At 47.5% G+C, this 236,980-nt stretch overlaps 7 protein-coding genes and 1 long non-coding RNA gene across 13 annotated transcripts; 6 read left to right on the forward strand and 2 right to left on the reverse strand.

Annotated features, from left to right (window-relative positions):
- Nucleotides 1-6,134: 6,134 nt before the first annotated feature.
- On the reverse strand, nt 6,135-96,361 carry MAP2K4 (mitogen-activated protein kinase kinase 4). Of its 3 annotated transcripts, XM_055723574.1 has the most exons (12): nt 96,139-96,361; nt 62,996-63,098; nt 50,342-50,437; nt 44,201-44,375; nt 34,354-34,473; nt 24,614-24,733; nt 22,895-22,946; nt 22,353-22,480; nt 12,714-12,791; nt 11,509-11,657; nt 8,207-8,252; nt 6,135-7,086 (listed from the first exon to the last, which is right to left on the reverse strand). In XM_055723574.1, exons 1-12 carry the CDS (start codon nt 96,236-96,238, stop codon nt 6,973-6,975), a joined length of 1,281 nt encoding a protein of 426 aa, XP_055579549.1. In that variant the 5' UTR covers nt 96,239-96,361; the 3' UTR covers nt 6,135-6,972. The 3 variants fall into 3 exon arrangements, with proteins under 3 accessions (XP_055579549.1, XP_055579553.1, XP_014140075.1); XM_055723578.1 differs by lacking the exon at nt 50,342-50,437 and having other exon boundaries at nt 96,139-96,359; XM_014284600.2 differs by lacking the exons at nt 50,342-50,437; nt 96,139-96,361 and adding an exon at nt 60,626-60,669.
- Nucleotides 96,362-104,786: 8,425 nt separating this feature from the next.
- Nucleotides 104,787-109,927, forward strand: TMEM220 (transmembrane protein 220). The gene is made up of 6 exons (XM_055723613.1): nt 104,787-104,938; nt 105,088-105,117; nt 105,853-105,913; nt 107,901-108,024; nt 108,837-108,896; nt 109,756-109,927. Exons 1-6 carry the CDS (start codon nt 104,867-104,869, stop codon nt 109,886-109,888), a joined length of 480 nt encoding a protein of 159 aa, XP_055579588.1. The 5' UTR covers nt 104,787-104,866; the 3' UTR covers nt 109,889-109,927.
- On the reverse strand, nt 109,868-113,196 carry ADPRM (ADP-ribose/CDP-alcohol diphosphatase, manganese dependent). The gene is made up of 3 exons (XM_005444710.4): nt 112,521-113,196; nt 111,892-112,008; nt 109,868-111,633 (listed from the first exon to the last, which is right to left on the reverse strand). The coding sequence occupies exons 1-3, from the start codon at nt 113,161-113,163 to the stop codon at nt 111,338-111,340; spliced, it is 1,056 nt and encodes a 351-aa protein (XP_005444767.2). The 5' UTR covers nt 113,164-113,196; the 3' UTR covers nt 109,868-111,337.
- Nucleotides 113,183-119,945, forward strand: LOC102046785 (protein SCO1 homolog, mitochondrial). The gene is made up of 6 exons (XM_055723599.1): nt 113,183-113,363; nt 113,449-113,539; nt 114,439-114,636; nt 115,560-115,652; nt 115,770-115,885; nt 118,522-119,945. Exons 1-6 carry the CDS (start codon nt 113,214-113,216, stop codon nt 118,648-118,650), a joined length of 777 nt encoding a protein of 258 aa, XP_055579574.1. The 5' UTR covers nt 113,183-113,213; the 3' UTR covers nt 118,651-119,945.
- An 832-nt stretch (nt 119,946-120,777) lies between these two features.
- Nucleotides 120,778-169,193, forward strand: MYH3 (myosin-3). 3 transcript variants are annotated; one of them, XM_055723623.1, is made up of 42 exons: nt 120,778-124,190; nt 124,280-126,614; nt 131,081-131,129; nt 131,680-131,885; nt 133,122-133,265; nt 133,350-133,506; nt 134,285-134,312; nt 134,394-134,502; nt 134,967-135,059; nt 135,388-135,451; nt 135,533-135,631; nt 136,999-137,102; nt 137,183-137,321; nt 137,879-137,997; nt 138,190-138,339; nt 138,787-138,957; nt 139,591-139,900; nt 140,068-140,144; nt 141,129-141,216; nt 141,308-141,425; nt 142,231-142,354; nt 142,446-142,582; nt 142,659-142,914; nt 143,087-143,329; nt 143,707-143,883; nt 143,964-144,109; nt 144,197-144,287; nt 145,359-145,748; nt 145,857-145,983; nt 148,256-148,374; nt 148,885-149,081; nt 149,286-149,469; nt 149,715-149,880; nt 150,524-150,648; nt 150,849-151,157; nt 151,243-151,446; nt 151,578-151,703; nt 153,025-153,195; nt 153,285-153,389; nt 153,462-153,557; nt 153,681-153,818; nt 169,010-169,193. In XM_055723623.1, exons 4-42 carry the CDS (start codon nt 131,682-131,684, stop codon nt 169,142-169,144), a joined length of 5,940 nt encoding a protein of 1,979 aa, XP_055579598.1. In that variant the 5' UTR covers nt 120,778-124,190; nt 124,280-126,614; nt 131,081-131,129; nt 131,680-131,681; the 3' UTR covers nt 169,145-169,193. The 3 variants fall into 3 exon arrangements, with proteins under 3 accessions (XP_055579598.1, XP_055579613.1, XP_055579606.1); XM_055723631.1 differs by lacking the exon at nt 169,010-169,193 and adding an exon at nt 155,496-157,131 and having other exon boundaries at nt 120,779-126,614; XM_055723638.1 differs by lacking the exon at nt 133,122-133,265 and having other exon boundaries at nt 120,778-126,614.
- A 2,526-nt stretch (nt 169,194-171,719) lies between these two features.
- LOC102046448 (myosin heavy chain, skeletal muscle, adult-like) lies at nt 171,720-189,612 on the forward strand. 2 transcript variants are annotated; one of them, XM_055723651.1, is made up of 38 exons: nt 171,720-171,940; nt 172,028-172,171; nt 172,265-172,421; nt 172,985-173,012; nt 173,111-173,222; nt 173,316-173,408; nt 173,532-173,595; nt 173,679-173,777; nt 173,881-173,984; nt 174,071-174,209; nt 175,182-175,300; nt 175,399-175,548; nt 176,085-176,255; nt 177,679-177,988; nt 178,098-178,168; nt 179,696-179,783; nt 179,877-179,994; nt 180,243-180,366; nt 180,821-180,957; nt 181,048-181,303; nt 182,693-182,935; nt 183,033-183,209; nt 183,295-183,440; nt 183,530-183,620; nt 183,709-184,098; nt 184,326-184,452; nt 184,548-184,666; nt 184,974-185,170; nt 185,563-185,746; nt 185,833-185,998; nt 186,171-186,295; nt 186,487-186,795; nt 186,896-187,099; nt 187,393-187,518; nt 187,614-187,784; nt 187,871-187,975; nt 188,115-188,210; nt 189,341-189,612. In XM_055723651.1, exons 1-38 carry the CDS (start codon nt 171,734-171,736, stop codon nt 189,491-189,493), a joined length of 5,820 nt encoding a protein of 1,939 aa, XP_055579626.1. In that variant the 5' UTR covers nt 171,720-171,733; the 3' UTR covers nt 189,494-189,612. The 2 variants fall into 2 exon arrangements, with proteins under 2 accessions (XP_055579626.1, XP_055579620.1); XM_055723645.1 differs by having other exon boundaries at nt 172,028-172,421.
- A 1,343-nt stretch (nt 189,613-190,955) lies between these two features.
- LOC102051570 (myosin heavy chain, skeletal muscle, adult-like) lies at nt 190,956-227,290 on the forward strand. The gene is made up of 43 exons (XM_055723737.1): nt 190,956-191,170; nt 192,077-192,234; nt 195,362-195,469; nt 210,470-210,611; nt 210,829-210,866; nt 211,418-211,660; nt 211,744-211,887; nt 211,981-212,137; nt 213,451-213,478; nt 213,577-213,688; nt 213,782-213,874; nt 213,998-214,061; nt 214,145-214,243; nt 214,356-214,459; nt 214,539-214,677; nt 215,416-215,534; nt 215,632-215,781; nt 216,133-216,303; nt 216,795-217,104; nt 217,259-217,332; nt 218,001-218,088; nt 218,183-218,300; nt 218,475-218,598; nt 218,684-218,820; nt 218,922-219,177; nt 219,942-220,184; nt 220,399-220,575; nt 220,661-220,806; nt 220,896-220,986; nt 221,075-221,464; nt 221,622-221,748; nt 221,907-222,025; nt 222,565-222,761; nt 223,170-223,353; nt 223,440-223,605; nt 223,778-223,902; nt 224,062-224,370; nt 224,471-224,674; nt 224,968-225,093; nt 225,189-225,359; nt 225,446-225,550; nt 225,689-225,784; nt 227,015-227,290. Exons 6-43 carry the CDS (start codon nt 211,454-211,456, stop codon nt 227,168-227,170), a joined length of 5,826 nt encoding a protein of 1,941 aa, XP_055579712.1. The 5' UTR covers nt 190,956-191,170; nt 192,077-192,234; nt 195,362-195,469; nt 210,470-210,611; nt 210,829-210,866; nt 211,418-211,453; the 3' UTR covers nt 227,171-227,290.
- Nucleotides 227,291-228,596: 1,306 nt separating this feature from the next.
- Nucleotides 228,597-233,147, forward strand: LOC129737062 (uncharacterized). The gene is made up of 3 exons (XR_008734482.1): nt 228,597-228,847; nt 229,754-229,911; nt 233,040-233,147. It is a non-coding gene; the product is annotated as an uncharacterized LOC129737062 (long non-coding RNA).
- The last annotated feature ends 3,833 nt before the right edge of the window (nt 233,148-236,980 follow it).

Raw genomic sequence — 236,980 nt, forward strand, 5'->3', positions numbered from 1 at the left:
TCTCCAGGGATGCCTGAACCTCTCCCATTCCAGTAACCCCGCTTCCTGGTGCCAACCTCAGTCAGCACCATGTGAAGACCTGGCTCTGCCCACCCCGCGCTGGAAGTGCCCCTACCGATCACACATTGGTGGCAGTGATCCCATCAAAAAGGTGGCTTCAGTTGCACTGGCTTTCCTGCAGGCAGTAGGAGTTGCCTGGATTTCAAGATGGTTTTTCCACCAACCTCTCAAAACTGAGGTCAGATTCAAACATCTTCAGGAAATCACTGTGAGGTGGAATCCCAGGATCTGAATCTTTCTGTCCTCTTTCCTTACCTGCTTCCCTCCTGCTTTTCTAGCTCAAACCCAGGTGCAGAGGGAAAAAAAAAAGAGAAAGAAACACAGGCTCCTGTCACTGGGAACCAGGAGAACGGCTGTGGTCTGCACTATGCAGAAGATCGAGCTACAGCTTCTCACCATGCACCCACTGCATGTTTTCCATGTTTTGGTTTTTTTTTTTTCCTCTTAAAGTATCTTCAGCTGGCCAGGGTGCACGCACTTGATCACATGGAGCAGCACTCCCAGGTCATGTTTCTGGGGAAGCACTGAGATTCAGCATGCCACCTGAGTCAGTGGGATTAGAGGTGGTCACAAACTGGATGGCTTTTAAACCAGTTCTGCAAATACCTGGTGGGCCTGGTAATGAAGCTCCCTCTTCTTATCTTCTCCAAAACCTGCAGCAGCCTAAGGCAAATCACCTGTCATCAGTCCATCAGAAACTGTTAGTGGTTAGCAGGTGGGTTCTCAGCCCGTTCTGAATCTGCTGAGGAACCTGCTTTCCTTGGAACCCAGGCGGGCTCTCCCCTCTCCTCTCCGAATAACCTGACTGAGCGCACGCGGGATTGCCGCCAGGTCTACCCAGCAGGCTGTGCTCCTGTCTGGCCGAGGGAGGGAACTGCCCCCATGGTCAGCCACTAGAGGAAACTTTCTTCCCAGAGGCACAGAAGGAAATGAGGCACACACAGTTTGCTGCCCCTCCTTTTCTTCTTGTCCTTCTAGCTGAGGTGGCTGACATGTCAAGCATGGACCAAATCTGGGAAAAGAAGGGACAGAGCAGCAGTGCCCTGGGCAGGACAGTGGGACACCAGGGCCAAGGAGCCTGAGCAAGTCCCTGGTGTCTAACACAGGCAGGTAGGCTCACACAAAGCACCTTCTCTGATGGCTTTCGGCGCAGCTCTGAGGGCTGCAGCCACTCAAGCACACGCATGGACACCCACACACCCACACAGACACCATCCACTTCACCCCCCACCACCCTGCAAGCACGTCTTCTCTAGCGTGAGCAGATGGCCCTTCCGGACACACCAAACCCCTCCAGTCCTCGCACCCTCCATGCCCGCACGTGCTTTTGGGACTGCTAGCACAGCTCCACCTGCAGAGGGACATCCCACGTCCGGAGATGCTGCTTTCTCGTGGCAGTAGGGCCTGCCCAGCCCTTCCACCTGGGATTTACGCCGAGGTCACGGCTCTCGGTCACACACTGTGTGGCAGACGCCCCGAGGGCCAGCCAGCCAGCCTGCTCTGCTGTTTTATTCCCAACACAAAGGGGCACTGTGTGTATCCAGAAGAGGGAGCCTGCGCTTCATCCAAGCATTTTCACTGCCTTAAACATAATGGAAAAATTCAAGAGCTGCTTTCCTTTCTTACTCATCAGAGCAGCCGCTCCTCCTCTCCCCCGGGCCTCATCATGTTCAAAGTAATGACCACGCCTGGGATCTGTATCGGGAACCAAAGTGAAACTGGCGCTTTTTTTTCTAAGCAGCACCTACGGCATTAACCAGGGCTGAGCACTGCATTTATCCTCACCCGGGGAACCAAAGGAGCCAAGAGGCTGGGATGAAGGCTGGGGGAAGCCAAGCAGAGCTCCAGTGGAAATACAGACCACACAACTCAGCGTGCTCCGGCAGGAATAGGTGGTGGTGCACGGCTGTGTTCGTACTGCTTGGGTCCAGGCAGGGATGTGCTTGAACTCATCCAGACCTCACAGCTGGTCCTGGAGTTCCACAGGCACATAATAATCAGAGCACAGCATGGTTTTTTGGATGTTATGTAATACTTGGTGAAGATCTGGGAAACACCTCAGCCATCAAGTGGGCATAAAGGTGTGAGGAATTGGGATGAGGTGCCAGCCTGGACCACTGGGCACAAGGAAAGCCCACCCGGAGGATAGCTCAACCACCCCAGTCGAGCCATACGGACCTGGTCATGATGCCCACAGGGAGGACTCCCAGCCCCAGGGCTGGAGAAAGCCATCATACATCACTCAAGCAAGGAATGCTGGAATTGTCCAGGGGCTCAAAGAAGCAGCCACAGTGGCACTGTGCAGGTATGGGACACTCGTGCCATCTGGGATGTGGGTCAGAGGTTTTCTGTACCACCTTCAACAGTGACAACGGGGGTCCTCAGCAAAGGCAGTGAAGTCAAAACAGGCACGGGGGAAAAACTGAACATGAGTTCAACAGAGAGGAACTGAAATGTCAGCAAATGCAGCTCTTCTGCATGCCGCACAGTCACAGGGGAAAAGAGATGAGAGGGATCCTCTCCCTCCCGCAGAGACGGGAATACCCAGGATGGGGCGTGCAGGTGGACTCGCATCCAGCCACCAGCTCCTTTCAGCTCCCTCAGCTGTGACAGCTTCCCCAAGAACAAACCGCAGGATGTGAAGGCAGGTCGCAGTGCAAAAGGAACAGAATCCCAGAGCAGCTCTGATTCATGGAGAAAGGAGCTGAGGTGGGGAGCTGGGTCCTCCAGCATCTGCCCAGCAGGGAGGGTCTGGTGTGTGGTTGGAATTTGTCCTCTACTGGGAAATCACCAAATCAGGGATCCTGGATTCTGGCTGAAGAGTGAGGACCACTGGTGATCCAAAAATGTCCAAAGTATTGTGCTGCAACAAGAAACCTCCAGAAAAAGGCTCAGTCTGGTCGAAATGCTGAATTTCTGCCACCTGACAGACTTCAGCCACTGCCAACCTTTCACACTGTGTATCCTTATGCAGCCAGACTTTCTTCAGCTCCCTTATCTGCCTTCCCTTGATAAAATTGTCACCCTCCAAGTGAAGAGACACTGCAAAAGCCAATGCCAGGTTACTCCACCCGCTGGTAAGTACTTCTGCTCCGGAGCTGCAGTATGATCGGTTACGCCTGCCAGCGCGCTCGGGCTCACCCCGCACCGAGCTGGGCACTCCTGGGGGGGTCCATGAAGCCAGTTCCAGCACTACAGGCACTCATGGCCAGGCCCTCTCCTCTGACACCGTCTTCTTTCCCAGTGGGGATACTGGGGTCCTGCCTACTTGCCTGGACAGTCTCCAAGCCCTCCATGGCTTCCAGGCAGGAGGGACACTTCTCCCAGCACTAGGAACCTTGGCAGTAGGAATCACCCAGGACTTGGTACTCACACATCATCTGGACTTTGCAGATATTGACTGCTCTGGCAAGAATAAAGCAGCCTGCAAGGCTGTGAGCATCAGCTGCCCTTTTCCCGGAGTGTGGGCACAGCCACCTGCCCTCCTCGCAGGGCCGAGGTGTCCTGAGCCACCAGAACCTCCCTGTGCAGCAAGCAGGGCTCACCTGAGAGGCATCCCAAGAGCACAGAGAGCTCAGCAGTCTTCCAGAGAAAGAAAATATATCCAGGTCTCCCTACAAGTTTGTTTCTTTCTTTTTGTTTTTTTGTTGTTGTTGGGTTTTTTTGGTTTTTTTTTTAGTTTACATAAGCAGTTTTGAAGGCTGCTTTTCTCCTGCACAGCTGCCTCCACCTGGAGGAGGGGCCTGGGAGCCAGGTATTACAACGGCTTTTAATGAATCTTCCCATTCCTGTCTGACCTTACAAAATGAAAATAACAAGGTCACAGTTGCATCCTAGTTTTATTACAACTGACCTGCAGGCAAAAGGATAGAACTATTACATAAACACTCTGATCCATGTATAATATTTTAAATAGAGGAGGAAGTCAAACCAGGATACCGGATAAAATATTCTGAAGCTCTTTGAAGCAGTTATGTTCCTGAGCTCCATTTTACAGACAATAAGGCAACATCCCTGCACATCAGCTTTTTGATAAACTTTATACATTTTTCTATGGTACAAGGAAAAAAAAAAAATAACCAGAGTTCACAATGTACAGTTCTTACACTATTTTCACAGCTTCTGAACACTATACACCTTTTTTTTTCTTAATAAAGATACATTGTAATAAATGGTGCACCCTTAATAGTTTATAATAAGCTATGCTTAATACGCTAAACCTGCCCTTCTGTACAGCCACACACGCCACAGCACCTCAGCCCTGACTTTGTCACTGGCAGCTCAAAGCTTCATGTTTCCATTTCCCACATCAAAAGCAAACTGGTCGCGCTGCTGAAGAGGAGCTCCGGACAGGGTTGGCACCAGAGGACAGAGCCCAGCCGTTCCCAAGGAGCAGAGCAAGACAGTCGCTTGTGCTGGGGGGGGAAACGGGTTTTGGGGGGAGGATCCATCTCGGCGTCAGCCCTCAGAAAGGTTTTTGGTCTCCCTGTCACTGGGGAGATGTGAACCGGACTTAAGCATCTGCAAGGTGGGGGCAGAGGCAGAGCACCTCTGCATGCACCCAACTCTGCTGGATCCATCTCTGCATCCCCCAGCCAGCACCCTGCAAGCCCCTGCACCCCGAGGCCCCGTTACGGGCGGCTGAAGGCTCCGTGAGGAACTGCAGCTGTGGGGATGTGCCCAGCCTGAGAAAAGCCGCCTTTTCCAAGGCTGTGAGGCTGGGGAGAGCATTACCGCTTTAGATAACACCACGTATCTTGTTGGGCCGATCCTTCCACGTGATTAATCAGAGCTGTTGGGAATGACTAGTTACTTCAGAAAGCTCTGCCTCGTCCGTTCTGGGAAGACTTTAGTGATGCCTTGCCTGATGAGCAGCCCTGGAGGGATGTAATCCAGGAGGGGCAGGACAGCACCTCCCTGCCCGGCTGGGCACGCTGCACCCCAAGGATCACATCGCCATCAGCCTTGGTGCCAGAGGGACCAGCTCCGACAGCCAAGCGGGAAATGCACGGTGCTGCCAGCCTTATGCGAGGGCATCACCTCCGTGGCCGGAGAAATGCCAGGTGTCCACACGAGCACGGCCTCGGGTCTCCTTTCCCAACCGAGCAGCTGGGGCAGGGATGTGCTGGTCTCCAGTGCTCCCGCAGCAGCCCAGTTTGCGCTTGGTAGTATTGGTTTGACGTGGGAAGCCCTTCCTTGGGAATCCTGCCAGTACCGCTGTGGTTTCACTCCCATTGCGTCTCTAGCCCTCTGCATCCTGGGTCCAGTTTTGCCAGAGCTTTGACAGCAGGCTGCTCTAACATTGATGAAGTCCTACCAAGTGCCTGAACTAGACAACTCAAAATGGAAACTGGAGACCCTGCAGCCTCCATTTTATCCCTGGTATGCTACTAAATGCCTGAAAACAGCACTGTTTTGGAAAAAAAAAATGTTTTCAGGAAAATGTAATCTTCGAAAAATATGCCAATTCAAAAAAGAAAAAAAAAAAGGCTGATGCGCTTTTTCGCTGAGCAATGGGCCAAAAGGCAACAGCTTGCCTGGCTTTGCTGGGTCAGCTAAAAGCCCACAATTCATTAGACGCTCCCTCATCTCCACCTCACCTCTACGTGCACCAAAGCATCTCAGTGAGGTTCACTCTAGGGTGCAGTAACAAGAGCTACAGAGGGGCACAAAAGCGGTGAAGTACACCCAGAAGGTGGTGGCCAGAATCTCCAGCAAGCGAAGCAGAGCAGCCGTTTGCAGCGGCGGGGTGGGCATGGAGCCCAGCGCGGTGGGGGCACGTCCCCACCACCCTGCCCACAGCGGCCAGAAGGAAACCAAGGTTTGGTCCTGTGAGGGACGCTGGGCTGGGAGGCGGCAGCGCTGCCAGGCTGGTCTCGGGGTCAGTGAAAAGGCGTGAGCATCAGGGCTGGGGACAGTGAAGAACATGAGAAATAATGAGAAAGGCTAGAAATTACAGACATTCACTTGCGGCTCATTAAAACAGCTGCAGACTTTGTGAACAGCACTTGTCGAAGTCAAAGCAAAGCCAGCTGGTGGTGAGCACTGCAGCTATAAATCAGGTCACAAGCAGGTTAAATTCAATCGAGTAGTTTAATAATTCTTCAGGTCAAAGGTCTTATCTTACCAGGTAACAATTTACAGGACACCTAGTTAAGAGTGAAGAGTGGCTGGCTTGGTAAAAGGAGAAAGAATACATTATGTCCCATCTCTGAATAGTTTAATGTTAGCCTCTTTCAATGCAACGTATTTTTGGTAAAGACATATTCACTATATTTAACATGATCTCTCTTTAACAGGAAGTTCAGCTGAGCACACTGTCCCCAGAAAGTACACTGCGACTGTAAAGCAACAGAATTCCATAGCAGTAAATCTATTGCACTTTGTGAAGAATAAAATTCTCCTTTGCCTTTCTAGCTCCAGAAGGCAAAGCATCTCGTTGGTTAAGCAAATTCTTCTCCCTCCAGGCAAAGTCTCTTAATGTTCAGACAGACAACGCCTAACTTTTGTTTGTTTGCTTTTTATTATTACTTGAAACAACAATTGGAAGAGTTTGAGAGAAAAATCTTTCCAGTAGCTGCTGAGAAGTCTCCAAGTTTTGAGTCTAGAAATGAATTTTAGGTGCTATCCAATCACGGTCAACAAATAAATGTACTTATTTCCACATTTCATGAATATGTCCACAAAAGAGCAAGATGAGGTCTCTCTTTGACCAACACTAACACTGTGTGATCAGGTATTACAGGGATGCACTTTATATGTGACAACAGTATACAGACAGGATGGAAATAACACCAATATTATTGCACATGGTGTCTGGGCGAGCATTAAAAACACTGCAATATGTGATGAAAATTCTTTACAGCTTGTTTTCTCTCAGCCCTTTTTCTAGAGTTTGATGTAGCAGCAATATCAATCGACGTACATTGGAGAGCTGGGAGTTGCTGGCATTTGATCCAGGATTTTACAAACATAGCATGCAACATCCACTGTGCGTTCCTCATACATCAGGATGAAGGGATGTTTCTGGAATCAGATAAAAAAAACCAACAAGGTTACGTTCACCCTTCCGACACATGCTGGCTCCCCCAGACAGAAGCTTAGCGTATGGATTTGCCTGATGCAAGAGCACAGGGGCTGGCAGTGGCTGTAGGACAGGACATAGCCTGGCCCATGGCTTGCACATACAGAGAACCTGCACCCTAAGCGTGCAGTACAAAGGTGGGACAGGACTCCAGGGGTGTCAGGAACTGCTGGGCAGGAGGCAGCGAGGGTGCACGCGTGTCTCCTCTGTAGCATGGACACGTACCAAAATACTTTCAAAAGAGGTTTCATCAGCAGCCTTGTCAGCAATGGGGAGACAGGCTTGTGGAGGTCGAACAGGAGATTTGGGACTCAGACCCAGTTACCCCGAACCCTGACCCTCCGCTCTGCCCAGTGGGCCGTACTGGCTAGACCCAACACAGAGCTGGAAAGTAACAAGCAGAGTGACCCTCTGGGCCAGGACACCAGGCAAACTCCATTTGTATCACACCACGGCCGGCAGGGAGCCAGGGCATGGTTTCACACCCCGCTGGAGAGGTGGCTTCCAGATGCCCAGAGCTCCTTGAAGGTGCCTGGTTGACAGGGGTGACTTATCCAACCCACCCAGCAGCATCGCTGCGTTTGCTCCTTTAGGGCCCCGCAGCACAGACAGACTCTGCTGCTGTCCCACCCAGAGCCCGGCTCCTTCAGGTCTCACTTTTGCCCGAGCAGTCCAACCTGCGTCGGAGGTGTTTACACGTGACAGCACCAGCCAGCAATTTGACAGGGCTCCTGCACGGTACCAGGTGCTTGAGCAAAGGCAGCATGTCCACGGCACGTCCAGCGTGCTCCTGCCCCAGCCTGCCCGCTTCAGGGAGCCCCGACACTGCAACAGGGCATTTCCCCGGCGCCCATCTCCTGTGTTCATGCACAGATGCTGATGATTTCAGCCACAGGCCAGAGACAGTGGCATGGAGGTGATGCTCTTTCCCAGGCTGTGGAGCTGAGCACCCTGCCCGATGGCCCAGGGTGACAGGGAGCGACCTCAGACGCGTGACCCACCCCCACTGCGTGACCAGCAGAGCCACGACGGCCGGTGCAGGCAGCCATGCTTTGCACTCACCAGAAGCTCTTTATACTTTGGCCTTTTGGACTCGTCCTTTGTAAGGCTAAAGGAAGCAGAAAGAGAATTAGGAGAAGGTGGGATTGGGGAAATTGTTACAGGCATCAGATGCAAAGTTTTGCAGGACACAATGTTGAACCTACTGCTGCCGTGGTGGGACTCACCACCTTCTGTTTCCCGGAAAAGCCATCCATGCGATGGGTCCCACCGGGCTCCCCCCTCCCTCCTCACACGGCTGAGCAGCACATGTGGCCACCAACGAACCCTGCTGGGGACCAAGCCCAAGGGAGCTGCCAGCAGAATGCCATCCCGGCTGCCGTGGCCCCCATATGGAGCTGGGTCTGGCCGCAGCACAGTCGCAAGTTCTGGGCAGCAGCCACAGCCCCCTCCCCACCCCTCGGGCAGCAGGGCAGAGGGGCACCAGCACTGCCTGCCAGGGCGCAGACGGAGGGGACAGGGACCACATCATCACCTCGGCAGGCAGGGGCAGGGGCCAAGGCTGCAGCAGGCAGCCAAAATGCCCTGTGGGGCCAGGTCCGGGCTCCCGGCCCTCCTGGCTCATCGAGGTCCAGCGCTGAGCGGGCTGCAGCTGCTGGGATGGGACAGAAGAGGTGACATGGGGGGCCGCTGGGAAGTGTCCCCTCCTGCAGGGACTCTGGCAGCCCAGCCGCCTGGCACACGGCACAGCAGATGGCAGCAAAGACCAGAGCAGGGGACTGTGGGGGCAACAGGGACCAGAGGCAGAGGGGCTGCGCGCCAGCTCGGCCATGGGCAGCACCAGCCCTGAGCCGGCAGCCAGAGCTGCACCGCTGGGAAGGAGAAGGGCGGCTGTAACATCTTTTCCAAATGAGGGGAGTTAAGTCTAGTTACCAGCAGCTGCATTTCCATCCCCACGGGCTCTGGCTGGACCGTTCTAAACCTCCAGCACTACTATAGCGCAGCCTCAAATTATTTAGAGAAGCAGAGGGCAATTAACGCTGCACGCCCGGCACTGCTCTGTCCTGTGACCTGCCTGCAGAGTTGTGCAAGGGCAGAGAGGGAAGGAAATCCCATGGCTGCTGCACAAACATCCTTGCTTCAGGCTTTCGCTACCCAACAGCGATCCATTTTCTGACCTCGGCAAGTCTGGGGGTTCAAATATGCTCCTCGCAACACCTTTAAGGCAACTAACTAGTCAGAACTTCAGCTCACAGACTGAGTTTTACCCTGTCGCAGGAGCATCTGATCTCCTTCCGCAGGCACGCTGGACTTCAGGAGCCCACGGCTCTACCTGCAAGCGATGGCAGCTCCGCAGCCGCCAGCACCAGGCTCCCAAAAGCCAGAGCCTGGATCCTCCGCAAACTCTGGAGCACCCAGCTGAATCACTCCTAAGCAGTTCCAGGAGGAGTGTGACTTCAGATAAGCATCTAACACAGGGAGGTGGGCTGAAGGGGAAAAATGTTCCACCCAGGCATTCACAGCGCTGTTGGGATCCAAAGGAAATAAAAAAAAAAAAAAGAAAGAAAAATCCCTGAAACTTTTTAACATTATTGAAAATATCCCTTTGGCACTGATCTATCATAGTGAGCAAGCAGCGACACTGCAGGACTCTCAACATTCCTCCTGACTCTTGAATGCACAAAAATAGATCATTAGATTCACACGTGTAGGGTAATGCCCAAGAGATTTATGCCATCACCCAAAAGCACAGCCTTTTGGAGACTCACCTGCCTGCTTAGTAACACCAAAGATTACTGTTTGCACTTAAATAAAGGTTATTAAAATAAATACTTATTACAGTGTTGCTATGAAGACATCATAGATGTTCCAGGCAGAAGTCAGATTACTTACAAAACCAGATGAAACAAAAACCAGAATTAGAGTGAAACCTGCCCTGTGGCCTGTGCATTGTAGCTGTTCCAGAGCAGCGACCCCCGGGAGGAGTCAATGGGCAGGAAACCAGACCCATGGGCCAAAGATGCTGTTCAGCAGCGGTGCCACACAGGCTTCTCAGCTGGGTGACCTGGAGCCAAACTCACCAGTGCCTACGGGGCAGGACAGCAAGCTCCTTCCTGGCTTTGCAAACTCCGTAATAATACAGCATCTCTATGGAGAACCATAGGGGAAACAAACCATCGCTTGTACTGCATGCGGGGAAGGCAACTCTGACTTTCTAGCCAAATACTATTTTTGACTAAAAAATGGAAACTTCTTTTGAGTAGCAAACCGGTTTGATGCTCTGTTCTGTGCAGCCCAAAGACAATAACCAGGCCTGCCTTACAGCCAGCTGGAAAATGAAACTTGGCCTCCAGAAAAATCCGTAATTCTGAAATAGAGTAAAATCCAAACCAGCAGATGGAAAATCCTGAAACAAAACCTCTTGAATGTTAAAATTGCCTAGAGCTGAGTCTTCCTTTGTCACAGAGCTTTGAGATGGATACCCCTGTGCTGGGAATGTCCATCACCTGAGTCTGCCCAGGGCAGAAGGTCCCAGAAGACAAACGCAGGTCACACCGATGGATCTCCTATGTGCTTTTTTTAGGTTAACAAAACTATGTTGACCACCTTTCACATTTTGATAGAAAAATACTTCATCAGAAAATTCACAATCAGCCCTTAACCTAAGCAGGACCACACACATGTGACAGGCACATGGGCTGCCCAAAGCCTCCTGCACAACCACTGCACACTCTGCACCCAAAGCTGACCATGCTGCAGAGGCCCTTCCCTACACAAAGCCGTCTCTGGTCTTGATCTTGACCTACAGTTGACACAAGACATGAAGCCAACAACCGCTGCAGGCCCTGAGAGTCACTGTGCTGAGCAGAAATGGGCAGGAAGGCTCCTGGTCCTGCCAGGCAAAAGGCAGGACCAATGCAGATCCTCTGCCCCACCCCGAGACAATACTGTCAGGTGTCTCAGGCTTCTGCCTGCAGAAGAACAGGCAAACATCAGGTCTGTCCCCAGGCTGTCACACCAAGGATGTGACAGCCCGACAGAATGCATAGGCCAGGCCCTTACCTGGTCACGCAAACCTCCTGCCGTGGGTCTTATCACACCTCTCCCGAGCACAGCCTCCCAGAGATTTTCTCCTCATTTCTTCTCTGAAGAACAGTTCCCAAAGGTCTGTCCTTCAGCCCTCACCCAAACAAGTCTCCCATCACCTCCAAACCAGCAAAACAGAAAAGGTTCTCGCCCCCAGTTGCATGTCCCTGCACCAATGTAAGTTAGGAAGTGGAAGCACTTGGCGCACGACCCTTGCCACATACCCAAGCAATGACAAAAGAAGCCAACCCCAAGTGCTTTCAGTCGGAAACACTTACCACAAGTTGACGAAGTTGATGAAACTTGGGGAGAACTCCCTTTCCTCTGAGTTACTCAGCTGCGGCGGGTCTCCTTTTACTACTTGCGTCAACTGGTCAAACACACTGTTCCACTTGGGGTAGGGGAATCGCCCTGTGGCCAGCTCATACTGCAGAGAGACAGCAACAGCACGGGGCAGATTACACAAGGTACGTTCAGCCAGGGTAAGAAAACATCTGTGAGGACCTGAACCCCCCAAAAGGAAGATGAAGATGAGATTCTTCATCCTATTCCCTGTATGAAGCTCAGTTCAGGGAAGAGGTGAGGAATTCCCACCCGGTAGTAAATTCTGCTGCCTACGTTAGGAGCACCTCCAGATTTAACCCGCCTATGCCGTGCTTTTCAAGCTGACAATATCTTCTCCTCCAGAGACTATTAAATGAATCAATGCTCTCATCAAGGTGTTCAAAAGCAAGAGAGTAAAATCCTCCAGCCCCTTCCCAGGCATCCCAACAACCACTGGAGAAAATGGGGAATGAGAATCACACAACCACAGAACATCTGTAGTCTGAAAGGACCCGTGAGTATCATCGAGTCCAACTCCCTGCTCCTCACAGGACAACGAGCATTTTAAAACACCAGTGGGGAGGACAGAAGCTACTGGTTCATCCTTATTGCTCCTGCTTTCTCTTCTACTTCACCGCCTCAGGAAGGGAAGGTCTTTTCAATTTATCACCGCGTGCACCCAGCAGTGCTGTGGCTAAGCCAGAGAGGAATCAGCAACTGGATCCAGGATTAACTGAAGTCTTCTGCACAGCTGAAGTACACCAGATGCCAGGGCTGAGACGCTTATTTACACAGGCTGGGTGCTCTGTTCTGCCCTGCCACGCTCACCCTCCCTTCTCATCTGAGATTTCGAAGACAGAATTCATTTACGATCCAACACCTCTTCCCTGCTCACATCTCTTTCTCTGCAAAACACAGCTACAGCTAAATATATCCTCAGGGGTTCGGGAGAGCCATCTGCGTGGAAGGGATCCGTCCTGCTCCTGAGCCAGGAGGGGCCCGCTGCAACCACAACATGCAAATGCTTCGCAGTGGCAGAGCCGGGCTTTGCTTCAAGCACGTGTCTGACACCAACCGACTGCCTCGCGCTGCGAAGCGCAGCAAGGCTGCCCGCCAGCGACGTACCGCGCAGCAGAAGGTTTAAACCCCGCTCACTCACCAATGTAATCCCCAAGCTCCAGACGTCTGAGCGGACATCGTAGCCTTGCCTGGATGCACTGGGATCTATCCTTTCAGGCTGAAACAGGAAGAAGGACCAGTCAAACACCATGCCATGCAGGAAGGAATGAGAAGCGTCTGCAAACACTGAAAAAACTCCTAAGTTCATCCCGCCGGGCAGGGCCTGGCACAGCTGTGGAGGCAAACTTGTTGCTAGGGCAGACATCCAGCCCCAGCAGAGAAACATCTTAAGGAATCAAGCGCTGATTTTATGGAGGTATAACGTAAAAGGTGATCCGAGACAGCAATTCAGCACAGTCCAATGCTTTTTTTCCCCCCTTTTGTACAAGCCACTTGAATAATTTTTACTGTCTACTTATTTAGTTTTGTTTCACATGGGGCTCTCTTTAACACAAAGTCTTGCTTTCTCTGTTTTTACAGCAAAGTTATCCCTAGGGAATCATAAGAACTAGAATAAACATCCCCTCATCCACCACCCTGGGGAACTGGGGTTTAGCAGCAGATCCATCACGACACCTGGAGCTACCACCAGGAACCAGCCAGCACAGGGCCACACGAAGTTCTGGGGATGCTGGCCTTGCCAGTGCCAGGACGCCCACGCCACACATCCATAGGGATGTGCCACAGCAAAGCAGAGCAGTTCACAGGCTGCAGAAGGACTCGCTTTCCGTGCAGCACAGTGAATTATAAGCACCTGTGCAGGGGCAGCCTGCTACCACCACCCAGCAGAGCGCAGACGGAGCAACAGGGACATGGCCCTAGACTGGTGGCACAGTTAAAGGGAAAGCAGGATGGACCAAAATAAATCCCATCTAAATCCAGAGCAGAAAGAATCCTGGGAATTTTCCATGTAGATGACATGGGAATAATTAACACCAATGAAGGACGACTCAGCATGTCACACTCCAGGCACCTGGAACGAGGGCTGCAGACGAAGCCCAGCCCATGCCAGGTGTCCCTCTAATGCCAAATGCAAGCAAGGAAAGGGAATGGCTGGGACCCACCACTGGGTGTGCTGCCAGTGGGAAGAGGGAGGGTATGAACACATCTAAGAACAGTGCAGGCTGCCACAGGGCTTCTCGCTATTCCAGTGTCCACCCAGGCAGCCACACCTTGACTGAAACACAAGCAGAATTGGGCAGCACTGACCCTCCCCGTCCCCCACACCCCAGCTAGGCAGGGTGTGACACAGGGGCACATGCACACTCAACTCCCTGCAGTCTTCAGCTGTTTCACGTTGCTAAAGAGCAAAGCAGCATTTCTGGGAACACCCAATTCTTGAAGCTCAGATCTGGATTTTCACTGGTTATATGATCAGGGAATTTTATCCCACATGCACTGAAAATTCAAAACTGTCTACATGGCATTAAAATGTACATAACTGTTATTTGCCACTTAGGCCAATGCATCCCTAAACTAAAAGAAAGTAAAAGGAGCAAAGAACAACCAGAAAGAGTAAGATTTCCGCAAGACAAAAAGTAGAACAAAATCTACATGATACAAACTCTCACTCCGCTCCAACCATGGGAACAGACGGATGCTAGACACAAGTTGCCTGCCTCTGTTGGAGGCTACCTTCTCTCACTTAGATGTGAAATCAAGTCCAGGGATCTCCCTGGCTTTAGTCAACAGTGAGACCAATGTAAAGCACCACACATCTGCAGCTGCAGCACCATCTGGGTCAAGTTCAGCTGCAAATCACACAAGTGAGCTACGAACTGGGGCAGCCAGAGTTAACAGCCCTCCACTGCTCTTGACACAAACTAGATACGAGTCTTGCACGCAAGAGCAGCAGCTCCCTAGCACGCTATTCTGCTGCTCTGTTAACCAAAACACCACATGTATTTGTTTCAGGACACTCGAGACAAAAATGCCATCTCCCCTGCGGTGGTGACCCCATTACCGTGGTTTTCTTGTTTGCCCTGCAAGGGGTTCAACAAGTGCTCGCAGAGAAGCAGCCATCAGTGCCCGAGCGCCTCAGCTCCTGGAGCCAACTCGAAACCAAAGCCACAGCAAGAAGGGGAGCGATGTCTCTGAAGAGCTGCCTGCAGGGTTGTGCAATGGAAACCATCTTCAGGAGCATAACTAACTAGTTTGGGAAATTCTTCTGCTGTTCAGTAAAGGAAAATGTTGTCACTCACTTTTCACATTGCTGCATTTCTCAAGAATATTCCTACGGTGAAAAGCAAGTTGTTCTGCCTTCAGGGCTCTGCCCCGCACAGGTGTCTCGCACGCTCAGCTGGAGCACAGAGCGATGGACAGCGTGTCACATCCCAGCCCAGGCTGGGACACAAGCGATGGGCACAAAGCAGGACAGGCAAGGAGACACTGACTCACTGGGCTCTCAGACCTGCTTCTCCTCTCTCCTCCTCCTCCTCCAGAGTGCGAGGATACCGTGTGCTTGCTGAGACCTCCAAATGTTTATCCCTGTGAGCCCCTTCCCTATGTTCTCCACAGGGCTGGGCTGGCAGGTCAGGTCCTGTAAGGCTGAGGAGGAACCTGACCACTAACCATTCCAGGAGATGTTCACTGCCAGCCCTGTGGACATGACCACCACCTCCCAGAAAAGAGGCAGGCCCGCTCCTGCGGTGACTGTCCTCGGGGGACGTGCCGTGCTGGTTCTCAAGCAGACCTTGGTGCCCAAGATGCAGCCCTGCAGCAGGTGATGGAGCTCCAGACAGATGGGACCTTCCATCCACTCCTGGCTGGTGTTCCTGCTCTGCTCTACAGAAAGTTTCCGAGGCTCTCCTTTAGGTGACACTGATCTCCCTTAGAGGACAGCGATCTCCCTTTGGTGACACCAAATTCTTCTACTGGCTGCTGAAGAGGTGAGGTGCTTAATTTCACATGGTTCTCGATTTTTATGTACAACAAAGCCTAATAAGCTTTCTAGATCTCCTCCTGGGCACATAGGAGCTCACAGGTGACCTCAGTGCTGCAAAAGCCTCAGCCTAAGAGCACAGACATGAGTCATTCACATAAGCAAGTGAGGCATCACAGTCACACTGTGCTGGTGAAGTCTTTTCTAAGGTTATACCCCTCCTCTCCGGTACTGGGTAACTGATGAAAAACCTATTAACACTTTGTTTTCTCTGGGCCTGTATCACAGTGCCAATTGCTACAGAGGTCGTGCAGCATCCTATGCAGCAGCCTGCCCTGGTCGCAGGAGGAGACACGGCTCCCTGGCCAGGGTGCAGTGCAGCAGAGCAAAGGACACACAGCGTGATGGGTAGAAGAGATGACAAGGAAGTGGAGAACGTGAGTTCTTCCTTCTTTGCTGGCCAGGCAGACCTGCCGTTTCCCCCTGCTCCTCAGTCTACCACCCCTAGGACAGCTGCAGTAACACCGTCTCCATGTGTGCACCACTTATACACCTACGTAGGAAATAAGAGTAATATTGTCAAAAAATACCTCGGCCAAAACATTCATCCTTGCTTAGACTTACGAATTCAGACATTCCTTCCAAAATCCCCTCTGTTCTTTGATTTCCTGTCCCTCGCCCAGGTCAGCCAAGCAGCCCGCAGCTGCACAGAGATTATCAGCAGAGATCATGTTTCTACAGAATAGCCTTTCCTCCCCTCCTATTTCCTTTACATATTTACTCCGAAAGAATGTTTCATTTAAAAACTTCTCCAGCAGCATTTTCCAGGTGGAGACGCTGACTTCCGTTCGTTCGCATGGGATTACCATCCCCTCCCAGCCAGCTTTCCTAACAGCAACTGAATTCCTTGATCTCCACAGCAGGGAGATTCACAGGAAAGCCATGGTCTGGTGGATGGGGGATACTTGCTAAGCACAGAAAGATTGGCAGGAACATTAATGAAGGCAACGAGGTCCTGTCGGGCTTGGCACAGCATGTTCTCGATGACCTTACTCCTCTTGTTAAAAAAGGTAAATGTGTGGCTGTAATAAACTTGAACTAGTACAGTGCATTGTCTAGACTGCAACTAAATGAAGCATCAATAATTTGCATTAGTAAATGGCTTCACTCATAGAGTTCAGAGTGTAACTGCTGTTAAAAGGACTCTATTGAGTGGAAAAGACAGGATTTGTAATGGGACCTCAAAGGTGACCTTCCACGGCCCACTGCTGATAATATCCAAGAAAATGTAAAATTAGTGGTGCTAAGTTCTGCATATTATAAAAATATATGTGATAAATAGGCTAGTGTGATAAATAAGGCTTCCTGAAGAACTAGAGTGATTTGACTGTTCGGTAAGCTGGGCTCTGGCTGGATGCTGACTCACTCAACCAGGCAGGAAAAGCAGCGCTCTGGGGTGAGAGACAGGCTCCTAGGAAAGGACAGGAGAGCGTGAAATCCCAGAGAAGCATCACGATTAAAGGTGTGTAGATGGAGTGATGTGCTAGGAACTGCTGCTCTTATTACATACTCCACAGGTGAGACAAACACTGGAAGTTTGCTCAATTTCAGGGTCTACATTTGTAAAAGGATGCTAAGAAATGGGGGGTTTATAGCACAGCCATAAAATACAATCCAATCTGCCTTAAGAACGTAAGCTGCTCAGTTCCTAATCTCCTCAAAGAAAAGCTTAGGAGATGACTGCATCAGAGTCAGAAAGCACCTACTGGGAAAAGAAGCTGTGGCAAGCAAAGGACTCCTTAATTCTGGAAAGAAAGTAGGAACAGAAGCTCACAGCCATTCATTAAAACAAGACTTACTCATATTAAAGAGAAAGTATTCACAGCAAAATTAATGAGGAGGACAACTTCACAGGCCCTACGGCAGATTCTCCAGCACCTGAAGAGGGATCGTTAATACAGCACTTTGGAGGTCTTCTCTGGTGTTGCTTTGGAAGGCCACCCTCCAGCACCCAGAGCTCAACGCATCCCCTCAGTGCCATCTCCACTGCTGCTTCCAGGAACTGAGTTAGACTAACAGAGCAAGCTCTGGAGATGCGGCGTCCTGCGGGGCTGTAAGGTATTGTTTCAGCCCCACTACGTAGCTCTGTCACAGAACCTTACACCAAGGGTCTGACCCCAACCCTTCCAGTATTATGGAAATATAGGAGCCTCTGCACTCCACGAATGCTGGAGTACCTGGTCCTGACCAAGGCGTCGTGCCCTGCTCCTGCCATGGCCCTGGCGCCCTGCCTGCTCCAGCGCGCAGGTCAGGCTGCACGCCAGGGAGGGGGGGCAGTGGAGGTGGGGGCCGGTCTCGGCTGCACGCGGACAGCACTGGGTACCTGTCGGGGGGGACTGGGGGGCTGCCCAGCAGCTCCAGCAGCCCCCAGCCTGTGCGGAGTGTGCAGCAGGCAAGCCGGGCTCTCCCACGCTTGGTAGGAAAAGGCTCAGCACAGGGGTGGAGAATCCCCCTGCAGATCCCTGTGGGTCCTCCTGAAGAATCCCCCCCGCCTCACCTGCGAGAGCCAAACAGGCTCAGGGAGGGCTCATGCCCGCCCGCGATACTTCTGGACAAACAGTCTGCTCACACAGGCTGCTGCCCCGTGTTCCCAATTTTAGATAAACTGCCTGTGCAGACAGGTGGGGAGAAGAACCGTCCTGCCGTGTCCCTGGCACGATGGGGATGGAAGCACGGAGGCAGGGACACGAGCTCCGCTCTGCAGCAGAGCTGCTCAGCGTGGGCTCTGTGCCACCTGGTGTTAAGGAGCCAAGTCTGGACAGGAGAAGTCCCACGGTGGGTGAACCTCACAGACTATTTTAGCCGGTGAATGAGTAAGCAGAGGTTATCATCTCAGACGAAACCCCTGAAGTCCGTGGGTGACAGCAGCAGCACGCGAGCAGGGAGGGCTGCACTCAGAGCTCAGGCATCTCCCCTGGCATTTACTACGCCGTGGGCGGCAGAGCCTGGATCCAGTCTGCACTGCTCGCAGGGGAATGGTGCCACACGTCTCCTTGTCTCCTCCCAAATTTGTTTTCTCAGTCATAAAAATTACGGCTGGGTGCCAAGTTTCAGAGGAAAAAAAGGAGAAAGAAAAAAGAAAAAAAAAAAAAAAGTCTAAACACACAGCAATATTCAGGAGCATCCAAGATGATTTTAGCTGCATGAATTCGAACCAGCAGCCTGCCCGTTCAGATAAATGAATGACTGAGCCCAATGAAAACCTGTGCATTGGGTCAGGAAAGCGAAGCTGAAACAGAGGCTCTTGCTGTGTCTCTGCTTGGGTAAAGGATGCAGAGAGCTCCTGCATCCCTGCAGCCTCTCCCTCCACGTGCGCAGGGAGGCCAGGAGAGCAGGACTCAGAGCCATCCCTGTCACCTGCCTGGGGAATTTCTCCTTTTTCCATTCATGGCCTGAATCCTGCATGAGCCACCTGAGTGCAGGGACGGAGCCCCCACCCGGCCCTGAGTACCGATGGCAGCAGCAACTGCCCATATTCCCCAGGGAGAAATGACGAGCTGGAAACACACCCCGAGTGCCAGCCAGCAGCGGCACGGCTCTGGCGCTGCCCCTCATGCACACACAGGTACAAGCACAAGTGTGTCTGCTGGGACACGGGTCATGCATTAGCACCAAGGTGGCTCTGCACCCCCCAGCACCACGCACCCCCTCATCTCAACAAGGCTCCAGGCAGACCCCAGCAGGCAGCCCAGGGGACAGTGGGCGACGCGGCGCAGGGCACAGGCACAGCTTGCAGCAGGCAGCTCCCAGGCGACCTGGGAAAAGGACCTGAGGGACCAAGGATGCGTGTGACACCATCAGACTCTGCCCCTGGAGAAGTCCCAAAGGAGGAGGGCAGGACAGGACATCCATTCTCATGCTGGCTAGGTCCTCCCCGCCTAAGCCAGGCGAGCAGCCTCATCCCTCCTCTCTGACACAGAAACTGGGTTCACTTGAGCATGAAGAAGGCAAAAAGCAGTAATGCCACAAAGATCACCAGCTTCAGAGTGGCACAGAGCCTCCCCCCTTGCCCAAATCCGCAGCACCTGCTGCAGCAAGAGGCAATGCAGGGATCACCAGGGAGCAGCAGCCAGGGAGGATGAGGTGTTGGCCAGGAGCAAGCTCACCCCCACTGCTGGCTGCAGGCTGCTAAACCCGCCTAGAGCAGACCCACAATGCTGGCGCTGGCACAGGGCACAGGTCTCCGGAGGGCTCAGCAAACGAACCCAGCTGCCCTCGGGGAGCCTGCAGCAGCGCGGGGGCTCAGTCCTTCCTCTCTTTCTTTCAGAGAACTCAAGGCACCAACATGTACGCCTTTACTTCAATATAACAATCACAGGGGAATTCAAAGCCAAAAGCAAAACAACTTCTCCAGCACTGGCAGCTCCAAGGCCGATACGCTGCTTTCTGTGACAGCTCTAACAATTTTGGTTAAACCACACAGCATTTGCTTAGCAGCTGGACACGGCTCCTGCTGCCTAATCGTATTGCTCCCAGTCAAACTGGCCACCATCCAATGTTATTGTTATCAACAGCTATTTAGGGACCCAGCTCCAGTGAAGTCGGTGTTATCAGGTTCCTTCAGCGGGCAAGTGCTCATGCTACAAGAATTACTGCAAGTGCCACAGGCCATGTGGGTCTCACAGAGCAACACGCTCTCATCGTCAGGGAGCATCACCAAACAGCCCTTATCAGAAACTCCCTGATTGAACACAGCTGATGTCCTTTGCCTATTTTACACTTAAAAAAAATAAATATTATTTTCCTTCTGAAAGGAGTGTGACTGGCCTGACTCCTTCCCAGGTATATTTAGGTTTGATCACAGCATCACTACAGCCATCAGCCTCTGCTGGCTTGGAGAAAGAGCTGGCAGATGTGCCTGCATGCTGGGGACATCTCCCCATTTCCCAGGCTTCCCAGAACGTGGAAATGCCCATGTATTTGGAGAGGAGACGCTGAGTCCGAAGAGCAGAAAGGAAGAGGCCAGCCGTCTCCCACACTGCTTGCCAGCTGCTGGCTTGTCCCACAAACTGCGTACCATGCCAAGGCTTTTAAAAACACAAACCAAACTGAAACACTTTCACTCACTTAAAAATCCAACAGAGTGGAGCTGGTGATGGAGATGCAAAGAGAGCAGAGTGCATATGCACAGACAGGGAAGAAAACCAAGGGGCTATCAGAAGCACTTACCCACCCAAGTCCCAGGGGAAATGAAGCAGTCCGACTGTTTACTGACATACCAGTAACTGTCACATCATAACTAAACCAAACAGCCTGAGTAAAGCTAACCATCTACCCACGGTTCTCAGAAAAAGCAGTTTTCCTGTATAATATTCCTGTAATTATAGCCCACTGAACTTGGGAGGGGGAAAGGAGAGAGCAATTTTTCAAGAGCCCTATTTACAGCCCTGATACACACCTAAGAGGACAGGGAAGAGTCAGCAACACTCCTATCCCCACTGAGCGATGCTATCAGAAGTGCCTGGAGGCCGAGATGCAAATACCCAGCCTCACATCACTCTAGCTCAGACTGAACTGGCTCCTGTCCCCTCCTGGGGCACCTGTGCTGCTGCCCTCAGCATCCTGTGCCCCACCAACACAACAAACTGGGCAGCTCTGGCCGATCCTCCTCCCTGCAGGGAGCTCCATGTGCTTGCCAAAAGTGCTCAGAGCAGAGATGCCTCTGCCCTCTCTGCAGCCTCACAAAGTCTTTATTTAAACAAACTGCTCTGCTTCACCTTCTTACATAGGTCAGGAGCTTGCACACATTTCGCTGTACCAGAGCACTGGTCTCCAGTAACGGATCTCATCTGTACTATTCTGTCCAGCTTACTGAGTAACGAGCTCTGCTATGAGGACAGTGAAAAGCAAAGGTCCAGTGCCCCAAGATTCAGACTCTGTGCTGGCACAGAGCAGCATCGGGGTAGACAGGTTGTGCCGCCTGTCGGATAAAAGCCATTTGAGAGCCGTTACCTAGACGAGATGGGCTCTGTACCTTAAAAGCGAAAGATTTTCTTTTTTGAATTCCTATGCGGTAGATAAGAGTTCAGAAAACTGTATTTTCCAGCATACAGAGCCATAAGATAAGAAATGACAGTTAAATACAGCCACTGAAGTTAAAGTTACATTGACAGCAGCAGACACACAGCTCCCTGCACAAAGTACCATCGGCTCATGTGAAACCGAGAGATGCATTTTCAAAGCAACCTGCTGCACAGAAGTGTTTAAAACCCTCAGACAGCTTCAAAAGATCACCAGCACAGATTTTCTCCCTGGGAGGGGGAGGGTAGCACACAAGCAGGACAGACTCCCAGGAGCCACGGCTCAGTGTGTGCGATTTCCACGCAGCTGCTCTGCCACTGCCGCTCTCCAGAACCACATTCTCCTGGAGTTAAGTTATTGTACACTTTGGAATTAAAGTGGTTTGCAAAAATCACTGTAATTCTGCTCTGCGCTAACTCCTGCGACATAATCTTACTGTAGCAAATGGATTTCTTGCAGACCAAGAAAACCCCGCAGCCAGGCAGTGCTGCCTGCCCCCGTGTGCTGTTTGGTTTGGAGTGTGAGCGGGCGCCGCTGGAAGGCACAGCGAAGCTCCCCGCTCTGGTGCTGCAGCACTGGCGGCAGCAGAGGAACCCAGCTAAAAAAAACAGGGAATTTGGTCACTTTGCCACAGCCTGGGTATCTTTGCTGATGCTGGCAGCGGTAGCGCTCAACCCAGAGCTCGGTTTCATCCTCACACCAGCTCATCCTACTCACCGCCATGTATGGCCGGCACCCTGCATCCCGCGTTTTGGCAATGGAGTCCACAAGCTGTCCGCTAATGCCAAAGTCACAGAGTTTAATATTTCCATTTCTGTCCAGAAGAATATTGGAAGGTTTGATGTCTGCAAGGGAAAGAAATTTAAACCAGTAAGTCACGGCTAGAGGTTTCAATTTCAAGAACAGCAGCTGCAGAGAATCGACACCGGCAGCGTCGCACAATTGCCATCGCCCTGCGGCATGGGGGGCACTCCGCACTCGCCGCCCCTGAGGATCCTGACCAGGAGCAAGAGGAGATGGAGCCAGCCCCAAAGATGCCACGTGCCCAGAGGAAGACACCTGATGAGCCTGAAATCATGCTTTTATGGAAAAGCACGGACGGAAGGGGATAACAAAACAGCCACGGGAGACACACTTGTGCAAAACCTGTACTCACACTCGCGGTAGTAGGCATGCTAATTACAGTTCAACTTGAAGCAAAGGCCGCTTAAAATTCTTGCAATTATTTTTGTAGGCAAGAAGAAAAGACGCGAACTCACCTCTGTGAATGATTTTCAAGTTTTCTTTTAAGTGGTTTAGTGCTTTCACAGTCTAGGAAATAAAAACAGATTAAAAATAAGCAAATGTCACAAGATTCCTGTGATTATTAAACTTCTGGAGCTCCAAGAATGGGGGGAGGGGGTGGAATTTAATATGTTGAGGTATCAGTGCTGTAATATGCCATGCAATACAAGCATTTTTCTCCCCATCTTTCCTGCAAACAGGTGATACAAGAGAGGCCACATGCTTAAGTAAACACAAACCACTTGTTGTAACCTGGAAAGGTCACACTCTGGGAGAGAGGAGCCAAGGCATGAAGTCAAGAGATTTCTGATGTTAATTATCTTGAGTATAAACTTATTTCAAGCCCTATGCTGTACTTTTTCAGTAGGTAAAAACTGTTCCCGTTCCACTGGCTGAGAGGCAACAGCGTGGGGAGCAGCAGAGGCTGCTCTGACTTAACTGTTCACCACCAAATGGAAGAAACACTTAGGAAGCCCGATTTCACAGGACGATTTTAAAAAAAACAAACTGAAAGTTCACCATTTTAATTCATTTTGCTTCTGCTGAAAAGATCATCAAAACCTATGTCCAAAAGCCTGCCTGGAAGAAGATGGCAAGAGAGGGATGGTGTTGTGCTACCAGGCTCTCTGAAGCCGTGCTGCTCTAAGGATGAGGTCTAGCACTGAGGAGCAGCTCCCAGAGACTGGTCCCTCCTGCCAGCCCAACGCCACGTTCAGGTGTTCAGGCAATTAAAAGCTCTGGCAGGCTCTGGGGCAGCTGGAGTGCTGCCTCCTCGCTGCCCACCTGGCTCCTCCCATGCAGGTTTCTGCTCTGGCAGCAGAAGCTACCACGGTGGAATGAGACTGGATGGCCTCCTTGGACCTAAGCTTCAGCCAGAGAAACCCCGCTGGGCTTAGTCACTGAACGTTGGATTAAATCCCAGCTGGCCCTGCCAGAAGCTTCTGTACCCACCCTCAGGCAGGTGAAGCAGAAGCTCACAGCTCAAGTCGGGGTAAAAGAGCTCTGATGTGAAAGGAAGGGTGGCTGGCGGAGCACACTGAGCTGTGAGCTGCAGCACGTACCCCCCTGCACATGATGGGGCTTCCAGGGCAGTGCACAGGTAGACCTTCTGGACCTAGATGCCCTCAAGGTCTAAGATACTCAGGGCCAGTACTCTCATAGTAGAGTTATTAAATGCCATTTTCATTTGTTTTCTAGAAAAAGATAGACAGAAATGAACCCCAGACCACAGACACCAGACCCTTACTCTCAAACAGTTTGGTGGGGTTCACGTGTCCTGGCTGTAAATGCCCAATCCTTTGGTTCCTATACAAAGAGAAGAAAGGGAGACAGCTCCTCTATTTTAGGCACCTTCTTTGGGATGAGATGACCGGTGCCCAGCTGCCACTGATGCCACCAGCAGTGCACATGAAGCCATCCCTGCGGAGGGGGCCAGTGCCTACAGACAGAGCAGGAAGATGGTCCTGGGGTCTCTAATGAACTGATTACAGACACAAGGACCTTCTCTTCCATCACGCAATGCGCTGTGGAAAAGTCAGAGTACGCTCACGGATCATTAAAAGTGCGGTGCAATACAAGAGCGGCAGTTCTGCTGCACACATACCAACCAGTTTTCTCACACCTGAGTGAAAGAGATCTGAATTTTTCACATTAGCTTCAAAAACACACACAAAAAGGTTTAACAAAATACTCACAGCTAAAGTGATTTTGCCTAGAATTTCTTCTGGAATAACATCATCTAATACACTATATACATATTTGTAAAACTTATCAAACGAGGTAGACATGAGCTCCATACAGATCCAACAGTCACCCTGGAAAGAGAAGAATCTGTGTTAATGTCAAGATAAAAATGAGAAACACAAATCCAGAGAGCATAAAGAGATCCCCTGAATACAATACAATACATTAACAGCAACAGGCATTTGAAAGGAAGGATAAACTTCATCTTGATTAATTTTAGCAATGGAAGACTCTCCCCTACAGACACCTCTCCCCTACTCCATTCACCAGCAGAGGATCTTGCTGACCGGCCTGGACCTGTATTACATTTATACACATTAACCTGTATGAATCAAAGTCCCAACAACTGTCTGGCTCTCCAGAAGGCTGCAGGCAGAATGAAACACCAGCATGCACAGGCTAAAAAAAATTCCATCAGTTTATGACTACCCTGCAGAGGACAGAAGGCATTTCACACAACATTTGGGGACATAATCTAAGCCAGAGAAAATGAAAATAAGCCCATGTATGTGGGGAGTTTCGTTGACTTGCATCATTTAAATAACACAAAAAACTGTAAAACATACCAGTATCTCTGTTAAACCAAGCTAAGCTTAATTTCCATAGGAGAATAGCGTGTCTTTTTATCAAACTCTCTCCTGAGTTCTGCCAAACAACTCCCTCACAACGGATTCACTGGGGATGAGAAATGGAACCCCACAATATAGAAGGACATCATCTTTTGCTTTAGCATGTATCTACCGTATGGGGATGGACAGCTTAGCCATGGATTGATCTTGGTTATTTCAACCTTTCTGAACATTTTAGCTCCAGTTGAGGATGACAGAAGGCTTTGTGTGAGCCATTTCTGTAGACTCTCATGCACTTCAGGCAACTCTTAATTGCTACAAATATTAACACACTAGAACTAGACCTGTCCTCACCAGAAAGGATATGCTCATACCTGTCTTCTATAGGCTCTATCACAGTGAGTGTTAAAACCACTTCAGCTGTCCAAAGCTACGTGCAGAATGGAGCTATTAGTCTGGTGGTCCCATCCTGGCTAAACACCACCTAAAACACCCGTGTGAGGAGCAGCAGCTCATGCAGGTTGTGCTGCCCTGGGCTGGCTGGCTGGTTATGACTTAGCTGCATGCTCCTGTGATGTAAGGAGCAACAGAGGAGAAACTTCAAGTAATCATCCTACAGAAGGTAGATTTTTCCCAACAAGATAAAACACAAAGCGACCAAACTCTATGTTAATAACACGGAAATAGAATTAGGAAAAAACACCTAGGGTACGGACATGCTGGAGGCATGGCAAAGCCCCGTGCTCCCATCCTGCACAGCCAAGTCACTTCTGTTTGAAGCAGCCTCCCGGTACTCATGAGGGTCAGGAGCAATTCTCAAGTTATATTTAGCTGATGGAAAAGCTTGCAGAGCCACAGGCTTTAAGGCCAAAAAGGGCCTTCCTGCCACTCGGAACGACCTCCTGTGAAACGCGAGCCAAGGAACTGCACCCCAACATGCCTCCAGTCCAATCGCTTAGTTTAGCAGGAACAGAAGTGCCCAGCAAAGGTGTTGTCAAACATGCTGGTATCAGCAGAGGCTGCGGTACCACCCAGCTTGCTCTTGGGCTGCTCACACACATGCAAGGCTGCTTTCGGCAGTACAGACAGCAAACTGCCAGAAGCATCCCACATGCCACCAGTGAGTGATACAGGTACTGCTGCTGCTGCTGCAGGGACAGCGCATCCATCGCTGCCTCCTGCTAAAGGAGGGATGCTGCCTCCACGAGGAGAGCCTCTTCCTTCTGACAGGAGGGGATCTGCTTTCCCAGGAAGAGCTGAGCCACTGGTGGGCTGGCTGGGGAAGAACACCGTGGTCTCAGTGCCACAAGCAGCCCCATTTCACACTGCTCGTTTAGCACCAAGCTTTTTACATCAGCACAAGGCAGAGCAGGAGCTCATGTCATCCACCCACGGGAAATGGCTGCTACAAGCCTAAGCCCAGAAAACACACATTTCACCCAAAATAAAGCAGAAAGGACTGATTGAAAAGGTGCTGTGCCAGACACAGAAGCAGAGACACCACAGTGAAAGAGGCAAGTGCAGCACAGGGGGAGAAGAGCACGACTGGCATTTCGGAAGACATGGAGAAAGGTGAGCTTAGACTGCTGAAGAACAAAAGATTGGCTATGGATGAATTTGGCAGAAGACCTGTTCAGATTTAAAGTGTAGAAATGAAACTGGGCAACGCAAGCAGAAAGTTCCCCTTTTCAGCACTGGCAACAAATGCAAAGTGCAGCTGAGGCACTTCCACATTATCGAGAGTGTCTTAGAGAAGGCAATGTGGATCGAGTGCTAGTGACGTGCAATCAAGTGAAACTGAAACCATACCAGACCCTTACAAGCAATCCATAGTGAAAACAAACATGGACTTGTTCTACTGGCTGCAGGATCATTCAAAACATTGCTTCTGTTTCGACCAGCTTTATAGAAAAGATTGGTACTGCGCTATATTCCCATGTTACTGTCCTTAGACTGCAGGGGACTGGATTTGTTCAAGAATGCGAGAATATTAGTGACCACCCGCAGCCTTGTATTTATGTCCATTTGCAGCAATACCATGTCTTCAGTCACCCAGGTTACAATGCTGGTATTTGTAGAGCAAAAGCAAACTGAAGGGAAACAACAGGCAACCTTATTAGAGCCATTATCATAACAAAACCATCACAATATGCAGTGTGCATCTGCGGAGCAGGGATGTGTGTTACCAAAAACTCAAACAAGTAGAATAAATTTTTATCCAATGTTAATTTAAGCATAAAAAAACTGTAAATGATCAAAAACACCAAAGGAAAGACTTTGTTTACTTGGTTTCTTGAAGTATACCCCATATAAAAATCCTGGATGTGGGTATTTATTGATCTGGTAACATAAAATCTACCTGATCAACATGAATTCATGTCAGCAAGATCAATGAAAAAAGCTGACAGACCTTTTCAGTTATGCAGCTTTATTAAGGCTGGTGGAAAGACCCAAAACTACAGGTTTTTAAATCTTTCTGGGACTTGAAAGGACTTATCTATTAGCAAAGCTGATAAATTTTACTGAGAACCAAAAGGAAGACTGGCAGGGATGACTGGGCACCAGTCACCCATGCCCTTTTCTGGTCAAATACAAAAAACTGCTGATGTGCATGGCAAACTGAATTGGGAGGACAAAACTGTCTTAAAGTTGCTCTTCAATTTATGCTCTTAGGTTGATTTCTGATCATAAAATGACAAAAAAAGCATTTTCATTTTCTCTTCCTGTTAGAGCCATTCTCCCAAAGAATGTGTTTTAGTCCTTATTGGGTATTGAATTATCAGATGCTCGTGCACACCTTGTAGGCATTCCAAAAAATGTCCAGGAATACCCTGCGCATTTAACTCAAAATATCGCTGTCCATCTCCAGGACATACACAGAAACAGCTGAAGCAGCAACTGGGATGCCTCCACTGCTCTGTGCCGAGTCCCAAGTTCCCGGTAAACAACCGAGCATGTCACGAAGATGCCACCCAGCTGGGGCCACCGAGTTGAACATGAGCCAGCAACATGCCCTTGCTGCAAAGACGGCTACCAGCACCCTGGGCTGCATCAGGCAAAGCACTGCCAGCAGGGCAAGGAGGAGATCCTTCCTGGTGAGCCCACACCTGGAATGCTGGGTCCAGTTCTGGGCTCCCCAGTACAAGAGAGGCATCATACTGGAGAGACTCTACTAAAGGGCCACTAAGATGACTGAGGGACTGGAGGAAAGGCTGAGTGAGCTGGGACTGTCGAGGCTGGAGAAGAGCAGGCTCAGGGGGATCCCAGCAATGTATATAAATACCTGATGGGAGGGCACATAGAGGACAACGCCAGGCTCTTGTCAGTGGTGCCCAGTGACAGGACCACAGGCAATGGGCACAAACTGACACACAGGACGTTCCCTCTGAATGTCAGGGCACTGGCACAGGTTGCCCAGGGAGGCTGTGGGGTCTGCACACCCAAATGTTCAAAAGCTACTTGGATATGGTCCTGGGCAAGTGGCCTCAGCTGGCCCTGCTTGAGCATGGGAGTTGGAGAAGGTGACTTCCAGAGGTCCCTTCCAACATCCACCATTCCGTGTCTCTGTGGAATCTAGTACTTCTAACACTGAAGGCTTACTACACGAGTGCACTGCAGGGAGCGGCCAACTTTTTGTGCAAGCTGCAGCTGCGCTAGTGAGAGAGAACAAAGAATGTCATCACCCTCACATACCCTTGTGTGGCGCAAGATACTTGTCCTATGGACTGGGGACTGATCGTGGGGACAGATGCCTTAAGTAATGCTAGCACAGCCAAGGAGTTCCACAGGAACAGGGTGCTGTGTGTTAACAGCAAAGACAGCAAACACCTTGTGTCAACTGACCAAGGATACAGCCACAATCCACACCACCAGCAGCTCCGTGCTGCTGACACATCCGTACTAGCTCTTCTCTCCTACAAGCAGAAGCTCCCCACGGGCTAATTTATCTGGCTTCCCGGGCATGTTTTGCAACCGGCAATGAATTTTTCATTGAATAAACTTTATCAACTATTGAGCTTCTTGTTTTAAACTTGGCTTGGCTACACTCGCACTGTGTAGGAGTCACTGCTGAGATCCCAAGTCAGACAAGGCTTTTTTCCTCTCTCCCTCTGGAGAAGAACAGGAACAGGAACAGTTGCTTTGAAAGAGCAATTAGTGTGGTCACAATAACAAATGAAACATTCCCAGCCTTACAGGTACTGTCTCAAACTAGATTAGCTGTAAAGCTTCCAGCAGACATGCAAGAATAGAAGCTTATTTTTTTTCTCAGACCTAAAAACCTTCTGAACAGCAACACTCGGGGTAAAAGTCTCAGGGCTGCCCAGCGCCATCCCATGGCTCAGCCAACACTCCTCTCGCTAGAAGAAAGGGACTCAAGTGAAATCTTTGCAGAACCCCTAGCAAGCATCTTTTTTACCTCCCCCACCTAGCACGTACTGCTTTGAGAGGAAACCAACAGACACAAGTGACCGGCTCCTCTTCAGTACAGCATCTCTGACTGATGGGGGAAGCTGTGTACACCTGCAGCAGCCGGGCCCTCACTGGTGCAGCATGGAGAAACCAGTTCGCCTCGTGGGGCCAGTGTGAACCTCATGAAGTTCAACAAGGCCAAGTGAAAGATCCTGCACCTGGATCAAGGCACTCATCAGTATAAATAAGGACTGGGGGATGAAGGGATTAAAAGCAGCCCTGAGGAGAAGGACATTGGGATATTGGTGGATGAAGAACTGGACATGAGCTGGTAACGTGCGCTTGCAGGCCAGGCAGCCAACCCCATCTGGGGCTGCATGAAAGAAAAAGCGTGGCCAGCAGGTCAAGGGAGGTAAATCTCCCCCTCTGCTCTGCTCTGGTGAGACCCCACCTGGAGCCCTGCATCAGCTCTAGGGCCCCCAGCACAAGAAGGACATGGACCTGCTGGAGCGGGTGCAGAGGACGGATGCCAAAACAATCAGAGGGATGGAACACCTCTCCTGTGAGGACAGGCTGAGAGAGCCGGGGTTGCTCAGCCCGAAGGAGAGAAGGCTCCAAGGAGACTTTACTGCAGCCTTTCAGTACTTAAAGGGGGCTCATACGAAAGATGGGGACAGACTTTTTACCAGAACCTGTAGTGACAGGACAATGGGTAATGGCTTTAAACCGAAAGAATGTAGATCTTCGCTTGGACATAAAAAAGACACCTCTTACAAGACGCTGAGACACTGGAACAGGCTGTGTAGGCCATTTGCAGACACCCCATCCCTGGCAGTGTTCGAGGTCTGGCTGGATGGGGCTTTGGGCAGTCTGACCCAGTGAAAGACGCCCCTGCTTATGGCAGCCAGGGGACTGGACTCGACAATCTTCAAAGGTTCCTTCCAACCCATTCTACAATTCAATGATTTTATAACTCAACGGCCACCAAATCCCTTCTATAGCCAGCGTAACCAGGAGCACAGCCAGTGGTGTAACTGTCCCTTCTGCACTTTCCTCCAGGCCTTTCTCCTTCTGATTCTCTTCATTCTCCAGCCTTTACTAAATGCAACTTTCTTCTCTGTTTTGTTAAGTCAGGCTGTGGACACGAAAACCATGTTAACTGCCAAACATTACCATGTCAGTGCTCAGGGATTCTTTCTGTTACTGAAAAAACAATGTTTGGGGTTTTTTCTGCCTAGGATAGATAAGAGAACCAAGTAATAGGGCAATCCCCTCAACAGCTGCACTAGAAGGATGAAGGATGCCGTACATCATGGAGAGGTGCAACACAGCGGCATGAAGGCCACAGCACCACCAACAACAGCAGCAGCAAGCAGAGCACTGACCCGTGGAGGACCTGACCAGCACATGCACTATCTGGCATCACTGCATTGAAGCCTCTAACTCCATGCAAAGGCTGAAACACTGTCTTCTACCTTTTCAGCTTTGTTTCTGCTTCATTAAAGAGGTAATTTCATCTCATCTAATGAGTGCCGATAAACTCAAGCAAAGTCCCACACTCGGCTATCAACCTGTAGGTTTTGCATTCTTGCACGTTACATTACATACACAGACATATATAATAACAGAAGAATGGCCCATATGGTTGAAGAACAACATGTGTTAAGATGCTGCCCACTGAGGGAGAAGCAGGAGCAGTTCCAGAGAAGAATTTCGCTATCAGAAAATGCTTGCTGAACAAGTGAGACTGAATACATATAGGGAGAAGTATTTGTGTAATATTTGGGGATGGTGCAGCGTTGACCTGGATTGTTCACGATTTGGAAACAGATCTGCTAAGTGGGGGGTGGGGAGGAGACAGGTTCAAATGTACTGGTGAAACTATTTTCCCTTTCTGTGCTTCTCTGCTGTCATAGTTTCCTAGCATTACAAGATGTAATTAATATTAGAACATGTAGTTAATATGACAACACAGAAAACCTTATCCAAGCATACCAGATCACCCTGTATACCTCTGAGGTACTTGACTTGGAACATCACCTTGGCAGCAAGGGACCTAGGAGTGGGGAAGGTTGCTTTCACCTCAGAAGCAAGTACCATGGATGCTGAGGGTGGGAGGAAGGGAATTCAAGGGGCCAACACGATATAACCCAGAGTGACCTCACTGAAACCTTTCCCAGACGGGTACGGAAGGAGCCCTGCTTGGCTGCAGAAGGACAGGATTTTGGACATGACAAAATAGCGCAGCAGAAGCCAGGCTGACATTTGGGTGCTGATCAAAGTAGGTTTTTGTACTATTTATGTATTTATACTTACATCCTCGGATGTGCCTAGAGCTGCAGAGGGGTTACAGGCTTGAACAGCTCTGAACATGTTGCTCATCAGCATCTGGCAAGACACTGCCTTGCCCAGAGACTTTTCTTCACACCGGTTGACAGCCTTATCATTTGTATTTCAGCAAAGCTGGAAAATTTCAGCCAAAGCTGAGGCTCCACACTTGGAAGGAGCTTGTACTGTGTGAACATGGACAATGCCTCCTGGCCCAAAATGGTTTTGTGTTTAAACAGATAAGAATAAGCAGAGCATGGGGAAAAGGAGGATTATTATCCTTATTTTAGAGACTGAGATTTAAAGCCAGGGGAGTGACCTGGCAAAACCACAGAGGCAGACCCTCTAGAAGCAGGAACTGAATATTTTGTCCCAGTTTGGGGCTTTAACTACAACATTGACCTTATTTCTCTAACAGTTCCTGGGTAAAGCCCCAAAAGACTGCACAGGCTGCTATGCCTGATAATATGCAAAGACAAGTAGCTGCCAGTAGGTCTCTATTTTCCTTCTTCCCTTGAGCAGATTTACTGGATTTGTGCTGAAATAGTGGAAAACAGGCAAGGCTACATGTCTAGCACCCTACACTGTGTCAGCTTCAACACCAAAGCAATTAGAAGAGGAAGAATAATCCACACCTGTGGGAGAGCTGCAGGAGCGACTGTTCTCTGGAGAAGGAGATGCAGCAGTCAGGTTTTGACATCCATCTTCTCCAAAACTCTTTTCTTGCAAATGGACCAAATGCTTGCAACCTAGTGCTGCTCAACAGCACTGTATTCCTCTTCTGTCTGTACTGAACAGACTCAGCTCAGCCTAGTGACTGTCTGTGGGCTCCAACCACTGTGTAAGGCTGTCCGGGCTGCATGCAGGAGGCCAGCTTCCCAGCTGTTTTTACCGGTCATTCAAGGTTAGATAGGAATGGAAGTGCCCGAGTAAAGCACAAGGAGATAGAGGGATACCTTCTGCGGCCCTGCAGCATAATACCTACCTTAAATTACAGTGAGTGGACGCTAAAACAGTCATAAACATGCAGTGATTAACACCATATTCCTGGCCACGAACAGCTGAAGTATGTCAGGATTAACAGCGGTCAGCTGACATAGCTTTCAACGCTCTTAATTCTGTTTTCACTTGGGAAGCACTCATGGAAGCATCATGCTGAAGAACCCACTCCACAGCACACGCTACCTGTGTGCGTAAAAGGACAGAAAATTCCAGCCCCTAGGCGAGCTATAGCAGGTACTGCTCCTTTCAAGAACAGTCATGCAGGTTTGGTCTCTCCCAAAACGACAGAGCAGAACCTGAAAATGCCAAGACTGGCAGGAAAGATGATCACAGGTCTGGAAGGGGTTCCATGTATGACACAGGCTGGCAGTTTTCAGGCTGGGTAACACACAACAGAGGGGGAATAAGGCACTGTCCATAAAATCCTAAGTGGCCTGGAGAGGATGGATAAATATCAACTGTTTACTGCCTCCTCAAATACAAAAACTAGGGGAAGCAATAGAGGCACCACTCAAAAAACCAGCAGGGTGAAAATTCAAAATTAGTCAAGGTGATTTGCCTTCAAATGAGGGCTGGACAACCAAGGCAAATGCCTCTCAGGGAGCACCATGGATGCAAAAAACATACATGTATTCAGGAAACTGAATACTTTAATGGAAAAGAAATCCAGTAAGAATCACTGAGCACAAAGATGCCACATCTAGCTCACAAGACACCCAGCTGCACACAACTGAAGGCTACGGCGAAGTATCACACATGCTTCTGCAAGCAGACCGCATGGGCCGTTGCCAGACACAGAACAACCCACTGGGAGTTTTGATTTGACCCAGCACAGTTGCCCTTGTTTGTTTACATATCTGCAGGTAGAAACCGCTTCAAGAGAGGTGCGTGTCAATTGGGAGCCTCTGACACAGCCCTGGTACATACATACATACATCAGATAACCTTGCAGGGAGCTGGGACTACTATCACAGCAGCCACCTCCGTGACAAGGACACAGGTCCTCCACATGGTCACATCTGACAGTCACTGGCATGAACCACATTTGTGTCCAAGTGCCATGCTGCAGAGCTGCGCCCAGCCTGGCAGCACGCACTCTGTCTGGGGGAGCCAGGGACCAGAGCTCATCACAGAGAAGAAATGCAGGAAAGAAGGAGACTGAAACATGCAGAGGGACATAACAACGAATGGGAATAGCATGTGTGTGCTCAGCAGCACCCACTTGTCTGCGTCTCCTAGTTAAGTACCCTTGATTAAAAGTGGAGAGCTAAGAAACCTAACATAAATTGACTTTCTCCTCCTTACTGCAAGTTGGAAACTGCAAAGGAAAAAAAGGTAAAAAACAAACTCTGCTATAAATGAAGCAAGTTTGGAGTGCCCACCTCTCTGAAGAGTGCGCCATAAAACTGAACAATATACGGGCAGTCACTGCTTCTCATTACTACATCAAGGTCCATCAGAAGCTGCTTCTGTTCTTTTTCATCCACTGTCGACCGAATTCTCTGAAAGAGGAAGAGTGGCAGAGACTTTATCACTTACATGCCATTACTGTATCCTCAGACCCACTTCTGCAGAAACATGCCAGGGACCCCAAACCCAAGGCTGAGCAGGCAATCCCCAAGGCATGCTCAAACACACTCTAAGAGAATTAACCTGGATTCTCAAACAAGAAATATAACTGAAAACCCCTAAAGCCATTTAATTCAGACTATAAAATCCCCATTCCTCTCATGAGCATCAACATTTTCAGACTAAATGTTAGATTGAAATTAAAGAGCAGAAGTTTCATTGAAAACTACATAACCAACATATTCAGACTTTCGTTTCAAAACAAATTCCCACACAATTCTTAGCCATGTTGGACAGGGATCGAAGGCTCTTTTGAAATGTAACCAAGGAACGTTATGTTTAAAATTTTGAAGACAAGCACAAAAGACAAAAAGGTTCCTTCCACCATGGCTGGCATGGTGAAAAGGGACCATCACATAACCAAGGGAAGACATTGCTCTGGTAGTGCTAGTGGTGGCCAACAGTCGCGTGAGCTCTTCTCATTAAACTAACAATTCTTTACCTCATACTGGTCTAGGGAACATTAGCATTGTGTAAAAGACTATATATATATACACACACATATACACACTATGTGTATATAATAATATATATACACACACTATACTTTATATATAGACTACATATAAAGAAAAGTCTCATTTGGGCTTGAAAGAACAATGCAAGTTTGAAAATTGAAAACTACACATTCAAACATGAAGCTTGTTAAATGAGGGATGGAGAAGACCATCCACAGTTTTTCACGTGATTTTACAGACATATTTAACAACTCGCACTAATTAATGGATTCCCTGAATCACAGGTAAGGAAATCGTGGTCCTGAAGGGGTGACTCATGTTGAAAAATCATTAAAAAAAAAAAAAAAAAAAAAAAAAAAAACAAGAAAAAAAAATAATTTGGCAAGAAGTCCAAAGCAACAGAGGTAGCCTGGACCCTTCTTGAGGAGAAAAACTATTTGGCTATCCAAAAACTTATTCAAGGTTGTGGGAAAAATCTGCTAGATACGAGTACTCACTCCCACTGCCACTACTGCCCTGTGAACTGGTGGCATCAAGACCACACACATCGGCAAGCACAAGGCTAAGTATCTGAAGGTACTTCCAAGGTTGGCCATTCATACAGCACCATGAGAAACAGTGCTCGATTATGGACCTTAAGACTATTTTGTGATGACCCACACAGAATGAGGGCAGTATCAACACTATAATTTTCCTTACCTTTAGTGTATCCTGATATTTTGGTATTTCACCACTCATTCTTAAGTTCTAGTAGCTCTAGTTTGGCCTAGACCAGTAACTGTCATGTTCAAATTGCCCTTTTCCCTCCCAGTGAATTCTAGAGTGCTCAGCAAAGCTGGCAAGAGACTTGCCCAGCACAACCCCAATCTGTCACACCCACACCCTGCGATGCCACTGGGAGGATGGGATTTTGTAGTTACAAACAGAACAAGAAGATTGGCTCAACGGACTAGTCATGAAACTGAAACACTTCACCTCTAGGTCACTGGTTCAAGTCTGTTCCACAGTTCAGACATACCACTGAAGAAAGCCTGATGAGTCTGATTATTTCTTTGCCTTGCATCTACACCACGTAAAACTCTGCAACCCCTGCTGAGATACCAAAGGCTGAGCAGATTAACTGTCTCCCTTCTAGATGGCACAGCACCAGCACTGCGTGAAAGGGTAATGCCACTGCTCTGACCTCGACAGAAGACAATGGATGCCCAAGCCACCATGGTGGGACCTATGAGGAACTGTTTCAGTCTCTCATTGAGATGCTACGACTGCTCTGAAAAGTTCACCTCTTTGGTGAGGAGCAATACCAAAAGGAGCTTTTCTACACACTGTAACTTGCATCTCCCTTCTGTGCCAACTCTGTGTCTGTCTCCAAGAAGCCTCTTGCCTGGTCATCCAGGCATCTTCCCAGCCCCATTCTGCATTCCTCTTGCACGTGCATAATCCTGTCACAGCCATCCCTGCAGCATGCTCCTCAAACTCCACAACCTCCCCTGGAAGGATCTCCTCCCACCTCTGACATCCCCCTCCTCTGCTGTTACTACTCTAACTCTGGAAAGCATCTAATACATGCTATGGAGGAGGCAATTTTAATTGCAGCACAAAACAACACTGAACTCAAAAGACTCCTCCTTTTCCCAAACACCATCTCCCCAGGGAGAAATGGAAAAGGCACACAGAAGACCCAGAGGGTGGGCAGTGGGTCAGCTATAAGGCAGAGCATCCAGGCAGACACGGGAGCCAAAGGACACCGTGAGAAGCCAGCACCACGTCCCCAACAAACACTGCTTCAGGGAGCAAAGTTAAGGACATGATGCAGGACTGGGAGGTCTCATACAAAAGTGCTGGAGACCAGAGACTGGCAAATTCAAGAGGAGGGTAAGCTGTCGGGGCAGCATGCCACACAGCGCTGGGCTGGGGTCAGCCCAGGCTGGAAAAGATGGCTTTGCTTAGCTGGTGCACTAGGGAGTCTGCTGCAGGCCAGTGGTCCCAATTCACCACCTAAGGAACCAGTGTTCACCAGCAAAACAAGAACAAAACAGCAAAAGGTGACTTGAAGTAAACAGCAGCCACCATCCAAACAGCACACGCGCCATCATGGCAACCTGCTACCTAAGTCCAAGGCAGAATGCAAGACACTGCAGCAGCTACCACAGACAGACTCCCCAAAGAACACGGGAGGTGGCAGGGAAGGAAGACACAAGGTGAGGCAACAGCCTGAAGACACCATTTAAGACAGGGATGAACAGTTCTGACAGCTTCAGTTCTCAGACCTTCCCGCCTGGTCGCTCTACTGCATGCAGGCACTGACATGGCCAAACTAGCCACATATATAAAAAGTGGCGTTTGTAGTAGAGCTTGTGGAAAGTTTCTTTGTTAATGGTTCCTTGTTGGCCTCAAACTTAAAACTGCATCAAATCCTCCAGGAGGAAATTCTCCAGCCCTTTTAATACAAACAGAGGTTAGGACAAAGCCTCCTGATAGCAGGAAGAAGAGCTCCGAAAGCTGTGCCCTGGGCAGCATCAACAGCAAAGGGACAGCCTATGCTGCGGACCAGACCACGCTCAAACCTAAAACCAGACAGATGCCAGAAACCAGACCCAAAACAGAAGAGACATCACCCAGCCCCAACACACACACAAAAAGATTCAGCTGCAGCGGGTAGCGACCAGTCCAAAAAAGAAAAGGAAAGAAAAGAAAAAAAACCCCTGTAAACACCAAACTGAACACCAACCCCTTGGGCTACAAGACCAGGCGGAGCCATCCTGCGCACAGGGCTGGCAGCCCCCGGCAGGCAGCGCAGCGGGGCTCGGCAGTGCCACGGTGGCCTGGTGCTCCCAGGGGATGGCAGAGACCCAGGGCACCCAACTGCAGGAGAAAGAGGGTTGGCCCACTTGCTGTTGAGGACAAGAATATTTATCTACCCATCTGAAACACATTTACTGCCGACACAAGTATGTCAGTCTTCCACTGGTCACAGCTAGTTTCCTACCTGCAATAACAAGGTTCTCGCTCTCTCCCACCATTTCCTTCTCGCCCTTATTCACTCCCTTCCCAACGTACTTACTACCAGCAGGACTGGCTTCCCCAACTCTCAGTCAGCTACCCTAACGGATGAGCAAAACAGAAAACTCTCCTCAATAAACCATAAGGAGTCAACTTGGGAGAGGGTACCTAATTGTGCGAACAGCGGATATGATGATTTGCCATGAAGCCAACTTGCAAAAAGCCCCAAGGCTTCTCTCCAGAAGTCATATGAGAAATCCAAAGGACAGAGAAACTGCCCCCTTGACTGAGCTTAGTGTCAGTTTGGTGGGGTTTTATGAGCTATGAGGCATCCAGGTAAGGATGGAGAGATTATGGAGGTAGAAATAAATGTAAAATTTTCTGTTCTCAGGAGTATCTGATACTAGCAACCTATTTCAGCTGTGAGACTGCCATCAGAGAAATCCTGTGAAAGCCAAAGACATGAACATCTGTTTTAAAGCTATGGATGAGAGAGTAAGCACCGACTACGAGGCAAAATGATGGAAAAGAAGCACTGTGCTCTGAACAAGAAATGGCTCCACAGCTTCCTGGCTTCTCCAGGAAGAACAGGGATCCGACACAGACACCTCACAGGCTCGACGCCCTGCTGAACTTTCTGTATCTCTGTGCAGTGCCTCAGCCAGCTTCTCTGGTTACCCAACTGATCTTGAAATTGTTTCTGATTTTCTTAGGACAAGTTTAGAGCAGAAGAAGAGGAGGACCACCTGTAGTCTGGACAAAAATATTACCAGACTGAAGAGAAAACAAGAAACCAGCAACAATATCTGAGGACATTGGCTGGAACCGGAAACTAGACCAGGCAACACTGCAGAGCAGGACTACATCAGCTAGGCTGTTATACAGTAGGTATCAGAAGATACAGAAAATTCTGGTACATGGCTGAAAATCACTAAATCTTTTGGGGAGGGGGAAAACCAAACATGACGACTGTGGACAAAAATGCCCTCTGCTGGATTACTCTTCTGGCTATAACTATTTCTGACAGAAAATTAATACAATTAAAAGAAGATTGTACGGGGCCACAACAAGAAGCTGAACGGTCAACCAAAGCACAAACCACTCCAGTCATCTCTGGATGGTGTATTTTTCAGCCAGCTGAATCATCAAAAAAGAAATGGGCAGCTTCTGCTAATACTGAACCCCAAACGCTGAAGGCACTCGCTGCTGCAGGGCAGAAAGCCCCAGGGCTAGCAGAGCCGAAGGGGAGAGGAGTGGGAGGCAGGGGGCTCCTGCCAGCCGCCAGCAGGCTGAGGACATCACTGCCGTGCTTGGGGTCCTGACCCGCACAGGTACCACCTAACAGATTAAAGGCTGGCTATTTTAAATATTCACTTATTTATCTTGTGAACTCTTCAAACAAGCAGCTTTCCTAGCCTTCAAGAGGCCTTTGTAAGTACCCTGGCTAATAAAACCCACACCAGGTCTTACAACACAGTATTTAAGTCAAAAGCAGAGCGTTCTGCTCCAACAGGGAGAACACTCCCCAGCTTTCATTCCAGTTTGGGCTCTTTTTCATTTATGTATTTTTACATCAGTCTGGAAAAAAATATGCCAAAGATCTTTTAAAACACTTTTTTTTGTGTGTGTGAGCTATCACCAGTGCCAGGGAAAAACCTCAGGACAGAAAGAAACCCCCCAGTTGCTGGGTGAGCTTCCCAAGAAAACCTTTTCACCAAAATAAAGTGGGGCTTCTCTACGGTTGCTTTGATGTGCCAAAGGCAGTCCTGTTCCTCGGATTTGTGGTGTCCTCCACAAGATGCACAACCCCCTTGAGCAGCTGGGATAACACCACATGGTGATGCTGGAGGGCAAATACTAAAGGGGGCTGGAGAACTGCACTTACTCTGAAGCCTCCAGGATGAAAGCAGGAGTGATGGCACTGGAGCACATCCTGAGAAGGGATCAGGGCTCTCTGCCAAGTGAAGCAGCCCAGGAGATTATTCACAAGTCACTTATGAACTGCCACAGACCAAGTGAAAACAGACTAAAGAGAAAATGAGAAACCAGAAGCAAAGTCGAAGGCCCCTGGGTAGAACTGGAAGCTGAACCAGGCAGCATTGCAGGGAGCTGGTGGTGCTGCAGGCAAATGCCAGCCAGGGCAGGTACTTCTTCAAGGAAGAAGAGCCCAGAAGAGAAACCTGCCAAGGAGGTGAGGAGTTAACGTACGAACTGGCCTTGCAATTGTGAATTTGCAGAGACAGAGCTGGCACTGGACAAAATTGGGCTGTTCTCTTTCCCACCTGGAAGAGTGTTGACCTCATATGCCAATAAATCCTCAAGAAAATGAACAGGGGTTTTTTTCTTCAGTGAGAGGAAGAGCACAACGCCAGCTGACCCAGAGCAAATGGATTTCACATCTCTAGGAGGACCTAAGAGAGGAAGGGACCACATGAATAAGAGGACTGTCTTTTATAAAGATTCTGGAAACGCAATACAACATTTTCGAGGGGCAAAAATAAGAAAGGTCTGAATACAAATCCTCCAAGTTGGATTCCTCTTTCCTATTTCCTCCCCCCCTCCTCCTGTTGGCTCTAGGAAGAGGGCCTCTATGGCAGAAAGGGTAAGGGATGCAAAAAAGCCTGGGGACCTGTCAGTCCTTCCCGCTGGAGCAGCTAGGTACCCTCGCTGCAGCTGCCAGGATCCATACGCTGCCTGGTAAGGTCAAAACACATCAAAAGGAAAAATGAAAGAAAACAGTGCCTCCACCGGCAGATCAAAAGTAATTTCCATGATATTTCAGCACTCAGGAATTATTTTCCTGCAGTGGTAAGAAATATAGGCAGGAAGCAAACAGGCTGTGCTTGGGCAGCTCGGGGGGTCCCAGGGCAGCAGGTGTGGGTGGGCTCCGCAGCAGCGGTGCCACATGTGCCAAGGGGGGAGAAAGCAGAAGGCTAAGCAAAACCATGCTTCAAGGAACCAAAGACTGCTCCCTGTGCAAAGGCATGACAAGCTAGAAGAAGCCAGAGGAAGGAGCTCAGAACAGGATTTGAGGGGATGCAGGCTGCGTAGGCTGAGAGGTGAGCAGTATGAACGCCCAGAGGCACCAGGCTGCTTTAGCACAGCAGGTGCTGCCATCAGCCACAGAAAGACTCCAGCACGGGGGGAAAGAGCAACATTTCACATTGCATGCTTATAGAACAAGAAGGATTTGAATCTGTCCACAGCAGAAGGGGCTGACAAGCCACAAGGGGTGCAGCCTGGTCAGGGCAGCTGAAAACAGGACTTGGCCCTTCCAGGAGTAGGGTAGGAAGATACCTGACTGCGCTGGAAATTTGCAGCCGTGGTAGTAGAAATCTGGGTAGTGGTGGTGAAGGATGGAGGAGCAGCTGGGGGAGGCCCCCATACCAATTTTCTCTGCATCTAATTAGCAGCTTCTGGAGCCATTGCTAGTGAAACACAACTTTTTAGAACAGACGACAACTTTTGGCTTGCCGTCACCATAAAGCTATTTCCTACTGCTGAATGTCCTTCCAAGGATGATTTGTCTGCTGCACCAATGCTGCTCTTAGGGAAGCACAGGAGAGGGACAGCAGCACCACCAAATAACCAGAGACACGGGCTTTGCAATCCAGCCAGCTGCAGGGCAGCACTCCTGATGCCCGCACAAAGCATGGTGCCGCGCCAAGGAGCTGCAAGCAGGTGTCACTGAGATTGTAGCCAAGGCCTCAAATCGCTAGTCTGGCACGTTTTCTTCTCAAACCACCATTCCCCTTCTCAGCCTTCTCTTCCAGAAGGGCATTATGTTGAAGGAGAAGAAAACAAGTTGGAGTTCCTGCCTGTAGAGCAAGGAGAGACCACGGAGAGGAGCTGTTCTCCCTGAAGGCAGGCAGGGAGCTGGGGCTTCAGAAGCCATCAGGACACCACAGGGAGGTGGGAGACAGAGCAGAAGGCGGACAGTCCCAAACACAGATGGCCTGTAGGGCAGACTTAGAGCAGGAGCAGGGAGATTAATGTGCAACCTCAGCAACCAAAAGCAACAGCAATCTAGCAAAGAAAAGGCTGAGTAGTTTGGGATGAACTATTCACTAGACCAAGACCAACCCTGTCCTGAAACCTCATCTCCAATAACCACACCATCCAATCTGTGGAACAGCTGCTGCTGCCTCAGAGACCTCACTTACTGTTCCACCCACAGGTCTGTCTTTGCTTGGTTTACTGTTTGATCCCCACTGGGAAAAACAGAACAGTCCCTTACACTCACATTTTAGAAATTATGTGGTTGCCCAGACACTCCAACCTTCCTCCTGGAGGCCCAGCCATGCCTGCCCCAGGGGAGTGGGTTCAGAGAAAAGAAGGTGGCACCATTCCAGCCCACAGTTTTGATATTTCAAAGTTTAGACACTGTAAACCTAACAGGGTTTGTTTGTTTAAAAGCGAGCCCCCAAGCCCAGCACCCCCCTGAGGCTCAGACCACCTCTCCTCCTTTGGGAAAGCCAGTTCAACATGCTGTGCAGCGTCACCTCCAACCCTGTGCTTCAAGAACACAGCACTGCTGCCTTCTGCCTCTCGGATGGGAGCTGTACCTGCACCACGGACCCTTCACACTGACAGGGTTATCACCCTACAACACTACCAGCCCTTGTGCAAACGCAGTCTGGGACAACAAAATTTCTGTGCCAGCAGACACATCTCCTTCTCAATAATGTTAGCTAATCCAACAAAGCACTCTTCCCAGCACAGCTTTACCCACTGCAGGGCTTCGGGAAAAAAGCCACTCAGCCAGAGGTATGCCTTTTTCTCACCTGTGGTTATCATCATCACAGTAGCAAAGCTAGAGCTGCCCAGGTGACACCCCTTGGGTTTGAGGAGCTGGGAGTCACATCACAGCACTACCTCAGCAGTTTTCAACCTGTCATCTGCAAACTCCATCTAAAAGTTCCACCAAAGGCAACTGAGAGAAACAAGTCTTTAGCTACGGGCAGTCTCTAGCTCCACTGGAGACTTTTAGGGATTCAAAACCAGGCTGAAACACCACTGCATGGTGATCCAAAACACTCAGACCTGGCCAGCGACGCCACCTCTGTGAGAAAGTCAATATTTAGTGAAGAAAACCAAAGGACGGTGGTTACTCCAGTAACCTGACACACTACGGACAAGTAAATTATAGTCACAGCAGCTAGAGTCAGGGCTGAGGCACATCTGCCTGGCACGTGAGAACAGCAGGAGTGAACGTTTCCAGATCAGATCAGGGAATATTTCAAAGAAGACAGAGATTTGGAAAAGGAGCAAGACTGTTACATAGCTCACTGCTATGCTTTCATGGGAGCTATGGGAGCACTTACAGTTGATATCACCAAGTTAAAAGACTGACGTAGTTTGCTGCCAGCCCACAGCAAGCACAGAAAAGGGGGGGGAGAGAGAGAGAATGGCTGCCGCCCACCTCAACAGACAAGCAGCTCCTCAAAGATGCCCAGGCAGCAGCACTGCTGTGGCAAGACAAAGATTACTCCACATTGCCCAGCTGGGAAATGAGGTTGCATACTGTATCTGGTTTTCTAGTGAGTCTTTGGGTAGTATAAGGTAGAAAATGGACAGTCCAGAAGACTGCTACGCTTTCCACCTCCACAGCAGGTCCAGCATGGCAAGCACAAAGCAAAAGATGCTCCGTTACACATCAGCCAGAGCAAAACACTCCCTAAAAGATGTCTGCTCCATTCCAGCTCCTCCTGGTGAGGCTATACCATGGCACATGCTTACATAAAAAGCAAATTTTAAGTCACTACCTTATTTCACAGAAGACACCGAGAAGCCTCAGAAGATACCAACTTGCGCCTACCACCAGCCTAGGCTGTATCTGAACCAGTGACCCAGAGGTGAAAGGCCCATGCCCCGTTATCGGTCTCCAGAGACATGTGATCCCCTCAAAACAGTAGGTTCCTGACAGGCATTTTCAAAAGGGCACAAGCAGTTATGAGAGCTTCACAAATCACTTGACAATATGCCCATTATACAATGTATTTTCAGCAAATAGCAGCCTTTACACTGGAAATAAATAGAAAAGAGCAGTAGATGGGTGCTAGATGGAAGAACATTAATTCTCCATCACATTTCATCCCTAATGGACTGAAGTACAAATGTAAGTATGGGCATCACCTACTTTAACTGCCATAATTTGCCCACTTGGTTTGTGGACCATTTTGTTGACAGAACCATAAGCGCCTCGTCCAATTTCTCCAAGGTCTTTCAAGTCCTCTGCTGTAAAATCCCAATGTTGTTCAGGGGAAATCTTCAATTTTCCTGATGATTCAATGCTGTGTGTTCTCAGTCTCTCTCTGTCAAAAATATTGGGAAGCAATTTTTCCACATTTTAAATAGTCTGTAAATTTCTCTTTTCAGCACTTGATTAAACATTAGAAGAGAGGGGTTCACAAAGGCTACAGCAACAATCTGACTCCACGAAGGATTTTGGTTGGGGTGGGGGGTGCAGGGGTAAGGGAAAATGTTAAATCAAAAATGACATACACTTGCCCACAGCTTCAATTAAGGATAAGTTTCTCCAGCTGCGGCTTAAAATTCAATGTGTCTCATATAGTAGAGTCATTCTAATCACTCATTCACACAGTTCTTTCTGCTTTGTACAAAATACATCAGGCCTCAAACAGGATCTGGTATCATGCAGAACCAAGAGCCTGAAGAGCACTCCCCAGCCCCATCTCCCCAAAGCTTCTGCTGCTCTACACCACCACGCTCCCAGCAGCTGTCTGCCTTCTAGCTGGGCTTCTATGCAACACGGGGAAGCTCTTCTGTGGGAATCAAGGGGACTTTAGAAAGAGTTTGCTCTTAATGGAAAACTGCAACTTAAAAAAACCCAAACGTTTTAGGTCATCATTTAATTTATATTAAAAAAAATAAAATAAAGATCCAGTAATTTATATTTATAAAAACCAAGTTGTTGTGACATAAGAAAACAAAACCTGCCTGTTCAAGTGTGTCTTTGCTAAACACCTAAATTAACATTCTCAGGCAAACACTGTCCCTACTAAAACCACCAGGACCTGTCCAGGTAAGGAGCAGACCAATGCTCAAAATTTGTAGGACAGAAGAATTCAACAGTTGCTTTAAGGTACCCCTAGTTACTCATTCAAATGCAGCAATGCCATCACTGAATTAGTAGGAAATGCACAAGTATTTTCAACACTTTTCATCTTCAAATGCCATGCAAATTTTCAGGTTTTCTTTAATTAATTAGCTGGTTCACACTTCTTGGGTCATAAAGTAAGCCAAAAGCTTGAATTTCCCACTTTCAAGTAGCATTAACAGCATTAAAGACAGTTCCCACTGCAGGGCACACCCATCTCACGCAGACATGAAAGCACACAGGTTCTTCTGACCACCCTGTGCATGAGGGAGATTCTGTCAAACTCATCCCAGGGACTCCAAGCACTTCTCTTGGGGATTTGATTAAGCCACCGCTTGCTCACCCAGGGTCCAGCCCAACGAGCAGAACATACATGAAATATTCTACCAAATACATACAGCTTGTTGAGTTTATCAGCCAGAGGAATAAACACATGATGGCCAATTCCACACTGATAAATGCAGTCGTTTGTCCAGCAGCAGCTGCCAACGCTACCCAGCTGGATGTGATGGAGGACCCATCACAACCTCCACTGGGTTTTATTTGGAACTTGGGTTTTGCGAGGGCAATGAGGTTACGTCCAAAGGTCAACTGACTGGAGGAGCTACGGTTCAAACGGCTTAATCTGTGGCACTTTGGTTCAGTGCTTCCCAGGCTTCAAGCAGCTGCATGTCCCGCAGCCATGAGCCAGCTGCTGCAAGCCTGGCTGAGCAGCTCCTCTCACCACTGGGCTGCAATGCCCTGGTCCCCCCTGCTCTCCAGCCTGCCCAGCCTGAGGCTCTCACTCTGCTGCTCCCTGCAGCAGGCTCTCCACTGCCCTTAGGAACAATTCGGGAAACCTACCACTAGTGCTACAATACAGCACAGATGTGACGGACACAGCAGCCCGCGCAGCAGAGGTCACACCCCTTCGTTAGCACTAATAGCATATCTTTGAGCTTCTGTACATAATAAAACACTGTATTGAGTAGGGTTCTCCATGGAATTTGCTTACTAAAAAGCAAAGAATGAAAATAAGGCAGTAAAATGACCAAAAGAAAAAAACAAACCCAAACCAAAAAACAAACAAAACGGAGGGAAAAAAAAGAAAAGAAACATGATCTCCAGACTTGCCAGCTGTCTTGCAGGCAGCTTATGTTGGAAGCTGCATGAATTAGTTACTATCTAACTGCTCAATCATCCTATTTTGTCACTGCCATAAAAATAGTTCTTCTTTCGAAGGAAGAAGGTAGGTGAGAAGCTTGGTGCCAAGGAAGCACCAGCAAACAGGCGTTTCCTGCCTGCCTCCTGCCAGCTGGTGGGCAGGAAGAAGCATGACCATTGAGAACTACATCTTGTTCAAAAAGGCATGGGAAAAAAGGCAGAGGTGCTACCAGGAGGGTGAAATGTAAGGTTTGATTTTCTGAGCAAACCCTTTCTGTCTCTGGTTTCAAAACAACATTTCACATTGAAGTTCTCAGAGTTAAAAAATTTAAATGCTGATGTGATTTGTTCAGATAAGGCAGTCAAACCCAGCTCCACTCTTCCCTCTGCCTGTTTCTTTTCCCAGGAAACTTTGCTTTTCTTACCCTACGTCAGAAGATAAAGCAAATTTGAATTCATTATGTCCTTGTTACACAAGAAGCCTGTTTCTCCCCAGCTGTAGCATGAAAGCAGATCTGTGCCATTGTTCCCGCAGCTGCAGGATGGGTGGTTCGAGCAGCCGGGAAGAAGATGTGAGCTAGGAAATACCCGGCCGCCGGTCTGCACCAAGTGCCCTGCGCAGCTGGACTCGGGCGCAGAGCAGCGGAGCCCCAGGGGTTTGGATTGAGATGTGCTGTCACCATCCACCCACAAAACCTCACGTGCTGCAGCTTAATTTGGCTTAATTTCCATTATGTATTTATGATGCCATCTGCCTTGTATTGCAATCACAGTTCCTACTTATCTTTTTTCAAATACCCAGGGAAACGGCCATATACACAAATGACAAGTTTGACAGTGTGACAGACATTTTAATATAGGTTTTGCTTGTTCAGCTGATTTGTCACGTGTAAACAACGCAGTTTTCCTTTCAGCAGCATGGTCTATCTTAAGAGTCAGTAACTGGAATGCAATGATGACTTTCAGCATCAAAAATCTACATTTTATATTAGGATTTTTCCAGCGTAAGTCAAAATGACAAGGGATTTCCATGCCAAGAAAGCAGCTCAAAAACCTCAAATCTAGAACATAGACACTTTGCACTGAGATAAAATGGGCATTTTCTGATGTAAAACCGAGGGAGGCAATAAGAAGAAATAAATCATCAGTGCACTACACCTATTACTAGATTTGCACTGCTGCAGATACACGAGGACTTAAATCCACAGGGCAGACATGCCCCCAAGCATACAAAGCGCCTGCATAAACCCTGCGCTGCGCTGGACACAACGGCCTGCTTCAGGACACAGGAGGGTGACCACACAAAGCGGTGCCTGGCGAAGGTGAGAGGTGACCGTGCCCAGCCCTGCGGCTGCACCCGCTGCCACCCCCCTCCCTCCCCCCAGCGCTCGCACAGGCGCAGGCGGGCACCCCGGTTCTACGCCGTGCAACCCACAGCTCCCAAAGGCTAGGGATGCGGGGCAAAATTGGGCACGTAGTCTCCAAATTACCAGCATGTGTAAAATAGATTACTGCAGATTAACAGAAAAAAAATTGCAATAAGCAGCTAGAGGGCTAGATACCCCTCAAACATTCAGAAGAAGCATTTTCAAATGCACCGTAGGGACTATAGCTCCTGACACTTGTGCTGGACTTGAGCCTCCAGCTCCCCACCTGGCTGCTGGGAGGTTTTAAAAGGAAAAAAAAAAAAAAAAACCAAAAAAAACCCCCAACAAACAAAAGAGGCGTAGGCAGCTGCTCCAAGGGCAACAATGTATCACAACTGGCAACAATGTATCACAACTGGCAACAATGTATTGGCAGTGTAGCAATGCTATGTAGCAACAATGTATCAATAATGTAGCAATGACATGCGGGGACAATGTAGAAACAATGTAGCCATAATATGTAGCAACACTGTAGCAACAATGTAGCAATGAGAGAGTTATATAGCAACAATGGGGCAACAATGGGGCAACAATGGGGCAAGGCTGTAGGGTGTCTGGCGCAGGGGTTACTGTGGGGTCCCAGCAGTCACCCGAGGGCTCCCGGCACCAGCCAGCCCACAGCCCCCGCTGGTCGCCCCCTCCCACCCGGCGCAGGGCTCAGACCCACGCGGGCTGGGGCTGCCCACTGCCAGCCCGGTGACCAAGCCCCTGCCACAGCCACAGGCCCAGGTTCTTCTCCTGGGAAGAACCATGAAGAGCACTGGGAAGATCTCGGACAGGCTGTGTTAGTTCCCCTCGCCCTGCTGTTAGCACCAAACTGCAGGGAGGCCAAAACTTTTTAAAACAAGCGCTTCCTTGGCACAAAAAACAAAAAAGGAAGACTAGGGAGAGAGCAGAGAAAAGTTGGTGGATTTTTTTTAAGCAAAAATGAAAGTTATCAGACATGAAGCAAGGCCAGAAAGATGCTGTAGTAGCTACCTAACTCCTCTTTTCTTTAGTTCGGTAGGAGTTCTGCAGGACTCAGCCCCAGGCTGAGGTATCTGACATGACAATTGACATGAACCAACCAGCTCTGCAGAGTCAAAGACCCCAGCGAAGCAGCTGCGCTCCACCGGCCTGCGTAGTGCTGCTGGATTCTTCTAGGAAGTCTCTCATTAAGGCTCCTTTTTACACCACGTTAATAAGAACATATTCTACTTCTCCACAAGTTTGGTAAAACGCTGCTCAGCACAATGGGACTTTAGAAACTGATTTGTGGTCAATCAGCCAAAGGAATGCTAAAATGTAAATCCTAACAAAAAAGCTTCCATGCAAACCGCAGGGGTTTAATAACACTGTGCACGGCTCTACGTTCAGAGTAAAAACACAGCTTGTGGCTCTGGCTAACATGTTTCTACCAAGTCTGTCAAACAGCTTAGAGAGGCTGCAATGCTTCTGTCTCGTTGCCTGTGTTACTCATAAAACAGTTTTCAGACCCTGCAGGCTACCACTAATGAAGTAGCAACCCTACTTTAAATTTCACTGGAGAAAGTCTCCAAAAGAAATGTTCCACTTTTTTTCCTAGAGGGCTGCAAATGGTGGGGCCCTCACAAATCATTCGGATTCTCATGAGAATAAGAATAATACATCCAATAAGGGGATGGGCAACAGCGCCCTTGCAAGAGGGGCAGCACTACATCAGTTTTGCTCTGACCTATGTAAGTTGTCCTGAGGCTTAGTTACATTTAATAACAAATTCCTACGCATGAATAAGAGATACAGAAAACGTGTCAAAGGCATTTAAATTACTTGGGTTTGTACCTCTTACCTACACAGACTGAAAGCCAAAGTACACTTGCTCCCCTTCACCATGACCAAGTGGCAGAAATTCTCCCTATCGTTGCTCTGGATTTCTACGCTTTCCAAAACGTTAAAATAAAGCTATTAACAAAAGTATGGAAGATTGCACAGCCCCTTCCACAGCCCTCAAGACTTGGTCTAGCACACACTCAAGGCTGCAAAGAATCTCCCTGACTTCAACGGTGTTTGGCTGAGGCTTTTAAAATGTCAATATTTTGTATGAAGCTCCCCTGGTAAACTACTGAGTTACAATGGATTTTGATTAACCCTGCCCTTGACACGGAGGAAACCGCTCGATTCCTCGTGGCGAAGCCTGTGCCAAATTTAACTGAGCATATTCATCTCAAACTCATTTTGATTTGGACATGAGCCAGACTGCAGCACAATCACTGAACCCACCACAGCTAAGTATTTAAAGCTTACACTGGATTCAAGCATTTCAGCATAGTACCAGAAAAAACGGAGCTAATTAATTTAAATAACCCTCCTGAGAATGCTGACTCTTTTCCTGAAACATTATGCCTTTGCAGGAAACAGAGACATGAGCACATCTGTAAGAATCAACAAAAGAACCCAAATACCCACTTTAAATAATTTGCCAACTGATACTGAGATGCCACATCATTATCATTACACAAAAGTCACTCAGTGGAATGACACTATTTCTGAGACAAATTCCATTAATTTAATAGATGCCATTTTTGCGGGTATGGAAAATATTTCACAATGGCTAACAGACAGTTAAGCTTACTGTAGCCTGCTGGAAAGTTTCTGGATGAGGTCCGCTTCTCTCCTTTTGAAACTGAATGGGACAATGTGATTACTACCCAGGGTTGCTTGTGTATCACTTCAGCCAGGAAAAGTTGTGAAAATGACAGGAAAACATGGTGCTGTTATCACATGACACAATAACGTACAACACAATACTCAGCTAGTCACACTACCCATGGAGTGCTCAGTGTAGATGTCAGTGTGCTACACATTCTTCTTCCAAATTTTGCCTAAGCGACCTTCCCTCACTGGAAGCAAAGCCACATCTGATGATTTGAACTGCATTTTAATATATTAAATTGTAAAAATTTGGTTTTCTTACAGCAACAGCAATTATTATTTCCAACTGTATTATTGCTATGATTAGAAACATGAATAATTGCATTCAACTTACTAACCAAATACCTGTATGTTAGTGACATGCTGTTTCCTTGAGACACATTGACCATCACTGCTCTGTTTTTCTTCTGGTCTCTAAAGCAGAACTTATTAAATTTTTTTTTAAAAAAAAGTATCTAGCTTTCATCCTGAATCCACCAATCTAGGACTGGTGGTGTCTCCCAGGGAGGCTTGTCGTTCACCTTACACCCTCTCCTAACGAGTAAGTTTGCATGACTTGAAAAATTACATCCTTTCTTACTGCCTCCAGAGCCACACAACTGACTGATAAATGAAGGTTAATTACTACTCTGTATTACAAGACTTATCCAAGAACAAAAATCAGGTTCTGGATCTCCGAGTCCCTCAAGCTGTCCAGCTTCAGAGATCTCCATTTCCAGTGTGAGGGCCTGTTATCTCAGAATGGTTCCAGTAGCTTGGGCAAGACGGGGTCCTGCTAAGCACTTTGTGGAGGGCACACAGACAACAAGCGCACAGGTGCTTGTACAAACGCCCACAGCAGCTACCTGCAAATGGTCAGCAACGCAAACTCAACAGTTTCGCTCAGCTCCTTTGGAAACACTGGAGGTAGATAATGAGCATTGTTATTACAAGTACAGGAAACATTTTTGTTTCAACTACTCTAACAAGCAACTTTTCTAATTTAAACTTCTGTATGTCATAAAATTCCAGTCCTAGTCCAGGAAAGCTAAAAGCCCTCCAACTTCTTCTCCTTTGGGATTTATTTTCTATTTGGGATTAAATGAAAACAACCTTGGGCTGCACAACAGCCTGAAATAACCTGAAATTCACTGCCAAGAATGCACCCGGCGGTACTTTTCTTTCTGTAGCAGACAAGGACAGATGGGAGTCAAAGAAATCGCCTAACCGCAAGACAGAGATTGCTTTCTCAGAGATGCAGCTATCATAAACACGGTGACCAAAGGAGAGCTCATGACAAGACCAAGCAGACCAAGTGTGACATATTTTTAAAGCATCCCTTCTCTAAGACGTAAGACTCTACAGGCCAGTGAAAGCAGCTGCCTGTTGAAGGTCCCCATGCTCCATGGTGTAGTAGCATGGTGAGATTTTAAACGTCGGTCTCCTCCGAGGTAGCTGTGCGGCGCAGAGTTTTCTCCACTGACTCTCAGGAGCCAAGAGGTGACTGTCGGTAAGGTCTCTTACAGAAAATTAAGGATGCTGTAAGGAGTTAGGCCCCAGAGTCACCTTTCCCATCCTTCACTAGTATGAAATGACCACCTAGAACATCAGAGAGACAAAACAAACCCAACTGGATCATAGAGAAATCCCCACATTCCTCAGAGAGGACAACCGCCTTCACGCTGCTGTAGCAAGACGTATTTCAAACAATCACCTTCAGCTGATCCACGCTTGTCGCTGCAAAGGCATCAGTGACACTGGGCACGAAAGACCGATTGCTCATCCAGATTTACTCCAAGCATATTTTACAAAGGAGGGAATTAAAACAGTCTCAAGGAGAAGACTGTTTAGGGTCACCATAATCCACTGTAGACTCAGCCATTTGCTCTCTCTTTTCTGAGGTTTCCCAAACTGGGAAGACCTTCCTGGGAGGCAAGAACATCCACCAGAACCTCAGAGATGATGTCTGTAGTTTTCACCAACATAACATACCACAAATCAAATTAATCCAAGTCCTTTTCAGAAGTCATTCCTCAAACAAGCAGAAGGGCAAAATCAATTCAGCCCTGCAGGCCAACCCCCACCTCCATCACGTCCATCCAACCCACCACAATGTCCTTCCCATGATCTCTGTACAGCAGCTCTTTTTCCTGGGTCGCATCCTATTCATTCAGTCCAGACGTCCTCCATGGTGCACACTGAAAGTCACTCATTTATGCAAAGGACGAAAACAACAGAAGTTGTTGACAATGACCTGAGGGGTCAAAGCAGTCTCCAAATCTGCAGACCCTCCTCTCTTTATTCTCCGTTTCTTCATGTGTACAGAAGTCAAAAGGGATGATTGATTCCTTCAGTTTGAACCCACAAAGCTGAAGAGTTGGCTCACTTCTCCATAGCCAGGGTAAAATTAAAGATATTTTACTACGAGGTGGTGATTAATGTCTGAAGAGATAAAAGATGTACTCTGATGAAATGCAGTGTGATCCTGAGTATGCAGAACAGCAAGGAGCGAAGTTTATTCCTCTACCAGCAATGGCAGTTTCTTGGGGTTTCCTGAAGAAATATGGTTTGCAAGGTCCACATCTGGAAACACAGGGTTCAAGTCCAACTTAAGTCACAGATGTGACTACTGGTGGTCCATACATAAAATCCTTTCTGACATTTCTGTATGTCACACAAAGAAGAAAAATACCTGAACCTGACCATCCCAGATTAATCGGAATCCAACAGTGACAGCCACTTCGGGTCAGAAACCAGATACACCATCTGCACAATACAGCAGACACCAATCCTACACGCAGGCACCAAGCCAGACCACTGTGTAAGCAATCTCCCACTTTGTTACTTGCAAACAATCACTGAACAACATATTTATCCAAAAAATGGGCAGAGACCAAACCCGTGTATGCACACACAGACATATATAGCTATATATTCAGAGACATTCAATGTAATAACCTGCTTCATCCCATTTTCCTCTGCAAACACCAGCGTGTTTGGCATATTACGTTAGCGGTTCCTGTATTTGCCCAAGGAGGAGGGAACGTGGGAATATAGGCTCTCCTCAGCTTCAGGATTTCATCCATGTTCCAGGACACTGGTCCCTAGACATACAGGTTGGGTCATCTATTGCCCCTGTTGACCCAGGACTGACTCCCAGCTCAGAAAACCAGATTCATGGGTCTAGGAGAAAAGAAGCTAAAGAAGAAAGGCCAGGAAGGTAGTCCAGGCTCTCAGATGTTGTATAAAGATGAGCAACAACACCTCCTGCTCCCTGAATAAATTACAGCTGAAATCAATACTATCTGGTATGTTTTTAGAGCATGCCTTACAAACTGGTAAGTTCAGATATGGGGATGCTCAATTCCCCCTCCTAGGTGGGACAGCAGTGATGTGCACAGCTCAGGCAGTTGCTGGGATGCAGAAAAGACACGGGGACCACAGGGTATTTTTGATCCAAAAGCTCAAGTCTCAAAGACTACTCATTGCTGGAGGAAGAAAGGGAAAAAAATTGGCAACTCCCAGTTCCCAAGTGGAATGCTGGATCTCACCTGTACCTCTTAAATCACAAAACATCACTGCTGAATGTAGCTAATCAGACCATTTCAAGGCTCAGAGATGGCAACGCATCGCACCTTCTCTGTAAAGTATGAAATACAAGTTTTAGAATGGCTTAGAGAATTTACCAGATAAAATGGTAAAGCACAGACACATAGGTCTTAAAATACTTTGAAAAATACACTGACAGATTCAAACATTATTGAAAAGTCCAACATGAATGGAGCTGTGGGTCTACCATTTTCTCTCTAACCCTCCAGAGAAGATTAGGGTATTTTGGTGTACTGAATGCTTTTAAAATCTCCATGCACCAAGATTTACAACCAGTTTGCATAGAAAGCACATACACTGCTGCCCTTGCTAGGGGATGCCGCACCTAGAAATAAAGGAAAGGGAAAAGGGAGAGAAAATCATGCTTCTGTTATCACAACAGTATGAAGGGAACAGAAGAGCTGATACAGACTCTGCAACTACTTGAGCTACTTTCACTTCTCTTAAATAAGCACTGCAGTAGTTCTATCTTCATGTGAATAGCATACAGCTATGCCAGGACCAGATGTGTCTCTCCTGATGGGTGAAGACAGCTTTAACTCAGGCACCCCCGGGGTCACTGAACACTAATGCGGCAGCTCTGCTCCTGCCAGACCCCATGCCACCTCTGAACCCTTGGGACACAAGCAGCAGAATTAAATAAAACCAAAACTCTTAAACCATACTGAACCCCCCGTAGCCTGAAACTTTGGACTGCTTTCAAACAAAAGCAGCACCATCTCTTGTCTCAAACACAGCAAGGAAGCAGAGGGAAAATTCCCACTCTCCAATGGTCAGGACAACAGATGTTCTCAAATCATCTTCCCCATTAAAGCACGCAAATTACTGAAGCACTGACCTCTTACTTAGGTTTATAAACCTGGGCTTTCTAAACTAAGCTGACTAAGCAAGAAACACAGCTACCCCTGGCTCTCCTCCAGGCTCTGGAGTGTGACAGGTACCTCAAAAGTTTGGTCCTGAGCAGGCTGCAGGCACCCGGCTTTTGCCATCAGCATGGACGGCATTGAGGATGATGACTTCTGTGTCTCAGGGAAGGATCTGGCCAGCCACAGGTCACCCATGGAGCCGTGTTACTAGATAAAGGGTGGGCAGCACCTCAGCACACGTAACTAAAAGCCAGGCACTAGAAGGAAAGTCTGTGGCATACTTCTATCCAAGGGAGACTTTGCCCAGCTTCGCTCTGCTGTGCAGCTTCTCTGTGTCCCAACGTGCAGCCACACTGATGCAGTTGATGGCAAATGAGGCTGAGTTCGGTTTGCAAACAGACTTCTCCACCCCACTGCTCTACCTGGTAATTTTCCAATTTCCCTCGAACCGGAATGCTCTGCCTCCCCCACACACACACCTTTCAGCTCAGCAGAACAAATACAGTAGCCAATGCAAAACTGCTGCTCTTCAGGGACTCTCCTCAGACACCACCTCAGTGGACCTGCAGGAGGAAAACTGTGGACAGCATCACTAGAAACACCTTCACAGGCAACACAGGATGGTGGCTCTGCCTCTGCCACATGCCTTCCTCCCTCGCCCATCATGCCAGTGAAAGAAGCCCTGAGGAGGCAGCACGAGCATCACACATCATGCCCTGAACTAGGAAATGCTGCACATCCATGCCTCGGTGTGCCTCTGGCACCTGTGTGCCAACTGCCAGGGTCTGTGAGCCACCGAGGACGGCAGGGGGTGCACAGAAGCCAGGCAGGCACAGAAGCCCCCAGCCTCCTGACAGCCCCTGCTACCACCACGTGTCTTCCTCCACTCCCACGACCCGGGCTGCCACCCCCGTCTGGGCAGGCCAGGCCAGGTCTCCACACTTTGGAAGGTAATGGCCGCTATCGCCATCTTCGTACAGCCTCCCACCATGGGTCACCCCTCCCCACCCTGGAAGGGACAGACTTCCCTCGCACACCAGGAAGGGGACCTGCCACACACCGAGGGGACCGTGGCTGTGGGGGCAGAGTGCTGCTCCCAAATAAGCAGCTCTGACCATGACTGTGCACACACAACAGCTCCGGACTGCAGCGGGAGGGGGACAGGTCACACACAGCTAGCCTGTGGACCACAGATCATCAGGAGACCCCCGTTGAACTCTCTACCCTACCGCAAGCTTCTGGCCCAACCTTTACCTCTTCCCAAGCCTCCCATCTGCAAAACAAGGAACGCAGAGTTTTGTGCAACCATTCAGGTTTGCACAGCTCAATCACTCAGCACATGTGAAGCACTCAGAGCCATGGGAGCCAGATTAGTTTATAACATCAGGTTGTATTTGACTTAGACACCCAAATGTAGGTGGTTAAGGCTTCCAGAAGTTCTGAGAAGCCCAGGTCCTAACAGTGTGGCAGGAAGCCAGGTGCTCAGCACCTTTGAAAAATCAACATGAATAAGCTTAACGGAAACATACAAGCTCCAAATCTTCATTCCAGGCATGGACAGCCTAAATTCAGAAGTGCAGTGCTGAGATATTAAAACCCTTGCAGGAAGAAGAGAACAGTCCTACTACAGCACTGATGCTCCACGGGACATGGAAGTTGTTCGAGAAATTTATTTTGGAAGCAGCAGATACAAAAAAGCTCCTCTGCAGAGCCAGATTAGCACCTTAGAGAAATACCAAATCTTAGAAGGAAGGAAAAAAAACCAAACAAAAAAAAAACAAAAAAAAAGACAGACCCTAACGCAGCATGTTCAGTCAAAATCTCACATTAACTTAGGCAGCACCTTCTTGGAAGAGGCGCCCTACTCAAAGTTGGAGATACTGAGCATGGGTGTTTTACAAACCATATCACCCCTTTGTCATCTAGCCCACAGAGATCACTGGCCAAACAAACTTGTAAACTTCTGAAAGAAACAGGGAAGTTAAATACATGACAAAACTCATCAATTCATCAAGAAAGTTCCTGATAAAAACTAAGAAACACTGCTCTAGCACTTAAATAGCAGGGACGTTTGTATGAAAAGTGAAAGCCTGTTTGCGACAGGCTCACTCAAACATTTAAATGTAGTTCTTGAGGCCTTGGAGGTAACTATTTCACTTGTGCTTACTTAAATATATAGGTAAGTTTCCCAGTGATTACATTCAGATACTGTAACTTTTGGGAAATGTTGCAGAACAGTCACAGAAAAAAAAAAAATCAAATTCTTAACTGGTACCTTTTACACTGAAACATCTCTCTAACGCTTCCAGGCATCACAGCCTGTGTTGGGAAGGCATCATGCAGCAGAAAGGTATCAGAAATCAGCGACAATAAAGATGTGAAATGACTGTGATAGAAACGGGGAACAGACAAGAGAAATATTTACAGGAAAAATCACACAAGTAATTGTGAACATGCCAATTTAGGATATTCCAACTTTGGTTTTTAATATTTTTTAGACAAATGGTAGTAACTCTCACAGGTTGTCTCCTAACGAACTCAGCCAGCTTTAAGCTATGCAGCAAGAGAGCCTGACACCACGTGCCAGAAAGGTTTTGAAAAGCGTAAGAGTGGATTAAAAGAGAAGTACACACTTTAGAGAGACTTGGGACAGCCAGAAAAATCCTTTCCAGGAACAATGACACTGAACTATACAGAAAAAAAGGAAGCAGCAGAGTTTGGCGTGCAACTGGGCCTCCATTTCTTTTTGAAGAATCCAGCCCTGAAGGTCTGTTAAACAAACATCTGCCAACAGACTCTTGGGGCATCTATCCAGACAGCATGTGACTCTCCCAGGTGTCACAAGGAGAAGGTGGTCCACACAAGGCACCTCTGGAAGCTTAAGGCACAATGAATCCATGAAGAAACCCACGTGCTCCAGGGAGGCTACGCACCTCAACAGGCCACCAGACAGTTCAGAAGTTGGAACTGTCAGCATTAGAAGAGGTCATTTCATTTTGTCACCTTTCCAGATAAGACTGCAATGCTCTGGTGTTCAGGTTCTAGAGAGATGGCACCTCTGACAGTCAAGAGACTTCCCAGACAGCAGACAGGATACTTGAGCAGCAACATGCTGTGAAACATGCCAAACAAATTCTTTGTGCATGCTCCTTAGCAGGTAGATCTAAATTCTGTAGTCTGAAGTCAAGATCAAGGCATCACTACACCAGAAGAGCACATTTTCCAGAAAACCGAAAACTCATCTACAGCCAAGTGAGCAACTTGGTCTAACGGATGCCAGCTATGGCCAGGACAACACAGACAACTGCCAGGCAAATCTGCCATGCACAGCTATGTAGTCACATCTCACCGCATCATTCCTGACTCAGTGTTATTTGAATCTCCTTTCAGCAAAGGCCACCAGCTGCAAGTAGCTCTGTAGAGCTTACACACAGATAACCAAGTAATCTAATTTTGTTTGTGACCTAAATCCTACTGGGGCACAGAACAGATGAGGTGAAAGGTGGGATGCTTTTCAGGAGGTTGGAAATAGCAATTGAAAAACAATGGGTTGGAAGTTTTAAGAGCTCACCCTAACCATGGCTTGTGTCCTCCAGCCTCTACAGTGCTTGCTGCAGGGAAAACAAAGCTAGCATTTGTAAATCTGGTCTAAGTCAGAAATACAGCCTGAACTGAAGAGAATTGTGGTCTCAACTGACAGTTCTCCATAGCCTCAACTGTTACCTGGCCTGCAGAGCCCCTTGCTGACTTCACCGGGTGCAAGCAGGACCATACACTTCCCTGGACTGGGGCAGCAGCTTTCAGTAAAACACATCTTCTCTAGACTTCATCCTTTCCAAGTAATAGTTTTAATCTTGAACCACTCTCTGTAATTCAGGCTCTGTTCTGCCTTTACCCTGTAGTAAAATAATGTGTATCGCTGTGCTAGGTACCCTACAGACAAGCTGGGTAGCATGCCGTACCTAGACAAAACCTGTCTTTGCACTTAAAGTAGATTTGGTAGCAGCAGTCACAGATGAATCAAACAAAACACACATCCTCCGGAGCTCCATCAGTCACGAGCAGTCACAGAGCAGCAGGGACCTTCCTTCCAACCCCCTGCCTCACTGCCTGCTGCTCAACACGTCATCCCGGGGCTCTGCCCACCTGACCCACAGCATCAGCACAGGAAAGACATTCGTGGTGTCTTTTAGTTGCAATAAGGGATGTCTCAGCCCTCGGCATCACCAGGAGGGGAGATTTCAGGGAGCCACAGTCCAAATTCTAGCAACTAGAAAAGTACTCCTAGTTTCTAATTTCATTCAAAGCCACCCTGCGTCAGCCTCCTATTTAAAGGTCAATTTAAAGCCCCCTGATTTTAACACATGTTCTAATTCAGAAAATATTTAGGGCAAAACCCTAGCAGCACTGGAGATGTAAGGGGGTTTGCCACTGGCGCTCCAACCTGAGAAGCTGTAACCTCTGCTCTGCTAGTTTCCTCCTCGCTTAGTTTCTTGGTCGACTGTGACAAAGGCAACGCCCTTCAAGATGTCCCAACACAGCTGGTGGTGGATGCCCTGGGAAGGGTTAAGGAGGGAACCGTCCTGGGCAGGGTGCCGCTGGGCAGGGACAGGACAGGAGCAGCAGGGCCATGCCACCTGCTGCCACTTGGCCACTGCAGTTCTTGAAGCTGTCAGCTCCAAGGCCATCACAGAGGTGGCACAGCAAAGCTCAGAGGTCCCAACCACTCACCAGCTCCTCCACGTGATCTCACATTCCTACTTGTTGGTCTGTATCCTGCCCTGACACCCACCTCCTGTGCTCCTGAGCGCCCGTGGCAGCACACCCACACATCCCGGAGGGACGCAGCTCTAATCTGAGACCCCAACTATAAGACATGCCTCAAAACCACCACATACAGGAAAGAAAAGACAAGGAGGGGCAGGAAAAAAATCTGGGAACGCATGTCCAAACTTTCTGCATTCAATAGTGTTTAATTTATGCTCTCTGCCCCTGGAAATAGTACTCCAGGGCACAGCCTATACAGCAACAAGAAGCCTCTACCTGTGAGAGCAGTGAAGGTCTGGGAACAGCCTCTGAGCAGGAGTACAGTTAGCACGATGCTCACCCGACTAACAGAGGGTATTCTGTGCCATGGGAGGCAAGGCAACTGGGAAGCACTGGTCAGAGTCTTAATAACATCAAATTTTGCAACTGAGATTCCACAGTCTTTTAAATCGTTCCTCTAGATAACATGGCATTAAAACCAAGGAATAGCAGGAACGAATGGAGTCAGATAGCGCATGGATCACCTGAGAAACCTCCCTGTGGAAACCACACCAAGTCCCCTCCAGCCCCTGTGCACACCATCCCTGTTCACTGGAGCTAAACTCCACCCCGGCTTACAGTGATTCCAAAATGGTTTCCTCCACACTCCCCAAACTCCTTTCCAGCACTCCTGAGATCTCTCGGACCAAGAAACAAACCCGAAATGAAAGCCAGACTCACACCTTGACAGGGTATGCGGGGTCTGTACCCATTTTACCAGGGTAGGGATCCTCAGCACTGAGGAGGAGCACAGCTACACCCGATAACCTGAAATTTCCAAGGCCACCTCTGGCACAATGTGCCTTCCCTGCGCGGCAGCAGTGTCTTTGCTCCAGTGATGCAGTTTACACAGAGCTCTCCTCCCTCCTAACACACGCATGGGCATGAGAAGCCCCATTTGCTCCTTTGCTTTCTGTCTACGTAGTAAGAAACCACACTCTTACCTGAGCATCCACCAATCCAGCCTGATCAGTTCCCCGACCAAAACCTGTTAATCAAGCAAAATACAGCTAATAGGCAATTTACATCTCATGGCAGCTGCTGGTCACCGCTGGCTGCCTCCTCTTGTGCCCCAGCCAGAGCTTGGCGCAGGCAACACGCATTTGATGGCAGGACCCTCTGCCCTTCTGGAAGCAGGAGCAATGGGACACCTCCGGATCGATGGATCCAAGTCACAGAAACCGAAATTTCATGTGAGAAATTGACCTCTCTGTATCTTCAGATCCACCCATCTGGACCAACAGGGTCTGCACAGGGAAATCCCCAGCAGTGTCGAGCCAGCACTCATCTGGGGAGGGTGCCAAGGCCACTCCGCTCCATCAGGCTGGGGAAGAGAAGCGACTTAGTGAACAGAAACACACTTTGCATTGGGAACGCATCTGGACCAGGAGGTCTGGAATATCCAATTCAAATCTGAAGTATAGAACAGTTTCTAGACAACAGAGTAAAAACCATTCCAGCCTCTCTGGGAAGCAGGCGGGAGATGCAGATACACCATTGTGATGCACCAGCTGCAAGACAAACTTGAGAGAAGCGTGCAACCAGGAGATGTGAACATTGCTTTTGAGGAACAGCATCCACTACGGACAACACAAAGGACATGAGGATGAATTAGCTGTATCCAAGCTTAGTCAGCCTCAACACAGAGAAAGCAATCCAACCAACAGCATCCACCTCTTCCAAACAGAAACGGCTATTACAGCTTGTAGCCTCCCAAGAAAGCTTTAGCGCAGACACATCACCATCATTGCTGACACCTGAATGGCTGTCATAGCCAACCCAAAACACTTTCAAGCCCTCGGAACCAGCTGCACCATTAACCAGACCAGGATCAAGCCCCTGCCAACAACCGCAATTCCCACGGAGACAGAGCAGTGCCTTCTCAATGGACAATGTTGACAGTCACTTGCACAAACATGAAACTTAAGATGTCACCGACTAACAATGATGAAAGCTCTTCTGCACTAGACAGAAGCCACTGTGAATTCCAGTGGATCTGACACAGAAATCCATGCAGATAAACACAGAAAAGCCAACTCCCTATACATGGCTGAATGGTGGGAACTCGCTAGATGACATTAACTCTTTTATTTAACGGACTAGGGAGGTTTGAGAGAGGAAAGAGCCCCAAATGGGGTTCTACAGAAAATTACTACAAGGGCTGAATGATGTGATGAGACAGAAAAAGTGAATATATAAATGCTAACTCTACAACCTGTAAGAATACTCTATTTCAGAGAGGTAAAGAGAGAGAAGGAGAGGGGAGGACTTGCTGGAAAGGTCACTTGGGATGGTAAGAAGAACCATCTAACAGAGGTTGTAATTACCATTGATAACTCATCAGAAACATGTTTCTAACTTGATAAAGGCTTGCTTGAAAATCCCCAGCATAAAGAAGCTACCAGGAACAGGAACAGACCCCAGAGGGTATATCCCGGGAAAGCAGAAGGCATCGAGCTCAAGAAGAGAGGCAGCAACATGCAGAGCCAAGCAGAAGCAGCCTACACCCAGGGTCACCTGAGCACCCACACAGCCGGGGAAGCTGCAGGTGCAATTTCTGAGACTCGCCACTGACAAAACTTTTGAGTCCTGGTGGGGAACTGCGGAAAACTTCGGGGCATCGCTGCATGCTAGCTGCATTCTGCCACACGTACCAGCTATGGGTGCATCGCCCATCCATCTAGATTGGTGGATCTGAGGATACAAAGCTAATGTTTTCTGTAACGATGTACTACCACTATTTACCAGTGTCAGGAACAGCTCTGTGCCACACTTGCATTCAAACTTTGGATAGGGATATCCTGTAGCTAGCTGTCTAGAAAACTCAGTGAGCTAACCACTGCGTAACTCCCTGGCATCTCCATGTTGGTAGATAATCCTCAAACCTTTGTTTATTTTAGTGCTGAAAAAAAAATAATCTATCACAGTTATGTCTTTCACAAGTTAACACAGAAAGAAGAACTTCTCTCTAACAAAAAATAATAAGCACTGAATAAAGAGACAGGAAAATGACAGTTAATAGGTCTGGAAATTAATTATAGGCATATCTTGCATTATCAGCTACAATTTATCTCAATTTCATCAATTCTGAAAGGCAGTAGATCGACGTAAAAAAGGAAGATCTCAAACTTTTTTTTTTTTTTTTAATTCTGGGGCTGGGAGGGTTATAAATATAATCTTCTACAGCGACTCAAACTGACAGATTTGAACAACCTACAAATAACTGAAGTAATCAAACTACATTTAAAATAACACTGCGTGTTAGCTAAATAATTTCAAAGTTCTTCCACTAGTGCCTTTGGATTTATACTCACATGTGTGGATTTTGGAAAGGAACTCCAGAAGTGTTTAGAGTAAATCTTGCTGTGGACTTGAAAGGTGGATTTGCAAAATTTAACTTCAGCGCTTTGCGTTTACCTGGGAGACAATGAACATAAAGTAAACTTTTTGTCAGCAACAGAATATTAAGAGCATCTGGAAACAAACAGAAAAAAAATACATATTGTAAGAAAAGGAAAATGCATTTTCACAACAACATTAGCAAATCATAGCTTCTGTTAGGGACACAAGGATGGAGAAGTGGAGTCGGGTCTAGCCTGAGGTCTTCCCCCCCTCTCGTTCCAGCTCAGCTGCCAAGGCGAGGTGCACGAAGCACCTCCTGTCCCCGCTGGGGTACAGCGCTGGCTGCCAGGGCTACCAGCAGCCACAGGGCACCTCCGCACCAGTGCCCCGAGCATCCTCCGCACACCACCTCTCCTTTAAACACATCCATGCTGGCAGGCTCTACTCCAGCCACAGTGGCAAAGGGTACCCATCTGCTCGGCACAGCCTGGGCATGCCCCCAGACCCAGGTGGGTGGTGCTGAGAGGGGAAGGGCACCGTGCCATGTCGTTTATGTAACACCTCAACCCCAGGAGGGCTGGTGGGACTGCCGACCCTCAGCTAACAGCAAATGGAGATAACCGGGCTTGAGCAAGGACGAAGGTCTGCTGTGCGGTCCTTCTGCCAAGTGGGTCACCAAGCAGAGAGCAAAATTCAGCCTGTCAGAGGGGTGACCAGGTGAGAGAAAGCTTTGCTCTGCAGCCAACTGAGAAAGCATAGGGAAAAAAGAACATAAATAAATAGTAGGGTGGGAGGGGTTCTGGTCACCACTCCAGCCACTGGCAATGCATTTTTCATTGAAGTTATGATCTGCTCTATCAACAGCAGGATCAGGGACTATGAAGGAAGATGTCCCTTCCTAGCCCTGCCACTACGTTGCAGAAGACCCTATCTTGTTCCTGCCCAGCTGCAGGAAACCTCTGCTCCTCCCCACCAAAACACTGAGACCGGGGCCTCTTCCACACCCCCTTCCCAGGAGCCTGTGACTGAACCCGCCCCGGCTCCCTGCTGCTCATCTCAGGAGGCACCTGCCACCTGAAGCTGGTATGATACCTGGATTCCTCCTTCACCTGCACCCTAAAGCAGGTGTCATATCCCCAACCACCTCGCAGCTCTCCTGGGCAAAGCCAGGAGGCACCATCCTGCTCTGCAGCATTCCTCTACCCTTCACAAAGAAGTGTTCTGGGCAACTCCAAGACCAAAAAAAACAAAAGAGAAAAAAACTAGTCATAGGTCAAAGCACTTTACAGCAGTTTCAGGGCACGAAATATTACAAGGATAATAAGATCATACAATCACTTCAGTTGGAAAGGACCTTTAAGATCATCCTGGTAACATCATCTAAAACCAGCTGGATAAACAAACCCAACAGACCTCAGAATTAAGGATGCCCTCAGTCTGGAAGCTGTGGAAAGCTTGTGGCCAGCAAACACCCCTATTTGCATTCTGTTCTGCCTCGGAGTGCTGCTGCTGGCATGACCTGACCTACAGCACGTGGTACTGCAGCACAACTTCCATGGCTCCCCATTTCTGTGATCCCCATTTCTGAGATCCCCACAGAGAGGGCCACCGACTTCCTCTATCATACCTTTCACTTTTAAATTACTGGGTACATCCTTCCAGTTTTGACCCTGCTGCAATACAATAGTCTGGAAATACCTGCATACGCTCTGCATTTTCTAAAAATTCCCTAACTCGTTACACATAAATGCCACACAAGAAACTTGTACAAACCCCAACAGCGTGAAACCAATTACATAAAGCTTCACATCACCCACCTAAAATAAACAACACATCACCATTTTTTGGTGACAATTCACCAGCAGATTTCCATAAGGTCCCAGTCAGCGATACTGGGCCTTTCGCCACTAATACTGGTGGAGAAGAGGGAAAGCAAGGACACCCAGCCTGGGTACAACTGGTTGGGGTAAGGACTGGGCTAAGAACGCAGGATGGCCTTGGCTTTGGCTGAGCTGAAGTGGTAAGGGAAGCATTTCCTTATGTTTTGAGGGAATCTAAATAGGATTGTATCCCAAGTTATGCTGCTCTCAGAGAAGAGTAAGACAGCTGAAATAGCCTTCTGATTGTAAATAAGTTATTCTTCTATCCATAAGGACAGCAAACCTTATTTCAAATCACTGCAGCCTTAAAATGATGTTTTTCTCATTCTCAAATCTATTTTTAAAAGGATGTTGTTTTAGCAACAGGCTGCTGCATGGAACTGAGGTAAGGGAAGACGTGATCCCATGTGGCCCTGCTGTTCCACAAATGCACATCCCTTGGCATTTCACAGATCACAGCCAAAATGGACACAGCAAAAATGGGAAGCCTTGCCAAGCTCACACTGGACACCCACCTACACAATGGCCACAGGAGAATAATTCAGGCTCACAGCACGCATTTGTTCCTAGCTGCACTGGTGAATGGATGCTAGGTTAAGTACATAATTACTTATGTGCTGCCATCCATCTCAAGGATTAATCCAAGCACTTGGCTCTGCAGTCACGCTCCCATCACTCTTTTTGAGGCCACTTTACCACAACCACAGCCAACCAGTCTTCACACATGAAGAAATAATCTAACAGATAACATGCAGTCCAAAAGTATTCCTCCAGAGTTATATTCTGTATTACTATTTTTACTTCACCTAGGACATCTATGATTTCTTCAAGCCTCTGAGTCACCACCTGTTGGAGAAAGCAGTCCTAATTTCTTCCTATAATTTCCACATCTCAACAACACTGCTAACGATGTTCAGGTTACACATAACTTTCCAAGCAGTAAGATTTTCAAAATAGCAGTAGTTCAAGGGATTTTTTTCATGGTTTCTGTCTTGCAGGCATACAAAGTGATCCCTGCCAAAATGCTTTCCACTCAGTTCAAATCTGCAACATAAACCTCTTGTCACAGTGTGAGCACGCCTCTGCCATACTGCAAAGGTGAACATTCTCTCTGGCCAGAAGCTGAAGTCTCTCTGCTGTTTGTGGAACAGCAATATGCCAGGAACCCAGCCTGCACTCCATTTCCTTACTCTAGTATAACCAGAAAAAAAAAAGACGAAATACAAGCACAGGAAAATGAATTGTGGCAGCAAACAGCAGGAAGGATGACCAAAGGATTTGCAATGATCTGTGCAACCCTTTTACCTCTCCCTTGTAAAATCAAAACACATCAACAAAAAGACAATACAAATGGGGAGGAAGGGATGTCAGGGGCCCAATGGGTTGGGTGACTTGCTTCCATTTGGAAAGGGAGTTGAATGTTTAAGGTTATCTTCTTAAGAGAAAACTATCAGGTCTGATCTCTTCCAGGGTACCTCAAAGCAAAGCTAGTGCCAACTCCCACCGGAGACAGAAAAAAAACCCCAGCAACACAGATCTCTCTGCTCTTCCAACAGCTTTTACTCTCCAAATTGTTAGACCTCGTCTACTAATAAAATGCTTGCTTTGATGTAGAGACAGCAAAGGAGGGTTTACCCACGCTCGGAGCTGCAGCCCTGCAGCTGCAGTGATGTCCTGAACACACCCAGACTCGCAGCTCGCGATCCCCATAGCTGCTGGCACAGCCCTGCCTTCCCATGGACCCTTCCAGTCACAGCTCCCTCCTTTCCAGGCTTGCTCGTGGATGTACTCCAACACCAGCACAGCTCATTTGGGAGTAAAGTAGGTTTCCAGCCTTGCCCTCAAGACAAACCATTTTTCAAGAAAAAACTAGTCACATTTTGAAACAAAACATGCAGAACTTCAGCATATAGCGCAGTTATATTTGGAGAGTCTGAATGAAAGAAGAGGCCTGGGGTCTGAGTTATTAGTTTTAAGAGCTGTAACTATAGAAACTCACTTTCGAGGGTACAAGTACCTTCAGCGTGTCTGTCTGTTACTGACATTTACTGCCCTTCAGTGAAACCTTCAATTTAGTATAATCCAAGAGCCAGTATTCAAATCAGAGATGACAATTTGGCACTGCAGGCATGTGCTAAGTATGCTTTTTAGAAGTCGCCTCATTAGAAAAGAGTATTTATCCATAATTCACCTACAGCCTCAAGTGTGCTTCACTTCCAGAGCACAACAACACGCAAGCCCGGATCAGCCAGGACTCTTGAAGGGTTTACACAGTAAACATTTGTACTAAATAAAACGTTAGCAAGACCTCTCAGCGATTGCAGGCTGAGAGGCAGCTCGCATTTGCACAGACGCTCCCCGCACCAGCAGGCATGCACCTCTGCAACTTACAATACGTGACTGATGCTACATCCAACAGCACTTGCAACAGCTTCTATAAATACCTCCACTATGAAACCTGGATAAAGTAGGTTAGACTTCGAGTGCAAGAAAATGCAATCAGATTAAGATTAGTTCCCTCACACTGAAAACTCCCAGCAGTAAAGACCTGAGAACGAACTCTCGGAAATCTCCAAAATCCACCATCAACCTTTAATATTTATCATCCCCGATGCTACCCTGAGCATGGAAATATTACTTGTATGAACTGCCACAACCAGAGTTAAAACTACCCAAGTCCTGGGAGCCGATCAGCTCTGGTGAAAGAGCTTCAATCCGTGCTCGGGCCAGCGCTGTGCGTGGGCTGCAGCACAGGGGCGCAGTGAGGCGCATGGCTGTGCCCTGCCAGGCTGCGAGGGGCAGCTCTGCTGAGAGAGGAGCACATTGCGCTGGCGTCAGTGGCAGCTTCCCTCCCAGGCGAGAGAGAAGCAACTTCTCACTGAAGAGCATCACTTAACACACTGCTCATCATCACCGCCAAACGCCAAGCCTGGTGAAACATGAGGGAGGGAGCCTGGAGGGTCCAGTTGTCCCAGGCAGCCTGCCGGAGGTGTCACCAGAGCGGACGCCTGCGGAACCAGGGCTGGCTGCTCCCAGCGCCGCGCGGCAGGCCAGGCACAGACACCGCAAAATGCACACGCTACCCTGCTCGAGGCACCCATGGCATGGTCCTGCCGAGACGGCACCCGAGCAGCTGTCAGAAGGAAACGGTGACGCTGCTCTGGGAAATTTATTGCGAAGCACCTGGAACCCTTCCTGATGTAAAACAATAATAAATTATGCAAAGGGTCGTGCCAGGTACTTTTTCATTATGAAATAGCACAGCATGAATTATAAAATACACTGTAGGGAAAAGAACTGGGGAGGGGGTTGGTTGGTATTTTTTTTCTTTTTAATTTTAGGAGCCTGCACTTCGACTAAAAGCAAGGAAAAAATCTGCCCTTGAGCCCTTTGCTTAAGGTCAATGGAAAGGATTTAGTTTCTTTGGATAAAGCAACAAGTATGTTTCCATCATCCCTCTAGCTAGCTTATGCCAGAAAAGTGGCAATGTCAATCACAGCCTGCATCCCACCAGCTCTGGTAAACACCTCGGACCCAGCCACCAAGAGCCCTGCAGCCACAGGTCAGGAAAAAAGAGCAGGAACCAGAGCACTGGGGAACTTTCACATTTTAAGGCAAAATTATTTCGGGGGGAGCAACTGATTCTGTCCAGTTTAGTGTTAGTATGCCAGGTTTTTTAATTCTAAAGACAAAGAGATCAGAAACAAGAGACAGCATTGGGAGTTAGGAATCGATGTCCTGATGTCTGTAGAGAAGGACAAGGAAAGTCCTTGGCCACCAGGACTTTCAGGCATCTCCTGACACAGCAGTTCTGGATTTCCTACGTGTAATTGCTGAGAACTCTCTAACAGCAAAGAGGTCCACGGGGCAGTGACTTGCTGATGTCACAGGTGGGATTAGCGGAGCAAATTGGACTCATATCCCCCAAGATGCCAACAGAAATGAGGGATGTGTCTGACTCCTCCTGCATGTCGCCCCCTCTTGCCTCTTGCTTTTCTCCCAGGGGCCATCACACAGGAGGTTTCCAGCCCTCTGCTCATCCAGTTGTCATTTGCTACCTTTCAGGAAGAACCAAGCTGTGAAACGGACTCCAGTGTCTCCGTCTTCCCCCTCCCCAGCTCCCTCCCTGGCCTGATGCTGCTCTCCCCCACCACAGAATATTTTGCTCCACATCCCTGCAGTGCAGGAGACTTCACTTTTGTCTCTCCCCATTAAGCCTGTTAAACCAAGCAGGTATTTTTTGATCCTTATGTCATCTACGTGGAGGACGCTGCCTGACGCTGCTTTTTTACAAGTGGTTTTGGCACAGGGTCAGCCAGGGAACACTGACCCCAAAAGACACTGCTCCTGGTGCAACGCTCACATTCACATCTCCCCTTAAAACCAGCCCTTGGCCACCTCTGTGCGGTGTGCAGGTACCAAAGTGCTACCAGGGGACAAAGACAGACCCCTCTGCTCCGATGGGAACTGGGATCGTACTGCAGGCAAGCAGGCGGGACAGGACACAGCCTTCTCCTTGAGCAGGTAGCCCAAAATGCAGCTCAGCAGCACAAGACAACCCAGCAAGGCAGGCAGCAACAACAGCCCTGCACGCCCAGCCAGACCTCAGCCTCAGGACCCCCTAAGGATGCTGCCACTGCTGCACTGTCTCCTCGTTTTGCTAATCCACATGCAGCATATACACATAGGGCATATTTATGAAAATGGATTAAGTTGTTTTGAAGATACAGCCAGTCATACTGGGGAGGGGAAGGCTGAGAGGAACATCTCAGGGATCCTTCAGAGTCAGGGGAAAAAGAACAGTTACCAGTATGTGTTATCTGTCACCAATTGGTTCAATAACCAGAAAGGTAAAGCAGAGAAAGCACATGTGTCTATGTGAAAACATTTGAATTGCACCAATATGCACAAGTAAAACTTTGGAAAGTACTTGTGCCATGGTGAAGAGACTCCCACTGGAGCAAGGATTTAATGTGCTCCAGACTCCACTGGGCAGGCTTTCATCCCAGCACCGGGCTGCTTCTCCACTTGTTTTTTTCTTGTGGAACCAGCGGTGCTTTGCAACACAAGAGCAGCAGATCTCCATGGCTGGATCCAAAACTTCGCAATATATGCTTGTTTTTCCAAATACTATCAGCTGGTACTTATGCATAGCTAAAAATACACAAGCCAAATTTCAAGTTAGGATCTGCTTCACATAAGCTGGTTTCTTTCATTTGCGAGCTCCCACGTGTCTTGTTCTTTTGAACATCTAATCATCGGTTATACGGACTTACACAGGAGCTGAGCCTTTCTCAAAGCGTGATCTCAGCTGTGAAGTTCTTTAAAATATATTTATCTGCATTATTACGTTGGGAACGATTTTGGTCTGGATCTTAAAACGCCTAGGAACACATGGTCCCAAAAAGCATTTTTGCTTAGTTCTGCTGAATTATAATGGGAGTATGTATGACTGCTAAGCAAGAAATGAAAACACGTCTACAGAACATACAAAGCTTTTAGATGTCTTTGAAAGTACTTTCAGGGTTTTTTTAATATTTATTCATTCATTTATTTTTAACTCCTTCAGAGAACTTCTAGACACTAAATCCAAAGCAATTTCATGCTAAACTTCAAAAGCAGAATCTGTAGATAGGCAACGATCTAATTTTGTACTTCTCCAATCTGGGATTTCAGAAAAAAATTGGTTTGATTCAAGAGGTAAGGGCTAGACCCAAAGACACAGCGCATAAGAACAGCTGCAATGGTCCACCTAGCACAGCACTCTGCACTCTGCCGAGCCCCCAGGGAGGTGCCAGTGAAAAGAGCACCCACCAGCCCCGTGACATCCTTCTTCAGATACTCTCTCAGCCTCCAACCACTTTAAACTCAAGGACCTCCTCAGCCAGCCGTGGTATCCCTGTATTTAATAACCGTCACCAGGTTTCACTTCCCTGCTTGTACCACATCCTCTCGTCTCCTCGGGAGCTGTCAGACCCCGTCACTCCTGGCCAACAGGACTTCAGCTTCAACAACCCATACTCTGCTCTCCAGCCCTTGGACACAAAGATAGTTTGAGCAATGCAATCCCAACCCAGCAGCTCAGCTACGTGCAGACTGTCAGAAGAGGCAGGAGCTGCCACCCATGCCCAATGCCCTGTCACCATCCGTCTCTCCCACTGTTGTACAGGTCCTTTCCCGAGCACTGCAGTTACTTTGCTTTTCAGGGAACCAGAGAGAGAAAACAAAGGAAAATCCACATTGCAAGGAATAAAAAAAAAAAAAGGAGGGGGGCAATAAAAAACCCTAAAAAACCTTAAACTTTTGTTTACTTTCCATGACTTTGCTCAAACCCTTCCATGTGCTGAAACCTAGCAGAAACAGCCAAATGCATCTGTAAGTCCAATCATTTCCCAGCACCAAAATAACACACTTTAACAAGCACTAACATATGACCACTGGACTGAGAACACCAGGTTTTGGGTTCACATTTTTCTTTCAGAAAAAAAGAATTAACATCTTGTGCACTCATAAAAATTCAAGCTTTATGCTGTCTTCTGAAACCTTCAGGATGAATTGGTAGCATGCTGTAGCAAGAAAAGCATAGGAAGGAGCCCATTTCACACTGCAGGGACATGACGGGCAGCGTCTGATGATCGGTGTTTCCAACAATTTGCAGACCAGCAGCATCAAAACCTTTTCTGAGAGATGCACGGTGACAGCACCCTTGCCTGACATTTTCGTTCAACTGCCAGAATACCCGAAACGCCAGGAGTGAGCCTCAGCGCTCTGCTGCTCATGCAGGGAGGACAGAAGGCAGCAGGTACCAAACCTCCTCCATGCCTCAGCTGAAGCCTTGATGCAACGAGGGACCTGGTCACGGTGCTGCTGCTTTCAACAGCTTGGCAGATCGCTGAAGCCCCCTCTAACAGGCCAACAGCTGGCTGCTCTTGTAATTTTTGTGGGTATTAACCTATGTGGCAGAAATCTTCATTTTTGTTAGCAAAAACAATACAGATGGAAGCATTACAGCTTTTAAATTTCTTCCTGAAGGAAGAACTGGGTAGCTGCACACAACCCACGGACCCGAACCAGCAGCCAAGGTACCCACGGCAACAAGCTACACGGCCAGGCTTTGGTGTACCAGCTGATGCAACCTCAACGAAGAGCTCGCGTCCGGTCAGTGTAGAGAGGATGGATCTAAGAGGATACAAAAAAATATAACTACTGATGTTAATATAGCCACTCCTAATGAGAGCAAACACTGTTCAGGAAACGAGAGTATAAAGAAATGAAGAGCTGCATCGCGTTAACCTGCAAAGCAGGAAGCTGATGCTTTTGTGGTTTTCCTTTTCTGTGTGGTTCCAGATGAGTAAAATCCCAGTGTTTCCAGATAGAACAAACCCAAGCCTCTGAAAAGCTTGGCTCCAGCACATGAATCACAGTCAGGACGTGTAACTTCTGTCGAAAGCTCTGGTCTCCTCCCACCACCCAGCTCAAAGTGCACTGCTCCATGGCACGTACTCACCTACAGGACACAAACCCATCCCTTCCCTAGCACAGGAGCTCCGATGACAAGTTGTCTTTTCATTACCACACCTTTTTATTACTGTAAAAACCTGCTTTTTAATACTACTAATATTTAGCCTGCAGCACTGTTCGCAGGCCCTGAACCTAGGGCTTGGGTTGCACTGTGCTCAGCAGTGTAAGGTCACACCGAAGGAAGATCTGCCATCGCAAAGATCCAGCACAGCAAGATCTCCAGTTGCTTCTCACCTGGGTGACCCTCAGAAGCAGCAGCCCTGTCTTGTCCCAGATGCTCAACCCTGACATTTTTTCCCCCCAGGTTCATTTTAAACCAGACTGCTTCCCTGACCGTCCTCCCTGCCAGCTGCTCCTGCTGTGAGCTGCACAGGAAAGGGTCAGAAAAGCAGCGCTGCCTCTTTCAACACCGCCACTATTTTTCATTTACTCTGGAACCAGAGCATTAAATCAGACACACAAAACAGATGGCTGAAACCCTCCAAGCCAGCTACCTCTGCAAGAAATTTCACCTTACCATCCCTTTAAGACCAATGGTTTTTACTTTGTTTTTCCTTTGCATTTCCATCATGCTGGATGGCTCTGGGCATGGGAGAACATGGGGAACACAGAGCCCACAGCCCTGAAAGCTCATCGCTGCACGAATTGCTCAGCGTGAACATGGAAACACACTCTGTGTATCTCATCAAAACCTGACGTAGCCACCATTTCCCAGACTGTCTTGGAATGGGCAGGACATCACTTTGGCCCTCAAGACCCTTGTGACCACGCCATGCAGGAGATATTGCAAGGGACACACTGGCATTGCTGCTCAGTTGCTTAGGAGATGCAAGGGGTCAGCATCCCTGGAGAAACAACGGTTCTGGAGCGCTCAGCCCACGAATCACAGCTCTCTCCAGCTGGTAACTTCCGAATACACCCCATGGCTTCCTTCTCCCGCAGAGAGACACTTTCTAGGCATTTTATAAATCCAGCCCAAGGGGGAGCAAGCCATGGCCACACACTGTTTTGAATCTTTATTTACCTAAAAGTCCCACATCTCTAAATGACACCAGGCAGGATCAAACTGCCACTCTTCCTAGTATAATCAGGGTTTTGTACTCCTGGGAGGGGCAGGGGACTGTCTGGAGATGCAGATCCACTCTGATTTTCATCTTTCATTACACACTCAGGAGAAGTGGGCAGTGCCCATAAGAAGTGAAATTTACTTGTGCAAGTCACAGCCGCTTCTGGCCATCCCTTCCTCTACTGAAACTTTCTTCTTCCAAGGCTCGAGGATGAGGAAACAGAGTCTGAACAAACAGCTATAAATTACAGCAAATAATTCAAATTCCTAATTTATGGACAAAAGGTGGTAAGAATCACACCAGGTTATTGTGCTGCTAAAGAAACCCCAAGACATTTCTACAATGAACTGTTTCTATCTTTCAAGTGGTCCTCTCACCGTGAGATGGTCCAGCAAATTTTTTTCATGCTTCACCTCTAGCTGTCTGCCAGCTTTGGTCCCTGTCACAACTATAAATAAGCCATGTTATACTGCAAAATGTTGTTCCCCTCCAAAATACGTACTTCTAGTTACTGCTGACAATTCTGAACATTAAGTGAAAGAAGCTATTTAACCAAAAGATCCCAATACAGCCACATATACAAATTACAATAAATAGTACATTTTATCTCACAGAGGAATACAATGATTCAAGTGTTCTACACATTCTCATATGCAAATGTACAAAGCACCTTGAAACTTCTCAGTTTATCTGGTTTTTTATCTGTTCTTTTTCCCAGGCTATAGCAGACAGCACTGTATAATCTATGTTATGTAAAAAAACCCAAACAAACAAACAATAAACCAACCCCACCCATGCTTTTTTCCAAAATAAATTCTGTTTCAAAAAACCATGTTATTCTGTTTTTAAACACAGTCCCAAAATTTAATACAGTCAGTTTAGCAAATTCAGCAAAACCAGTCTTGTTAAAGCAGGTAACTTTCCCCTAAAGTATAAAGCATGTCTAAAATGGAAAATACACTGGATTCAAATAAGCCAGTTCTAACGCTCTTTCTGAAGTTCATTAGATAAGACTCTCCTTTGAGTTGTTCTTGATTTTGTTGGGGGTTTTTTGGTTATTTTTACTTCCTCATATCTGATTAGTCTGATTGTTTCCATTTCTTATTTTGCCCAAATTTATTCAATCAGCAAGATAGAATACAGCAATTTCACCAGCAATTAAAAGCGTAAAGCAGACTTTTTTTTTTTACAACATCACAGCTTTAGCTTTCATACTGGCTACAGAAAAAAAGAAAAAAATCACATGTACACTAATTTCTGGTGTCCTATATGTTAAGATTCATGGTATAAGATAAAATTATTGATATTAAAAAAAACAGGTCTGTATCCTGAAAAGTCTATTCTGATACGTATTAGTAAAGAAAATATGCATTGGGAATATCTTCTGACAAAAGCCTCAGTTAAAGCTGGATCTGTCTTCACTTATAGGTTGTATGCAGATTGCCACTGAGAGGATTAAAGCTGAGCTGTGGTCAGCAGAGGGGCAGCCATGCAAGCCTAACCCTGCGCAGGACGAGCAGCCGGCTGGGAGCTCAGCGCCTGTGGTCCCAGAGCACGTCACCCACCAAAAGAACAACTGCCCCTCTGGAAAACCACCCTCACTGACCTGCTTGCCAGTCCCACGTCAGGGTCCTCTCCCTCATCATCCTTAGTTTTGTTAGGAGAACACTCCCTGCCTCTTTTATTCAGAACACTCCCGAATACTAACACATATAATGCCCATTAAACCCTCTAAACACAACTTGTCAAGAACAGGATAGGCATTAAACTGTGTAACATGTATGCTTTTGTTGCTTTTACACAACATAACGTTTTATTCCACATTTAAGTCTCACATGTCCCTTTGAAGGGCACTTTGTACCCAACACATGATTTGCTAAGTATCGTTCAGAAAGATCAGCAAGTTGATGCTCAACAGCACAGAAAGTTACATGAAGTTAATTCATTACCGAAACAAAACCAGAGAAAGTAGCTGAAGCGAAGCTTAATGAAAGCACAACCTGCTGCCATGGAAATACAACAGCTGTCACTCCAAAAAGTGTCACTGCACACACACACAGTATTTTTTTATAAAAGGTAGCCAAAGCACTGAAACAGCCTGTGAAAATGTACTTCTTCATGACATTCCTTTAATGGTACAGAGATACTTCGGAGGACAAATGAAAGTACACTGGGAAGTGATCTTAATATCAAAGTCTGGGAAGTGCACCCCAGGGTTGAGGTTTGCAACCCTGAAAGAAACTGCAGCAAAGAAATACTGAAGAACTGGCCCTGAGCCTTTCTTTTTTGCTATATGGACTTGGCAGCAAAAAATCAATGGGAAAGATGACCCCTGGGAACAGCGCAGGAGCCCCGCTGCACCGAAACAGAGACTCACCTGGGCTGTCACCTGGGCAGGAAACGCCACAGGAGAGGGATGGGGACAGGGACTGCAGCCACAGGAGGCTCAGCACTGGTTCAGCTGCCTGGCCGAGCTGCACCCCAGCGCGCACAGCAGAAACTGCCAGCAAAAAGCTGCTCTTTTTAGGACAGCGGGAAGTCGGGTCGCCTTGCAACTCTTCCCCCTCATTCCATAGTTTATTAATAAACTGACTGCTTACCGCTGTGGTGGCTCAAGTACAGCTCAACAGAAAATGAGCCTCATCTGACAGCACACGGGTTTGTCAAATTATTCAGTAAGGCAAAGCCGATGTCCTGAACTGAGATACTTGCTGCTGGTTTTCCGTGAAAAGAGCTGTGAAGAGCTGGGAATCAAATCTGCCACTTCTTGATGGCTTACAAGGGAAATTCAGATATCTGTGTCACATTCCTTTCATTTACAACAAAGAGAGGACCTGCAAAGCATCCCCCCTCCGCCACACACCTTCGATCTTCCAGCAGAGAGAACAGCAAGAGCCTTTCCCTTCTCAGCACAAAACCACCACCTTCAGATTAAAGGCTAGATGGTGTTCTGGCAAAGTGGATCCACAGCAGAAACCATCACTTACTGGGAAAGAGCAACAGGTACGTGCCATCCAGTGCCAGATCCAGCAAGATTCCTCCTGCCCACTGCAAGTGCCACACATTTTGCCACCAACAGTTACCAAGCACTGACTGTGGACTTGGGGAAAAAAAAAAAAAAAACCAAACAAAAAAACCCAAAAAACCCAATAGCTTCTGACATTCTCATTAATAGCTGGTAAACAGGACCTACAAAATTTACCTATGAAACAGAAAGCCTTTAAGGACGTAAAAGAATTCACAAATATATTAATGCTTCTATCATCCCTTCCTTCAAAATAAATATGGTTGCACATGTCACATGCACAAAGTCAGCTAATACACTCCTAACACTTTAAAATGCATTTTAAAGAGAAAGCTACAATTATAATATACTCTAAGGGGCAATTCAAGCAGACACAATGTCACTACCTAACAGTCAAGAGTATTTTTCACAGAAAATCGTCAACATCTGTCTTTGCCGTAAACAGTTTTTGCTAGGAGGAAATGGGTTTTTTTCACCATCACAAGAGCCTTCTTGAGTATTTTCCTAACAGTTCACGTCTTGATTCAACTGGTTAAAACCTACAGGGAAAGCAGCCACCATCACCCCTCTCTGCAGCTCTCCAGGCTGTCCCACGGCACAGGCGGCTGCTTGGCCACGGCTGTGCCACGGCTGTGCCACGGGAGGGTCCCCAGAAGACCCCCGCCGCTCACCCCACACTCCCCCCCGGTCCCGTCCTGGGCTGCAGGGCCCCTCCTGTCACACACTCACTCCCCCAGCACCTCACCACATTACATGCAACTCCCTGCTGACAAAATTCAGATCTTCCATCTCTACCTTCAATCGTTGCAAACTGGAGGAGGGCAGGTTTCTACTGCACATAAGAAAGTTTTCTTACGATGAAAGGTGGTGCGACACTGGCACAGGCTGCCCAGAGCAGCTGCGGGTGCCCCATCCCTGGAAGTGTTCAGGGTCATGTTGGATGGGGCTTGGAGCAACCTGGCCTAGTGGAAGATGTCCCTGTTTGGGGCACAGGGGTTGGACTCGATCTTCAAAGGTCCCTTCCAACCCAAACCATTCTGTGATTCAACGACAACTCTGGGTAACAGCCAATTCACCTCGTTTTACAAAGACATCCAAAGCAGCAAGGAAATCGGCTGGCAAACCTGCAGCATGCACAGAGGCACTCACTCTTCCCCCTTAGCAGCACAGGAAACCTGCCCTGGAATAAAACTCAGTCCACAAACAACTTCAGGCATTCACAACAAGACAACCTGCCCTCAGATGTGCAACAGATGCTGCCCCTACAGAAATGCGCATCACTTTCACCACAACCCCTCTTGGGGATGAAGATCTCCACCACGCAACACTTCAGGAGGTCCCCAGCCAGCAAAAGTATCCCATGCACAACCCCACTCTTACACGTCTTCCCCATTTTTAAGGGAAATGCCAATGCTCTGGCAGGCAGGTGGTAAAGTATTGGTTTAGGGTTTGGATTTTTTTAATGCCTTCACCCTCCTGGGTCTGACCCACCTGCATTCCTATCTCCAGGCACAGGAGTCAGTCAAGTGATTTTAATGAAAGTGTTTTATAGCCTTACCCACCGTGAGCCCCTGCGCAGGACCCATGGTGACCACATTGCTGTGGGGAGCTTACAGCACGTACCTCCACGCTGTCAGTGCAAAACCACAGGTGGGAAACCATCCACTCACCCCCTCGGGCTGCAGCAGACTGCTGCTCATAGGACAAACCACAGTACAGGTTTAGAAGCTGGAAACTAACAAATTTTCACTTCAAAACTACCAACATCAGAAATCCATGGTGACGATGGAGGGGGTTTTGTCACTACTCTTGAAGCCCTCACAGCAGCAGCCCCAGCACCATGCTGCTAGTAGGCATGCTGCGCAGTCTCCCCTGCTACCAGCAAAGCAGTTCACATGTTTTTCCTGTGCTTCCAGATAATCAACACAGTCAACCCAGCTGTTAGAAAGGATTCACTGGTTACACGGTGCTCAGTTTACAGCAGCCTCAGAGCCAGTCCACTATGGCAATGGGAAAACACCAAATTCCCTTCCCTAAGGCCCCATTCCTTACCAGATTGCTTCAGAGGCCACCTACTGAGCTCTGGAAAACCTCATTACTTTGCAAAACCCTCTGATGACAAAGCCTTTTTTCTCCCCCTCCTTTTTCTTTTCTGAAATATCATTTATTGAGGATTTTTTGTTTTGTAGCAGACTTCAACCCTTCGAATGCATACAGATTGTCTATGCCTGAAAGATCCCAGCTTCAGATGAAAATCATCACTGGGGAACTAACTAAAACCCTGCAGAAGAATTTACATTCTTAATGGGCTAGACAACTGGGAAATGGCAAAAAGACTGACACAGAAGCCAGCCATTGTCCTCAATATTAATCAGCCTTCTTAAGCTGCCGAGGTTCATCACGTGCCAGCTGTTCCCAGCAGCAAGTCTCATCTCTAACTCAGTCTCACCTGCACAGCTGTTAACGCAGCTCCACCATCCAGACTTCAGCAGACCACCACTCCATCTGGGCAGATCCTTTTCTTCCACCTCTTTTCACATTTCAGTCACCATCATCTCAGGTATTTACTACAAAGATCTACAAGTCTAACTCTAATCCCACCACACAGCTCTAGCTCACAAAAGAGATATGAAATTCCTGCTTCAAATATCAAGTTTCCTGAAGATTTGTATATCCCGTGCCAATAGAAAACTATTAAAGAACAAATATGTGCTTTCCAACTCTGTCCTAGGGGAGCAATCCTGACATGCAGGCTCGCTCTGCGCTGTAACGCTGGAGCATATGTCCTCTGCTCTTCCAAGACAAAAAAGCATCAGTCTGTGAAAAAGCTATGGCCAACAAAGGATTTTCTATATACAACATCTCAGAAGAAATCTGACTGAACACTGATCACAAAATATACGAGATAAAACCCAAAGACACCAATTGTTTAAAAAACATTAACAATTACCTCTCTAGATATTAGAACTGCTGTAACATATGTATATTGAGTGCAAACAAAAATATCTAAATGCAAACAATGAAATGCAGAGTCACAATATTTCTATAACTCAGATTTAAAACAAAAACAACAACAAAACCAAATCATGCAGAGACTTGGTTTCTAATATGCAGAGGGTACTTCGGATGTCTGAGCAACGCACAGCCTAAGCTGATGACAGAAAAGAGAAAAAGGAATCCTACAGAGCTCCCCGAGCCCCCTCAGCACAGCTGGCAGGAACATCGTCTCAGACCTCTCTGCCTGCTCTCGCCTCTCATGAAGAAGCAGAACCAGAAGCAACCCACGAGAGAATCCAGCACCCACGCATCCCGCACCCGAGAGAGAAACGTGAGGTATTCGCCTGTAAGTTGACAACGGACACCCTCCACCGCCATGTAAAAGCATCCCAGAAGTCAGGTCTTCATTCAGCAGAAGTTGTAAAAAACGCAAATCAAACTGCCAATCCTACCCGGCTGGTATTTCATGGCAATTTAGCACGCAGCAAATTCCCGTACACACCATACACAGACACACTCCGTCTGCAATTAGCGTAACTGCACACTGACAGAGCGCTGCTCTTTTGATACAGGTAAAGCAGAAGGCATAAAGCCTCCTCAACAATTAGTGACCTTTTTAAAAGTCTTAATTGAGCTCTTGCTTCACTGGCACCATGAAAAATGGAGGGGCTCTTAGAAGCAGCTCGTTAGTTGGAAGAAAAAGCAAATTACCAGACTGATTTAAAAAAAGCAAGCAGGACAATACTAAAACAAATGCATAGCTTGCTTTGTGCCTTTCCACAGAAGTTTATCTGAAAGCCTAAAGCAAGAGACCAGTTCTCACTCATTTGCTGAAAGTCAAAGTGACTCATTGCTGTTAAGGATCTCCTTTTATGTGTCAATAAACTCTATCACCATAAATAAAACTAATTTTTTAGATTAAACTTTAGACTGCACTGCTCTGAATACAGCACAACCCCATCGCGTCAGGATCCACCACTTTCTGTAAACCAATCTCAAGAAACAGAGCAGCTCAACACACCAGCAAGGGGACCAGCACCAGCACCTGGCAAGCAAAGAGGAGGGCAGGGTACCCCAAGAAATCTTATTTTATTAATAATAATTTATTAACAGCTCCAGCTGTTAATAAAACTACACCGGTAACTATTTGGGAATTTCTTGCCAGTTGTTATAAAAACCTACTTGAATAAAAAAAACCAGCTCTATCATGAGAGTTTGGTGGTAACAAGTAACACACTAAGAGTGGAGAGGTTGGTGCCCCCCCCCCCCCCAAAGTTGAAAGTTTAATGTAAACTGCTAATATTAAGTAGTATTTTGAAATACACAGTCCAGCAGCACGTGCGCAGGCGATTCCCCACGAGGGACCAGCTTTCCTACTGCAGCAAGAGGCCAGCCCTGGTGAAGCCAGCAGCACTGCGCATCCGCAGAAAGCAAGCCTGCCTGGAGCCGGGGAGGTCACGTACGACTTGCTGCAACACCCCCCATGGGTGCTGCTCACGGTGGGCCATGCGGGGCCACAGCAGCGCTGCCCGCAGCCCCCCCGCTGAGCCCGGCTCTCACCAGCAGTAACTGTGCTTCAGGTCTGGGCACCAATCCATCGCCTGAGACAAAGGGCAGATCGCGGCAAAGCTCCAGCTCCTCAAGCAGTGAGGACGAGCCACCAACACTCACAAGAGGCACGGGTGATCTAGCAGGCTATGGTGACGCAGGCATTAAAGCCACGCGGCAGGGGAACCCAGCTCCACTGCAGGCTTTCAGCTTCTATTTTACCTTAACGCTGACAAATTAAGGGTAGGGGGAAGCAAGCATCGTTCAAGGGGCATTCGACACCATGCCTGCCAAGGGTAGCGCCAGGCTCCCTGCAATGATGCACTGAGCACCTGGAGCACAGCCGGCATCTCCCTCAGGCACAGCGGTCACCCAAGGGTGGGCAGCAGGCGCCCAGCCAGCAGCAGAGCCAAGACCAGCCCACCCCCCCTCGCCCCTGCTCACCAAGCTGATGCAGATGGGCAGTACCTCTGACTTTTTCTCCGACGTCTACATCTAAACCAGTACCAGTACCCAGTGAGAGCCCTGTTAAGTCCACACAACACATTTTGGCCACAGGGGACAGCGGCTGTACTTTGTACCAGAGCAAACACCATCCCTGTGCTACCTCCACAGCCTCGCCTCCTTGTACAGCAAGGAAAGCTTCGAAGGCACCTGGAGTGGGCACCAGGCTGGAGCTCACTGGCTTCCCCATAGCTGCCCAGAAGTGCATGGAGGCAGATTTCTGGGAAGCATCTGGCACACTGAAGGTGAGTGCATCAATGGCATGGCACATGCACACATGCCAGGCACACAGCAGAAAGAGCCCTGAGCATGTCACCGCACGCCAGCCATCAGAGTAAGAACCATCATCCACCAGACACGAAACTGGGTGCTCATCCTCCAGCCGAGAGGCTTGACCCAAGTGGCTATTTTAGCTCTCAGAAACGACTATGTGCTACAAGCACATTTCAATTTAACGTAAACTTGGATACCAAAAATATGGGATGCTTTTGGCTCTGAATAAGGAATGAGACATGCACAATAACTGTGCAACCCAACACCATGGAGACAAGAAAAAAAAGCGAAACAGAATCCAGCCTTGCCCTCACCCACCATGGGTCCCAGCCGGCATCCCCATGCACTCCCCACAAGCACACTGCTGCCTGCTCTGGACTTTACCATGAGTCTCACAAGACCTGGTGCCCCCTCACACCAGCAGCTACAACTTACACAGCCTCCTGAGTAAGACTTAATATTTTTTTAATTGGTTTTCTCTCTACAATAGCATACAAAACCTGAAAATTAACCAAAAAACCACCACAGCAGGCTGGCAATATTTTCAGAGGCCAAGAATCAAGCATGAATTGTAACTGAAATTATCCACAGAAGTCTACTACCATCAATTTTAAGGTTCTGAAGTCTTATTAATAATACTCATTAGTGAAAATAAGAAATGCATCAGCTAGCCACCTGACTGGCAGGAAAACATAAAAAATATAAGAATTTTTTCTCTTTTTATTATTCTTCAAGTAAAGTTCCTTTTACCACTACAAAACCAACTCAGCTTTCTTTATGAGCTTGCAATTTCACTGTCTTGCCTTAAAACTTCTTCCCATTCCCTTGGCCCAGTCTGCACCCATCAGCTCTGCTCTCCCCTTGAAGTATTTTGTTCTTTGCCTAAGGTTGAGGGATAAGCATGCAGGCTGTCATGCTGCTCAGCTGCACTGTGGTTCTTAGAAGAGGTTTTGAAGTCAAAACTGATACTCTGAATATATTAATATTTTCAGAGATGGTGAATTCCATTTTTATCTGCTTGGGTTTTTTCTGTTCATCTCCTTGCCTTCCTTTTCCATCATGTTATTATAAGCTACTATACCAAACATGATTCTTTTGAGGGTTATACAAGTTTTTCATCCTTTCAAAGTCCTAGAACTGGGGGCAAACACAAAGTTCCTCTGCTGAAGAAACAGGAACCAGAGTCTCTCAACAAAATTTCCCCAAGTCTGCTGGATTTTGAAAGTCCCCGGAAAAAAGCTCTACTGCTGTGCAAAGGGCAGGCAGGTCTTCAGCACAGGAGGAGCCTGACAGTCTGCCCGGCTAATCCCCACGGTCTCACGCTGGGTAACAGAAGACTGCTGCAAAAATATCAGCCAGTAGCCCCAACACAGATCCAGCTATCTTCTTCCCTTGCCCTTGTCCTCATTAACTCCTTCTCCCTCAGAGCTCCCAGGAAAACACCAAAGGGTTCTCCTGGCCCTTGCAAGGTATCACAGCACCACAAATACGTTTTCTGCCTTCGCAGCCATCTGCGCACAGCCTGCGGCCAGAGCCAATGCTGCTCTCTGTCCGCTTCAGGTCTCACCCCAGAGAAAACTGGCCAGCAATGACTTGGTTTAAGACGTCAAAATTTCTCCACTACAGCAGGACTCACAAGTTTTTGCTGAGAAGGTGGGAGCTACTTAACGCCATCCTTGTATCAGCGATGCAATGCTCTCCTCTGTTTGTGGCTGACCAAATGCTGCACCAGCACAGCTGGGGTCTGCTGCTGGTGCTGCTGCCCTGGGAGACACCCAGGGGAAGCTGGAGGCATCAGCATGGTCCTGTTGCCCACATTTTCTGCCCCACGCAAGGCCATCAGCAACCTCTAGAGCCAAAGTGAACTCCAAAGGCATAGCAAGAAACTCCCCATCCGCAGGAAGAGAGCGCCTGTTTCCTGGAAAGGGTAGCAGAGGCCGGTTCCTTGCCTAGCCCAAGGCACACCAGGGCAGGAATATCATCACGCCCTGAAACACCTCCAAAAAGCAGGCATTACAGAGGAAGCAGCAGCATGCATGTTAAAGATGACCGATCAACAGCTACACAGTTGTCATGAAATCACCACAGCCTGCCAGCTGAAGGAACATCTCCAGCTAATGACTGAAATTGTCCTCCAGAAAGCAAAGAGTCAAAGCTGTTTTTAAAAAAAGAGCTTGACATGCTTATATGTGAGGTAGAAAGGGGTAACTACTGGAGACAAAATATTAAACTTGTGGTAGGATTTCTTGCGTATCCAGCTTGCTATAATCTCTGTGGCAGGGAGTGAAGGGCTTACCATATTAGCTGGGATCCGGCTGATACTGGTAGAGCGAGCATGAGTGTTTGTGCACACGTAGCAGGGGACAGAATTCTCTCATTGCTTTTCCACTGTGTGATTTTATTTTTTTAAAAAGAGATTTTCAAGGGTCTTTGTCTTTCTTTGAGCCCTAACATGGACCAGAGCATCTCAAACTCAGTCATCTAAAACAACTGCCATACTTGGGACTGAGGGAACTTTTCTCCTAGCATATACTGGTTACCTTGTTCCTCTGAAGCACTGGGCAAAATTACTTCACAGGATCACTTGCCAGTTCTGTTCACAATTACAATTTCTGCAATATCTGAAGTACCGGGAATAGCCTCTTCCTCTAGCACATCACAGCGACAGCTTTTGGACTTTTAACTATGAGTAGAAACTTAGAAGAAACTATTGCCGTGAGACTGCTTCAAATGCAGAGAACGCTGTAACCCACAGCAAACAGGGACACTCTGTCACCCTTAGTCATCCCATGGACCTCTCTGGATGTAACACGGACCGAGCAGTCCCTTGTTCTCCTGGCACATTCCTGCTGGGCAGTAAAGCAGCAGCAGCTGCTGCTGGCCTGGACAAAGATGACCCAACATTCACCTTCACCAGCTCAACTGCCAGGGAGCAACCAATACTGGTTGCTAAACCCACATCTCTTGAACACAATGCCCAAAGGGAGAGCAAGATTTTGACCCCAGTATCATTATTACACCTGCAGTCTGATGCATTGCTCCACAGTGTGGACCATCAACCAGCTGAAGAACATCACCACAAAGCATTTATTGTGTTTGGTTTGGGTCTCAAAGATTCAGGACATGCCAGCACAAGATTACTCTGAGGACATGAACACTGAGCATTCGGAGCTTTGCTGCCAAAGTCAGAGTATTAATCAGTTTTGAGAGGGAAACCCAACACAAACCTTCCCAGAAAGCTTCTATTTACTAAATGGAAATAGCACCGTGGACAAGCAGCTCCTGGACTCCATCCCAGGTGCTGCGAGAGCAGCACAGTGCCCTGGCACGAGGCAGGTTGCAGCTCAGACCTTTGGCAGCTCAGCAATGAAGCAGGTTCCCTGCTGCCAGTTCAGTTACGGGCTCCTGTTCAAGTCAGTCGTGACTAAGACTCATCTATATTAAAGCAAATGACCAGCCCCAGAAACATTTCGTGTCTTCACTGAAATAAACCCTGCATTCACACATTCTTCATTTACAGTTTATTTTTGTAGGGCAGGAGAAAAAGCAGCCGTACCGACAAATCAGACTTGGAATTTCCAGTTCAAGTCACAGAATATCCCAAATGATGTCCCTGATGGGGAAACCAGCCAAGCCTTCCCACACAAGCATACAGACACACACGCGTGGGCCACAGACACCAGTTCCCACCACTCCTGTCTCAACCTTCACTGCTTTCACACTTGCTGAGAAGATCCTTCTCCTGTTTGTTCAGCTGTGGTCCTCATCAGCAGGGATGAAGCCACAGGAACAGGCCAGAGAGTAAATTCTTCTTCTCAGGCCCAAGGATGCCAAGCACTAATGCACAGTGGCAAAGCTTAACCTGTAGGAAGTACACTTGGCCGCAGCTCTGGCATAACCAGCTGGGCAGATAAGCTCCAGGATGGTACTTCAACTCTTCTCAAAAAGAAATAAATATATTTTTAAATATATTTTGCTTTTCCAGGAGAACACTGGCAAGCTTGTTCAGATATTCAGCAATGTGTGCCTCCAGTGCAGCAAGAACTCAACTACCATGCTGCTGCCTAAAGCAGCACGTCTCCAAACCTTTACATCAAACTCCTTTTTCTTCCAGTCAAAAGCCAAGCTCATTCAGAACTCCTTTGCATAAACTTGCCTACATACTTACACCATACAGTTACGCTTTATAGTTACAACAGCTGGGCTACATCAGATCAGAAAGGAGAGCGCTGACCTCTACTTTTCCCCCAATCAGTGAGGAAACCAGTTCAAAAGTAAACATCTAAACACCCCGGTTTCACCATGCTGACTGTTCCTGCCACCCCAAGGCAAAGTGTACCTTGAAGAATGGACAGAACCTCCATGTCTATCCTTGGCTCTGGGCCACCACCTTGGCCAGCCCTACACGAAGCAGTTCTAGTCATCTTCTCCCTTCCTTCCCTCTGCCCATCCACATATCTAAGTGGGACATGAGGAAAGAAGAGGACATCAAAGGTAGGGCAAGGTTTCCAGTGTTTGGCATGAGACCAGGTCCTGAACTGACACTGTTCAGAAGAGGAGAACTGGTCTTTGCAGGAAAACTCAAACACTGTCCCATCGCTCCCCAGAAGTGATTTCCAAATGCAATGCTTTTATCTTAGTCCATAACCCCTCCCAGGTCAAAGCAACACAGCAATGTGTTTTTAAAGGAAACTGTTTTATCTCGGTCCACAAACCTCTTCCAAGTACAAACACTTTAAGCTCTGGTCCAAAAGCAAAGTGATAGCTAATTCAGTTCAGAGAACCGCTTCCAGAGAATTAAGTCCAAAGCAAACCATAAAACCCTTTTGGCCCACAGAAAAAAAATAAGCCTAGACAAAAACTGATAAAAGGACCTACTCCTTTTGGCTCAGCTCTGTCTGCTCCCGACAGCTGTTCTCCTTACGCCACAGGGTATCTTCTGAAGCACCTCAGAAAGATCAGATATATTATTTAAAACACAGACTAATTCCTGGCGCTTGGACTCTTTGTTCGCTCCAGGATCAGTGCAAGCTGTCTGCTTCCTGGAGGGCTCGCCCTGCCTCCAGTAAAGGGCAAACACAAAGGCTTCGATTTGCAGAAGAGGAAATCAATTTAGCAGCTAATAAATACGCAATTTGTGCAATATACATGCTCTCCATCTCCCTTGATGCTCATACAAAAGTTAATGGACCATACCCCGCTAAGCACAGTTATTGCACGTGTTCATGTGAACAGCAGTTTAGCTCGTTTGAGAGCAGAACCAGGAGGGAGACGGGGAGGGGATGCTTGGCAACACCATGTTGTATTTCCTCACAAATAGCAATAGCAGAGATCCCTCCACGGAAGGCTACAGCCTGAGGAGTCAAGGTCATGCATTCTGGAAGATGCTCTACAGCATCACATGATGCTCCAGATGCAAATCCAGGCCAACGATAGCTCATGCCCTGCATGGGGTCCATGCAGGCGTACAGCAGGCATCCAATGGGCAGTGCAGAGAGCTCCACAAGGACCTTTGCTTATTGAGTCTCATCTCCTCACAAATTCACAGATACTGCACACAGGAACTTAAATAAACCTATGACATTTGATAAAAGTCATGCCTGCACCTTTCCACCCAACACGAGGAGGCGCGAACACTGCAGCTGCACTAACTGCAGAACTTATCTCAAAGCAATGGCCACCTAAGTAGACCAAGAAATGCACGTCATGCTCAAGATCTAAAGCCTCCCCTCAAACAAAAGGAATCCTAGTAAGATTGCAGATGCCCATAAGAGATGGGCATAAGACTTAAAACAAAGCAGAATGAAAAGTTTAAAACTAAAGTCAGCAATGCAGCCTGTCCAGAACACCACCTCCCGCACACAGACGCTCAGGCCAACACAAAGCTGTGTTGCCGTGGCTGAGGAACACTCAAACACTGAGGCAGAGCAAGTTTTCAATTCTCCCTTCCCCCCTTATTGGCATTTCCCAATGTATACGGCTGGCAAAGTTTATTAGTCTCCTTTTACATCCTTTGGTTTAAAATTAATCCCTCCTGTGCTCCGGGTGCTCCAAGTTTACCATATTAAATCATACGAATGAGTTCAAGTCTGTCCCACTGCAAATCTCCCTACAGTCTGTCCTTCCCTTCAAGAATTGTCTCAGAAAAAAAGACCAATCCGGTCAGGCACAGTTACTAAGAGGAAAAACACTGAGATTAAAGGCAGGGAGGAAGATTATTAGCCCCAATATGGTGCTCTTCTAACTCCTAAGGTTACATCAGAGCACTGATTTCTTACGCTTGTGGCTTGCCAGCACAATGCAACTGTGGAAATTTGCTTGATTCCTGACAATCAAAAACACACATACAGACACAAAAACCATAACCTCACCAAAAGAAGCCCAAGAAAAATAGGAGCCAGATGAACTAATTGAGCCCACCACCCACATCAACACACCCAGGAAAGATGGTGGCTGGGGAGGCTGGACGAATTATTTTGGCAGAGGCGCAGCCCGGCAGCAGGGGCTCCTCAGTGAGCCAGAAGCATCAGGCTGTCCCGCAGACAGCACGCAGCTCTGCCCTGCCCGCACTATGAGGGCTGTCTGGCCTTAGACACTGACAGCATCCGCGCCCGACAGGAGCTTGTGAAGGGACATGCTTCCCAATGCAAGCAACTGACTTCGGCTTAGATTAGTTTAGCGGGCACAGGATTTAGGATAAGCATATGTGCAGTGTGCCGCACAGGCACGCTTTGAAAGGCGATGGAGCCAAGCCACCACAGCCCCCGTCTGCCTCTGGAAGGTCGGCTCCCTCCCTCCTGCCACCCCCAGCAGCAGCACCCTACCCCCTCACCGGCACCACAGCTCTGCCCCCTGCGAGGGGAAGGCTAGCTCCCGAGCTGGGACCGCTCACAGGGCGAGGGGACCAACCCGGCCTCTACAAGGGAGACAGATGCCTACAGGATGAACAGATAGATGGGCTGTGCACGTTAAAGGTATCTCTGTATCAGCACCTGCAGTCAATACAAAGCTCATAACTCAGGAATACCCCTTTCAAGAGGCTGCCACATGTGGTGGCACTTTGCCAAGCATCTTACATGCAGTTTATATGAGTCCACCTAGCAAACCTCAGCAAGGGATTTTTAATGGGTAACTTGTCCAACAACTCATCAGTGGTTGAAGGAGGTGGGTTACACAAATCCTTCCTGCAACCTTGTCCCAGGAGAATGAGACGAAACACTCTCCCTGCAATTTCAGGTTTTATGGACAATGACTTAATCCCTCAGCACCTTCAGAATAACTTAGAGCACCTTCTCAATGATTTTGATAATTAAATATCTTGATATTTTAACAATCACCCTAAACAACTAAGTTAGTTGCCTACTGAGGGGGGTGAGCCTCACAGCTTTTGTTTCAGATGCCCTCCAAACAGAAGTGCCATCACCACCAAAGAGTGGCACGTGCATACGGACCGGTAACTAACATGCATTAGCTATTCCACTGTCAAAACCTAGCAAAGACAGTATTCAAGTTACCTCCAAGTTGAACTGAAGAAACACAGGTGAAGTGTCTCTCACTAGGGATTTACCATGAGTTAACTGCCACACATTAATTAATCCAGTTATAGCAACATACCTTTTTTAAAGGAAGAATATTTCAGTGCTCATCAGGCACTACGCTATCATCTACCCACTGCTCACACATTTCTTCTGCAAACAAGCCTGCAACATAAAAAGAAATCAGAGGATCTAGAAGACAAACAAAAGCCCTTAACAGGGAATGCCAGCAGAATAACATGGCGCAGGATTCACACTACTGAAGACGTTGGCCAAGTGAGCAGCACGGTAACTGCACAGGGAGATTGCTGGAGGAGGGCTCCTCCACCAGCAACCAACAACCAGAAACTGACCAAACTGATAAAAAAACCCAACACAAACTCACCTAAGAATGCAATAACTACTGGACCACTTGACTTAAAGACACAGATTCTCCTGAACTGGTGCCTTTACAAGGACTGGGTTTCTGACCAGGACCAACACAGGAATCCCCCAAACATTTGTTCATCCCTCCAAAGCAGGAGGCCAGACTGTACAATAGTAATAATTTACCCTGACCAAAATATCCATGGAAGAGCCCAAGCCCCAAGATGACAACCCCTGAACCACGATGAAAAGCTTCCACTGCCAAAACCAGCTGGGTTTTCTTTACTCTCCTGCTGCAGCACAACAATTTCCACCTCCCTGAGCGGGATGCTGCTGTCTCAGCACAGAGCAGAACGGCAACAAAAACATACACATCTAAGGAGGCATTTCTAGCTTTGGTGAACACAGTGCAGTCCATTTTACATAAGGTACACGAGATCTGGGAACATAACCAGCACCTTTTGAAGGCTGGTCCAGATCACTACACTCCAGCTTCTGAGAGCATGCCAGAAGCATTACAGCCATTCAGATTTTTGTACCTTCTTTATAAACATCACTCCAGTGAAACTTGGATGAACACTGGCTGCCAGTTCCTGCCCTGCAGGGCAGAGCACTACACAAACACCTGATGCAGCTTCCTTCTCTCATGCAGTTTTTCTTTCCAGCCTCCACAGGCTACAGCAGCTACTCCTTCCATTCATTGAGAAGCAGACAGCAAAAACTGAGGTCACCTCACACAAAATCTTACAGAATCACAGAATTGTTTAGGTTGGAAAAGACCTCCAAGATCACAGAGTGCAACCATTAACCTAACACTGCCAAGTCCTTATCTAAACCTAAATCCAATAGAAGACATCTGACTTCAAAGGCAGCAATCGCATCCCAGCTGTACGATGCTAACAAGGTGTTTATGTTTGATACAGGCAAAGCATGATGTAGTTCCGCAAGACTCCTGTAAGTAACGCTTCACCGTGTACACACCAGTTAATGATTTTGTTGAGGAGTCTCCCACATTTAAGCTTGGAAAGAACACATTTTCTTTCTTTTTTTTTCTTCCTTACAGAACTCATTTTTCTCTTGCTGGACGGCTCTCATTTTGACACGCAACAGTGTGATTTCCACTCCTGTCAGCTCCATCAAATCAGCATAAAATAACTGAAAAACCCTCCCAGCATCTGATGAGACTAACTACTGCTTTTGGGCTGCCCCTTTACCAGGAAAACAAACATATTAACAATTACAAGTAAACCAAAATGGAAAGCTAAAATGCAAACACATATGCTTACCTATGAATACAGTCCTACATGCGCAGGTGTACGCTAAGACCTGGGCACAAGGCAGATATGCTTAGCCATGTTCTGGCAGAGATACTGTACAGGAATAAACTGGTAGGCACAAACAAACTGTAATACATTGGTTTGTTCACCACACAACTATCTTTACCTTCCATAATAAATACAAACATGTCTAAGTGAACAAACACCCATCAATCTGACAGCTCTGCCAGTGTCAGCTTGCATCAGCGGCATACGTTAACACACACTGGTTTTATAATTCCACTGTGGGCAAGGGTAAGTGCAGTCACCTCCTCATTTTATTCAGTCAGTTCCCACCTGCTAAAGATACAACTCACTGCCTACATTAGAGTAAGAACAGGTAATTAATACACAGTGACAGAAAAACCTTATTTTACTACCTGCTGAGGACAAGGACTAATTCTTCCCTCCAGCCTCCTCTCTCTCCTTACCTTGTTCTCTTCTCTTTCCCTTGTTTTCTTATTTACATCGTATGTTTCATTTTACCTGGCCACTCATAAACTGCTTTGCAGGCAATCTGCTCCCTTTGCTTCACAATGCTTCCACCTCCCCACTGCCTTCTTGTTCCCCAAATTCCCCTCTCTGAGGTTCCCTGAGCAACCTGCCACGTTCACTGGGGCTCCTCTTACCTTCAGCATGCACTGTGCCCCTCTGCTCAGAGAGGTAAGTCTACCTGCCAGCCTTTTGACAGTCCCCACACTGCACCCCAGCAGATCCAACATCTCAACATCGAGGCATCAGCATCCCGTTCCTCTCCTCCTGCCAGGCCTGGGTCCAGGAGCACCTTCAGCAGCAGGGAAAGGAGCTGCTCCAATCACTCCTTGCACTTGCAAAGGCAGCAACACGAAGAGAAGCAGGATACAGGAGACGTGGCATCTTACCAAATTCCCATACCAAGGATCATACTGGTCACAGTGATGCCCACAAATGGTTTCAAGTAATATTCTGCTTTTGACAGCAGTCTGTCTGAAGTAACTATGATTACCCCAAAGACACAGTGTTTTCAAAGTCCGTTGCAGCACTCACCAATACCATCATCTGCCAAACATGAACAATCCTTGGCCTCTCAAAAAGCCTCCCAGCAGTTCTTTCCTGCCAGGCAGGGAAAGGTACAGAGCTTCCTTGTACATAGCCAGAAACTCATTTCCTAACTCCAGTAAGTTACTGACATCCTGAATGGCATCCAAGGGTGATAGCAGGACTCTGCTTAGTCTCTTGGTGCATGCCAACAGACACCCCCAACAACCTCCCTGCCCAGGTTCCTTGCCTCATATCCACAGAGAACTCTCTCACCAGATATGGACCTTCTCTGATTTTTGCTAAACAGAAAGGTTATGGCCAGAGTGGGGTAGAGAGGGCAAAGGCCTCAATGGGGGACCAGACAGGACCACACATGAGAAGGGAACAGAGAACACCAAATTCCAGCTGAACAGGTCAGGAATTCCCACCCAACACATCTGAACCATTATGCATACTCCAAAAAGACACATGCAGTGCATACACTTTGCTTCTGAAAGACATCAGAGCATCCCAAGCAACAAGTACTTTGAGAAGTCCCAGCAGTCTTCAGTATTCCTGAATGCTGAAAGCAGGAGCTGAATTCCTAACAGCCAGTTAAAAAGGGGTTCCAGCTCCTGCTTGGCACTGGAGATAGGATAAGTGACTCCACAGATTGCAGTTAGAATCAAAATTCTTCCTATGCCTTGGAATTAGTTACAATTCTAGATTTAACAGCACCATTCTTCAAATCATAGTTTTCTACATAATGTCAGCAGTAAAGGTTATTACTAATTTTGGCAATGAAAGAAATGTAAAATTCCTCCAATTACAGTTTGGGTGGCTTTTCTTTTTTTTCTTTTTTTTTTTTCTTAAATCACTGTCAAAGTGGGATATCTAACTTCCCACAGAATCTCTCTTTTCTCCACAAAACACTGGGGACATAAATATGCAGGACTGCTCCTGGACTTTAACATTACACATAACTAAGGACAACAATTCTTCACACCAGCAGTCACTGGCATTCAGACAGACTTCAGTTAGCACGCAACAAAAATTTCAAAAATTATGAAGTCGGATCTATTTTCAGTACTTAGAATTCCAGCTCTTCTTTGTCTTTGAGCTGTCAACCATGCCCTGAACATGGCACCATCAACACCAGGCAGGGGGACGCTTAGGGAAGAAACAAACTCCCAGGTTCACGGGCATTAACAGCTGATGTAGTGAGCCAAGAGAAGACAAGTGAAGCTGGGGCACGCAGAACACTAAGGGTGACAAGAACCAAAGCAACCCCTTGCTTGATTGCAAGACTGGAGTGCCGTGGCTGCAAAAGTAAGCCCAGCATGGGGACACCTCAGTTTGCCATCATCTCAGTGTTGTCACCTGGAGGGGCTTTAGCTTGTGCACATCAAAAACTCTGTAGGATACTGAATTAAAAACAGAACACAGTGGCCTGTAGAGACCTTCTGGATCTGCCACCCTAGCTCCAGACATCAGTGTGATGGGCCTCAATTTCCATGAAGACTTCTCCCTACTCCCAGCTCCTGCCAACTCCCCCATACAAAACCGTCAGCCCTCACACCAAAACAAATCTCCTGCAAGAGCTCCCACCCCAGGCCAGCTTGCCCCAGCACGCGTCCTCTGAGTACAGCCTCCAAACGCCATGGATGGCTGTCCAGAGGAGCACTGCCACAGCACCTCGGCAGCGGGCACAGGCTGCACTCGTGGGAATTGTCCCACCCCCCATAGTGCTCACCACCTCCCTCGCAGCAGCAGTTGCACAAGCCAGGTCAGAGAGCGTTTCTGGCTGAAAATTAACTGAGCAAAACTTTTCTTCTTTTTTTTTTTTTTTTTTTTAAATATAATTACTTGTTTCCAGCTTAATGACTTCCTTGCTCCACCATACTGTTTAAGCCAATTAAGCCAACACTGATGAAGTCCTACCTACTTTTCTCCCTACTCAGCAATGCATTCCAACACCTTCCTTGCACCAGTGCCTGCCCAACGCCACCACAAGCAAACGCTGGGCATCCAAACTGCAGAAAACTCACCGCTTTTTGGTGGGTTTGCTTTGCCACAGCTCAGCTTGCCTCAGCGTCAGCAGGGAGACAGTGCCAAGTGGGACACATGCTTGGGGCAATGTCATGGTACACCTCTGAGAGCTGTCAGGCCTGCCCTGGCAGACTGCAGATCACCTGCGGACACATCCAGCCCCTTCCCATCACACCCACAGCCTCCCCTGGCTTTGCACGAGCAGTTGCACGGCAGCAGCGAGGCCCTGGCAGTCTGCCTGGGATGGAGCTTCTTGCTGGTCTGAGGAACCTGCCCTCACCACCACTGCCACAGCAACCTGCTCCTCCAGAGCCTGCCCAGGATGCCACACTCAGCTCCTCCCAGGGCACCTCAGCTGCTCACTTAAGAAAAAAGCACCCTAACACACAAGCACTTGCATATCATCAAACTGGCCCCACTGTCCTGATTTGCCACTTTAAGCCAAATTGCCAGTTTAACCCAACAGAAATAACTGCCCTTCCTTCACCTGGAGAAAAGATGCAGCTGCTACATCATCACAAGCTTACAGAGCATCACAGGTGCTGCACTCAGGGTGCAAAAGCAGCTCTCAGCCCTGAGGATACACAGGATTCAGGGGAACAATTCATAAATGTGAAAAACAGGGGTCAGGTGGAAACATGGAGAGCTGCAACTGCACTGCAACAAGGCTGTTTCTTGTCTTATTGGAACCACTGTGGCACATCACATTTTTAATCCAGGCATTTAATTTACAAGGTTTGGGATTCAGGTTTTTGAAAGTTGTTATAAACATGGCTAATACCACCCTCCCACGGCCCAACAGGTAGCCCACTCCTTCACCTAGCGGGCACCAGAGCTCACATAGAGGAAGTTGCAAACGGCAAAAATTCACCTTTTTATGCCAAGTATACCAAACTCTTTAGTTTATATCATCAGTTCCCTGCCCAAACAGGTCCCCACCAGTCCCAGCACAGTCTGTACTAGCAGGACACAACAGGACTACAGCAAAGAACTGGGGAAAACATTATTTGCTGAGAGTGCCTGCAGCTCTCTCACAGAGTGTGCGACCTTTCCTTCTTCTGTTGAAAAAGGATGAGAGTGCTCCCAAAAGAGTAAACTGCTTCTTCAGCGTTGCCATCTCTATATTGAATTAAAAAATAAATAACCCAGCACAGCACTGCCTCAGCCCAAAATGCTGCTCAAGCAGGGAGCGTTTTCCAGTGGTCTGACTTTGAGGGAGAAGACTCGAAAAACATCTGCCATGGCTTTTGCAAAAAATATCCCCCGCTTCCGCAAGCCCGCTCAGGCACCAGCAGGCCGGGCAGGACGCTGGCACACCGGCCTCGCTGCAGCACCGCGAACTGCCCCCGGCACACGGCAGACCTGAGCCACGACTTCACCCCGCGCTGCTCGACCGAGCACCTGCCCGAGGACGGCGCACAAAGGCCGGGGCCCGCGCAGCGGGGTGGGGGCCGGGGCCGCCCCGCCAGGCCCAGGCGCCCAGCGACGAGCAGGGCCCCCCGGCCGCCCCTCCGGCCGGGCCCACGGGTACTGCCGCCCGCGGCCTGGCGCCGGCCGGCCCGGGGAGGCCGCGCTGCCGTCCCCGGCTGGAAGGAGCCGGAGCGGCGCCCGGGCGGCCTTTGTCCGGCCCCTCCACCCGGGGCGGCGTGGCCCCCGCCGGGGCACGGCTCGGGGCAGCCCCCGGCGCCGCGGCCCCGCTTCTCCCCGGGAGCCCGCCGGGCGCGGCGGGAGGCGGCAGCGGCGCGGCAGGCCCGGAGCGGGGCCGACCCGGAGCCCGGGCCTGCGGGGGCCGGCCGAGCCCGCCGCCCGCCCCGACGAGGCGCTCCCGCGGGCAGGGGCCCGGCGCGGCGCCGCCGCCCGCCGCCCCCCGCTCCCCACCCTGCTCGGGGCTCGGCCCCGCGGCGCCCGCACAGCCCGGCCGGGGCGAGACCCGCAGCGAGCACGGCGGAGCTGGGGCCCGGCCGGGCCTAGAGCGGGGCGCGCCGCCCGGCCCGGAAGCGGCGGCCGGGCCGCGGCCTAGCGCGGGGCTGCTTACCCTGCATGCTGCTGGCGGCGGCGTGCGCCGGCGGGCCGCCCGGGCCCGGCCCGCTCCCGCCGCCGGCGCCGGAGCCGCCGCTGGGGCTGGGCGTCGCCATTGTGTGCGCGGAGAGGGAGCAGCGCGGCGGCTGCAATGCAGCAGGGACCCTCCCAGGCAGGACACCTAGAGCCCCGCCGCCGTATAGCAGCCGCCGCAGCCGCCCCGTCCGCCCCCGGGCTGGGGCCGCCGCTTAACCCCTCCCAGGCGGGGCGCCCGGCGGCAGCCGCTGCGGCGGGGCGGGGGGAGCGCCCGCCGCCCCCAGAGCCGGAGCCCTGCCCGCCGCGGGGTGCCCGGCGTGCCCAGCCCGCTGGCGGCAGCCGCGCTCCGCTCCCTCCCGCTTCCCCGGGCCGGCGACGCGCCCCCGGCCCCTCCCCGCGCTCTGCCCCCGCGGGCCTTCGACCGGGCCCGGCCGTCTGCGCCCCCCGCCCGGGGGCCCGGGGTCCTGCAGCCGCTCCGAGCGCTTGAGCGAGTTCGGCGCCTTCGCCGTGACTTCGCCCCCCGCCAGCGGCTCCGGCCCGGGCAGCGCAGCGCCCCCGCCCCGCATCCCGCTCCGCCCGGGGCACCGTCCCCTCCCGCCACCGCCGCTCTGCCCCGGGCCTGGCTGCCCCCTCGGGCACCGCTGCCCCTTCCAGCTGCCGTTCCCATTCTGCCTCCGACTCCAGCGAACCGACCGCCCCTCGCAGGGACAGCCTGGGCCAGGGCTCGGAGCAGCGACACGGGTCCCGGGGAGGTCGGCCTTCCACAGACACCTGCCTGACTGGGGCAAGTCCCTGCACCTCTAAGAGCCCCCACTTCCCTGTCTGTGGAACACAAATAACACTGACCTCCTTTAGGAGCCGAGATCCACTGATGAAAGAGGCCAGACACACTCAGGCGGGCTCTCCCTGCCCCTCCACTGCCCAGGGTTCTCCATGCTTCCCAAGGAAGCGGTGATGGATCAAACCCCTCAGGTCCTGAGCATGCACTGGACTTGCCTCCAGAAGCTGCTGACTGCCACCCTTTGTGCAAGTGCAAATGCAAGAGGGGAAAAAAGTTGGGGCAGGAGCTGCCTCCCTTTCTGGCCTTCATTTTTTCTTCTTTTTCCGACAGCTCAGCTCATATTTATTTATCTCATTTTGCACTAAGGCCAAGATTTTTCTTTCCTCTTGTGCTTCAAGCTTGGGAAAGCATCATCTCCCATCCTAGAGTCTTCTGGTTTCCCTGCTCAGTTGCACATGGGGTCAGGGAGACAGGCTGAGATCCAAGTAGTCCCTGGGGCACAGAGGGAGCCCAGCCCTCAGCCCAAACCCTGCTCTGCACGGAGCATCTCACACTTCAGAGCTGCCTTTCTCAGGAGTGGGGGAGGGCAGCAGAGCTGGTCCTGACCATCTCCCTCTTCCTGCTCCATTCTCCCAACTCCTGCTAATCCAGCAAAGTCATCTTCCTCCCTGCCAGGGATGCAGCTTCCCTTTGCCTTGGAGAACACCACCACCTCCTCACACACTCAGGCCAAAATCCCAGTAACCTGTTGGCTGGGTCTGAACTTGGGGTGCTGCCCCAGGCTGTCCCACCCTGGCCCCTGCTTTCCCTAGAGGCACTGCTGACTCTTCAAAGCTGCATACAGTCTGTCCCCTCCACTGCTTTGCTTGGAGAAGAACAGGAAGCACTTGCACCCAGAGGTTCCCGCAAGAACAGCCCTTCCCAAATGTGGTTTCTGTGGGACCGTGGGTGGTAACTATCAGTGCCAGCGCCTGGCAGAACTTGTACAAAGACCACAAACCTCAGAGATTGCAGCAGGACAAGCACACACGTCCAGGTGAAGGTGTGCCCTTATCCTCTTCTCCCCTATGGGATGCTCACTGCCTAGCACAAAGCAGGATCCCAATCCAACAGTTTCACCTACCTAATGCCAGGGAGCACCAAGGACGGCTGCTCTGCAGGAAAGGAGTCAGAGGGGCAGAGCATAACATGGTGGATGAGGGGTGGCCTCAGCAGCAAGAGCCCAGACCTGGGCAAGGAGAGAAGGGCAGGTCCCATGACAGTAACCATGTTCAGCTGGGGCTCTGGACAACCCTACTGCAATGAGACAGGTCTGAAGTTAAACCAAGGCCCCAGGTCAGAGTCTGGCCCATAGCCCCAGGACACAGCCAGGCACAGCAACACAGCTGTAACGTAACTTAGGTGGGAACCACAGTAAAAGCTTTGGCTAAAAACAGCTCCCAAGGAAGAGTGAAGAATGGTTTCTCCACACCTCCCCTTATCCTCAGGCTCCTTCCAGTTCTCTCTCAAAGTGCTCCAAACCCACCTGATGCTTATTAAACCACTTGCTCTTACCAGCAAACTGGCCTTAAATGCTGAGTTAAACTCCTAGGCAGTGGTGTGTGGTCTAGGTCCTGACACAAAAGGCATTTCCACCCCCCCACCCCCCCAGCTAGTCCTGCAGCTTTCCTTTCTCTTCTCTCTCTTGTGTAAGCTTTCTGGCTTAATCAAGAGTGCAGGCATCTTGCAGGCTGTAGTACAGAAACAGAGTGCCTGCTGGCAAATGCTGGCGGAAGCTGACAGCTGGCTTCCACCTCTACTCTGTGCCACCTGCACGTGGTTTGCTTACAATGAAGTAAAATTATACTGTTTATCCTCCTTCCCCCCTGCAAATCCGGAAGGATCAATGCTACCTGTCCTGACATGTTTGTGAAGCCTGTTCCTATAGGCCTCTGCTGATGGAGATTGCACCATCCCCCAGCAAGCTGCTCTGGCACGCTTCTGTGCTGACATTATCTGAAAACCTAAGGTTTTTTTTTCTCTGAGCTGAAATCCTTTATATGCCATCCTGTTTGCTATGGCCATGGCCTTCTTAGGAATGACCTCTTGGGCACCTGATGACTGTAATGTTTCCCTTCCCTTCCTTGATTCAGCTTTCTCTTCTACAGACTACAGCAGCTTGATTCCTTCAGCCTCTCTTCATGTTTTCCGTGCCCCCTAGCATCCTCACTGATTTCCTTTGACTTCTTTTCTGTTGAGTTGCATTTTTGAAGTACACTGTCCCTAGCCAGGCATATTACTCCACCTTGTCTTGGAGGCTACGCTCATATGCTCCAGGGTGGTGCCTGCCTTTTCCATTGCAAGTGTTCAGTTTGCTCTCTGTTATACCTTGGACTGTTTTTGAAAAATTGCATCCACCTTGTTCCCTCGCTTGTGTTTCTCACTGTTCATAAAGGTAATGCTCAAAGTTGTATCTGTTGAATCTTGCCCCGTGGTGTTTAGCCCATTTCTCCCCCTTGTTCATCTAGTGTTGAATTCTGTTGTCTTTCTATACTTCACAGCCTAGAGTGATTCTCAGGTTTAATAGGGCACTCAAGGGTGTTAATCATCCAGGCTGTTATCTGAAGTAATTAAAAAGATGTGGTGTCACAATGGACCCCTGCAAAAATCCCTTCAATATGTCCTTCCACTGATAATTAGCACTTGAGGCACAATTATCTCACCAGCTCTGCACTCACCATGTGGTCATACCTTCTTAAGAGAGAGTTAGGACCGCCAGTGTTAAAAACCTTCCTAAGGTCAACATACATGACACCTGCTACTTTTCACTTTATGCATAAAATATTGTGCCATAGCAGGACATTGGACTGGTTTGTCAGCATTTGTTCCTGATGAGTGGCTGTCATCCATTCCCTAGCTGTACTCTATGTGCATACAAGTGCCTTGTTTAACAAGTTGTTCCAGAACTTTTTTGTCAATTTGAGAAGGACTTTAATTTAGGATTAAAGAAAGCAGCTGACAGAGCATAAACAAGATCGGTTTGGGTGAGCTCTATAAAACTAATGAGGTAGGAAGAAGGTTGTTAATACAGGATTATAACAAGGACAAGAAGAAGGCCAGTCTATCGAACACTTTAGACATGTATTGCCTGAAGTTAGTAAATCAGTGAACGTGGGGCTCCTCCCCTTCTCAGTAAGCGGGAGCTCCATCCTTCCCTGCTCATGGCACCTGATCTACCAGTTAGGGCAACTGAAACCAAAGCCCTTTTAGCAGTATCAACTGTGTAACCATGCGTTTATCTCCAGATGTCCCAGTCTGAATTGAGTCAGGGTCCTGGGGCCAGGAGCACACCAAAACCCCCAAGCCCTTCCCCTGTCTGCCTAGAGCCTCTTAACAGGTTTTCATCCCATCAAAACCAATCCACAGTCATTCACAGCAGTGTCATCAGTGTGCACGAGGATGAGCACTGTTATGGAGTGGATCACTGGGACGGGTGGCCATGGTGATGTTTCAGTAATATCTCTGGTACAGGCTCTTGGGAAACAGCCTGGCTCTCCCCATATCCCAGCTCGGCTGCTGGGTCCGTCACTGCAGGACTCTCATTTGAAAGCCTCTGCCCTTTACAGACGGAGCTGCTGAACTGATGATAAGCTTGGGCTTCTATGGGCTAAGCAGCAGACTCCAGAGAGGCAAAAAGAGGTTTTACCTAATATTGAGGAACTAATTTTCAAGTAGCTCGAATTATACTCGAGGGTACTAAACGTGCTTGGCCTCCCTCTTAAGGGAGAGAGCAGTACTGCTGGAGACACCCTTCAGATAGTCCCCGTCCACCGTCCACCGACAGGGCTGGTGATAGGAAGTGCTTGTGACAGTTGGTAAAGCTTTAAAGTGAACAGCCTCGACCTTTTCTTTGCGGTTTCTTTGCACACCAAACACTAAGAATCCTTTATATTTGTAAAACACATTACAGCCCGATTGCTTTTGAATTAGAGCAGCAAAGAATGAGAGAGATTCAGATGCCACAGTTTGTAACCCGTCCCCTCCTTCCCACCCTACGCTCAAAGAGCCCGGCAGGCCTTTTGCCCTCTCTTGCTCTTGTGTCACTGAACTTTGCTCGCTCACAGGGTTGCCAAACCCTCCACGCCACCCCTCCCAGGTGCACAGGAGAAGCTGTTTTCTGCTAGTCCAGCAGCCCCTTCCTGGTGGCAGAAGCCCTGTCCCACCCCACAAGGGGCCCTAGATGTGCCAGTCCAGCTGTTTCTCTGCCTCTCTCCCAGTATCCACCAGTTTCTCCCAGCTGCTTTCCAGAAGCTGCAGTCTCGCCTCCAGACCTGCAGCCCAGCACCCATGACATGGCAAACAGCACCCCTGTCATGGCACAGAAACCAGATGGGCTCTGTAGGCTTGCACCGTAGCTTGTGACCAGAAAAATGAGAGAGTCATGGAGTTTATCACAGCTGAATCTTCTTTCTGCAAGATCAGCTAATACGGTTGGGAAAATGGACAGTGATTCATAATTTTGTTTCTCACATGAAGAACTGGTGTGCCTGAAAAGCTCCTCTGCTTTTATTTTCCTGTCATTTAAATTACTCAAATGAAAGATAGTGTCTCTTACATTCTTCTCTGTTATTAATGCCACTGTTAATGTTTAATCCTTGACATTTCCCTTTTCTAGCCTGACGTACCTCCATTCCCTTGGAAAATACATTCAAAAGCCTCCTGGAAACAAAGCAGGAAAGAGATTCATTACTAGAGCAGATTACTAGACTCATTACTAGAGCACTGCTCCTTCCAAGGTGAGGGGAAGTGACTGAAGATATGGGGACAGAGGTTAGACCACAAAGACAGACATCACTGAGTGCTCCACAGTGACATCCCACCTCCTTAAAAAATGGTGTAATTCACGGTACCTTAGCAAGAGAGTGTAGCTCCACAGGGACCTATTGAGAAACTGCAGGGACGTTTGGACGGTTGCTTTTGCTCATCCATGTGTCAGGCTGCATTTGGCAAGAGGAGAACAAGACATGGAGTGTATCTCACCGGCTTTCCTTTAAGCATTTGTAGCTCCTCCCCAGGGTGCTTGTGAATAGGAAAGTCATGCTCTTAAGGGTGCCTGTAGAGAGTGGTTTAATTTTCCTGGGCTGTGGGATGGGGATGTGAATCAATTTAAACATCAGGAGAGATTTAGTTGCAGTGAACATGGCCTGCTCTTCTGCCTGCAGCTGCTAGCAGTTGTTCGATGTATAGAATAACACAATTGTTATGAACCATAATGCCTACTCAGTGGAGCTGTAACAATGGCACCCATTTACAAAGAAGGCTCTTACTTCCCTGTGACTTTCTCTGTGGTAATTTCATCTCCCATAACCTGTTCAAGGAAAGATTCAGTTAAAAATAACAGGAGAAGATGGGCATTAAACCTCTCCACAAATGTGGACACATTCACACATCCTCCACATAAAGGTTCAACAAGACCTGATTCTGCTGGGGGCTGAGGGGGCTGCATTACACTGTTGCTGAAGTCAGTGGGAGAAATGATCTGACAGAGACTCAAGTTTGGTAGATGGATATGGTAGATATAACAATTCTAATGGGCCCACCTTCATTCATCACTGATTATAACTTTTGGTCATAAATGATCAGTGAACTATGAGGCAGTACTATTTTTCTGAGCAGTATCCTTCCTGCTCTCCAGACAACACAAAAAGACTGAATCTCCTCTTAAATGCAAAACTAATCCTAGACCACAGAGTCATTACAAAAATGTCCATTTAAATCCCAATCTCTTGGCAAGGAAAAGAAAGAAGTCTCCTCTTTTCCCTGACTCACTGATTTCCCCCTACACCCATGGTTCTTCAACATCACCATATTTCTGAGCCCTGGCATAGCTGTGACACCCAGTGCCACATCTGTTCATAGCCCTTGGGAGACAGAAGATGCTTGTGACAAGCTCACTGGGGCTTGTTGGAGCTGCTGCTCACTCTTGCTGTGTAACAGGAGGCCTTTCTGGAGACGCTTCCTTCTGTTCTGCCATGTCAGCTCTCAGTCGGCTTAGTTATTTCTATGGTAGAGAAAAAAACCTTTCAGATACCTGCTGCCAAAGTTAACTGTAATAAACACTAATCTCTCTCACTCGTAAATTGGATGTACAGGTGGGCTCACACCATCCTTTCCAACTAAACAGGATGGTTCTTGATGATGAGGACAGAGTGGACAGAAACTCTGGAAACCTCAGCGTTCATATTTTGTTTTGACACAGACTGCAGGATTTGCAGTAGTTCCTTATTTTGCCTTGCCTGTGCTGAAAAATGAATATCTAGTCTTGTGTAGTCTTGCCTGACCTTGGAGGTATCCCTCAACATAGCAGCAATAGTTGGTACCTGCTCAGCAGCGTCACCATTAGTGGTTTGATCCATAGCTGCAACGGCAGCCACTGCAGTTCCCAGCCCTTTCTCGAGAGCTCTCCAAGCTTAGTCGTGCCCCAGCACCCATCGGCCCGCTGTGGTGACTGACGGTGCAGCTCCACTGCCATCTCAAAGTCAACCAGGTCGCACCAGAGCTCTGCACTCCCGCCTCCCCTGCTATGCTGACAGCACCTTCCTGCCCTGCCTGGCCCCCAGCACACATGTACTGAACTGGGTCAAGCAGCTCATCAGGGAGCAGCAGGGTCACCACGGCCAACGGGGCATGGGCAGCACCCACCTCACCGCCCTGCTGTGGGGCAAGCAGGGCAGACCCAGAGACTGCAGCCAAATCCAACCAGGACCCCAGGTCACTAGCCAAAGTCATGGAGACAAGGCAAGCCTGAGGTCAAGCTGGGAAGTGAGCCTGTGAGTCAGGGTCAGGCCCAGTGGAGGTGACCAGCATCAGACCTAACACCGTGCTGGCCAGCAAGATCCACAGCGATGCAGCAGGTCTGAGGTCAGGCTAGGAAGGAAGGATGGGATCAGCAGGCTCCGCGGGCAAGCGCAGGCAAGGCTGTGGCTGGGCTGCAGGTGGGGGCTCCTGCAGCTCAGGCAGGGCCCCTGCAGAGGCCTTTAAACTTTTGTGTAATGACTTGCCAGTTTGACTGTACATGTTTGTTCACATGTCTTCACCAAGACAAGGATCTAATTCTCTTTCAGGTACGTGAGTTATCACAGAAGCATGGAAGTGTCACTACGAAGGCACAGCTGGAGGTCTCTAGTCCAACAGCCCCCTTGAAGCAAGATTGTCACACCACCAGATCAGGTGAGCCATGGCTTTCTCTTGGAAATCTCCAAGGACGAAGATCACACAGCGTGTCTGGGTCACCCATTGCAGGCTGCATGACCCTCCTGAAGAGGTTCTTTCCCTAACGTCCAGTCAAAACCTCCCAGGCCACCATTTGCAGCCACCACCACTTGGTACATCATCTGACAACAGCAAGGAGCATGTGGCCCTGTCCCCTCTGCAGCCACCCCACAGACAGTTCCACATTATTACTGGAATTGGCTTCCTCTTGGCCCGCTCCTGCTCAAAGGCCACATTCTCTGGACCCCTGACCCCCCTGGCTGCCATCCACAGGATCCCGAACCAGGTCCTCCGCGGTGTTTCTCACGGGGGACCCTGCCCGGAACCGAAGGCTGCAGGTGCACTAGCGCCGGGTCAGAGCGTAACGGAGGGCGGCCGGGACGTGCCGGGACCAGCTCGCCGCGGGGGCGGGCGGGCTGCGGGCCCGGGCTGGAGCCCAGCGGCAACGGCAGGGACGCGCTCCCCCGGCGCCACGGGCAGGCGCCCCAGCCGTTCCAGCGGCCCCGGCCGACCAGCAGCCGCTGTCCTTCCGCCCCGAGCAACCAGCCGCCACCAGCGAGCCTCTCCGCCCGCCCCTGCAGCCCCCGGCCCGGCCCTTCGCGAGGGCGGCCGGGCCCTGCCGGACCCGCCCCGGTGGCCTCGTCCCGCCCCGGCAGCGGCGGAGGCTGGGCCGGCCATGGCGGACCGGCTGTGGCGGCTCTGCAACCTCCTCATGGCCGCCTTCTTCGGGCTGGCGGCCGCCGTGCAGGTGAGGGCGGGGCCGCCCGGGCTGGGGGCAGCGGCACCCCCCGCTCCGGCGCCCCCCGCTCCGGCGCCCCCCGCTCCGGCGCCCCCCGCGGAGCGCGGCCTCGGCTGGGGCGGCGGCTGCAGGGTCTCAGTGTGCGCCTCCCGCTGCAGGTGAACGACCCCGACGCCGGGCTGTGGACGGTGAGTACGGCCACCCCCCCCCGCCGCCCCGGCCCCGCGGGGGTCCCGGCCGCGCCGCGCTGCGGGACCCCGGGGCCGCCAGGGGACCCCGGCCGCCTGCCTTTAGCTGAGGAGCGAGCGGGCGCCCCAGGCAGCGCCCCGGCCGGAATCCCGCCGCGCTTCCAGGATCTTCGAATCCTGGCCGGGCACCCGCCTGTCCCCACCGCCGCCACCAGCTGGACCGCCCCCCCAGCTCGGCTGGGCGTCCTCGGTCCCCAGGGGGATCCCCCCTCCCCGGTCGGCTTCGGCAGCTCTTCCTCGGGCGCAGGCAGGGCCGGGACTGGGGGCGCGGGGCGCCCCTTGGGGTGGGTGAACCCGGCTGACAGCGGCGGGGCTGCGGTGGCAAAGGGAGCTCCCGCTCCGGGGGAGCCGCCGGCGCAGGTGGGGGGCTCGGGGGTGTCCCCTAGCGGCTTTCCGGGGGGGTCAGGGTGCAGTGCAGGGGGGTCTGCAGCGGGATGGCTGGGCAGCGGTGACCCCGGGGCTGGGGAGGAAGGGCTGGCGCTCCGCTGGTGGTCCAGGGTTTGGGTGGTGATGGCGAGCATGAGCACTGGCAGTGCCAGGGCGCACCGGAGGAGAGGGATGGCAGGTGGGCTGCACGTTGCCTGGGGAAGGGGGGAAGCCTTGGCATGGACCCCTGCTCGTGCTTCCTTACCTTGCTAAGTTTTGCTACAGAGTAGGTTTATGTTTCATTAACAGGCTGTGTACTTAGTGCCAGCTGCCCTGACGATGCTTGTCAGCATTAACCCCTCCATAACAGGTATGATATTGGTGTGCAAAACAGTGTCTGCTCAAATTTGGCCCCCAAAAGTTTTTTGGTTTTGTTTTTGTTTTTTTTAATTGAATCACAGATCAAGATCAGGCCATGTGGAAACATGTGCTGCTACCTTTTGAGGGCAAAAAGCTGCGGAACCTTCTCCTGCAAAAGCTGGTCATTGGTTTAGTGCTCGTGGTAGGGTGTGCTGCAGACAATCGGGGTGCCCTGCGGAGAGGCCTGTGGCTGGGATGGTCTGGCCTTTGCACCCCAGTCCCTGTGCTTAGAGCTGGAGTAGAGCACAAGCCTGGGAGCATACTCTGAACCCGGCTCTGCTGTTGACATTAGTGCAGTAATTCACTCTGTTTACTTGTTGTAAATCTGCAGGTTTGCTTATCTACCTCATAGAATAGCAGCTGAGCTCTGCACAGTCCTTTGAAAGAGCTGCAGATCTCATTATCTAGCATTGCAGCTACCACCCCATGGAGCACACGGGCAGTGATGGGAGCGTTCAGAGGCTTCGGTGCAGTGGCTGAATTTCCAAGGGCGTACACTAAGGGAACTAATACCATTCCCCATGTTGAGAGAATCAGTTGGATAAGATTTGGTCCAGGACTCCAGAAAACTTCATTTTTTTGTAGTTTCACCTTCATTTTTTTGTAGTTTCACCCAGTAGAAATAATTTTAAAATACCAACATTTTCTATACACGCAGTGACTGTATCTTTTCTGAATGAATACTAACTCTGAATAAACCAAAACCATGCTTATGCCAAAAAATAAAATCTTCAAGAATGTATGCTGTTGTCACAGATCACACCTGTCATTGCAATCTCTCAGCATTCTGGCTACCTTAAGCATATAAAGTGGAAGCATTCATAGAGCCAGAACCCATGACTATTGGTTGCCAGTGGCCTTGCACACTTCAGGGGAGGTTTATTTGTGCGATAGGTGTAGCTTCAACGTTACGGCATTTGGCTGGCCAAGAGAATCTGCATGTTAAACTCGCAAGTAGGTTTTTGTTACTTGTGCCAAGATCTGTGGAAAATAAACACTAAAATAGCACGACTATTGTATAACTGGACATTCACCAAGGGACATTTGCCATTCAGGTCTGTGGAAGACCCAGATTCTGCCTCTGCTGAGCTGCAGTAAGTTCAGCCAAATGGGGAATCAATTACAACATTGGGTCATGCTGAACTCTTGAATTTTGGCAGTTCATCATCTTTAATGCTTGCGTGGAGGAGTCAGTGCCCAGAAAAGACTACTTTTAACTTTACATTTTTTGCTGCTGACATTGCTGAGATCAGCGAGAACCGCCTGTGTTGCTTTTCCCCCTTAAGCCCATGCGAATGGACATGGAAAAACCACAAGAATCTGTGGGCCCATTCAGACATTGCACATCATCTGTATTTCTGTTCAAAAATGTCAGTCCCCAGGCAAAGATGTCATCAGTGTTGCTCATCATCACAGGGAAAACCTCAGGCAGAGGTTTATCACGGAGAGTGAGGGAAGATGCTCCCTGAAGCATGGTGGTCACCTGTACCCCTGCCAGCTGTTGGGAATCTGAGGCTTGCTCCCCTGGCCTCTTCAGGTCCCCTGGGGTCATGCTGAGCATCTGGTTATGGCTGTGTGCTCTGGGAAGGACCTTCCTCCTGCTTAAGAGAACTTTGATTTGTAATCTGCCTTGTGATTTATTTCTATGCATGTTGAATGCTGGAGCCTGTTTTGTTTGCTAGATAGAATAGGAAACCATTTTCGTTGGGGTGCTGCTGCCAAGAAGTTGCATTCCTGGGAAAGCAAGCACCAAGACCTCTAGTGTTTATTTTCAACAGCACTTTTTAGCAGATTTCCCTGGTCATGAAAGATGCTGGTATTAATTCCATCTTCCTGCCTAAGAAGTGTATGTTTGATGGAGGCATCTTTTTTAGCAGCTCAGTTGCTTTTTGATATACAGGGTTTACTTCATGCTACATTGCAGGTTTTTTTCTCAGATCATGGTGTTTGGAGGAGCCTCTGTGACCTTCATTCTGCTTGTTGCATTGTTGGAACCATTGCTTTGGCTTGCTCTTTGTTTGCTTACACTCAAGGAAATATTTTGCACGAAGAGGAAGGCAGGTAAGAAGTCATTTCTATTTTCTCCTGCATGCATTCAGCATGCCAGGCCACCTTCTGCTGGTCACTTTGCTAAACTTTATTTGCTGGGCTGTTGCAGTAAGTGCTGTTGGTCCAGGGGAATCAAATTAAGGAGGGACCACAGTGCTCCAGACCAGCACTTTGTTGGACAAAGGGAGGAGAGAGTGAACAGTCGGGATTACTTGCCTGATTGGTGGCAGTGAGATTTAATCGGGGGCAGTACAGGCTTTCAAAGACCACAGCACTAGTACAGTGAAATAGCTTTGTGTTCTCTTGCTGGAGCTGTAGGAATGGGAATTAACATTTTAAAAACTCAAGGTGACACCGTATGCATGTTATCTGGCATGGACTGCGTGAGTCCTCTGAACTGTCAGGGATTGTGAGGCAGAGAGAGGATTTATCACCTGGACATTCGGTTGCCTGAAGTAGGTGCTTGCACAGTATTGAGGTGAAGTCCTGGCAGCTCCTGGGGCTGTAGACGGTCTGGAATACTGAGATGCTGCTTTGCTCTGTGTTACTGAGGGAAACGTGCTGTGGAATACAAGTTTAGGAATGGAACAAAAGGTGGAAGCAGAAATTTCTGCAGCTGTATAGCTAGGTCACATGTGTTTGTAGGCTTGTGGTGGGAAGCAAAGCTACTCACTGTAAATGCCTTTATAATGCTAATCCTAGTAAAATGTACTGAACTTCTCCAAGGAAGCAGACACTACTGTTTCAGAGACAAAATTTCTATTTTTTAAAAGTAAACACCTGCTTATATTATTTTCTGATCTGTTTTTTGTTTGGCTTTTTAGAGAGTTGTTTGGTCTGGTGATTATTACAGTATGGATGAGTCTTTGTCGCAGTTCAGCAAAGTAAGTTTTGTTTCCTTTTTTCTTTTAATCCATTCATATGTTTACATTTAGTGACTAGCTTCTTGAAAACACTTAGTCGATTTCGCCTGCTTGTTTTTCTGCTTATGTCACTGTCTGAACCTTCTCAGATACCTAAGCAGTAGTAGCTGCTGCTACAGCCTGGAGGATCTTGCATAAATAAAAGTCGGTGGGGGGAAGGTAAAGCTACAGAAAAGATTTTTTCTGCTCCCTCTGCCATAATGGGCAGGGGACCTTCTCCCTTTGCGTAAGGACAGTGTGCCCTTTCTGTGGAACTGGCTAGTGAGTGTTGGCCACAACTGCTAATGAACTGCAAAGCCGTTTTTGCCACTGCTCTCAATTTACAGAACTTTCCAGTGAGGGTCTCTATACTGGTGTCTGCTGTGTCCACCACTGGAGCCAGCAGGTGATACAGGCAGAGCTGGCAGAAGGCTCTGGGTGGTTGCCTGGCTGCAGTGGCTCCACACTTTTCCCCTCCAGCCTCTTCAGAGGACTGTGCTACAGCAGTTTTCCTAAATTCCCATTAGCTGGGAGCATGAAGAATCCCAGTCTGCCAAACAGTTACCTTTGCCTGAGAAAACATCACAGATGCTCTGGGAAAACTAGGTGTGCTTTTTTTTTTTTTTTTTTTTTTTTTTAACCTGGTTATGTAGCCTGAGGTGGCAGAAAAGTTTTTTTCTGCTGGCAGGTGGTGCCTCTCCAGTACAAGACTGGTGATGCATCCACAGAAGCTACATTTAAATGGTCAAAGGCTCTCTGCTGTCCTTCCAACCACAGCCAGGTGTGAATGTTTCAAAGCTGACTGATTTGAACTAGCTCTTTTGTATTTGCTTCTTCATAGGAGTCCACTGGGTGGAGTTCGCTTGATCATTGCAATCGTGGTCACCCTCTTTCCCTTTGTTTCATGGCTGTACATTTATGTGAACAAAGAGATGCGAGCGTCTTGGCCAACACACTGTAAAACGGTGATTTAATTGGGTGAGAGAAAGTACAGAATAAATATTCTGACCTTACCTGCCTTTGCTTTTGGTTCTTAATGAAAGGTTACTATCAGTTTGATAGAACCCAAGAATGCCTAGCTGCTTCCAGCAGTGCAGTCTGAGATTTGTTTAAAAAATTGAGGAACACTGTCAAATCTGAGTGGAAAAATTTTTCTACGGGAACTGTTCTTCAGCTGGCTGCTTCACACATTTTCAAAACACCATTGAACTACTGTGTGTTCAAACGGTATATTCAATGGCATCCCTGGATCACTCTCCAACCACCTCATACTTCAGGAAAGCTACTGTTGTCTAATGTAAGGGGAAAGCAAAGCAAACACTTTGTTGCAATACATGACTATTTACAGCCATAAAACTCTCCGATGTCTGCCTGGATAGACCATTGAGACTAACTGAAAAACTGAGCAGTCTGTATTTATGTTCCTATGTTAAAATCATATGTAGAATATATTTGAAGAAGTATTTTTGCTATTATCTTTAACTGAAAATTTCTGGCTTTAGAGTAATAAACACTATTTTTTCTAAAGAAAACTCAGTGAAAGCTTCTGTATCTTACATCATCGTTCTGCGAGATGAGTACTCAAGACTGCCACCAGCAGATGTGGTCAGTATCACAACTCCACTTCTCACAGAATTACACACAGCAGCCCAGCAACAGTAAGCGTGTTCCACTGCTACTAATCCTGGAGAAGGAAGGTAAATACACTGGACACACAAGCTAGCCGGGAGACAGATGGGTCCAGATGCAGCACAGCAAGATGCTTTAGATCCTTCCATGTCAGGGCTTCTTCACTCAGTACTGCTACAGGCTAATACAGCTGTGCACACATAGATCCTAGCGGGTGTATCTGCAGCATTATGCAATGTAGCACAGATGGTCTCGTTTTTCCTTGGGCTTAGCTTTTCTTAAGGATTACTTCAGTCTTTTAAAGCAATGTTAAAATGACTGCATTAGGCTACAGGGTGGACTAATTCTGCCAGACACGAGACATTACTGACTATGATGTTAAACAACAAAAAAATATTGAAATGCGGCTGGGCAGCTACAATTCTGCATGCTTTAATTCTGACTGATATAAAAAAGGGGCTTTATTGGACAATATTCATAATATGGCTTGCATTTTTTCACGTAAAGTAATACTTGCTGTGAAAGTCACAGTAAGGTCAGGATTGGGTGTTTCAAGTCAATATTCTGCATTCACGTATATTTATTTCAAATACAGCTGCTGGCCGCCTCTGTTCTCCACAAAGAAACTAGGTCTGCTTTTTTACAGAAATATAATTCCTAAAATTCTGTATCCAGGAGAAAAGTTTCCGTTAAAGCTATAAGGATCAGCCATGCACATGTTTCTACAAGCAAAGAAGCTGAATCCCCTGCTTTTTTGTCCAAGTACTTCCTGAAGAAGAGTGATTTGTGTTTTGTTACCATTTTCGGAAATGCATAACTCTGCCTGAAATTCTGCCCCTTCCCTTTAGTATCATTTTATCTTCGTAGACATAAATGGTTCCAAAGGCATTGCTTTCTGGTGGAGTTTCAATAACCCCCTCCAAAGTTAGATGATGAACTCCGTGAGAGTCTAAACAATATCCACCATCGTGCAGGTGCCCTGCAAGAAAGCAGACCACGCACCGATGAGAGTAGATGACCGAAAGGGCATCTTTGTAATTCCAGGCTAGGCAAACTCTGTCTGAAGCATCTGGGTGAATGGGCAGATGACCTGCAGTTGAGAGGGAAAGAAGCAGGAGAGTTACTTTAACTGTAATCAAACTCTGCATTCATTCCTCGGAAATTCAGACACCTAACTACACCGAAAGCTCACTCCACTGTGAGTCATGATTACTATTTTCCTACTTCACAGGTTACATGTGTAACTCAGTGCAGCAACAAAGCTGCTACATGTTTTCCTGAGCTAATACGCATTGGCTATGTAACCTTTTTTTGCATATATCGCCATACATCCCCCATATCCACCTACCCATAACTACAACTTTTTCTTGGTTTTCATCAGAGAACTTGAGGACTTCATTGAACCAGTCCAGCTGGGCTTGGCTAAATCCTCCATTAAACTCCACAAACTGAGGTTCTTCGAGTCCTGCAGTGAAAAAGAAGGTTAGGCATAGGTGCATACACCTCTTGTGGCTCCCATGTTGGCTCGCCTTGTGCAAGTCACATTACCATAGATGGTTTAGTCTTATAACTTTTTTTTTTAAATCTCTTTGATCAAAAGTCCAGCTTCCTTGGACAACCAAGAAAAAAATATTTGTCAGCGTTTTGGGAGTATTTTGGTCACACTGCATGCATGGGATTTCCACTCTTGGGTGTCCCCCTGCCCCCAGCGTGGGGTGGGGTGGGCATCACTCCACACTCTGCACCAACAACTGCCTTTGGTTCTGATGCTGCGGAGCGCACAGCACAATGTCAGCCCATCCCAAAGGCAGCAGGGTGGCATGGCAGGTAGGGGAGAGGCCCACCTGGAGCCCCCCGAGTGGTGCTCAGCCAGCAGCAGGGTGGCAGGGAGGTGGACAGGGACCGGGTGCGTGCTGGGCCCCCGGGCATCACGGGGAGCTGGGGTTCAGCTGCCTGCCAAGGGCCATGCTGGGGTACCTGCAGGGCTGTTGAGGTTGTCGTTGGGGTTCTTCTCCCGCAGCAGCCGCAGGGACTCCTGGTACCGGGGGCTGTCCGGCTCCCTGCCCAGGATGCTCAGGTCGTAGGCGTCGAGCACGACAACGCGGACCCGCACGGCCGGGCTGAAGTGATAGGCCTGGCAGTCCCCGGCCGGGCTGAAGTGACAGGCCTGGTTGTCCCCGACTGGGCTGCAGTGACAGGCCTGGTTGTCCCCGGCCGGGCTGCAGTGACAGGCCTGGCAGTCCCTGCCCGGCGGCCTGGCCACCGCCGCCGAGAGGCCGCTGCGCGCTAGGCGGGCCCGGCTGAAGTTGTAGAGCTCGTGGTTGCCCCAGGCGTGGTGCACCGGCACCGGCAGCCGCCCCAGCACCGCCAGCACCCGCTCCAGGGCGGCCTCGGCCGCGCCGTGCCGCGCGTTGAGGCCGTCGATGCTGTCGCCCAGCTGCAGCACGAAGGCGAGCGGCGGCCTCTCGGCGGCCCACGCTTCCACGGCGTCCCGCAGCAGGCCGAGGCTCTGCCGGTAATACCGCCGCCGGCACCCGCCGAAGTCGTAGCCGTCCTCCGCGTCCGCGTACTGGATGTCGGCGATGACCCCGAAGCAGAGGAGCGGCGGCGCCGCCGCCATCGCGGGCGGGGCGGGGCGGAAGAGGCGGCCCCGGAAGGGCGGGCGGCAACATGGCGGCGGCGGCGGCGCTGCGGGGCGGCCGGGCGGTGCGGTGCTGGCGGCTGCCGGGCGCGGGGCTGGGGGGGCCGCCGGTTCCCGCCCGCCGCCCGCTCTCCCGCCTCCCGCCAGGCGGCGGCCCCCGGCCAGGCGCGCAGAGGAGGGTGAGCGCGGGGGGGAGCGGGCGGCTGGCGGCGGCGGGGCGGGCCGGGGCCCGCTCCTCGGGCACTAACGGCTTCTCCCCGGCAGCTGGTGTCGTGGCGGTCGCTGGCGGCCACCGCCGTGCTGTGCGGGGGGCTGCTGGCCGCCATGAAGAAGGTGAAGCGGTGGAAGGAGGAGGGTGAGTGCGGCCGGGCCGGGCTGTTCCCGCGGGCCGTCTGTGTGAGGGGGGGCCGTCTGTGTGAGGGGGGGGGTCTGTGTGAGGGGGGGTGGCTGGGGGGCAGCTGTGGGGGGTGTGTGTGTCTGTGTGTGTGGGTCTGTACGGGGACTGTGGGGCGGCTGTAGGGGGGGCGGCTGTGGGGGGTTTCTGTGGGGCGGCTGTGAGGGGGTCTGTGTGTGTGTGGGTCTGTTCGGGGACTGTGGGGCGGCTGTAGGGGGGCGGCTGTGGGGCGGCTGTAGGGGGCTGTTCGTCCCACCTCAGCGTCCTGCTGCACCATGTTGTGCTTCGTCCATCGCTGCTTTGGGCCCGCGTGTGCGTAAGCGCCACAGAGGGTTGTCACCCGTTCCCCAAGCCTTTGCGCTTGAGTGGTGCAAACTCCCACCCGCACCTTTGCCCGCCGGAGCGGTGGCCCGTGGCCACACAGCCCGGTTCCTGCTGCAGCTGCTGCCCGTGCGTCTCATTTTCCCATTCATCACGTTGGAGGTCAGAGCGGTCACAGCTTTCAGGGTGTGTTTTTTGCAAAAGGTGCGGGTTTTTGTTTTGCACCATGCCAGGTCTCTGTCTTGCCCTTTTTTTCTTGTTCTTTGTTAAAATACAATCAGATGAAAATGAGAGAGATCATTAAGTTTCAAAGGAGTTTAGAGATAAATTTAGTTTTGCCCAAACTGAATACTTTTTGGAAGTTTTGTCTGCGTTGGGATTCTGTACGACGGGCATGGGTAGATGTTGGCACTTCAGTGCCCTGGGCCACGACTGTGCAAGGCTGCCTGACTCCCGGCGGCTGCTGCTGCGGCTCCCCGGGAGGTAGCGTGGGTGGTGGCGTGGGTGTGTTGGATCCCCTGCTTGTTTTCTTTTTGTAGCGCTGGAGAAGGAACGAAACCGAGGCATTGGGAAACCGCTGCTAGGAGGGCCCTTCTCGCTCGTCAGCCACGAGGGGCAGCCCAGGAGCAGCAAGGACTACATTGGCCAGTGGGTGCTGATCTACTTTGGCTTCACACACTGCCCTGACATCTGTCCTGATGAACTGGAGAAAATGATTGAAGTGGTAGATGAAATTGGTATGGGAATTTTGTTGGCATAGTGGTCCTTTTTATGGGAGGGCCAGGTTTGTTGTGGTGAAATGTCACAAATAGTAATAATTGATGATCTTTTTAAAAAAATGGTGTTGACTACTATTGAGTAGTTGAATTAATTGCCAAGTGATACATATCTGCCCGTCACTAGGATCTGATATTGAGAGCATGACAGCACTGATTTTTCTGCAGTGGGGAACTTCTTGGTAATAAAATGTGGTGGTGGCAGGTTACAGGGAATGGTGCCATTGCATTGTATTTTTGCCAAGAAGTAGTTGTGGCGTGTATTAGGGTTTTTTCCCCTCTCTTTTATTCATTCTGAGAACAGATCTCTGTGAGGGTCTCTTCTGAGAATGACTGTGCTTTGGAATGGAGGTTGGGGGAAGGCTGTGTGATGGAGGTGGTTTTCTGAGCCTGCGGGCCCTGAAGCATTATGGAGTAGGGGTAAAAGTAAGCAAGCAAGCGGGAGGGTGGACTAAAGTGAAGAAAATACAGTGAAGGCTATGGCAGGAACATGAGGGAAAGAGCCTGAATGGTGTCTTCACCTATCCTCCTGCTTCACCGTTATGGACATGCTTTTGTTGTATCTGCCATTGTGCCTTGATACGTGCATCACACCATGGCATTTCCTGCATCAGAGCGAGTTTGTCATCTCTCCTGAGCAGGGCAGGGCCTCCAGCTGAGAGGCTGGGGGTGCAGCTGTGCCCAGCACGAGCACAGAGCTTTGGATTTCACAGCATTTGCTTCATTCACAAATTACTTGCATTAAGCTGCACAAAATGGGCTTTTTTTGACTCTTAGGGTGGGCTTGGATTGATGTTACAGTAGCTTGGGTGTGAGCTTGTTTGAAGGGAGGTGAGGAAGGATTTTTGGTTCTCTAAGAAAAATAATAATCGTTAATGTCACAGATAGAATTCCATCTTTGCCTAATCTGACTCCACTCTTCATCACTATTGATCCTGAGAGGGACAACGAAGAAGCCATTGCCAGATATGTTAAAGGTATTAATTACTGTCGTCTTCCTCAATGTCTTATAGCATGTAATATAGAGCACTGAAAAGGAGGCTCTTGATGGGATTCTTTTCACTAAGATATCTAAATGTCTTCTTTCTGTCTAGAATTTTCTCCAAAGCTGATCGGATTGACTGGTACCAGGGCACAGATTGACCAAGTGGCCAAAGCTTACCGTGTGTATTACAGCGAAGGTCCCAAAGATGAAGACAGTGATTACATAGTAAGTAAATGTAGGGCTTTTGCCTAATGAAAGGCTTTGGTTAAGAGCAGGATATAGATTTTAAAATCAGAAGGCAGCTTTGCAATCTCTGCTGAAGTCATACGTGACAGAGCCTGTTGCACTGATGTGTTAAGCTGTATTTTAGAGGTATCAGTCAGAATCAGGGTGCCCTCTTACAAGCTCAGAACCTCGCTGAAGCATATTCTAAAAATGTACCATCCCAAGCCTGCATACAGACTAGCATATGAGCTAGCAAGCCTGGCAGTAATTTGAACTTTTTTCTGTTGTGTGATGTTTTTGTCTGGCTGTTTTTTCTATGTGCTCTGAAGTGAAAATGGAGTGGGAAATTAAGGCAAGAGGAAGAGGGGGAAATGAGAGGTAAAACAAGTAATACCTATTCCCTGCCAAACTGACACCAAGGAGGTGGGGTCTTCCTGGCAAGAAACTTGAATGATGCAAAGTTTGCCTGCAGATACTATGAAGATCTTCCTGCTGTGGTAAATGACCTGGTAGAGAGAGCATAACAATGCTAAACTGAGTGGGAACAAAATAGAGTGGTAGTGTGAAAGGGGAAACTGAGGTTTAAGTGAGGCTAAACCGGGTAGTCAAAATCTTACTCTCCCTGGAAGTAAATAGGACTGGTTATAGGGCTCGGAGCTGCTGCCCAGGCCTTCCTGACCTGCCACATCCTGAGCAGATTGACAGAGTAGGTACAAGTGATACAGCAAATGAGGATACACATTATATGATCTTTGGTAACTAAGGGCATCAGAGGAAGCTAAAAACAGGTTCAAAAGGAAAGGTGGTGATGGTTCTTTTTGCAGTGGGCACGTGGGAAGTGGAATCCCTTGCTACAGATGCAAATGGTAGGAGTTTATGGGAGTCCACAGAGAGACCTGTTGACAGTCTTTGCAAAAACCAGGCTGTTGAGGATTATGAAATGCACAGAAATCTCGCCTAGTTCAGGAAGCGTGAGAGCTAAAAATGTTTGAGAGGTGCTAGAGGAAGATAGCATATTTTTGGTGCTGGTTTTATACTCTTCTTTAAAGCAACCACTTTTGGCCACTATTTGAGGTTGTATACTGAGGCAGATTGCTTTGGGTCTAATCCAGTATTGTCTATTCTTAATCTGTTTTTTAAAACCACCTGACTGCAGCAAGTAAATTATCCACGTGGACAAAAAGATTGGTGGAACAAAAAAGTGGTGCATAGAAATAAACAGCAAGAGCAGCACATAAGCTCAGTAAAGAGAAGATGGAATCACACTAGTGATCTGCACTGCTCTACATTACTAAAAGGGGTGTAAAGTGGGAGATCAAGAATTTGTTTTCACTGGAAGTGTCAACTCAGTAGTTGAAAAACTAGAAAATTTGAAACTAGAGTAAAATATTTGAATTAAACCTGCCTTAGTAAAATCTTGAGAAACATTCTTTCAATGTCAGAAATGCCATTAAGTTTAATGCATCCTTTTAGCTTGTGGTACTGGACATGTTTATGTGGTATCTTGATTTCAAACACAGTTGTACTCTCTATGTATAAGTATGTTTCAGCTCTTTCTCTCCAGTGACGGTGAGATGATGTAGTCTCTTGAGCAATCACAGATTCATGGCCTTCATTTTCAGTATTCTCTGTCTTTGCTTGTAAAGATGTTGTCACAGTTAGATGCAGACAGTACTTCTGGTGACATTCTAAATAAGTTTGCCATGGAGTTAATTTTTATATAAATCAAATCAGAATACCTTGGAACACTTATGCAGTTGTTACTTTGAACATTTTTTTAAGGGTTATTTCAGTTCGGACAGTAGAGGGGGCCCCCTCCCAGCACATCTCTTTTCCTCTGCACTGGCTCCTCTGTGTGCAGCTCCTGTATCCCAGTGATGCTCTTGGTCCCATTGTTTGCACTGATGATCAACTTGGTTTAATGGAATGCTGTTGTTTATATTGGATTTACATCACGTTAGCAACAGCAGGAGCCTGAATACCTTATGGGGGTCACGGACCATCATGAGAAGTAGAGGGAAACTTGGAAAAGTGAGGGGGAGGGACCATTAGCCTGCAGGTTTGCCCTAGCCTTGTCTGTGCTGCAGGAAAGGTGCCAGCAGCTTCCTGAAGACTTGTCTGCTTAAAGTATTCCTTCATGGATTCCAAGTACGCAACTAGTTTTCTTTAGTTATTTTCTTGAGTAAAACAAGAAGAGGTCACCGAGGTGATGCTGAGGGGTTTTTTTATCTTGCTTCTTGGTGAGAAGTCTTGTCAGACAGCTGAACCAAAGGCTGGACAGGATGCTGTTGCTGCTGACTTTGAGACATGTGCAGGATATTCCAGTATTTAATGGGTGACTACAAAGAAAATGGAGAGTCCCTTTTTACAAGGAGTCACATGGAAAAGATGAGGGGTAACAGGGTACAAGTTACTCCTGGGGAGATTCTGACTGGACACTTGAGGAAATATTTTACAACGAGAACACCCAGCCACTGGAATAGTCTCCCCAGGGAAGTGGTGGATTGGCTGGACAGGGTGCTGGGCCATCTTGTGTAGACCTTGCCAGGAAAGGTTGGACCAGGTGATCCTTGAGGTCCCTTCCAACCTGGTATTCTGTGATCTTTTTTAACAAGCCACGATATGCTCTCTTGCAGGTGGATCACACAATAATAATGTACCTCCTTGGGCCAGATGGTGACTTTGTGGACTATTATGGCCAGAATAAGAGGAGCGCTGAGATTTCTGCTTCTATTGCTGCACACATGAGAAAATACAGATCCTAAAACACAACGTCTTTGAAGGTTGATGTGAACGTCACCTGTAGGTTTGGCTGTAATTTGGGCATTGGAGTTAAAGCAGAAGCATACAAGTGTAACATCCTGTCACCACGTGCCTCCTTTCTTCCAAAGGAGGAAGGCAACCATACTTCCGCAAAATACCATTATAAAAAAATGTCTATAGAGCCTTCGCTGTGGATATTATTTGCAGCAAGATCTAGGCTACAGGATAAAGTCTGGGACTTCCCTGAGACATTGTTGGGAGCAAAAAATGGAAAACACTTTTCATTTGGGAAGAATGTGTGTATAACTGGTAAAATTAATTGGTGTCTTGTAGCAAGACGTCAGCAAAGGATGGTCACTGCAGGAGGGTGGTTACTTGATGGAAAGCGATGGGGCCCATGAGATGCTCAGAGGACCCCTGCCCTCTCTTTTATTGCACTGTTTTGCCTTCTGGGAGAGGCAGTTACAATGTTGTAAGCAGGAGAGCCTTAGGAATCCTTAAGAAGGTGAAGAGCACTGAAAACAGCAGCTTCTACATATGGGACCAGCCCTGTAGTGTGCCTGATCTTTTCTTCATTTGAATGCAAAAACATGTTTTTCTTGATGATTTTTCCAGGTGAACGCTGTTAACTTGTAAGGAAATTAGTAATAGGTTTTAAATAGATATTTTTTTTTCTGGTCTAAATTATTTTATGCATAGTTGGCCTGATTATGCTACGCTGGATAGTGGAGAGGATGAAGATGGTCTGTGCCCATGCATAGGGCTGTCAATCAGATAAATTTTATGCAGTGCAGCCTCCTGGGACTGAGACCTCCTTTGTGTTTGGGGTCTCTTCACAGGGGAGCATGTGTGAAAAGCATGGCAGTTGCCTTGAGTCTTCCCCTAAGTCACTGTGCTAGTGGTGTTTTGTATATTATGGAAGCGCAGAAGGGGCACATACACGCTCTGCAGCAGGAGATGGTTTAAAGGGAGTGAGTTTAACTGATGTAGAGAAGTGTCATGGGAGGGGCTAGGCAGATGAGCTGCTTGGCACAGTGGTCTTTGGTAGGTTCACAGTAGGAAGGATACAGAGAAAAATCGACTCCTGTTCCTGAAGGATTGCTGGATAACAGGAAATTGCCATTAAACACCTATTGCTTACCTCTCATATTTGTGCAACAAAAGATGTCTCTGTAATGAAGTCAGTCATACCACAAGATGCTCCCCTTTTTCCATTGTGTAACTCCACGTTACCTCTGATGCATTTTTACGTGTCTTTGATACATGGTCTATGGACAAAACTGGTTTTCATGGGTGACACTTTCAGGTCTGTATTTCTTTATTTGACCACTTGTGAGTTGTTTGTGGCTGTGGAGTCTCCAGGACCAAGTCTCTGCCCCATCTCTCATCATCCCGTGGCTGTGCGTTTCTACACAGCATCCTTTGGCTGCACTTCTCAAGGTCTCTGCTGTCATATCAGGCTTGCATTTCTTTATATTGCATCAGTATGTTGGTGACAAATACCTGATTTTGCATGGAGTACAGCCTGTGTAAAACCAGGGTTATATGAAGCAGTGATAAATGGAAATTAAACAAATTAGCCGGAACCACCCGCTCAGAAGAAAAAGATTGCTATTACAGCTAAGCTAAGTTAAAACAAAGTACAAGCCAGTAGAAATTCAGACGAGGCAAGCCTGCCGAGCCTCAGTCCCTAGACTTTGCAAACTTCATACAAAGCCTGTAGGTTGCAGCATGTCAAGGATATCTTTATTTCACTAAAGCTAATTTGCAGCTGGTTCCCGCCATAGAGACAAACACAAGATTTCTGTCTTCTCCCAAATATTTTGGCCTAAATGTCATCTTGTTTAACTTGTTTTTACGTGCTTTGAAAGGCAGAACCAGCTGACACGGGAATGTTGTGGCAGACTGGGGTCCTGTAGGAAGGACAGAGTGTTAGGATGGAGGGACTGGCTGGTGAGCTGTGTCATTGCACTCACGTGCACCTTGCCTGCTGGCAGTGGGAGCAGCTGGTGTCCTGCTTCTTTCTGCCTCTCAGATTGACCCTGGCTATCTCTTTTCTTTTCTTTTTTTGGGTTTTTTTTTGGGGGGGTGTTTTTGGGGGGGTGTTTTTTGGGTTTTTTTGGTTTTTTTGTCTCACGTGGGGAAACTTTCTTTGGAAGTGAGGTGAGGTTTTTTCTGTTGTTTTTTTTGGTGTGGGGGGTGTGTGTGTGTTTGAAAAAATAGATCTATTGTTTAGGCAACTGTTAGGCTTTCACTGCCCTGCCTTGGTGACAGCTGGGAGCACAGGTCTGTTCCCTGCATGTTTGGGAGGACCAAGGGCGCTGCTGAGTGCTCACCAGGAGGAGACGGAGCTGTTCAAGGGATGGATATCTAGTGGGGGTAGGGGAATATGCTGGGGAGGCTCTGTCAGTGGATGTCCGGTATTTCTTCAGTGTTAGAAATAGAGCAAACTGCCCCTGTACTCATCGTACCCAAATGACCTGTAGCCCAGAGTGCAGTGCCTGGCCCTCACAGAGGGAGCTCAGGTCTGACAGGGGAGAGTTTATGATGGGACTCCTTGTCTGTGGCTGTGCTGAGCACTGGACTGAGGGGTGCCTGGCTCCCTAAGTGGGTCTCCACTGTGGAAACTTTACGGGACTACAGGTTTCACTTGGGAACTGAGTTTGTTGGAGTCTGGTGCTGTGAAGGCACACCTCTGTTACCTTGGGCAGACGGGGACCCCTGGGTACCCTGTGGACAGATGGGCGATCCAGTACAATCCTGGCAGAGGTCAGTCTGCAGAGCATTGCTGTCTGTGCCCCCCCGCCCCCACCTCACCCCAGTCTACTTGTCCCATAAAATACCAGCAGAAAATAGCATCTTTTCAGAGCGGCTGGCATCTATGAAACCAACTGCAGAGCTGATGCCATCCCAGGCTGGGGACTAGTGACAAGACGTCTGAGGAATGAGGGATGGCTCCATTGTCTACCTAAGGAAGGGAACGCATTCCTCATATGCTGCACATGTAGCCCATGGAGGAGCTGGACTAATGAGTGATAATACTTAAATCACATGGGCAAAGCCCTGTTTTAAGAATGTTTTTACCACCAGCACAGGTGAGAAGAGGTACAAAGACTGTGGCTTCAAATGTCTGCAAAGCCCGGTGTTTACACGTGCAGTCCAAATCATGCAATAATTCAGATGGGAAGGAACCTCAGGAGGTCTGTAGTCCAACCTCCTGCTCAAAGCGAGGGCAGCTTTGTGACCAGACCATGTCACTCAAGGTTTTAAACTGCTAGGGCTTGAAAACCTCCAAGGATGGAGGCTGCACAACCTCTCTAGATGGGTAAAAAAACGTTTCCTACTAGTGCAAATCTTTGTCATTTTATCCATTCTGAACTTCTCATTTCACTCAGCATTTTAACTCTTGTTCTTTCACTGTGCACCAGGGTGAAGAGCCTGACTCCATCTTCGTGATAACCTCCTTGTAGGTATTGGAAGGCTGTTAGGTCCTCCTGAAGCCTTTTCCTTCCCAGGCTGAGCAAGCCTGGTTCCCTCAGCCTCTCCTTGTGTTGTATGTGAATGGCTGGCTCCAGGACCCTGACCATCTTGACCTCAGATTCTTCTCCCCAAACTGCCCCCCTGGCCAGTTAGTTCCCAGCACGTGTTTTTGCAAGGATATTTTCCTTACTGGGCGCGGGACATTGCATTGGTCGTTGTGGAACTTTGTAAGGTGCCTGTCAGGGTCCCTCTGGATGGCAGCTCTGACCTAGAGGGTATCAGCTGCTCTCCCTGCTGTGTTGCAGTCTGTGAACTTCATAAGCAACTATATTGTTGCCTCTGCCAGATCATTGGTAGAGGTGTTAAACAGGAATACTCCCAGCACTGACCCATGCGTGTGACCCATTAACAACTGTCCTCTGAGTCTTACTGCCCAGCAAGGTTCTTTACCCATCTAGTTGCCTACCCATGCAGACCACAGACTCCTAGCTCGGACACAATAATGTTGTGGCAGATAGTTTTGGGAGCTGAGGTTGGGCAGCATTCACTGCTCTCCCCACATCCACGGATTTATTTTATCATAAAAGGCAATTGGGATGGTCAGATGGGATTTACCTCTTAGTAAATCCGTGCTGACTGTTCCCAGTTGCGTTGTCTTTTCTGTACCCAGAAATGTGCTCCAAACACATGTCTGTGGTTTTTATCCCCTCTTCATTGTTGTGGTTTTTTTTTTTTTTTTTCTTTTCTGCTCTTGAAAAAGAAACCTATCAGGAAAGCAAGCCCTTATCTTGGCTAGTGTCTCTTGAGAGGATGTGGGAGCCAGACTGGGCATCAGTCCACAGTCATCAGGGCAAAATCCAAATCAGGTTTTATTTTTCCATACTCTGTCACATGCGTACTGCCAGTGTGAAAATACTCCATGTGCCTGTCGTGATAGCCAAAAGGACTCGGTCCAAATCCGGTTTTGATCTTAAGAAGAATTGGCCTGGATCAAATGACCTGCGACATGGGAATTCATCTGCCTTCCCAGCTCCAAAACTGCGAACGCTGCAGCTGACGAGCTCACTCGTGCACAGAGCAGGCAAGAGCAGCAGAGAGGACGTGGGTCCCTGGCCTCATCCAGTCAGTGCCTGGTCCTTAGCATTCATTTTCAAGAAGCTTGTTTTGACCAGGAGCTGCTGAGCAGCTCTGCTCTTCACTTGTGTTGACCTTGAGCTGTGCTCTAGCATGGGGCCAGATGCTTTTGGAGCAGATGTCCTGCTTCAGCCTGTGCTGTGTGTTGGGGTGGTGAGGACTGCCTGGGTCACACATGTTCACACAGTGCTTTGGCTGCAGTCCTTGGGTGTATCTGAGTGATGGTAGCATCTTTAATTGCTTGTGACTACCTCCAACCAGAGCAGCCTGCTGTGCCCTGGAGGGACTGTCCAGGACAATTCCAGGGCAGGTATTTCCCACAGCACTGGATTTACATGCTGCCTTCAAACGAACTCCCCATCTGATGGTGTAAGTCACATGAGGGAGGGAAAATAGATGCTTCTGCTGTTTGGAAACAAGGTACGGTGTCCTGGTAGGTGCCAGATCCACAGACATCTGTTATCTTTCTTGACCAGTTACGTTCAGCAAATGCTTCCTGATGGTGCCAGCTGGGCCTCCATGCTTCCAGGCCTTGATGAGTCTCTTGACAAGGAGCTGCTGGCCTGAGGCCTGCAGGGTGATCCTGACTTGCTGACTGAGCAGTCACCCGGCATCATCCGCTCGGCGCAGATCTGTACCAGCACCCTTTCTGAGACAGAGACAACCTCAGGAGTGCTCCCGAGCCACCCTAAAGGATGACCCAGCCAGCTTGACTTGGGAGTGAGCCGCAATGCTGGTGAGGGGGTGGGCGGCAGAAACTGCACCCAGGGACACTGAGCTTCAGTGGCAAAGGTGTCTGGCCATTGAAGAAAGCCGGCTGAAACTTCGTGTCCTCCTGCACCCGCCCAGAATCTTTGCTGCTTGTTGGCTATTAGCAGCCTGAAGAAGAAAGCAAGTCTTCCTCATCCCTGTCTGGGGCCAGGACTATGTATGGTTTGAGATACCGCAGCTCTTTTCCCCTTTCTCCAGTAACTTTGTAGATATCTGTATTTTCTGAGCCATTTCTCTCTTCATCAGATGCGTTGTCCAAGCACTGAACCTGTGTTCGGAAGATGTGCTGCCATCAGCCCATAGCCAGGACTGTGGGATGGGTGAGGTGTCCCATGTGCTCTTCGGTGAGATACCGGATGGAGCTGAAGGCTGAGCACTGAGCTGGGCTCTTTTACCACCTACCTGCAAATCAGTATGTATCTTCAGTCAGGTAAAGCAAGCGATGTGCGGGATGCTGAGGGTGAAACGGCTAGGAACAGCCTGCCATGATGCACTGAGGTTTCTGGTTGCAGCCAACGCTTTCCAGTCCTTGCTGCTGACGTGGGGTGCTCCCCTGGAAGACCTGGGAGCTGTGGCTCCAGCACCATGCTGGGGCTGCTCAGGACCTCTCCAGCCCAGTGTCAGTGGCCGTGTCCTTAGTGAAGCAGACACTCTGGGCTGGATATGGGGGAATGGCCACAGTCCTTGCTCCTAGATGTGAACTGATAAGTAGGCCGGTTTTTACTGGATTGCTCTTAGGTTTGGTGGCCTACAAAGAAAAGCAAAAAGCTAACTTATTTCCCCTCTAGAAGAGAGTTTAAAAGGGTGGTTTGGTTAAAATGGAAACTGATTTTTTTTTTTCTTTTAAGCAAGCTATGCTGCTCATGCAATATCTAGCCCCTAACTTCTAGCAGTTCTACATCAGCTGTACATGTCCCTGGGAGTGTGAGGATCTGTGCTGGGGAGACCTGAGCAGGAATGGTTGCATCTGTCTCTGTGCAAGAGCCAGCTCATTCCATGTTTTAAGCTGTGTATTACTAGTTTAATAAAGTAGGTTTCTTCAGCATGCCAGGGAACTTACTCAGCTACAGCTTTCTAAACCTCCTTGTTCTCCCAAAGTTCTTTGTGCAAAAATAGATAGACACCAACCAGTAAATCCACCTTTAATTTGTGGGGGTATATTGAGCCATGGGCGCCCTTATCTGAATGAAGGGCAGTAATGAAAGCTCCCTGGCAACACCAGGGCTAGAGAGCCTTGCAAGGCAATGCAGCTTGCTGCGATAGCACCCTTGTGACCTTCACCTCAGGACAGCTTTGTGTCTGCAAATGATGTTGGCAGCATGGAGCAACAGATGTATCTGCAGCTGCTGTTCCCCAGGGCTGTCTGCATGTAGATGTGCACCTACACGTGTGCCCTGGAGCCTTTCGGCAGTGCTGTAGGAAGGTTTTGGGGGTAAAGGAAGCTGCTTCACTGTCCTTGGCTTGTGAGAAGCTGGAGCAGGGTATTGTTGCCTGGATGCACCCTAAATCTCCTTTTTTGCTGGGACATCATTTCATGCCTGCCCAGACACCAAGCAGCACAGCTTGTGGCAGTCCTGGCTGTGGTAGGGAGGTGTCACTGCTTCTTCACAAGGAGCAATGTTGTACCCTGTTGTGGGGCAGCAGCCCCCTTGTCCCAGCCGGGTGTGCAGTTGGCCCGTTTGCAGAGCAATCCCCTGGCACTGCCTTTGGCTGCGTGGTGTGGGGGGGGAGGCAGGACGGCCCTGGGCACTAGTAGCTCTGAGTCCAGAGGAGCAAGGAGTCCAGAGCTCTGAGCTAAGAAAGGAGATCCAGGCACTCAAGAAGTAAAACAAAAAGGCTGCTTTTCCCTATCCAGCACTTGTGAGGCCAAGAAGTAAGCATCCTTTGCTTTTACAAGAAAATACTGGGACTGAATGTGCATGCTGGTTCGCAGCAGCAACAGTGGCTCCTGAGCATCTGTGTATTAGATACAGGCTCTTGAGAAGTTAAGAAATCCCTCCTCACCACCTGATCTCTCCCTTTGCACCACACCATTTCTTAATTTAGTTTATATTTTTAGTGCACTTTGTTCACATTTGAAAAGATGTCTGTTGAAGGGGGCCATTGCTCTGAACACAGGTGTGTGGCTGAGCCCTTGCTCCTCGCCCACAGGCACCCTCATGGAGGTGTGGTGGACCGTGGTGACCTGGGTTCACAGCAGCAAGCCCAAGGCCTGTGCTCACCTTGCTTGGACAGCTCAGCCCCAGCACAGGTGGCTTTGGGTTTCCCTGGGGGCTGGCAGGGTCCTCCACAAGTGCAGAGGTGGCGCTTGTGTGTGGCCTGTCGTAGGTAATGGCTTTGTGGGTAGGAGGCTAATCCTGCACAACCCTGGGGTTTAGGTGAAGTGGTTGGGATGTCCTCCAGTCCTGGGAGTGCAATAAGAAGTCTCTCTCTACAGGAATGGGACCAAACCCCAGATGTTATACTGGGAGTGAGGTGTCCACCAGCTGAGCCCTGGAGCCTCCAGGCTGCAGCCAGGTTTCCTTCTGCTGCCTCTGCTTCTGACACTGACTCTTCAATATCTGTCTCTGCTTCTGGGAAGGTGAGAGACATCAGGTAAAAATCCGCAGGCTAGAAAAAGATTTGATTTCAGGTCTCCTGTTTCCTGCATGCTGGGAGTGACTGGAACCAGCCTGGTCAGAGGGGCTGAGCTCTGCTCAAGCCCTCCAAAAGCAGTGACAGGCTCTGCGACCAGCACTGAAGGGTTGGGTGCTCAGCACCATCACTCAGCTCAGGCCAAGCAGATCTGCATTTTTTTAGCAGTTTGTGAATTGTCCTTCTGAGGTGCTCAATGATTCCATGGACAGCGCAAGGAGCTTCGTGGCAGGCCCCTGGGGTCTGGATTTCACCCTGAAATCCACTGCTCACAGGCTGGTACCCGGATGTCCGCAGTCTGCTTTGAGTCCAGCCCAGCCTCTTTCCGTTGGAGGAGGCAAATAATTCCTCTGTGATCCCTGCAGAATGGGAAGAACAGCCACCTTGCCAGAGTGAAATATCGAGTATTTATAAAACAGTTGCTCTCTGGAAAAGTCCAGACACACGGAATAAAAGCAGTAATCTTCAGCTTGCTGAAATTTTGGAATTTCCTTGGTTGGGTTGAAGGGTCTGCAGTGTCCCACTCATTCAACTCCAAATATGATTTATAAAAAGAGATCTAGATTTATCATGGTGCTTTGTGATTTTCGTTTGCGTGAAGCTCTGTCTTCCGTATTCGTACAGCTTGTCAAACATTCAGAGGCTCCAAAGCAGTACGTCTAAACATAGAAAGGCTTGTATACTTATTTCTTGAGCCAGAAATATCTAATGCATGTCCTTAAGATGGAAGAAAAAGACCCCCAAAAACCTGTATGTGCAGATTCACCTGCACTCCCTCAGTCTCAGCACTCCTGCTTTGTAGTGTTACAGGTACATTTTTATATCTTAGCGCTTGCTCCAGGCTACCCTCTGCTAAGATTTTTATAGCAACTATTATCTTGAGAAATGTTTTTGTATAATGATGAGGAACTGCTAGAAATAGAGAGTGTGACTGTTGTAATGAAAAGTGAGGCCTTTTCGAATAGCAGTCATGTGGTAGCAATGGCTGTTGTAGCTGGTTGTGTAGTTCATGGATCAGTTACTGAGAGATGTGACAGTCATTAATGTGTACTTTTTAAGCTACTAACCCTTGCTGGGTTGGGGAGAACATGAAATGATTCTGCAGCTTGTGGCTGTACTGGAAGGCTGTGATTAGCACATTTGAGACAACGGCTGCGTGCAAATGGTTTTAAACAGTGTTCTCGGTGCAGTGCTCAGCAGGTGCCTGTCACTAGCTGGCTGCAGGGGCTACCTGTGGGTCCTTGCTCGTTGCTAATTGTTTTCATAGAACCATGGAATCGTTCAGGTTGGAAAAGACCTTTAAGATCAAGTCCAACAGTTAACCCAGGACTGACAAGTCCATCACTAAACCATGTCCCCAAGTGCTGCATCTACATGGTTTTTGAATGTTTCCAGGGATGGAGATTCTACCACCTCCCTGGGCAGCCTGTTCCCATGTGTGACCACCCTCAGTGAAGATGTTTTTCCTACCATCCAATCTAAACCTCCCCTGATGCAGCTTGAGGCTGTTACTTCTTGTCCTGTCACTTGTTACGTGAGAGCAGAGACTGACTCCTGCCTGCCTACAGCCCCTGCCAGGCAGCTGTAGGGAGCGACCAGGTCCCCCCTGAGCCTCCTCCTCCCCAGGCTGAACCCCCCAGCAACCCCAGCCGCCCCCCACCAGACTGGTGCCCCAGCCCCTTCCTGGCTCAGGACACGCTCCAGCCCCTCTGCGTCCCTCTTGGAGTGAGGGGCCCAAAGTTGAACCCAGGGTTTGAGGGGCGGCCCCACCAGTGCTGAGCACATTTCCTGCACTCTGCTCCCAGCTGGGCACCTGGATCAGTGAGAGAAAATGGGGAGAGTGGCTCTCACTGCCAGCGTGTGCTCTTTGCTCTGATCCTACAGCTGGATATAGGGAAGAGGGTCCAGCCCCCTTGCTTTTGGATATGCCTGGGAGCGGGAAAAAGCTCTGTCTGAATCACACTGTCAATTCAGTATCAGGACAAAGCCCCAAACTGATAGTTTGTCTGCTGTGTCTCAAATTTTTGCAGACAGTAAACTCAGGCACTGTGCTGAGTTCAAAGGACCGATCACAGGGATGCTTGCTAAAAAAAGCTTTCCCTCATCCTCTAGGCTTAGGAGGATTCTAGGAATTCATGGTTCATGAGATATGTGGCTGTGGTGTCCATTTTTAGTGACCTTGAATGAAATTAAGGGCAACGTGGAACATGTTTGTCAAAACACTAATGACAGTGATGCTCCTGCAAGACCATGGGGTCAGTTTTCCTCTGGCAGACTGAAAGATGAGGTGACATCCTCCATACTGAGAAGCAGCGGTCCTGGTGGGCTCCAGTGGGCGTGGTGCTTTGGGTGGTGGCAGGAGTCATCTGGGGTAGGTTTCTGGCTTCGCAGAGGTCCTGTAGGCTTCATTCTGGTGAGGAGGGCTGGTGCTGCAGCGTGTCCATGCAATGTGGAGGGTGAACAGTGACAGAAGATGACTAAAACAGGCAGGGTGACTTGGGGCAGAGGAGATCCTTCCACCCCTGCAGCAGAGTGACCTCTGTCCATGCAGGCATGAAGGCTCCCATTGCTCCTGCCAGCTGCTGTCCTCGCCTGCCCTGCCAGCTGAGCTCAACGTGCAGCCACTGCCTGTCTGCCCTGTACCAACCACGCAGAGCATTTGGGGCTGGAGGGCCTCCATTCAGAGCCCACGCTGGCCCGAAGAGGCGTCGTACCTCCTTTGCAAGAGTTTATGAGTCAGCTTTGGAAGTTTTGCAGGAGTCAGCGAGGGGTTTATCTTGTTGAAAATGTGCAACCAAGAACAGAGGTGGTTGGGCCAAAGATAGCAACCCAGCTTCTGCCTGACTGTGCTGCCTGCTGGTCGTGGTGTGCTGCCCTGAAATGGGAAAGCTCAGCCTGGGGTCCTGCTGGACCCCCAATCGCTCCTGCAGAGCTGGAGAATTTTGCTGCATTTTTATTTTTCTCCATGCTAATTCCCACTGGTTTCTTATGCTTTTCAGGGTGCACGCACATAGGCTAAAATGGATTTAATGGTGGTTTGGCAGTGTGGTCCTGGAAGCCTGCAGCACAGCCCTGCTCTGGGGAAGGGAGAAGGGTGTCTGAGCCTGTGCTGGCCGTGCCTTTCCACCAGTCCTTGGTCTGTGCTGCCCAGCCCAGAGCTGCATAGGTGCAGTGTATCCTTGCAGAGCCTCCTTCTCCTCAGACACATCTCTGCCTTTCCCCAGGTGTGGCTGAGCCTACAGCCCCAGGGATTCATGTGAAAGTGGTGCTCTGGGTCACAAGTGCTCAGGATTGTGCAGAGCTGCGCTGACCTAGCTAGCATGCAAAGGTGGCAGGTGCCCAGTGTTTTGGTGGCTGCTGTGTCCCCTTACCAATATCCTGCTTACCTGGGAATTGCTGTCAGCTGTGTCTAAGAACCTGGTAGCACGTTGTGATGTGGCTTCTGCAGCTCTTTTGGGCAGCAAGGGCAGTGAACGTTCTAGGCAGCCAAAACTGTATTCAAAGCTAAATTTCTGTAGCACTGAAATGTTCATCCCTGGCTAGATTTGGGTTTTGCTCTTTGATTAACCTCTATTTTGCCATGGTTTGTCACATCATACTTCAGTCATGGCCTGTCTTCCCATCCTCCCTGACCCATGCAGTGATGGGAAGCCACAAGAATTGCCATAACTGCTCCTACATAAATCCTCATCACCTTTTCCCCTTCCTTTCCTTTCCTCACCACCTTTCCCTTCCCCTTTTCCCTCCACCCCACGGGTGTTCCCTTGCCACTGTGCAACTCTGCCTATCCTGTGAGCAGGAGCAGTGGGGCAGGTCCCTTCTGGACTAGTATTTCTTTAACATATAGGTGAGAGCAGGTGTGAGTGAAGTGCTGGCCATGGTCATAGCTGGCAGGAGAGCAGGTTCCCAGTAGAGGAAATTCTCACAACAAAGAGTCTATAAACCACAGTTAGGTCCTGGGGTTACTAAAATTGGAAAAAAAGAGCAGCTCCTTTCTTTACGTACTGTATATGGCAGAAACTTAACGTGAATTGGTGAGCAGGCAGGAGTGTTGATCCCTTCCTTCCAAATATAGGGAAGGGGCTGAGTTAAGGGAACTGGCTGAGCCTATAAAACCTATCAGGGAGAAAGCTCTTGTCGGTGGCTCCCAGTCTCCTGACAGTGCCTGTGCTTTGTGGAGGGCTCCTGCTGCAGCTGCTGTTGCCCGTGCTTGGAGCTTTGCAAGCTGTAGCACTGTGGTGGGAAATCTGCTGTAGATTCCAAGCTGGGCCGTTCATTGGGTAGGGAAGGACCGGTATCTGCAGTTTACTTCGCTGGTCCTCAGCTGGGGTGGTTGCTTGCAGTGAGAGGTAGAGGACCTTCAGAGAGGCTGTAGCTTAGCTGGAGTCTGACCTTCCACTTTTTCTCTTTCAGAGATCAGAGATGTGAGCCCGTTCCTTCCTTCTTTCTGTCAACTGACAAGGTGAGAATTTAAGCCATGAAAACCAGTGGCTTGCCCAGATTGGCATGAGCTGGCTTTCCCCTTGCGCTCGCTGCAGGCAGGTCTCGGTTGTTCCCCTGCACAAGCAGCTCTAACCGGCCATGGCACGTGTCCGCTCCTGCCCGCTGTGGCTGCCCACCAGAGCACCAGGACAGGCTCCATGTTAAAAGGGAAGGGGGGAATCATAAATGAAGAACTGGAAATAAAACAGGCTTTCTTACTAAAGATTATGTGAACCCTCAAGAGATCCCTCCCCTTTGCTGCACTTCCCCAGGGAGCCCTCCTGCTCCTTAAGACATGGATCCCCTCTCCCTGGGGCCACGAAGGGTGGCAGCTCTCCTTCACAGCTTTTGTACATTTCAGCTTTGAAAGGCAAATACATCCCTGAAGACCTTGCAGCACACATCTGAGATGTGGGAAGGGTGCTGAGAGCAGCCAGCCTGGGGGGGCTGGTGGGTGTTCAGCTCCACTCTGCTCAACCTTAAGGACTGCAGAGGTGACCGCCGCTGCAGGGTCTGTCTTTCTGCTTCAGCCATGAGCAGAGATGCTGACATGGAGGTGTTTGGGGAGGCTGCACCATACCTGCGCAAGTCGGACAGGGAGAGGATAGAAGCTCAGAACCAGCCGTTTGATGCCAAGACCTACTGCTTTGTGGCTGACCCCGAGGTGGAGTACACCAAAGGGAAGATCAAGGCTGCACAGGGTGGGAAGATAACTGTTGAGACAGAGGATGGCAGGGTAAGTGCATTCCTCCTGGCCCTCCTCCCCGCCCTGCTGAGGGCCCTAGGGCTGCTGAAGAGGACAAGGAATGCTGCATAGACTGGCTCAGGCAAAAAAATGTGCCCTGCCCTGCCCTCCCCTCTGACTGGGACCAGCCACAGTCTCCAGAGGGAAGTATTGCTCTGGGCACTGGGATGGTCATTCTCGGTTTAGGCTTTGAAGATCAGGCAGTGCCCTGAAACAGTTTTGGTTGTAGTCTTCCCTGTCTTAGCATTCCTCAGCTGCTGCTTTTAACCTTTTCTCACCTAACACTGTCATATCCACTGATAAATTCCTTCTTTTAGTGGTAGTAGAGCAGGCAGCTACTTTGAAAGTGCCCTTGGCATGTGGAATTATTAACAGTGTCACTGGCTGCAAACAGTTTCCTAGAGATGCCTCCAAGGTGTTAATCTTGCAAAAATGCTGAAATGTCTTAGCAGCTCATGTCCTGGTAACATTTGCAAGAATAGCTGCAGCTCAAAGAACCACTTCAACCAACCTCTTGGCAAGTAGGTGGTACAAGGTTTTTAAGAAAGCAAATAAAGGATAAAGCTGTCATCCCTTGGTTCGCTCCCAGCCTCCAGCAATCGCAGGCATGTGACTGAGCAGAGGCTGCAGCAGGCGTGCAGCTGCCATCCGTGTGTGCATCTGCTTTCCTGCACATCTGCCCCCGGCCCCTGACAGCACAGCCACAGGCTCTGGCTGTGCGACAGGATGGTCACCCACAATGTGAGCCCAGTAGACGGTGCTATTTGGTAGAGCTGGAGCCTTTGTTCAATTAGGAATAGCAACAGGCATGACTGGAACAAATATGTTCTGAGGAAGGATTTGCTGTTGATGAATCTGACGCTGCTACTGTCCTGTCTCTTGGGCAGTGTGCAGCATTAGTCTTGGAGGCTGAAAGGCAGGCTGGCAGCAGCTGTGCCCCTGGCTATTACAGCCGTGACCTGAAGTTCATAGGTCTGTGTGGATGTAGCAATTCCAGGACAGTAAACAAACATCCTGTAAATTTGCCAGTGTGGTAGAGTTCCTGGCCAGCAGTAGTGTCTGTCCTGTAATAGCCATATCTTCTTTTGCACAGTTAAACAGAAAGCAAAATACGAATTAGAGCAGCCTTCCAGATATTATTACCTCTCTGTGTTTGTGTCTCTGTGTGTACACATGGAAGGAGCATCAAGAGTTGCTAAATCAAGGTGAACTCTTTCTGAATTATAGATGGTTGCTGTCAAACCCGATGATGTATATGCCATGAACCCACCTAAATTTGACAGAACTGAGGATGTGGCCATGTTGACCCACCTGCATGAACCTGCCATCCTCTACAACCTCAAGGACCGCTACAGCTCCTGGATGATCTATGTTAGTTCCCTCTCATGGCAAAGGAGAAAATCCAGGTGCCAGGAGATGGACTTCACTGACTCTTTTGTTTTTTTTTTCATGCAGACCTACTCGGGGCTCTTCTGCATCACTGTCAACCCCTACAAGTGGCTGCCGGTGTACAACCCGGAGGTGGTGTTGGCCTACCGAGGCAAGAAGCGCCAGGAGGCCCCTCCACACATCTTCTCCATCTCGGACAACGCCTATCAGTTCATGCTGACCGGTGAGATTTTCTGTTTTGACCAGACTCATAGAAAACAACTGTGTCAGAAACACTGCTTCTGCCAAATACCTTCCCTTGTCTGCCATGGGCTCGGTTGCCTTTCCCATCTCCTGCACGGGTGTGCTACCCGAATTCTTTGTTTTGCATCACCTTGCAGATTATCTCCTTGGGTTCACAACTATTGTACTGTGGAATTAGATGTGTCTTTTTTTATCGCTAGGTGATATAAAACCAGCTCCAGACATTTTTCCCTGAATCCCGAAATAGGTTTTCTATTTTTGAAGTGCTGCACTGTTGTACTGTACATTATCTGTATTTCTGGTCTAAGTACCAAGCTAAGCACCATAGCAGGAAGCACTGCAAGGGGCAGGTGCGGTTGGATAGGACACGCTACCTGGGAAGTCCCCAGTCAGCACACCAGCATGTAGCTTCAGGCAACAGCGGGTGGTTTCAACAGAGCTGGAAGAAATATTTTCACCAAAATACATGGGCTTAGTTTGATTGTTTCCTGTCCTGTGTTAAATAGTAATAAAGGTAAAGAATGGTAAAGATAGAAGCAAAGAGGAGAGTGCAGGATGGAACATAGGCAGAAGAGAGAAGATGAAAAGTGGAGCACAGGTTGGGGAAGAGAGGAGAAGAAGATAACCATGCATCCTTTCAGTTTTGTTTGCAGAGATTGTGGTTTTTTCCCTTTGAGGGACACTGGGTCATGGGTTACATGAGAACTTGCACTTTTCTGTACAGCTTCTCTGACTGCAGTTACTTTTCCCTTTGACAGATGATGAAAATCAGTCTATCCTAATCACGTAAGTACATCTGTCACTTTGAACTTTGTCTTCTACAAAAAGTGGGTGGATAATTCTTTGCTCTGTGCTTACTTTTGACAGCGGAGAATCCGGTGCCGGGAAGACTGTGAACACGAAGTGTGTCATCCAGTACTTTGCAACAATTGCAGCGAGCGGGGACCTAGCCAAGAAGGAGGAGTCCTGGATGAAGGTTTGAGGAAGAAAGGCTTGGCAGAGGGGCAGTTTGGGACGTTATCGACTTATGGCTGCAAAAACATTTACTTCAAAATATGAAATATCATTTATTAGCTTCAGCCACTCTCAAGAGGCAGTAAGACCAGGGGCTGATATGTGGTTAGGACCACAACAAATACAAGGCACCAGAGCTGCCACTGGTGTCCTGGAAGAATCAGAAGCTTCAGTGTCTTCACACAGAGCACTCTGTCCCTGTGGCCGAGAGATGAGAGCTCTGACCATGGGAGAAATTTTGTATAAGAGAAAAATGAATTGTCTACCATTTACACACCATGCTGGTTCTTGGTGCTGCGGTAACACTGTACAGCTGAAATGGAGGGCATGTGGCTGCACATGTAATCAGGCAAGCCACAATATAGTCACTCTTTCCTGCCACATAGCCCATGGTGTTTTTCAATAATTATTCAAATATTCTTGCAGGGTACGCTGAAAGATCAAATCATCAGCGCTAACCCACTGCTGGAGGCCTTTGGGAATGCCAAGACTGTGAGAAATGACAACTCCTCACGCTTTGTGAGTCATCGTGTTTCTCTCTGCTCTCCTGCATTGTTAATCCTAGTTGTCTGCTTGTTCCTCGCAACTGGGAGCCACTGGTCTGTGGGATAAATGTTCTTGGTGCAAACTTCTGGTTTGTTTGTCAGACGCTGATGTGTTTACAGCTATTTCATGCTCACAGCTGCGTGGGCTGCAACAAATTGTTCCCTGTTATCTGTGTTTGAATATCTAAGATAGGTCAGACAGGTTTGAAATGCTGTCACTGAGATTCAGGAAAGGAAGGAAAACAGCCTGGCCTGTTACCCTGAGAATGCTGCACTGACCACTACTTTTGTCTGCTTGCCAGGGCAAATTCATTCGTATTCATTTTGGTACCTCTGGAAAACTGTCCTCTGCTGACATTGAGACCTGTGAGTACATGATGGGGCCTTACTGCTTTATTATAAAGTAAAGAAGAGCTTGAAAAATTTATATGTGCATACATATTACAGACTTGCTGGAAAAGTCAAGAGTCACTTTCCAGCTGAAAGCTGAGAGAAGCTACCACATCTTCTACCAGATCCTCTCCAACAAGAAGCCTGAACTGCTTGGTAAGGACAGCCATCACCTGGTGATGCTTTACAGTAAAATCAGTATGGGAAATTTTTCCCCAAATGTGCCAGCTCAGTGACAGAGGGTACTGTGGCACCTGCTGGCCTAGGGCCACATGTCACAAGCACCCAGCTTCCCTTTTTGGCAGGTGCCTCAGACCGTGCATTGAAGCTTTGGCCACGTGCTTATTCATGTAATCCAGCATCAACAATGCCTGGGTTACCAAAGCTGTACATGGCACTTTTATCTCTGTATAACAGTGTCACATTAGGGGTTACTCCACCTCCAATTTATCTTCCCTGGGTAAGTTCTAACATAAACTGTGTGCAGGTGAGGTGTGGGGGTGGCTAATTTACTCTGCCTTACACCTTGCTGTTCTTGCTTGTGTGGAAATTCCAACTAATATGGGCCAGATCCTGTGAATAATCTTCAACAGAAAGGTAAGAAGTTCCCTGGGTGCAGGATGGCCAGATATTGTGATCTACAAACCATCTATCTAAACTCTTTATCACATAGGCAAAAGTTCTTCCCCATTTCCAGTACAGCCCCTCCAGCCTTTTCCCCCTTCCCACTGCCGTGGCATACCCTACCCATGCCCCGCATCTCTCCCAGACCCTTCTGCCACACGCTCAACTACTGCACCCTCACTCCACGCTGCCCATCCCTCCCAGCTCTCCACAGAACATTTCCCAAGGTGGAGTTTCTCCCTGCATCCTCCCACTACGTGCCTTGCCGACGTTTACCACCTCCTTCTTCCCTTCTTCCCGACTGCCGTGCCCCAGAGGACTGCATGTCTGTACAAGGACACAGACAGATTTATCTTCAATGTATGGAGGACTTCTCTCTGGCGTGCTGCACAGCACCGCTGCACACCTGCACACCTTCAGTTCTGCTCTTACTCTGCTCTAGGATTCAGGACTGAAAACAAGTTAGAATTTTGATCTCAATTAGATGGCGATAAACACACATGCTTGTATTACTTATGTGCATCAGCACACAGCACCAGCAGGTGCAAGGGGCATTCAGGATGGATTAGTATATGTCACATATGAGGACAAGCCTGTACGAGTCTTACCTAAAAATATCTTTCTTAAAAATAATTTATTTGGATGGCCCTTGTTCCTTGTTTGCCAGAGCTGAATGTTCAGTTCCCAGTTCACAGCATATTAAACTGGTAGGACTGAGAACTCACCTGGGACTTTCTGCTCATCCAGTGGAAGGCAGATGAATGGCTTTACTCTGTCTTTCCTGTCTCTTAATAGAAAAAATTGGGGATGCAAAAGGAAAAAGAGCCTGTGAAACCTTGCTGAGCCGTTGTTCCATTTTCGCTGCCAGTTTGGCTCTCACTCCTTTGTTTGCCTTTCAGAGATGCTCCTCATCACAGCCAACCCGTATGATTACCCATTCATCAGCCAAGGGGACATTTCTGTGGCCAGCATTGATGACCGGGAGGAGCTTGTTGCCACAGATGTGAGTACATTTAGCAAGGAGAGGCAGTATCACTTTTACCATCACCACTGTTCTAATCAGCTGATCTATCCGGTGTGCAGGCAGCCATTGACATTTTGGGCTTCAGCTCCGATGAGAGAATGGGGATTTACAAACTGACAGGGGCAATCCTGCACTACGGGAACATGAAATTCAAGCAGAAGCCACGTGAAGAGCAGGCAGAGCCGGATGGCACGGAAGGTAGTACCTTCATGGCTTGGAGAGATGTATTTCCAACTGTCTTCATACCATTTTTCACTAGAAATGCACGGAGTCTTCCAGGAAAGAACCAGTTGTTCCTTGATGAATGTAAGAAAAAAAAAGGTTCAGCCTTCAGCTTACCACACCCTGTAGAGTTGCTTTCTGCATCCACTTTATTCCTGCTGAAGGACCCTGCGTGTGGGACACCTTGCTGTGGCGTGCACCAGTTTCTGATAGCAGATCCGGATGGGTTCTGCTTGGGTGATGTTGTGGAGAAGTGGCTTGAAGGGAAAACCACTCTGTTGCCCCATCACCGATGCATGCACTGGTTTTACCGTGCCTGTTGGTGCTGTTGTAGCCACTCAATCACGAGGGTGAGCCCAACAAGCCTTTTTGGAAAAGTAAATAAGAATGCCAATGAAGCTTTGTGGGTAGAGTAAAGCCAACCAGTCTGCCAAGTTTCAGAGTGAGCTCTGGCTGGTTCCAAGGAATTCGGCCTGTCCCAGCTAAGAAGAAAGTTTTTCAGCTTTTTTTTTGTTTGTTTGTTTGTTTTACAGAGGCTGACAAAGCAGCGTACCTGATGGGCCTGAACTCAGCAGACTTGCTGAAAGCTTTGTGCTATCCCCGGGTGAAAGTGGGAAATGAATATGTCATGAAGGGTCAAACAGTGGATCAGGTGAGTGTCAGGGAGCAGCAGGGACCATCCTCTCCCTGAGGGGCTGGAGTGGGTGCGGGTCACAGCTGGGTATCGTCAGGACCATTAAGGCCTATTAGTGCACTCTGTGGGCTGATGGCACGTGTGCATGGCTTTATTCTGGTGATGCACTAGCGGTGCTCTGACACAGCTGTGTGAACCATCTCCTTGCAGGTGCAGCAGGCTGTGAATGTAATTTCCAGGTCAGTCTATGAAAAACTCTTCCTGTGGATGGTGATGCGCATCAACCAACAACTGGATACAAAGCTGCCAAGACAGCACTTTATTGGCATCTTAGACATTGCTGGCTTTGAGATTTTTGAGGTTTGGTTTTATATAGCACTCTCAGACTTCTGGCTATCTTTAAACACTTATTTATCCTTTTCTTTGACTTTTCTGACTTCTCCTTATCCTCATCCCAATGCAGCCCTGGAGAACAAGGCTGAAGCTGCTTCTGCCATTGTAGATCCACCAGCCACTTTGCAAGAGAAAAGAAACAGCTGAAGCATAGTTGTGAAGCTGCTGAGTCCCTCCCCACAAAATCTCTATTTAGTGACGTTAGTGTCTCCCCAAAAAATTGCCAATTTAGGCTACATCAACCATGTGCTGCACAGCACAGCTTTTCTGTAAGACTGGACCACCCATGATATATTCTTTATGCTATTACCAAAACCTTTCAGGGGTAGTCTTGCTGACCTTGCCCTGACATCACTATGAAATGAATTGAATAGAGTCAGTTTAACAATATTAACACATTCGCTCAAATATTAGTTCAACAGCCTGGAGCAGCTGTGCATCAACTTCACCAATGAGAAGCTGCAACAGTTCTTCAACCGCCACATGTTCGTGCTGGAGCAGGAGGAGTACAAGAAGGAGGGAATTGAGTGGGAGTTCATTGACTTTGGGATGGACCTGGCTGCCTGCATTGAGCTCATTGAGAAGGTGAGTTTCTTAGGCAGCTTGTGCAATCACACAAATCATATCTGGAAGGAGTTCTTGAGAGTGTTTGCACTGAGTGCCTTCAATACAACCTGTGTGAAGCTTCCGGGTCTCCTTACCTCTTCCTTTCCTTGAAATGTGACCCTGGTGACTGACTAGAGATGTATTCTGCCTTCTGAGAAGAAATTGCTTTTATTTCTCCGTTCTGTCTTTTTTTCTGCCACAAAATTATATTGTCAGTTGTCATGTCATTTCATACCCCAGTTGTCTTCTGTCTTTGCGTCCTTCTCAAGTTTTCCTCTCAGTTAAACTGAAATATAAGAAAGCCTCATGTCTTCTTGCTTTTATCTCGTTCTGGATAAGGAGAAGACACTACTGTATTCCAAGAAAATACTGCGCAGTTTTTGCTTGGCTCACTTTGTTTTCTGGCTGATGGCTGGGTAGCTCAAATCTCTATGAAAATCTGGTGCTTTTGAATATCTTGCCAGCTTTTTTTCAGAAAAAATCTTGCTTACCTGCTCCTCCCAAGCTAATTCTCTGTAAAATACCTCCAATACTTTACTTTTAGCATTTCTTTCACTCCATATTATTATAACTTGAATTCATCTTATTTGAAAAGACCTTTTTTCTATCCAGCCCATGGGCATCTTCTCCATCCTGGAAGAGGAGTGCATGTTCCCCAAGGCAACTGACACCTCTTTCAAGAACAAGCTCTATGACCAGCACCTGGGCAAGTCCAACAACTTCCAGAAGCCCAAGCCTGCCAAAGGCAAGGCTGAGGCCCACTTCTCCCTGGTGCACTATGCTGGCACGGTGGACTACAACATCACTGGCTGGCTGGAGAAGAACAAGGACTCCCTGAATGAAAGTGTTGTGGGGCTGTATCAGAAATCATCAATGAAAATTTTATGCAGTCTTTATGCCACCTTTGCTTCCATAGATGAAGGTAAGATCAGAGGACCATGTCTCCTGTCTGGTGTTTCCAGCTGTAGCTATCACCTGACTTGAATCAGTGTTGTCAGTATTTGTGCTCTGTGTATTAGATGCACAATTATAATGCTGTCAAAGGGATCTACAACAATACCTCAGTTGGACTGTCATCTCATTTTCCAGTTGAAAATGGTGGTATTAAGAAGAAAGGAACCAAGAAAAAGGGCTCTTCCTTCCAAACTGTCTCTGTACTCTTTCGGGTAGGTGCGTTCTCTGGCACAGCACGGGCCAGCTGCAGGGACCGCCGAGAAGGCAGTCCTGTCAGACCTGTCTGCACTGGCTCACCATTCCCACTTTCCCTGTTGCCATATGATACTGTGGAAAGTTACCTTTGGGATCTGGTAAAGCTTAATTTGAATTCTCCTTTGCTGATGAGGTTCAATGGGATGATGTTCATGTGCTTTGACCAGGTTACAGAGTTCCAAGACAGCCCAAAGATTGTCTTGGCTTTGACCTTTGGTGCTAACAGCATCCTTCCCTTCTTTGGCTGTAAACTGGCTTCCTCCAGGGTGGGTCTCTGTGTGGCCCCCGGTGCCTTGCAGTCACTGTGGGCAACACGAATTACATGTTGCAGCCCCCCAATGCTAGTGTGACACATCTGTATCCTGGGGCCAGGAGCAGGCTCTGCCCTGCCTGACAGAACGAGGAACGCAGCCTTCACCTGGCTGTGACGTGGGTAATGTCAGCATTGCATGAGGTGATTGAAGAACTGCAATGCTAACAAAAGCTGTCCTGCAGAGCAGATGACCTCTGATGTCATAGACAAACATTGATTTTGTGGCTCAAGTCTCTTTTAATTATACATAACGAATATACTTAAGTAATAAAACCAAAAAAATCAACCCATTCATTCATTCGATCAAAAGTTTGTTTGATCAAGGAAGACCACTGTTGGTATCCTGGAATATTGTTGCTTTCTTTCCATCTGTGTCCTGATTAATATGTCTTCATGATTCTAGCTGGTAAGGACACATTTTCATTTTAAGACAGGAGGAAAGCTTATCAATTGTGTCTACTGTTAGTAGCTATTTACTTTGATGCCTACACAGGGTTGTAGAATATTCACTAGAAGAGTAAGGAAAAGATTCTGAATTTGTATTTTTCATTAGAGTCAAACCATATGGAGAATATTAGCATTATGTCTTGAATTAATACAGACTTTGCAAATGATCTCTTTTTTACAGGAAAATCTAAATAAGCTGATGTCCAACTTGCGAGCAACTCATCCTCATTTTGTGCGTTGTATCATTCCTAACGAAACAAAGACCCCAGGTAATTCATAAAACATAGATTAGAAACTGGCAGAAAGACCAATTGACCAGTGCTAGAAAAATCAGTATATCCCCATGTTGCTCTGTCATAGGGCTGATGAATCACAAGCTTGTTCTGCACCAGCTGAGATGTAATGGTGTTCTGGAAGGCATTCGAATCTGCAGAAAAGGATTTCCCAGCAAGATATTATATGGGGATTTTAACCAGAGGTCTGTGATAACGTTCTTGTGTTTGAGCCCAATTCATTTGAGAGGAGAGTCTTGCTAAACAAGTCAATGATACAGTTCTTAGGAAAGTACTATTTTAATATTTAACAACCATGGAAAGTATGAAGACATATCTAATAGCAGGGTCTGTGGGGGCAGTGTCCACCCAAATGCCAGTGTAAATGCAGGTGTAAAGATTTCTGAAAATGCAGGAACTTGTCGTCTGAAAGATAGGCTTAAAGCAAGAGATCAAGGGGCCTGAAAAAGGATGTTGTCAAGGTAGAAGTGAAGTATACCTTTCCTGCAGTGAGGGTGAACAGCTTACCTGGGACACTCTCAAGGTTTGAAGGCTTCGAATAAGATTGAAATGTCTTTAAAAAAAAATTTACTATATTAATCACAAGAAGGGGGCTGGATGAACATGGCATTGGGAGGATGGTGTGCCTGTGTTATAGAAGAGGTCAGAGAGATAATTTTAGCAGGCCCCCTATTCTTAAAACGCATTAATTTTTTGAGTTCACAGCTAACCTAGTGAACTGGCCCCTTGATTAGTGTAAATGACTGTGACACAGATGAGCAGAGTCTCTCAGATCCAGAGAACAGACCGTCCGTGCCTTCACTCTCTGAGGGATGTAAGACATGCTGGGAGCCTACGGAACTGACCAGCTTCTTACTGCTTTGCTGTTTAAGGCTGGAGGTGTGAGTCAGACTCAGCCTCCCCCTGTACCTTCAGAGTGACAGCTGTTCTTGTAGCATCCTGTGCACTAAAATGATGCCGGTGGTTAAGCTTTTTCCTTTATTTTGTCAGATACCGCCTTCTGAATGCTGGTGTCATTCCAGAAGGACAGTTTGTTGATAGCAAGAAGGCATGTGAAAAGTTGCTGTCTTCTATTGAAATAGATCATACTCAGTACAAATTTGGACACACTAAGGTAAACACTTAGTTTTTCCACACAATGAGAAATCATCCATTGCATTGAAATATAAGCCCAGCAATGACTGATCTCTGTTCTTTGGTTGCAGGTGTTCTTCAAAGTAGGTTTGCTAGCTGTCCTGGAAGAGATGAGAGATGATTGTTTAGGACAACTGATCACACAGACACAGTCTTTATGCAGGGGATACCTCAGGAGACTTGAATTTAAAATAATGCTAAAGCGAAGGTGTGTGTCTTCTGTGAGGTCTGATGTCTCAAAGCTGTGCTTTTTTCACAGTACTGATGGATCACTTCGATTTCAGGGATTCCATCTTCTGCATTCAGTACAACATCCGTGCGTTCATGAATGTCAAGCACTGGCCCTGGATGAAGTTGTTCTTCAAGATAAAACCCCTCTTAAAAAACGTGGAAACTGAGAAAGAGATGGCCATGATGAAGGAAGAGTTTGAGAGAACAAAAGAAGAACTGGCTAAATCAGAAACCCAGAGGAAAGAACTGGAAGAAAAACTGGTGACTCTGGTGCAAGAGAAAAAGCACCTGCAGCTGCAAATACAGACTGTACGTAATTTAAAATATTCTGGCTCCTGAGATTACATCAGTTTTGTATGAGTGTTCAGGAAAGGTCTGAATGGAAATTCTGTTATTTCATGTTCCTGTTGCATAATGGGCAGGTGATTTCTGCACGTGTCAATGCGTGATAACAAAACACATTTCTGTTTTCTTTAAAAAGGAAAATGAAAATTTGGCTGATGCTGAAGAGAGATGTGACCAGCTGATCAAATCAAAATTCCAGCTGGAAGCAAGATTAAAGGAGTTAGTGGAAAAACTGGAGGATAAAGAGGAGATAAATGCTGATCTGGCAGCCAGAAAGAGGAAACTGGAGGACGAATGCTCTGAGCTGAAGAAAGATATTGATGACCTTGAGTTAACATTGGCCAAGGCTGAAAAGGAAAAGCATGCCACAGAAAACAAGGTATTTTTTATTTCTGCTTTTTGCATGTTTAATAATAGTTGCGCTATCTATACATAAGATGTAAAGGTGCAGTCAACTTGAACAATAACGTGATGCTGTATAAGGAAACCTATAGGTTTGATGTTAAATTTGCTCACCTCTATTGTGCAGGACAACCAACCCGTAAGCATACAAAAATGCTTTAAGATGAAAGTTCAGGGTTGCTTTGTGACTTCAGAAGGGTTGATAGATAACAGAGATTATATAGCTTGACCATATAATGCAACTAATGAAGTCTCTTTGGTAGCCTGGCAAAGAGTTTATTTCCTTTGTGTGATCGCTAGCCTATACCAAAGACAAAATTGTTAATGATCTTCAAGTATTTTGCCTTACAATAGGTTAAAAATCTAAATGAAGAAATGACAGGTTTGGGTGAGACTATTGAGAAGTTAGACAAGGAGAAGGCGGCCCTGCAAGAAGCCCACCAGCAGGCACTGGATGACCTGCAAATTGAGGAGGACAAAGTTAATTCCCTCACCAAAGCCAGGATCAAGCTGGAGCAACAAGTGAACCATGTGAGCATGTTCAACACAAGAAGAAGGGGCAGATTGTTCAGTTGTTCCATCAGTCATCTTTATATATGTTTATGTTACAGGTTGAAGGATCTTTAGAACAGGAAAGAAAAGTTTGTATGGATCTTGAACGAGCAAAGAGAAAGCTTGAGGGAGACTTGAAACTTTCCCAGGAAACCATAATGGATCTGGAGAATTCTAAACAACATTTAGATGAAAAATTAAGGAAGTATGAGAAAAAAAATCTGTGTCAAATTTACTATTTGATTTTAACTGGACTTACTTTCTTTTTATTAAAATAACATTTCCTTCACAGGAAAGACTTTCAGTTTAACCAGATGCAAAACAAGATGGAGGAACAGCAGAATTCAGGTACTCGATTGCAGAAGAAGATCAGAGAATTGCAGGCAAGAGAATTTATATAAGTACTTCATTATTACTGTTTGCTTCTTTAAACTGTAGTAGCATGAATAATGCTTGTCCAGAGTTGGTAACTAGTAAAATCTCTGACCTAGTCACAGTAATTAACTTGATAGGTTGTAATAATTTTCTCCACGCAACTGCAGTGGGTTGACCCTGGCTGACCACCAGCTACCCACCGAGCTGCTCTGTTGCTCCCCCCCTCAGCTGGATGGGGGGAGAAAAATACGACAAAAGGCTCATGGGTTGAAGTAAGGATGGGGAGATCACTCGCCAGTTACTGTCACAGGCAAAACAGACTCAACTCAGGAAAATGAATTTAATTTATGACCAACCAGAGCAGAGGAGGGTAATGAGGAATAAAAGGCTGCCCACAGATCACGGCCTCCTTCGGGCACCCCTTGCCCAGCGAGGGGTCCCACACGGGCTGCGGGGGGGCACCTGCTCCCCTGTGGGTTCCATGGGTGGGAGCACAGCCTGCCCGGCCAGGGCCTTCCCGCAGGATGCCTGGGAACCTCTGCTCCACACCTGGAGCCCCTCCTGCCTCCTCCTGCCCTGCCCCGGGGGGCTGCAGGGCCGCTGCTCTCACTGTTCTCACTCCTCTCTTCTGACTGCTGCTGGTGTTGTGCAGGGTTTTTCCCCTTCTTCAACCCGCTCTCCCCAAGGTTCTGCCATCGGTGCTGGGCTGGGCTGTGGCCAGTGGCGGGTCTGGCTGGGAGCTGGCTGGCCTGGGCTCCATCGGCCACGGGGGGCTTCTCGCAGCTTCTCACAGGCAGCACTCCTGTAGCCCCCCGCCACCAAAGCCTTGCCACGCAAACCCGATACAACAACAGAAAGCTGTGATCTGAAGGCAGCGTGCATTGGTCTGTATAGGTCTTTTCCCATTGGTAAGCCTTTGCCTACATTGGCAAAACAGTAAAATTCAAAGGGACTTTGTTTTGCTTATAATCTCCAAAACAATGGGCTTTGTGTTCTACTATGAGAGTAATGCATTAGCCTAAGCATTGAATTATCTGGTCCCTTATTAATTACTGATGTGATGTCTCCTCATTACATAGGCCCGTGTTGCAGAGCTGGAAGAGGAGATTATGAGTGAGAAAGCAACGCGGGCAAAAGCAGAGAAGCATTGTGATGAGCTGGCTAATGAACTCGAGGAAATCAGTGAAAGACTTGAAGAGGCTGGAGGAGCCACCACGGCTCAAACTGAACTTAACAAGAAGCGTGAGGCAGAATTTCAGAAGATGCGTCGCGACCTGGAGGAGGCCACGCTGCAGCACGAAGCCACGGCTGCGGCCCTGCGCAAGAAGCACGCGGACAGCACCGCTGAGCTTGGGGAGCAGATCGACAACCTGCAGCGAGTGAAGCAGAAGCTGGAGAAGGAGAAGAGTGAGCTCAAGATGGAGATTGACGACTTGGCCAGTAGTACAGAGACCATTACTAAGTCCAAGGTGTTTCTTTATAAGCGAAATACATGAACTGGCAATATTTCTGTCTGGTGGGGCCATAACGCAATACACACACACGTACGCAGTTTCTACTTTCTTCTTCTCTTTAAGGCTAATCTGGAAAAAATGCACCGCACCCTGGAAGACCAGATGAGAGAGATAAAAGCTAAATTTGAGGAAAACCAGAGAAATACAAATGAGATGGTGATACAGAAAGCCCAGCTCCAGACAGAGTCCGGTAAGGAAGGCACAAAGCTCTGCTGAGGGGAAGTTTTTCCCTTCTCAGGTGGTACCGCATGTGAGACCTAGCTGTAACCAAGGTGTGTATTCTCCTTCCAGACTCATTGGTACAGGCAGAGACAACGTTAGAAATAAATCAAAGGAAATGAGTTGATGAGTGACACTTTAAAGTTCATAAGCCAATTGTAAGCATCGTTTGCTTAGGTAAATAATTCCCAAATGATGTGATATAGCTCGCTGAGTCTGTGCAGGGGGACTGGGAATTTGGGACAGTCCCAAATGATTTGATCAACTTGTTAGAACTGCACTTTCTCATCCAAGAGTGTACGTATTCACTGCGTGTACAGTATCTCTGTGTGTGTTACTCTCATGAAGCTTGTTCGTGCTCCCACACAGACTTCTTGGAACGGTGTGAATGATGAGTGTGAATGCTGCTCGGTCTGACCAACTGCAAGGTCAGACATCTCAAATTCAAATGTCACTGAATTGACTTTAACCTTCTGAATTTTAGGGATTTTATGCAATAGCAGATCAGGTAGTGCTGACACATGCTGTTCTAGCAGCTAAGCTATAGGGCTACACCTGCCATGAAAACCCTTTTAATGTGAATTTATATGAACTTATATGAATGAGCTCTATAGGCACATCTGTATGTGGATGGTGATACAGTTACAAGGGAACAGCAGACCAAAGAGGGCCCAGCATATGAAAGTCTCCCAAAATCTGCTAACCTTTAGAGGCTAATAGTCCTGATGAATCCACAAGAACTGCCAACCTCAGAACACCAAGACCTGCCAGATCAGCCCAAGGCCACTGGCAAACACCAGCATCGACAATGGGCTGTGTAACTGGGTCCGCATCCGAGAGGGCGGTGACTGCCCTACACAAAGACTGCAGGATTATACGTGCCACCTGATGAAACCAGGAGCCCCTGAGGGGTTTTCTGACCGAGCGCTGGCCCGTCAGTACAATCCTCTGCTTCTGAGCAGGGAGCTGGGGTTGGCCATCCAGGTGTTGCTCCTGCTAGGGCTAGATGGGTGAGTGTGTGTGTGAGTGAGCTGAGAAGAAATAAGCGAATGTGCTGTGTTCAAGGTTTCCTGGCATTAATAACAGCTTGAGGCTAATAACTGTAGCAACTTTATTAATGAAAGGTGTTCAAATAAATACTGGTTGTGATCTGTGACTCCCCCATTTCCATCCCTTATCAGGGAAAAGGGAATTTACAATAACTTTTGATGGAAAATGTCGTGTGGGAACACACAGACCATAATCAAATTCTTTCTTCTTTTCTTTGGAGTGATCTTTTTGAAGTGATCATGCTTGCAAGATGATTCTGTAAGTCTGACCAGTTCCTTTTAATGTCACTGTGCATAGTGCTTAAGGGAATTCTTAGGATGAAACTGAAAACTTGAGAAAAAAATCTGAAGTAGCTCAGGAAAAATCTGAAGGTGATGATATTGGAGGGCTACAAGAATACCCAAGAATTCTAGAGGTGACAGTATGGGCTATAGGCACCTCTCCAAGAAAGGAGAGATGTGTTACTTCAGCCCACAGGATAGAGGCTGATGTAGAATAAATGTTTTCCAGTCAAGTAACTATTGATAACAGGAGTAGGAAAGCAGAAGAAACTGCCTAAACCTGTGCAAAGTGGTAGAGAGCATTGAAGTTTTTAGTAGAAGACACAGTAAAATGGGCTGTGAAGAAAATGCAGAATAAGCTAGAGAGAGTGATACAACTTAAAGAGAAATGTCGACACCTAAAGACAGGATTTCCAGTTTCCCTAATGTTCTTTTAAAAAAGGATGTCAGTGTAGAAGAAGTTTAGGAGGGATGACAAACAAGAAAGGAAAGTGAAAGGAGGGTCTGAAACCACAGAGAAACCAAGTGCTATGCACTGAAGGAGTTAAAGCTGAGAGAATTGTGGGTTAAGCATGTGTATATGGAGGTCTGAATGAACAGTGATTAAATCAGAATAGGAGTAACACCGAAGGAGATAAATAGGTAAGTGTTGAAGGAGACATACCTGTCTCATAGTTTCATTACTAACCCCTGCATTATTCTAAAAGTAAAGATGACATGATAAAAACATACATGCAAGGAGAATGGTAAAATAAGAGTGGTAGAAGTGTTTACATAAAGGTAACAACTGATAAGATAAACAACACTGTGTGATTTCACTCGTCTGTAACTTATTATTATTTATATATGAATGTTTTCAAGATGGTTAATCTGGACCAGAAGGTTCTGGAAACTTGTCTTCTCTTGTCACAGGTGCACTAACTCGTCAACTTGAAGAGAAAGAAACCATAACATTGCAACTGTCCAGAAGCAAGCAGGCAATTACATACCAAAATAAAGAACTTAAAAGACAGCTAGAGGAAGAGATCAAGGTAGTGCTGACTCCTGAGCACATGCTAAGGCTTTGAAATATACCAGGTCCTCAGTTTGTTTATAAAACATTTTTGGAAGTTTGTAAATATTGTTGCCTATAGTCCAACACAATAAAATTACTACTGGGCAGGATGTGTACAGTAACCTTGGGGTTTAAGTGCTTTGCTAAGGAGGTCTCTGACCTGTTAAAAGTAGTTTCCCTTTTGCTGACGTTTTTTGCATGTTTTTTAACTTTAAAGCTCTAGTCTATGTGATTTCATTTGCTTCTATAGCCCCAGGGAAGAAAAGCTACAGAATGTGCCAAGGTGAAAGCATCACTCTTGGTCTTTTCTAGTGGTAGAGCTGAGAAAAGTTTGTTGCAGCTGAAGGTAGCGGCCTGGACACTTATAAACCTCTGGTCCTTTGTCTTTTGCCCAAGCTGCAGTGACTATATTTTTAGTGTGCAAGGTCATGGGGTTACCTACAGGTTGCAGTTAACATAAATACTTGATATTATGGGTAATTTTTAGGCCAAGAACGCGCTGGCCCACGCCTTGCAGTCTGCTCGCCACGACTGTGACCTGCTGCGGGAGCAATACGAGGAGGAGCAGGAAGCCAAGGGGGAGCTGCAGCGCGCCCTGTCCAAGGCCAACAGCGAAGTGGCCCAGTGGAGAACCAAATACGAGACGGACGCTATTCAGCGCACGGAGGAGCTGGAGGAGGCCAAGTACATAGTAGATGAGATGAACTGTCCAGATGTTATCTACACTGTGTAGAACGTAGACCTACTTTTAGTAGCCTGACCTAAATTATTTTATTGGGGTTTGCATGCACACTTCATTAAAAAACTTCTGATATTGCACTCATTAAACTATGTACGTAATACAATGATTTTTTTAATCACGTGCTTGTTATATTTGTATTTCTTAAGGAAAAAACTCTCTCAGCGTCTCCAGGAAGCAGGACAGCAGGCAGAGGCTGTGAATTCCAAGTGTGCCTCCTTGGAGAAAACGAAGTTGAAGTTGCAGAGGGAGGTGGAGGATCTGAAAGTGGACATAGAGAGAGCAAACATGTTGGCAACTACCCTTAGCAAGAAACAGCAGGACTTTGATAAGGTGATAAATAAGCACAGTATATTTTCAATCTAGCCTTCTTAGAAGGCCAAACTAACACTCCCTACATAAGTCAAAACTGAAATCAAGTCGAGTCTCACAGTTAAAAGCTCCTCTAGAGCATGGCAATAAGAATTTGTCCTGTTTTCAGAGACTGCGGTATTTATCTAGTACAGAAAACAGCCACAAGTAAAATAAATAAAAACCCCTTTTCAGTACTAGCAGGAAATGAAATTGATGTCTTTCAGGTTGTGACAGAATGGAAGGGAAAGTATGAGGAGAGCCAGTTGGAGCGGGAAGCTGTCTGTAAAGAATCACACTTGATGACCACAGAGCTTTTCAAAGTGAAAAATGCCTATGAGGAAATCTTAGATCAGCTTGAAACAATTAAGCAGGAAAACAAGGCTCTCAAGCGTAAGTTTTTGGCTGTGGTTTCCCGTTAGCTGTTTGCAGTCCTACCACGACAGCACGCTCTACAAGCTCGCTCATGTCTGCAAGATGTGCAGTAAGTTACAGGGCTCTGTCACTACTGTTCTGTCAGTTTAATGGAGAATACAAATGTCTCACCCAAAGTGGCCAAGCAAGCCTGTAAAGTGACTAAGCTAATAAAGCAAACGTCCTGGCTCTTCATTTTCTGCTGCAGAGGTGTGGTCAAGGGCATTTAGATGCCACTCCCAGATAAAGCTGGTGCCCTTAAGAGGCTGTGCAGCTCAAGAAAGTGAATTTTGTAGATGCACAGTGAACGTATAATGACGAGACCTGTAATGTTACCCCGATGGCCTATCCAGAGACATAAACACAGGCAGGTATCTTCCAGGCTGTCTGTAAGAAGGGCTGTGAAACCACACTGATGCCCCTGTGTTTATGTCATCCTGCATGATCTGGCTTTATGTTTTTATCTGTACATACATATATGTACACATACAATGGTGTAGGCATGTACGTGTGTGTATACATGTAAATATAGAGGTATACAAAAGAGTTGTTGAACACAGTCACAAAGCATAGAGTTCAGCTTCTCTGACTACAACAGGCTTATGTCATTCTTATCTCTCAGAGGAAATAGTTGATCTGACTGAACAAATTACTGAAAATGGCAAAATGATGGGAGAGCTGGAGAAAAACAAAAAACAAGCTGAAGCAGAAAAATCTGAGCTGTGGTTAGCTCTGAAAGGGGCAGAGGTGAGTGAGTGTAAATATTTACTGGAAAAAGTAGAGAACAGTCTGAACAGCTTTCTGTTCTCTCTCCTGGGAAGTGGCTGTGTGCAAGGCTGATTGCCATGAAGTTTAGGAGTTTGTGTGAAATTGCTGAGTAACATCACAATGGCTATGTTCTCTAAAATGTTACTTTTGTATTTGTTTTCCCCCTTTTTCTTTTAAAGGCAGCTCTTGAGCATGAAGAGGTCAAAATCCTTGATGTCAACCAAGAACTGGCTCAGATTAAATCAGAAATCAACAGAAAGATTGCTGAGAAAGATGAGGAGATCGGCCAGTTAAAAAAGAACCATCAGAGAACTGTGGAGACAATGCAGGGTGTTTTGGATGCTGAGATCAGGAGCAGAAGTGATTCCTTAAGGCTGAAGAAGAAGATGGAGGGAGACCTGAATGAAATGGAGATCCAGCTGAGCCATGCCAACCGCGTGGCTGCAGAGGCACAGAAACACCTGCAGGGCATCCAGGGAGCTCTCAAGGTCTTGTTTTACCTTTCTGCTTGATTTACTTTTCAGCACAGTGTCTGAGCAATTCATTAGGACAAAATTGGCTCCTCGTATTTAGGACTCGCAGCTGCACTTGGACGATGCTCTGAGGACGCAGGAGGACCTGAAGGAGCAGGTGGCCATGGTGGAGCGCCGAACAAACCTGCTGCAGGCTGAAATTGAGGAGCTGCGGGCAGCCCTGGAGCAGACGGAGCGGTCAAGGAAGGTGGCTGAGCAGGAGCTTCTGGATGCCACCGAACGAGTGCAGCTCCTCCATACCCAGGTAGTTTGCTTTGCGAAGATAGACATAATTTTGGGTACAGAAATTCAGAGTAAAAACGAATAGTAGTGCATGGTCTCCATGTGTGAGAGACGTAAGGCAGAACTCAAAGCCTCCCTTGTTCTCTTTCACAGAACACCAGCCTTTTTAATACAAAGAAGAAGCTTGAAACTGATATGGCGCGAATGCAAACTGAGATGGAAGATATTACTGATGCAGCGAAAAATGCTGAAGAAAGAGCAAAGAAGGCAATCACAGATGTGAGGATATTACTGTGTTTTTCTCTTCAGATTTTCAGGGCTTCCCAATGGCATTGCTGCTGGGAGTTAATGTAAATACTCTTGTCTCTGGACAAAGAACCAGTCTGTGGGCCTGACTGAAGAGGCTACATGTCAGAGGAGGATTACAGCAACGGGGAGCTTGTCCGACTGACAGAGGAGTTACTGGGGCTGTTGTCATCGTAATGAACTAAACCCACATTTATTTGGTCTAAAACAACTTTCTCCAGTGCTGCTTGAAGATGTAAACCACAAAAAATTCCTGCAGTATTGAAACCTGTGAAGTGTCTAATGTATTTATCTTTCCAAAATCCTATTTGAGAACTTTTCAAATGAGAATTGTGAATTTTCATTTAAAATTGGTGCTATATCCTCCTGTGCAAGGCCAGTGAAACTCAGCCAGGCAATAGGGTTTGTGTATTATGGGACCCAACCTGCTAATGATTTGCGATGCATAGGATCAAACCAAAACCTTGACACTTAAAAACATTAGAGTTGAAATAGAAGGAGAACTTCCCCACTTGCTCATGAAAAAAAATAAAATTAGGTAATTTGTGTTCTGTTTGAATAAAACAGAAGTAGAGCATTACAATGAATTACACACACACATATATATTTATATATACGCATACAATTTCTAATGCCATTATTTTATTCTCACAGTTTTCAATTTAGACCTTTTCAGGTATTTTGCTGCCAACACAATTTGTTGAATTTTACATTACTTTAAAGTCACTCAGTATTTCACCAAAATGCTTAATTTGATTGTGTAGAAATCAAATGTGTGAGAGCAAAGTATATTCTAGTTTTGTCTTAAATAACATAGGAAACAGCTGAAAACAATCTGCCTTGCAACACTACCCACCCAAGCTATTGTGGCAACAACAGGGCATGCTCTGAGGTGCAGCACACAGGCTCCATCATGCTCCACGTGTGTTATGCAGAGAAGCCTCTCAACTGTGCCATGCCCTGCCCCCAGCTTTGCGGTGGTTCCTGCTCTACGCCACGGCACCTGGGTGTCAATGAAGGTCACAGTAATGACCACACAGTGAGACAGAGCATTTACCCGTTCTGTCATTCTATGCTCTGTGTGTGCAGCAAGGCAGATTTTTTCCCATCCTTTTTCCTACTCTTTCCTATCATGTGCCTACCACTATCACATCGCAGAAACACCCCCCCCCCCAAAGTAGGACAGGTGGTGGCAGGAATGGTCAGCAGGCACGAGGACTCAATCCTCAGATGGTACACAGCATGCATTGTTCTTCCACATTCTTCCAGTTTGTTGTGTCATCTCCCTTCCAAGGCAGCCGTGATGGCAGAAATGCTGAAGAAGGAGCAGGACACCAGTGCCCACCTGGAGAGGATGAAGAAGAACCTGGACCAGACAGTGAAGGACCTGCAGCACCGTCTGGATGAGGCTGAGCAGCTGGCTCTGAAGGGAGGCAAGAAACAGCTCTTGAAGGTGGAGACAAGGGTGGGTACCTGCACTGAACATGGGTGTCAAAGATACTTTTCTTCTCTGAGTCATGTGTGAGGGCTCAAGCCAATTGATTGATTCATCAGATCCGTGAGTTAGAAGCTGAGCTGGAAGAAGAACACAAACAATCTGCAGAGGCTGTGAAAATCACCCACAAATATGAACGGCGTCTCAAGGAACTTAATTTCCAGGTGAGCATAAATAGAAAGCAAGTCTTGTGATGCTTGGTCTCCCAAGGACATATACACATTCCGTTTCCACAGAATGAAGAACACAGGAAGAACATGATGAGGCTACAAGATCTGGTAGATAAACTGCAGATGAAAATCAAATCCTACAGGAGACAAGCTGAGGAAGCTGTGAGTCACTAAACTGAAGTGAATCCTTATCTACTGTTTTCTAGGACTGTCATTTTAAACGTTGTCTCTGTGCCCCAGCATGTTGCCAGATCATTTTTATTTCTTTTTGATTTGCCGTTTCAGGATGAACAATCCAACACTAATCTCTCCAAATTCAGAAAAGCACAGCATAAGCTAGAAGAGGCTGAGGAAAGGGCAGGTATTGCTGAGAGTCAAATAAACAAGCTGAGAGCTAAAACCCGAGAAGTCCCCACTACAAAGGTAAGCCTTTGTTGCAGGAGGCAGGCATGCAGTTTGTACTGTTTACTCGAGCAAGTCAAGCAGTAGATTTGTGCCTTGCCAGTGGGTCTAGCCATCTTTCAGAAAGGACAGTTCTGGAAGGAGGGGACTTTGAAGGAAGGCTGAGAGGGTTAGGGCTGTTCAGCGCGGAGAAGGCTCCAAGACCTTATTCCAGCCTTTCAATACATAAAGGGAGCTTATAAGAAAGACATTTTACCCGTCCTGTAGTAACAGGACAAGGGGTGATGATTTTAAACTGAAAGAGGGTAGATTTAGATGGAACATAGGGAAGAAATTGTTTACGATGAGGGTGGTGAGGCACTGACACAGGTTTCCCAGTGAAATTGTGGATGCCCCATCCTTAGCAGTGTTTCAGATCAGGTTGGACAGGGCTTTGGGCAGCCTGGTCTAGTGAAATATGTCCCTGCCTATGGCAGGGGGGTTGGACTCGATGATCTTCAAAGATCCCTTCCAGCTCAAACCATGCTGTGATACTATGATTCTATGAATGTGGCTTTTCAGGCTCTGGTGCCAAGCATGAGCCTTTTGGCTAGTTTCATCACATTGGTTTCAGGTTTAAGAAACTGCCTCATAAAGTGAAAGTAGCGAGAGCCAACCTAACTCCAAAAAATTCTTAACCCAACCTTCCTGTGACTCAGGCAGAATTAACATTCTGATGGAGAAATACGCAGCAGCACTGTGTCCCTAGCTGAACTTCCCAGGCAGTTGTCTGTCTCCAACCCAAGACTGTTTGGTACAAGATCTAGAGCCTTTTCCTTAGTGTGACCTGAGCAGGTGTAACACCTTTTGACTTCACTGGTCTAGCTCAGTTTATGGTTGGAGATAAAATACCCTCAGTCCACATTTTGGAAAAATTACTAGCGCCTAGAGCATGTATCCAGGAAATGGCGAACCTTGGCTCCAGGCTGCCTTCTGCTTACCCACAGCATCCTCTTACTCATACAGCATTTTAATTCTGGAAGAGACACTGTGGAGAACGTGCTTTCTCCTGAAGGCTCTGACCTGAAACTCAATGGACAATGTTGATTTTGTCAGAGGCTAGTGTGTGGCTTGCAGTGTGTCACTTCGTGCCATGCAGCAGTAAAAGGCTTTGGACTCCTCAGTGCTTGTCAGGACATCTTGCCAAGACCCCAGGGGAAGCACCTGGAAGGCTGAGTCCAGGTTCCTGAGCAAAGACATGAGACTACTTTATAGAGGGAACACTGAGTATCTAATTGAATTGAAAGCCCAGACAGGAGGGAGATTTCAGATATATCCTATTGGGCACCCCCAGGTAAAGGCGGGTTGAACATACTGACTATGGGCAACTTTCTGCCCAGTGGGTCAATGCATCCTTTTACTCCCTTCCATGCTTTACATTCATTTCTGGAAATGCTGGGATACTTCTAGTCCCAGAGGACAGGGGTGCAGGTTGTTTGAGCAGTGCACTTCAGAAGAGCCAACAGGTTCTCCATTTCGGTCCATCAGTCCGACAGCATGACATTTGGTGATGTGTGGTCTTAAGAGTTACAGACACCGCTACCTTGACCTGGGCTTCACTTGCACGTCCTGGCTGGATGGTGCATTGAGACAGGTGATTTTAGGGATCAAAAGACTCATCTGGACATGTGTGGACTAAACAAAGTCTCTCCATTCCAGGTGGTGTTAGGAAGTGAAAAATGAGCTTCGTCTGGGATAACTGGAACTTAAATAAAGTGCCTTTCCAGCTGTGGATTTGCAGTAGCTAGAGCTACACTGGTAGGAAGTACTCTTCCATTTACTGATGAACAAAAACATTTTCTGTCACTTTGCTCTACCAGTGTCAATAAAGTAGATATCTGCAACTTTAGATGCTCCAAATGTTGGTGCTCAGGAATGAGAGTAATTTTCTTTGTAAGTTAAGCATAGTCAAAACTGTGGGTTCAAGTCTTACTGCTGCTATGATCGTGTTTGAGCAATTTTGTCCTGGCCTTAAAATCTAGGTGTTCTACAGGCTTCCTCCGTACCTCCTGCTTGAAAGCAGATATCCAGACCTTGTTAAATGAAGCAGAGGATAAACTACTGTATGAGCAGATGTGGTATGTTAAAAATGCAGTGCGAACAAAATTACAGCATTCATGCCTAGCTTCACTGCTCCTGTTGGATGGCGGACCTGTTTCTTCCATTACCACAAAATAATCAGGAGCCTTAGTCACTTAGCTGGCACCACACCAGGTCAACAGTTCCCTCATGTGCAGCACCGCTGAGATCCTACATGCCAGGCACATCTGGCCCACCTGACCTGCGGTCTTACTTCGGTGTGCAGAAAGCGGGGGTAGAGCTGTACTGTAGGTAGGACCCACTGCTGAACACAGCCTTGTCCAAACAAACAGCCCCCTGTTGCAGCCTATTAGTACATCACTTCCTTGCATCAGATAACCTGGAGATTCACATCTCCAGTCCAGGTTGCATGAACTATGAATGGTATCTCAGTTTGAGAGCAAAACCTCGAGAGCTCAGTACCGGAGGTACCACCTAGGAACCACTACGTAAACTAAGGTGGTGTGGCATGGCTTCCCACGTTGGCAAAGGCACTGCCATGCCTGCAGAGCACAGCAAAGCCAACTGACAGAGCAGTCTATCACCCTATCACTGCTTGGACTCCAGGAGTTTGAAGGCCTCTGATGTTTCTCTTTTTTTCCACATATTACACAATGGTTGAGGTTGGAAAGAATCTCTGGAGGTCATCACGTCCAAAACCCCCTCCACACCCCCATCACTCCACTCTGGCCCCAGTGAAAACACAATGTACACATGCTTTAGAAGTGTCTGATCTTTCATTTATTCTAGTAAAAGCTGATTGCAATGTATTTTCTAGCAGAGATGTTTTACTCGGCACCGTCCGTTCTCCCTGCTGCCTGGGCCCTTCTGTTATTCACAAACACAAGCTCAGTTTGTTTGAGCTCTTTAGTCTGCACTCTAGGATGGGTCTCACAGGACCCTACCCATTGCTTCTTCCTTTATGTGGCTGCTAATGAACTTGTGATCACTGACTGGATTGACTGGTACTGCAGGCTGGGCTCCCCAAGTGTGGGAGTAAGTCTCAGAATCATTGGGACAGTGTCTGCATTGCTTCCACGTGTTGTCTGGGTTCTGACCTCACAGCTTCTGGTTGGACATGCTGTTTCATTAGCTTCGCACAGTAGTTTAGTGTCACAAAGAGGAGTCTCTCAGGGGTTCCTTGCTAAATCTAGGTCTGGTTGTTGCTGCTGGGGTTGTTGTCAGAGTGTACCGCAGAGCATCCCTTTCTAGGTAGTTTAGGCCACCAGTGGCATTTTCTTTTTTTTTTTTCTCTTTTTTTTCTTTCTTTTTTTTTTCCAGTTGTAAGATTTAGAGCATATGATATTGGTAGAAGGTGTCTCAGTTACTGAAAATTTCCTTGGCATCCTTTAATAGCTGGGGCATTACAGGATTGCAGGTGAGATCAAGAAAGTTGGGCATCTCATTTTTATCTCCTGCATTCAGGCATATCTTCTTGTGTCCTGTCTCAAATCCACACTCCAGGACACTGAGGAGTTGCCATGTTCCTGAGTTAGCAAGTCTGTGCAAGCATCACACTTGTGCAGTATTTCTCTGAGCCCACTGGGACAATCATGTTTAATGCTTTGATTATTATTCTCAACCTTCACAACTGCTCATTATGAATGAGTCAAATGCCAAGATGCTGTAAAGCCTGTGGCACTTCCTTACTTGGGTCCTCAAACCAGAGAGCTTGCAGACCAACTCTGTTGTCATCAGTCAAGTTGCTCACTCTGTCCCAAGACCTGGGAAGCAGATCATCTGGAAACACCAGCACAGGGATTCCGATTTGCTCAAACATTTAACTTTTGCCCTCAGATTCCCAGCCTGAGATAGAACTATTGCCAGGTTGAGCAGGGTTTGGGGTTACCGATTTCTCCTCTCACCTTGTTCTCCAGAGGTCTGTGAATGACTGCTCTAGTTACAAAGGGATTTTCACATTTCTTTAGGAATATTTGATAATGATTGTTATGCAATGGCCCAAGCTTTCCTATCCTATCACTCTGTCCAAAAAATAACCTCATTAAATACTGAGTTGATGAGCTGCAAGATCTTCAGATTGTCTGAGAAACCTGTAACTTTGATAAACCTTCTCAGACTAGGCATTAGTTTCCTCAAAAACTGTCCCCACACCATGATCCTTTCAAAAGGGGCCTCTATCCATTGTTCTGGGTCTGAGATTGTGGGGAACTAGAATCAAATGTTAATTTTTCAGAACCTGAGCCTCATACATGGCACCAAGATGTGCAGGCAAAGCCTTTCTCTTTATCGCCAGCCTGATTGTCAGGTGAGCAGCTGAGGAGGGGCTGTTCACATTGCCCATACCAAGCTGTACTAGCTTGTGATAGACACAGGAAGATGCCCAACGAGCACAGAGATGCCTGGAAAAGCCAGATTGCTGGGGATTGTAGGAGGAGTCAGTTTAACTCATTAGGCTGCTGGAAAAATAACTTGCCCATGAACGACCAGTTGTGCTCTGGTCTGCCAGCTGAATCAACTAAGTCTTCATCTGCAGGAGGGCTGGACATGCCTGAGAATGGCTGAGAAGGCTGGGACTGTGCCAAGGAGCCTTCTTCCAAAAGCTAGCCTCAGATCCATCCCCTAAGGGTGTGTGGGGTTGCATTTAGTGGCAGCACTTTGTAAACTACTTAATATACATTCATTCCCCTGGCCACTTGTTCCTGCCTGCTAATGCTACTGTGCATTAGTCTGGCTGAATGTGGAGTCCCAAAGGAGACTGACTTGGCCAGTTGATCCAGCTGGAAAACTTCTCTCTGAGAGAATGGTTTGTTTTACCCCAGAAAGCTTAATGTGCACGTCCAGTTTTCACAAAGTGACAAAAATGAAACAGAAGTAAAAAATAAATTGGACTGAAAGAAACCCATACCAGAAAAAGAAAGAGAATGTTAAAGGGACGGGAATAAAATGGGGAGGGGATTTCTGACAGCTAGAAAGAGGGAAAGAGGCCTCTCAAACATCCAAGATGCCAAAGAGCCATGCAGAGGTAGAGTGCTTCAGGTGGTAGGAGGTGAATACGCTCTTGGATGCAACAGATTTGTGTTTCACTTGTGCGCAGTTACACATCCCCTGGCATCGCTCTGGCTCTCGAGGCTGTGCTTGCGAATAAAGCAGGCAGCCGTGTGCCCGAAGCTCGGGGACAGGTGCACACCCTCAGGCAGGACTTGCCATAAGCACGTCTGGGCAGCGCTGAGGGGACTGAGGCCTGGCCTTGCGCCCCCGGCAAATGCACAGCTCCCTCCTGGGCTCTGACGTCCCACCAAATCACCCACCAGCCTTCACGAGGGTCATGCCCCAAGGAGGAGACAAGGCCACAGAGAGCTGTGGAGGTGGCCCATGCCAAGAGGATCAGCCCGTCATTTGTCTCCCTTCATCCTCGGTGTCAAAAGCTCAAAATAGCCCCGCTCTTGCAAGGCTCCTGTGCGGGGTCACGCCTGTTGGTGTGGATGATACGCTTCCACTAATAGCACTCGAAGACATTCCTCAGCGGGTAGGTTGCCTTCTATATCTCAGCACGACGTGCTGCCATGTAGGAGCTGGACAACTGGGTTGTGTCCTAAGACGGCAGATACTATTCTTACCGCAGAGGGACTTGCTCCAGCACAGCTCCTTTCCCAGCTGCAATGCTAAAGATCAGAAGCAGGCCTGATTGTGCTCTCCCCGGTAAGAATATAAATCAAAGCGGCCCCTCTGCAGTCGGTGCAATGAGGCTGTGCTAGACCAGCACCCGGGTGCTCGCCGTGCCCTCCTGGGACGTGCTGTGCCCCGGGGAACACAGCAGCCACCCAGGTGCTTCCAGCGGCCATTTGGGGCTCAGCTTGGGGTGGATGGGGGCATTGCTTCCCCTGTAAAGCAGCGAATTAATGAAATGCTTGTGGACCTGAAAACCTGTTTATTGCTGATCAGGAAGAGGCTGCAGTCCACGAATCCCTTCCCTGGCGAGGAAGGCAGAGGCAGGGCTTGCTCTAAGCTTGCACCAGGACCAGCAGTGTTGCAGAAAGCCACATCCCCCCTCTCAGCCAAGTGGAGCAGTAGCAGCTCATGAACTTGTTCAGATCGAATAGAAGGCTGAGGCCCCAGTGCATTAAGTGTGATTGCAATCAGCTGAACTCACCTTCAGGTGACTCTTGTTGCAGAAAAAATTAATAAGCTGGTAAGTGGGAGAAGGTGGAAGTAGGAGTAATCACAGTGCTAAGTGCTAAGGTAGGGTTGATGGCTGAGGTTCAGGGGGCACTTTCTTGATCTTTACAGCTGCTTGACTGTAGGCAAGTGGGGGTCAGTCTCTTCTCCCAGAGAACAAGCGACAGGACAAGAAGAAATGGCCACAGGTTGCGCTGGGGAGGTTTAGATTGGACATTAGGAAAAAAACTTCTTCACTGAAAGGGTGGTCAGGTATTGGAAAAGGCTGCCCAGGGAAGTGGTGGAATTGTCATCCCTGGAGGTGTTAAAAAAATGCATAGATGTGGTGCTTAGGGACATGGTTTAGTGATGGACTTGGCAGTGCTGGGTTAATGGTTGGACTTGATGACCTTAAAGGTCTTTTCCAACCTGAATGATTCTGTGATCCTATGAAATGGTGCTGAGGCATGTAGGGAGGAGTCTGGGAGGAAGAGCGTGAGACATACGTGAGGAAAAGTGCTAAGTGGTATGGTAGTGCAGGATGCAGGGGTGGAAGAAATGACAACTCAGCATCAGGTTTGGGGAGGAAAGGCCAGGAAAAATCTGAGGGGAAACTGCTGGGAAACACTATAATGTTAATCTGTAAATGACAACCTAACTCGAAACCCACCTTGTGAGACCTTTGTAAAGCTGAATTTTACTTTCTAAGAAATTATTTACTCTATTTATCTGTAAAGTGGCATGTTGTTTCATTGCTACTGCACATGGCACATACATGTCTCATCGCTCAAGCCAATGCACCAAGCTGTGGGGAGCTCGCTGCACTTCAGAGAAGGAAGCATCCTCGGGCAACATCTCCCAAACCCAGGAGCACTAGCTGTATTGGGAGGAGGCAGTGAGCAGCTGTGCCTTCCCAGGCATTTGAAGACTTGAGGGACTACTTGTAGTCCTCAGCTGGAGCCTGGAACGCCCAAGCACAGCCAGAGCTCAGCTGCCCCAGCCGGCTCCCCAGGCAGGGGAGGCAGCCTGGGTTGATGTCCATCGCCAACAGGAGCTCTCTCTGGCAGGGGGTAAGTGGATAGGGATGGCGCAGAGCGGCTCAAGTTTTGAGTTGCTGCTGTGGCCCACTCCACAGGGACCTATCTTGTGCACAAGTTTTTTTGAAAAATCTTCCAAGAGAAAAAACCAACAACCAGCCTTGAAGTGGAGGAGAAGATGGGAGCAGAACCCAAGTATCTTTGAGCAGTGCTAAGTGCTCCTGCCTATCCTGGGAGGAGGTGGTAGATACGTAACAAGGAAAGGAATGGATTAGTGGTTCTGAGCTGGGGAGGGATGTGTGCAGGAGGAGCAGAGGCTGGGGAAAAATATCCCCACTGACAGCCACTGCTATAAAGCTTGCTGGATTATCAGGATCAAAGTGGAACACTGATGTGAGGAAGATGAATTGCTCACTGCTTTATGGAGAATGAGGGTCATTTTGCATTGACACTCTATCTGTGGAGTGCTGCTGCCTGTCACCTGATAAGGGCTTGTGCAAAGGTCTTGAGAAAAACATCAGTCCGTAGTGGCCATAAACGAACATCTCGGAGAGAAAGTTTAAAATAGATGCAGCTGATGGGCTCATATAGAACTGCTGTCCCGTATGGATGGCCAGGGAGCTCCTGAGCACAAATGCAGCTTTCAAGTAATAGTAGAGCAAATAGCTAAAACATTCCCCTTCAGAAACTTTTTGTAAGTGAAGTCAAATTCAAGAGTTCACGCTGTTAGTTCCTGTCAGGAGCCCCAGGAGAGGAGGAACCACCTGAGCCTTGCTGTTAGGGTCTCATGGCTGTGGTCTGCCTCCCCCTACCCCCTTGCCAGCAGCAGAGCCCCAGTGGCAGCACGGTACTGGTGGAGAAATGCAGTTCAGCACAGAGGAAGACTTCGGGAGTGCAGCCCGGAGTGGTACAGTCCAAGCTTAACCAACGTGTGAGGCAGACAGCGGTGTGGGGTCACGGGATGGCTCTGCTCTGAGACCTTGCACCCCACAGGTCACTGGCCACCTGGAGGCACTTCTCAGGGAGCAGTGGGTGCTTTGAGGGACCTGAGGGACTGATTTGGAAGGAAGGCAACATAGGCCTGCGTTGCTCAGCAAAGCAGTGGAGTGAAGTTGGCACTGCATCTTGAGCTGCAGAAAACTTAGTATATGTTTTCTCAGGCCACTGTCCTGATTGAGATGTGAAACACCCTGGTTGCTGGCTGTCTGGTGGCACATTGCTCTTGTTGTCTTCTGCTGGAGCTGTTTACACAACTGATTTGCCTTTCAAATCAGGGGGAGCAGGGACTTATAGCCTTCCCTCCGCTTCTCAGATGGATGCAGAGAGAAATTCAGGAAATGTTTAGGCTGACCACCAAGGAAATCTGTCCGCCAACATAAAATAATGAGACTGTTGACAAATTTCCTGTGGATGCAAAAGGAACTTTTCTGTAATGTAAAAAGTTAGTTCGGAAAATGTCACTAGAAAATTCTTCTATGTATCCTGTTGGTAACTTCATTGCAGTGACTCTGGCACTCAGAAAATCCTATGGTAACCCGGTGGGCTGTTTTACCCTTGAGGAGTCTAATGCTTAAAGTAAACAAGTTAATACAAATTCCACACCAGTATATTTCCATTTACAGCACTGAAATCTGCCCAGAAGTGGAATTTGTGCATCTGTCACAGATGAGTGTCAGCCTAAGAACATATCAACTCATTGGTCTCTTTTTTAGGGTACAGTTGTTGCTAGTGCTAATATTATGCACCTAATCCTGATTTTCCTTCCCTCCCCCTTTTGCCACTTGCTCTCTTTTTTCTTTGTCTTACCCAGAGGCATCTTAGCCTGCCCACCCCACTCCCCTGCTCTGTAACAGGAGCCCCTCAGCTGCTTTTGGTGGGTGATAGAAAAGGCATCCTGAATGTCACCTCTTTCGCTGGTGTTTTCTGCGAGTGTGAGGAGTCCGAGTAATGGCACAAGTCTGACACTCAGTGAAGAGCTGCTCACCTCCACGTACAAGTTGGCTAATTTACCTGTCTCTCTGCTGCTCTGTTAGAAGGGCTGTGCTGCTCTTGAGTCTCACCCACTGTTATTTTGCTGAAAGATGTCACCCTTGTAAGGCAGGCTGTCTGATCATCAGTTGTAAAACCTCTTTGTGCAGATGAAATAGAATATCAACTTCTCTGTCCATACAATTACTCTGAACCATACATAGACCAAACCCTATAGGAATTCTGTCTCTCAAAATGACCAGGATTAGGAGATAGGAAGGCCACCAGAATAGTAAATAATAGTTGCCTCCAAACATCAGTCGGTGCTCATTGGTGGCCACAAAAGGCAAACAGAATATTAGGAATTATTAGGATCAGCTAAGAACAAAAACAGAAATCATTCTACCAGGCCCACAAACCACATGCTGTCTGCAGTTTTGGCCTGTGCAATTAGGAAGTGCACAGAGAAAGACAACAAAATTGATGGGAGCACTGGAGAGACAAGCTGTCCAGACTGTGACCTTTCACTTTGGAAAAGGAACAACCAGGTGGGAAGACGATATGCTTACATAATATTTTAAATAATATGGAAAAAGTTAAATTGGATTTTCACCAAGTATCCAGCGTATACTCATGCACATAATACCAGCTGGTCCTTTGCTCTAGGCTGATATGGCTGGCTGCTTGTTCTCAAATCTATGAGACTATCTGTGCATGACAGGGTTTGGTTGTTTTTTTTTTTTTCTGCTCTGGCTTTCTCACAGCTGAGCAAGCCTCACAGATCTTGATTGTTTTCAGCTGGAATATGGATGCACAGCTGCTGTTTCATACCCTCTCAAATGGGCTGAAGGTAAGTTCTGTGTGGCAGCTGGAAAAGCATATTATATGGGAGTAAAAGTCTCTGAAGACCTGGGAAAAGGGAAAGAAGGGAGGTTAAAAAAAAAACCCTACTGTTTAAGAAAAGTCTTCTTTAGGCAGCAATTTTCAGAAGCAGGGGATGTATTCACATAATGGTCACAGCAAAATGGCTTTGCCTATGCCAGAGCTCTGCAAGATGCAGAGCATCTTCCCAGATGCCCACCATGGGAAGGCACACTGGAGCAGTGGGTAGTGCTAAACAGCTGTTCCCAGAAGCCACAGCCACAGCTTTTCCGCACCTATCGCAGCAGCAGCAAGCCTGGAAAGTCAACTATCTTCCTACACTTACCTGTTCAAGCTCAGCTACTTCTACCTCCCTCCGCAGGAGCAGGCTGATCCCAATGCTTGGCACTGAAATTGCTATAAAACCCCCTTTCCTCAAGCGCTGTTTATCAGATAACACTAGTAATGGAAGGGAGAAGATAGCTTGAAACAGCATCAGGCTGTCTTTAATTAGGAAGCATCCTAGAGCTATAGCACTTGCCTGAGGGAGTTTTGTTGAACAAAAGAAAAGAAAGTGAAACTGGTGTTTGTTCTGAAGATGTTTGTCCTGCAATCAGTTTCTTTCGTACCAGTGACTAGGCAGGGGGTTCGTCTGGAGATTTTGAGGGAATATATACTAATTTCTCTGAAAACAAGTAACAGATGCAGCAGACGGACAAAAATCCTTGAGTTTCACAATACCAGCTCATATTTGGTTGTTATGAGAGGAACCTGACTTTAGAAGGATCTCCAAGCAAAGCTGCTTGTCACCAAGTCTGTCATCTATGTGACACAGTGTTTAGAGACAGTTGCTAACACATCAAGCATAGATGTGTATATAAGCACTGAACAGATATATATAAATTCTATGTTATGGAATATGTACAGTGTTTTAAGAGGGTCTGCAGACCAGTCACTCAGCAAGCTGATTAGGTTGGAGCAGGACAGAATAATCCCCAGTAATTACCTGCGCAGGGATGATTTCATTTCACTTTAGCTCTGATGTGTGCTCAGACACAGCCTCCATGTGGGGGGACAAGTAGGCCACTGAGACGGCCAGAGACTTCTCAGGCTACACAGAAAGATAGTAAGAACATGCTTATGCTTCTGTGTCCTGTTATTAGCAATGACACAGAAAATACATTGCTGTTTCCCATGTGTGCCTTCCTTGGTTTTGCTCTAGTCACGTGACTTTTTCACCACCTTTCGGTCGTTTGTGCTCTAGAAGGCTTCACCACGTGGGCGGGACATGCAGAGAGTGAGTATTTGGGGAGACTGGGATGATGAAAATGTCTCAGGTGTGAGAAAGCCTACATTTTCCTTTGGTCTCGCCCAGCACAGCCATTCAGAGAATCACACAGAATCACAGAATGGCTCGGGTTGGAAGGAACCTATAAAGACCATCTCATCTAGTCCACTCCCACTACAAATAGACATTGTATAATCTTATTTCCTTCAATGTTATGATATGGTCAGAAATAACACACAGTGGCGATGTTAGCTGCTGTTCACTGTATCATACAGACTTTTTCTGATAAATGTTACCTAGGGACTCAGAATGAAAAAGGTTTGTACCAGGTCCCTAAATTCCTGTAACAGGACTGGGGAAATACTTACCAACATACAATTACCTCCATGAATGTGTCCAGCCTCTGGTAACAAAAGGATCCTCTTGTATTCTTCCTGCCCTGTTGTTCCTCACTTGGTGGAACTTCTTTCTGATGTGATGTGATGTGCTTTGCTGTCCCAGTGAGCACCACAGTTCTCTGACTGCCTGCATGTCATGCTGTTCTTCAAGGACTGAAAGCTACTGAAGCCTGCTGCTGCTGAGGACGTTTCTAGATGACATACTTGAAGCAGTGTTCTGGAATTGTTTTTCTGGAGGGATGTGCTTTAACCATTTCCATGGAATTAACTGTCTCCAACAATGCAGTGAGATCCAAGGTTCATGCCCAGTGGTCTGCTCAAGAAAAACTGTTTTTCAGGATTCCAGGAAAAATTTTGTTTCTTAACACAAGACATGAAGCTGCAGATACCTTCTCTGCTTAGCTTTGAGCAATTGTCTATTTTGGATGGATAAAGGGAACCTCTACATTAAAGCCACAAAGATGCTGTTGCAAAGGAACATCTGGAGGTCTTTAGTTCAGTCTCCCACTTCAAATGGATCTGTTGCCAATGTTGGTCAGATCAGTCATGGCTTAGATTAGCCACACTTTTTGGGGAAAGGCTCCACAACCTCAGCTTGATGACCCTGAATGGACGTGACGGGGAGGTTCCTGCTAGCCAACATACAGCAGTCTGTAGGCACCTTTCCCCTCCTCAGTCTGCTGCCTAGCTAAAAAATACCTTCTCACTCCTTGTCTCTCAGCTAACCATGGGGATCAGGATAAGAAAATACACATCTTAAGGGCTGGCGGAAAGTGAGACCGTTGCCTGAACTCTGTCTCAAGAAGGATCTATTTTCAGCATGATTGAATCCTTTCTCCTCCGTGGGGAATGTGAGCCTTGCCGGCACTGCATTGCTCTGCAGAACAGCCTGTATCCAGACGTGGCTTTCAGTCTGCCTCTTCTCTTTTATCTGTGCTGTGGTTTGCTTCTGGCCCCAGTGGAGTCCAGCATGAAGAGATGAAAATAGGACTGACAGAAAATTAATGGCTGACAGGGAATGTTGCATTTTTCTTTTTGCATTGAGGCGCTTGCACTTCTTACAACAGTTTTCTTCCTGTACAGATTTCTCCTTGGCTGTGCCTGGATGCAGGAAACAGGGAAGAGTTTTCCCTGATGTAATTTACTGAGATCTACAGAGTTAAACTACAGTGGAATCTGGATCATCTACCTCAGATTAGAGACTGCTTCTTTGTAAGAAGCGTGTAAGAAGCCGCTATGCCAGTGTCATATAAGTGATATCTGGGTGGGATAGATGAGCTTTATAGATTAAAACAAATCCAAAGCAGGTGCTCAGTAGCTTAGAATCCATTTCAGAGATGCTTATGGCAGCTGACCAAACACTTCTTTTTGTGAGCTTTATGTCATACGCTAGAACACTGAACACTGGGTTATTCTCCCAAACTTTTTTGCACTTTCTCCTGCCTCGTCTTCCAACCTCCACAAACTTAGTCCAATTGTCAGGTGTGTTTTCCCTGTAGACATTCACCGAGAATTTATATACCACCTGAAGCCGTGAAGTGAGGGCCAAGTCCCTGAAGTAGTTGGCAAATGGTTTGATCCCTTAGGCCAGCGTATGTATTCTTGCTTCTGTGGACATTATATTGAACCTACAGACATCTTACCGTATATGTATGCAAAGCATGGAGTTTACTGGGGGAATGCAGAGGTGCCTGTGCACTTTGCTTGCTTTGCTTTAAGGTCACAAAGGGTTTTGAGCTGGAAATCCACACATGATTTAGTTAACCCAATTATCAATACTGGTAAACATGGTAGTAAGACTTGAAGTCTTTGTGACTCTGCCATTTCTAGGGCCCATTTAACATAAAGTGTTTTCTGTGTTAAGGATAGTGTGCAACTGGGTACCTGTTGGGTGAAACCCAGAGGTCAGTACTGGGTCCAATAGTGCAAAAGGAGTGCAAAGCCCTGCACCTGGGGAGGAACACCTCCATGCATCGGTATACAGAATCAAAGGATCATTTAGGTTGGAAAAGACCTTTAAGATCATATGCTGGGTGCTGACGAGCTGGAAAGCAGCTTTGCAAAAAAAATGACCTGGGGATCCTGTGGACACCAAGCTGAACATGAACCAGTAGTGTGCCTTTGCTGCAAAGAAGGTGTATGGTGTCCTGGGCTGCATTAGGAGGAGTTTTTCCAGAAGGTCGAGGGAGGTGAACCTTCCCCTTGATCTGGTGAGGCCACATCTGGAGTGCTGTGTCCAATCCTGGGCTCCTCGATATGACAAAGATGTAGAGCTACTGGAGAGTATCCAGCAAAGGACCACTAAGATGACTGAGGGCCTGGAGCACCTCTCCTATGGGTAAAGGCTGAGAGAGCTGGGACTGTTCAGCCTGGAGAAGAGCAGGCTCAGGGAGATCCCAGCAATTTATATTAATACCTGAGGGGAGGGTGGAGGATGGAGCCAGGCTCTTTTCAGTGGTGACCAGTGACAAGACAAGAGGCAGTGGGCAAAATACGAAACATAGGAGGTTTCCTTTGAAAACCAGGAAAGATTTTCTTTACTGTGAGAGTAACTGAGCACTGGCACATCCTGAGGGCACTGTCCCAGCCTGACAGCACTGCGCAAGACAGGCTTGTTATGTACTGCTGAGAATAGGGCCCCACAAAAAAGCAACAGTAGCTGCGGCAGCCTTTACAGGATGCTGCCTTTACACTGCACATGTTAGAGCTTCCCTGGGAATGGGAGACTAGAGCTCTCTCCCCAACCTGATGGGAGAAGAGCCCCTTCCCTCGTGCCCTGGAAGAGCCCTCAGCCGTCCCTTGCTTTTCTTGCATCGTCTTCTTAACCCCAGGCTTTGAGCTGCCGGGACATCTCTGTCCTGCCCTCAGCCAGGACAGGTAACCACTGGGCTGCTGGGCACCACGTGGCACCCCAGCACCCTGGGTACTCGGTCACAAGAGCCCCTCAGAGCAAAGCCTGCTGGCCCCATGCTGGCGGCACAAGTTGCGCTCTGGGTCCCGCTGGAGGGAGGTGCCCTCACCAGCACCCCTTGGTGACTGACCCCAGAGAGGCAGGGCTTCAGATGCACCCATGCGCTCACCATTACCTGGTGGCTGGCTCTGGGCTCGTCCTGGGCACAGCACAGGGTGTTTCCATCAGCCTCGCCAAGCCCTGAGCATGGAGCCCGGCGGTGAGCTCTGGGTCTGGGCTCCAGCAAAGCAGGAGCTCCTTGGAACGGGCTTTACAAGCACAGGACTTTGCCTGATGCTGGATATAACATCAGATCCATGCACCATTTTCCTAATGTTGCCCATGTGTTATCCACTGAGCTCTTTCAATAACCAAAATGCCAATGACCAGGGGAAGAATGTATTTAAACCTGACAAGATTTAAAGCAGCTCACATGACAGTGTCCCCTTCCTAAAACTAAATCTGTGTCTCTCCAGGACTACCAGAAAATCCCGCTTCCCTCCATTCTATCAGCATTGCAAAAGCATGCCTGCCACCCCCAATGCTCTGGTAAAGGTATCACTGTGTTTTTTGGAACTGTGCGAGCATGTAAGTGTGCAAGATATTTGTGATGCAATGGAAGAGCTGGACTGAGCATCTGTTGGCTGCAGAGCATCTGGGTCTGCATACTGAGGTGGGTTGTTTGCGCATAGGTCAAATTATTTTTATAGGTATGGCTGACTAGAGGATTTCTCTATCAATTGTAGGTTAGAAAATACCCTGTGGGGGCTCTTCCTAGATCAAAGTTAGCTTTCCTAGGGTTATAAACATGGGAACACCTAGATAAGCTAAGAAGTTGCCTGAAAAGAAGGAAGCACCTCTTACTGGCACTGACGTGCATAAGTCTTAGCAGGTACAACCCCTCCCATAGAACAAGGTGGTGCACAAGGTCACAACAACATTTTTTGGAGAATTTCCCACTTATTTGCAATCAAGTGTGTACAGAGAGACACACATGCACATGTGCACATGCCTCTCTGTGTGTGTGTGCATGCACTATTCTTGATATCCCTGAAGCTGCCTCACATCTCTGTCAGAGGCACCAGCTTAAAATCCCAGGTAGAACCCAGCCTCTCGCGGATGTGGTGTTTGGCTGACCATTCTGTTGTGCCTGTAAATTCCATGAACTATTAGACTGCTTTCAGGATTTTACCATCATAACTGCCAAAAGCTTTTAATAATGCTAATTTATGTTTTAACATCCTGTTTTTTTCTGTTGTACAGCTGGAATATCTACAGTGCAGACGTACCAAGCAATCCACCCTGGGTCATACAGTGAGTCGGTGGGAAAGCCAGCAATAGAATCCGTAAGTCCTGCATCCAAGTTCTCTAAGTGCCTTGACTAGTCCAGATTCCCTCCTTAACACCCTTGTCAGATTGTTTATAGGAGATGCATTCATATAGTCAGTAAGACAGCAAAATTTTCTAATTATATCTAGTCATGTCAAATGACAATTATGCCCTTAGTTCAGTTTGCCAGACAATGCTTTACCAAAGAAGGTTTGCCAAAAATTTTTTGACCGAAGAAAGAGTAGGCATCTGTAGCATCTGCAGACTAGATCGTATAAAATGTCCCTGTGACAAGTCTGCCCTGTCTCCACGGAAAGCTTCAAGGTAAGTGTATGGGGTCGGCAGGCTTGCAAGAAGGGGATGGTGCCCTTATGTGCTGCAGCATTCCTGCTGCCTCCGATGCTCATTTCCAGGAGGGGAGTCCGTTTCTCAGCTTAGGGTTTAAATCTGCTTTCAAGGCACCTGCACCTTTTCGCTCTGGATTTCTGTGCAGCAGCAAGTAGGGAGCTGCCATTTCTGTTTCACAGTACCGACCAGCTGCCAGCCTGCAAGACCCCAGCTGGTGTCACGAGAGGTAAGAACCTGATTTATTAATTCTTAGAGGAAAGAGAAAGATCCTTTTGGGTGGGGTTTCTGAAAGGGCCATTGTTTCACCCTATATTCAAACCTAGTGTGATTACAGTAGAAGGTGGTGGGGTGCCACAGGTTTTCCAGTGGCTGTGTTTGAAGTCTCTGACCACTGGTGGCAGAACAGAAAATTCCCATGGGGAAATTCTTTACTTCTGCTTAACTGACCTAACAGGGATCAAGGTGTGCTGGCTTCCCATCTTTGCAATGGCAGCAGTAGAACCAGACCAAGAGGAGCACAGCAAGAAAAAGTCGAAAGTTCTGCATTCTACCTGAGAATGTATGAATTAATAAAACATTTGAGCACCACCTTTGTAAAATGCCAGGGTTCTCTTAGATACCCATTTTCTTACTCTAAGAAAAAAAAAAAACTAATAAATAGAGGGAATAAATTTTGTTAATGTAGCTCTAGAATTTTCAAGTGCAGTTGGCTAAATTTAGCTACCTACAGGTTTAATAAAGCATATGAAGAAATACTCCTATAATTTAAGGTTTTGAGAACTCACCTGTTCCTAGATTTTTTTCCATAAGTATTAATTTTGGATCCCAGTACAGGCTTCACGATTCCGATTTCAGCACTTGAATTTTATTTCACCCAAGTCAGAACTTTGGGGCTGAAATTATTTAGACGTATTGAAGAATGACAAATGCATATAACAAAATAAATTATGGCAGAATGTTAAAATGTCACAAAGCCTGCCCTTTTCTTTCAGTTGACAATTTAATTAGCAAAATTCATTAATTTCTCCCTGCTTTTCTGTTACTATTATATCTAACAGGTAAATGTCCCATAGGTTCAATGCTATCCAAGACTGTAGGTCACCTAAACTACAGTTTTTCAGAAATGTTACTTCATTGTTCATCCTTTTAACACAATGTCCTAACTCCATTTCCATTCCTCATAGTGATGCCTTAGTGAAACTTGCTTAGCAAATTCACTCTTTATCTCACATAGTATTCTTAAAGTACCAGACCCACAGTTCTGAAAGGTCATTAAAAGTTGTTCTAAATGTCTGAAGACCAGACTACAGCAATGAAAAACTCTTTTTTTTTTTTTGAAGTTGACCTAAAACTTAGTTCTCTAGTGAGCTCATGTTAGCTGTTCCAAAATACTCAAGTTTATGAAGAGAAACCAAGGCATATAAAATTTTTCACACTCTAACAGAACAGATGTGAACAATCAGTATCATATCCTTCCTCCCCATTAGAGCCTTCTGCTGACATACCTTCAGTGAAGTGCAGACATGGCCTCTGGAGATGCTGAGATGGCTGTTTTTGGGGAGGCGGCTCCTTATCTCCGAAAATCGGAAAAGGAGAGAATTGCGGCCCAGAACAAGCCTTTTGATGCCAAGACATCCGTCTTTGTGGCCCACCCTAAAGAATCCTTTGTGAAAGGAACAATCCAGAGCAGGGAATCAGGGAAGATCACTGTCAAGACTGAAGCTGGAGAGGTGAGCAAAATTCAAGATTCAGATCAGCATTTGATTCCCACTCTGAGCTTTCAGCTGACGCACACAGATCTTTTGTCTCCTTGACAGACCCTGACCGTGAAGGAAGATCAGGTCTTCTCCATGAACCCTCCCAAGTACGACAAGATCGAGGACATGGCCATGATGACCCACCTCCACGAGCCCGCTGTGCTGTACAACCTCAAAGAGCGTTACGCAGCCTGGATGATCTACGTAAGTACCAGCAGCAGCCTGCCTTTGGGCAGCCGGGAGGAACTGCTCTGCCAGGCCAAGTGGGAGCCAACGTGCTGTCTCCCTTCCTCGCAGACCTACTCGGGGCTCTTCTGCGTCACTGTCAACCCCTACAAGTGGCTGCCGGTGTACAACCCAGAGGTGGTGTTGGCCTACCGAGGCAAGAAGCGCCAGGAGGCCCCTCCACACATCTTCTCCATCTCGGACAACGCCTATCAGTTCATGCTGACTGGTGAGTTGCTTGACCTCCCTCACAGCAATCTAAACCAAGAAGGCCCAGTGATCTCACTGCGGTATGTGACAAGCCAGCTTAAGACACCACAGAGATGTTTGAGAACTTGGTCGAGTTATGCAGGAACTACTTTCAAGTGAAACTGACCAAGAAGCATGCATGGAGTCAGTGTATTATTTGCACCGTATTGTATGAGATTGTACCCTCTCCCGCTGCAGAAATAGTACTTGACTTAGTTTTCTACTTTTTTTCACTGATAGGAAAGTAAGTTATTATTCCATATAATCCACTATTTTGAACACATGCAGGCAGTTTGATTAGTTTCCTTGACAGGAACTGTATGAAGGGTGGTACCCAACTTGTCTCAGGACCTGTCACAGGCTCTGACAGCTCTATGCATCCATTCTGGATTATATTTAGTACCATTAGGACCTGGAAGGGAATTGGGTACTCTTGGACTTCCTAGGGAAGCCCCAGCTTCCACTTACAGCTTTACTTATCATTCAAGTCAGTGTTACCCAGGTCAACTGCAAACACTGTCTTTCATTCTGCCTCTTTCACAGATCGCGAGAACCAGTCGATCCTGATCACGTACGTACACCCCCTGCTCGGGTCCCTGCGGGGCTGCCCGGTGCCAGGGGACCTCCTGCCTGACCACACGCTCTCTGCATCTCTCTTTGGTTTGACAGCGGAGAATCCGGTGCCGGGAAGACTGTGAACACGAAGCGTGTCATCCAGTACTTTGCAACAATTGCAGCGAGCGGGGAGAAGAAGAAAGAGGAGCAGTCAGGCAAAATGCAGGTAAAGTAACAGGTGCTGGCTGGAATCAATGCTTTCCTCTGTTCCTGACGTGATTTTTGGAAAGGATAAGCAGCAATAATTCTCATCCTGCAGGGAACGCTTGAGGATCAAATCATCAGCGCCAACCCACTGCTGGAGGCCTTTGGAAACGCCAAGACCGTGAGGAACGACAACTCCTCACGCTTTGTAAGCTGTTTTAGGAGAAATTGCTCCTTGTTGTAACAGTAGTGATGGGCTAGTGGCATTCTCACAGAAGGAGACAGCAATGAAACGCCTCCAGGCTGAAATGCCGCTGCTTCTCCTTAACAGGGCAAATTCATCAGAATCCACTTTGGGGCCACAGGCAAACTGGCTTCTGCTGACATTGAAACTTGTAAGTCGCTCTCCTGGCCTGATCCCACTCCTTCTATTCACTTCCCAGTTCTTGTACTCACTCTGTCCTACCCTCCTTGACAGACCTGCTGGAGAAGTCCAGAGTCACTTTCCAGCTTAAAGCAGAAAGAAGCTACCACATATTCTATCAGATCACTTCCAACAAGAAGCCGGAGCTAATTGGTAGGAGGCATCACTGATCTTTTTGGAGAAATATCCCTGAGCAGCATTTAACTACATTACACAAAACCAATGAAATTTAATCCATGAACCCATTCGTTTTCAGAAATGCTCCTCATTACCACCAACCCCTATGACTACCCTTTTGTGAGTCAAGGTGAAATCACTGTTCCAAGTATTGATGACAAGGAGGAACTGATGGCTACAGATGTAAGTAACTTATGGAACAGGTCAACAGGCATAGGTCATACATCACATAACATGTAAATATTTCACTTTGCTGATTGAATTGCCAGAGTGCCATTGACATCCTGGGCTTCACTGCTGATGAGAAGACAGCCATCTACAAGCTGACAGGGGCTGTTATGCACTATGGGAACCTGAAGTTCAAGCAGAAACCAAGAGAGGAGCAAGCAGAGCCAGATGGCACAGAAGGTATTATCAAACTTAATAATTAACCTTTCTACAAGCCACTATGGATGTGGAAGACACTAAAACTTGTTCTTTGTTGGGCTTTAGGATCCCAAGGGAAAACAATAAGCCAGAAAAAATGTGTTGCTTGTCCTCTTCTCAGTATATCATGTTCCCTGACCTTAGGATTTTTGGTGTCTCATGCTATGAACAATTAATAGTTTAAACTGTTTTTTGTACACTTCCAGAAGTTAGGAGCAATGGATGTTCTTCCTTTGACATCATTAGTGGTACTTTTGTTGGAATATGGTTTGCAATTGTGAAGCAGCCAAGTGCTTCAGCTGTAACAGGGTGGGGGACAGTGTTCCCATTCACCCTTACCCGTCAGTTATTAAGAATTCCTCTGGTGTGAGAGGTGTGTTTGATTCCTCTCCTTTGTTGGCACAGGACCTACAACCCATGTCTCCATCTCTCTGAGCAATGGCCCATCTTGCTAAAGCATAAGGCAGAAGGTGGGAAATATCATAGGTAAAAGGATGAAACCCAGTGAGTGTTACTGTCAGAAACCAAAGATCATAAGGGGTTGTAGATTCTGGATCTGAAAGAGAACAGAGATACCTTCTTTGTGTTCTACCTGAAATATTGGGTGGTTTTGACTACCTGGATGTAGATCAGTACCTGGCTGTTGCCACTGCATCTCCTGAGCTACACATGTATTACAAATATTCAGCCTTGCAAGCTGCAGCTTTCAGTTTTGTGCCAAGAGATTTTTGAAAACATCGTTACTTTCTACATCCTTCGGTGAAGTTTTTCAAACATAAATTCTTTCAGAAAAGCTTAGTATGCATAATGATGACTTTGATGTTAGCAAAATTCCCCATATGAGAGTCTACTGAAAAATTTCCAAGAACAGAAGGCTGAATCCTTCAGCCTTTAGAGAACACTCCGGGATTCAGAATGTACATAACACTAAATTCTTTCTTTTTCCCTTTTTAGTGGCTGACAAGGCTGCCTACCTTATGGGTCTGAATTCAGCTGACATGCTCAAGGCCCTCTGCTACCCCCGAGTCAAGGTTGGGAATGAGTATGTGACCAAAGGTCAAACTGCACAGCAGGTAAGAAACGTAGTAACCTGGAACCATGTTTTGAATTAAGATCCTTCTGATTCTCCTCTGCTCTATATGTTAACTCTATGCATTTATTTTTCTTATAGGTGCACAATGCTGTTGGTGCTCTGGCAAAGGCTGTCTATGAGAGGATGTTCTTGTGGATGGTTGTTCGTATCAACCAACAGCTGGATACCAAACAACCCAGACAGTACTTCATTGGTGTCCTGGACATTGCTGGCTTTGAGATCTTTGATGTAAGTAACAAAGTTTTGGTAAGAGCTATTTGGAAGTGACAACTGGATGTCATGCTCACTCTGAGATGTGTTTTGAAAGGTGTAATATCTTCACATAATTATTTGTAGCTATTTGCCTTTCTTTTCATAAAGTAAAAAATGATCTTTCAAAGGACTTGTCTTATTTCAAGATGCACCAACTCAAAAGTACAGAATGGTCCAATCAGAAAAAATCCTTGCTTTAAATGATCAAGGACAATATAGTATAAAAACATATATATCATGAGAGGCCTAAGATTGAGTTTTTTCTTCCTGTAATTTGGTCTCAGATTATACAGGTAATATATTTTATCATCACAATTTTATCAATGCAAAAAAAATTCCTTGTGGACAATTAATTTGATGCATTTCTCTGTTTCGTTACGTAGATATAAAGCAGACTGACTAAATGCCTGACTTGACAATGAAGCCAAGATAACTGCACTCAAATTTTAAACAAATGAGTTTTTGCAATTATTGCTGCATCTTGCAGATATGTCTTCTTATTTTATTTGCAGTTTAACAGCTTTGAGCAGCTGTGCATCAACTTCACCAATGAGAAACTGCAACAGTTCTTCAACCACCACATGTTCGTGCTGGAGCAGGAGGAGTACAAGAAGGAAGGAATTGAGTGGACATTCATTGACTTTGGGATGGACCTGGCTGCCTGCATTGAGCTCATTGAGAAGGTACCCTTCCTGTTCAAATGCACTACATGCGTGCAAATTCTAGTATTACTTGGCCTCATTTTTAAAAGGGATCTTCTATGTTCATGTCCAAGTATTCAACTTTCATTATTCAAAATACCTTGCCCTGTGTTTATTTCTTCTGTCAAGTGAGATGTGAAGGCGATTTCACACAGCTTTATGAGAGCAAGTCTGTTCATCTCTTTTCAAGTGCCAAAGGTTGTTAAACTCCCAATAAGAGTGTTTTTCCAAAACAGTTAGAGTCAATTTACAGATCAACATGTCCTCCTCATCTTTCAGCTCTAAGAGACTTGTGCTAGTACAGAAGAATATCTTTATCTTTGTAAAATTAACATAAAAGAGAGACATACATAACTGTCAGTGCACAATCACACTTACATGTGCATCCCTTGACTGACTATGAGAAGACATCACACTGCACATGAGATGAAAAGTTCAGTGGCTGGCAGGAGGATAAGTAGTTTGAATCACAGCTTCACAGAGCTGCTGAGGTTTGAAGGAAGCTCTGGAGATCACTTAGTCCAACCCCTTTGGTCAAGACAAGGTCCACCAGAGCAGGTTGCTCGGGACCATTTTCAGCTGGATTTTGAATGTTGCCAATGGTGGAGACTCCACAGATACTCTGGGGGAAGTGTTCCAACTTCTGACCACTTTCACAGTAAAGAAGCTTTTTTCTTCTGTTTAAATGGAATTTTGTGTATTTCAATTCATGACTGTTCCATCTTGTCCTGTCACTGGACAAGTTACTAGAAGCCTCTAGCTGTTTTCTTTATCCCTTCCCATTAGGTATTTATACACATTGGTAAGATCCCCCAGAACCTTCTCTTTTCTAGGCTGAACAGTCCCATCTCTATCAGCTTCTCTTTGTATGTCAGATGTTCCAGTCATTTAAGTATCTTTGTGGCCAGTCACCGGGTTCACTCTATTAGGTCCACATTTCTCTTGTACTGGGAAGCCAAGAACTAGACACAGCACTCCAGATGTTTCTCAGCAGAGCTGAATAGAGGGTAAGGATCACTCCCCTTGAGCTGCTGGTAACACTCTTAATGCAGCCCAGGATGAGTTGGCTGCCTTTGCTGCAAGGGTGTACTGTTAGCTCATGTTCAATTTGTCTAAGACATCTGTGTGTGCTTTGAGTCCCTCTGGATAAGAAAATAGTGCTCTGATTTTATAAAGCATGTTCTCCACACAAACTAAATGAATGTCCATTAATCTTTATGATTAATTTGGTGTTAAAAACGTAAGTATCAATATATTTAATTTCACTTTCTAGCAGAAGATGTAATTGAATAATAATATTTTCTGATGTGTATTTCAGTCTGTGTTCCACTGCTCTGCCTAGGTGAAGGTCATTATTGCCCTGAAAACTAAATTACAGTCTGTCTCCCATGCTCATTTCTCCTAGCCCATGGGCATCTTCTCCATCCTGGAAGAGGAGTGCATGTTCCCCAAGGCAACTGACACCTCTTTCAAGAACAAGCTCTATGACCAGCATCTGGGCAAGTCCAGCAACTTCCAGAAGCCCAAGCCTACCAAAGGGAAGGTTGAGGCACACTTCTCCCTGATACACTATGCTGGCACAGTGGACTACAACATCACTGGCTGGCTGGAGAAGAACAAGGACCCCCTGAATGAAACTGTCATTGGGTTGTACCAGAAATCCTCTGTGAAGACACTGGCCTTACTCTTTGCCAACTATGGTGGAGCAGATGCAGGTTGGTTCTATGAATCCCATATTTTCACTGATGTGCAGCTTACAAAAAGGAATTATAAAAGGCAAAAGGAAAAATCTTAAATCTGTTTTATTTATTTTCAATTTTGCAGAGGCTAGTGCTGGCAAGAAAGGTGGCAAGAAGAAGGGTTCTTCCTTCCAGACTGTCTCAGCTCTTTTCCGGGTACAGTAGAGAGTTCACTATTCATCCTAAAATAAGAACTAAACCTATCATTTAAAATGTCTAGTCTTTCTTTGGCTTAGTTGTGTTAAAAGACCCTGAAGTTCTTGGGCAATCTTTTGTTAGGAATAAAGCCACTGTAATCTATTTATGCTCCATTCCACGGAAGGCACAAATTTTCTTTTTGTCCACTTGTCCCAGGATGACAGTTTCAGACAGCAGAATGTCATACAGAAAACCTCTCTCTATATATATATACACCTAAAATATAACAGATTTCTTCAGATGTCCACCTCTGGCTTCGGAACCTTTTATTGCCTTTTAACAACATTCTGCCCACTGGTCTGGAGAATAACTTATTTGCTCCATTTATAGCTCTAATTTTTCTCCTTGATTAAGGGATCAATTTCTTATAGTTGAAATACCACCAGTCCCTGGGTTATAGATTTCTAGGATGTCAGATACTTGACAGTTCTTTGTCATAACCAAGTCTTGCTGCCTAGCTGCTTCATACAGTTCCACCAGGTGCAATGTCTAGTCTCTCCTGAGGTTATTTATTACCATATTCATCCTTCATTTAGGTCTCCCTTGTTGATATAGCCTAATTTCTTCTACAGATCCGGTATCATATGATTCGTGATCACCTGACAGCCTCTAGCCAGTGCTCTGAAACAGAACATGGGCATGTGTGTATATGCCCCAAGAAAAATAATCATGGCTGTAGTGCCTTGGCCTTGCAAGTGGGAAATTATTGCCAGAATGTATCATTCAAAAATAATGCAATAAGCCTATGTTGAAAGGTCATAAGACTTTAAGAGAAATGTTATAGTAGATATATTGTTTTCTGGATTTGGGTTGCATTTCTGTTATGTTTTCAAACTTCTATCCCTCTTGTTTAGACATGTTAGTGTTTAGACATCTTAATGTTTTGGCTGCTTAATTTATGTACTCTGAGGTGTCCTCTGGAGGCACCTACTTCCCTCCACTAATTATAAGCAATAAATATTTATAAAAAAGTATACAGATATTAATTACAAAACAAGGTTGGGATTTATCTCACCTTATTCTCATCTTACCTTACAAGATAAACATGTCATCTAGACATACAAAACTCAGCTTGTCATTTTTGTTCCTTTTGCTTCCAGTGGGGAAACCAGGAAGGTTCTATGTATTCTGCTCCATATGTCCCATCTTTTCAAACTGCCACAGAGGCACCAATTTATCTCTCTGGGTACATCCAGTGGAAGATGGCTGTTATTTCTAATAAGGACATTCCACTAGAGTCAGTGAAATGTGTTAAAACTATGTTTAAGAGTACAATATTTCCTATGGATTAATCAGAAGAACTTTATATGTTAACTTAGTAACAGCAAAGATCCGTGGAAAGTCAGAAAAACTTGTGGGGGGCTTTAGTTCAGGATTCTGCAAGCTAATTTTTGTCTGATACTTCGTTATTTCATTTTAGAGGGCTTGATGCTTGTAGTGGAAATTACATTTGCTAATATAAACTTTTGTTAATGACTCTCCCAGGAGAATTTAAACAAGCTGATGACCAATCTGCGAAGTACCCACCCACATTTTGTACGCTGCATCATCCCAAATGAAACAAAAACACCTGGTAAGAGACTCACATGTAGAAGGTTTTCAGTATGGTCAGCTCTTCCCCTCTGTATTAGAGAATATAGCATGTATTTGTGCTCTGAATTTCTAGGTGCCATGGAGCATGAACTGGTGCTTCACCAGCTGCGGTGTAACGGTGTGCTGGAAGGGATCAGAATTTGCAGGAAAGGATTTCCCAACAGAGTGTTGTATGCAGATTTTAAACAGAGGTCAGACTTCTTCCCCTTAATGGATCGTTTTGTCCATCTTGAGTAGCTTGTGAAATTAAAGTTTCACCTCTGGTGACTAAAGCCTTCTCTAAGCTTATGTTTAGCAACACTATTATGTTCTCAACAGTTCCGAGACTATTTCTTGCCGTGTACCAGCCTATTGGTCTCTATATTCATAGAATCATTTAGGTTGGAAAAGACCCTTAAGATCATTGAGTCCAATGCAATTCCTTCATTTTCTCCCCCAGATACAAAGTATTAAATGCCAGTGCTATCCCAGAGGGACAGTTCATTGACAGCAAGAAGGCTTGTGAGAAACTTCTTGGATCAATTGATATAGACCACACTCAATACAAATTTGGTCATACCAAGGTACAAGAACTGTTTGTTTCAAGTACTCTGTGATTTTGATTTACATGGCTTGAGAATGATACTCAGATTCTCCAGATAGCATGTGAAATAATCAAATAGCGTACTTAAAAGAAATCAGCTAAGTACTTATTGACTCAACACTTCAATAAAACTGAAATTCTTTGCCATAGGATGATTTAATTAAAGGCCAATTAAGGGTTCCTAATTTAAGGTGAAGTTGTAGAATAAAAGAATCAAGGGTTAATAGAAACAAAGGCAAAATGTGTGACTGTTATAGTTCCTCAATTGCAGGTAACAGGAAGCTTGGAGATATAAGAGGGGGTCTATCACTACATACCTTCTTTGTGCTTTTGCTCTTTCTGTTAGATTCCCATATTGTACACCATGGGGTACAGGGTACTGGGCTACACTGAACAACCATATACACTGCACCTATTTTCATGCTCTTACTAAGGTGTTCTTCAAAGCTGGGCTGGTAGGCCTCTTGGAGGAGATGAGGGATGAGAAGCTGGCACAGCTCATCACCCGCACACAGGCCAGGTGCAGGGGCTTCCTGATGAGAGTGGAGTACCAGAGAATGGTGGAGAGGAGGTAGACATTTCTTCAAATTAAGTGCACTGTATCTGGCTTATTGTATCATCATGGTCTAAATATTTAATATTAATTTGACTTACCTTTCAGAGAGTCCATCTTCTGCATCCAGTACAATATTCGTGCATTCATGAACGTGAAGCACTGGCCCTGGATGAAGCTGTTCTTCAAGATCAAGCCCTTGCTGAAGAGTGCAGAGTCTGAGAAGGAGATGGCCAACATGAAACAGGAGTTTGAGAAAACCAAGGAAGAGCTTGCAAAGTCTGAGGCAAAGAGGAAGGAGCTGGAAGAGAAAATGGTGAAACTGGTGCAGGAGAAAAATGATCTCCAGCTCCAAGTACAGGCTGTGAGTACTACCAGTGTGCCTCATCCTAGCTGAACTGTGACTATCAGGCTGATATTTACAACTACATTTTGAAAAGATACCTGTAAACTACATATTAAGTCCATTCAATTGTGTTTTATGAAGTGGTGCTCTTAAAAATACAAGCAGCTTCAATAATGACTGTCAGGAGTCCAGATGCTGTATGTGAGAGTTTCCTATGGTGTATGCTGAGGCCTCTATCATTAACATTCAGTTAAGCTGTATCAGCAATCCAGAAACTTTACTTGTATTAGTATAATGTTTGTTCTAGTCATTTTTCCTACTTCTCCAAAACTGAGAATGCCTATCCTTATACAAACATGATTAGGAGTTTTTAGGACAAGTTAAGAGGACATTTCTTTCCTTTCTTTATTCTCCAATTAAACAAGGTAACTTGTTTCTTTCTGGTGTAGATGGCAGCTTAGCTGTTACAAACATTACTATGTTGTAATACCGAACTAACAGAGGAAACAGAATTTAATATTCTCACTTGCCCTTCTAAATCACTCAGAATCATTATATACAATGGTGTGATACATCTGTAGTGTTGTAATGCTGTGGTTTCTAAATTAAATAATGCACAGAATAGAAAAGACTGTATCCTCAAAGTAATACTATGCAGCATATATGACAGGAAAATTTACATGTCCCCACTTTTTAAAGCATCTTTAAATGTAAAATGATGCAAAAAAATCACTCACTGCAAAAATTATCATTTTTCTTTCTCATTGTTTCTGCTAGACTGAAACTTGAGACAAAATATAACAAACAACACAGGACATCTGTTGCAAAAAAAGCCTAGGGATAAATATTCCAGCAGCTCCTTTTCTTCTTAGCTGATGAGGGTCTCACAGAGAAGAGCCAAAGCTGCTAGATATTTTCGGGCTGTGGTAATGAAAATCTAAATCAGAAACAGTTGCTCCAGAAAGACAGTAGGGTGAAAAAAATAGAGATGCAGGAATGATGTTAGCGTAACTGTGACTTTTGTATTTATTTATGTGTATCTTGGCATATGGTTATCACTTGGCACTTCATAAATGTGCGAGGTATTCCTCTGATTAATAAAAAAATTTATATGTTTTATTCTAATGTTTGATATTATGGGATAATATTGAATTGTATATCTGGAACAAATATGTAAATACTTGGGCCTTCATGTACACAGAAAAGAATCTTACTTGGTTTTAGCTTTCAAAACTGGCTGTTTCGAAACCAACAATATAAAATCTATTCTATATTGGATTTCATTCTGTTGGATTAAGCAAATTTTTAACTACAAAATTGCTCTCCAGGACTCTAAAAACTATGAAGGTAAACATCTTCATTTTCCTTCAAAAAACCAAATCCCTAAACCCAGTATTTTCCCACCAGGAAGCTGATGCTTTGGCTGATGCTGAGGAAAGGTGTGACCAGCTCATCAAAACCAAGATCCAGCTGGAAGCCAAAGTAAAGGAGGTGACTGAAAGGGCTGAGGATGAGGAGGAAATCAATGCTGAGCTGACAGCCAAGAAGAGGAAACTGGAGGATGAATGTTCTGAGCTCAAGAAAGATATTGATGACCTGGAGTTAACACTGGCCAAGGTTGAGAAGGAAAAGCATGCCACTGAAAACAAGGTATGAGGCAGAAGATGCTACTTCCACTTCAGAAAAGACCTCTGCTTTGTTATACAGTAGCCATTTTTTATCTGCACTTACTCTTTTCTTCTCAAAGGTGAAAAACCTCACAGAGGAGATGGCAGCCCTGGACGAGACCATTGTGAAGCTGACTAAAGAGAAGAAAGCCCTCCAAGAGGCCCATCAGCAGACACTGGATGACCTGCAGGCAGAGGAGGACAAAGTCAATACGCTGACCAAAGCTAAGACCAAGCTGGAGCAGCAAGTGGACGATGTAAGCACACAGGCATACAGCAAGAGCAGGACAGGTTTAGAGTTATACCTGGCTGGCAGCGCACTGATGGCCTTGTTCTTCTTAGCTGGAAGGGTGCCTGGAGCAAGAGAAGAAACTGCGCATGGACCTTGAGAGAGCTAAGAGGAAACTCGAAGGAGACCTGAAGCTGGCCCATGACAGCATCATGGATTTGGAAAATGATAAGCAGCAGCTGGATGAGAAACTGAAGAAGTAAGCGTGGCTGTGGGGCACCAGACTGTGGGGCTGGTGCGCTTGGGGGTGTTTTGCTCAGACGCTAACACAGTTTGCTTTGCCCAAAGGAAAGACTTTGAAATCAGCCAGATCCAGAGCAAAATTGAGGATGAGCAGCTCCTGGGCATGCAGTTACAGAAGAAGATCAAGGAGCTGCAGGCAAGTGTCTGGCCCTTCCCCTCTCTCAGCCAGTCTCAGGTCGGGAAGGAGGAGGGCATGGGTGCGAAGGGTGCCTAATGTTCCCCAGGCTCGTATTGAGGAGCTGGAGGAGGAAATTGAGGCAGAGCGAACCTCTCGGGCAAAAGCCGAGAAGCATCGGGCTGACCTGTCGAGGGAGCTAGAGGAGATCAGCGAGCGCCTGGAAGAAGCCGGAGGGGCTACCGCCGCTCAGATTGAGATGAACAAGAAGCGTGAGGCAGAATTTCAGAAGATGCGTCGCGACCTGGAGGAGGCCACGCTGCAGCACGAAGCCACGGCTGCGGCCCTGCGCAAGAAGCACGCGGACAGCACCGCTGAGCTTGGGGAGCAGATCGACAACCTGCAGCGAGTGAAGCAGAAGCTGGAGAAGGAGAAGAGTGAGCTCAAGATGGAGATTGACGACTTGGCCAGTAACATGGAGTCTGTCTCCAAAGCCAAGGTACAGAAATATTTTTATTATTATTTTGAGTAGAATGTAGTATGTGTTTTAAATCTTATTTAACTATGATCAGGTTGTAACTGTTTTCTCCAAATATAATGCACAGAACTGTGGGTGTATACACATAGTCCCCAGATGTTAAAATGCATGCTCTGGACACATTTTCCTGCTGTAATTACGGCAGAACCAAGGTACTAACTATTTTCTTATATGTGCTTGACATATAGGCAAATCTAGAGAAAATGTGTCGCACTCTGGAAGACCAGCTAAGTGAATATAAAACAAAGGACGAGCAGAACCAGCGCATGATCAGCGATCTTAGTGCTCAAAGAGCCCGTCTGCAGACAGAATCTGGTATGGCACTTCCATCTCTAGTTTGGAAGTGGGAGAACACTCTAAAAGACTCCCTTGGGTGTTAAAAATACTTTCTTAATTACAAACTTTTTCAGGTGAATATTCACGCCAGGTAGAGGAAAAAGATGCTTTAATTTCTCAGCTGTCAAGAGGGAAACAGGCTTTCACCCAGCAGATTGAAGAACTGAAGCGGCAACTAGAGGAAGAGATAAAGGTGAAGATATTTAATGTTACATATGAAATAAATATTTTACATCACATTATTTTTGGTGCAGTGTGCAATAGTTCAAAAAGTGAGCTAATTAAAAGTTCAAAACATTCCATTAGGTCATGTAATCTAGGCACTATCTGTGCAGAACTCCTAGCTTTTTGTGGTATATCAGACCTTGGATTTTCTTTTCATGCAGTCACTTAATCACTGTTGCTCTGGGATAGACAGTGTCTTTTCCAGTGTCTAAGTGCCACTAACAAAAAATTTCCCAGGATACCTCTAGTACTTATTGCAATCTTTTTACCCCCAGGCCAAGAACGCGCTGGCCCACGCCTTGCAGTCTGCTCGCCACGACTGTGACCTGCTGCGGGAGCAATACGAGGAGGAGCAGGAAGCCAAGGGGGAGCTGCAGCGCGCCCTGTCCAAGGCCAACAGCGAAGTGGCCCAGTGGAGAACCAAATACGAGACGGACGCTATTCAGCGCACGGAGGAGCTGGAGGAGGCCAAGTATGTAAAAATGTGGGGAAGGCTGGCAGAAACCACTAACAGAAATTTGAAGAGGCCATTGAGATACTGAAAAGCAAAAGCCTGTTAAAAGGTTGAAGATGAGTTATATGAAACAGAAATATGTACTATAAAGGTGTGGTTTTGAAAAACACAAGGAAAATAAGCTATGTGACCTAGAATGCAGAAGAAAGGCAATGTGTGGTGTGTGCGGAGGGCAGAAGGATAGCTAGACTCTGCGGAAAGAAAAAAAGAGGAAAAATGTCAGGGTGGGATAGGTTCTGTGCCATGTGCATTAGGACCAGATACTGCAAAGTGCCTCAGGACTGTGCTGAAAATGAAAAAATAACATCCATTTTAGTTCCCAAATATGAGCAGTACTTAAAACCTCTCAGGAAGAAGCTGGCACAGCGCCTGCAGGAAGCAGAGGAACACGTTGAAGCTGTGAATGCCAAATGTGCCTCCCTGGAGAAGACAAAGCAGAGGCTGCAGAATGAAGTGGAGGACCTGATGATTGACGTGGAGCGAGCGAATGCTGCCTGCGCAGCTCTGGATAAGAAGCAGAAGAACTTTGACAAGGTCTTGTGGGCTCCAGCCCTGGGGTTCCTGGGCAGAGCGTCCCCTCCCGATTGCCACATCCACGCTCACGTGCCGTTTCCCTTCAGATCCTGGCAGAATGGAAGCAGAAGTATGAGGAAACGCAGGCTGAGCTGGAGGCCTCCCAGAAGGAGGCTCGCTCCCTCAGCACGGAGCTCTTTAAGATGAAGAATGCCTACGAGGAGTCCCTGGACCACCTGGAAACGCTGAAGCGTGAGAACAAGAACTTGCAGCGTAAGTCCCTGGCCCTCTGCTCCTGGCTGGGCTTTCCCACTGTCCACCACTACCCACCGCTCCACAGGGGTCTGTGCCTGCGTGTCTGCAAAGATGCCCGTCACCTTGGTGCGGCAGGGCCCTTCCCGTTCTGCTCCGTGCCTGACCGTGCCGTTGGCCTTTGCTCCCACAGAGGAGATCGCTGACCTCACAGAGCAGATTGCAGAGGGAGGCAAGGCCATTCATGAGCTGGAGAAAGTCAAGAAGCAGATTGAGCAGGAGAAATCTGAAATCCAGGCTGCTCTGGAGGAAGCTGAGGTACACGCCCATAATCCCTGGGGTCTGCACTAAAGAAATGAGCAATGGGGAAATGTGGCTGAAAAATGCTTGTTCCCCTCTGTTTTGGCTGGGGAGTGTAAACAGCTGAGACTTCCTGCAATATTCTACAATTACATAGAAATGAGCAGTGGCCTTATCTACATTACCAATATTTGTGTCCACTTGTCCAGGCTTCCCTAGAACATGAAGAGGGGAAGATCCTGCGCCTCCAGCTTGAGCTCAACCAAGTGAAGTCTGAGATTGACAGGAAGATAGCAGAGAAAGATGAGGAGATTGACCAGATGAAGAGGAACCACCTCAGGATTGTGGAGTCCTTGCAGAGCAGCCTGGACGCTGAGATCAGGAGCAGGAACGAAGCCCTGCGGCTGAAGAAGAAGATGGAGGGAGACCTGAATGAAATGGAGATCCAGCTGAGCCATGCCAACCGCGTGGCTGCAGAGGCACAAAAGAACCTGAGAAACACGCAGGCTGTGCTCAAGGTCTGTTCAGCAAAGCAACAGGGAGAGAAATGACGTCCCTGACAATTCTGGTGCCCAAGCGCACGCTGCCACCTTGCCATTTCTCTTGTCCTTTTTGCAGGATACCCAGATACATTTGGATGATGCTCTGAGGACACAGGAGGACCTGAAGGAGCAGGTGGCCATGGTGGAGCGCCGAGCAAACCTGCTGCAGGCTGAAATTGAGGAGCTGCGGGCAGCCCTGGAGCAGACGGAGCGGTCAAGGAAGGTGGCTGAGCAGGAGCTTCTGGATGCCACCGAACGAGTGCAGCTCCTCCATACCCAGGTATGGGCATGGTGCAATAGCAGTTGTGCTGGTACTGAACATACATGGAAGGCTACTATATTCCAGAGGATAGGCAGTACTAGCATGATCGAATGATCTCTGTACTGCTGTCCACAAGGCAAGGCATGCTCAGAACCCATCCCCTGAACCCACTACTGACACTTTCTAGAGAACCATTTTAGAAAGTATTCCAGTGTCTGAACTGCAAGCTTGAAGAGGGGGAACTTGGCTCAGGCTGTAGGTTTGGTATCGCAGGCTCTATGATAAAAATCTCACCATCTCTCTTTGCACAGAACACCAGCTTGATCAACACCAAGAAGAAGCTGGAGACAGACATTGCCCAAATCCAGAGTGAAATGGAGGATACGATCCAGGAAGCCCGCAATGCTGAAGAGAAGGCCAAGAAGGCCATCACAGATGTGAGTTGGGGGCTCCCTTCAGTGCCGATGGTGGGAGTAATTTCCCTCAGATGGTCTCCAGCCCCACAATGGCTTTGACCCTTTGCTCTCATCAGGCAGCCATGATGGCAGAAGAGCTGAAGAAGGAGCAGGACACCAGCGCCCACCTGGAGAGGATGAAGAAGAACCTGGACCAGACGGTGAAGGACCTGCAGCACCGTCTGGATGAGGCCGAGCAGCTGGCTCTGAAGGGAGGCAAGAAGCAAATCCAGAAGCTGGAGGCCAGAGTGCGTGGGGCTTTTCTTTGTGCATGAGTGAGCACGCCACGTTAGCAGCCAGCAGGGAAGCTCCAAAGATGGGCTTCTCGTTGCAGGTGCGGGAGCTGGAAGGGGAGGTGGATGCTGAGCAGAAGCGCAGCGCTGAAGCCGTGAAGGGCATGCGCAAGTACGAGAGGAGGGTGAAGGAGCTGACCTACCAGGTAAGGCAGGAGGCCTCCTTGGCCTCACACACCCTCTCCCAGGAAGCAAATATTTTTGCACTTGGTTGTCAAGGGGAATTGTTAACTCACATGGTGGGAAAACTGATTCACGCTCTTTCCTGCTTTCCAACCACTCCAGTCTGAGGAGGACCGGAAGAATATTCTCAGGCTGCAGGATCTGGTGGACAAGCTGCAAATGAAGGTGAAATCCTACAAGAGACAATCTGAAGAAGCTGTAAGTATCACTCTGAGTGCTTGTCAAGAAACACTTTCCAAGTGGGTAGCACGGTCATTGAGGAGATGAATATAAGAATCTTGGGAATTGCCACTGGTCAGTAATAGTGTTCTTCAAGTTTTTAAATTTTTTTTTTTAAATTAACCCAGGCTTTGAGTATAAAATCAATGAATGAATGAAATTCTAATGAGAAAGGCATGTTCACATAACACTTTTTTGCATTAGAAAAACTAAGTTGTCTGTAAAAAGTCTTATTAATGATACTGTCAGTAAAATATGTCCTGAATTTTTGAAAAAAGCATATTTTCAGAGTTTTGACATCCATATAGCTATCTTAATGAAAGATGCCTATGACCATGACACCCTTGTTTGGTGTGTGCAAGAGCTTGGAAGTTCTATGGAAGAAAACAGCTCGCCAAACCTTCAGAATTCTTTGCCAGGAACACAGAAAATGTTGCATTAGAAGTCCATTCTGGCATATGCTCATCTACTACAGGGAATTCCACATTTTGGATACACCCAGGGAAATTTCAGCAGATAGAGAAGGTGTTGGAAATACACTCCTAAGCTACACTGTGTGCTGCAGTGAGAATTGTGCGAGGAGTGTTTGCCTTTCTCTGGGCATGCAGCAATCAGGAGTGAAGTGATGGAAGTCTTGCAGCCCCTGAATTTATGGATGTCTGAGCCTGGCTTCTTTGCTACTGCAAAAGCCCAGTACAGACAAGAGTTCTGGACTCAGATAAGGGAATCTGCAAAATAGGCAATGAAGAGATCTCATGGACTCACCATCTCTTAAAAATTCCCAACCTTGTCTCATGGTCTGCAAGAATAGTTGAACACTTAATTCTAGAGCTAACAAAACTTGATTGGCAGATGCCATGTTTGTTTCCTTCCCACATCCAGAGCAGAATTATATTCAAACCCTGTTGTGCTCTGTCTACAATGGATCTTCTAAAAAGGGGAGGATGAGGAGATCTGTGTGAGGCTTCTGGGCCAGCAGTAGTAGGTGGGAGATAGGAGTTCTGTGCCTTCCCTTGGGGAACAGCTGCAGCCCCGCAAGGCCGAGAGGTGCAGGTGGAGTGAAACCCCTGCCCTGGGCTCCTCACCACCAACTCCCTCTCCCCACACAGGAGGAATTGTCCAATGTCAACCTCTCCAAGTTCCGCAAGATCCAGCACGAGCTGGAGGAAGCCGAGGAGCGGGCTGACATTGCAGAGTCACAGGTCAACAAGCTCCGAGCAAAGAGCCGTGAGTTTCATAGGAAGATAGAAGAGGAGGAGTGAGGATGTCATGAGTCAGCAAAGTGACCCGAGGGCTGCACAAAATGTGAACCTCTTGGTCTCTTTCTTCTGTAATTAGTCTTTGTACCCACCTCAATGTCTAGAGAATAAAGACCGTAGATTGCTCGCACACATGCTATGAACAGTGCCTTCTTTGGGTTTTTTTCTGACCAAGCTTGGGATACCACATCGCACAAGTTTTCTTATTTTTCCTGGCTGGGGGAAGAGAGAAGCTAATGCAAACTCTGGATTGAGATCCCACAAGCTTAGAGGCCGGCCATTCCTGGGGAGACCCTGATAGTCCTACTGTGCCCTCTTCCATCTCTGGCAGCTCCTTGCCCTGCTCCTGCCCTCACATCCTCTTCATGCTTCTCCCATTGTCTTTTCAGCAGAGTTGAGTTCCCATGTGAGAGGCAAGGGAGGGTGATCCCTTTTCTTTTTCCTTTCCCTGCTTTTGCTTGTGATCCTGGCAGTCACAAACCCTAAACATCAAGTCTCTGAGTGAGTTATCAGTAGTTACAGTGCACCGCACCGTGAAGGACTGTCAGTTCCTTGGCAGAGATGATTTTTGGCACAGAAAATGCAGTTATGACACATTGATAGCACCCTAATTTGTGCCATCTCTCTCACCCTAGATTCCCTCAGCTGCTGCTGCCACCACCTGCTTCTAGTTTCTCTGCAGTGGACAAATGCTGAGCCCTGCCTGCGGCCACGTGCTGGAAGGGCTGCCCCTTAGAGCCCATTTCTCACACACCGCGTGGCACCAACACTCCTCAACACATCACCTCAAAGGTCAGCCTTGTCACCTCTCGCACAGGAGCCTGCACGTGGTGTTGCCTCAGGCAAGAGAAAAGAAGAGAACGGATGGGTGCACCCCTCCATTCCTTCCTCACACACCTGCACCTCACACGTCACTTTTGGCCTACCTACAGCCTGAACAGACAATATATTTTTGGGAAGGGCATGAGGGAAGAAGGTGTGTGTGGGGAATAGTCAAACGCTTTTTCCTTCATTCAGACCCTGATCTGAACAGCAGAGGCACAGTGGGCACGTGCAGCTGTGAAGTCTCATGTGCTCTACCAGCTGCCTCAGCTGGATTATTCTGATGCGTTAAGCCTTGCCTCTAGTTTGGACGAAAGACACGTGGCCAGTGCCAAGGTATGTTAAAGATAAACCCGCAGATGTTTGCCTAAGCTGATTTTTGTCACAGAAACAACATCTCTTGGCTTCCAAGAGTAACATCTGTCCCGTATTTTCAGGGAGACCACACAGCCTTGGAGGATTTTCTCAGACACCTCAAATACTGCAGGGCTGTGTATGCAGTGAATCAGGCACAGGTTAGCGCTAACTGGGGGCTACTAAATTAATTGGAAATCCTCTCAGCAATTTCAACTTACACAAATGCTCCCACTGTTGCAGCTCTGCCCGGGTGTGAAGCGTTTGCTGTCAGTCACCCCAGCTGAGCCCAGGCTCCAGGAGCCCTTGATGCAGATCGATGTGGAGTGAATGAGAACCACATTAGAAGCAGCTGAGGAGTGATGTGCAGCTGGCACTAAAAGGAAACCAGAAGAAGACAACTCAGGAGCAGAGCCCAGGGTGTATATTGATGTTGAAAGCTCGTGACAGCCCTCAGCTTTCCACCTCTGTCTACCGTACAAGCGCTAGTATTCAAAAGGAGAGGTGGGTCCTCCACAGAGCATTGAATCTCACAAGTCCACAGGGATGGGAGTGGGGCTAGTGTTGTGGGCTGAAGGGACACAGGCTCTGCAGGAAAGGATTGTGCCCAAGCCTGAGGCAGGGAGCCCCTGAATGCTTTCCACTTTGGTTTGCTTACAGTGTTTTCAAGGGGAGCTCCTTGGGGTGATGGGAAATGGTAAGGACTGGCACTGTCTGCTTGGTCTAAGCTCGCAGAAGTCAGTGCCAGAGGCTTTGTCTCCCGATAGATGCTCACGCTGCTGGGAAGTTGCAACTGACAGCTCCATGGCTGTACGCCTGTGACAGCAATATCCAAAGGGCTCTCACCTTACCTGGCTCCCAAGTGCAGCCTCACCAGCACACGAGCTCTCACAAGGATGTCCAGCCTGCTTCCAGTGTCGCTGGCGAGCGTTGCCAAGCAGAACCTCTGTCAGTGCTGTCTGAAGAGAGCAATGGGAGAGGGTTCTGTAGGAGCAGACCTCAGTTTTCAATCACAAGGACCTTAAGAAAGCCACCCAACACCCTGCAGTTATGCCAGACTAGTCCTCTCTTCTCATGACACTGCACAACTTTTCCCCATGGCTCCGTAGCAGACTCTCCATCCTTGTTTATCCCTCCTCACCCGCTGCAGTATTTCTCCTTGCTGGACAGTGTTCCACCACAGCCAGGGTCTCTCGCAGTGAACCTTGCCTCCCCAAACTCACCTAGGAGCTGACTGCTCCTCTTGGGTGGCTTGAGAATCTCTGGCTCCACTTCCTTCAGGTGTTTTCAAAGCTTCAGGTGGGGCTGGGTAAAGTCTAGGTGGCACACAACATCCACGAGTATCCCTGTTAGCTGTAATGGCTTGTACATGCATAAGCCTCTGAGGCTCTCTGAAACCCTGTTTTACAGGCCCTGCACCATCCTTTGCCTCACAATGCCTCCAGCATGGAAGCTTGAGGATGTGTCATCAGAATGAAGGAATGCAGCCAGCAAAGCCAGGCCTAAGGAAGAGAGAAGGCGGCGCGCATGAAGAAGAGTAAGCAGGATGATGGCTCCTGGCCACACTGGTGAGTGTGACATCTGGGGATAGTCTCTTTGATGATTTGTACAAAACCACCGTCACAGAGCATCGGTGGGAAAGGAGAGGCAAGGCACTGAAGAAGCAGCTCTCGCATCACGGGTATAACTGTGCCTGACGAGCCTGCCATAGCCTTCTTTAGGCTGTGGTTTGCAAAGGCAACTGTTTCTTCTGCGAGCCTCCTGCGTGTTTCACTTGTGCGCAGTTACACATCCCCTGGCATCGCTCTGGCTCTCGAGGCTGTGCTTGCGAATAAAGCAGGCAGCCGTGTGCCCGAAGCTCGGGGACAGGTGCACACCCTCAGGCAGGACTTGCCATAAGCACGTCTGGGCAGCGCTGAGGGGACTGAGGCCTGGCCTTGCGCCCCCGGCAAATGCACAGCTCCCTCCTGGGCTCTGACGTCCCACCAAATCACCCACCAGCCTTCACGAGGGTCATGCCCCAAGGAGGAGACAAGGCCACAGAGAGCTGTGGAGGTGGCCCATGCCAAGAGGATCAGCCCGTCATTTGTCTCCCTTCATCCTCGGTGTCAAAAGCTCAAAATAGCCCCGCTCTTGCAAGGCTCCTGTGCGGGGTCACGCCTGTTGGTGTGGATGATACGCTTCCACTAATAGCACTCGAAGACATTCCTCAGCGGGTAGGTTGCCTTCTATATCTCAGCACGACGTGCTGCCATGTAGGAGCTGGACAACTGGGTTGTGTCCTAAGACGGCAGATACTATTCTTACCGCAGAGGGACTTGCTCCAGCACAGCTCCTTTCCCAGCTGCAATGCTAAAGATCAGAAGCAGGCCTGATTGTGCTCTCCCCGGTAAGAATATAAATCAAAGCGGCCCCTCTGCAGTCGGTGCAATGAGGCTGTGCTAGACCAGCACCCGGGTGCTCGCCGTGCCCTCCTGGGACGTGCTGTGCCCCGGGGAACACAGCAGCCACCCAGGTGCTTCCAGCGGCCATTTGGGGCTCAGCTTGGGGCACGTGGGGCATCACTTCCCCTGTAAAACAGCGAACGAAAAAGGCAGGGTGTGCTGCAGCTCTGAAAGCGCCTGATTTTACAACGGCCTCCCCTTGAGTCCGTGCCTGGCTGAGAACGCAGACAGAAGCAGGGCTTGCGCTAGGGTTCAGCAGCACTGCAGAAGCCACGGCCTTTGCTCAGGCTGCGCTTTCACAGCCCTCACTGAGGGCAGATAGTAGGGCTGTACAGCACGGACACCTCAAGGGCCACTGGAGCCTCGGGGCTACAAGAGAGCCCCTGGCCAGGCTGGTGGCTATCTCACGATGGCTATGGAGACCCATCTCTGCCTGCAGCCTGACCCCCTTAGCCCTTCAGAGAGCTCAGTGCAGCCGGCGTCGCTGCCTGGTTCTGTCACCACAGACATCAGGCAGAGGGAAGCAAGGCCCAGAGCCATCGGCCGGCACAGCGGCTGTGCCTTTTGCCGCGTCACTCGGACACAAGTTCAGAGGACACAGGCCCCATCAGCCTTATCCTCCGCTTGTGTCTCGCCACTTGACTCTCAAGGGACAGGCAAGATCTCGTAGGGACCCTTGGCAGAACAGCGATGGCGTTATTAGCAGGGGTCAGGTGCAGCGGGCACAGGCCGCAGGGCTCCAGCCGGCTCCTGTCAGTCGCAGGGAGCTCAGCCCGGCAGCAGCTGCCTGGGCCCGCGGCTCAGGGCACCCATTGCCACGGGGTGTCAGCATGGCGCCGTCAGGGCGGCCCTTCCTCGGGTGGCTGCTCTGCTACAGACCAGCAGCTAGGTCTCACTCAAAAATGGTGCTGCTGCAGCTGCTGAAACTTCCTGGCCCACATATTACGATCAAATTGCACCAAACGAGTTAGAGTCCCACCCGGCGGGTCTGCCAGTCCCCGTGTTCCCCACTGGAACAGAACAAAGGCAGGTGGAATGGGCCAAGGAAGGCCTGGAGATGTTAGGTCACCAGTGCCGAAAGAAAAGAGCCTGAGCTGACAGAAGCAGCCCCTGACACTTGACAGGTCATCATGCAGGGCCCTATTTTTGCTGGGCCCTCTGCCCACAAAGGCACCACAGAGGTGCTCAAAGCGTGTGATTTCCAGGAGGACATCACGCAGCATCAATGGCCATGCCAACTCCACCACACGCGTGGTAGAGCAGCCTGAGGAGAGTGATACAGCCGCTCTTTTGACAGCTGCGACCTGGCTGAGGCTTCATAGGCAGGTACCAGGAGAGCTGGGCCACCCTCACTCAGCGCAGGATGGCCATGCGAGATCCAGCCTCCACAGACGAGGCTCTAGGCCAGCAAGGGTGACAAAGAAAGCCCTTTGCAGCCTGAGGTGTAGAGGAGTCATCCCCATAGCCTACCTTTATGCTGTCTCAAAAGAGACACACCCCCCCCCCCCCCAATATTCTGCCCCGTGAAGTGGATGTGACAATGGCCCTGTGGGCCCAGGCAAAGCCCACCTAGACCTTCACTGTTCAAACGCAGAAGCAGAGCGGGGCTCCAGTGGGAAGAAGCCCTGCTCCTCATCTCCCTTGCTGCTCTCTCCTGTCCTGAGGTTCCCTCGTGCAGAGGAAGCCTGGGGTTGGGGCGAGAGCGGTCACACATCACGTTCCCCTTTCCCTCTGGGGTATGGCAGCAGGACAAGCTCCCTCAGAGACAGGGCTGCTGTGAGAGGCAGGTTCAGTCAGCAGCACACACTTGAAACAGGCTCAACCTCCCATAGTGAGTAGAGCGGCATGATAGGGGAAGATGGCTGAGGCAGGACAGTGAGCGCTGAGGACCTGGTTCGTGGGCTAAGTGGTGGGAGTCCCAAGAGCTGAATGCCTGCCTGAGGTAGGAGCACATTAGATGTGTCCCGGCACACAAGGTGTGGGACAAGAGGCAGGTTTGCTTCAATAGCATTTTCCTGTTTCACACTTGGTATTAATAAAGACATGCTCGAAGGCTCCCCGTGCAATTAATGCTGATTGCATCGTGGCGGCATGCGTGGGCCCCAGGTGAGGAAGGGGCCGGGCAACAGCCACCCCCAATATCCCAAAGGGGATGGTCCAGCCTGGGAGCTTCTCTGCAGCCGAGGCTACAGGTGCAGAAGTGCCCTCGGGTTGCAGTGCCTTAAGACCCTCTCCTCCCTCTTGCTGACAGGGGTGAAGCCTCCTCTCTGCTTCTGCCCTGGCACATGGCAACGAGCTATCCATGACTGCAGGAAGAGAGGACTTTGGAAGGTCGGGGACAGATACTTGCCTTATTGAGGTGAGCTGTGCTTCATGCCCTTGGCTCTGTGGATCCCCTCCCCAAGGAGGAGTCTGTGGCTGGAATGTGACATTTCCTTTGTGATCCAGCTGCTGAGGCTGTCCCAGCTGCTGAGGCTGTCCCAGCAGCACGAGCCTGCCAGGGACCTGGGTCTCCAGGGCCAAGAACCTCTGGGATAAAATACAAGATGATCAGTGAGAAATGCTTGGGCATCCTGTCCTGGGATTTCTGCTGGCTTTTGAAGCAGACATACTCGGTGTCGTACTTGGTAACTGCACCTTATAGCTGTCACAGGAGCTGCTATTTGAACTGCACCATGATGATCCTGACCACCTGATGTGGTTACCTCACATGGTTGGTCCAGTGCAGGCTTTGTGAAAGGCCTGAGAGTTTGTGGGAGAGGGGCACCCAAGCACTTTGGCAGGGCGAAATGGCATCAGGACTAGAAGTAGCTCAGGAAAACTGGAGAAAGTGTCTCAAACTGTCAGAAGGAAACTTAATGAAGAGAAACAAAGTACTTCTGGGAAGGTTAGAAGAGACAGAAAAGTGCATGGTTTATGGCTGTTGAACTCAGGAGGAAAGGAAGTGCGGACTGTAACACATCACAAGTTAACACTGGGGACAAAAAGGGCCTGTTTTATATTTTTGAAGGTTTCTAGGCGATTTTTTCCTCTGTGGTGTTGTTTGGATGTTATGGCTGCAGACGTAGAAAGTTTGTCTAGTAGGAAACAATTCACATTTCAGTGGGTTGGACTGCTAATTATGTGAATAAGGAAAAGAGTATCTTGACTTTGTAAAATATATTTTGAGGAAAACAAAATCACAAAAATATTTACCATAGATTAGAAATACCTTAAGTATATGTTCTGCCTTACTTGAAAAGTATTAGATTCCTCAGGATTTTAAACTCTCATCACTATTATAGGATGGTTTGTTGCATAGTTTTTTTTAGAATCCTGTCAGCTTGCTCTAACTTTCAGTCTGAACTAATCCTCTCTGTGAGGTTATGCTCATCCTAAAGCCATCTTTAGATAGATTATTCTAGCCCTACATACTGTCTTGTGCTTGAATTACAGTGCAGCTTTATTGAGGATCCCGTATATTTACAGTATTAGGATACACGTAGAACACTGGTGAGAAACACAAGTTTTCTTTTTCTTGACTTGCGGTTATCTGCTCTGTGTGGAGGTCAGGGGTTGCTTTGCAGTGATGGACTATTTTTAGAGCTAAGCTGTCTGTCATCTGATAACTACTGGTGCAAAGGTCCCTGTTGGTCCATAATGGCCATCAAGAAAGACCTCTCGGAGAACGGTTTAAAATAGATGCGGTTAATGGGCTCAGCTAGAGCTTCTGTCCTACATGGCCGGCAGAGGACTGGCAGGGGATCTCTGGAGCTCAAAAGCAGTGCTCCAGCAATAGTAGCACAAGTGGTTGAAAACATTTCCTGTCAGATGCTCTTTGTCCCTAAAGTAAAATTCAACAGTTCACACTGTGAGCTCCCCATTGCACTCCAGGCAAGGAGGAAATTGCCCAGCTCCCGCACTTTGCAGCTCAGGTCTCATGACAGTGCTCTTACACCTCCCACAGCATCGGCACTCCCCGGGCCCCAACATCAGCGCGGTGCTGCTGGGAGAGATACAGCCCAGCACACGGGAAGGCTTTGAAATGGAAACCCAAAGAGGTAAAGTCGAAGCTTAGCTAAGATGTGAGCCAGACAGCAGTGTGGGGTCACGGGGCGGCTCTGCTGGGAGAGGCTACGAGGCACCCTGCTTCCGCAATATACGACCGGCTGGAGGGGTTTGTCAGGGAGCTGAAGAGACTGACCTGAGCTGCCTGGCATGGCAGTGACCAGAGGAAGTGGTCATTGCACATTTAGCTTGTTAGGCTAATATTAAAGCAAGCTAATTTGCATTGACACCAATATATCCTGTCTTCCCGTGAGCGATGTTACCCTGTCATTCTCCAAACCGAAAGCAAATGTTGAGAAACCTCTTTTTTTCCAGTGTGGGAATTGCCAATAGAAAATGTTTCCCATGATATCAGTACTGCAAACTCCTTCTGCACTTGAGAATGCCTTGTGTAGTTTGAATAGGTTTAGTGTTCAGAAGTCTGTCTTGTTTTATGAAGAGAGCAGGCAAAGAAATTGGATGTTATTGTAACATCTGCTTATAGCAACAAAAATCTAGTTGTGAAATTCTGAACTAATCTGTCTCCATAATGTAGCCTGTCCCTGAAACAAGCCAATCAATGAAGTGTCTTCTAATTTCCATTTATATTGCTTTTAATTTTATCTTATATTGCCAAGGAAGGCGTGGAAATGTTAGGTCACCAGTGCTGAAAGAAAAGACCCTGAGCTGACAGAAGCAGCTGTTGGTGTGCCTTTTTGCAAGTGGGGCATCTAAGCATTTTGGCAGGGCAGAATTGTATCGGACTTTAGGCACTTCGGAAAATTGGAGAAAATAGAAAGAGATAGAAAATTGCCCTGGGAGGATGAAATCAGACAGAAACGTATGGGGTTGGTCATCTGAGCCAGAGAGAAAAGAAACTGGGGGACAAGTCTACACACATTCAACAATGTTGAATAGTTGCAAAAATGGTATACCTAATTATTGAAAATATTAGTATAAGTACTCTTTCTATGGTACAGAATGTGAATGTTTTCTTTCTTCAGCAAGAGGTTATCTTAATGATAGTCTATACTATGAACAGAGCACATTTTGTAGACTTCTGAAAAAAGAAAGATCATTTTTAGAGTAAGGAGGACAGGAGCCATAATGACAAGTATAAAGAATATAACTTATAAAAGGTATGGATAGAACTGGATTTTTCAAATCAAGAGATGAGATAAGTAAAGACTGTGTGTGGAAGTGTGAAAATAATTTTGTGAAATGAAAAAGATTTTCATTAAGAGACATATAGGATTGTATTACCAGGAGAATAATTGTTTAATTTGAAGTGAAAACGTTTTGGGCAAATATTAAGGAAATATTTGAATGAGAAAAACTGTTATGATAGACCAGAATATCTATAATATTGCACGATCTCTTTTAGCCTGTGCTTTTAAGGATGTCTGTTTCAGACAAGCATCTCCCAAAGACTGTCTAGATGTGGATGGTATCATATGCACTCATACAGAAAAACAGCAAGTGTATCAAAAGCTTTCTTGCAAATGAAACTGTGATGAACATCATATTTATTTTTATGTTTACATTTCATAGTCAGGTACTGATACTGTCTGAAAAAGGTGATATAATTTCTGAGTAGGTGGATATATTCCACTTTGCCTCATAATTCCCAGCAAAATTGTGTAGATGTGTTAATATTTGAAATATGATTTTTATCTAGTAAAAGCTTCCAGTTTGAAAGAGTTCCCATTTTAGGGTTCTGTTTATTTGCTTCCCTGAACAACAACACTAGTTTGGGGAATACATTCTAAAGTATATTAAAACCACTGATTTTTCAAAACTGATAAATAAATCATTTGCCTTTAATTCAAGAAACACTGTAAATGCCCTTTAAAAATGACAACTCTCATTACTTTTTTTGACCTATTATAAGACTGTTTTTTTTGGAGTTCTTTAACTTGTAAAAAAGTACCCCTGGTTGTACAATATAAACTATAGCAATGTGCTAGCCTAAACAAGATAAATCACATTTGGCTACACATACAGGAAAAATTACATTCTCAGTTCAGCATGAAAGAAAACCTATCTGTAGTATTCACTTGAAGAGGCCATAAATTATGATAAATTACCAAGACCCAAATAGCATACCAAGGGCAACCAATTTTTATAGCCAAACTGCAGAATGATAGCCTTTTGTATTCACACACTGTTTGTGGAGTTGGTCTGCCTGTCAGCTGAAAAGTGCTACCTGATCATGGGAAGAACACTCCTGCAAAGTGGCTATAAAGGGCTGTCTTGCAGAGAAAGTTTAAAATAGATCCAGTGCGTATGGTCTAACAGAACTGCTGTCCCACTGCAGGGTATCTCAGATCTGTGAACTCCTGGACTAGAGGGACTTCTGTATCTCCTGAACTAATTATTCCAATTATAGAAGTCTTTGCAAGTATTCTGTATTAAAGAAACTTCTTGACAAAGACTTAGAGGAAATAAACTCAATTCAGCAGCTGAATTATCCATGAATTTACCAATGAATCTGCCATACATCCAGGAAAACAGCCTACAAAGAGGCTCTTTCTTTCTCCCGTTTCTACATGTATTAGTTGTCTGCAGTCCTGTGCTGAACTTCTGAATTCAAGACAACACACACACCTCAGGGCACTAGGGGTTAAATCCAGGCTTAGCAAATACAGGAGGCAGACAGTGGTGTGGGGCCATGGGATGGCTTTGCTATGAGACCTTGCACCCTGCAGGTCACTGGCCACCTGGAAGCATTTCTCGGGGAGCAGTGGGCACTTTGAGGGACCTGAGGGACTGATTTGGAAGGAAGGCAATGTACACCTGGGAAGGCAGTGGTGCAGTAAAGCTGGCATCCTGAGCTGAAGCAGATTTGGGATATGTTTTCTCAGGCCACAGTCCTGATCAAGATGTAAAATAACATCGCCTTCTCCTTTTGACTCAGTGTTCACCTGTCCTTCAAGATAAACTCAGATCTTTCCAAGTACTCTGTGAGAAGCCACATGGAAAGAAAGATCTGTCCCTGGCAGACTTTAGTGGGGTGAGTACGAAATAGTCTCAGGACAGGGAATGCAAGCACTGTTACTATCCCCAGCTTCTAATCTGGGCCACCAGCACCCTTACACCCTGGTTACTGGCTGTCTCGTGACATGTTGCTCTCATTGTCTTCTGCTGGAGCTGTTCTCTTTACACAACTGATTTGCCCTCCAGGAGGAGCAGGGATTTGTATCCTTCCCTCGACTTCTCAGGTGGATGCAGAGAGCAATTCAAGAAAGTTTAGGCTGACCACCAAGGAAATCTGCCTGCTAACATTACACAGGAGGCTGTGGGGGAGTCTCTGAAGTCATATCTCTAGAATATAAGGACTCTGAAGTGACAGGAGCCTTAGTGTTCAGAAAAACATTCCCTTGAAAGAACCACAAGAAAAATATCCTGCTGTAGTATAAATATGCAGATTAACTATAGCATAGTCTACCTTGGCACCTGGGAGATGTTCTCTGCAGTTTAATCGTTATTTTTACCTCCTCAAATATGTGACTTCATTTTGGAATCTGGATGAAGTGCAAAGAAGCTACATATTTGTAACACTCAGTCAAAGCTAATAACCAGATGAATTGAACTGCATAAATGGATGTCTGCTTTCTGTGAGTTAGCCTCAGCAGAGGATCAGAGTAACATGCCACATATTCAGAGACCAGTTCATGGGTTCAAAAATGTTTGGACAAATTAATGAGTTAAAAATCCACCATGATCTGTTAAATACCCAGACATTGTGTCCTGTTCAGGGATTTCATAAATACAGATTACTGTGAGTTAGGAGAATTTTGGAGAAGTGCCACTCTGTGTTGCCTTTAGCAAGATGCTGCTCCTTCCTGGGCATCACTTTTAAAGACAGAAAGGTGGGCTCCATGGAGCTTTGATATCACAAGTACAGCTTACTTTAGGCTATGCTCTAGCTGGCTGCAGCGGTTAATACCATGCTTCTTCCTTATTTTCTTTTCCTTCCCCTTCTTTGCTCCTTTTCTGGCTACTTGCTGTTTCAATTACCTTTTTCTACTCAGTGGTCTCCCAGATTTGCCCCTTGACTCACCTGCTCTGTAACAGGAGCCCCTCAGCTGCTTTGGTGGGTCATAGAAAGGGCATTCTGAATGTCATCTCCTTGGCCAGAATCTACTGCCCAGATCTCTTCCGCTGATGTTAGCTGTTGAGACAGGTGGAGTGTGTGTAATGGTGCACCTGTGGTGCACATTTGAAAGGTGCCCATCCTCTAATACCAGATTGTGGGTTTCGTTTGCCTCTCATGTTCAGTTAACTCATTCTGAGGACTTCCAAGAATACCATGCTGTAGGAAGCTACTTAGCAAAAAAATTGTCATCAAAGTCCCCCTAGGACAGACTCATTCACTGTCTTTGACGTGTAGTGAAGGTAAATCAGACCTACATTACAACCTGCAGAAAATAGTTTCTGAACAGAGCAGAAAGGACAGGGAATAGCAAGGCCATCAGAGCCCGTTCGTGGTCAACCTGTGACAGCAGCTTGTCTTTGCAAGTGCTCACATGGAGACCCAGAAATTTTTGCTTACATTTGCCATGGTAAAGTAACAGATGGCCTACACTGCTTGTCAACCTGCAGGTTTTAGTCTTATTAGTTAATGATCCTTAGTAGTTCTTCCTGGGAAATCATTTATTGCTTCCAGCAATTCTCTCAGCTCATTCCTTCAGCCACATTTATCAAAAATGTTAGTTTAATGGCACATTTCCTAACCAGATGACACATAAAAAATATGGACTGAACACTTCCTGCACATAACATTGAAAACATGCACCTTAGCAGACTATGCTGAATTGTTAATTAACCTTTTAATATGGAAAATGTACTCTTACCATCTCCAGGGTTCAGTGTCCAGCCACATCCTAGCAGAAGTGTAAGGATGAGCAGTTTTGCTACAGAGCAGTGCTCTGACATTTCTGCTTGTCCTGTGCTAACATTCCTGTGAGCTCTCATTTTACACAGAGGACAGCAGAAATGCTGCTATAGCAGAAGCTGGGCATCCTCTCTCAGACTGTCCCTCACAGACTACAGAGCAAACTGATCTGTCTAGGCAGGCCCTACCACATTGACAGTATGGCCAACAACAGCACTTGCAAGCTGAAAATCCTGCAAGGAGCAACTTGAGCTCTTTTTTTATGGGAAAATCATGAGTAAATTGGGGAACTTCAGACTCCATCCTATATCATTGCTGTTTCTAGAAGAGTCATAAGTTAGTTCTATTCCATGTGTTTTTTGTGTCTTCTGGGAAAGGGTCTGTCACTATCTCACCCTCTGCTGTTTTGGGGTGATGGTCACTTTATCTGGAAAGCGCTGTATGCTAATACCCTGATTCTAGAATAGAAGTGATGCCGTTTATTTGGGCAGACAGGGGTGGGGGGTAAATACTATTCCACTCTGTATGAGTTACAGAATCTGGCAAGAAAAAGCATTAGACCAGAAAGTGGTCTTTTAGTACCTAGGTCTCACATTGCCATAAATGTTTTTAAGGCAGAATCAATGCATTAAGCAAAATATTTTTTTCTAGAATATAAGGACACTGATTTGAAATGCTCATTTCCTGATGGAAGTGAATTTAGGCAATCCATGCTGAAACAACATCCTTTTTGAAAGATTCCTGCAGATGCTAACTGATACCTAAGAGGAGGGCTTAGGCAGTGGTTGCCGTTCACTATTCTGGGCATAATACCAAACAGTTTAGCAGACACAGGGGATATGAAAAGGATGAAGGCAGTGTCTCAGCATCCTAAAGAGAAAGAGCCTGCAGAAATAAAAGCAAGGAAAGAAATCGGAACAACCACTCTTCAAGCCGAATACTTTCTTCCCTACTGCCTGTACTCTCAGAAATGGGAAGACCTTGGAAGGTCGACCTTGGAAGGTCCCTGCAGAAACAGCTAGTGGCCTCATCACCAATCAACTAGGGTGAGTAACCCTGGTTCAAAATCAGCTTTCAGTCTGAAATACCTTATAAGTATCTGCATCATGTTGTAGTCTGCAGCCTGGGTTTCAGTTTGCATTATTTGCTCAGGGCCTGGTCTATGCAGATCTACAAATATGGGTTGAATTAGATCTTTTCCTCCTGAACAACAGCCCACCTAAAACCTGAAGCACTTTCAAATGCATGCAGTTATTCAGTGGTAGTATCCACAGAACAGACACCTTGTTCACGTAACTCAGATTGCATAGTGCTCCCTGTGGCTTCTGCAGAACACAAATCTGATATCTCTCTCCACCTGGGTCTCGCACCCTGTCTGATGAGAGTTGATTGTGCATCTCACCATAAGCTACAATGTAGACAATATGGAAAAAGTCACAAATTTTGAATATTTAGTTTGTCAGCTAAAATTCTCAGGATGATAAAAGAAATCTTTAATATGCTGCCGGAGGTATGATTCAGCAGAAAAGGCTGTTAAAGCTGACCAAAATTCTCATAGCGTACTAGAGAACTAAAAATGACCTAACCAAAACAACAGAGCAGCCTAAGGTAAAAAAGCATACTTTCACTAATGTATCCCAGCAAAACACCTTTTCAATTTTATCTTCTCAACCTACTATCTTGGTTAATAATGTGTATCACATGTGTTTGTAGACAGCCAGCAACACACCCTCAAAAGAGGGTCAGTGTGCCTGCCTGCACAGTGGCCAAGCTTCAAGGCAGGGCTGTGGGCAGTGCATCCACCCAGAAGACATTCTTACTGCTAAAGGACCAAGATCCCAGAGACAAGGAAAGGATGCTGAGTACTTACATGCCTCCCATTCTGAGGAGGGTGAAGAACACAGACCTCTCGCTTAATAGTCAAATGTTCTATCCATGGGGCTGCTCAGGAGAAGGTAGCTGATGGTAGGACTAGCTTTGTTTTGGAGACGAGGTAACTAGTGCTTCTGTGCTCTACCCGGAACTCATTGTTCTTTGGCCTGGGTCTCAGTCTTCCCACTTCGCAGTCATTCTCAGAAACAGCAAGAGCACAATGCTGCAAAGCTAAACCCAAATTCCAGAAAGCCATACATTCTGTGAGGCAGAAAGTCTGCTTACTCTATAGTTGGTATTGGGGCATTCAAAATCTTCTCTGACAACCCAACTTGTCAGTCCACGTGCAGACTCCAGAATCCCTGGGTTTCCTCACAGCTAAGATATTGCAGAAGAGTGAAGTGCAATTCCTACAAAAGTTAGTTGACAAGTGCTCAATCTCCACATTAATGAGTGAGAATGTATTGTCAGCTGCCTGGTTGCCCCACTCCTTGTTTCATGGTGCAAAGATCCTAATAACATAATTTCCTGGAACAGTTCTTGAAATCTCCTTGGCAAGGTAGCACAGGGCCTGCAAGTTACTGAGGACAATGACAACCTAAGGGATGCAGGAACATTTGGGTAATCGCCTGTGAAGTACTGGAAGACAGTGGTTTCTTGTGTGGTTTCTTGGCTGTGGCAGTTACTTTGATTCTGTGGATCCCTTCAAACTTCCTTCCTGGATCTGCTCTGAATGATGAGACTTAGATGGGAGCTCACCAACTCCACTACCTTTCTATACTGAAATTCACTGCTGCCAAGGTCAAATTTTACGCCATACATACTGATCCCCAAGAAGATGCCCTCTTGAACTTTTCTCGTTGATTCCTACATAGTCCAACTGGATTTGCTTTAGTTGTTTCTCTCTGGGCAGAAAAGAAGACCAACGGGCCTGAAATTGGGGCCTGAGGCTTGCAACACTGCTCCTTTTCTTGTTGCAAATGACCAGGAGGTCAGGTTGGGAGGAGTGGAGGACCTAAGCAGGAGATCTGAAGGTGCTTCCATGACAATGACACAGAGATACTGGTCTTGGAATAACTAGACAAGTTATAAGGCTGACAACGCTGCTCTAAGAAGCAGAGCTGAGTGAGGTTTGCATTGGGCCATGACCTGGAGAGCCTTTGACAGTGCTCCACTTTCACACTTCACCTGTGCTCATAACTGCTGCCTTTCTCCCCAGCTCATTCTCACTGAATGCAAGGGGAGGGAAATCATATTGCAGGAACTTACAGGAAGTAGGATAGGATCTGTTTGTAGCATGCCTGGATGTCATCACTCCAGCATTTTGCCCATGTTGTATGTCTGTGCAGGACCCTCTGTGTCCAGGGATTTCTCTCATTCTGCCTCTTCTGATTGCATTCTAGTTTGCTTCTAGTCCCAGTGAAGTCCAGACCCTGTAGGGACAGAAACAGAAGTAGCAGAAAGTCAATGGCTGGCAGGATCTATTTCCTCTTTGTTTTGCATCAGGAATTGCTACCTCTTTCAGCAGATCCTTCTTCCCGAGGACAGGTGTCATCTTGGCTGCCCCATGTTTGGACAGAGGAAAAATGGCTAGTTTTCTGTGGCCTAGTACACTGAGAACTGTGGAGCTAAATCTGTATGATCTGTATGGAGTCTGTATCTGATAATTCAAATTAGAGTACTCCTCTGCAAGGGGCTGGAACGGCCAATAGGCCATGTCACAGAAATTGATCACTTGAGTGTGATTGACAAACTGTAAATTAAAATGAATCCAAAGCAGCTGGTGTGTATCCCAGAGCTTTCTACAAGATACCTATCTAAGTGTTTATATGACCAGTTTTTTTAAATCTGTGGGGAAAAAATTATTTTAATTTGCCTGCAAATATGAATGAATATAATTTTTATCTTCCAGAAAGAACATCTGGAGGAAAGGGTAAAAGTTTAGGTCTTGTTTTCTCCTGAAAGTTCCCTTGAACTTCCCATGTTGGCCTCTCACTGTTGTCCTGTTTTCTTACAGTTCCCTTTTCAGTTTCTAATCCCTCCAAATCTAGTCCAAAAGGTAAGGGGTTTTCCCTTTGAAAACTGCTCTGACAGCTAATGCTCTATTTTTGTGAATTCCGTGCACACAGACACCAGTGCTGCAGTCTACAATTTTCCTTCCATACCTAAAGCTTCAAGGGAGAAGCTATGGCTTTATACTATATTTATTTGGTGTGAAAGAGAATGCAGGCATTTGCTAAAAAGCAGAGACCCAAGTCAAAAGTTATGTGGTGTTGATACAGTCAGTCAATTCTGGTGGTGACAAGCACCACAAGGCCAGCCTTTCCTGATACCAGAGACTGCACTCAGGAGCAGATTTATCTAGATGCAGAGACTGCATTACAGATACAGTCTTGATAGTTAAATCTACATCATTTATCTGGACTTCAAAGAAGCCAGCAGATTTGTGAAGTAAGACTTCCCTTTACAAATGCACATGTAAGACTGTCGCTTTCCCCTGTGTCCATTAATTTTGTTCCATATTATAATTTCTGCTGATTCGTGCAGTATAGTCATCAGCTACACCACACTGGAGTTCCCTTCATTTTCCCGTAAGCTCTTTTAATACCATGGGATTACATTAGTCACCTGGTAGTCCTGTGATACTCAAATAGATTTTCAAGTAGGAGCTTCACACCATGTTTGGAAGCTTAGCAACTTCGTCTTTGAATTCCTTTAGATTTTTTTGACATCTGTACTTGATGACCAATAAGGAAAGAGGTCTTTGCAGTGAGACTGCTAACCTGCTGACAAGGGTGTGAAATCAGCTTCATCATGGGCACAGGACTTAAGCCCAGAAGTGACAGAGGAACACCTGCAAGTGCAGGAATTTTGCAAGGGACACATGGTCAGAATCATGGAGATATGGTGGGAATATATGCACTGCTGGGACATGGTCATGGGAGGATAGGGACTGTTCAGGAAGAATAGATAGAGAAAATGCAGAGAGTTTATGCTTTTTGTTAAAGTGCTTCTTGATTGTGCAAAGCTCCAGTGTGAACCTGTAGATATCCCATCAAAGACAGGAGGAAAATGAAGAATATTGTGATGGGGTCTGTTACAGACCACTCGACCAAGACAAAGTAATAAAGGAGGATTTCTACAACTAGTAGAAAGGTAGAAGTCTCCTCTGCCTTAGGGAAGATTTCAGCCATGTGGACATCTGTTTGGAGGGCAACAGCACTGGGCAAGCAATGCCAGAAGTTCCTAGACTGTGCTAGTAACAATATCCTAATGTAAATACTTGATGGGCAAAGCTGAGTATTGGAAGCAGGGATGAAGTAGTGATCAGTATGATCCCAGATGGCAGCTCAGGCTGCAGCAACCACATGATGACTGAGTGAAGGATCTAGCAGAAAGCTGGGGAGGTGAGCAACACAATTAGCACTCTGGCTTCATAAGACCAGAATTAATTGTATTCAGGGAACCGCTAGTTACAACACACTTGGCAGCATCTGTGAAGGAGAAGACTGTTCAGGAGAGATAGGTAGGCTTTAAAAGAAAATATGGAGAACTCAGGAATGAAGTACCTTATCCTGCAAGAAGATCAGGAATTTCAGGTTAGCTAAGCAGCAAACCTCTTGATGAACTAAACCACAAAAGTATGTAAGAGGTGGACGCAAAGACTGGCAACAAAATAGGAATATAAAACACTGCTTGGGTACTTAGGGGCATTAAGCGTAACAGTTCTGCATGGATGTAGAATGCAGTTCAGAGAAAATAGGTGTCTATCACTGAATGTGAAAGGCCATCTAGTGAGAGATGATACAAAAAGCACTTAAGTATGCGTCACCTTTTCTGCATCAGTCTTCATAAGCAAAGATTGTCCCCAAGCATCTGCATCTTCCGATGAGTTTGAGAAGGGATAACCAACAGTGGTGAAGTCCTAACCTTACTAAGTGAAGCTGGAATTACTAAGAGAAGCTGGAGGTATTCGTATCCATGGGGTTGAGTGTGACTGATCAAAGGATGCTGAAGGAGTTCACCTATGTAATTGCAAGACCCGTGTTTATCATTGGTGGAAAATCATGATGTGCAGGGAAGGTCTTGTATGACTGGGAAAAGGCTAATGTTATACTCAACTTTAAAAAAAGGCAGAAAGAAGGATCAGTGAAACGGTAAGCTTCTCAGTTTCACTTTAGTTATTCAAAAGATCACAGAATATGTCCTCTTGGTGTTTATTGCTCAAGATGTGAAGGACAAGAAGACAACTGAGAGCAGCCAGCATGTATTTACCAGGGAAAGTAACCATGCTGGACCAACCTCATTGGCTTCAGTGATGAAGCAACTGTTGCCTTTTATCAGTTCTTTTCTGATAATTAATTAGTATGTCTTTGCCCTTTCAGTCTACTAAAACTGAACTTCCCTTTGTTTCCTTATTTTTATGTGCTTTATAAACACAATCACATTGAATTTTGGGGGATATTTTAACTCCTCCAAGGATGTTATATTACATGGATTACCATAGATGAGTTCTTTAACAGCTTTATTTTCAACTATGTCCATGGCTGTATTTGAACCAGTTAAGTCAAGACTGCTCTTCCTTCATACCCTAACTGGTGGTTTCATGAAGTTCTTGCTGACAGTGTCCACAAGTGTACTTGTGGTACTACAACCCAAAATAACATTTGGCATTTTGTATGGAGTAGTTGTCTCCTATTGGTGTTACATTCATTGCTCTAGCAGTCTGGTAGTTCTCTCTTAATTGCAGTTGGTATTACTGTCCTGAGAGGAAAGCTGCCAAGAGATGAGGAGAGACTTGGTGAAAGGCCTGAAGCAGGAGTCTGAGGGACCTGAATTCCCTGAACAGTATGAGCATGGAGAAATATTAACACAGAACTTCAGTGCTGAACATGGCAAAAACTGAAAGGAATTCAGCTTCATAATTTCCACCTCTTTTGAGCGCAATCTGTTTGGTATGAGTCTACTGTTTCAACCAAAAAAGACGAGGCCATTGTCAGTATATGTACCCAATAACAGAATGTCTTATCTTTTCCCAGGGATCTGAGTGGTAGCTCAGTGGCAGCTGAACATACAGGGAAATTTGTCAGACCTCTATTCCTATATGAATAATTACTTTGTGAAGGTTACATGATCAAATCAAATATTAAATGCTTCCCACATTAATGTATTGCACTACACTAGAATCCAAAATTACCACGCTAGTCCTCTGGTAATGGGCAGCTCTTCTTCCTAATCCATGTGAAAAGATTAGACTTCTGATATATTCAACTGTCCCTGTAACTTGTGTAGGGAGCTCTGGGTTCAGCTCTGCAATTGGGTTCCAGTCTGGAGCCCAAAATATGGGTTCCGCAATGCCAGAGCACTCTTAGAAAGGGCTCTTACAGCACAGTGCATCATCTGATGCTTTGTATCACACTGGACCCCAGACATTGTGTTCCTAACTTCTTCCCCATGTATTCACTGGGATACTTTAATGATTGAAATGCAAATTACCAGGGAAAGAATATGTTTAGCTCTGGAAGATACGAAGAAATTTAAGTGATTACACCCTTTCCTAAAACTAGATCACTTAGTCTCCTGGACTACCAGAAAATTTCCTTTTCCCATACTATCAGCATTATACAAGACTACCTGCTACCTCTAATGCTCTGGTACAGGCAGTACTGTGTTGTTAGATTTTTCTGGGACTGTGAATGTTTGAAAATGCGTATTTTTATGGCATGGCAGTGCTAGACTGAGGAGTTATCAGAATGCATAATATCTGGAACTATATGCTGAAGTGATACATGTGATTATGTGTACACGCATCGTAGGTTAAGGCATGTTATTTTGGGGAGTTGTAGGTAGAGAGGGGCTGTGGAAGCTACTGGAACTTCAGATTTGACAGAAGCAACCGGTTATTTATGCAGACAATAATAGGAGCAAGCAAACATCAAATGCAAGTAAAAAGTATAAGAGCGTGAACAGTGAGAAAGCAGAGTTTCTTGGGGAATCACTTTTTAGATGAAATATGCACAAAACCATTCTAATTTGATACCGCTAAAGTCAGCTCAAGAATCTATGCAAGAGCTGCATTTCATAGAGTCTCCAATTACTCAGGTTCTGGCTTCCAGCTCCCTGTATTTTAAACCCTCTCAGCCATTGAAAGTGTCCTATTCAGAAACCTCAGCTGTAATACATTTTGACTTCCTGCTTTTTAGAAAATACCACTGAAAAGTGTCTCTTAACAACAATTATGTGCTGGTTTTTGACATACTTTTCCTGTTCCTCTCAATGCATGTGTTCCTAAAGCATCATAGATGTTATCATCCCCATTGCGTGACTGAAAAGTTGCAGTATAAACATACCAAGGAAAGTACCATGGGTCAAGCAGCAAATCACTGGGGAAGCCAGCAATAGGAACCATAAGTCCCTGCATCCAAGTTCTCTAAGTGCCTTGAGTAGTCTAGATTCTCTCCTTAACACTCTTGACAAATTATTTATAGATGTATTCACGTAGTTAGTAAGATATAAAAATGTTCTAATTATATCATTCAAATCAAATGACAATTATGTCCTTAGTTTGCCAGACAATGCTTTGCCAAAAAGGGTTTGCCAGAAATGTTTTGACCGAAGAAAGGGGGAGCATCTGCAGCATCTGCAGACGACAGACTATAAAATCTCCCAGAGACAAGACTGGCCTGTCTCCACAGAAGGCTTCAAGGTAAGTGCATGCATTTTGGGAGCTTGAAGAAAGAGGACAATGCCCTTGCAATATCCCATTTCATTTCTCTTGCCTCTGGCAATCATTTCCGTGAGGGAATGCCCATGTGAACAGAAATTTTCAATATAATCTCAGTGCATGTCTGTGTCTTCAATCTATAATCTATCTCTGGAATTCTGTGCAGCAATAAGAAACAACTGTGATTCCTGTTTTACAGGGTTGGTCATTTTCCAGGATACAAGCTTGTCTCCAAAGGTAATACTCTGAATAATGCACTCCTAGACTACAGTGTAAGACAGGACTTTTATACACAGCTGCATGAATTATTTTTGTAAACCCTCATATTTCTGCTGACTTTTGCTTAGGCTAGACTGTTGAAAATAGAGAAGATCTAAAAAATGAAGTAAAGTTTCATTTTTAGCACACAAGGTAATACTTTTAATGAGAAAGTACCCTTGAAGACTCATCACGCATATTTAAGGACTAGAACAAACAGTGATTGTCTCTGGTTGTAGATTCTTTTATGTGAAGACCTCAAATCTAGTCAAATTCATTAAGGTGAGTTATCAAACTCTAGTCAATATTCAGATGTTCTATTTACTGTTACAAGGCCTACGTGCTTTAGAGGACTAAGTCCCACTCTTGGGTGGGACTAGAGTATATTTAAGTTCAAATCAAAGTGATCCCAGAGATTTTCTGGGAGGCTGGCTAGCAATTTGTTAGCTAAAGAGCAGGGAGTTTTCTTACTAATGTAGATTATATTATTTTTCTCAGTAATCTACAAACTTTTTTTTTTTCTCCACCAGACACCTCTGCTGACGTGCTTCCAGTAAAGTGCAGGAATGGCCTCTTCAGATGCTGAGATGGCTGTTTTTGGGGAGGCAGCTCCCTACCTCCGAAAGTCAGAAAAGGAGAGAATTGAGGCCCAGAACAAGCCTTTTGATGCCAAGACATCCGTCTTTGTGGCCCACCCTAAAGAATCCTTTGTGAAAGGAACAATCCAGAGCAGGGAATCAGGGAAGGTCACTGTCAAGACTGAAGCTGGAGAGGTGAGTAAAATGCAGGCTTGAGAACAGGATTTAATTCCTACTCTGGGCTCTTAGCTTACATATCAGTCTCTCTTCCTTGGTAGACCCTGACAGTGAAGGAAGATCAGGTCTTCTCCATGAACCCTCCCAAGTACGACAAGATCGAGGACATGGCCATGATGACCCACCTCCACGAGCCCGCTGTGCTGTACAACCTCAAAGAGCGTTACGCAGCCTGGATGATCTACGTAAGTACCAGCAGCAGCCTGCCTTTGGGCAGCCGGGAGGAACTGCTCTGCCAGGCCAAGTGGGAGCCAACGTGCTGTCTCCCTTCCTCGCAGACCTACTCGGGGCTCTTCTGCGTCACTGTCAACCCCTACAAGTGGCTGCCGGTGTACAACCCGGAGGTGGTGTTGGCCTACCGAGGCAAGAAGCGCCAGGAGGCCCCTCCACACATCTTCTCCATCTCGGACAATGCCTATCAGTTCATGCTGACTGGTAAGTGCTTGACTTCCTTTGAACTGCTCTTGCAATAAGCTATCTGTAGAGGGAAATGTAGGGTGTCCTGTGGAAATATGGTGCAACACTTAAAATATTATGTCTGTGAAATTAATTGAAGATTACTGTGCTTAACTATAATGGTCTGTGTGAGCTGTTCCTCTGTTCCCATTAAAAATTAGAAAGACCTGGACCTAATGAGAATAAATTCACTAGAAAGAAGACACCTATTTTCTGGTGTAGACTTCACTGCCTGTAGTGGGATCTTACATAGATGCATAGATTTATGTATCTTAATCACTAAACTAGTCTTAGCCAAAGAGTCTACAATAGTATCATGCATACCCTGTAAACAATGTGCATACAGTTAATTCAAATTTGCAATCATAAATGATAACAAGTAAAACAGAGTATCTGTGTTGAACAGGTACATAAACTGCACTTGATTATTAAGCAAATGGTATTCATGATAGAAAAGATGACCAGGTGGTCCAAAGTACATACAGCCTTAATGATCTATGTAACCCCTACACTGATCTATGCATCTGTAAATCGATTGTACCTTATAGCGAAAAGTTAACCTCAGAAAATAACGTCAAGGAAAAAATAAAGCTTTTAGCACTTAAATGGAATGGCTTTTAAAAAGTTCTATCTCCTTTCTCCTCTTCCTTCAGCCTTTTATTTCCTCTTCCCTAACTGTACATTAAAATCACAGATGTGAAGGATTTTAGATCTGCTTTTCTTTTCTTTTTTTCTTTTTTTTTTTTTTCTTCTTGTTACAAACTGGGAAATAGATCCAGAACAGAAAAATGAAAAATTAACCTCATCTATTTATGATCTCGGGAATAAATAATTCCTACATATACATAGGGGTTAAAAAAAAAAAAAAGTATGAAAAATAGTTTAAAGGATTGGTCTGATGTTTCTGTTGTTCATGGCACCTCCAAATTTCTATAACATTACTCAGGAAAATTGTAACTTCAGAAGAATTTACATGCTGTCAAAGCCCAGCCTCAATATTTTTGTTACATGTACTTAATAAGACAGAAAAAAGTAGCCTGATGAGAAGACAATGTCTTGAATGGTGTAAGTCTACAAAAGTTTCTGTGAAATGAAAGTCTTTACTGATCTAGTTGATAATACCTAAAGCACTGCTGGGAACACCAGAAGTACCCACTAGAATTCACAGGGCTTTTCACTGTCTTCTAACCCTGTATTCTCTGGAAGCTCAGTTCATATTTTTCTCCTAGTTTTTTAGTTCTTTCTTATTCATGAACACTATACAAACCTTTCTTACATCCTTCTTTTCACAGATCGCGAGAACCAGTCGATCCTGATCACGTACGTACACCCCCTGCTCGGGTCCCTGCAGGGCTGCCCGGTGCCAGGGGACCTCCTGCCTGACCACACGCTCTCTGTGTCTCTCTTTGGGTTGACAGCGGAGAATCCGGTGCCGGGAAGACTGTGAACACAAAGCGCGTCATCCAGTACTTTGCAACAATTGCAGCGAGCGGGGATAAGAAGAAAGAGGAGCAGTCAGGCAAAATGCAGGTAAAGTAACAGGTGCTGGCTGGAATCAATGCTTTCCTCTGTTCCTGACGTGATTTTTGGAAAGGATAAGCAGCAATAATTCTCATCCTGCAGGGAACGCTTGAGGATCAAATCATCAGCGCCAACCCACTGCTGGAGGCCTTTGGAAACGCCAAGACCGTGAGGAACGACAACTCCTCACGCTTTGTAAGCTGTTTTAGGAGAAATTGCTCCTTGTTGTAACAGTAGTGATGGGCTAGTGGCATTCTCACAGAAGGAGACAGCAATGAAACGCCTCCAGGCTGAAATGCCGCTGCTTCTCCTTAACAGGGCAAATTCATCAGAATCCACTTTGGGGCCACAGGCAAACTGGCTTCTGCTGACATTGAAACTTGTAAGTCGCTCTCCTGGCCTGATCCCACTCCTTCTATTCACTTCCCAGTTCTTGTACTCACTCTGTCCTACCCTCCTTGACAGACCTGCTGGAGAAGTCCAGAGTCACTTTCCAGCTTAAAGCAGAAAGAAGCTACCACATATTCTATCAGATCATGTCCAACAAGAAGCCAGAGCTAATTGGTAGGAAGATTACTAGATTTTTTGGAGAAAGACCACTGAGCAATATCTTATTTCATCTTGTGTCATCTGGAAAGCTAAAGTAAACTTGTTTTTCCTTTTTTATTGCTTTCAGACATGCTCCTCATTACCACCAACCCTTACGATTTCCATTTCGTGAGTCAAGGTGAAATCACTGTTCCAAGCATTGATGACCAAGAGGAACTGATGGCTACAGATGTAAGTAACTTACAAAACAGGTCATTTGGTTGATATGAGCCCTGGTACATATACATCTACTTTACTGTTGCTGTTGTAGAGTGCCATTGACATCCTGGGCTTCACTGCTGATGAGAAGACAGCCATTTACAAGCTGACAGGGGCTGTCATGCACTATGGGAACTTGAAGTTCAAGCAGAAACAGAGAGAGGAGCAGGCAGAGCCCGATGGCACAGAAGGTACCAGCAGATTCAGCAAACTTTCCAAAAGACATTGGCTTTCTCACCAAAAGGAGGACTTAGGCAGTTTTCAGGCTTTAAATATACAAAAGTGTAAACTGAAAAAAGTATTTTTTCAATGTTGGGATGACAGTTGAGACATGTATCTCTTCTGATTATACCTGTAATTTTATTCTGTGATGACTTAAATAAGAGACCTGGGGTACACTGCCAGGAAGCCAGGAGGCATGGATGTCAATTCCTGTAACATTATTAGTTATACTTTAGTTGGAACACATCTTGTAATTTCTGCTGTACTGTGGAGTAGGGAAATGGTTCAGCCCTAACAGGATGGGTGGCTGTGCTCCTATTAATCCTCACCTACCGGGGGGAAGTCTGATGTGAGATGCGTGTTTCACTAGTCACTGTTACAGTAGGAAGTTCAATCCATGCCTCCGAGCTCTCTGAGTGATGAATCCTCTTGCTATACAACTAGAAAGAATGGGTGACTTCCCATAGTCCTGCCTGAGAAAAGGTGAAAAGAATGTGTTCTTTTGAAGAACACTTGTAGAAACAAAGTTCAGAAAGTGGTGTAGACTCTGAATACAACAGAGAAATTAACTTTGTAGCTTTCACTAATTTTTTTTTGTGCAATACAAATTTTTTTGTGTGATAGCGAACATTGCTGTTACATTTTAGACAGTCCCTCAAGGACCAACATTTAGAAATATATATTTGTCTCTCTTTTTCGGTGTTTAGTGGCTGACAAGGCTGCCTACCTGATGGGTCTGAACTCAGCTGACCTTCTCAAGGCCCTCTGCTACCCCCGAGTCAAGGTTGGGAATGAGTATGTGACCAAGGGTCAAACTGTGCAGCAGGTAGGACAAATGTGGTAGCCTGGGACATGCTTTGATGGTCCCCATTGACTCTCCTCTGCTGAGTATAGTAACCTCCAAACCTTTCTCCTTGCTTTAGGTGAACAATTCAGTGGGTGCTCTGGCAAAGGCTGTCTATGAGAAGATGTTCTTGTGGATGGTTGTTCGTATCAACCAACAGCTGGATACCAAACAACCCAGACAGTACTTCATCGGTGTCCTGGACATCGCTGGCTTTGAGATCTTTGATGTAAGGAACACTGTTTCCCTAGTGTTTTCATACAAGGACAATTAAGAGTAAATTGAAGACGCATTTTTAATAGAAGTTAGTATCTTTCTATTCTTATTTGCAGGACTTTTGGATTCACCATTTTATCCTGAAAAATAATTATAGAATCCTAATCTCCTAATTACACTGATTTTGAAACACTGTATTTTTTCTAAATGCAAAGCCTATCCTAGAGAGATAGCATAGAAAAACTACATAGGAAGAGGCCTTTTATTTTAACTATCACCCATGATGAATTAGGATTGCACAAGAAAACACTTTGCTATTATTGCTGAACCTTGACAACATTGCATGTCTTTTCGTGTCTGGCAGTTCAATAGCTTTGAGCAGCTGTGTATCAACTTCACCAACGAGAAGCTGCAACAGTTCTTCAACCACCACATGTTCGTGCTGGAGCAGGAGGAGTACAAGAAGGAGGGAATTGAGTGGACATTCATTGACTTTGGGATGGACCTGGCTGCCTGCATTGAGCTCATTGAGAAGGTACCCTTCCTGTTCAAGTCTGTTATTTGTTGAATCTTCCCTATTTGCCAAGAGATGTACTTAAGAATATTTGAGAATATTCTGTTTTTTTCAAGTATATGCCCTGTAAAAGTGGCAATGGGGGGAAGTGGTTTTGGAGGTCATACTCAGATATCAGGAGTTTTGGGGACAGTATTCATCTCCAGATCACATGAAAGATGAAGTTATAGAAAAGACTGTCATATTCTGTAAGGACCTGCAAGTAATCAAGATTTATGTGGGGGGTAGTGTTTTGCAATGTCATATTTGTAATTTTTTCATCAGCAAAGGCATTTACATAAGTTCAAATGAAACAGGAACGCTGGAAAAAAGTTGGGCTTTAGTTAATTTTCTCTGAATTATTGTGTTGAAATGCATGGGAACAGCTTTCTCTTCTGACTCCAGCAACTTTCGAGCCAAGGGATATCTTCTTTCTAAACTGTTTCTCTCTCGTTTGTTGTAATGTCTTCCAGCCCATGGGCATCTTCTCCATCCTGGAAGAGGAGTGCATGTTCCCCAAGGCAACTGACACCTCTTTCAAGAACAAGCTCTACGACCAGCACCTGGGCAAGTCCAGCAACTTCCAGAAGCCCAAGCCTGCCAAAGGCAAGGCTGAGGCCCACTTCTCCCTGGTGCACTATGCTGGCACGGTGGACTATAACATCTCCGGCTGGCTGGAGAAGAACAAGGACCCCCTGAATGAAACTGTCATTGGGTTGTACCAGAAATCCTCTGTGAAGACGCTGGCCTTACTCTTTGCCAACTATGGTGGAGCAGATGCAGGTCAGCTCTGTGAAAATTGTACTTTCAGTGTGGGACACGGTTGACACAGAATTAAAGTAGTAAACACTGAACATTTAAAGATGTTTTGTGTTCTGCAGTCTCTAAGATGCAATATCTATCTTTTAATGCTTTTTTTCTCTTCTTCCATTTGCAGAGGGGGGTGGTGGTGGCAAAAAGGGTGGCAAGAAGAAGGGTTCTTCTTTCCAGACTGTCTCAGCTCTTTTCCGGGTACAGTACTGCATTCGTTATCTCTTTGTCATATGAAGAAAAGGGGTGAGCTAATATTAAATTTGAAAGGGCTATTTTGCATTGTTGTAACAGTGGTAAAATTCTTTGGAAATTGCACATCAGGTTTTCCAGGATCAACTTCAATTTTGTTAATAAGTTGTGTTCATAATAAGCATTCAGTGTCCAAAGATCATAAAAATCTAATTCATTGTTTGTAGAGGATATTATTTGATCTTCATATTTTTATGATTTGAGTCAGACTGGAAATATAATTTAGCATGTCTGCATTCCTGTGTGGTTGATGTGTTGAGGAATTCAGTAAAAGTCTCCTTTTAAACATTCTCCAATGACATACTTATTTGAAGAAAAGCCCAGTTTTTTTAAACTTAACTAGATTGGCTTTAGAAGGCAACACATGAAAGACCTAAAAATTAATTACTTTGTGTGAAAGCATGAAATCGTGTATTAGTTTCCGCTGGATCAATAGTAACATAGTAGTATTTCAGTCTTAAAAAATGGTACTCAACATCTTCAAATAGAAGAAATATTTGGTTTCTGTGGCTTTACTTAAGTGTTCTGAAATCCAGCTAATTTTGAGAAGTGGTAAAGTCATTGCCATGGGCTTGATAAGCATTGGACATAGGAAACTCACTGACTGATCCCTCTAGGAAAACTTGAACAAGCTGATGACGAATCTACGGAGCACTCACCCCCATTTTGTCCGTTGCATCATCCCAAATGAAACAAAAACACCTGGTAAGACGCTCAAGCAGAAGGAGAACTCCCTCTGATACATCCCTTCCCCTCTGCAATGGAGACTCTGGCATTCATTTGTGCTCGGAATTTCTAGGTGCCATGGAGCATGAACTGGTACTTCACCAGCTGCGATGCAACGGCGTGCTGGAAGGCATCAGAATTTGTAGGAAAGGTTTCCCCAGCAGAGTCCTTTACGCTGACTTCAAGCAGAGGTAAGAGCACTGCACCTCTCAGCACCATTAAACTCAACGTTGGTTCATTCATGTAGGTTCATGCAGGCTGGACTCTGTTGTCAAAAATAGCTACCTGTGAGCTGGTGGGGCCCAGTAGCTGGTGTGTGTTGCTTGGGGAAAAACAGCCTTGTCTTTCCCTTGCTCCTTCCACAGATACAAGGTGCTTAATGCCAGCGCTATCCCAGAGGGACAGTTCATTGACAGCAAGAAGGCTTCTGAGAAGCTGCTTGGGTCAATCGATGTGGATCACACCCAGTACAAATTTGGCCACACCAAGGTACAAGCCCTCCTTGACTCACTCACGGCATGTCTGTGCTTTGCTCTGCCTGACAGTGACGGGCTGCAACATTCCCTTTCTCAAGGTCTTCTTCAAAGCTGGGCTGCTGGGACTCCTGGAGGAGATGAGGGATGAGAAGCTGGCACAGCTCATCACCCGCACACAGGCCAGGTGCAGGGGCTTCCTGATGAGAGTGGAGTACCAGAGAATGGTGGAGAGGAGGTAGACATTCCCCAGCTTCACTTAAAGCCCCTGTCCCTGGGGGAAACTGTTGGCACTCATCATACTGAAGATATTCAATGTGCGCTTTAATTGTGCTTCAGGGAGTCCATCTTCTGCATCCAGTACAACGTTCGTGCATTCATGAACGTGAAGCACTGGCCCTGGATGAAGCTGTTCTTCAAGATCAAGCCCTTGCTGAAGAGTGCAGAGTCTGAGAAGGAGATGGCCAACATGAAGGAAGAGTTTGAGAAAACCAAGGAAGAGCTTGCAAAGTCTGAGGCAAAGAGGAAGGAGCTGGAGGAGAAAATGGTGAAACTGATGCAGGAAAAAAACGATCTGCAGCTCCAAGTGCAGGCTGTGAGTAACTTCTTTACTTTTTTTTCACGTGAGGGAAATGATTAAATAAGATCTAACTCTTCTTGCATACTACAGAACTCTCAAATTACACACTGAACTGCCTTAAAAATAATTTTAAGTTGAACACCATGTAACTAAAGGTAAAATTCAGGCCACATACTTTCCCCACTCAGTTGCACTATTACAAAGTACAGTTTAAGCTAAAGAAAGACTTTTTAGTCTTAAAGGCCTGCAGGGACATGTCTCCACATGAGTTCATGACAGAAAGCTTCATTACAGACAGTGTCATGTATTTAGTGGAGCAGGGACAATGATTCCATTGACCAACAACTCTGCCTTAATGCAGTTGTCAAAATGAGGAGCCTCGTGCCATTTCTCATGGTGTATCTCACCTGAGCCCTGCTCCCAGAAGATACAGATGACCATTACATCCCACGACACTAAAGCTGGCCTTGTACATAAATTTGAATACGGTACATTATAAAATGCAGTTACTTTCTAAAGGCAAAACGGAAAACATCGATTAAATGCAAGTAACCCTCTGACATACCTGAAATAAGCCAGGTGAAATGTAGTGGAGGTACACACTGTATATATTGATAAAAAAGTCAGGAAAAAAGAAACTGATTTAAAGACTTGTTCTAAATTTATAATTCATACTGCAACTGAACAGTAACCTTTTCACAAAAAGTAATCCCAAAAGTCTTACTGATGCACATCTGTTCCTTCAACATTAAGTACCCATTCCCGTATTTTCCCACCAGGAAGCTGATGCTTTGGCTGATGCTGAGGAAAGGTGTGACCAGCTCATCAAAACCAAGATCCAGCTGGAAGCCAAAGTAAAGGAGGTGACTGAAAGGGCTGAGGATGAGGAGGAAATAAATGCTGAGCTGACAGCCAAGAAGAGAAAACTGGAGGATGAATGTTCTGAGCTCAAGAAAGATATTGATGACCTGGAGTTAACACTGGCCAAGGTCGAGAAGGAAAAGCATGCCACCGAAAACAAGGTACACACATGGGGCTTCATGGAAATGGAACAAGACTCTCAGAGTACAAGCTTGCTACTGTAAGACGTGCTGTCTTTGGAGAATTTTGATCTGGGCCTTGTGTGAGCATTGAAAGGATAAACGAAACACCTGGCAAAACACTGGAAAGTGAAAACATCACTGCACCAGTGAACATGTTTTCTAAGCAGTTTTGACACTTACTTCATGTTTGTAGGTGAAAAACCTCACAGAGGAGATGGCAGCCCTGGACGAGACCATTGCCAAGCTGACTAAAGAGAAGAAAGCCCTCCAAGAGGCCCATCAGCAGACACTGGATGACCTGCAGGCAGAGGAGGACAAAGTCAATACGCTGACCAAAGCTAAGACCAAGCTGGAGCAGCAAGTGGACGATGTAAGCACACAGGCATACAGCAAGAGCAGGACAGGTTTAGAGTTATACCTGGCTGGCAGCGCACTGATGGCCTTGTTCTTCTTAGCTGGAAGGGTGCCTGGAGCAAGAGAAGAAACTGCGCATGGACCTTGAGAGAGCTAAGAGGAAACTCGAAGGAGACCTGAAGCTGGCCCATGACAGCATCATGGATTTGGAGAACGACAAGCAGCAGCTGGATGAGAAACTGAAGAAGTAAGGGTGGCTGTGGGGCACCAGACTGTGGGGCTGGTGCGCTTGGGGGTGTTTTGCTCAGACGCTAACACAGTTTGCTTTGCCCAAAGGAAAGACTTTGAAATCAGCCAGATCCAGAGCAAAATTGAGGATGAGCAGCTCCTGGGCATGCAGTTACAGAAGAAGATCAAGGAGCTGCAGGCAAGTGTCTGGCCCTTCCCCTCTCTCAGCCAGTCTCAGGTCGGGAAGGAGGAGGGCATGGGTGCGAAGGGTGCCTAATGTTCCCCAGGCTCGTATTGAGGAGCTGGAGGAGGAAATTGAGGCAGAGCGAACCTCTCGGGCAAAAGCCGAGAAGCATCGGGCTGACCTGTCGAGGGAGCTAGAGGAGATCAGCGAGCGCCTGGAAGAAGCCGGAGGGGCTACCGCCGCTCAGATTGAGATGAACAAGAAGCGTGAGGCAGAATTTCAGAAGATGCGTCGCGACCTGGAGGAGGCCACGCTGCAGCACGAAGCCACGGCTGCGGCCCTGCGCAAGAAGCACGCGGACAGCACCGCTGAGCTTGGGGAGCAGATCGACAACCTGCAGCGAGTGAAGCAGAAGCTGGAGAAGGAGAAGAGTGAGCTCAAGATGGAGATTGACGACTTGGCCAGTAACATGGAGTCTGTCTCCAAAGCCAAGGTACAGAGTTCCTGTCAGGTTACTTTTCTATGATACATGATTTTGAGCCTTCTGATTATGTTTTGCTCTCACATACTCTTTTCTTGTTTTTCATGATGAGAACAGCAGTCTAGAATTTAGTGAAAGTCCTGTTTCCTTGCATGTATTTGTTATATAGGCAAACCTGGAGAAGATGTGCCGCACTCTGGAAGATCAATTAAGTGAGATTAAGACAAGAGAAGAGGAGCATCAGCGCATGATCAATGACCTCAATACTCAAAGAGCCCGTCTGCAGACAGAAGCAGGTAACACACCCTCACGCTTTTCTCAAATGGTAGAACATGTAACCGATGATGAAAAAGAATGATGTTTTACTCATTTTGGTCTATAGTCTGTAAGCTGGTATACAGAGTTGTAAATACTACAAAGTCTAAAATAAAAGTTTATGTATAAAATTTCACAGGTGAATATTCACGCCAGGTGGAAGAAAAAGATGCTTTGATATCTCAGCTATCCAGAGGCAAGCAGGCATTTACTCAACAGATTGAGGAACTAAAAAGACATTTAGAGGAGGAAATAAAGGTAAAGGTACTTCCTGTAAGGGGTTTAACTTTGGATTCAGATTCCTACTTTCACATAAAATCAGAATGTGTTATCCATGTCATTTTAATTTGAGAGGTCTCCAAACTTGATGGACAATTTTGCCATCTGACTTCACGGTGTTGGAAGAAAAGCTGAGGAGTACATCAACTCCAAAGTAGATGTTGAGACAGGGAAGGACAACTTTAAGACTCAGATAAATGATGGCATGGAAAAAAATCTTGAGATATATCTGAAAACCTGTTTTTCTTAATGTGCTTTTCTCTAATTGAACCTGCAACTTTAGTATATATTTACAAAGATTCAATCAATACCAGCTTCATACTTGTCATTTAGAGTTTTCCCATCACCTTTGCTGAATGATTGAAACAATAAGAAATCTTAGAATCTAGGATAGATGTACCTTTTTACCTTGGACTGACTTTAAACGTCAGATTCAAAAAATTCTCAACAACTTCTCCTAAGTTAACATTCTATTGTCTCACAGGTAATTCATTGTCCCAATCCCAATATCCATCCAGGCCAAGAACGCGCTGGCCCACGCCTTGCAGTCTGCTCGCCACGACTGTGACCTGCTGCGGGAGCAATACGAGGAGGAGCAGGAAGCCAAGGGGGAGCTGCAGCGCGCCCTGTCCAAGGCCAACAGCGAAGTGGCCCAGTGGAGAACCAAATACGAGACGGACGCTATTCAGCGCACGGAGGAGCTGGAGGAGGCCAAGTACGTGGGAAGCGGGATGTCAAACGGCTGGAGAAGACTGAGGCTGTCAAGGGAAAGTGGAGTCTCTGGGAGTGGGTTACGACAGGGGTGGGACAAAGGCAGGGATCTGTTGTCTTTGTGGTAGAGGGGTCAGAGGGAGAGACAGGAAAGCGTGCTGTGGAAAAAGTGCAAACTGGAAGGACAAACATAGCCCTTAGGGCTAGAAATGCGGAACCAGGCTGAATACTCCTTAGGTGCTAGGACACAGAGTGACAGAACCTGTAGGCAGCATGCAGTCTTGGAACAGAAAAAACACTGTGAAAGGCACTGGGCTCAGAGCCCCCAGAAGTGGCCAGCTGCCCTCTCACCGAAGTACAAAATGGGCTGCCCTCTGGTCTCTGACCTGGAGCTGTACTTATCTCCTCCCAGGAAGAAGCTGGCCCAGCGCCTGCAGGAAGCAGAGGAACACGTTGAAGCTGTGAATGCCAAATGTGCCTCCCTGGAGAAGACAAAGCAGAGGCTGCAGAATGAAGTGGAGGACCTGATGATTGACGTGGAGCGATCAAATGCTGCCTGCGCAGCTCTGGATAAGAAGCAGAAGAACTTTGACAAGGTCTTGTGGGCTCCAGCCCTGGGGTTCCTGGGCAGAGCGTCCCCTCCCGATTGCCACATCCACGCTCACGTGCCGTTTCCCTTCAGATCCTGGCAGAATGGAAGCAGAAGTATGAGGAAACGCAGGCTGAGCTGGAGGCCTCCCAGAAGGAGGCTCGCTCCCTCAGCACGGAGCTGTTTAAGATGAAGAATGCCTACGAGGAGTCCCTGGACCACCTGGAAACGCTGAAGCGTGAGAACAAGAACTTGCAGCGTAAGTCCCTGGCCCTCTGCTCCTGGCTGGGCTTTCCCACTGTCCACCACTACCCACCGCTCCACAGGGGTCTGTGCCTGCGTGTCTGCAAAGATGCCCGTCACCTTGGTGCGGCAGGGCCCTTCCCGTTCTGCTCCGTGCCTGACCGTGCCGTTGGCCTTTGCTCCCACAGAGGAGATTGGTGACCTCACAGAGCAGATTGCAGAGGGAGGCAAGGCCATTCATGAGCTGGAGAAAGCCAAGAAGCAGATTGAGCAGGAGAAATCTGAACTCCAGGCCTCGCTGGAGGAAGCTGAGGTACACATGGTGTTAACAAAAGGTGTCCAGACTGTAAGTGTGGGAGTAGTGATTTGCAGAGACAGCAGGAAAGAAGCCTAGATTTCAGGAAGTACTGCATAAGAGATAGGTTTGAAAGGAAGCAGTAGATTAAATCATTATTCCTGCTGATTTGTCCAGGCCGCCCTTGAACATGAAGAGGGGAAAATCCTGCGCCTCCAGCTTGAGCTCAACCAGGTGAAGTCTGAGATTGACAGGAAGATAGCAGAGAAAGATGAAGAGATCGACCAGATGAAAAGGAACCACCTCAGAATTGTGGAGTCCTTGCAGAGCAGCCTGGACGCTGAGATCAGGAGCAGGAATGAGGCCCTGCGGCTGAAGAAGAAGATGGAGGGAGACCTGAATGAAATGGAGATCCAGCTGAGCCATGCCAACCGCGTGGCTGCAGAGGCACAAAAGAACCTGAGAAACACGCAGGCCGTGCTCAAGGTCTGTTCAGCAAAGCTACAGGGAGAGAAATGACGTCCCTTACAATTCTGGTGCACAAGCGCACGCTGCCACCTTGCCATTTCTCTTGTCCTTTTTACAGGATACCCAGCTACACTTGGACGATGCTCTGAGGACGCAGGAGGACCTGAAGGAGCAGGTGGCCATGGTGGAGCGCCGAGCAAACCTGCTGCAGGCTGAAATTGAGGAGCTGCGGGCAGCCCTGGAGCAGACGGAGCGGTCAAGGAAGGTGGCTGAGCAGGAGCTTCTGGATGCCACCGAACGAGTGCAGCTCCTCCATACCCAGGTATGGGCATGGTGCAATAGCAGTTGTGCTGGTACTGAACATACATGGAAGGCTACTATATTCCAGAGGATAGGCAGTACTAGCATGATTGAATGATCTCTGTACTGCTGTCCACAAGGCAAGGCATGCTCAGAACCCATCCCCTGAACCCACTACTGACACTTTCTAGAGAACCATTTTAGAAAGTATTCCAGTGTCTGAACTGCAAGCTTGAAGAGGGGGAACTTGGCTCAGGCTGTAGGTTTGGTATCGCAGGCTCTATGATAAAAATCTCACCATCTCTCTTTGCACAGAACACCAGCTTGATCAACACCAAGAAGAAGCTGGAGACAGACATTACCCAAATCCAGAGTGAAATGGAGGATACGATCCAGGAAGCCCGCAATGCTGAAGAGAAGGCCAAGAAGGCCATCACAGATGTGAGTTGGGGGCTCCCTTCAGTGCCGATGGTGGGAGTAATTTCCCTCACATGGTCTCCAGCCCCACAATGGCTTTGACCCTTTGCTCTCATCAGGCAGCCATGATGGCAGAAGAGCTGAAGAAGGAGCAGGACACCAGCGCCCACCTGGAGAGGATGAAGAAGAACCTGGACCAGACGGTGAAGGACCTGCAGCACCGTCTGGATGAGGCCGAGCAGCTGGCTCTGAAGGGAGGCAAGAAGCAAATCCAGAAGCTGGAGGCCAGAGTGCGTGGGGCTTTTCTTTGTGCATGAGTGAGCACGCCACGTTAGCAGCCAGCAGGGAAGCTCCAAAGATGGGCTTCTCGTTGCAGGTGCGGGAGCTGGAAGGGGAGGTGGATGCTGAGCAGAAGCGCAGCGCTGAAGCCGTGAAGGGCATGCGCAAGTACGAGAGGAGGGTGAAGGAGCTGACCTACCAGGTAAGGAGGGGGCCTCCTTGGCCTCATACACCCTCTCCCAGGAAGCAAATATTTTTGCACTTGGTTGTCAAGGGGAACTGTTAACTCACATGGTGGGAAAACTGATTCACGCTCTTTCCTGCTTTCCAACCACTCCAGTCTGAGGAGGACCGGAAGAATATTCTCAGGCTGCAGGATCTGGTGGACAAGCTGCAAATGAAGGTGAAATCCTACAAGAGACAAGCTGAAGAAGCTGTAAGTGTTGCTTGTAGTGGTAACAAGCATTACTTTCTGAGGATGGACATAAATATGGGAAATGTATATGAATGTTTTGGGAAGTATAGAAACTGATGAAGAATGATGGACTCGAAGTGGAGAGAAAGATTGGTTAGTCATCTGGAAATGGTTTCTTGTGCCTGCAACAAAGTTCTTCTAAATCTTGTAGCTTGTAGGCAGTGGTTATACATGAGAAATGTAATGACTCTAGGAACTCTCCTGATAGTATGGTTGACATTTCTTTCTTTTGGTCCTGCTTCTGATAGGAATAAACCAAGGCATGTCCTGCAATTTTTTTTTTTTTTATATATATAGGAGGACAGATGGACTGACACGGCTTACAACAAGCCTGTCTGCTGATAATATTTTGAGACAGGGTCCTTCCTGCATAGACCAGTATAGTCAGGTTTTGCTGTCCTATGTTGAGTGAATGATATGTGAGAGAGGCATGTTACGGGTTCTGACTGACTCATCTCTTCTAGCTTCTTCACCTTATATCAGAAAGTGCAGACTCAGGACATTGAGCCACAAGAGGATACCGAGATACTTAGCTCATCTGCTGAACTGGAAATGTTTCAATTTCTTCTGCAAAGCAATGTTTTTCATAAGACAAACTTACGATATATATGACTGCACACAGTGGCTGGAAGAGGAGGGTGGATTGTGGTGGGTGTTGTACAGCTAAAGAAGAAGAAGTGGAATTACCTAACAGTGCTGTCATAGTGGACATGAGAAAAGAAGGAGAATCTGTACTCACCAAGTGGGGAGTGGCAGGAAGGGCCAGATAATTCCTCGCAGATAATAGCACACAAACTCAGCTTCAGGGAGTATACATGTTCTTTCTTGGTGCTGCTGCTCTTTCTTTAGCCCCAGCCTTTGAGTATAAGGAATAACACACTACAGCCTAAACAGCTTTTTCTCAACAGCTAAAATCAGAAACTGCTGTGCTGTCCATCTCCTTTTGCACATTCCAGAGGGCAGAACAGGAATAACAATTCAAAAGCTGTTGTTAGTTGGTTAGGATGGCAGTCTAAACATGAAAGGATGAGGAGATCTGTGTGAGGCTTCTGGGCCAGCAGTAGTAGGTGGGAGATAGGAGTTCTGTGCCCTCCCCTGGGGAACAGCTGCAGCCCCGCAAGGCCGAGAGGTGCAGGTGGAGTGAAACCCCTGCCCTGGGCTCCTCACCACCAACTCCCTCTCCCCACACAGGAGGAACTGTCCAATGTCAACCTCTCCAAGTTCCGCAAGATCCAGCACGAGCTGGAGGAAGCCGAGGAGCGGGCTGACATTGCAGAGTCACAGGTCAACAAGCTCCGAGCAAAGAGCCGCGAGTTTCATGGCAAGAAGATAGCAGAGGAGGAGTGAGGATGTCATGAGTCAGCAAAGTGACCCGAGGGCTGCACAAAATGTGAACCTCTTGGTCTCTTTCTTCTGTAATTAGTCTTTGTACCCACCTCAATGTCTAGAGAATAAAGACCGTAGATTGCTTGCACACATGCTATGAACAGTGCCTTCTTTGGGTTTTTTTCTGACCAAGCTTGGGATACCACATCGCACAAGTTTTCTTATTTTTCCTGGCTGGGGGAAGAGAGAAGCTAATGCAAACTCTGGATTGAGATCCCACAAGCTTAGAGGCCGGCCATTCCTGGGGAGACCCTGATAGTCCTACTGTGCCCTCTTCCATCTCTGGCAGCTCCTTGCCCTGCTCCTGCCCTCACATCCTCTTCATGCTTCTCCCATTGTCTTTTCAGCAGAGTTGAGTTCCCATGTGAGAGGCAAGGGAGGGTGATCCCTTTTCTTTTTCCTTTCCCTGCTTTTGCTTGTGATCCTGGCAGTCACAAACCCTAAACATCAAGTCTCTGAGTGAGTTATCAGTAGTTACAGTGCACCGCACCGTGAAGGACTGTCAGTTCCTTGGCAGAGATGATTTTTGGCACAGAAAATGCAGTTATGACACATTGATAGCACCCTAATTTGTGCCATCTCTCTCACCCTAGATTCCCTCAGCTGCTGCTGCCACCACCTGCTTCTAGTTTCTCTGCAGTGGACAAATGCTGAGCCCTGCCTGCGGCCACGTGCTGGAAGGGCTGCCCCTTAGAGCCCATTTCTCACACACCGCGTGGCACCAACACTCCTCAACACATCACCTCAAAGGTCAGCCTTGTCACCTCTCGCACAGGAGCCTGCACGTGGTGTTGCCTCAGGCAAGAGAAAAGAAGAGAACGGATGGGTGCACCCCTCCATTCCTTCCTCACACACCTGCACCTCACACGTCACTTTTGGCCTACCTACAGCCTGAACAGACAATATATTTTTGGGAAGGGCATGAGGGAAGAAGGTGTGTGTGGGGAATAGTCAAACGCTTTTTCCTTCATTCAGACCCTGATCTGAACAGCAGAGGCACAGTGGGCACGTGCAGCTGTGAAGTCTCATGTGCTCTACCAGCTGCCTCAGCTGGATTATTCTGATGCGTTAAGCCTTGCCTCTAGTTTGGACGAAAGACACGTGGCCAGTGCCAAGGTATGTTAAAGATAAACCCGCAGATGTTTGCCTAAGCTGATTTTTGTCACAGAAACAACATCTCTTGGCTTCCAAGAGTAACATCTGTCCCGTATTTTCAGGGAGACCACACAGCCTTGGAGGATTTTCTCAGACACCTCAAATACTGCAGGGCTGTGTATGCAGTGAATCAGGCACAGGTTAGCGCTAACTGGGGGCTACTAAATTAATTGGAAATCCTCTCAGCAATTTCAACTTACACAAATGCTCCCACTGTTGCAGCTCTGCCCGGGTGTGAAGCGTTTGCTGTCAGTCACCCCAGCTGAGCCCAGGCTCCAGGAGCCCTTGATGCAGATCGATGTGGAGTGAATGAGAACCACATTAGAAGCAGCTGAGGAGTGATGTGCAGCTGGCACTAAAAGGAAACCAGAAGAAGACAACTCAGGAGCAGAGCCCAGGGTGTATATTGATGTTGAAAGCTCGTGACAGCCCTCAGCTTTCCACCTCTGTCTACCGTACAAGCGCTAGTATTCAAAAGGAGAGGTGGGTCCTCCACAGAGCATTGAATCTCACAAGTCCACAGGGATGGGAGTGGGGCTAGTGTTGTGGGCTGAAGGGACACAGGCTCTGCAGGAAAGGATTGTGCCCAAGCCTGAGGCAGGGAGCCCCTGAATGCTTTCCACTTTGGTTTGCTTACAGTGTTTTCAAGGGGAGCTCCTTGGGGTGATGGGAAATGGTAAGGACTGGCACTGTCTGCTTGGTCTAAGCTCGCAGAAGTCAGTGCCAGAGGCTTTGTCTCCCGATAGATGCTCACGCTGCTGGGAAGTTGCAACTGACAGCTCCATGGCTGTACGCCTGTGACAGCAATATCCAAAGGGCTCTCACCTTACCTGGCTCCCAAGTGCAGCCTCACCAGCACACGAGCTCTCACAAGGATGTCCAGCCTGCTTCCAGTGTCGCTGGCGAGCGTTGCCAAGCAGAACCTCTGTCAGTGCTGTCTGAAGAGAGCAATGGGAGAGGGTTCTGTAGGAGCAGACCTCAGTTTTCAATCACAAGGACCTTAAGAAAGCCACCCAACACCCTGCAGTTATGCCAGACTAGTCCTCTCTTCTCATGACACTGCACAACTTTTCCCCATGGCTCCGTAGCAGACTCTCCATCCTTGTTTATCCCTCCTCACCCGCTGCAGTATTTCTCCTTGCTGGACAGTGTTCCACCACAGCCAGGGTCTCTCGCAGTGAACCTTGCCTCCCCAAACTCACCTAGGAGCTGACTGCTCCTCTTGGGTGGCTTGAGAATCTCTGGCTCCACTTCCTTCAGGTGTTTTCAAAGCTTCAGGTGGGGCTGGGTAAAGTCTAGGTGGCACACAACATCCACGAGTATCCCTGTTAGCTGTAATGGCTTGTACATGCATAAGCCTCTGAGGCTCTCTGAAACCCTGTTTTACAGGCCCTGCACCATCCTTTGCCTCACAATGCCTCCAGCATGGAAGCTTGAGGATGTGTCATCAGAATGAAGGAATGCAGCCAGCAAAGCCAGGCCTAAGGAAGAGAGAAGGCGGCGCGCATGAAGAAGAGTAAGCAGGATGATGGCTCCTGGCCACACTGGTGAGTGTGACATCTGGGGATAGTCTCTTTGATGATTTGTACAAAACCACCGTCACAGAGCATCGGTGGGAAAGGAGAGGCAAGGCGCTGAAGAAGCAGCTCTCGCATCACGGGTATAACTGTGCCTGACGAGCCTGCCATAGCCTTCTTTAGGCTGTGGTTTGCAAAGGCAACTGTTTCTTCTGCGAGCCTCCTGCGTGTTTCACTTGTGCGCAGTTACACATCCCCTGGCATCGCTCTGGCTCTCGAGGCTGTGCTTGCGAATAAAGCAGGCAGCCGTGTGCCCGAAGCTCGGGGACAGGTGCACACCCTCAGGCAGGACTTGCCATAAGCACGTCTGGGCAGCGCTGAGGGGACTGAGGCCTGGCCTTGCGCCCCCGGCAAATGCACAGCTCCCTCCTGGGCTCTGACGTCCCACCAAATCACCCACCAGCCTTCACGAGGGTCATGCCCCAAGGAGGAGACAAGGCCACAGAGAGCTGTGGAGGTGGCCCATGCCAAGAGGATCAGCCCGTCATTTGTCTCCCTTCATCCTCGGTGTCAAAAGCTCAAAATAGCCCCGCTCTTGCAAGGCTCCTGTGCGGGGTCACGCCTGTTGGTGTGGATGATACGCTTCCACTAATAGCACTCGAAGACATTCCTCAGCGGGTAGGTTGCCTTCTATATCTCAGCACGACGTGCTGCCATGTAGGAGCTGGACAACTGGGTTGTGTCCTAAGACGGCAGATACTATTCTTACCGCAGAGGGACTTGCTCCAGCACAGCTCCTTTCCCAGCTGCAATGCTAAAGATCAGAAGCAGGCCTGATTGTGCTCTCCCCGGTAAGAATATAAATCAAAGCGGCCCCTCTGCAGTCGGTGCAATGAGGCTGTGCTAGACCAGCACCCGGGTGCTCGCCGTGCCCTCCTGGGACGTGCTGTGCCCCGGGGAACACAGCAGCCACCCAGGTGCTTCCAGCGGCCATTTGGGGCTCAGCTTGGGGCACGTGGGGCATCACTTCCCCTGTAAAACAGCGAACGAAAAAGGCAGGGTGTGCTGCAGCTCTGAAAGCGCCTGATTTTACAACGGCCTCCCCTTGAGTCCGTGCCTGGCTGAGAACGCAGACAGAAGCAGGGCTTGTGCTAGGGTTCAGCAGCACTGCAGAAGCCACGGCCTTTGCTCAGGCTGCGCTTTCACAGCCCTCACTGAGGGCAGATAGTAGGGCTGTACAGCACGGACACCTCAAGGGCCACTGGAGCCTCGGGGCTACAAGAGAGCCCCTGGCCAGGCTGGTGGCTATCTCACGATGGCTATGGAGACCCATCTCTGCCTGCAGCCTGACCCCCTTAGCCCTTCAGAGAGCTCAGTGCAGCCGGCGTCGCTGCCTGGTTCTGTCACCACAGACATCAGGCAGAGGGAAGCAAGGCCCAGAGCCATCGGCCGGCACAGCGGCTGTGCCTTTTGCCACGTCACTCGGACACAAGTTCAGAGGACACAGGCCCCATCAGCCTTATCCTCCGCTTGTGTCTCGCCACTTGACTCTCAAGGGACAGGCAAGATCTCGTAGGGACCCTTGGCAGAACAGCGATGGCGTTATTAGCAGGGGTCAGGTGCAGCGGGCACAGGCCGCAGGGCTCCAGCCGGCTCCTGTCAGTCGCAGGGAGCTCAGCCCGGCAGCAGCTGCCTGGGCCTGCGGCTCAGGGCACCCATTGCCACGGGGTGTCAGCATGGCGCCGTCAGGGCGGCCCTTCCTCGGGTGGCTGCTCTGCTACAGACCAGCAGCTAGGTCTCACTCAAAAATGGTGCTGCTGCAGCTGCTGAAACTTCCTGGCCCACATATTACGATCAAATTGCACCAAACGAGTTAGAGTCCCACCCGGCGGGTCTGCCAGTCCCCGTGTTCCCCACTGGAACAGAACAAAGGCAGGTGGAATGGGCCAAGGAAGGCCTGGAGATGTTAGGTCACCAGTGCCGAAAGAAAAGAGCCTGAGCTGACAGAAGCAGCCCCTGACACTTGACAGGTCATCATGCAGGGCCCTATTTTTGCTGGGCCCTCTGCCCACAAAGGCACCACAGAGGTGCTCAAAGCGTGTGATTTCCAGGAGGACATCACGCAGCATCAATGGCCATGCCAACTCCACCACACGCGTGGTAGAGCAGCCTGAGGAGAGTGATACAGCCGCTCTTTTGACAGCTGTGACCTGGCTGAGGCTTCATAGGCAGGTACCAGGAGAGCTGGGCCACCCTCACTCAGCGCAGGATGGCCATGCGAGATCCAGCCTCCACAGACGAGGCTCTAGGCCAGCAAGGGTGACAAAGAAAGCCCTTTGCAGCCTGAGGTGTAGAGGAGTCATCCCCATAGCCTACCTTTATGCTGTCTCAAAAGAGACACCCCCCCCCCCCCCCCAATATTCTGCCCCGTGAAGTGGATGTGACAATGGCCCTGTGGGCCCAGGCAAAGCCCACCTAGACCTTCACTGTTCAAACGCAGAAGCAGAGCGGGGCTCCAGTGGGAAGAAGCCCTGCTCCTCATCTCCCTTGCTGCTCTCTCCTGTCCTGAGGTTCCCTCGTGCAGAGGAAGCCTGGGGTTGGGGCGAGAGCGGTCACACATCACGTTCCCCTTTCCCTCTGGGGTATGGCAGCAGGACAAGCTCCCTCAGAGACAGGGCTGCTGTGAGAGGCAGGTTCAGTCAGCAGCACACACTTGAAACAGGCTCAACCTCCCATAGTGAGTAGAGCGGCATGATAGGGGAAGATGGCTGAGGCAGGACAGTGAGCGCTGAGGACCTGGTTCGTGGGCTAAGTGGTGGGAGTCCCAAGAGCTGAATGCCTGCCTGAGGTAGGAGCACATTAGATGTGCCCCTGGCACACAAGGTGTGGGACAAGAGGCAGGTTTGCTTCAATAGCATTTTCCTGTTTCACACTTGGTATTAATAAAGACATGCTCGAAGGCTCCCCGTGCAATTAATGCTGATTGCATCGTGGCGGCATGCGTGGGCCCCAGGTGAGGAAGGGGCCGGGCAACAGCCACCCCCAATATCCCAAAGGGGATGGTCCAGCCTGGGAGCTTCTCTGCAGCCGAGGCTACAGGTGCAGAAGTGCCCTCGGGTTGCAGTGCCTTAAGACCCTCTCCTCCCTCTTGCTGACAGGGGTGAAGCCTCCTCTCTGCTTCTGCCCTGGCACATGGCAACGAGCTATCCATGACTGCAGGAAGAGAGGACTTTGGAAGGTCGGGGACAGATACTTGCCTTATTGAGGTGAGCTGTGCTTCATGGCCTTGGCTCTGTGGATCCCCACCCAAGGAGGAGTCTGTGGCTGGAATGTGACATTTCCTTTGTGATCCAGCTGCTGAGGCTGTCCCAGCTGCTGAGGCTGTCCCAGCAGCACGAGCCTGCCAGGGACCTGGGTCTCCAGGGCCAAGAACCTCTGGGATAAAATACAAGATGATCAGTGAGAAATGCTTGGGCATCCTGTCCTGGGATTTCTGCTGGCTTTTGAAGCAGACATACTCGGTGTCGTACTTGGTAACTGCACCTTATAGCTGTCACAGGAGCTGCTATTTGAACTGCACCATGATCCTGACCACCTGATGTGGTTACCTCACATGGTTGGTCCAGTGCAGGCTTTGTGAAAGGCCTGAGAGTTTGTGGGAGAGGGGCACCCAAGCACTTTGGCAGGGCGAAATGGCATCAGGACTAGAAGTAGCTCAGGAAAACTGGAGAAAGTGTCTCAAACTGTCAGAAGGAAACTTAATGAAGAGAAACAAAGTACTTCTGGGAAGGTTAGAAGAGACAGAAAAGTGCATGGTTTATGGCTGTTGAACTCAGGAGGAAAGGAAGTGCGGACTGTAACACATCACAAGTTAACACTGGGGACAAAAAGGGCCTCTTTTGTATTTTTGAAGGTTTCTAGGCGATTTTTTCCTCTGTGGTGTTGTTTGGATGTTATGGCTGCAGACGTAGAAAGTTTGTCTAGTAGGAAACAAATCACATTTCAGTGGGTTGGACTGCTAATTATGTGAATAAGGAAAAGAGTATCTTGACTTTGTAAAATATATTTTGAGGAAAACAAAATCACAAAAATATTTACCATAGATTAGAAATACCTTAAGTATATGTTCTGCCTTACTTGAAAAGTATTAGATTCCTCAGGATTTTAAACTCTCATCACTATTATAGGATGGTTTGTTGCATAGTTTTTTTTAGAATCCTGTCAGCTTGCTCTAACTTTCAGTCTGAACTAATCCTCTCTGTGAGGTTATGCTCGTCCTAAAGCCATCTTTAGATAGATTATTCTAGCCCTACATACTGTCTTGTGCTTGAATTACAGTGCAGCTTTATTGAGGATCCCGTATATTTACAGTATTAGGATACACGTAGAACACTGGTGAGAAACACAAGTTTTCTTTTTCTTGACTTGCGGTTATCTGCTCTGTGTGGAGGTCAGGGGTTGCTTTGCAGTGATGGACTATTTTTAGAGCTAAGCTGTCTGTCATCTGATAACTACTGGTGCAAAGGTCCCTGTTGGTCCATAATGGCCATCAAGAAAGACCTCTCGGAGAACGGTTTAAAATAGATGCGGTTAATGGGCTCAGCTAGAGCTTCTGTCCTACATGGCCGGCAGAGGACTGGCAGGGGATCTCTGGAGCTCAAAAGCAGTGCTCCAGCAATAGTAGCACAAGTGGTTGAAAACATTTCCTGTCAGATGCTCTTTGTCCCTAAAGTAAAATTCAACAGTTCACACTGTGAGCTCCCCATTGCACTCCAGGCAAGGAGGAAATTGCCCAGCTCCCGCACTTTGCAGCTCAGGTCTCATGACAGTGCTCTTGCACCTCCCACAGCATCGGCACTCCCCGGGCCCCAACATCAGCGCGGTGCTGCTGGGAGAGATACAGCCCAGCACACGGGAAGGCTTTGAAATGGAAACCCAAAGAGGTAAAGTCGAAGCTTAGCTAAGATGTGAGCCAGACAGCAGTGTGGGGTCACGGGGCGGCTCTGCTGGGAGAGGCTACGAGGCACCCTGCTTCCGCAATATACGACCGGCTGGAGGGGTTTGTCAGGGAGCTGAAGAGACTGACCTGAGCTGCCTGGCATGGCAGTGACCAGAGGAAGTGGTCATTGCACATTTAGCTTGTTAGGCTAATATTAAAGCAAGCTAATTTTGCATTGACACCAATATATCCTGTCTTCCCGTGAGCGATGTTACCCTGTCATTCTCCAAACCGAAAGCAAATGTTGAGAAACCTCTTTTTTTCCAGTGTGGGAATTGCCAATAGAAAATGTTTCCCATGATATCAGTACTGCAAACTCCTTCTGCACTTGAGAATGCCTTGTGTAGTTTGAATAGGTTTAGTGTTCAGAAGTCTGTCTTGTTTTATGAAGAGAGCAGGCAAAGAAATTGGATGTTATTGTAACATCTGCTTATAGCAACAAAAATCTAGTTGTGAAATTCTGAACTAATCTGTCTCCATAATGTAGCCTCTCCCTCCTTCTCTCTCAGGTGTACTATCGACCAAGAAACAAGCTAATCAATCAAGTATCTGGCAGTTTTAGTTTATATTGCTGTCCTCATTTCTTCTGTCGTGGCATTCTCCAACTCCTTTTGCCTTTCCCTTTCTGTTCCATTGCCATCAGAGCCTGTCCACTCCACTCACCTGTTCTGTAACTGAAGCTGTTCAGCTGCTTTGACACGTGATGGAAAGGGCATCCTGAATGTCACCTCCTTGGCCAGGCCTACTGCTCATGTATCTTTCTCTGACATTTGCTGTGGAGATAGGAGGAATTTGGGTAACCATAGAAATCTCATGCATGCTCAAGCACTGTTGCTCTTTACATCTAAAAGTGCTTTGTGTTAACTGCCTCTAATGTCTAGTTGATTTTGCCCTCCCTCATTACTTTTCTTTGCAAGACTGTTACTTTTACTCAGTCAGCAGCTACTTAGGTGCCATCATAGCAAGGTAAAGACAGTCCTGGGTTCAGAATCTATCACTGAAACTTCACAAGTAGAAGTTGCTTCTTTTTCTCTGCTGTGAGATCAAATAACTGTTTCAAGCATTGCAGATATTAGTCTCCAAACAAATTATAAGGTTCAGAAGGTAGCAAGGCCAACTTAGTCCCTTCATAGATAGCCTGAGATACAAGGAGGTTCTCAACAGCGACAGAGACAAAGGCTAGCTCACTTCTGTTTTTGTAATAGCCAAGCCACAAACTGGCCCAGCATATCTTACATATAATCAGGATAGTTAGTCTTTTATCTGTTAGGCTTATCATTAGCTTTTCCCTACAAAAAATCCCCAACTCCTTTCCTACTCCATCCTTTTTAGCATTGCTCATCTGGAATGTTAGCTGAAATCCCTGAAAGACGCATCGTACCCTGATAAACCACAAACAATTACGCAGACTGGATATACTATGCCAGGAACAAAGAAAGCTCTTATATTTCATTTAATTCAACACAACACCCACCTTTCAGTAGAATAAAAGGAACTTTTAATGTGAAAAGTGCCCTTACCATCCCCAGGATCCAGTGCCCAGCCACATCTTAGCAGAAGTGTCAGAATGAACAGCTTTGCACCAGAGAATTAGCGTTCTGGCATTTCTCCTTGTCTCATGCCAGCATTCCTGGTAGGACTTATTTTACCCAGGGATCTTCAGTATGAGGCTACACATTCCTTATCAGTCTGTTCATTAAGGATCCACAGGCACAAAGATCACTCTTGGAATGTTTTATAAATATTAACAGCATAACTGAGAACAGCATTTGCAAGCTGCAAATCCCACCAGGAATTTTCTTCAAGATTAGTGTAAAAACTAACAGTAAGCAGCAAAAAATACTGAACATCTTTCATTTTTTAAAAAGAACTTGGCTGCTTATCTTTGTGTTTTGTGAGCATTTCAGCATTATGCATGTTGATAATTCAATTCCTTCAGCTAAAGACTTGTCGTATCCTAGCACTCCTATTCCCAAGATAAATTATTCTAATAACCCTGTGGGTGTTAAGTCAATTTCCTAAATCCATGTGTTAAATAACCTGTTTTGGCAACAAGAAGAAATGTGTATGTACTCCAGCAGTAGGGTTGGGGTTAGGTGA

The sequence above is a fragment of the Falco cherrug genome, chromosome 1, assembly GCF_023634085.1.
Source record: "Falco cherrug isolate bFalChe1 chromosome 1, bFalChe1.pri, whole genome shotgun sequence".
Classification (NCBI taxonomy): Eukaryota; Metazoa; Chordata; class Aves; order Falconiformes; family Falconidae; genus Falco; species Falco cherrug.

Bases quoted from the DNA above. Each gene is read 5' to 3' on its own strand.
- MAP2K4 (XM_055723574.1), bottom strand. From the start codon at position 96,238: ATGGCGACGCCCAGCCCCAGCGGCGGCTCCGGCGCCGGCGGCGGGAGC. The intron at 44,376-50,341 runs GTAAGCTTAACT...TATTTTTGACAG, and splicing joins AAACTTTCCAGCAGGCTACA to AGAGAGACTGAGAACACACA. The intron at 24,734-34,353 runs GTGGGCACTCCA...TTCTCTTTCCAG, and splicing joins ATGGCGCACTCTTCAGAGAG to GGTGACTGTTGGATCTGTAT.
- MYH3 (XM_055723623.1), top strand. From the start codon at position 131,682: ATGAGCAGAGATGCTGACATGGAGGTGTTTGGGGAGGCTGCACCATAC. The intron at 142,583-142,658 runs GTGTGTGTCTTC...CTTCGATTTCAG, and splicing joins AAAATAATGCTAAAGCGAAG to GGATTCCATCTTCTGCATTC. The intron at 149,470-149,714 runs GTGATAAATAAG...GATGTCTTTCAG, and splicing joins AACAGCAGGACTTTGATAAG to GTTGTGACAGAATGGAAGGG.
- TMEM220 (XM_055723613.1), top strand. From the start codon at position 104,867: ATGGCGGACCGGCTGTGGCGGCTCTGCAACCTCCTCATGGCCGCCTTC. The intron at 104,939-105,087 runs GTGAGGGCGGGG...CTCCCGCTGCAG, and splicing joins GGCTGGCGGCCGCCGTGCAG to GTGAACGACCCCGACGCCGG. The intron at 108,897-109,755 runs GTAAGTTTTGTT...GCTTCTTCATAG, and splicing joins CTTTGTCGCAGTTCAGCAAA to GAGTCCACTGGGTGGAGTTC.
- LOC102051570 (XM_055723737.1), top strand. From the start codon at position 211,454: ATGGCCTCTTCAGATGCTGAGATGGCTGTTTTTGGGGAGGCAGCTCCC. The intron at 213,689-213,781 runs GTAAAGTAACAG...CTCATCCTGCAG, and splicing joins AGCAGTCAGGCAAAATGCAG to GGAACGCTTGAGGATCAAAT. The intron at 221,749-221,906 runs GTAACACACCCT...AAAATTTCACAG, and splicing joins CCGTCTGCAGACAGAAGCAG to GTGAATATTCACGCCAGGTG.
- LOC102046785 (XM_055723599.1), top strand. From the start codon at position 113,214: ATGGCGGCGGCGGCGGCGCTGCGGGGCGGCCGGGCGGTGCGGTGCTGG. The intron at 113,364-113,448 runs GTGAGCGCGGGG...TCTCCCCGGCAG, and splicing joins GGCCAGGCGCGCAGAGGAGG to CTGGTGTCGTGGCGGTCGCT. The intron at 115,653-115,769 runs GTATTAATTACT...CTTTCTGTCTAG, and splicing joins CATTGCCAGATATGTTAAAG to AATTTTCTCCAAAGCTGATC.
- ADPRM (XM_005444710.4), bottom strand. From the start codon at position 113,163: ATGGCGGCGGCGCCGCCGCTCCTCTGCTTCGGGGTCATCGCCGACATC. The intron at 112,009-112,520 runs GTACCCCAGCAT...TTTTCACTGCAG, and splicing joins CAACCTCAACAGCCCTGCAG to GACTCGAAGAACCTCAGTTT. The intron at 111,634-111,891 runs GTAGGTGGATAT...TCTCAACTGCAG, and splicing joins AGAAAAAGTTGTAGTTATGG to GTCATCTGCCCATTCACCCA.
- LOC102046448 (XM_055723645.1), top strand. From the start codon at position 171,734: ATGGCCTCTGGAGATGCTGAGATGGCTGTTTTTGGGGAGGCGGCTCCT. The intron at 179,784-179,876 runs GTAAGAGACTCA...CTGAATTTCTAG, and splicing joins AAATGAAACAAAAACACCTG to GTGCCATGGAGCATGAACTG. The intron at 187,976-188,114 runs GTAAGGCAGGAG...CAACCACTCCAG, and splicing joins TGAAGGAGCTGACCTACCAG to TCTGAGGAGGACCGGAAGAA.